Genomic DNA, 247198 nt, shown 5'->3' with positions numbered 1-247198 from the left:
TGTCCTACCAATTTGCTCATTTACAGAGGGAAAAACTCTTCTATTCCTATTTTCTTTTTTATTTTATTTTTATTTTTCCCAATGATAGTGAAGAAGAGCACGATCCAAAAATATTATTGCATTTTGATTTGTGTATACACTTGTATTTAATAAAATTTGTTACACGAATCAATGTAGGCTGTATAACTATTGGGTTTTATAGTCTAAGATTTACCTATAAAACGTCGACCATATTAAATAGCTTACCACTTTTTCTTTGGGTTGAAATGTGAAATTGATTAATCAACTAGATATATACATAGCGTTTGAACGTATAAAAGCTAAGAGCTTATCTTAGAGCAAATCTTAGACTAAACAGAGCATCTAGTGAGTCAAAACAGAGCACACAAGTAATCTGAACCTTTGTAATCATATACATTGCACACAAAATAGAGCTTCATCACTTTTTTCTCACTATAATCATAAGTTCATATTTCTTCAATGTTACCATGTATTTCCACTCAAAATTATCGTATAGAGTTCTCTAGCAATTTAATAACAAAAGGCCTACAAGAGTGTTTTATGCATCACGAAACACTATTACAATATTTAGTCATCGTTGATTAAATTATTCGACCGCATTACAAAACGAAATGTGATGCATTATCAATTGGAATCATAGTCTCACTTCTCTAACTAGTTGATTGTTGATAGGGAAAAAAAAGTAATTATTAATTCTTTCTAAAAAAAACTTATTTAAAAGAGTGCAAATTATTGTACGGACGAATCCTTGCAAAGCGGAGAGGAGATTTGAAAGAATCGAATTTCATTACCAAAGGTTGAATTAAATAGTAGAAACATAATTATAGAAAAGGCAATAGGATGAGATTACCATAAATAAGAGATTTAACGGAATTAAAAGATAAATTTTAACAATGATTCTTATCCTGCATGAGATTTCATGCTTGCATCTATCACACAATATACACCTAAAGAAGATCGATGATGCCAAATTTGAACGTCATTTCAGTTGCGTTAGTTTTTTTTTTTTTGGTGAATATTTGAATATCTTTTTTAAGTCAGTGACTAATTTAATATTTAGCTGCTACGGATTATGCTCTCAAGTTGAAATTATTTATACACAGAAAAAGGTTAGTAAAATTAAATAAATATAGGATTAGGAATATGATCATTCAAAGTGAATATGAACCCATGGATGGGAATTAATAACTATACATTAGTTAAGTATTTTTTATTTAAAAATTGCTTAGTGGTTTAGTGGAATCCATTCCACAAAATCTTTTAATTTTGTTTATTCTTCTTAATCACTGTTATATTCCATTGATATATTTGATAATATAGTTAATCACCTGTTTAGTCATAGTCACCACGTCATTTAACAAGAATTTAGGAATATTCGTATTTCTTATATTTACATATTGATCTAATCAACGATACTCCTTTGTTATAAAAAGAGAACGAAAAGTTGTGGTTATCAACAGTACACTACCATCATGGTCCTATCTTCTACTATAAGGTTATGGTTATCAACAATACCACTGCGGTACGATTAAGAATTACCAATCAAGCCAATGTGATTAGATTGTTTTGAGAACCAAATTACTAGCTTAAGTTGATAACCCAGTCAACAAAATACCATTTGAATCCAACGTCGTATATATTTTCAACCTCTTGCAATAATTTAACTTTCAAATTTCTACAAACCAAACTTATTTTAAAATTGTTCTGTACAATTTCGCTATTTGACCGTACACCACATTTCGTCCCTGTCTTCCATTATGCTTATAACGAGTATAAAGTATACTCTTTTTGTTCCTTAAAGTTTGATGTTCTAGTGTTTTGAGTTTGTTCCATAAAAATTAATTTTCTATTATTTTTTTTATTTTTAATTAATTTATTTTAATAAATTATAGATTTTAAGACGTAATGATTAACTGTTTCAGATTACTATTAGTTCATAGTTTATTAACAAATATTTAATAAAAGTAAATAATTAAACAATGATTGTTTCTTAAAAATGTAAAATCTCTAGAAAATCAATCTTTTAGCAACAGAGAGAGTACGTTTTTTTTTGGGCACAATATAAACAAAAACTCATATATTGTTTTGAGAACCAAATTACTAGCTTAAGTTGATAACCCAGTCAACAAAATACCATTTGAATCCAACGTCGTATATATTTTCAACCTCTTGCAATAATTTAACTTTCAAATTTCTACAAACCAAACTTATTTTAAAATTGTTCTGTACAATTTCGCTATTTGACCGTACACCACATTTCGTCCCTGTCTTCCATTATGCTTATAACGAGTATAAAGTATACTCCTTTTGTTCCTTAAAGTTTGATGTTCTAGTGTTTTGAGTTTGTTCCATAAAAATTAATTTTCTATTATTTTTTTTATTTTTAATTAATTCATTTTAATAAATTATAGATTTTAAGACGTAATGATTAACTGTTTCAGATTACTATTAGTTCATAGTTTATTAACAAATATTTAATAAAAGTAAATAATTAAACAATGATTGTTTCTTAAAAATGTAAAATCTCTAGAAAATCAATCTTTTAGCAACAGAGGAAGTACGTTTTTTTTTGGGCACAATATAAACAAAAACTCATATATTGTTTTTTTTTTTTTTTTTTTGGCTTTTGGTGGAGCCTTAACAAGAGCATTTTAGGGGTAATTATTTTAATAAATCTTAGCATATAGGTCTTGTTAGACAATAAACAATAATTTTAAGCTGTGCTAAAATCATAAAAACGACTCTTCCATCCTCTAAAAGGGTAAGGTGTCTTAAAACTCTAAGTTCGCTAATCACCAATAATTCTGATAAATTAAAGTATGATTATCTCTGTAGTCAATAATACTAATCTACAAATTAAAAGCTCTCGATGCATATACATCGGATCCGTTATTCGATTAGGGTGAGAAATCAGATCCTTCCTTGTTGCAATACGTAACTTGGAAATATTTTCCTTTTGGTGAAATTAAAACATTACATGCGAAAAAGACATTTACTCTCTCCACTTCTACCTATAACAACTCCTAAAGATTATTTCATAATAATTTGGGAAATGAAACCATTTTTTGTACTATAAGTCTATAACCAAACGAAGTTCACAATTACTCAAAATTTAGTAGTTTGTATTAGTGACATCAAGTCTCGTCATTCGGATTCAAACTTTTATATTGCATGTTGTTAAAAAAACAAAACGAATTAGCATAATGTGTGACCTATATGTACATAATCGTAAACGTACAAGTGTGTATATTCAACAGTGTTTAGTTGGATCAAATGATTACGTTTTTCTAAATGTCTTTATTGTACTCCGTATGATGACAATGTTATTTGGAACATATGATCATTTTTTTCTACTTTTTTCAACAATATAAAGGTTGATTAATTTTCTATGGTTAAAAACAAAATAAAAAGTTGGCCAAGTATTATTAACTCATTGAAATTGTATGCATAATACTAGTGACATATATTTTGTAGAATTTTCATACGTATTATCCATTGGTTCTAGATCTAATAAAATGATGGCACAAATATGTATGTATTACTAGTATCATTGTTGTTTTATTGGATCAAATCTGTTTGTATACACAACAAAAAAAAAAAAAAAGAATAAGAGTTGAATTATAGAAACTTTCCAAATATGAAGAAGTGGGACTTTTGCATTAGCCATTGGACACATGTAAAAGAAATTCAAATGGTGTAATCATATCATTCGCACTCTTTGGCTCTTTTCTCCGCTTCTTCGATCCCAAACCTGAAGTGGGGAGTCACGCAGGTCGCAGGGATTGTCAATTATTCAGGGGTATTTTGGTAATTTTCAGGAAATCGTCCGTACAGTCCCAAGGGTCGCTTTCGACCTACTTCACTCCCACTTAACCGTTAGGTCAAGCTCCCATCTGGGAGAATCTTTTTGAGATCCTTTACCAAAGTATACTATTTAAAAGAGTCCGTACTTTTTCTTCATATAAAAACAATCTCATTGAACGAGTTCAAGGCTAATGTTTAATACAATCATTACATGTTAAAACAACATTAATGATATCTGCATGGCACCATATTCATATCCAGTATTTATAAAAACCGAAACATTGTTCCTCTTACCAATATAGGACTAACTTAGGAGAGATCCTGTGTTTTCTCATCCATTATTGTTCTCTTTTATTAAATTTGTTTAAAGTAGTTAGGTATGACTCCAACGATATACCAATCTATATATATATATTTTTTTTCTCAATACCAATCTATATTTATTGTTTTCATTTTAATTCAGTTAATCAAATGTAAATGTTACATCACAAGGGATTGATCGATTTGTTATCATTATAAATGGAAAGTAAAGAACAGCCAAAAGACAAAAACATGTACATATATGTTTGATTCTGGATTCAATTATACACACTGTAAAATTTATGTGTAGCTTTGGGTGAGTCCGTGAGTTGAGTGATAAATTCAGTTTTAGATTGATGTGAAAAAGGTGAATAATAAAATAAGAGCAGAGGGGACCATAAAGATAGATATATCACATGATCTCTTGATCAGACTCAGAGAAGATGGGCCTCAATTTCTCTTCTTCCCCCATTACTTGTCCCTGCATAACCTTCTGGTTCTAGATAAGTCTTTTTACTTGAACGTTTAAATCTTTCTGGTATAAACGGAAAATAGTACTATTGTTGAAAATTAGCACTATAGCAAATTAGCAACTAACACTCTAACATTAAATGTTTAACTAGAAATTGAAGATTTAAACTAGAAAATGAATATCTCAGTGAAATTAAAGGGGATTAATAAGAAAAAGAATTGAGAGAGGGTAGGGACCAATTGAGGATGAGTTTCATAGGCTATGGACTCAAGAAACCAAAATTATTGAGAGATGACAATAAGAAATGGAGGCGATTAGGTGTAATTAATTAATAAACTAGACTAGATTAGTAGATAGGGGCTTTCGTGTTCATGCTCCCATTCTCATTTGTTCATTAGCTATCTCATCTTCTCCTACATTTTTTGTTTCATTTCTAAAGAGCTTTAAAATCCAATACTTGCAAAATATTTAATTTCAATTATGGAGCATGCGTGCCACCTACTTCTCACTCCACTGCTGTTTATGTTTCTTCGTTATTCCATTAGCTCGTTAAGAAAATAAATTAAAACTTCAAACTGATTTTAAAATTAACAAATAGTACCATAAAATCTCGTTTTTTTTTTTTTTTTTTAATAAAGGCTTCTTACAAATAGGTATAACTAAGGGAGTTTTCCTCATATTTTATAAAGACTTTTGAAACATTTTTGTGCTATATCTAGCAAAAAAAGAAAAAAGAAAAAAAAGAGTCGTATTTCTTCTACTATAAAAGAACCCTTCAAAATATAAAAACCCCAAATATTATCTTCATATATATAGTTTATGTTTGCTTCCCATATAGGCTCCGACTGGTAACACCTGTTATTAAGGTTGAATTGCAGTCAATGTTATAATTTGCAGTAAAAATTATGTGGTATAAACTGTAGACTGATGTAGTTTTTTGCTGTAAAAATATGAGTTATCAGTCTGATCAATACAAGTGACGGGTAACTTTTGTGTTTTAAAAGTTGCAGTATATGTTATTAAAACTAATTAATTAAATATCAATAATAATAATAATATTTTTTACAAATTAAATAATAAAATAAAATAATACTAAAAACATATTAATTTGAAATATTTTTTTTTACATAATAGTTATAAAACTAATGACTTACATTTTCCTAGCATATTCTAAATTTTATCTGTATTAAATCTTGTCCTATAAATAGTTTTTGATAATTAAATGAAAATAAAAAACTTATTAAAAATTTTAAAGATGTTAAGAAAATTAAGAATTTAAATACGTATTTTTTATGAAATGTTATTGAATTAAACTAAGATAATAATAAAACAATTATCATTATTAAAATTAATTTAAGATATTTTCTTCTAATTTAAAACTAATTTTCGTTTTTTTAAAATGTAAAAATTATAACTCAACTTACCATATCCTAACTCATGAGAATTTCCATGTTTTTGAGTTAAGTTTTGATTTAGCAATTTTACAAAGGAGATAACTCAAAAATGTAAATCATTCATAACTCAACAAACTTCAACCTCTAAAACAAATTTTCAAAAACAAATCATGATTGGTAACATTTTTGAGTTATCTTCCTAATTCAATGCTACCACATAGTAACTCATGTTACCAATCACACCCATAATCTCCACACTATTAAATCCTGAATTACCAAACTGGTTGTTCCGGTAGTCCATAATATGATGGACTCCAAATTTTACAACCCAAGAAGGGGAGATATCAGGTTTTGAGTACATACCCAACGAGCCCACATGGTTTATCCATTCTCTTATTGCACTACTCAAATGCTTTAGAGATATTTATCAGAGGCCTCTTACACATTTTGGTTACGTCTTAAAGCCCCATTCTACTCCAAAAAGTATGGGCTAAATCTCCCGTCAAGAATACTAAAAACTGTACAACGAAACAAAAAGCTGGAAAACAAGGTTCCACCGAGACTTGAACTCGGGTTACTGGATTCAGAGTCCAATGTCCTGACCACTAGACCATGGAACCAATTTGCACACTTTTACACAGAAACACTACATATTCAAAGTAACAAAATTAAAACTTCATTACTTCTTTTTTTTTGAATGAATGTAAAAATATATTCAACCAAAAAGACATGTGTACAATGAATGCATCTGTTTTTTAAAAATTAGATAGAAAACATTAAAGGCAGAGTAGAGAGTTTAGAGAGGTGTCGAAGTCTTGTTTATGAAGTTGGTCGCGTAGAGAACCACAGACTTAGGCCATCACTATATCGATGATCTCCCAAGTCTTTGATAGCGCTGATGCGGTTTCGAACAGTCTTGTCTATGAGATTGATGAGACGAGTTTTAGGGGATTGAAGTTCTCCATGTCTTCTTGCATTTCTCTCGCGCCATATGTGGTAGAGAGTAGCTTGAAAGACATACCTAAACAAGAAGAGGTTGAGCCGCGGGATGGTTGAGTTGTTGAGCAAAGCAACCAGTTGGGTCCAATCCGTGGAGTAATTGACGTGCAGCAGTCGTTGGGCTAGAGCCTTCCAAATAGCAGCAGCATATGGGCAAGAGAAGAATAAATGATCTCTTGATTCTTCAGTATTTTCACATAAGACACAGTCTACGCGCTGTCCCGAGTTCCATTGTTTAATACGGTCCCCGGTAGCCAATCTGTTGTGAATTGCAAGCCATAAGAGGAATGAATATTTTGGGGTTGAGTAAGAGAACCAAACCCCTTTATACCATTCTACTCTTGGATGCAAAAGCCGAATCTTGTTCCAAGTGTGCTTTGTCGTAAACGTTTTACTGAATTTATCACCTGAGGATTGCCATAGTGGAATGTCATTTCCTTCTACTCTTGTTCGTTGATAGAGAGCCCGAATCGCAGCTTCAATCTGATTGAGGTTATCAACTCGATGCTTTCTGGTTCGTTGAGACTGTAGCACTTTTCCGACGGTTGCTTCAAGTGGTATGCCGCGACAACTTCATTACTTCGTCAGTAGGAAATGGGGAATAAAGTCAATAACTAGGATCGGACCCGCGGTCCACCGCGAGAGAATATTGGTTTACATACGTTGATTTTAATATTGTGCGTGTTTTTAGTCCAATCGTGTAATGTACTTATAAATATTCATAATAACAAATTGTAGAGAAAATGTTAAATTGTTTATAATTAAACCCATCATATTAATTATGATTTACAAAATGAAATTTTTTGTTTTAGAATTCTAAAATTAGACGATTCATGAGAATTAGAGCATTCAAAATAGGTCAAAAACCACGGATCGAGCCCAAATCATCTCAGTATAGGGAAGATTTGGGAAAATTTGTTAAACCCGCAAATAAGCGGGCCACATAGATTGATTCGCAGTGGATCATAGGTTTTAATCGGTTTTCGTCAGCAGGTTGGCGGATCAGCCCGCATGTTAGTATTTATTGATAAAAATATAATTTATTCAACATGTGGTAATTTAAAAAACTTTTAGTAAATGAAATTATAATATTTATAAATATAATGATATATAAAGTTATTTCTCTAATTTTTTTTAATTTATTTATTTTAGTAGTATTTTAAATTTTGGTTACTTTAAAATTATTTAAACAAAATCCACGGACAACTCCGCAAATAAGCATACATTCGCGGGACGGGTTTGTGTTTCATATATGCTACCCGCGGGTCGTGCGGACCGACTAACTACATGTCAAAATATATTTTGCCTATCGCAAAACGGGCTTAACGGGACTAATCAACTCGCTTTGTCAGTTCTAATGGGAATATTATTTAGTCATACAACAAAATGGAGTTTGGACATAGGAATAATAGAATCTGCATCTTATTTGTTAGATAAGAGATTGAAAGGTGAAATATAATGATTAAAAATTAATTAATATTTTTATGATTCACAAAATTTAATAAATATTTATCATCTTGTTGAATAAAATCTAAAAATCATATTCAAGAAATCTTTATAATTTGAAAATTAAACTTCTTTGGTAAGCTATAAGTATGAAAATACCATAATTTCGATTTAATCTAATTAAATTAAAATTAATTACATAGATTTGATATCTATTTAATTTACATGGCCAAAATAAAAATATCTATTTAATTTATAAAATAGATGTGTTAGTTGTGATAAATTTTATAGAAATCTTTAGAAGCAAGTAAGATATCTTTCAATTAATGATAATTGACTAAAATAAGCAAAATTAATGATAAAAACGTGGATTGTTATGGGATTAGTTCCTAATATATATGAACAAATATATTCTACGTAATTAATGTATAGTATTGTTCGGAATATGCTTTTATAATTACTTACCATAAGTACAATCAGATTTTATTTGATTTCCATAAACATTTGATTTTAGTTCGATTTTTCATTATTATTTCGAATTTATTTCCAAAAAATTTTAAAGATCCGATTTTCAGAATTTCGGATCAATTTTCTGATTTTGACCCGACCCATTTTCATTTGTACTTATCTTTTAATATTATATAGATTTGATAATGATGATCTTTTACTTGGGAAAGATAAAGAAAAAGGAAAAAAAACAAAGTCGTTACATAATTAAAGTAAACTAAGTGCTTTCACACACGAGCTTCATTTTGCCTTTATATACTTTTGGGTAGATACAAATAGACTATAGTCTATATAAGATCCATGTGACAATAGTTAAAATCCTCTCATATTTTCATTTCCAATGGAGCGAAATGTCCTAAATACCCTCGTCTTCTCCGTCTTTGTCGTTCTCTTCTTCACCTCCATTTCCTCCTCTGCTTCTTCCCAATACCAAACTCTCGTCGTCAACACTCTTCCTTCCTCCGCAACCCTCTCGTGGCCCGAATCCAAATCTTTCTCTGATGAATCCGTATCCGAATCCACAACTTCACTCTCTGTTCATTTGTCACACGTGGATGCTCTGTCTTCCTTCTCCGACGCATCTCCGGTGGACCTTTTCAAACTCCGTCTCCAAAGAGACTCTCTCCGCGTCAAATCCATAACCAGCCTCGCCGCCGTATCAACCGGACGAAATGCCACCAAAAGAACACCACGTTCCGCCGGTGGATTTAGCGGCGCCGTTATCTCCGGTCTCTCACAAGGAAGCGGAGAGTATTTTATGAGGTTAGGTGTTGGAACTCCGGCGACTAACGTTTACATGGTCCTCGACACAGGTAGCGACGTCGTTTGGCTCCAATGCTCTCCTTGCAAAGCCTGTTACAACCAATCCGACGTCATTTTTGACCCCAAGAAATCCAAAACTTTCGCCACCGTACCATGTGGATCTCGCCTTTGCCGGAGACTAGACGACTCGTCGGAATGTGTCACTCGTCGAAGCAAGACTTGTCTCTACCAAGTATCGTACGGTGATGGCTCATTCACGGAAGGAGATTTCTCAACCGAAACGCTGACGTTTCATGGAGCGCGTGTTGATCACGTGCCGTTAGGATGTGGTCACGATAACGAAGGCTTGTTCGTTGGTGCGGCTGGGCTTTTGGGCTTGGGCCGTGGTGGGTTATCTTTTCCGTCGCAGACGAAAAGCCGTTATAACGGAAAATTCTCTTACTGTTTGGTTGACCGGACGAGTTCCGGTTCATCTTCTAAACCGCCGTCAACTATCGTCTTCGGAAACGACGCCGTTCCGAAAACCTCCGTTTTCACGCCGTTACTAACGAACCCGAAACTCGACACGTTTTATTACTTGCAGCTTCTTGGAATCAGCGTTGGCGGCTCGCGCGTTCCCGGCGTTTCGGAGTCGCAGTTCAAGCTTGACGCCACCGGAAACGGCGGTGTTATTATCGATTCCGGTACTTCGGTTACTCGGCTGACGCAATCTGCTTACGTGGCGCTTAGAGACGCTTTTCGACTTGGTGCGACGAAGCTGAAACGTGCTCCGTCGTATTCTTTGTTCGACACTTGTTTTGATCTCTCGGGAATGACGACTGTGAAGGTTCCGACGGTGGTGTTTCATTTCGGAGGCGGAGAGGTTTCACTTCCGGCGAGTAATTATCTGATTCCGGTGAACACTGAAGGACGGTTCTGTTTTGCGTTCGCCGGAACTATGGGAAGTTTGTCGATAATTGGAAACATACAGCAACAAGGTTTCCGGGTCGCTTACGACTTGGTCGGGTCACGGGTCGGGTTTTTGTCTCGCGCGTGTTAGATTTTGAGTTTGAGTTGACTGATTTATTCCCAGTCTTTTTGGGGGCAAAAAATAATCAAAGCAAATTATCAACCATTGTTATCATCATCGATTTATCTTACTACTCATTAGTCATGACTCATGATTAATGAAGATCCCTAGATATATATTGTACTTATTACTACTTCTCTAAGTCAGGGAGAAGTAAATCTTGAATGTACTGTTGTGCTTTGAAAATTCTTAAAGCAAAATGAAATTATTGGGAATTCACTAGCTTAAGTGTTCGTTTTTAAATGAAATACAATGTATCTTCTCATCTTGCTTTAGCAGCACTAGACAGAACTTAATTTGGATTACTAGCTCTTATTTCTTTGTTCTTCATAACTCATCATTTTTTGTGCGCATGTGATATATGTATGGCATTGGTCAGTGTATCTCGATATTTTTGGTATGAACGTACATATGTATATTGTGTGTATCGTAAACGACACATGGTATCGTTAATGCAAGATGGACGTATGTTCTTGGTTTTTGGCGCTCCATGTGAGTGAGAGAGTGTGAATATCGGACACCAGTTCTTGGTTTTATGTGTTATATATATGAAGCAGTCTCTATTTTGACAAAACAATTTCTGCAGTAAGTAACGAATCCGTAATAATAATAAAAAATCATGTGAGATCGATGGAAACATAAAATAAACAAACATCCAATGACGGATACAGAGACAAAGTGCGGTACGCTGGCCCACATGGTCAGAATAATGCAGCCACCGAACGAGCCACCAATTTTATACCCACTCCCTTCCCGCTCTTTCCTCCGCAAATATCTCCGATCACTCACTCACTTGCGTATTTAGTGGGAGATATATGTGATCAGTCATTTGTATGCTCCTCTTATCAAATTCCAGCCTTCTAGAAACTTATTATTATTTCTCTTTATAACCAATAAATTCCAAAATATATATAGTCTATATACATAACACTCCCTAATGAGTCATGATTTCCCTCCCTTGTCTCAAGAAATTATGTGAATTTAACGTATTGGTCTAAAGTAGAAATTTAGCATCTGTTTTTATGTGATTTTGGAACCTTACAAGTTACAGCTTAGAAGGTTCTTATAACAAGGTGATTTTATTTGTTTCCATCATAAAATTATCCAAACACATTATCTATGACTATCAACACAATTAAAGCAATTTCCACCGTTTTTTTTTTTATTTTCTTTGTTTTTTGTATTAAACCAGATTGGCACACATATCTTTCTTTTTGGTTATTTTGTTCATATATAAAACAAAACTGTTAACTAATTTTAAATACACGACAACTTTCAGTAACATGATGACGATTTGCATTTCCGATTTATTCCGGGACAAGTGTCATGTTAGATTGATATTTACTGACTCGAAAGTCCACGAATCTATCACCTTGCACGTGACATATGGGACAAAGGAAAAACATGACACAATTCTTCAATTATCTCCACTTATTTGGCTATTTGTGTATTTTGTTATTTACAAGTAAGCCCGATGGATTAATATGATGTAATACTGGCATGGGCTAATAACAAAAAATAGGCCCATAAAAAAACAAAAGCCCATATACGAAAATGACCAATTTACCCACCATCTCCTAAAGCTTCTTCGACCTTGCGCCGTTCAAACTTCAAATCGGCGGCGAGAAATTCAGATCATACTTCCTCGATCCGTTACCGTGAAGCAATCCCCAGTGTTTCTCCACGGCGGCTCCAGTTTTCTGATCTTCATCGAACAGAGCAAAGATATACACAGGAACCTTATTCCATCTTCTTCTCAGATGCTCAACGAGCCGTTGGTTAAAAACCCTAGCGTTCTCCAAATTAGCAGCTGTTTCACCTGGATCTCCGCTCGACGGCCACCCAATCTCCGATACAACCACCGGAATTTTAGGTAACCCTAAGGATTTCACGGCGGAGTCAACAGAATCCAACATTATGTCGAACAGATTGGTGTATGCAACTCCAGTGTACGGATCTATGTATCTCCGGCGTTTGGGGCTATTCATCGGCTGAAACAGAGCAAAATCCAGAGGAATCGAAGGGAATGATTGTTTATAAGCGAGGTACGGGTAAACATTCACCATCAGAGGTGAATTTGTTCTTTGTAGAAACCTTATGAGTGGTTTCAGAACCGAATCACCGATCGATTGATGGAAAATCGCAGTCGAAGGAGGGAATCTTCTGGAAAGAATCGCGAGGGAATGTGTTGTGGAGACTTTGATCTTCTTGTGTAATCTGTATCTCTTGATTGCTTTGTGAACGTTGACCATCGCTGAGACTAGGTGGTTGGAGAATTGCGGGAGTAAGGAGACTTCGTTTCCGACGGAGATCGTTGTGATGATTGTGTTCTTGTGGTAAGGTAAGATGAAATTTCTGATGATTGATTCAGCTTGGGAGAGATTGGTGGCTAGAGATGGGATCTTGTCGTTGGGGATACAGAGGGAGAGAGTGATTCCAGTGTTGGCGAAAGATTTGGTGATTCTTGGATCCAAGTCAAAGGTTTTGACATGTTTGATGGAGAGAGAGTTGACTAGCGATGGTATTGCTTCTGGTTGAGGAAGGTTTGAGCCGTAACGACCATAGTTGATTCCGATCACTGGACCTGGAAAAACGAACAAGAAAGTCATTGAGAGTGAAAGATTTGATTTTCTCGGGAATCACACGACGGCATCGAAGATTACTTACTATCTTCAAGATTGGAGCTGTATAGTCCGTAGTTGATTCCGATTTGTGGACCTGCGAGAAAGTGATGGAAAATGAGAGAAAAAGAGGATGAACAAGAAACGCAATGAAAGTGATTCAGTTTTCTCGGGGAATTATAAGAGAATCACCAGATTTTCTTACCTCCAAGCGATGGAATCATGGAGCAAGAAGCCATGGAGATGGAAAAAACCAGGAGAATCCAGAAAGCGTATTTCATCGTCGTCATATGTATCATCTTCATCTTCTCTCTTTCTTTTTTCTTTTACGAATGTGGAGTGATTTTGGTGGGAAGAGGAAGACGACTTCGTAACTATATAAACGATCTTTATCGTAATTACATAAACACCCATCGAAACCGGGGCACATACGTCATTTCGACCAAGTTAACCGAATACGCTCAGTTTAATATGATATTAAACCAGCAAATCGGGAGAGAGAGGGGTAAATAAGTCATTTCAAATAACCAAGTAAACCGACTATAGTGGGAACAAATATTAAACCAACACAAATCTAATTTTCTTTTTTCGGTTTTGATTTTATTTCGTCTTCATCGGCAATTAGAAAGGAGAAATCTGAATTTTCTGATTGCCGGCGATGGAAGGGAGAGATGACGGCGGAGGGAAAGTGATGGGGTTGATAGAGAAAGCGACGAAATCAACTGCTCAAGAGGTTGACCCGAGGCTGCTTAAGGCGATCAAATCTATTGTCCGGTATTCTGATTCGGAGGTCCGACTCAGTGCGCAAACCCTAATGGAGCTCATGAGACATAACCACTCTCAGGTTCTTTTTTATATTCGCTGTTGCTCACATTTGTACAATTTTCTGATCCTTTCAATTCATTGAAACTGTGGTTTCGTGAAACATTTACTCTTTTAAGGAATTGTCAACGGTGATTGATCTGCGTATATTGGTCAAATAGAGTGTAACGCGGGGATAATTTTCTTTGGCAGGTTCGATATCTGACGCTTTTCATAATCGACGAGCTTTTCATGAGATCAAAGCTCTTTAGAACTTTGATAATTGAGAATCTTGATCAGCTTTTGAGTTTAAGTGTTGGGTTTAGAAGCAATCTGCCTCTTCCTTCACCACCTGCTGTTGCCACTATGTTGCGTTCAAAGGCTATTGAGTTCTTGGAGAAGTGGAATTTGTCTTTTGGGTTTCATTACAAGGAACTTAGGCTTGGGTTTGATTACCTTAAGAATACCCTCAAGTTAAAGTTCCCTGATTTACAGGCTAATGCTGCACGGATTCAACGAGAGAGACAGGAGAGGGAGATGAAGACAAAAGAGATTTTACGGAACAAGTTTGATTCCTTGAGGGATAGTTTTGGACTCTTCAAGTATGAGATTGAGGTAACGATAAAGGAAATCAAGGAGTGTATGGAAATTGTTCAATGGAGAGGGGATGATGGTGTTCCACTTGCGATCTTAGATGAGGAAGATTTTGAGGAGATCCGTTGTTCTCATCTGAGGCAAATTCGTCTTGATTCACTCAAACAATCAGAAAAGGTTGAAGAAACTAGTGAAAACAGAGTTGTATTCGATGTATTGAGGGAACAATGCAAGCTTCTAGTGACAAAGCATCTGATCTCTGTTCAAGAAGGGATCTCTCTTCTCATCAGGGTTGATGTAAGTGATAACAGAACGAGAGATTCCATGTTGAAAGACTTAATCGATATCAGGAATAACATATTGGCGGCTAAAAAGAAATGGGAAGAAGCTGGTTTTACAATTTCAATGATGACTGGTACTCACGAGAATGAAGAAACAAACGAGGAAGAAGAAGATATCTGGGAGGAGGATGATGGTAAGGTTGGAACTGATTCAGTCAAGAACGTGGCTCCTGTGACAAGAACTCAGCAGAGTGATAATTCATCTTTACTATCATCAAGTGAAGCAAAGAAGTCCAATAAAGCGTCAAACACTAAAAAAGTTGGAAGCACTGGGGGCTCTCTTAGGGACAAGCTAATTTCTGAAGCGCCTGTGATGAATTGGGGATCACAGTTGAGTAATTGGGACTCAACTACGGAAGTTCGAGCTAATTACCGGGGGTTAGAGCTCGAGAGCCACTGGGGCAGGGTGGATCAAGATGCTGTAATTCCGGCAGAGAAAATAGCAGAATTGAATCTTCAGGCAACTGTTTATAGAGAAGAGAGAACAGAGACACCTCCATGCCGTGCTCCTCTAAAGAAAGGTGGTCTTTGCCAGAGAAGAGATCTCAGAGTCTGTCCGTTTCATGGACCCATTGTACCTCGGGATGATGAAGGAAAACCCATAATCCAGGAATCTCCATTAGATGAGAGTATTAACCAAACGTCTTCTACTACAGGGACCAACCAGGATATGCCTATGGATGAAACAACTTCAGATTCTGATCCTAATCAGTTAGCTAGGCAAATAGCGAAACAGGCTCTGAAGAATATCCGGGAGAAAGACAAAGAAGTGATGAGGAAAAGAGCAAAGCTTGTTAAGGTTAAGGTTAAGGAACACAATCAAGAAGTTCTGCGTGATGCTGCTATAGCCTCAACTTCTAGATCAAATGTTATCGATGAAGAGTTTGATAGAGTTTTTGCTGCAAGGAAAAACAAGAAACAAACCTTTTCCTCGATGCGGCGAAAGAAAACAACGGCTAAAGATAGAATATCCCAGAGACTGCTTAGTAATCGTGTAAAAAGTACTAATCCGCAGCAGTTGGGTCAGGGCAATGATGAAAAGTGCCGGGAAACATCGGCTAACCAGTGGTAACAAATTACTAAAAGCTTCCTAGTTTTGATCCAGTAATGCCTTAAATTTGATTGTTTGATGCAAATAGAAGTAAAAAGCTAATGAATAGTTGATGAATAATCAGATCCTGTTGTGATCTCTTTTAGCTGTGAAAACAGTTCTAAAGTCAAGTCTCAGATTATCTTTTTCTCAGACAAAACCCAACAGAAAGAGGATTGTACAAATGACATGTTCTTTAAAAAGCAATGACAGATCATTGAAGCTGGATGGATCGTTGTTGTTCGCTTTTTTCTTTAATGTGGTGCGTTTTCAGGATAATATCACTCATGAGACCGATCACTCATGAGAAACAATTATATATCGAAAAGTTTCTACTTTTTAGATTGTGATGAGAGTTTGCTTGAGATGAAGAAGAGTAAAATGTTCTTTTACATTATCATTGGTCTTTGAAGTGACTTTGAACCCAAGCCACATCGCATTACTTATTCCTCTTGTGAATTTCATATTCTTAAGGCGTCTAAGTTTACCTAAATATGTACATCTCTTTAAGTTTTTATTAAAGTAAAAAGAAAGATGAGTATATTTTTCATAAAACTTTGAAGTTTATTTACTGGTCGATCTTTGTCATCGTTTTTAAAATCATTTTTCTTGTACAAATGAATAGAAATTGTTTGAATTAAAAGTGAAAAAAAAACACATAATAATAGACAGACGGACACTAGAGAAAAACATCTAGAATAAAAAAGAAGCAATCATGTGCACCATGTACATATTTAGGCCCATCGTTACTGGACCATGGCCCTTTATTAACATATTTTAAAAAAATTTCTAAAAATATTTTAACATTAATTTAAAAACGAAGAAATCAGTGAGTGAGAGAGGATATATACTATAAATTATTAGAAAATGATTATTTTTCCCTATCCAGTAAATTCTTCTGAATTTTTTTCCAAACAACATTCTCTCTAACACAGCCGCCTTTGTGACCGTCCGATTTTAAATCAGCGTTTCCGGTTCATTTGACGGCAGCGCTCTCCCTCTCTCTCTCTAGAATTGATGAAGAAAAGCATCTATCTTTTTTGTTTTTGAAAATCAACAACACTTCACGAGGGTTGACCTGTTTCGGTGGTGTTTCTTCAATTCATCCCGAATTTTGATCTTTCGTTTCGATCGAAGATCAATCAAAGTTTCCACCTTTCTTCAATGGATTTGGATAGCATGGACTGTACATCCACCGTGGATGTGACTGATGATGAAGAGATCCACCAAGATCGCCATTCCTACGCTTCTGTTTCCAAGCATCATACTAATCACACCAACCTGAATGCTGCTGCTTCTGGGCTTCTTCCGACCACCACCAGTGTTCATGAGCTTCTCGAATGTCCTGTCTGCACCAATTCTATGTACCCTCCCATTCATCAGGTCTTTATTTTGAATCCCTGATTTCGTTTCCCCGGATCTTTAACTTGTTGTTTGAGTTTCTGATGTGTTTTAGGATTCTGATTTGACTTATTTATGGTTTGTGCTTCTGTGTATGAATTGATTTGGTTCCACTTAACAATTGTCACTAATTTTTGTCTGCAAGAACCATCCCTAATCCAGATATCTCAAACGCTTTGATAACTTCCAATATTCTTATTGTCTCTTTACAGAATTATAGAATAACACTTACATAACTCTTTGATTTCCCTGCAGTGTCACAATGGACATACTCTGTGTTCAACCTGTAAAAACAGGGTTCACAACCGCTGCCCAACTTGTAGACAAGAGCTCGGTGATATCCGTTGTTTGGCACTGGAAAAAGTAGCCGAATCACTTGAACTACCATGTAAACACATGTCACTTGGATGTCCTGAAATCTTCCCTTATTACAGTAAGCTCAAACATGAGACTGTATGTAACTTCAGGCCTTATAACTGTCCGTATGCTGGATCCGAGTGTTCTGTTACAGGCGATATCCCTTTCCTAGTTGCTCATCTGAGGGATGATCATAAGGTGGATATGCATTCTGGGTGTACTTTCAACCATCGTTATGTCAAGTCTAATCCTCGTGAAGTCGAAAACGCCACATGGATGTTAACTGTAAGTACATATGAATCATGCTTCATAGTTATCTATACACTTAGTTAAGTTTTGGGGAGTCAGAGGATTATTTATGTTATGAGATTTGATCATTCTGGTATAAACTATAATGCAATTAGATGAGTCGAATTTTGCTTTTGTTGCGAGTTAGGTTTCAATCGTGTTGCTTAGTGATGTCCAATTTCGGTCTATTGAATATAAAAAGTGAATGAAAACCTAGTACTTTCCTAGAGAAGGTCCAATTGTTTATGGAAATTTGTCTTGAAATCTAAATTCTATGGCTAAGCTCTTGCTCTGCAAGATCTATGGTTGTGAATCTTCCATCTCTCTACACGTATATTTCAGGACTTGATATACTTTAACCATTGCATATGCTAATCAAGGTTCCTCTGTTTTGGTTTTGTTTCTGGTTCAAATATAAAAATCAGGTCTTTCATTGCTTCGGTCAATACTTCTGCCTACACTTTGAGGCATTCCAGCTCGGAATGGCTCCAGTCTACATGGCCTTTCTGCGTTTCATGGGGGACGAGACAGAAGCGCGGAACTACAATTACAGTTTAGAAGTGGGAGGTTATGGACGGAAGCTGATATGGGAAGGAACACCGAGAAGCGTAAGAGACAGCCACAGGAAAGTTAGAGACAGTCATGATGGACTAATTATACAAAGAAACATGGCTCTCTTCTTCTCAGGTGGAGATAGGAAAGAGCTGAAACTTCGAGTCACTGGAAGGATCTGGAAAGAGCAACAACAAAGTGGTGAAGGTGGAGGAGCTTGTATCCCAAACTTGTCTTGAAAATGGATAAGAAATCAAATTGATTTTTGAAAACCTCGCCGACTTGTCTCTGTTAACCATGGTCCTTGGTAGTGATATATCTGTAATTAGGGTTTTCTCTGACGATAAACTTGGGTTGTTCTTATGTACCTCTCTCTGTCCTTCTCTTTCTCATGTCATGGAGGTTTTTTTTTTTTTTTTAATATATAGTTTCATCACAATTCTGCTGTATCTGGAAAATGTAAAATGTTGAACCTTTTATCAACTGTAGTGTTCATAAATCTCATTCAAAAAGAGTAATGATTGTGTTGTGTGTCCAAAGGCATTAGCTTTGTTTAAAAAACGACGACGTTTCATCGCTGTTCTGTTAAACCCAGCTTTGGGGGTTTGACGAAGTGAGTGAGCTTTATCCATTTGGTTCCCATCAATGGAGGTTCTAAACTCTGCTCTTCCTAATAATGGTTTCTTCAATTTGTCGTCTTTCTTGTCCAATTCGAACAGGAGACTCACTAACAAGAGAAACCAGCATCGATTCAACTTGCCCATCTCCAAATTCCACTACTACCGCGTTTCAATTCTCCGAGTCTCGGCTCGGTTCGGAGAGACCTCGAGGCGACGTAATTCGCTGAGGAAGAAGATCATCGGTGATGAGAATTGGCGTTCGACTCCGAAATCTTCTGACCCAGGTACGAAACCTCTAAACGAAAGCCATAATTGCGATCACAGTGATGATTTGGTCGAGTTAAGTAGCACCGAGGGATTGAAAGATAGTGTTGCTCAAGATTCGAATTTGCTGAATGAGCTTGAAGACTGGGTTGCTAGGTATCAGAAGGAAGCAGAGTATTGGGGTATTGGTTCGAATCCCATTTTCACTGTCTATCAGGATTCTGTTGGAAACGTGGAGAAAGTAGAGGTTGATGAAGACGAGATCTTGAGTAGAAGACCAGGTCTTGAGGATTTGGAATTAGTGAGTTCTAGGGTTCTATATGCGAAGAAATTAGCTCAACAAATGGAGAATGGAGAAAATGTGATCCATAAGGATAGTTCTCTTGTCAAGTTCGTTTCTTCTTCTTCATCAGAGGAAGAGTTTCGTTTTGTTAGCTCAATCCAAAACGCAATTCTTCATCTCGACTTGCTTCCAAAGTTGCCGGTGATTGGCAGAGCTGTTTTGTGTGGTTACATTGGACTCTGGTTACTGAAGACGGTGCTTGTGTATAGGAAGAGTAATGAGGTTGAGTGTACAGAGTTGGAGAAGGAGATGATGAGGAGAAAGATGAAAGCTTGGAAGGAAAAGGAAATGTCGGAGAAAGGTACTGTGGAAGTTTTGCACAAGGAGGGTTTGGAAAAGCCATTGGTTTCCTTTGAGAAGCCTAAGTTTGATCGGAAAGAACTTATGACTAGTATTTCTAAAGTTAAGGGTTCAGAGAAGAAACTGGAACTCTTGAATTCTTCTCATGTTGAGAGTGGTGATTCCTTGGACTTTGATGATAAGATCCATGAAATCAAAGCAATGGCTAGACGAGCACGGGAGATAGAAGCTGGTATAGAACTTAATGAAAAGGAGAAGCGCGAGGTGAACAAAGAAACGAGTGACAATGATGAAGATATGCGGTCACAGAGCAGTCTTCCACATGAGGGGTTGACACCCAGTAAAGGTGATGATGATAAACAGGAAACCTTGGGGATTTCGACTGAAATTAATCAAGAAAACACTGAAATGTTTGATTTGGCTATTCCAATGGTGAATGGGGCTATGGTAGATTCTGGTTCTCCTATTCATGAAATGGCAGCATCTGACAAAGAAAAGGTGAGTAATGTGGTACCACTAGTTCCTACAGACGGAATCATCCAATCTTCTGATGTTTCTAAGGATAAGTTGGGTATGATGAAGAATAGCACTGGTCGTAAGTCACGGGTTATACGGTCTGTAAAAGAGGCTAAAGAGTTCCTTTCAAGAAGAAGTGGTGAGAAAGAGCTTACTCAGGAACCGTCTCAGATGATAGCCCAAGACAGTGATGAAATCTTTCCAAAGCAGAGCAACGAAGAGCGTGGTGTCGCTAGAAAACACGAATTGGTTGACAAAAATAAAATCCTTGGTGCAGCTGTCAATGGAACCTTGAAATCTGCACTTGAGTCTACTTCTTCCGAACCGTTGGGGAAGGATGTTGATTCTCAACCCCAAAAGAATGATTACCAAAAACTTTCGGAACCTGGAAATGCAATTAAGGGATCGAGCAAGCAAAGAGATTCTTTAAATGAAATAGAAGAGGGCAAAACAAGTTTTTTCAGATCAGCCAAAAGTTCTTCTGGTGATACTGAACAAATAGAGAAAGCAGAACCATCAGGGAAGGAGAATTGGATAGAGAAAAACTACCATGAATTTGAGCCTGTTGTTGAAAAAATGAGAGCAGGATTTAGGGATAATTATATGGCTGCAAGAGAGAGAGAAACTCAGGAGCCAGGTACGGTTGCTGAAATTGCAGAACTTTACCGCAGTGAGTATAATGATGAGCTTGACTGGATGAAGGACGAAAAGCTAAGAGACATTGTCTTCCTTGTTCGAGATAATGAGCTGGCTGGTAGGGATCCATTTCACCTGATTGATGCTGAAGACAAAGCTATGTTCTTGAAAGGCTTGGAGAAGAAAGTTGAGAAAGAAAATGAGAAACTGTCTCATTTGCATCAGTGGATTCACTCAAACGTTGAAAACCTGGACTACGGAGTAGGTAATCGTCTCTACAACTTTGATTCAGACTAAGTTTTCTCAGTATCTCACATTCACAGTTTATGGGTTAATCAGCTTCTCAAATATATCTCAATTATCTCTGTTCCTCTTATTATTCAGATGGCATCAGTGTGTATGATCCACCAGAAAAGATAATACCGAGATGGAAAGGGCCTTCGCTTGATAAGAACCCCGAGTTTCTCAATAACTATCATGAACAGCGTGAAGCACTGTTTTCTGGAAAAGCTGCATCTGTATCTCCTATGAAATATGAAGAACAGAGCTCTCATCAGGAATTATCAGAGTCTGCTTCCTCTGAGAACACTCTCACCCCTTCATCTGAAATTACCTCAAGCCAGCCAAAGATTGTTGTAGAAGGAAGTGATGGATCTGTTAGACCTGGGAAAAAATCAGGAAAGGAGTACTGGCAGCACACGAAGAAATGGTCACGTGGGTTCCTCGAGTTGTACAATGCAGAGACTGATCCAGAAGTGAAAGCTGTTATGAGAGACATGGGAAAAGACTTGGACCGATGGATTACAGAAGAAGAAATTAAAGACGCAGCTGATATAATGGAAAAGCTGCCAGAGAGGAACAAGAAGTTCATGGAAAAGAAACTCAACAAAATCAAGAGAGAGATGGAGTTGTTTGGTCCTCAAGCTGTTATGAGCAAATACCGTGAGTATGGAGAAGATAAGGAAGAAGATTATCTATGGTGGTTGGATCTACCGCATGTACTGGTATGTTTTCTTACTAAACATTTGACATTGGAGAAAGTACTCAAGAGTCCTTCAAAATCTAAACGTCCTTTCCTGTTACAGTGCCTTGAGTTGTACACAATTGATGACAATGGAGAGCAGCAAGTAGGGTTCTACACATTGGAGATGGCAAAAGATCTCGAGTTAGAACCCAAACCACATCATGTGATTGCTTTCGAGCACGCTGCGGACTGTAGAAACCTTTGTTACATTATTCAAGCTCATTTGGATATGCTACGAACTGGAAACGTTTTCATTGTTCCGCGTCCGCCAAAGGTAATGAATTTAGCCAAGGAAGAAACTTTAAGTAGACCTATTTCTGTTATCAACTCAAAGTTGTTCTCGTTAAACTACACAGGATGCATATCGAGAAGCCAAGGCGAATGGGTTTGGTGTAACGGTTATTAGGAAAGGAGAACTGAAGTTGAATATTGACGAGCCATTAGAAGAAGTAGAGGAAGAGATATGTGAGCTAGGAAGCAAGATGTACCATGATAAGATCATGGGAGATCGATCTGTGGATATAAGCTCGTTGATGAAAGGTGTCTTTAACCTGAAGACCAAACCTACTGGCCGAAGAAGAAAACGATCAAAGCAGGCTCTTAAAGATTCTAACAAGAAAAGTAGCTGAGGCACCAAGCCAAAAGGAAAGCATGTCATTAATAGCTTCTATTTTCGTGTAGTAGGAACAATTCAAATACTTGATATGCTAGGCACATGTTGTGTGTTTAAAGCAACCTTGCATTTTTGATTGATCTTAGGTTTGAGAGAGTATGGGATCCTATATTATTATTCATGGATCACCAAAGCGTATTAGTCAGTTCTTCTTAAACGCTCTAAGAGACCCACAAAAATTTGTTGTTCTCGATTATCTGTTCTAAGATGGAAACGATAGTCTGTCTAATATGCTTAATCTGTTTTGCAGTTTGAGAATTGCAGTTAGTTATCTGGATACTTAAATAGATTGATAATGCAACGCATTAAAGTCACTGAACATGTCATCATCATAAGGATTGGTTTAAACAAAAACAAGCTCTCATTGCATTTTCAGGGAATACAAAAACTCTAAAACAAAACCCACAAGGAAGAAGAAACAAGAGTTTTCTCTATTGCTGAACAAAACATATGATACTACAACAAGAATCTTAGCCAAAATCGATGCTAAGCGATACTTAAAACACTCAGGTTTTTGGGCTACCCAGATCAAAAACCAACCAGAACACTTTGAATAAAAGAGTTCTTAGGCTGAGACGAGATAGCCTTGGCAACAAAAGCAAGCAATCACAACACCAACCAATGCTCCAGCAAGAACCTGCGAAGGAGTGTGACCGAGCAATTCCTTTAGCTTTCTTTGACTGATGGGATGTCCTTCGAACAAGTCCCTTATGATCAAGTTCAGAACCTGACATCAACAAACACAAAACAACGTTAATCTTATCTCACAAAGAACAAACAAAAATTACACTCGGTGTAAACCCTCTTTCAAATTTCTGAACTCTCTGGAATCTTATCAAGATCATTCTACAACCAACAACAACTATCATCAACATGTGCCTAATGTCCATAATTTCGAGAAACTTGTATTATGCTCTCAGCAATGCAAAACCACCATCTAAAAGATTCAAGAACCAAGAACAGACATCAACATCTAAATAACACATGATGCCCATAATTCCAAATCTAGTGATGTAACTTCAATTGTGCACACAGAAAACTCAAGACAACTTTTACACATGGAGGCATTCACAGAAATTCAACAATGTAGTGAAAGTCGAATCCATCACCAGATTCTAGTAATACATTAAGTTATACACACAGACACTCATCAACATGGAAATCTAGTCAAACTTGTAGAATAGACAAAGCATTTAATAAGACCAAAGTCAAACTCAGTAAAAATCTCCAAAACTCAAAACTTGAAGCAGAATTGGTTCAATGTTACCTCAGCTTGCATACCGGCATGGCGTCTAACACCGATTGCATCATACATCACAATCAAGCTAAACCCTAAACAAACAGGAAATAACGAATCTGCAACTCCATGACAAAGCGCCACAGAGGTCGTCAAAGCCATACATAGAGCCGAGTGAGACGAAGGCATTCCACCAGAAGCATAGAGAAGACGAAAATCCCATTTCCTCTCAATAAAGAAATTAATAACCATTTTACTCGATTGCGCAAAGAACCACGCGACTACAGCTGAAACGAAAGTTGGATTCGCAGAGAGCGTCGCAACGAAAGGGCTAATCTTTATCTTAGCGGAAGCAGTAACGCTCAAAAGGGCAATCCCTAATCCACCGTTATGCTTCAAATCTCCGGCGAAATCCTCAGAAAACGCCGCCGTGTCGTCTCTGTAAGCTCGAAGACGAGACATCCATAGCCTGGATTGAGAAGAAACCAAACCCTTTATTGTTCGAATGATTGGGCGCAATACACAAAAAGGGTTTAACTTTATACGACGGTTGCAATCTGGTTTAGGATTCGAAGACGATGATTTACAGCAGAATAACGATAAGGTGTTGTTGGAAGGTTCCAACTTTTGGATAGAAGTTAGCTTTACGAAGGAGAGACGAGAAGGGTAATGAGAAATGGTTTTTGAGAAACAAGCGAAGGAAGGATTTGATGTAAGAGACTCCATGAGAGAATTAAGTTGCTGCTACTCTGTCTCTGCGACATACAGAGAGATTAGAATACAAGTGTGTGGGAGACTTGGCGAAGAAAGATTGGAGATTTTCTTCAACCCAACTGGGCCTAATCAACAAAAACAATTAGTTTAGCTAATTAAAACACTAAACACTTTTTTGTTTTTTTTTTCGTTGGTAATTAACATAGAAATCGTGTGGTTGTAGAGAAAAGAAGAGACATTGTTTCGTAAATTATAACGGAAATACCATTCGAGTATCGTGACTCGGAACATTAAAGAATATACCAGAAATGTGTCCAAAAGAGGATAATTGGGCTCAAAATGTTCTATATTGGGCCTTGGGCTTGCTACAATGTTTGACTTTTCAACAGGGCTAGTTTCGGTATTATGAATCTTTGGCTTATATATTTCTGAGAAAAATTCAACGGTCGCCTGAATGGTAGCAATTCTCGCGGTTATAACGTTTGCGATCTGTTCTCCTCCTCATACGGACTCGTCGGAGACCAAATATCGCCGGAAGATTGATTCCGCCGTTGAGTAATCGGAGCTGATTAGGTTTGATTTCGTTATGGAGAGTTTGATTGCGCTTGTGAACAAGATTCAGAGAGCCTGTACGGCTCTGGGAGATCACGGCGAGGGAAGCTCCCTCCCAACTCTCTGGGACTCATTGCCTGCGATTGCCGTCGTCGGTGGTCAGGTTTGGTCTCTTTCTTCTGATTTTGGCTTGGAATTTTGAATCGGCGATCTTTAGATCTTAGGCATTGCCTTCTCGGTTCCATTTGGGGTTTCGGTGCGTAGAAATAATGTGATCTCATGTTTCAAAAATCATCTGATATCTTCCCATTGAATCATTGATTTGATCTAAACTAATGATGATGTTACTGTTTTCTATGAGACCAATGAAAAGTTGTGACTTGTGAGATCTTTTGTTCTTAATCAAAAACTGTTGCGTATTCATGGAATGCGTTTAAGCAGTGTACAATTTCTATTCTCTTGGGGATCAATCCGATTGATTTGATGGAAATTGTAGAGTTCTGGAAAGTCTTCAGTGCTGGAGAGCGTTGTTGGAAAAGATTTTCTACCTCGTGGAGCTGGTAAGCTTGCTTAGAATAATATCAACAGATAAAAACGTACATCATATAACTGAAGATTTATCTCCTGATAGAAACTTACTTAGAACAACAATGTCTTCCATGTAGGGATTGTTACACGTAGACCTCTTGTCCTGCAGCTTCATAGAATTGATGAAGGGAAAGAGTATGCAGAGTTTATGCATCTTCCAAAGAAGAAGTTCACCGATTTTGGTATATTTCTTGTTTTGGAGGAGTTAATGCTCCTTATTTTTCCTGAGACTGCTTGCAGTATCTGTAGTGTTGTTTAGGTGCACACATTCTTCTCCTCTGGTTTTCTTATGTTTGAGATATTTATTTCTTCTTTCTTGGTATGTAGCTGCTGTGAGGCAGGAGATTTCGGATGAGACAGATCGTGAAACTGGTCGCAGTAGCAAAGTAATATCTACAGTCCCAATTCATCTCAGTATCTTCTCTCCTAATGGTAAGAGAAGCTATTGTACTTCCTACATTTGCATCAAGAAGATAACCAAGAATGCTTTAGGAGTCCTTAGGTCTTGTACACAGGGTTTTAACATTCGATCAAATCTTAAGTTTAAGTTTAGGTTTTAACAATTTTATTTACTTGAAATGTTTGTAGTTGTGAATTTGACACTTGTCGATCTTCCTGGGCTGACAAAGGTAGCTGTTGGTAAGTGAGACAGTCTCTGTTTTTCATGATATCCCACACCCCAAGTCCTCTTTATTGACAAACATTAATAAAAAATTGGTGCCAATTATGTTGTAGATGGCCAGCCTGAGAGCATTGTTCAAGACATCGAGAACATGGTCAGATCGTTTATTGAGAAGGTAACTTTGATTTGAAAGAAATTAAATGTGTAGCATAATACAACTGTAGAAGGATGATGCTTCTATTCTCTAAAGGTCGTGTGTTCAAGCAAAGTTACAAAGATTGATCATTCACCTTTTGACAGCCCAACTGCATCATACTAGCTATTTCCCCTGCAAATCAGGATCTTGCTACATCTGATGCCATTAAGATCTCTCGTGAAGTTGATCCAAAAGGTGCCAGATTCTTCCTTCCTTATATGTTTGATACAGTTGCTTTTCTGAATTTACTCTGTTCTTTCTTTTGTGAGATATAATTCAGTGTGATGACATAGTAAATATGGTTTTATTTCTATGGAGCATTGTATCTATGATTGAGTTGCATGGTCAGTACCTAGTGGTTCTCGAAGATGATGATATTATTATCATATTTCATAGCAAAGAAGATGATCCTTGCAATAAATATATCTTGATAGTAGTTTGAATTGATTGATTCATGTTGTTTAATGTTTGCTTCGTCGCACTTGCTGCTATCAGGAGACAGGACTTTTGGAGTTTTAACTAAAATTGATCTCATGGACCAAGGCACTAATGCTGTTGATGTAAGCTGAAAACAATCTTTATCTAACTGCATTATGAAAAGGACACAATGAAGATAAATATGAGAATCTCACTAAATAGTGGTGAGTGAATATTTAACAGTTCCTAAGTGTTCTAAATGTTTGGAGATTTCAGATACTTGAAGGAAGGGGATACAAATTAAGGTATCCTTGGGTTGGTGTTGTAAACCGGTCTCAAGCTGACATTAATAAAAGTGTTGATATGATTGCTGCTCGTCGGCGTGAACGTGATTACTTCCAGACTAGCCCAGAATACAGACATTTAACTGACAGAATGGGTTCAGAGTATTTAGGAAAGATGCTCTCTAAGGTATATAATTAAGGAGTTTGGTATATATGAAGCATTTAACATAAAAGATTTGTAGTTGCTCTAAAACCAGCTATAACCTTTTCAGCATTTGGAAGTTGTTATCAAGTCGAGAATCCCGGGACTTCAGTCTCTTATCACAAAGACTATTTCCGAGTTAGAGACAGAGCTAAGCCGTCTTGGGAAGCCTGTAGCAGCTGATGCTGGTGTAAGGATCGTTTGTCTTAAGGACCTTTTTCGCCTTTCATTCTTCGGTTTCTTCTCTCATTTCAAATGGCTCCTTCGTTACTACTCATTCTCCTGAATGCAGGGAAAACTTTATATGATCATGGAAATTTGCCGTGCCTTTGATCAAACTTTTAAAGAACACCTCGATGGCACGTAAGTCATCTGCATGTTTCTGGATTGTTGCTAATGCCATTTATCTGGCTTGATGATTACCACTAACAACCTCACAGGCGTTCAGGTGGTGAAAAGATAAACTCTGTGTTCGACATTCAATTCCCAGCTGCCATTAAAAGACTGCAATTCGACAAACATCTCTCCATGGACAATGTACGGAAACTGATCACTGAAGCAGATGGATATCAACCTCATCTCATAGCTCCTGAACAAGGTTATCGCCGCCTCATAGAATCATGCTTAGTCTCCATTAGAGGCCCTGCTGAAGCAGCTGTTGATGCGGTTCATTCCATTCTCAAGGATCTTATCCACAAATCCATGGGTGAAACATCAGTAAGAATATCTCTGCTCAAAATCATAAACCCAACAACAACAACATCAACAACACTTATGAGTTTTGAAGCATGATTATGTGTTTCATCATCACTACAGGAACTGAAGCAATATCCAACACTGAGAGTAGAAGTATCAGGTGCAGCCGTGGATTCATTGGATCGAATGAGAGAAGAGAGCAGGAAAGCAACTCTGTTACTAGTGGACATGGAGTCTGGTTACTTAACGGTCGAGTTCTTCAGGAAACTCCCGCAAGATTCTGAAAAAGGTGGGAATCCAACACATTCGATATTCGACAGATACAACGATGCATATCTCCGAAGAATCGGTTCGAATGTGTTGTCATATGTGAACATGGTCTGCGCTGGCTTGAGAAACTCCATACCGAAATCCATTGTTTACTGTCAAGTCCGTGAAGCAAAACGAAGCCTTCTAGACTTCTTCTTCACCGAGCTTGGCCAGAAAGAGGTAACAATAAATAACCATATACTAAATTACCTATATGAGCAAATTGACAATTGTATAAGATCTGATGAGTAAGAATGTTTTAAAAATGGTTTGGTGTTAAAAATATAGATGAGCAAATTGTCGAAATTGTTGGATGAGGATCCTGCGGTTCAGCAGCGAAGGACTTCGATTGCGAAGAGGCTGGAATTGTATAGAAGTGCTCAGACGGATATTGAAGCAGTTGCTTGGTCCAAGTAGAGAGACGAGACCTCTCCACACTCCATTTTTTGTTTCTTTAGGATACGTTTCCTTCTTCATTTTTTTTTGTCTCTTTTTTCTTTTTTCCTTTTTCCATTTGTCTTTGTATTCCGTGTTCGAATTAACATTGTTTCTGAATAAGTTTCTGTAAGACGATAGTTGGTCAAATTATTTGAAAAAAAAAATGAATTCACGGACAGAAACGTACGACGTGATCCTATCTGTTTAAACCACCGGAAAGAGAGAAAAAGAGGAGCAACAGAAGAACTGAAGAAGTATTACAGAGGCCAGCAAAAAAAAAAAAAAAAATCAACACAAGTGGAGATGCGGGGAATCGAACCCCGTGCCTCTCGCATGCGAAGCGAGCGCTCTACCATATGAGCTACATCCCCATCCTGATTGTTGTTCCACTTTAATTCAATATAGCTCGTCAAAATATGTTATATTAGACTTCGATAGTTTGAATTTTGATATTTTGATTACATAAAACGCGGTGACTGATACGGTGATACCCATGCCGCCATGCATAATACAGTTTAAATTATTTTTACATTACCATTTTGCAACCAAAAACTTTTGCTTAATGTAAACTAAAAACGTAAACCGAAGTTTGTCTTTTTTTTGTGTTTGTTTTTAGAATGAACTTATGAACACATGAAAGTTTTCGTTTGTGTGATTGGTACTCATTGAAGCTGTAAAGGTTCGTACCACAATAATGAAAGTTAAAAAAAACTAAACAAAAGAACTTGGTGTTTACTTTGTTTCTAAGATCTGTTCCAATATCTGTCAAAAACCTTGTTTCTGTATAAAGGTTTTCTTATGCTTCACGTGATGGAGGCTTAGCCTTATATACATACAATGAATCAATATTAAACCTAGATACATTAGGGAAATAACCAAACTATACATAAGTTATTTCCTAATTGCACAATAGACCCCCATATATCCCAATACCCCCCCTCAAGATGGAGTGTGGAGGTCCCGAATACCCATCTTGAACATAAACTCCTGAAACTCTTTGCGTCCGAGAGCCTTGGTAAGAATGTCAGCGAGTTGAATCGTAGTAGACACATATGTGGGAGCAATGACACCGCGAACAATCTCATCACGAATGAAGTGACAATCCGATTCAACATGCTTTGTACGCTCATGAAAAACCGGATTCTTGCTTAGATGAATCGCCGATTGATTGTCACAATGTAAAGGAACAGGCGCAGAACAATCCACACCAAGAGCAGTAAGTAACTCCCGCAGCCATAAGATCTCACAAACGGTATCCCCCATGGCTCGATATTCAGCCTCACATGACGATCTAGAGACCACATCCTGCTTCCGTGTCTTCCAAGAGATAGGAGAGCCGCCGAGTTGGATAAACCATGCGGTAAGAGAACGTCTAGAAAGCGGGCAGCCTTGATAATCGGAGTCACACCAAGCTACGAGGCGAAGATCGAGACCAGCCCGGAGTAGAATGCCTTGACCCGGATTAGTTTTAAGATAACAAACAACTCGAACCGCCGCATCCCAATGGTCCTTCTTCGGAGCATGCATAAACTGTGAAAGAATATGTATAGCATAGGAGAGTTCTGGACGAGTAACACTAAGATAAATAAGCCTACCAACAAGCCGGCGATAACGAAACGGATCCGGTAAAGTATCACCACCCGCCAATGCCAATTTATGATTCTGTTCAATAGGATGAGAAACCGGCTTTGCACCCAACAAACCGGTATCGGAGATGATATCAAGTATATATTTGCGTTGAGACAAGTACATACCAGAAGAGTTTCTTGCAACTTCGATACCCAGAAAATACTTGGAGATGCCGAGATCCTTCATATGAAAGCATGAACCCAAGTATGTCTTAAAATCATTAATAACCTTCGTAGAGCTTCCGGTAATAATAAGATCGTCAACGTATACCAGAACATGTAAACGTGTGTCCTTGGAGGCGAATGTGAAGAGAGAGTAGTCTTTGACACATTGTTGAAAACCATACTCTTTAAGTGCAGTGGAGAGTTTTGCGAACCAACACCGAGGAGCTTGCTTCAATCCATAAAGAGACTTGTGTAGACGGCATACTTGAGATTTATCATCAGTACGAAAACCCGGAGGAAATCTAATAAACACTTCTTCCTCTAAATCCCCATGGAGAAAAGCATTATGCACATCCATCTGGTGCACTTCCCAATCACGGGCAACCGCAACCTCCAAAAATGACCGGACCGTAGTCATTTTACACACTGGTGCAAATGTCTCGGTGTAATCTAAACCTTCAGTTTGATTATTACCAAGAACAACAAGCCGAGCCTTATATCTCTCCAACGTACCATCGGACCTATACTTCAATGTAAACACCCATTTACATCCAAGAGCTTTCTTTCCTGGAGGTAATGTCTCAACAGTCCAAGTCCCATTCTCTTCTAGAGCATTAATCTCTCCACGGACTGCCTCACGCCAATTTTCATCTTTGACAGCCTCATCATACGTACGAGGAATCACACCCGCCGTAATTGCTGCAAGAAACGCACGGTGATGATCCGAGAATTGAGAGCAATCAACATACGTATCAATGGGATACCATGACGAGTCGACAAAGTCACTATCGGAGCCAATGTGAGTCGTATTGGTAGCATATCCTTGTAACCGTGTATTAGGGAATTTTTGACGACAGCCTCTTCCCATAGGAGCCTCATGCTCATCCGAATCAGAAATAGAATCCTCAAGAGATGCAATAGAAAATTCAAGAGTTACCGGATCCAAAGCCGCAGGTGAAGAAGAAGAAGAAGTCGTACTCTCCGGTGTAGACCGTGTAGAAACCACCGGAGGCGAAGTAGTATGTTCCCGAACTGGAGAGTGAACCGGAGTTGCCCTTAACTCAATGTTATCATCCAATATGGGAGGCGTATGTTGAACCAAAGTCTGGTCCAAAAAATCATCCTCATCATCGTGAAGAGGAGTAGTCGGAGAAGGCTGGCATGATGGTGTAGACGAGACCGAGGGAGCAGTAGCAAATGGAAACTCCGTCTCAATAAAGACAACATCTCTTGATGTTGAAATAATACCGCTTTCAAGGTCATATACCTTCCAGCCCTTCTTACCAAAAGGATATCCAAGAAAAACAGACTTGTTACCTCTAGTAGCAAATTTATCACCGCCATGTCGTTGATTATGTGCATAGCATAAGCAACCAAAAATTTTTAAATGATCCATAGGTGGTGCTCGTTGATAGAGAATCTCAAAGGGAGTCTTGCCATGAAGAAGCTTGGTTGGTGTACGGTTTATTAGGTATCCCGCCGTGAGAACACAAAAACTCCAAAACTCAATTGGTATAGTAGATTGAAACCGTAAAGCGCGAGCAACATTGAGGATATGTCGATGCTTTCGCTCTACTCGTCCATTTTGTTGTGGAGTTCCAACACACGAAGTCTCATGTATGATACCCTTTTCTTTAAAAAATATCCCAAGACTTAGAAATTCAGACCCATTATCACTCCGGATAGTCTTAACTTTCTTTTCAAATTGCCGTTCCACCAAAGCAACAAAATCACGTAGAGTAGCAGCCGTTTGAGACTTGGTGGGCAGCAAATAAATCCATACAGCCCGTGAAAAATCATCAACAATTGTGAGAAAGAATCTTGATCCACAAAGAGACGTTGTTCGATACGGACCCCATAAATCACAATGAACTAACTCAAAAACTTCCGAAGTTTTATTAATGCTCAAAGGAAAAGAATCCCGTGTTTGTTTTGAACGAATACAAACGTCACAATTCTTGGAAACAAAACTATCACTATTACTACTCAAACTTGATAACTGCAACATCTCCATGGTCGTGTCCGAAGGGTGTCCTAACCGACAATGCCACACATCCTTAGGTTGCTGATCCAAAACTCGTGTCACTGCCACCTCTGTCACCCCCCGAAAAAAATAAAGACCTCTTTGCTGCTCACCTGCTCCAATCACCGTCTGTGTGATGCGGTCCTGAACAACACAAAGCTTGTCAGAAATCTGAAAGATACAGCCACTATCTCTTGTTAACTGAGACACCGATATCAAGTGACACTGTAATCCATCAACAAAGAAAACGTTGAGCAACCGGAGATGAGATCCAAGAGACACTTTCCCTTGTTTAGTAGCAACAGTAAACCGACCATCGGGTAACTTGATAAACATGGGAGCCATATCACAAACATCTAATAGAAAATCAATGCTGCCCGTCATATGATTTGAGGCACCCGTATCTATAATCCATGATTCGATAAAAAACTTACCCGATAAGCGATCATGAGAGCCGGAGTTTCTTTCATTCAACATGATCTTCAAACTCTTCCATTCTTCATCATTCAAACCACTAAAACCCACCCGATCAGCCTCCGTAATCGCCATGTTAACTGCAGATATTGGTACCGAAGTACCGACATGATGAACTTGGGCAGTCTTAGACGGAACAATCGACCCGCCAGAACCTCCGTTTTGTGGCTGTGGAAACTTTGAGCGAGGACGATCACCCCACCACCATGGGTAACCAATCTTACGGAAGCAATTTTCGGACAAGTGTCCTTTCCGTCCACAGCTCGAACACACAGCCGAAGGGTCACGGAGCTGTGATGGTGCGTCACGGGGCTGCGAAGGTGGATGAGGACGCGATGAAGCTTGAACCGCGAAGCTAGCTCCTTCATTCCGAGCTTCCAATAAACGTCCAGCACGTTTAGACTCCTCGTCTTGAGAGACAACTTGGTAAGCTTCATCAAGTGAGGGAAGAGGATCCCGTGAGAGGAGAGAAGACTTCACGGCGCCGAAGAGGCTTTCATCGAGTCCCATTAAGAACTGATGCAGCTTATCCTCTTCTCTCTCTTTCGCGATTTCTTCTACTGTTTTAGCTCTCTGGAAATCCGCAAGACTCGTCCAAAGCTTCGTTAATTTCCCGTAGTAAGCTTCAACTGCAGATCCTTTTTGTTGACAATTCGCCAACTCAGTCTTCAATCGTTGAACTCTTTGGCCATTCTTCACAGAAAATCTCTTTTGTATGTGAGTCCAAAGATCAAAAGCAATCTCATGATGTGAAAGTGAGCTACTCAAATCGGGAGCTACAGTCAATCGTATCCATGATACAACCATGGCATTATTAGCCCACCAATCTTCAATATCATCAGAGTCGTCATCGGGTTTAGGTATGGAACCATTCGCAAAACCAAATTTCTTCCTTGCACGCAACGCAAGTCTTAGATTCATCGCCCACTCATCATAGTTAGGACCACGAAGTTGTGGCTGGGAGATGACAGATCCGGGATTATGACCGGAAGACAAATCGTATGGGTCAATTCTTTTCCTAGTTGACTCAATCCGTTTGGTAACAACCTTGGTGTGAGACGAGCCGTCGGACCCATCCTCAAGTGTGCCACTGCCGGATTTTTCACTCGCCATTTAGGGAAGAAAAGAGAGAGTATATCGATTAGAATAGATCGATAATACTAAGATCAAAGAAAGAAGTCGAAAAACAGAGTATAAAGGTAAAGAACAGAGAATCGTATGACCTAAAATCTTAGGTTATGCTCTGATACCATGTCAAAAACCTTGTTTCTGTATAAAGGTTTTCTTATGCTTCACGTGATGGAGGCTTAGCCTTATATACATACAATGAATCAATATTAAACCTAGATACATTAGGGAAATAACCAAACTATACATAAGTTATTTCCTAATTGCACAATAGACCCCATATATCCCAATAATATCTCCTTCCCGAAAAGAAAAGAAAAGAAAAGATGATGTTGATCGTGGCACTATCCTGACCAAATATACCTAATGAGTAATGATTTTCAGAATAAGACTGATCCACCTCCCACTCTGGTCCAGTTTACGACCCCACTCTCTCCCTCCCATCTCTGTCTTCTTCTTTTTTTCCCCTTAAATAAGCAAAGTAAAAAACTCCAGATTCTCCATATCTTAGAAATAATTTCATAATTTCTCAACCTCAAATAGCAATTGACAATTGTTTTAACTGTCAAAAAAAAAAGCAATAATTTCATGGCATCTTCTTGGTATTTTTCTGTCGGTTCACGTGTCGATTTAGTGACAGAGGGGACATAAATTGTCCGATACTTAACCAGTGAAACATCAACTCCAAGTATCTTTCTCAAAATCCAACCGGAGCTGATTTAAAACAATTTGATGATTATGATTGATCGCCATCTTCAACCACTTTCACCACCAAACTCAATCACTCTTCTTCTTCTTCAAGTAAACATCACCCAAAAAGCCTCCATTGTTCCTTGCTCCTTATCGTCTCTGTTTGGATTCCAACCATGAGAACCTTTGTCGGATTTTACATCCTCTGTCTCTTAATCGGACAAGATCTGCCTTTTCTAGCTGCTGATGACGCCAATGTCATAAACGATTCGACCCAGAATCTCTGTTTTGCAAACCGATTATCCGATTTCCTCCCTCCACCGTACAGCAATGTCTCCGATAACATGCCCTGTACTCCTCTATGGAACACATTCGTCTTACGGGTAAACCAAACAAATAATAAATAAACCAACTTTTCCTAAAACCCATAATTTCGATTTTCAATTTCTCTGCTTTTCAATAAACCTTTAATTTTCTGGGGTTCTCTGTTTCGCAGTATTCAGAAAACAGAGACAATGTGATGACGATTATAGTATCCGCTTTATACACAACCGGGTGGGTTGGAATCGGATTCTCGAAAGAAGGAAGAATGGTTGGGTCAAGCGCGATGGTCGGGTGGATTTCGAAAAAGGGTCACGCCAAAATCAAACAATACTATCTCCAAGGAACGGAGAGAGACCAAGTTGTGCCTGATCAAGGAGAATTGCAACTAGAAAAAGTCCCTCCGGTGGTGGCTCTTCACGGAGCAATGATTTACTTAGCTTTCCAGGTGAAATTCTCCGTTAGAGTTCCTCAGAGAGCCGTCATATTAGCCCTTAGCACCGCTTATCCTTCCAAGCTTGGCCGTTTGACTAAGCATGATGATAAAACTACAGTCATCGTCGATTTTTCCAAAGGTAATGTATAACAATTTAAGTCCATATATATACATGTTAAAAACAGGGGACAGTTCAATACGTGTGTGTTGCTGGTCAATGCAGCAAGTGGAGCAACCTCCATGAAGACGACAACTTCTACGGAGAAGACAAAACATGGAGTAATGGCGATACTCGGATGGGGTTTCTTACTTCCCGTAGGGGCAATCCTCGCGAGATATCTTAGACATAAAGACCCTCTTTGGTACTATCTTCATATCGGTTTTCAATTCACGGGATTTATCTTCGGTTTAGCCGCTGTTATCCTCGGGATTCAGCTTTACAATAGGATCCAGCCGGATATACCTGCGCATCGAGGCATAGGGATCTTTCTTTTAGTTCTTAGCATTCTTCAGGTTAGAGAATCAAGACTTGCAAGTCTCTCGAGTTTAAGAATCGAAATAAAATTTTTGGTTTCAATAAATGGAATGGAATTTTGTTTTGCAGGTTTTGGCTTTCTTTGCACGTCCACAGAAGGAGACAAAGATGAGGAGATATTGGAATTGGTATCATCATTGGATTGGGAGAATCTCTCTCTTCTTTGGAGCAGTGAACATTGTTCTTGGAATTCGAATGGCGGATAATGGAGGAGATGGATGGAAAATTGGATATGGATTTGTTTTGTCAGTGACATTACTTGCTTTTGTTGTTCTTGAAATATTCAGGATTCGTGGCTCTATTGGTTCGCCATCTTCTCACACCCCTCCCTCGTTTGAGGCACATCCAAGTTCTACTAGTGTCTGATTCAAGATCTTCTGTTTTTGTCATTCGTTTGTTTCTTGTACATAAAGGCACCTTTTTTTTCCCCTGGTTAAAGCCATTATGGTCATTGAATTTTACAGTCGATAAGTGTTGGTTTTCTAGTGGAAATCGGTCTTGGTTTAGAGAGCAACATGATGATTTTTTTTTAAGGTTTTTTTTTTCTTTTTGGATCTCAAATTGTTGTCATTTGAAGATGTAAGTTGAGTTTTGTAGGTTGTTGTTGTTCCTGAAAAGTGAAAACATGTATACGTAAATCTTTCATTCCTTTTATGAGTTACGATTAATGAGAGTTTGTAAAAGTGCATAGACGTTCCTAACATTTTGGAGGCCCTAACGATTATTCAGTCTTATTTGAAATGAAAAATATAATTTTCCTCAATTGTCTGGAATATTAGCATGCTAGGGATTATATAGTTCATTGTTTTTATGATGGCAAAAAAATATGAGAAGACAGCAAAATGGGATTTGATATGTGTGGTGGTAATGTCAGAATGTTCCATGAGAAACATACCTCCCAAGTGGCTAAGTCTATACACCATAATTGTAACTAAATATAATCTTAAAGATACAATAATTGCCAAAAGTCAGTTTTCATGAATAGTATATATGAGTGCAAATGGTTGTCACTTATAAGAATAAGATAAAAAAATTTAGTAAAACAAATGGGAATGAATTTTTTTAAAATTTATCTTCTTTGTTTTTTAAGTAATGTAAAATGGAGTTGAAAAAATGATTTTTACATTTTCATCTTAACTGGTAAAACCATTTGCAGCACCCTACAAATTATTAACATACGAATACAAAGACTACTGTACATGAAATTACCAAAAAAAAAGACTACTGTACATGAATTTTAAAATTTCAACTTGCAGATTTGTAGAGATTAGAAACTTTGATCATTTTGCCCAAAAAAAAAAAAAAAGAAAAAAAAAAAAAAGAAACTTTGATCATTAGATAAACAAAGCTCACATGCTATAAACCCAATTAATAAAAGAAACAATTTAGGCCCAATATGTAGCCCAACAAGCTTTGATTTTTCTCATAATTTGTGAGAGAAAAGAAAAGAAAAGAGAGAGTTATATAACTGATGCGCCACGTCGGATTTGAGCAAAAGCCAGTTTTCGACTTGGCGCTCTTGTACGCCTGAAAATTCGCAGTCTTCCCTCGTCCCCAATCCCTGGAGCCAAACACTGTTCCATTCAACCGCCACGTCATCATATCTTGAATTTTAATTTTCGTTTTTATTATTGTTCAAGCGAATTAATTTCAGAATTAACCATAAAATAATCGGGAAAAATATATAAACCGACGACGGTCTGTGTCTCCTTCACCAGAACACAAGATCCTTCTCCTCCTCTTTTGTTTTCCTTGGCCGTCGATTTTAAGGTTTTATCTTCTCCGTTGTGAAACCACTGATAAGGGAATTTACGAGGAGGATTTGTTTTGTTTCTCCGGCGTTTTAGAGTTTCACGATTTCTCCGTCGTTTGATTTCTTAATTCTATCCTCTGAGGGAAACGAGAATTTGGTTTTCGCTTTCGAATTTAGGGTTAAAGAAGCGGTTTCGCATTGGGTTCGTTGAGTCTTGAACCAATTTGCGAGAGGAATTGAAGCGTTTCGAGTTTTTTCTTTTTGTTTCCCGGAGGTCCGAAGTGCGAATCTGTTTTGTTTGATGAAATTAGGGTTTTGGAATCGGAATTTGGATGGTCGTTTATGTTGATTAGTCGACGATTGCTGAGTTAGGACATGATTTTGAAACGTACCTTGACATTCGAGAATCAGAATCTGAAGCGGTGCAAAATTGATTCAGAAATTGAGTATGGGAGCAAAAAGGGTGAGATTATGGTGTATAAGAAGAGACAAAGAGCAACCGTGGATCAACCATGTAGTAGAGAACCCGAACTTCTTACAAGTAGCTCAAGCTCCTTGACCAGCAAAGATTCCCAACCGTGCTCCGACCAGTCCAAGTCTTCGCGTGGCAGAGTTCGAGCGGTTCCTTCAAGGTTCAAGGACTCCATTGTTGGTTCATGGAAATCTGGCCGTCGCAAGGAAGAGTCGACGGAGTCTAGTCATGATGACGACGTAACTCTGGGGAAGAAGGTCAAAGGTTTCAGTGGAAGCTCGAAATTGAATCGCAGCAAAGACTCGAAGCTGTTTCCACGTAAGGATAACGGAGACAGCAGCGAAGTAGATTGCGATTACTGGGATGTTAAAATTTCCATTTTGTCTTCCTCCGACGATGCTAACTTTGGTATACCGAAAAAGCCCCACGCAACGCGTAAGGGCGTCTACAAACCAGAGGAATTTACAGTCGGCGATCTTGTCTGGGCCAAGTGTGGGAAAAGATTCCCTGCATGGCCGGCTGTGGTGATCGATCCGATATCGCAAGCGCCTGATGGAGTCTTGAAACATTGCGTCCCAGGCGCAATATGTGTCATGTTTTTTGGGTACTCCAAGGATGGAACTCAGAGGGTAATATACTAATCTCTGTCTGTCTTCAAGCTTGCGTTTGATGCATTTATTTGTACTATCTTCTTCTGAAACTTCTGCTCATTAACAGGACTATGCATGGGTCAGACAAGGAATGATGTATCCATTTACGGAATTTATGGATAAGTAAGTACATGAGACGCTCTTTCTGGAAATCTTTCATATTTGTCTGTTTGTTTCTGTTCCTTAAGAGTCTTTCATCTCTTCAGATTTCAGGATCAGACAAACTTGTACAATTACAAGCCAAGTGAATTTAAGAAGGCACTAGAGGAAGCAGTTTTAGCAGAAAATGGGGTCGAGGGTGATTTTGGAGATGTTGAAATTAGCTGCCCAGATTCCTCTGCGACGGAATCCGACCAGGAGTATGGACCTGCTTCTAGAATTCAGGCACGTTTTCGTGACACATATTCCTTTTCTTTTTTTTTGGGTTAGATGTTCAAGCTTGCTCTTGTAATTGATTTGGGAGGACAAAGTAAATCAATTCAGGACAGAATCTTACTTTAACTCTCACCAGTCAGTTCTATAAGCATCCTGTATAATTCATAATCAGTTCTATAAGCATCCTGTATAATTCATAATCACTTCTATACGCATCCTGTATAATTCATAATCATCTTTCTGTTCTAAGTCATAATCAGCTGGTGATATACTTTCTGGTCTAAGTCATGAAGGCATTATACATATTACATACTACATAGGCGTGGACATACTGTTTGTATCTGACTCTTTTACAGTTATTGGGAATACATCCCCTAAAATGCTATGCTGATTTAATTATTTTGTAGGGTTTATGTCATGAGGACGTAAGGACCTGCGACGGTTGTGGCTCAGTAATGCCATTAAAATCTCTAAAAAGGACTAAAGGCTCACAACCGGAAGAGCTTTTATGCAAACACTGTTCAAAGGTTCTTAGCAAAATTTCCTTACTATTCAGTTTTCTTTGGTCAAAAGGAATTGAATCTTAATTTTTGTTTCAGTTGCGGAAATTCAATCAGTATTGTGGCATCTGCAAGAGAATATGGCACCCTTCAGATGATGGAGATTGGGTGAGAATCTCTTTGACCATGTTTGGTGAAATACTGACCTGAGTAATAAACTATTACATCTATGTAGCTGACTTGATTTGATGTATTAGGTATGTTGTGATGGGTGTAACGTATGGGTACATGCTGGATGCGACAACATTACGAATGAGCGCTTTAAGGTGCAGTTATACATCTCCGTGCATCTTAACTTTTGATTTTAAGTATTGAAGACTATTGTCGAATGGCTGTTCTAATTTGGTTATCATCTTAAGGAACTGGAGCACAACAATTACTATTGCCCTGATTGTAAAGTCCAACATGAGCTTTCACCAACAATATTAGAAGAACAGAAATCAGTGTTCAAGTATGTTGTTAACATCTCATGTTCTCTCACTTTAGTCTTCTGGAAAACAATATGTTCTCCTGCTTTTATTATTTGCATTGTTCTATTGCTAATTCTTTAATTTGCAAAATTTCCTCTTCACAACCTCGTTGGGACAGGTCTACAGAAAAGACGACAGAGACTGAGCTGCCTGATGCGGTTACTGTAGTCTGTAATGGCATGGAAGGGACATATATCAGAAAATTTCATGCGTAAGTATTAGATGCATCAGCTTTATTTCAATTCCCTCATTTGAGCAGGATTTTGTTTGCTCATGACTACACAATGCAATGCCGTAATATGATTTTTTCTCTGAAAACGACAATTCTGCGCTTGATCCTAGACTTCGGTTACCATTCTCTTGTTGTTCCAGAGATTAGAACAATACATTTATCTTGGAACTATTGTTTTCAGAATTGAGTGCAAGTGTGGTTCATGTGGGTCAAGGAAGCAGTCACCAAGTGAATGGGAACGCCATACAGGCTGCAGAGCCAAAAAGTGGAAGTATAGTGTAAGAGTGAAAGACACAATGCTACCTCTAGAAAAATGGGTACATTCCTTATGCTTAACTCTCTCATAAACTTGCCCTTATATATACCCCTGAAATTTACATGCATGATGTCTATAAGAAATTTACTACTGACAACAAGATATTACAGATTGCAGAATTTAGTACCTATACTCTAGAAACCCAGATGTTGGATAAGCAAAAGATGCTCTCTATGCTGGAAGGTAGATTATAGCTCAACTCCTGGCGTCCTTCTTTTGGAGTTTAAATTTGCTAGGAAACTTGCTTACTACTTATTTTATATGCGCAGAAAAGTATGAGCCAGTCAGGGCTAAGTGGACGACTGAAAGGTGTGCTGTATGCAGATGGGTAGAAGACTGGGAAGAAAATAAAATGATCATCTGTAACAGGTTACTTTATGGCATTTTTTGGTTATACTGAATTCTACAGCGATCTTATAACCAAACATGAGACATAAATATGTAAATCTGACCAAATCTGTCTTCAGATGTCAAGTGGCTGTGCACCAAGAATGCTATGGGGTAAGCAAATCTCAGGACCTCACTTCCTGGGTGTGCAGAGCATGTGAAACACCAGACATTGAAAGAGAGTGTTGTCTTTGTCCCGTAAAAGGTACTACTGCAGAATTAGCTCTCTTTATGATTTTATTCCGATCTTGCATTAGTAATGGTTTATTCTTGACTGTCCTGTCACAAGATTACATTAAGTACAGTCATTCTGAGAATTCTCTTTTGGGTAGAGGTGCTATAAATTGAACTCATTTTCCCTATTTCTATCTCTTTCCTGAACTCTTCCATTTATGCAGGCGGTGCTTTAAAACCAAGCGACGTCGAGGGTTTGTGGGTTCATGTAACATGTGCTTGGTTCAGACCGGAAGTTGGGTTTTTGAATCATGAAAATATGGAGCCCGCTGTCGGACTTTTCAAAATTCCAGTAAATTCATTTCTTAAGGTATAATGAAATGCTAGAAGTAGAAATTGTAACCAATATGTTTTATTAGAATTGTATAATATACGTCTGATATTTTCTGAAAACACCTTTTAGGTTTGCACAATTTGTAAGCAGACACATGGTTCCTGCGTGCATTGCTGCAAGTGTGCCACTCACTTCCACGCAATGTGTGCATCACGGGCAGGTTACAACATGGAGGTTAGTCCTTAAACTACTTAGCCTCTGTGTGAATATGATAATTTTCATTCTTCACGTTAAAACCGTTGCAAAGGTGTTCTGTTAGTTAATCATCTTAGGAATGTGTAACTGATGCTGTTGTCTATGGAATTTAGTTGCACTGCCTGGAGAAAAATGGTGTGCAGAGAACCAGGAAGTCAGTTTACTGTTCATTTCACAGGTTTGTTTTTCCGACATATTCTTTAATTGACCTGTTATGTGATATTGGGACATACTGATCGCCTGTATCATTTTACCCACTATGTAGGAAGCCAGATCCAGATAGTGTTGTAGTTGTGCACACACCCTCAGGCGTATTTGGCTCTAGAAATTTGCTTCAGAATCAATATGGGCGCACCAAAGGTTCAAGACTCGTTTTGACCAAGAAGATGAAGCTTCCAGGTTTTGAAACCCAAACCCAAGCCGAACAGAGTCGTGTATTTGATTCTCTTTCTGCAGCAAGATGCCGTATCTATAGTAGATCAAACACAAAGGTATGCTTCTGGGGATCTTGTTTATTCTTGGACGTTGGAGAGTCTTTCATTATTAACTATTCCCTAGCAAAGCTCCTACTTCATATCTGTTACTGCTGATGTTTCAGAAGATTGATCTGGAGGCTATATCCCACAGGCTTAAGGGACCAAGCCATCATTCTTTGGGTGAAATCGAGAATCGAAACTCTTTTAAGGCAAGTTTCTCATTCAGAGCTCCATTCATGTCAATGTTTTGCTTTCTTGGGGCAATTTTTTCTGAATATCTCAGCAAGATCTTAATTTTCTTTTACCTTGTTACACCAGGAAGCAGATTTTACCTCATTCAGAGAACGGCTAAAACATTTGCAGGTAAACATTGATTCAATGAGTTAATATTTTCTCCATCTTGTTATCCTAAAATATTTATAAACAATATTATCTTCTTCAGAGGACGGAAAATTTTCGAGTCTGCTTTGGTAAATCTGGCATACATGGATGGGGTTTGTTTGCAAGGAATAGCATTCAAGAAGGAGAAATGGTATCTAGTTAACGTTGTATTATTCATGATTTCGATATGGCTAAATTGAAATTCTTGAGGCAAACTAACTACTGATTATCAAAATTCTTGTGCAGATCATCGAGTATCGTGGGGTGAAAGTTAGGAGAAGTGTTGCAGATCTAAGAGAGGCAAACTATCGTTCTCAAGGCAAAGATTGTTACGTAAGTTTCGATTGCTTGCTACATTAACAATTATCCGCTTCATCTAATGGTTAACTTATTTATTATCTAACAACGCAGCTATTCAAGATAAGCGAAGAGATAGTAATTGATGCCACAGACTCTGGAAACATAGCACGATTGATCAATCATTCAGTAAGTTCCCTAAATTGACACACAAGACCAAAACCTGGTAACTTACTAACGATGTTTATGTCTTGTGCAGTGTATGCCCAATTGCTATGCTCGTATAGTGAGTATGGGTGATGGAGAAGACAACAGAATCGTCCTCATTGCAAAAACCAATGTCTCAGCTGGGGAAGAGCTTACGTAAAACATTTCTCTTCTCATAGAATTTAGATTAAATCCATATGCATTAACCTTAATCATGAAAACTCATTTTTCTGCAGGTATGATTATCTCTTTGAGGTTGATGAATCTGAAGAAATCAAAGTGCCCTGCCTTTGTAAAGCTCCAAACTGCCGCAAATTCATGAACTAGAGCTCTCTCAAGTCTAAACCATTCTTGCAAACGTTCAATCTTGCTTTGGTAATTTGAACAGTAATGGCGGTGGGAAGTTAACCGGTTTTTTTCCTCGGCGGCTAGTTCACGGGAAATCCCGTGGCATCATGCTGACTTCTTTCCGATTGATTCATTAAAATGTACATCCGCTGGATACTTTTCCGGCGTAGCAATTTTGTAAATGTCTAGAATTCATCCACTCCAAGAAAATAACTTCACAGCCAACAAACTAATGTTCCAAAATGTTGAAGTGTTAATATAGCTTTTAATATTTTCCATAATACAGATTTTGAATTTTCTATAAATTATATCGATTTGCTAGGCTTACAATATCTTTGATTTTTCATAACCAAGGTAAACCACACTCTCGGTTAAGGTTCCGTCTGTTGGTGCTAAACCGGGTTCGAACTAATTTAAAAAAGATTTGAATTTTAAAATATACAGTCAGAAAGTTTGTTACAGGGGTAGATACGTCATTTGGAATTCGAAAATTTCAAATTCGCTGTGTCTCCCTCGCGGGTATATATCACAGCTACACGTTCAGAGCTAAAACCAAATTCTGAAACAAATTTTTTCGCTTAACAAATTAGCGACTAGTGAGATACTGAGTGAGAAGAGAGAGAGAATGAAGCTGAGATCTGGTGATGTTGAAGGAGATAGTAGAGGGAAGAGGATCGTTCCGGTGGGAGACGGAAATGGTGGACGGAAGAGAAAATTGGTGCAGAGCAACGAACAGAAGAACGATCTTCAGAGAGACGAAGATGGTAGAGCGAAGAGAAGAATCGTTCAGAGCAGCGACCAGAAGAACGGGAAGATCCTCAGAGGAATTCATGGCTGTGTATCTCCTCGGTGCTCTGCTCAGACTTACCAGTCTCGCTTCTCATGGTACTTTTCTTCCTCTCTCTCTAGACTACACGGAATGTCGATTTGATGAACGAGATAGATCTGTTCTCAGATATTTTGTTTGGGCTGAGCTCGAATTTGATTTTGAAATATTTGTACGGCGTTTAATCTTACTGTATTGGATGGATCTAGGAAATGGAGTTCGATCAATCATCTTCGGTATCTTCTGGAAATGAAATCTCGGAATCAATTTGATTTGTGTGAGAATTAGATGCTTATATCGATATTGTGTCTGTGTGGTTGCTGAAACCTGGGATTTGAGTTTTTCTTCATATTATTCCGCTTTCAATGATCAAAAATTGAATTCAGATTCAAACGAGGAAGAATTTGAAAATCAATCGTTATATCTCCTCCAATTTCGAATCAGGTTTATCTCTATATTCAATGTATCTTATATCTTTCTCTGCAAAATCAGGTTTGAGCAAGATATATGGACATACATTTCAAGGTTTTTGGATGGTAAATCACTGGTGAAGCTGGGAGCAACAAACAAATGGTTCTACAAGATCGCAATGGAGGATACTGTTTGGAGGTTTGCCTGCTTGCGTGATCTTCAGGTCCCTCAGCCGTTTCCCGTTTCTTCCACCTGGATTAAGATTTATGCTTCAGCTTTTGGTAAGTTTCACATCAATATCCGAGTTATACATTCTTCTGCAGTGGTAAACTAAGAAACGATATGGAAAACTGCAGATGGGAGTCACTCTTACTTGTTCCGTCAGAAGGAGAAGCATATTGGTTAGTCCATGAATTCGATTCATCATACTCTCTTACTCTACTAATTACTCATGTTAAATATAGATGCTGTACACATCTTTGACTTTGAAGTACTTCATTTGCTGATCACAGACTCATTTTGATCTGGTTTTGTTTGACACTGTAATTATAGATTGGATGCGGATTGGTGCCTTTGTTCTTGACTCTCGAACTTCACTCCTGACTGAGAGTTTGAGTGGTCGTCTGAAAGTCCCAAGGGAAGGAACCATAGAACGAATGTTACAATCCAGTGGTTCATGTGTTATCAACGACATCAAAAGCGGTATTTGGATTGCGGGTGAGAAAATTTTCTTATTCATGATCTTCAGAAATTTGGCAACTGCAGGAAAAACTGTAACATGGCTTATCTCATGTTCCAGATTTACAGCTTGTGCGTTGCCCTGTTTGTGACCTCAGTACCTGTGATGGTAAAAGACACTAATCAACTCTTCTGTTGCTGAAACTTTAGTTTTGATGTTAGTCTATTAGTTTCTGCAATAACTAATTACAACTAAGATTGTTTCTATTTACTATGTATAGGAACAATGCAAACACTTGATGCTAGGCACATTGAACTGTTCCTTAGTGAAGGCTACAAAGATGGAAGCTGGGATTACAATCTTATTGGATCTCATAAGTTACAGAAAGACGCAAATGCAGCTTGTGGAGCCATATTTGATCTCAAACACCTTAAAGAATCTTCATCCTCAGGTAACTTAAATCCTAATTACACTCTTATGTTCCTTCATCCTCTTTAAATCATTATCCATCTCATATCTTTCACATGAAACCTCTATAGGTATTCTCAACCTCAAGTCTTGGACCGGAGAGGCAGATGATTCCCAACCTAAAGCAGTTATCGCACCCCATGCAGTTGCTGTTCACACAAGATTGCAAGAAAACGAAGGTATATGTCCAAATCACATTGCATAATCAACCATTTTTATCTAGGAAGTAAGAAGCACAATTACAATTCTTTTACAAATCTTAATTGCAGGAATCCTTGTGAAGTACCACACAATGAAAGCAGGAACAGACGGTGACATTGTTTCCATCAGAATCTCCCAGCAGCTTCTCTGATTCCTTCACAGTGCATTGTCTCAAAGTCACACAAAGCTTTAAGTATTTCTAGTATTCAAATCCTTTTCCTCTTCAGTAAAATAAAGATATACATTTATTTGTCCCCTGAATATTGTATGTTGCAAGAAAAATCTGACTGATTATTGAACTTCTATACAAAACACAAACCCAATGAATATTTAAGAAGATTTAATGTGGACATATATATGATTGGCAAGATGATGACTTGCGCTTTATAATAAGATAAAAAGATGTAGAAAAAATGAGCTGGTTTGATGTTCCGGTTCAATAATCTCATTAATGGGAAGACAACAAAGAAGAGAAGCTGGAGCCAATTGTTCAACAAGCCGTGGTTGCAACAATGGTTCAGGCTTGAAGAGAAACTCTATTAAGAATCGCACATTGATCAAGAGAAACTTAAATTGTACTTTTAGCTCATATGTATCCAAAATAAAGAAACAAAAGAGCACAATTTGAAAATCTTTGGCTTTTCGATAGTTTGGTTTACTCAATAGTCATAACAGCAACAACAAAAAAACAGAACAAAGAGCGCAATGACAATGCACCGGTTTTAATGGTGGTTTTCAAGCTTCCATCGGGAGCTCTCCGCAGGCATAGATTCTGCAACCTTTCTCCTGAGATTCAAGTGTCCTCACAAGCTTCATACCTTCAATGACTTGTCCAAACACAACATGCTTGTTATCTAACCATGGAGTCTGCACAAGAAGAAGAAAACAAATATCAAAAAATTTTGAATCAAAATGTAAACGCAAACATATAAAAGATCAATGAGTTTACAGATGATGCCAAGAGTGTATGAATCTTTTACCTTGACGGTGCAAATGAAAATCTGGCTTCCATTATTAGTATTAGGACCAGCGTTTGCCATGCTCAAGATTCCAGCTCCAGTATGCTTCACTGCAAATGCGGAATACGGTAAGTATAAAAAGCATTCAAAACCTCAAAGAAGAATATACAATATTCACAAAACACCAATAACTTTCTTTGTTAGTAGTACTCACGGGTGAAGTTTTCAACTTCAAAGTTGGCACCGTAGACACTTATACCTCCAGTGCCCTGTGAGGTCGAAAAAGGACAATTTAGCAAGATATATCACATAACAAAGAATCTTATATGTAATAAAAAGAAGAAAAACTTTACATTTCCCTCGGTGAAATCACCTCCTTCCTTGATGATACGGTGGAAGGAAGAACCCTTGTACCCGTAATTTTTCTCACCTGAAGAAAACAACAATTTCATTTTAGTCAATGGTTCTGTTTACCTACAAAGTGCCAAACTTCAAACATTTCATTTCAGAGTTCAAGATACATAGATCTTACCAGTACACAAGACACGAAATTTTTCAACGGTTTTAGGCACAACTTCTCCAAAAAGACCCATCACAATTCTTCCAGCAACTTCACCTCCAATTTCCACATCAAAGTAAACCTTGCTTGTCACTTTAGCTTGAGGCTCTAGTATTTCTTCTTCCTCCTATTAAAAAACAAAACAAAAAGACACAAGTTCAAGAAGAATCAACACAAATCCATAAGCAAAATTCTGTTTGTATGGGAATCTTACCGCCACCATTGATTTAACACAAGAAGCAAGATCACCACGGGCGGTGAAAAGAGCCATCAACTCAGCCACAAGCTCCTTGTCTTCGTGTTTTCTCACAAATTTTTTCAAGAAACTCTGATTTGTACATATCAACACAGTGGCGGCAGAGGGGAATTCACTTCCAATTAATCCTTTCGACATCAAAGCTTTAATTACGTTACACCTTGGTAGAATCCTCTCCTCCATGCTGTAAGACAGCATCTTAGGGCACAAAGACCATTTCATCTCCTTCATCAGAAAGTCAGCCTTCTTCTTCACCGACTCTGCAGAATATGCAATGCATGGAGGATGTCGTTTTATCATCATCTTGAACTCATCTCTGCTGAATCCTAGGCTTAGAAAGGTTTCACTGGAGTTTAATATATTCTTCTCCGGGAGTGCCAGAATCCTTGGAAACTTCTTGAAAAGAGACCATACATCCCCCACAGCAAAGCCTAACCTCTTATAGATATTGATCTTTTCTTCTTCTTCTTCTGTTTTGTCACTCATTTTGTAAATAACTTTTAGAGCCTCGACAAACTTTGGCTTCGTGGGATCAAGACCCTTACCAACAACCTTGTTCACTGTTTCTTCAAATCTTCTTCTTTTCCCAAAGACAAGTTTGTTATCAGATGTAAGCAAGGATAACAAGAGATTCTGAGGCACACCAAGTTCTCTCAAAGCCCATACATTTCTCATGACATTCCCCTGCATACCACCACCCTTTAGTGGAGCTAAATTTCCACTCTTATCTGCGGTTGTCATGTATTTGAAGACATGATAGTATAAGCCGGCAGTTTTAGTCCCTTCCATTCCCAAGATTTTAGGAATTTTCGGTAGGATCTCAGAGAGTTCAAGACTTGTAGCTCCTCTAGACCGCAGAAACTTAAGCTTGGGAGCAATGGACTTGCGAGCATCTAAGTCAAACAATGGTGGGTAACTCTCAACCATGTCGCCGAACTGAGAATCTGTGAACCCATGACGTCTAAGAAGAATCAGAATTGCATCTTGCTTGGAGTAGACTAACCTCGTTAACCTTTCTGTCTGTTTTAGAGTTAGACCCTCGTAAGCGACGACTGGCAAATTCCTCCTCCATTTTCGACCATCACTTACGGAGGAGAACGTTCTGGGAAAAGCAGAGAATACATGTTTTTGCACTGAACCTCTCAAAAGAGACTTTCTTCCATGGATTAACAGAGAATGCATGACTGACCAAATCTATCCTGCAAATCTGATCGAGACACCTAAAACAAAAAAACAAATACAGAATCTTTTAGGGTTTAAGAGTTAAGACAATACGTTGGGCCATTTCTAAGTGGGAGTAAATGGACCTTGTTTCATTGTAAACGGGCCTTGTATATGAATAAAAACAACGTTCGAATTAGAAATGTCAAAAAGAAGATATATATATATATATATATTTTTTCCTTGTTTGTTAATCAAGAGAGTTCGTGACAAAATCGAAATTCTTATAAATGAAACTTCTTAATTTGTTTGCTGCCTCTTTGTTATTAGCGGAGTTCATGCTTAACCAACTAGGAATTGAAGAGAGTGAAGTTACAAAGAATATGGCTGAGGTAAGTGATTTTTCAAAATTCTTGATTCTAAACATTTTCCTCTGTCTCATACATTTCCACATGAAATCTCTGTAGGTATTCTCAACCTCAAGTCTTGGACCGGAGAGGCAGATGATTCCCAACCTGAAGCAGTTATCGCACCCCATGCAGTTGCTGTTCACACAAGATTGCAAGAAAACGAAGGTATACAACTTTGCATCATCAACCATCTTTATCTAGAAAAAAGGAAGAGAAAACACAAAATTTCTTTCTCTTACATATTTTAAATTGCAGGAATACTTGTGAAGTACCACACAATGAAAGCAAGAACAGACGGTGACATTGTTTCCATAAGAATCTCCCAGCAGCTTCTCTGCTGATTCCTTCACAGTGCATTATCTCAGAGTCACACAAAGCTTTAAGTATTTCTGGTATACAAATCCTTCTCCTCTTCACTAAAATAAAGATAAACATTAGCCCCTCATTAAATTTTTTACAACTTTAATTTACGATATGTTGCAAGAAAAGTCTGACACATACCAATGAATATAAGAAGATTTATTCTATACCAAATTAGATATTTACTGTTTTCTGACTTTTCCGTTGTCTATAAGTATGTAGTTACAATTCCCTTAGTGCCTTACCACAATATGATTTTCTCGAAACAATTCCCTCTTCTTCTCTTTTTCTTCTTCTTCTTCTTCCCTCTCCTAAATGCCTCAGAACCAAAACGTTGCTACAGTTCCTCCACAGGAGGAAACAACCTTGACGTTAGGTTCCCTTTCTGGCTACCCCCTGAGCAATCTTCTTCCTGTGGCTACCCAGGATTCAACCTCCATTGCACCGATCGTCATAAGACAGCCTTAAAGCTTCCAAACTCCGGATCATTTCTCGTCCGAGACATAAAATCGCAGCGTATTCGCCTCAGCGACCCTGATAACTGCTTAGCCAGGCGGCTTCTCAGCTTCGATGCTTCAGGGTCTCCTTTTTCTCCTCTTCACCTTGTCAACTACACTTTCTTGAGCTGTCCTACCGAAAACGTCAAATCCTCTTCTTTGGAACCCATCCATTGCCTTGGTAACTCCACAACCTCCTTCTTAGCCACACCTTCAGATCTCACCGGTTCAATGCCGTCCTCTTGTCAAATCTCCAAGACACTACTTCTTCCGGTCTCTTCACCACTCGCAGTTGACCTCAACAAACAAGACCTCTGGCTGAAATGGGACTCACCGGATTGCACAGGTTGTGTTGATTTTAGTCCGTTATGTGGCTTCATAAACAATACCACCCTCAAAGTCAAATGCTTCGCATACGTTGATTCCGGTACCCCATATAATTTCTTCTCTCTTCCTATTAGTTCTCACATATACACCCCAACTTGAAATCATAATCTTGGCCTCATCAAGAACATTTTCTCTTAAAAATGAAATCCAATTTTCATTGACTTTTTTTTTCTTTCAGGAAATCCCTGGTTAATAACGTTAAAGATATTGTGCTTATGCCTATCGGTACCATTCTTCCTAGTGATAACTCCTGCCCTCTGTATTATTTTTATCCCAATCCAAAACCAAAAATCCAAGAATGTCCCTTGGCGAAATGATACTCTCTGTCCCATTTGTTTATCAGAATACACAAGTGAAGAGACCGTTAAGTGCTTACCCGAATGTGAACATTGCTTCCACACCGAATGCATCGACCCGTGGCTCAAGTTGCATAATTCTTGTCCGGTTTGTCGGAGTCCATATTGATTGTTTATCGTAATTGTCTGGTGACGATGTTGCGCATTACGCAATTTCAGACAAATATTTCCCAAGCTTTACTAAATAATGGATGTGAATTTGTCTCCAATCTTAGCTAGTAGTCTACTAGTCTTTGTCTAAGTCAAACCTTGAAGTACGTGAGTCACACGCACGCGTGTCTAAGCGAGTGAGCGTAGTAAGTTATAGCGTTAGCTAAACGAAGCCAAAATTTGAGACCCACATCATAGGGCTCAAAACAAAATTCTAGGCCCACTTCAAACAAAATAATAGGCCCACATAACTAGGCTTGAAATAATATGGGCTTCAATGTCTATTTTCTATCAAGTATACCGACTTGTCAGAACTGAGATCAGTCGCATCATACCGGAGAGAAATTGAAGCGGTAAACGGATCAGAAACAAAAACAAGGACGTAAAGTGTGATTTTTTGGATATTCAAACCAGAAAATCCCTAGATTTCGGGGGAATTTCTTCAGTAAAAGTGTTCATTAGCGATGAAGAAGTGCCCATATTTTTTCTTAAAAATTTGTAAATTGACATGAAATTTCTAATAAATGGGTCCAAAATTTTCAAAATTATATTGTTTTACATAAAAAGGCATGTATATTAAAAAAAAAAGGGCAAAAGTTAATTACAAAATTGTCCTAATTTTAACCAAAAATTTGAAAAAAATCTCAAAAAAAAAAATTAAGTAAGAAAAGATCCAAAAGAAATTTTTTTGCCTAAGGGTCCAAATATATGTTGAGCCGGGGTTGATATCCTTCACTAGAAACTCAATCTTCTTCTTCACAGAGTCTAGAGAATATGTAATACATGGAGGATGTCGTTTTACCATCATCTTGAACTCATCTATGTTGAATCCTAAGCCTAGAAATCTTTCAGTCGAGTTTAATATATTCTTCTCCGAGAGTTGCAGAATCCTAGGAAACTTCTTGAAGAGATACCAAACATCCCCTAAACCAAAGCCTAACCTCCTATAGATATTGATCTTTTCTTTGGTAGTTTTGTCGCTCATCCCATATTGATCTTTTCTTCGGTTTTAGTACAATCATATAAGTACTCGAATGTAAACCAAAATTTAGTCCAAGCACATATTATTAGTTAAAACACTTAGTCTATCACTATAAAAACACATTCGTCAAAGCAATTGCAACACCTAGTTTTTGTTTCTTTAGTTGAAACACAGATTTGTAAATTTGGATTGTTGGAAAATTACCATTAGACTCATACATATTTATAGTTTTGTAAATTAGGATTGTTGAAAAATTACCAATATTTTTATTTTTATTTTTATGTTTAATTAATAGAAAAATGTATTTATTGTTGTGTTGATTTTATTTGTTTTGTATGAACATTTAATTATGGTTTCAATATAACCATTTTAATTTTGTATTTAAATGCATCAATTCCAGTTTATATATTACAAATTTTGCTCACATTAATTCTAGTTTATAATTTGAAGTAATTATTTTGGTAAGTTTAGGATTCTTTAAATGTGTTTGGCAATTGGTGTTAAAATAATCAGAATAGATAATATCAGGAAATATATATGTGTTTGGCAATATCTATAGTAAAATTGAAAAGAAAAACAAAACAATTGGTGAAAAAAAAATGTGGGCTTGCCACATTAGCAAAAGTCGAGGCCTAATTATTGAGCTTCAAGCAAAATTTGAGGCCCACATAGTTGGGCTTGAAATAATATAGGCCTCATGTTTATTTTCTATCAAATATACCGCTTGTTAGAACTGAGTGATCAGTCGCATCATCCTGGAGAGAAAATTAAAGCGGTAAACGAATACATCCATGTAAAGTATGATTCCTTGGAAATCTCTAGATATTGGGCGAAGTAAGTGGCAAGCCCGGTCCACCACACATTCCCAAGACACATGGATATTGGGCCTCCAAAACTTTTAAGATTTTTAGTAACAAAATTAGGCCCCAAAATATTTTGTTATTACAAATATAGGCTTCAGTTTTCCGAAATTTTTAGATTTTGTCTCAAAGTTTAAATTTTATCTATTTGTTATTGCAAAAATAGACCTCATTTTTCTGAAGTTTTAAATTTGGTCTCAAGTTTTAACTTTTATCGATAAAACCCATCAAAACAAATTTGTTTTGTATTGTGCTAAATATTTATCAGGGCCGACACTGGTAAGTGGATCCGAAGAATCTATCATCGTCGGAATTGATTACTACGCCGGAAATTTCTTCAATGGTTCTTCTCATTCCGGTTAGGCTTCTTCCTTCCTCTTGCTCGATATTAGGGTATCGTGCTTTTTGGTCTCGTAATATAGAAGATGAAAGAAAAGCTTTTCCTTTGTTTTGGTTACGAATCTGCCGCAGGGTTCATAGCCTTTTGCATAATCTTCATCTTCTAGTAACTTAAGCTTACTCTTATATCTTTTTTTTGTCGTCGTTAATATTTTCCTTTGGCTCACACTTCGTCACATGAAAATGTTATAAGGTATTCCTCCACCTTCAATTTTAGACCGGAGACTCAGACGATTGTTTCCATAAGAATCTCCTAGAAGCTACTATGTTTCTTCTTCTTCGCCATCCAAAAGCTTTTAATTTCAGGTTTGCAAAATTCTCTTCCACTTCAATGTTATATCCTCCTTGAATAATCTGAGGAACACTTCTTGAGCTCTTTTAATGAAGAAATATAAAACAATAGGACGACTAACTTAGATAATATTGTTGTCTGACTTTTTCCATTAGTCTATAAGTACCAATTTTTCTCAGTTTTTAATGTTCCCATCCCTTAGTGCCACACCACATTATGACCTCAAAACAACTCCCTCTCCTTCTCCTCCATCTCTTCTTCTTCTTCTTCTTCTTCTTCTTGCCCCTCCTAAACGCATCAGAACCAAAACCTTGCTACAGTTTCTCATGTGGCCAAGGGAGCGTCGTTGTCCGTTTCCCTTTCTCGCTATTCCCCTACCAACCTGAGTCCTGTGGCTACTCAGGATTCAACCTCCTATGCACAGGTGATGGCAAGACTGCCTTAAAGCTTCCTAAGTCCGAACCATTTCTTGTCAGAGAGATCGACTATGAATCACAGCGTATTCGCCTCAACGACCCTGAGAATTGTTTGGCCAGACGGCTTCTTAACTTTGACCCTTCGGGGTCTCCTTTTTCTCCTCTTCGCTCTCGCAACTACACGTTCTTGATTTGTCCTAAGGAAGCGAACGTCACTGCATCCTTCAGAGCCATCGATTGCCTTGGTAACTCCACTTCCTCATTCTTCGTCGTGCAGTTGGATCTGGTTGGTTCGATGCCGTCTTCTTGTCAGACCTTTAAGACATTACCTCTTCCATTTTCTTGGTCTGTCGCCTACACGGCATTCCCCGGTGGCCAAAACAGTCGAGACCTGTGGCTCAAATGGGACTCGCCGGATTGCAGAGATTGTGAGAGGAGGACTAATTCGAGATGTGGATTCAAAAACAATACTTCGCTCCAAGTCGAATGCTTCAGTTCTGCTAACCCCGGTACGTACGATCTCAATTCTTCTCTCTTCTTTTGTACTTCACAACATTCCAACTTGAAACGACATCATCTACTTTTGGGAATCTTCTTTCCCAAGGAATCCATTGATTGTGGAAAGCTTCAAATCCAACGAGTTGTTAATTTTTTTCTATTCTTTCGGATAGTCAGTCAGTTATCTACCGATTAAACAACGAAAAAATGAAATCTAGTTGGCTTTAAATAATGACATCAAACCATTGACTTTGATTAATTAATCAATCAAATAACAAACATGAGAGAATGTCGTAACATTAGAATATATGAATATATGTACATACAAGTTTCACCGTTGACCCGTTTTGTTGTTTTGAAAACAGGACTTCACAACACAGGCTTACAAGTACTAAAGATAATCTGCCTCTCCCTAGTCGGACCACTCACGGCCTTGACTTTTTGTGTCGGTCTTGTCATGTGCAGTTCCGAGAGAGTCTCTTCCCAGATACAACACGCAGTGGTTGCACGCCTTTCTGGATCCGTAACGCCGCAGCCAAGCGATGAAGTCGCAAGGACGGGTCTGGATGAGTCTACGATTGAGTCATACAAGAAAGTTGAGTTAGGGGAGAGTAGGAGACTCCCGACCGGATCAAATGATGTTGTATGTCCCATTTGTTTGTCAGAATACGCAACCAAAGAAACTGTTAGGTGTTTACCTGAATGTGAACATTGCTTCCATACCGAATGTATTGATGCGTGGCTCAAGTTGCATAGTTCTTGCCCGGTTTGTCGGAGTAATCCATCTCCTGCGCGGGATTAATTGTTTTGAATAACGTTTGTATATAATTTGGATCTCTTGGATTCTCTAAAAGATTTTTCGATGCATCTCTAAAATGTTTTATTAGATACATTTCAAGGTCTTTGACCAAAAAAAAAAAAAAAGATACATTTCAAGGCCCATAATTGCATTAAAAACTCTGTGGAAACGAAGCCCAAACACCAAGTTTACTAAAATAAAAATGCAAAAGGAGAATTCGTGGATTTTCCTTGGCAGATTATATAAAACCACAAAATTAGGAAAGTTAATGGGCTATGAGGAAAGAAGATATGAGATATAACTATATAAGCATTCAACTCTTTGTGTATATGCTATATATTATATAGTATCTCACTTGCTATATGTAAAACTGAAATTATTCCATTTCTCTATTCAACTCTTTCTGAATATTCGTACGAATGTATATATTATATATATTGTATGCATAGATGTGTGTTATCAAAAAGAATAATCAAGCCTAAAACTCTATACTCTGCTTCATCGTATCAGACACAGGTTCGTGATGAGTTTCTGTTTGGCTCTCTTGATGATCCCTCTTGTGCGGGAAGTAACTTGGAACTTGAAAACTGTTGATACCAATTCTTGTTCCCCATAGATTTGTATTTGCTTCGGGTTTCTTGTTTAGCTATCTAAGTCAGTTCGTTTAAAGATTTATTACTAATTCGTGTGTTTCCTTAGGTCTGAAATTCATTTTCTTATTCATATCTCTCTTTCTTGTTTTTGTTTCAGAGATGGCTGCCAATAAAGATGAATTCTCCGTCAAGCAAATCTCTCCAAAGCTGGGAGGAGAAAGAGGAGCTCGAAACCGTTACGGCCCAACTTCTTCACACGACCTCGTCGAGCAGATGGAGTTTCTTTACGTAGAAGTAATCCAAGCCATACGGAACTCTGCTGTAAACCCTATAGCCCGCACATGTATCCCCATCGTCGAAATCACTCTCGGAAACTACAAATCCTCTACCAAAAATCTGCCAATTGGACCAAATATGGATTGGAACCAAGTCTTTGCTTTCGACAAAACCAAAGGTGATGTCTTGTCGGTTACTCTTAAAGACGGTCCGACCAATACCGTAATCAACAAGCGCAACTTCAAGCTGGCCGCGGATATTCCGACTAGGGTTCCTCCAGATGCAAGAATCGCACCGCAGTGGTACTCTATGCATAATACCGAAACCGATTTTTACATGGAGTTGCTGATGTCAGTTTGGTTCGGTACACAAGTCGATGAGGTTTATACAGAGGCTTGGTTTTCAGACGCCTCTGAAGTGAGTGCCGGTTACGTGATCAACACGCGACCTAAGGTCTACCTAGCTCCAAGGCTCTGTTATGTTAGGGTTACCATTGTTTCAGGTCACGATTTGATTCCTACGGATAGAAAACGGACTCCTTCGGTTTACGTGACAGCTACTCTAGGTCAAGTGGCTCTAAAAACCGGAGTTTCTTCCGGGACGAACCCGTCTTGGAACCAGGATCTAATCTTTGTTGCATCAGAGTCGTTAGAAGGAACTGTCTACATTAGGTTAATCGACAGAGTCGACGATCAACACGAAGAATGCATAGGGATATTAAAGAAGAAGCTCTCAGAGATGACTCCGCTCAAAGTTCCAAGTTCCGCACCGGCTTTGTTCTACGACATTGAAACGCCGGTTAAGGTCGAACCGGCAGGCGATTCGAGGAGGTTCGCTAGCAGACTCAAGATGAAACTAGCCACTGATCAAGCTTATCACGTCGCTGATGAATGCACCCAATACTCGAGCGACTATAGAGCTTTTGCTAAAGGGTTATGGCCATGTCTGCTCGGGAAATTAGAAATTGGGATTTTGGGTGCGACGGGTTTAAAAGGAAGCGACGAGAAAAAACAGGGTATTGACAGTTACGTAGTGGCTAAATATGGGAATAAATGGGGCAGGACTCGAACCGTGGTTGATAGTGTCTCACCCAAGTGGAACGAGCAGTATTCGTGGGATGTTTACGAGACGTGTACGGTATTAACGCTTGGAATCTACGATAATCGACAAATCTTTGACAAGAATCAGGCGAACGATGTTCCCATCGGGAAAGTGAGGATTCCATTGAACCGTGTACAAAGTGACTGGATTTACACTTGCTCGTATCCGATTCTGAAGTTGGGAAGCAGCGGACTGAAGAAAATGGGAGAGCTTCAGCTCGCGATACGCTTTGTTTATGTTGCGCAAGGGTACGCACGGTATACAGCTCCTTTCCGTTTGATGTTACCGAAAGCTCATTACAAATCTCCATTGTCCATGTCTCAGATCGACAAGTTGAGAGCACAAGCTGTTGAGATTAACTGTGCGAATCTTGCGAAAACAGAGCCGGCGTTGAGAAGCGAAGTAGTGTCGGATATGTTGAAGCCGAAAAATAAGAGTTTCAGTATAAGAATAACCAAAGCTAATTTTGATAGGCTTTATAGAGTCCTTAAGATGGTCTTTTGGTGTGTTTCGGTCATTGCATCGGTCAGATCCACGACAGAATTAATTCCCAAAGTCATTGCGTGTTTTGTCAGTCTTGTGTTTCTTTTTATGGAGTACTGGATATATTGGTTGGCGACTTCGTGGGTATTTGGGATTTGCATTGTGCTTATACTTCTACGGGAAATTGTCAAGTCCCCGGGGAAAATATATGACTGGTTGCCTTATTGGATCGTCACTCCTCCTCCTCCATTGATTCTCGTCGATTTGAAGCTACGGAAACTGGACTCGATCAACCTAGACGAGTTAGCCGAAGAGTTTGACTCGTTTCCGTCGGCGGAGAACGATGTAAACATTCTTAAGATGAGGTACGATAGGTTGAGGAAGATTATGGAGAACGTCATGTTACTAATGGGAGATGCTGCTACACAAGGCGAACGGTTTCTAGCGGCTTTTAAGTTGCTTGAGCGGCCATTGGTTTTGATTGCCTTCTTGGTCCTCTGTTATGTGTACATGCTCGTCGCTTGCCTTATTTGGGATATAACACTTGTTCGTAAGTGGGTTTTTATGGCATTTGTTGTCCACTGGGTGCAATTCCCGTGTGTCCGCAATAATTTGCCCGAGGGGAACCTCAACTTCTTCAGAAGATTGCCGAGCAACGAAGACCTCATGTTCTGAGACAATTCTCTAGGGTTTTGTTTTTCCTTCTTTATTTTTTTGTTTTGTTTTATTTTGCAGCGACTATTTCTCGACCGTTGATTTTTTTTCTTTTAAAACGTAACGATGAATTAATTAATACATTGATTTATTATACTTTCAAATCTCTTGAGTTCTACGTCTCTCTTCGACAGGGAAAGGAAAAAAAATATCATTTCTTCATATCGAATTACCGGAATATGAAACACTGTTTCCATACCAATTGCATCGATGTGTGGCTCAAGTTGCATAGTTAATTCGTGTCCGGTTTGTCAGAGCAATCCCTCTTCCAGCGCGTGAAGGGTGCACCTAACTTTGTATGATTTTTAGATTTGGGTCTAAGGTTAATTGTTTTTGAAAAATATCTGTAACGTTTATGAATTCAAAAGCTATGCATACTCTAAAACATTTTACAAAATAGTTAGATTGATTACCACATGTATCCCTATGAAATCTCCAATACTGGATCCAAAGAGAAACATAGCCAGTAGGCCTGGGCAAAATATTCGTTAGATCCGCTTCGACTCGGTATTCGTTTTGATTCGATTCGAAAAATCCGAATATCCGTAAAATTTTGGAGCAAAGCAAATAGGAAAACGTAGTATTCGTAAAAACCGGAGCAAATAACAAATATTGTTTTTTTTAAAGTCGGATATCCGCTTCGATCCGTATTTTTCGATATATATTAGAATATATATATATATATATATGCATATCATAATATATTTTTGGCTTGTATTTGTAAACTCAGTTTTTCATCCTTCGGACTTGTGTATGTGACACAATTTAATAGTTTTTATTAGTGAAGTGGAATTTATTAAAAAAGAAAAATTAATATCCCTTAAAATAAGAAGTTGGAATCCTACGACGATTTATTTTTTCCAAATTTTATCTTTTTCTTTGTAGTTTTACACACGAGCGGTTAGCTTTTTAGGGTTTTAATAGGTGTAGAAGTATCGAAGCGGATATCCACAAATATCACAAAAAAAATCCGGATATTCGATTTTCTGAATATCCGGAAATTTTCGGATCAAAGCAAATCACAAAATCAAGTATTCGGTTAAAACGAATCGAATAACGAATATCCCAAATTTTCTGGATATCCGCTTCGTGTCCGGGCCTAATAGCCAGGATAATGACAACCGTGATGAGCACAACTCCTACAGCCACTATTTTCCCCAAACTTGTATCACAGAAGACAATCCTGACAAACGCACAAAAAAAACAGAAATCCAAACCGATTTCGGTACACACTGATGAGGTCTGAGGATATACAAACTTGTTTTTCTCTTCTTAATGTTCTGTTTTTTTTTTTCTGTGTGTGTGTACTGTGATGTAATATAACAAGAAAAAAATTTATCTTCAATCTAATGAAACTTGAATAATTTACAAATTAAACGCGTTTATATTTTAATGTAATCGAAGTTCACGTGCATTGTGAAGTTTGAGGGATAGAGAGATCAAGAAAAGAAAACTATGACTCGTAGTTTCTTCAATAGTATAGAGATCATAGTTTGATCCTCTTTGATGCATTCTAAAGAATGAATATGTTGTAAAAATATTAATGAATTCAAAACTATTTCGGTATACATTTTCTTTTAAATAAATGTTTTATAAATTAGCTGTGATAAAACGGGCATAGGCCAACCCACTCTTATTCTTCAGAGAGAGAATGAGACTTCCGGTTAACCGGAATCAAATTCCGGTGTTAGCTGGTTTTTTGATCTATACATAGTTTCCGACTTTGGACAGATCTCTCTTTACACTTAGTCGGATTTTAATAATTTCCGACTTAGGTGGGTTCGTTTTCCGGCTAAGATCGGATTGTGTTTTTCTGTTTTGTTCTCTCCTCTTTCTACAAGTTCTCAGTTTAAATCCCGCTTGCTATCGATTGGTTTCTCTCTTGTTTATCCGTTAGCTTAACTCTTCTCAAAAGTTAGAGTAATATCTTCGTCGTTATGCGAAGTGGACCTCTACTTAGGTCTTGGGCGGAGCTTCTTCCTTTGAGTTTGGGTTGAGATGAAGATCTGAAAAAAATCTCCTATTGTTCAAGAAGGAAACAGCGGATCCAATTCGATTTGCGGTGGTGATATTTGTAGAAGGATGGCTCCAAGGACGTGACTTTAAGCCTTCATCTGGTGGTTAAGACCGTCGTCGGCATAGTCTTGACGACAAATTGAAGAATCGGCGGTGAGCAACCGGTGGTGTTCTGGCGGCCGGCGGTTTTCTCGCTTACATGAATCCTTTAGGTTTTTGCATCAAACACGTGTCATCTTTGTTTGTTGGGTTCATTTTAAAATTGGGCCTTAAAAGGATCTGCCCGTTTTGAGTTTCGTTATAAAATGAAAATTGCCGATAAAAACATTTGCACCAGCCGGGAATCGAACCCGGGTCTGTACCGTGGCAGGGTACTATTCTACCACTAAACCACTGGTGCTTTACAATTGAGAGGACAAGCAAAACAATATAGAAAGATTCCAAACAATATAGAAAGATTCCTTCTGTCTATCATCCATCCATCCATCCATCCATCCATGATCATCAAGGTCGAGAAATCTAAAATTAGGCGGTGAATGATTTAGATTAGTAAGAAGCATCACACACACAGATTGATAAGTGTAGATAAATTCAAACCCAAACCCTAGATCGATTGCGTACGGAGGAGTCTCTTGGGAAGCGATGAGGAAAGAGGAGATTCCAGATAAAAGTCGGATTGATCCGAATCTGCCGAAATGGGTCTGCCAAAACTGTCACCACGCCCTTACCATCGTCGGCGTCGATTCCTACGCCGGCAAGTTCTTCAACGATTCCCCTCCTTCCGGTTAGGCCCTTTTTTTGGAATTTATGTACTGGGTAATTGTCTTCTTGTTCCTCATAGTTAGATACAAATTTCCGTCAGAGTTCAATTGTTGATTTTATCTAATAATTCTGTAATTTTTGCCTTGGAGAATTAGGATTGGTTCTTCTTCGAGCAAATTGTCGTTTCAGAATCTTACTTATGTGGATATGATTTGTAATGTGTCAAAATCCCTCACAATGAAATGTGTTTCGTTACATCCAGCAACGCAGGGCTCATCCATCCATGGAGCTAACAGTGTTCTTGGTTCAACACGCATGGACAACTCTTTCGTTGTTTTACCTCGACATAAGCCTCATCAGGGCATTCCTCCACGTCCTCGTGGGGCCTCGTCTGCTCAGCCTGATGCAACTCAATCTGGAAAGGCAATGGAAGAATCGTTTGTAGTTGTGTACAAGTCTGAGCCTGCTTCTGATTCTGGCGCTTCTCACAATCTGTCTCTTGAAGTGGGCCAAAACGGTCCATTACATTCAAACACTTCTGGCTTTAATGCGACTATCAATGTCTTAACACGTGCTTTCGATATTGCCAGAACTCAGACACAGGTATGATGCTTTAACGTTTTTGTTCTTGTTTGAAGGGTATATCTGCTGGATAAATTGGAGTCATTTATAGTCGCGATAAACTTGTGCTGGATAACTTGGAGTCATGTGGACCTGATAATATGTTTTACTTTCCCCGTTTTTGAATTCTTTAGGTTGAACAGCCATTGTGCTTAGAATGCATGAGGGTATTGTCTGACAAACTTGAAAAAGAAGTCGAGGATGTGACGAGGGACGTGGAAGCATACGAAGCATGCGTTCAGCGGTTAGAAGGGGAGACACAAGATGTTCTTAGTGAAGCTGATTTTTTGAAGGAAAAAAAGAAGGTATATTTCAGCTTTTAGCATATTGTTTTACTCTAAAGATGAATTGCATATGATGTTAAGTTACAAGTTTGTTGTTGTTTCCTGCTCTACTTAGATTGAGGAAGAAGAAAGAAAACTTGTTGCAGCTATAGAAGAAACAGAGAAACAAAATGCTGAGGTAAACCATCAACTGAAGGAGCTAGAGTCAAAGGGAAATCGCTTTAACGAACTTGAAGATCGGTAAGCTCTCTCACTGTTTCCTTATTGGCCAACGGTACATTTATAATGCTATCTTTTAATTTCTCACATGTTTTTATGACTTTTCTGGTTTCCTTTGTTATAGGTATTGGCAAGAGTTCAATAATTTTCAATTTCAACTAATAGCCCATCAGGTGCGTTGCTTGTGACACTCTTAGGTTTCTCCTTCATTTTACTAAATGATACTTTGGAGAGACAAGAGCTTCTTGATAATAGTTCTCTCTCATTGTGGTATTAGTGTTCATAGCAATTGATTTAGGTTTTTGTAGTCATGTTGTATCTGTGAATGTTTAGGCTTTATCAGCGTAACACTCATTTCTTAGATCTAGTGTAAAAGATATGTCTTTGTTAACAGGAAGAGAGAGATGCAATCTTGGCAAAGATTGAAGTTTCACAAGCACATTTAGAGTTATTAAATAAGACAAATGTACTTACTGATGCCTTCCCCATACGGTATGATGGGGATTTTGGTACAATTAACAATTTTCGACTTGGAAGACTCCCTGCCATAAAGGTAAGTTTTGCAACTTTCCTTGTATGTTTATAATCTCTTTCTGCTCATATATTTGTCTAAACATAGGTCACATGAAACATAATTAGGTTGAGTGGGATGAGATCAATGCTGCTTGGGGCCAAGCCTGTCTTCTCCTCCATACGATGTGTAACTATTTCCGGCCAAAGTTTCAGTATCCTTATTACTATCTCACAGTCCTTTTCCTTATTTTACTTTTTTTTTTGTTTGATACTGTTTACTGTATATGAAGTTTATCCTTAACCAGTAACTCCTTTCAAGATGTCGAGTTAAAATACAGCCGATGGGGAGTTATCCTAGAATTGTAGACAGCAACAACGAAACTTATGAGCTGTAAGTAAATTGCATATTCTTGTACTGGTTTGTTATTGGAGTTGAACTGAAAATAGATGTCTTGTGCTGAGTTTTTTCTTTGTGTTTCTTCACCCTTTTTAACTAAAACCTGTTGATAATCTTCGTCAGGTTTGGTCCTGTAAACTTGTTTTGGAGCACTCGGTACGATAAAGCCATGACACTGTATTTGATGTGTCTTAAAGACTTTGCTGATTTCGCAAATTCAAAGGACCAAGAGAACAATATTCCACCAGAGAAATGCCTCAAACTTCCATACAAGCAAGTCCCCACTCTTTTAAAACCAAAATCTTTGTCGTCTCTTATCTTTTTTTGTTAATGGGTGCAATGGAAAACCTTACAAGTTTCTCATATAAAATCTTTTTTGCAGGATCGAAAAGGACAAAGTGGAGGGATTTTCAATAACACAGAGCTTCAACAAGCAAGAGAGTTGGACCAAAGCACTAAAGTATACTCTCTGCAACCTCAAATGGGCACTCTACTGGTTCGTTGGAAACACTAATTTCCAACCTCTCTCTGCGACGGTCTCTCTGCCTTCTGATATATCAGCTGCTGGTTCCTTGTACGCCAAGCGAGGTCCTGATTCTAGTAAGCCCTCAGCTGGAAAAAAACCTTAGAAACTGATGATAGATTGACTGAAATCAGCGACTTTGTGAATAGTTTATAAGCATTTATGCCATAGCATCGAATAATAAGAAACACAGATGCTTTTAAGTTTTTTTTTTTTCTTTCTAGAGTCTTTTGTGTGATTATAGCCCTTTTTATTTCGTTAGTTTCAAGCTTTGTGCGTCTTTTCGGTTTTTCGGTTTCGACAACGCAAAAGACTAAATTGGAATGAAATTTATCACTGTGGCCAAGTTCAATCGTATCAAGATCTTACAGTAAAAAAAATTCGTGTTAAGCAAAATCTATGTTTGTGATGGATATAGTAAATCGTGATAGTGATGGAGCAAAAAAAAAGGGGTAGAGAAAAAAATATATATATTTTTGTTTAAAAAGATGATGACATGACAACTATGTTATCAACGCAGATTTGGTAAGTCCATGTATGAAATTTGAATTATTAAAAAAAAATTGGGGGTCTGTGTGACTATAGACAAACTTGCCAGAAAGCTATTATTTGATTTGATCTAATCTCGTCTTCATGGATACTTAAATGTAAGTGAGATATTTTTGATTCACACATTAGAAAGAAAAAAAAAGATTGGAAGTTCTTCTTATTAAGAGAAAACAGTATTTAGACAGCTAATTTCGAAGAAATTTTACCAGTTTTTTTTTTTTTTTTAACTTTACCAGTCACTAAAAAAGTCAACAATATTTTAGCCATTTTTACAATAATAAGAGCACTCCCATTGGTGAGTCCTAATTAAGGACTCCTTACAATTTTTTAAAACTAAATTTTGAATAAATGAGAGTTTAGTGTTTCTGTTGAATCCTTATATATTTTATTGTCCAATGGTGGAGTTCTTATGTGGGTTTCTTAAAATAAAATTTTTTTTAAATATAATATTATAATATTTTTTATTTCACAAAACATAATAATTATTAAAAATATTAAAATTGTAAACATACATAACATAAAACCAAAACAAAAATATAGAAATGAAAAACTTGAATGACGATAAGAGTTAAGCTTGATTCGGACCAAATTTTTGCCATATACGTTCAACCAAATCAGCTTTCAATTGCTCATACTTTGTCCGATCACGAAGTCGGGTTCGAGTGACTATCATATTACCGAGATTCAATATTGGTATTGGCTTGGCGACGATCACCATAATTCTCTAAGGCTTGATCGATATATTCATCAAACTTGTCATCCATCATTTTGTCGAGATTATAATGCGAAGAACCTGCCATTTTGGAATAAGTAGAATTTCTTGGAGTTAAAGAAGAGTGTTTTTGGGGTTTTGGAGTTGAAGAACAAAGAAGAGTGAAGACAATTGAATAAATAAGAAGAGCGATACATGGTTGTATATATAGAGAATATTTTCTAAAAATTGAGACAAGAATAGCTTTGAATACAAATTGTGGTCCGAATATTGTGATAGATACTACAAGCGGAGAGTAGAGTCCTCCAAACAACCGCATCTCACAAAAACACTTAAACACCAAATTGAACTTACCATTCTCAACAAGAGATGTCATAGTCGAGTTCCAAGAAACAAAATTTCTATCAGTCATTTCGTCGAACACCTTCCTGGATCCTGGCATCAGAAGTTTTCTTACAAGAACCATATAGATGAATCAAATAATTCCCAACATACACATCAGAATCAAACCCATTTTCAAAACCTCAACTTGAATCTGTCTACTCGCAGTGAGACCTAAAAACGAAGCACAAGCCTTGAGAAGAAAAGGAAAAGTAAGCTTATTAGGTTTGATTCCTCGTCTCTCCATCTCAGAATAAAACCAAATCGATTCTACTGGAGTATCACTCGAAGAATAGCCTCTACTGAGCATATTAATTCCAAGTAGAAGGAGTCGAATCTGAAGAGTGAAGCAGAAGGGTTCGCACAAAGGTAAGGTCTTTGAGTCAAAGACTTTGACGAGGGATAGTGATGAACCCCGTACAAGCTCGCTGATGATAAAGCTGCCATTTTGGAGTGAGGAGACATGGATTTGACCATGGATCTGTAGAAGATGTTTAAATGAGGAACATAGCTTGAGAAAGATAAGACATTGGTGTTTCCTGGATTTGAAGCTTGAATCTGAATCCGTAGAGCTTCGGAGAAAACAAGGAGGAGAGAAGACAAATCGATTTCGAAGGTAAAAAAAAACACGGGATAGTAAATTTTTTTTTTTCTACAGTTTTCCAATAAAAGAATGACACGTACACGAACCTTAAAAACCAAAAAACACCTAATGCAAGGTGCGAACCTTGCTTAATACCACAATTTTGAATTATTTTTTGACTTTTTTTCTTTAAGATTCTTCTAAGAAACTCACAAGGTCCTCCCAATGGACCTGCTCTAATGGTTTCTGGAAATGTGTTTACACGTTACCGAGTTTCTAAACTTAATTGAAGGGTATGATAGCCTCACGCGCTTGAATTTCGAAACTTAATAAAAACAGTAGGCCTGGGCGTTCGGTTTACTCGGGTTATTCGGTTCGGTTTAATCGGTTTTTCGGGTTTTTCGGGTTTATAAAATTTTGCCGAATTGAACCGAATAATAATTCGGTTTGGTTTAATCGGAACTCGGTTTTTTCGGTTCGGTTCTAGGACTAAAAATCAATTCCGAAGTAAACCGAAAATTTTTCTACTTCGGTTTTTTTAAACCGAATTAGACCAAAATCAAGATAATGGGCTTCGTAAACAGAAAATTACAATTACAAACCAATAAATAATGGGCCGAAACAAACAAACCCAAGCCCAAATTAAATTAAATTACAATTACAAATCCAAATCCAAAAAAAATTAGGGCTGCTGAAAGCTTGCCGCCGCTACTCTCTTCCTAGCCAACGAGCCGTCGCCGTCGCCGTCGCCGTAGAGAAATATTTCTCCGATGAGATCTATCACCAACCATCATCAAAACCACATCGATTCAAATCCATCATAAAATTAAGAAAAAAAGGAAAAGAAAAACAAAAACAAAATTGAAAATCGTTAGATCTGAAGACTTACTTTCTGAAAACAAAATCTGGTCGAAGCTAGTGATGAACGGCCAACCCATGTCGAAACTGAACCACGGTATCGATGTTGGAGAGTCTAAAAAAGAAGTAAGGAGAAGAAGAAAGAAGTAAGGAGAAGAAGAAAGAGTGGAAAAAGAAGGATCGTAAAGGAGAGGAGAAGAGATGAAATGAATTAGATCTAGGGTTTTATGTTTTTATACCATGTTCCCTTAAACCGAATTAACCGATCGATAACCGACTACCGAACCGACCCGAACCGACATCCGATTGCCCAAACTAATTTTGCCGTTCGGTTTGGTCTAATCTCTTCGGTTTTCGCCGAAAACCGAAAATCTCGGGTTGATCGGGTCGGTTTGATCGGTTTCTGCCGTTTGCCCAGGCCTAAAAAACAGCATAAAACCTACAGATTTTAGCTGCGTGTAGATAACTCGCGCTAAGTGCGCGTGGCTATATTTTATCCAAAAAGACGGAAACAACTGTTGATATGGGCTAATATACCGGCCCTTTTAATGACGGCCCTAAGGCCCTTTTTATAAAATATATTCGCTCATTTCTTATTGTATTGACGACACTGTTAATATATTCGCTCTCAATTTAAATGTCCATGACAATGACACTGTAGCTTAAGACAAATTTCTTGTAGGACACTAAACCGTATTGTCTCATATCCGGTTTGATGCAGAATGCTGCTAAAGAGTTGGACTACATTTACAAAGTTTTTTGTAACTCATACCTCTAAAAAGAAAGGGATTTTAAGAAAAAAACAAATTTAAAGATAACTAGAACATAAAATAGACCAAAGCATAGGATTGAAGCAAATAAAAGACAAAGAAACTAGTCTAAGCCTATTTCTTGATTCATTTAAGAGAATTGTAATAGAGGTACAAGGAGGCTACAACTGCAGCTTCATTTTATTCAAAATGCTTTGATTTATATATATCAATATTTGTTATTTTAATAATGCTTTGGTGGTTTATCTGAAAGATGATTATGGCCGTCGCTACTTTTCAATTCAAGGCTTCTCTTCATCTGAATTAGAACGAGGTCCAGGCACCGAATCCACGAAAAACTCCTCTATGCATGCAGAAAAGAGATCATCATGTGCATCAATCATAATCAAAATTAAAGAGATAATGATCATAATAAAGCATAACAATATATCAACCAAACTTGAAGTTTATGTTCAGCTTTGGATTGGGTTTTTCAATTGTTAAGAGTACCAAATGTAGTTCAATCTGATTCTGTATGATATCTATTTATGTTCCGGTTTGGTTTTCTACGTAAATGTTTTCAAGACTGGTGAAACCGGAGGAAGAAGAAGAGTTGAAAAATGAGAGAGTACCTATATCCTCTTGTTCAGGAGAATCCAGGAAAATCTCTGAATCAGATGGAAGAAATGGAGAGCCTGGATAGTTTCCTAAGGCACCTAAATCTGCAACATACATATCTTTATCTGATAATCAGCTCTCTCTTTATAAAACTGACAAATTCCATACCCCAAAAAAAAGACAAGGATGTCATTGAAACTTACCTCCCAGATTTGACAAATCTGCCGTGAGATCAGAAAGGCTAAAGTTCCAAGGAATCTGATCAAATGACCTGAGGGAATCTCTGGAATTCCCGGCTCCTTCTCCATCCGGTCCAACGTCAGATGTGAATGCTGAATCAAGCACTGAAGTGTCCATTACCATACCCGACATGTCTGAAGCAGCAAACGGAAAGTGTCCGCTTGACGCAACAGAAGCTGGGCTCGCTACCATCTCAGGCATCCCACCACTGTTTGGTGGAATCACTTGAGGAGTTGCATCATTCGCAGTTGTATCGATCACCATACTAAGAAAAATGGAGATTTAGGTTAGCACATGCCATCAACCGATAATAATCATTCTACCCGAAATAAGTTAACTTATACTGCGAGTTAGTTCTTACTCATTCGCTGTATTCATCCTCAACGGATGGAAATTCGCAGGGGCAGGGACTCCATTAACAACATGGCAGCTCGATACTCCCATTGCATCAAGATGGGGATGGCCTGGAACATGCATTTGAGGATGTTGTAGTACTGGGTATCCCATTGGCATGTTAACTGCACTGCGAAACAACAGTGTTAAATAACAGTGAAGTTCAATATAAAACCTTTTTACTTGTGACTTTTTCAAAAAATACTAGACAAGTTTTTAGGTGATATAGGGTTTCAGACTTATTACCAGGTGCCATGGGATGCATTCCGTTTTGTATCGGTGCCAGAGGAATTTTTGGAGGTCCAGGAGAATACTTCATGAGATGGTACTGGTGCTCAAGCAAATGATTGAACAAAATTATTTGCTTCTTCAGTTTCAACCTTATATAATAAGCCCTGAAAAAGTCTGCGTTTTCTTCTTCCAATTTCTGCCAAACTGGTTTTCACACATAAAAAAAGGAGAGTCAGATACAGAAATTCATTTTATGTTTCACGTTGCTAATGCTATATAACTAAACGATATATAACATGCAATTTGTGTCACTCTGCAATAACACAGAAGATGGAGTTAAGCTAATGAGAATCTGAAATCTAAGACTGAAAGAAAGGCTATTATGCAATGAAACAAAATGAAGCAAAGAGATTTCAATAACCTACAAAAGCTTACCCAAGGTTGTAAATCCAGGGTCTATCCTTGCACGAGTCAAGAGGGTCTTCACGACCTCATCTCTGTTCATGTACAACTGAAGACATCTTTCTATCAAATTTTGAACCTACATCAACCAATTACCAAGTGTTCATTATCAGATGTTACACATATATGTGGGAAGACACAAACATATTTCCACTTAGATAGAAAGAGAGAGAGAGAGAGAGAGAGAGAGAGAGAGAGAGAGAGAGAGAGAGAGAGAGAGAGAGAGAGAGAGAGAGAGAGAGAGAGAGAGAGAGAGAGAGAGAGAGAGAGAGAGAGAGAGAGAGAGAGAGAGAGAGAGAGAGAGAGAGAGAGAGAGAGAGAGAGAGAGAGAGAGAGAGAGAGAGAGAGAGAGAGATGAAGCCTACTTTTTAAAAGTTAAAATTACAAGAAGGAGCTCAAATTTTTTTCTTACAAGTTCAATATCTTGTCTTGAAACTTTCCTACTGTCATTGCTTGAAGCAGATACAGAACCAGAATCTTGTATAGGAGCATCTATTGATAGGTTGGTTTTCTGTTCACCTTGAGAGTCATGTGAAGCTTGAGTGGAAGATTGTAGCTCTTGTGCGCACTGAAATTAAATAGTAGTTATTTTCTAATCTTTCTACAAGTACTAAGACAGTTTAACTATTGCTAGAACTAGTCTAGCTAGTAGAGAAATTTAAACTTATTATGTGAAAGTATTGACTTAATCCACCAATCTCAATAGCTATAAGGGACCAGTAACTACTTGTTACCTTACAAAAAGGAAAGGCATTTCAGAAGTTACACAAGTTTTGAAGACCACTAAGCCAATACAAGAAAGATAGCAAAAGGTAGAAGATTGTGTTATAGAAGAACCTGTCCGTTCTTCATTACTGCTGAATGTAAAGTGAATGCATCCTTCAATCAGAAGTGTTCTCTTTAGCACCACATACAACAATGCAGTCGATAGAGTTCAACATCTTGCTCAATTCGTATCAAAATTTTCTACCAAACAGTAATCTGAATAACAAAAGAAAATCATTTAGTCGATGGCCATAGTTTCTCTACACACTAATAGTTCAATACTAGTAGCTCAAGTCAACTAATAAACAATCAAAGCAATAAAATATATAGCAAGCTAAAAAGAAGAGTATAGTATAAAGTGAAAGCATTTTCAACAGTGATTAGTTTAATTAATCAATAAGGATGAAAAGTGAGTCACTCAAACATTGTTTAATAAGGTTTCAGATCCCAATTAAGCACACTCTACAGAATCTAACTAACAAAAATACTATTTCATTAAAAAAAAAGTTACACAAAAACTAAAAACTTAAACAAATCCCAGATAAAGAACAAAACTGCAGTACATGTGAAGTAAATAAAACCTAATTCCAGAATCTTTTTGCCATTTATGGAACAACAAAACATGTGCAAAGAACAAGAAGCTTTGATTTTCAAAAAAACGAAATCATTGATTTCAAGAACATGGAACAGAGTTTAGTGACTTCATCAACTCCAGATTCAGGATAAATTGCCCGATATGATGAGTAAAAGAACAGTAATATAATTAAAATAAAATTAGAAGAAGAACAAAACCCCCACATGAACAGAAACTCCGAAAAATAATATTGTAATAAAATCAAAAAGTATATCTAATGAGCAGAGGAACAAATACCAACAAAAAAAAAAAAAAAAAAAAACATCTAATCGAATCTCACCTTCCCGCGAACTTGAAGCCTTTGTAGCGGAACCCTAAATCTCACACACTCTCGATGAACACAAAGTTATCTCGACGAATTTTTAATAATAGCCAATATAAACACCGAAATTTGCCAACTAAAATTATCAAACGAAACACTGAGAAACGCGATGGATTAAACGAGAGAACTCTGATGAAATCCAATAAGAGATTTGAACTGGAGAAGATAGTGTTTAACAAAGATCCGACTGTCCTTTGAAGTCAAACAAAATCTCCGAAGACGGAGACAGCGAGAAGATATCGGAACGCCATTATCGAGAGAGACGAAGTTGCTTGCACAGAGATAAGAGTTAAAAAAAAAAAAAGAGAGAGAGAGACCAAACAGTAGAGTAGACTGGACAAGGTAAAAGAAAATGAAAATGCTTCTATAATTTATATTTCCCTTTTTTATAAATAAAATTCTATCTGTAGTAAATGTAAAATCAAAGAGTAGATTAGGAAAAAGGTCTAACAATATTATATTTTCAAATTTTAAATAGAAATATTTGCAGTAAAATGGTAAAATACGTGACCTTAGATTAAAATTTAACCGTTTGCAAAACCAAAATCAAACCGAACCAAGAGAAAGAAATCGAATTAAACCAATAGAACCGTAATGGTCGTCAAGTTGTTGATTGTTGCGTAACGACAAGGCAGGGCATGGGCATGGCCTGCTCTATGGATTTAGCATTTTCTTAACTATTCAACAGATTTGTTTCTTCAGGACCACTTTTTTTTTTTTTTTGGTTTAATGTTAAACAAGTTTTTTTTTAATTAGTACTAATGAAGAAATCTCTTATATTAATTGATATCAAATTCCGATTTCTCATAACGAGTGGTCCGAGTGCCAACACTTTATTAAAAACACAACAAAATAGTTTTGTGTCATTAGTCAATAGGCACCAAATAAGATCGTTTGATTGCCAACTATATCATTCCGCGCAATGTTGACTTGCGTTTCCCTGAATTTTTTTTCTCTCTTTTCCCATCTAATTTGCTATGTGAAAAAACAATTCATTCATATTTAAAAGTCTAAAATCCATGATATGAATCTCAAATTATTAAATTCTATAATGTTTGGTCAACTGTCAAAAACAATGCATTTATATCTCTTTAACGTCTAAGTTTATTACTCTAAAACAAAACAATACTATTTTTTTTTTTTTTTTTTTGACATCTTTGGATCGACAAAGCCCGATCCATAGCCAATCCCTACTACGCGGGGTAACGCGACTTAGTGGAGTCGAACTCCAGTGGAAAAGGCGGAGTCGAATGTACTTAACCATTTGACTAAAATCACGTCCCACGAAACAATACTAATTATGAGCTCGTTTTGATAAACTCAGACGTTAAAGAGAAATAATTATTGTTTTGGCATTTTCTCCATACAATAATAATAATATATCACAGGTGATGGCTACACAAAAAGAATGATGGGCTTTTCTGTTTTACTTATACTTCAGCTAATGAATTGCAAAGGTATGTTCAGTCAGCTTCTCCCAATTGTATGAATTATTTATGGTTCTTGGTTCTAACTTCTAACAACGTCTTTTCCTCTATCAACGACAGGTTTCACCCATATGTCTCTGCCTTTTGATTTATTGGAGTCTTTTATTGAACCTAAAAGTGGGTCAACATTTTTATGTCTAATTTTCTTCTTCTCATTGACGATCTCCATTGCCGTAGAATTCATTAGGGAGTGGATGGAAGTTAACTAGTTTTGGGTTTAAAGAGCTTAAATCCAAAGAGCTTAAAAGAGCAAACCAAAACTGTTATTTTGTTGACTTTTGTGATCAGGATTTGTTGGACCCTTTTCTCAGTTGGGATGATACTCGTTTTTCCCGTTGAAGTCAAAATGGTGGAATCCACAAAGTCGGAGAAACTGGATTGGGATGGACAAGAGTAACAAACTAAATAGAAGACTTTGACTTTGTTCTTCTACTACTCATATAGTTTAATTGGTCTTCTATTTAGTCTGTTGATGTTTCATTTATGGTTTTGTTTTATTTTAGGGTTTTGTTTTGGGTTGAGTTTCTACTCTATTTTTTTTCATTGTTTTTCGAAACTAAAATAAACTATTACAAAGGGAACACTATGAATTACGATGTATGAACAACCAACGTTGTGTGTTGAAAAATAAATGAGCAAGCCATTGTTTTTCTACTAATCTAGTAAAAGTCCCAAAAAAAAAAGAAGGGGGTATGTATCTTATGTATAAAAGACAAAAGATATAAACAAATTTACATTGTGTCTGAATGAATTTTTGTTTTGGTTTTCATATATATGTTATTTTTATATTTTAAGTGGTTTTTCATATGTTAACATCTTGCGTCTCTATCAATGATGACTGGTAAAGCCCATTTCAATACGTACGTACCCGTAAATATATTATGCATCTTGGCATGACATATGTTTTGGGCTCACAATTATGTTTTAATTCTATATCAGTATATCGAATTGAGCTTTTTAAATATTCACCAGTCCCAGTGGTATCATCATTTACCTTCAGCTGGATCCTAAAGTAACAAAACTCAAAACATTTCATTCTAGAAATGCCTTAACCTGTCCGTGCCTAAAGACTGGAACTTTCACTGTTTGATTCAATTCCTTGAGTCTAACATTTTGAACTTTTGAGTTTACAACAAAGACATTTATGAACAACTAATGAATATTGTATATACATGGTAGCTTTCTCTAAAGCTTATTGCCATTAAATTGAAGCATCAAGACCCAAAAACTGCATAATACGATAAGAAGACACTACAAAATAACCAAAACTATTTAGCTAAACCAAATCAATTACTGTTCTACCAATCAGAGGGTTTAGTGTGGAAGAAGAACATATTCTTCCACCTCGAATAGATGGTATGATATGAATGTTTACCATTGCAGTTACGTACGATATAAAAATTCTATCTTGTTAAAAGGAAAAATATGCTAATTATATGAGCAACATGGCGACAAAGTTTTTGACAGCTAGACACTAGGATTATGACAACAAATATATAAACAAACTCTTATCCTAGTATATAACGCGTCGTGAGGACCATAAGTCCATAATAACAAATATAGAAAGAGCAAAATCCAACCGTTTGCTTATTTACTTTAACTTATGTTTTGGGTTGACAGTATTTCTAAAAAGAAATTATCCTTCTTAATTACGAGCGATGTAATGTCTTCTTTACATATTTTAGAAACAAGCCACGCTAAAAGGTTTAAAAAAACATTAAGCCAAAATTGTCATATAGTATAATATATTTGAGTTTTAGGGTTTGACATGCACAAAACTTTACTTACAAGTTGGGCTTTTTAAAACCTTTTTCTCCGCTTGGGCTTTTTAATAATAATATTGCGAATAAAGAAGAACAAACAGTTCCACCGTGCTAATCAGGAAATTAACCGAGCTCCTAGAACTCTCTTTTTTTTTGTCTCATATGTTCTGTTCGGAAAAGCTTTGGAGGTTACTCAAAGGGTAGAATTGGAAATTAATCGAGCTCCTAGAACTCTCTTTTTTTTTGTCTCATATATTCTGTACGGAAAAGCCTTGGAGGTTACTCAAAGGGTAGAATTAGAAATTCAGGGAGTGTTTTTCAATGACCAAATTACTTTCATTTGAAACGCTTTTATAAATAAGCAAACAAACCCATATCGTCTCAGAAAGCTGTGAGAGAGAGAAAAAGAGTGGGTGGGAGAGGAAAAAGAGAGAGAGAAAAAAAAAATGGATGGAGATGGAGTAGATCGGGAAAGAGAAGTTGGGATGACCGATTTTAAGATTTCAGTGGGTATTCTCGTTATCATTTTACATATTTTAGAAACAAGCCACGCTAAAAGGTTTAAAAAAACATTAAGCCAAAATTGTCATATATAATATATTTGGATTTCAGGGTTTGACTTGCACAAAACTTTACTTACAAGTTGGGCTTTTTAAAGCCTTTTTCTCCGCTTAGGCTTTTTAATAATAATATTACGAATAAAGAAGAACAAACAGTTCCACCGTGCTAATCAAGAAATTAACCGAGCTCCTAGAACTCTCTTTTTTTGTCTCATTTGTTCTGTACGGAAAAGCCTTGGAGGTTACTCAAAGGGTAGAATTGGAAATTAACCGAGCTCCTAGAACTCTCTTTTTTTGTCTCATATATTCTGTACGGAAAAGCCTTGGAGGTTACTCAAAGGGTAGAATTGGAAATTCAGGGAGTGTTTTTCAATGATCAAATTACCCTAATTTGAAACGCTTTTATAAATAAGCAAACAAACCTAGATCGTCTCAGAAAGCTGTGAGAGAGAGAAAAAGAGTGGGTGGGAGAGGAAAGAGAGAGAGAGAGAGAGAGAGAGAGAGAGAGAAGTTGGGATGACCGATTTTAAGATTTCAGTGGGTATTCTCGTTATCATTTTACATATTTTAGAAACAAGCCACGCTAAAAGGTTTAAAAAAACATTAAGCCAAAATTGTAATATATAATATATTTGGGTTTCAGGGTTTGACTTGCACAAAACTTTACTTACAAGTTGGGCTTTTTAAAGCCTTTTTCTCCGCTTGGGCTTTTTAATAATAATATTGCGAATAAAGAAGAACAAACAGTTCCACCGTGCTAATCAGGAAATTAACCGATCTCCTAGAACTCTCTTTTTTTGTCTCATATGTTCTGTACGGAAAAGCCTTGGAGGTTACTCAAAGGGTAGAATTGGAAATTAACCGAGCTCCTAGAACTCTCTTTTTTTTGTCTCATATATTCTGTACGGAAAATCCTTGGAGGTTACTCAAAGGGTAGAATTGGAAATTCAGGGAGTGTTTTTCAATGACCAAATTACCCTCATTTGAAACGCTTTTATAAATAAGCAAACAAACCCAGATCGTCTCAGAAAACTGTGAGAGAGAGAAAAAGAGTGGGTGGGAGAGGAAAAAGAGAGAGAGAGAGAGAGAGAGAGAGAAAAAAAAAATGGATGGAGATGGAGTAGATCGGGAAAGAGAAGTTGGGATGACCGATTTTAAGATTTCAGTGGGTATTCTCGTTATCATTTTGTGCCTTTGTGAGTTCGGCTTTCTCGTCTACATGTTAGGAGAAGATGTTGCCCTTGGAATCGTGTTCAGCTTATTGGCCTTCTGGTTGGTCATCCATCGTATTCTGGAGTTCGTTAGAAAGATCAAGATTGATGCAGCTTTTATGAATACATACATTTACATCAAGCTTCCGTGGGGCTTCATCTGGTTTTTTCTCTCTTTCACTGTCCTGAACGGCTTAGTCTTCTACATAGCCTATGTCTACCAGATCGGTAACTTTTTCGTCAAGTCTAAAGTAAGTTCAGATGGATTTACTCTTTTCATATGGGTAATTTCTGCCATTTTCGAGTACTACCGTTTTGCTTTAGCTCTGACTCTCACTCTTTTTTATATCTATGTAACGTGGTAGTTTGTTGTTGAGTTCTTCTTTCAAAAAAAAAAAAAATGTAGTAGTTTGTTTTATTTATCTTGTTCTTTGTTATTCCGTTTTATGTAATATGAGTGCAAACAAAATGTTATGTACTTTCGGTAATTTTTAGCTTTATTATCTTGTTCTTTGTTATTCCGTTTTATGTAATATGAGTGCAAACAAAATGTTATGTACTTTCGGTAATTTCTAGCTTTATTTTTTCACATTATATATTCACACCAACATCGACAAAACTAATTTATTCTTCACTGATAAAAAGATTATATTGATCGGATATATAGGATCCCATATATATAGAGTCCACTAGACAGAAATTAAAAGATACAAAGAGAAAAAACAAGCCGATCAAGATGGATATATGATACACTCTCGTCTTCAAAAACCAGATCTGAAGCGAACAAGGATAATTATCATGTAGCCACATACGATTGAACCCAAAATCACATAAACACGAAAACCTAATTTATTCTACTCCTTATTTTATTCTGTAGACAGAAATCCAAAATATATCAAACGGAACCAAAAACATTTTTTTAATGGTGGTACACGTATTTGTTTGTTCTCTGCCTACGTTGACACGTGTCAATAAAGTATTGGCGGTCAAAGGTAAGGAACCTATCAGTAGAGTGCACTCATTTACTTCAAATGCCCATAGGGCTCATAGGCTCATTAATATCACAGGCAAATGAACCTCTCTTCTTTTATATAAAAAAAATATTAGTAAAACTTTTTCATTTTTACTGACATTCACATCTTTGACTAGTTCCATTCATATGTAAATAAATGTTGGTAAGTAATCGTCTTCCACCCCAAGAAAAATAATTTTCTTTTAGCATAGCTCGATTAAATGATCAATTATTTATGTTCGTGATGGACTAAAGGAGCAACATTTAAGATCATAATTTTTTATTTTTTTTTAAAGTAAAATTTGATATACATATAGCCTAATTTTTTTCCAAATTCTACACAGGCTTAAGTGAGTATATAACGTAAAGATAAATACCATATGCATAATACTGTAAATAAAAAAATAGTACTCCACTAGATTTTAACCCGCGGTACACCGCGAGGCTATATTTTCTTAAAAAAAATCAAAATGTAGAAAATTAAGGAAGATATGAATTTATGATTCTCAAAATCGTGTTCGTAATATCTTTAATTAATATTTTTCAAATTTAAATAATTTAATGCCAATGGCATTCATCCGTAAATACATTCCAACTCCAGGATTTATTTGCTAAAAGTCATCCAAAAATGTATATATAGATTTTGTAAAATAGAGAAACGATAGTAAAAACTAATTTACATTTTCCACGTCTTCATGGTGAAGTCATGATGCCATTATGTTTCCGAGGCGTTGCAGAAGTTTTAAAACTACGATTACAAAATATTCTCTCCATTTTGTTTTGGAAATCGAGAGGTTGAGAAGTGGACTGATGAAGTATTGAGGAGGTTCAAAACAAGATTTTCCAGCAGTGAGGCTATAATGTTATAAGTCTTTGAAATTTATAAAATGCTTATTAATATATCATGCAAATTGTCTATTTAGTTTAAATGTAATAAATCATTTTTTATTTAATTAATGGAAAATGATAGTAGCTAAGAAATGCAAAAATATTTGATTTAGGATGGACAAAGTGAATTAAAATTATTTTAAAACAAAACACAAAAATGAAACTGAATATAGATACAAATGAATTAAAATGTGATTTATGAACTTTATATAGTTAAGTTGTTAAAGAAGACGTGATTATGCATTAGAAAAGGAAAAATGTAAATTGTTTCCATATCTATGCGAGTATTCAGTTGATTTTCCCATTAGACTATATATTGGTCGTTAAACTTTCCAAATATTTCACACATGTATAATGTAAATTAAGAGGATATACAGTATGTATAACAATTGTAAAAAGAAATATATACACGAAAAAGTGTGTTTTCCAACTATTCACATGTATAATATAAGCCAAATCTTTACATATTTGACGTATATTTCCCTTTTTAAGAAAGATTCACTCGATATTGTATCCAACGATTATGTTCACCTTGATATAATAAAATTGTATAAAGACGAAGTTAAACCATCTTTAATTCCAAACTAAAAACCGACAGAAATTTTCATATATACTTTCGAGCCCACTAATGGCCGAAAACATAAGCAAAGCAATACCCAAACTATTTAGGCCTGGCCTGAATAAGCGTCATCAGAGCTAAAAAGTGTACTGTTTTCTTTTTCTGAAAATAGTAGAGGAATTATTTCTTGAATTTTTAGAAACATGGTTGACGATAAGCCCTGGATTCTAATAGTTTCTATGTGGGCAAAAAGACTACATTTTCTATGGAAATAAAATGCTAAGGGAAAAAAGAAGAGTAAAGTTACCTAACCGTACTAGATCTGAGAAAGAGTTCCTGCGTTTTTTTCATCCATCTGGGCTATTAAAACCAAGCAGCAGTCTCCGTGAAAACGATGATTAAAACCGATGATCATGAGCGGTAATTGGCTTGATTGTAGTGTACATACAAAGAACAAACCAGGCTTGGGTCGCTAACCGATTCCTCTTTGACTTGGTTTCCTTCTTTGTTGCTCTCAAGAGCACACTTGAACAGAAAAATCGAGATTGGTCTGAGGTCTATCAAGTCTTGACTCTTCTTTCACGGCTTCACAACTTTTTGCCTTCTTTAGATTTCCAAGACCCTAGTGATGTGATCGTACAGTATTCTTCTAAGTTCTTGAGTTTATTGCAGCTAAACTTGAGCAACCATTGATGTTACTTTCCCCTGTTTGGTGAAATCAAGAGGAAAATCTGAGGTCTATGATACTTCTTTATTCAAGAATGTTCTTCCTCTCTGTAATCGGAAGTCTATAAAACCAAAATTACCTGGGGAAGTGAGGCGAGGAAGGATCGTCAGGTGAAGACATATGAGCAGAAGCAGCAGCACCACGAAACCTTGGCTGATCCTCGTCATTTAAATGTGGCGCTTCACCCGCTGGTCCAAGAGACCCATACTCATGGTGTTCAGATGGTGAATTGTAAACATTATTATGGTCATATGGATAAAACATCATCACAGATGGAACGTTGTGTCCCTCTGAAGAAGTCACACTGTTTTGCTTCATGCCCGGCGGCAATCGGTACATACCATATGCAATATTTCCAGAAGCATCTTGTGAAGTGTTTGAGCGAATTGGACCGTTTTGAGAATGATGAGAAGAATAGGAGGACGACTCATGCCTATACGACGACCCCCAATGCCTATCAGATCGGTCTTGCCTTGAGCTTGGCTTATTGTCAGCTTGGTTACGATTGTTGTGGTTACGTCCAGAACCTCGTGTCTTTGTACCAGCATTCCAATTCCCTTCTCTATCACTATGATGGTCGGTTCTGTCATGCCCATAATTCCCACGCCTCATGCCAGATGTAGGCCGCTGCTCCCTAGGAGAAATCTTCTGCAACAAATTCAGCACAAGTTTAGAGCAGTGTGGCAAACCAAACCGTCATGAGTTTTATATCAGAAGATAAAAAAAAAACAAAGACAGCACAGAATCAGTAAAGGAGAGAGCAACACGCCATCAATATGAGCATAGCATAACAAGCAAGTAGAACGGAAAAAATCCAGAACCATATAGCCTGCAACATGACCAAATTTGTCAAGTTGCAGACTTGAATGCGAGTAGGATAAGCAGACAGATCATGCTGTAAATTCATAAGAAATATAGGGCTGCAAGACTGACAGACATTTTATTATTGAGAAGCAAGGTAAAAGCTCTTCATTTAGCATTAGAAAATATCTCAGGTTCCTTTCACAAGACCAGACAATAAAATGAAAGTTGTACCTCGATTAACCAAAGCATGCACGCAAGTATAATGGAAGCTCAAGGAAAGTATTAAGTTCTTACAGGATTTGGAAAATAGGTCCCCGTCCCACTTCGGTATCTGGGAGTTTCATTAGCATAACGAGGGTAAATGTTGGGTGGCCTGGTTGAAACAGGTTGTACAGGAGCAACCGGTACAAGACGAGGTCCGTAGGTCATGAGTTGATTCACAACATTGGTGTAAGCAAGAGGTCTTCCAGGACCATCCCATGGTAAACGCCCCTGGAGATAAGCAGGTGGCACTACAACAGGGGCAGGATACAACACAGGCGGATGTTGAGAATTCTGGCAAGAGCGGCCATACTGCAAATTTTGCCAATGGCTTATAAAATCACCATTGAGGATATCATTCTTATGCTCCACCTGTTCTGCAGAAGAGCCAATTCTAGTGGCGTGCGAAGAAACTACTATCTCAGACTGATCAAGTCCCCTGGACGAGTCAAAACTTTTACAGGGATCATGATTCTCTACTCCTTCGTCCACACTGTGGTGGCTTGCCAGAGTATCCGATGTCGCATTACCACCAGCTTGGTAATTGTACATTGGGAGCATTGCAACAATCGGAACAGGCGGCCCTGTGGGATAAAACGTGTATCCAGAATTATCAACCTCATTTTGTTGCATGCCATGGCCAAGGAGAAAAGGAGCAAGAGACACTGTGGACTCTGATCCACTTGCCTGAGCTAGTTCATGACCATGTATTTGATGCCTCTGTACTTGAAATGAAGGGACAGTAGGACGAGGCTCCAGATCTCTATCGATTATTTCATTGCTAGATACAGGAATCCATTCTCTGTTATCATCATCAATCTGGATTGAGTGCTCAGGAACACTCTTTCCTTTTCCATACAGTGTAGATGCAGCCCCAGACACAACTTTCCTATTCCGTCTATCCTTAGCTGGCTTTGACCCCCTTGTGGTTGACCCATCCCAAGAGCTTTCAGATGAAGTCCTGCTTCGAACGGAACTAGCACCAGACACAGATCTAGAGCCTGCAGTTCTCTCCTCACTCTGAATCTGACTGCTTCCTCTGACTGGAGAGTGGGAATTTTTGAAACCATCTCCCCTTGTCAGTCGATTTTTCCTACTTGAGGGTACAAAACTGTGCTCTGCAAAAGATGACTGATGTTTATCATCTGCCTGATGCATTCCATAACCACCATTTTCAAGTCCAAAACTATGAGTTCCCCTTTCTGGCTCGTGCCAGAGATCATTGTCAGACTCATCGACATTCACTTCTGAAGACCCCATGTCATCACTACCAGTTTTGCTCGGCTTTTCTGAAATTGGGTGGGCTCCACTGGGAAAATAATGGGTAAACGGTGGCGACACAAAGTTTTGTGGAAATTGCACATTAGTACTCCAAGGTGTGTCGATGAAAGGAAGGTTAGAAGGAATAATACCAGGCATATTCCTCTGACCATATCCCATTGAAGCTAAGATAGAAGGTGTAATTGGAAACGGTAAGTGACCCGTTGAAAAATTAAAAGGGAAAGGAAAATGTCCATTAAAACCTTGCCCAGCAGCAGATGTCATCGAGTTAACAAGATCTTGCTCTTCCTGTTCCCCTGCAACAGAGAAGTCTTCATTCACGGAAACTGACCCTAATTCATCATAGTAACTATTCACTGCACTGCTCATGTCAGCAGTACTATCAGGACTTCGAGGGGATGGAGTATGCCTAACTGACGATGAGTCGGCCGAATATCGAACACTGCTTGACAAAGTTTCAGACTCCATATTCATTTTCCTGATATTATCAACCCTGGTAGAATTAGTTTGGCGTTTCCCAGCTTCTGGGGCTCTACTACGACGTGATTGTAAAAGAGCTTCATCATATGTCTCAGTAAGCTCAGGGCTAGACCGGGTTCTGGCAAAAATATGCGTACCATGAAAATTATTAACCAGAGTTTCTGGCTTAGCAGTTTGCTGAAGCTTATCATTTGAAGCACTTTGATTGGAAATGACATCCTGAGCAGGTTGGTAAGAGTTGCCTCGACTCTTTTGCGTTTGATATGTTACTCTAGATATAATTTCTGTTCCACAGTTATTCTGTTGAGAGGGCATACTCCGAGCTCCGTGAACCCCACCAAGACGGATGGCATTTTGGTTTCTTTTGTTGCTTGAAGAATTACTAACATTTTCAGCTTGATGATATGACTCAGGATCTCCCAGTCTTGATAGCCATAAGTCATTTCCAGGAGCATCAGGACGTCGACCACTGCCGTGTCTTTCCCATGTGTTCATAAAAAATTGGTTAACCTCATGGATCAAATTCTCCTTAGGGCATTCAAGTAACCTAGCCAACTTCTTGGCACCAAGGGTAAATGCACTTCGTATCCTAAAGAAGTTACCTGACACAATAATTGAACAACAAAAACAAAATTCAAGCATGTAAGGAAGTCAACAAGTTTGTGCAACTTCTAGCTTCATACTGTATAACCAACTAAGGGAGAATGCAAATTGCAGATGTACAGATTAGTATTCAATTATAAAAGTACCGGTTTATGAAGAATAGGTAGCAGCATTCAACCCAAGTAAGTACCTTTACTGACACTGCGTCCAAGGTTGTTGTTTTCACGCAAAGGGTCTATAACATTGAAATGTTTGGAAACAAAAGGCTGGCCCTGTATCTCTTGAGGAGCAATATTAACTGCATAAACTTTACTACAAGCTCTATAAAACGCTTCACTAACTCGTAACTCTCCAACATCCTTTCGAGGAGGCGCCGCTGCCAAAAATTGCATAGCAAGACAATCAGTACTAGAGACAGTTACGATGCACAACTAATGCAAATGTATGATGGACAGCAGTTTGTAAATACCTGTTACATCTGGTAGTGAACTAACTGGAACAGGTCCCCAGAGGCTAAGACAAAAATTCTGCCAGTCAAACTTACTAAAGAACTCAAGAAATCGATAGAGGACCTACAAATGCAAGAAGACCAGTCAGGAAGATTGAAGAAGCAATCTTGACAGAATAAAGGCAGTTTCATTATGACATTACCTCAAGGGGTCCCGAAAATGAGTTGTTGAAAAGATAAAATATGTAAAGAACCAAGGTTTCTAGGGCATATGTCGAAATAAGCCCATGGTGAGCTCCCAATATACGGCTCTCGTAGTAACACCAGGCTTTAATCAATATAATACTACGCTTGAATAAATGGTTCTGGTTTATATAGTGATCAACCTGCATATAACAAAGGGAAGAAATCAAAAGATCTGCCTAACTCAGGAAGAGAAGGCAAGTGGCATGTTGTCTTTGGTGGAATGCTAACCTCCTCAAGGAAGCATAATGTACACAGCCCTCCAATCTGGTTGAAAGATATATCCACCACAATATTCTCCACCAGACACTTAATTATCTTTACCTGAAACATTGTACAAGTGAAAAATCATTAGACAATTCAGTACGTCAAGAGACTCAATCTTACTTCGACTAATATCAATGGTTCATACACCAAGCATAGAAGAGGAGAAAAAAGAAGCATTCTAATTCGCATACTTCTGCCTGAATATACTGGACTTCTTTGACATGGAATTCAGCATTCTCGTTCTTCTCTTCCTTTTCCAGCATATCGCGAACCAAATTCGCCCAAGAATCCTTCAGGTTTTGGTTAGCGCTAAAAGCCGTTAAGTCGATATCTCCATCAGGCAAATAAGTCTTCAGAGGTACAGATCCAAACATAAAGATCTGGTAGACACAAAAAGTTACAACTAAGTCAAGGATCAGATACGGATTAAGAACACATTTTCTCAAGGAATAAAAACAAGAAACTTAACCTCAGCTACATCACGGAAATAGGAACTAAACAACAGATAAATGAAATCAAGAATCCCCAAACCAAACCCACCTGAACCTGAGGGAAGCATTCCATGATAAGCCTCCTCACGTAACTGGCAACAGCATTGCGGCGATCTTCGGAAGGAGGATTTGGCTGGATACAAGCAATGAGCTTAGCAGTTCTATCCTCAGCCTTGGCCCATCGCTCCGCATCGAGCTGCCTTGTCACAGATGCAGCCTTGCCTGGCAATAAACCGTTGGGATATAAGAGAGTGGGTGACGGCGGAGAAGCCGCCCATGATTCATGCTCACCCATGCAAATCTCGCCCGTCAGAGTCACGGACGAAACCTTACCCTCAAATCCAAACAAAGACCTTAACCAACCGTTACGTTTTCTTCAACGGTTGCTAATAAGCAACCTCCCTGATTTATCTATCTATATATCGTGGCTTCAAAGTCGCCGGAAATGGGAAAAATCTAATAGCTACGAAGCTAAAAAAACCTTCGATCTGCGTGGCTAATCCGACACAAAATTAATAACCCCAAACATACAAATTTGCAAGAATCAAAATCGAAAAATTGGGCAAAAGAAGGAATCGCAGATGAATTGAAGAAGAAGGTAACAAAAGAAGAAAACCCTAGGAGCAAACGAAGGAGACGGAAGTAAGATTCTAAAAACAGAGAGTGGGTGGCGGAAATCAATAAGAACCCTAGAATAAATCGAGAGAAAATCTAGCAGTATCGACGAATCGAGAGGCAAATGCGAGATTGATCAAGGTTAACACTGGCGGACTGAAATCGTGCGGAAGAAGATGATGAAGAAGACATGACCAAAAATGATGTATATATTTTGATTATTCATTAGTTTTTTTTTTTTTTAATATCTCTTCTGTTGATGATATTATTCTTTTTTTTTTATCTTTCTGGGAGGAGGAAGAGGAAAAAGTGGGAGTGTTTGGTGACGAGGATAGGCAATTAGGGGCGTTTTCGTCAATTTCTCAAAAATTTAATTAGCTTATTATTGACATTGTTTTATTTATGCCTACAACCAAAATAATTGTAAAGTCACACACACAAACAACACAATAATAAATTCTGTTTTTATCAATAATAAAACCAATTAAAATGATAAATGTACGTGTTTTCTATTTTGAGTACGCAAATACTCCACGTGCCTTACTAATTTCTCATGGCCTAAAATGAAACCATTCCATAAAAGTGATTTGTTGATTTAATTTTGTTGTACATATATATGTTTGTAAGAGAACTAGTGTCTTTTTCGCCTCTTCAACCAAATTTCATTTACGTTTTTAGTGAATACGAATGTTGTATTAATGAATTAATGAAAATATGAGACATTGGTCTAGTGGCAAATGATAAGTCCACAGAAGACAGACACCATCACATCAGGGATCGAATCCCCGACTCTACAATTTAATTGTAGAAATTTGGCTAATGGACCGGCCAGTTGTGGCCCAAATGTTGACAAAAAAAAAAAAAAAAAAAAAAAAAGATAACCCTTAAAAAAACAAAATTTTCTTTCTTTCTTATCTAATAAGTACGTCTGTTATTTCAACTAAAGATGATTTTTGGTGTTGGATGCATAATAGGAGTGGGGACTACTCAGTTAAATCTGGTTATTGGTTAGCTAACCAATTACACAATTCTGACCTTATTGCAGCTGCTGAGGCAAAACCCTCCTTAAATGATTTAAAGGTCCAGGTTTGGTCATTACACACTTCTCCAAAAATAAAATGCTTTATTTGGAGAGCTTTGAGTGGTGCTATTGCTGTAGCAAATAAGTTAGAAATGAGAGGAATGAGCTACGATTTGAGATGTCAAATTTGTGGCTGGAATAAGGAGTCTACTAACCATGTTCTTTTCCAGTGTTCTATTGCGCGTCAGGTTTGGGCATTATCTGACTTTCCCTGTCCACCTGGTGGTTTTGAATCTCACTCTGAATACACCAACTTTCAGTATCTGCTTACATTGGCTCAGAATCCAGACATACCGGATCACATTCGTCGGAGCTTTCCATGGACACTTTGGTACTTATGGAAGAATAGAAATGGGTTCTGCTTTGAAGGTAAACTTGTTGTACCAATAGAATTGGTTTTGAAAATTAAAGATGAAGCATCACAATGGATTAATGCTCAAATCCTCGGCTCCAAATATACAAGATCAAAAAATTTTGATAGAGGCAAGCATTCAAAGACATGGTCTAAACCCCCAGCTCCATGGGTTAAATGCAACATTGGAATGTCTTGGTCAAAGCGAAATCACATTGGTGGTTTCTCATGGGTTTTAAGAGATGAGAATGGTGTAGTTTTGTTACATAGTAGACGTTGCTTCTCCAACATTGTCTCTCTGACAGAAGCTAAATTTCACAGCATCTTATGGGCTATTGATAGTATGATTAGTCACAAATACAACTTTGTGATCTTTGCATCTGAAGCCACTTACATGGTAAACACTATCAATAAACCTCAAGACTGGCCTTCTCTACAATATTTTGGTGCTGAACTCAACAGGAAGTTAGCTTCAATTCAGAACTGGAGAATCGAAAATGCAGACACTGAATCAAACAAAGGAGCTTCACTTATTGCTCACAGTGTCATTCAAGGCAATCGATATCAGTCTTATGTGGCAACAGGTTTTCCCTTTTGGCTTAAATCTCTCTTTGATTCAGAAGGTCAGGTTGTTTTTTGAGACTTTTGTTATAACCTGCAACTCCTTTGATTCAGCAGGTTATTCTATCCTTATCATCTTCCCTTTTAATGATTATTTTTGTTTTTACTTTGATAATTTTCTTCTTGTAATCGTTGTCAATTTATGCTTTTGATCAACTGAACCTTTTTAGTCATGTTTTAGTTTGTAATATGTTTGGTTGTAATGGCTCTCATACTGGCTTTGATACTGACTTATGATATAAAACAGACACTCTTGCGAAAAAAAAAAGTACGTCTGTTATTTTTTATTTTTTTTCATCCGTACGTCTGGTTTATTTAGTGGGCCTAGCTATCGAAAGGGAAATTTCACAAATTGCATATAAGCCTAGTATACGGCCTAATTATTTCTTGTTTATAGGCCCACCAGTGTAAAACGCTGCGCATCAAATGGGAGTGATCAGTGATCCATGAAGTTGGAAAAAACCAATTTTTCCACTAAAGCATATTTTGATTACTGAAGAAACTAAATTCTTCAGAATTTTAGAATAGTTAATTCTTTACAATATTTTATTAACTTGTTTGGGCTCACTCACAAGAAATGTAAACAAACGCATAATCAGAAGAGATTCCACTTATATACAACCGTAGATTTTCTCCTCATTAGACACGTGTCATGATCTCCTCGGTCGTCGGCAGGTTCCCGTTTAATCCACGCCCTGCTGACGTCAGCACCGGCCAAACACTCCTCCTCTGTATCCTGGCTTTCCTAACTATGAGCTTCGTGTGTTGCCTGAGAACTCCGTTCACGGCTTTGACGTAGTTTTTGGAATCGTGATCCCTCAAGACCGAACCTTCCGAGCCATAAGCTGCGCGTTGACTCAGTGTTTCGAGAGGGTGAGGGCGGTTCAAAAACGCACGTAACGCCGTAGGAGAGTAACCTTCATTGCTCTTTTCTAAAATGTAGAGAGCGTTACCCGGTGGTAGCCAAGGGTGCGTCGGCGAGACGCTCTCGCTCGGCTGTAGAATAAAAACTTTCCCCATCGGTGAATACAACAGTTTCTGTCAAAAAGCAAAAACACAACCAAATTACTTCAACATCCGTATTTTAATATAGACAAAGATGTTCAAAACGTTAAGCCAAAAGAACAATTATACTAAGGACTTACATTTTTGTTGAGACAAGGATGTGTACGGAAGGACCCATTCAAACGCTTGAGAACGAGAGCAACATGGTCAGGATAATTACACGAGAAGGCTCGTGGGACGATATCTCTATGCATCATCACACAGTGAACATGACTCTCGTCAAGGCCAAGCTCAGCTAGAATCTTCTCACCGCCACAAAACACAAACGGTGAACCGAACGTGACAACGGATTTCATAGCTTCAGAGCTAACGAGTCCTCTAGAGATAAGCATCAAATTCACTATTAATGAAAGACTGCCTCCAAGAGAATGACCCGTAAACTGAAACTTAGCTCTATCTCCGTGTCTAGACAAATGCTCTGTTATTTCTGGTAAGAACTGTTCGTATATTCCTTTTGCTGCCTCGTAGATTCCTCTGTGGACTAATACATCTGTTTCCTGCGACAATCATATCAAATATCTTAAGGTAAGGTCTCTAGGATAAACACAAACCAAAACAATATTTCACGTAACCTAAGCGATTGGATAAACCAAAAACCAAATGTCCAATCTTAAAAGAGATCAAGATCTTTACCTCAAACTTAGCTGGCTCAAAGAAGAGGTTTGCTTTCCAAGAAGCTAAAGAATCAGATCCCTGCAAAATCAGGACACCAATTAACACACTGAAAGCTCGTAACGTGGAGAAAACAGAAGATGTGCTTGTAGTTATAATTTTGAAAACATTTTACCTGAATCACAAAGCACCTAGTGTATGTGTTTGGATCGTCGCAAACAAACCACTCACAAGGAGATGATTGTAGCGACTGTAACTCCCTTGCCGCTTCTAGCTTCTCCTCCTCACCCGCAGCAACCACGGCTGTCATCGTAGACGCTGCCGCCTGAGCAGCAGCAGCTGATTTATAAACCGGGTTGCTCGATTCTGAAAGATCATACTCTTTGCAAGAGTGAATGTAAGACGCAGCTGAAGCAGCAATCTTGTAAGCAGAAGCAGAAGATGAAGCTGATCGTTGAGGCTGCTTCTCGGATTCTAATTCTGGAGATGTAATAACAGGAACACGTGTTGGATCTTGCTCTAGTTTCTCTCTAAGTATGGCTGCTTTCGCTTTCTTTTCCAATGAAGATGTCACAAACTTTAACCCATAGTTTCTTCTCAAATCCTCACCCTTGATCTCAGGTATCGTGTAAGCCAAGTTACACAAATAAGCTAACTGAGAAAGCTTTTTAGCCTCAGACCAAGAAACCTTCACAAGCAATCTAGAGAACGATTCGCGTCCCCAATCACCGTTCTCAGACCCGTAATTCGCAATGCAACCTTCTTCTTCGTCTTCACAACCACAGGTAACATCAACACTTTCCTCTGCAACGTCACCGTTTCCACTCTCTGTTCTTTGCTCTTTCTTCCACTGTCTCCTTATCTCAAGCAACCTCTCGACCCAATTTGCCTTTTTGGCTCCATCTAGATTTGGCTCAGTCTCAATCTCAATCTCATCGATCTCTTTCTCGTCTTGAGACGTGTCCGTTTCAAATAGCAACGTTTTTATCGGACTTGGGATTATAGAACTCGATATCTGAAACGAGAACATTCCCACAGATCGACTCGTTTTCATCCCTGGACGTACAGACACAGCAAGAATCCGATTATTATTACCAGAGCGACAACACAAGTGATTGTCGGAACTCGATCTTCGTATACCACCGCCTTTCACGACGAGATCTTGCCCGGACAACGATCTACGGAGGCCAATATGTTCTCTTAAAACGTCATTTGCTGCCGCTGGAGATGTAGACGCCATAGCCGTATTAAACGCCATTCTTTATGAACAAAACGTCTCCAACTATAGCAAACAAGATAAGACAAATATAATCCTAATTGTTAAACACAAACAAACAGAGCATCTTAAAAGAAAACTAAAGAAGAAAAATAAAACAATGTCAATCAGTCTTAACTCTTCTTACTAATTTTTTGTTTTTTCATCAACAAAAGTAGTAAAAAATCTTATACTATATTTCATACTATTTTTACATATGCAGAACATAATAATGAACCGTTTGATAGGCTAAAAAGGTAAGAAACGTTTTAATTCTTTTGACTAGGGTCAAATGTTGGCATAGTAGGAATGTGTTATGGATCGATTTTAGGCAATTAGCCAGCTATTAAGGAAATAACGTATTAAATTCACCTACGAGCCAGCTAACAACCCTTTAGCTATGTGTGTGGGGTTCGAATCTTAATAGTTGGACTGGGTCCGTCGTACAGAAGTGCTTCCACGTGCGCCACGTACGATGTGCTCATCTTATTAACATCTTTTCGCTTCGTTAAAAGCAAAAGAAAGTTTTGTCTAACATTTTTTCTAATTCAAATAAGCATAACTCTAATTTCTTCTTCTATTGATTTTTTTTTCTTGCTCGTTATGATAAATTCCTATGAACTAACATTACATGGAATCAGTTTTCGTATATTATAGCAGGAAAAAAAAAAACAAATTCAATAGAAGAAAAAGAGACAAAAATATTGAAATTTTGAAAAAACAAAACAAAACAAACAAAAGCATATGATAGTTCATTAAAAAACGGAGAGTTTATGGATATTCACGAGAATAATTTGGAAGAAACAAAACAGAGATTGTTAAACAATGAGTCTCGAGATGCGTTACCTTATTTCTGAGTGTTGATAACAATGGAGGATCAAAAATAGCTTTGTTTAACCGTTGGATCAGCCGGAGATCATGATCATCGTCAGACCATGCTTTGAACGATAACAAAAGTCGAATACCAGATCCTTTTAATAACAAACGATCGAGGCGGAGATTCCAACAATGGCAAAGAAATGGAGATTTGAATACGTATGATGAATCTTAAACGGGAAGGTTACAAAGAGTCAGACCAGATTCTGAAACTTGTTCGTGTTTCTGTAAAAAGATTCATGAATCTCTCTCTCTCTCTTTCACAGATGTAGATGCAAGCCAGATTAATATATACGTGAAATGAAAGAAGAGAGAGAATCAAGTCACGTGGATGGAGAGAAGGAGAAGCTAATTAAGGACATAAATGCCCTCGTCGTGGTCACAGACTCAAAGATCGGCAAAACCGTAGTGGTAGTTGGAGAGTAGTTAGGTCTTCTTTTGCTTAATTAGCGATTTTTTTTTGGTAAATGTCGTTATGAAAAAATAAATTTGTCGTTCTAATTTTGTATTTGTATCCACAAGTTTGCTAGGATTCTTCACAATTTTAGTCAAACCCCATAAATCTAACAAAATCGATTTGCGCTGGAGTGTTGAAATAAATAACGTAACGACAATGCGAGTGTGTCGTCTAATAAAAACGTAGAGGCTAAGGGTATTTCCGTCATATTACGTGGGAAGCGTGTGTGTGAGATGAAAATATCTAATTGACCACGGAGGAGAACAAGGGTAAAAGAGTAATTACAAAGCTAAGAAGTAAAACGACCACGAGGAGCCAAATGTTCGGTTGCATGAAGCAAAGACCGTCAGTAACCTCCACATATCGTCCCCCAGGTGGTGGCAGCCGCCTTTTAGTTTCCGCCGGTTTTCAAAAATTTGTAAAATTGTTTTTATTACCTTCCAAATTTTGGGGTTAATGTTCTGCAACTTGCCACTTGTCACAAGAAACCTCCGTTTCATTCTTGTCATGGGCTTCTTATTAGATAATGGGCTTTTATTTCTCCAAAACATTCGAAATGTAAAAAGAAAGCCGATCATTTAACTGGCCCATAATATGGAGGCAAATGGTTAACAAAAAGATTCGAAGTATACATGATGATGATATATGTATTATGTCACACTCAATTAAATTTTGTTATCTATAATTAAGGTAATACTATAATACAAGATAGTTGTATCTGAAAGAGGAAGACTCTAGATTGGAACCTTGAAGCTGATAACGACAAAATTATAAAGCTTTTTTTCAAAAAGCTAAAACAGTCAACAATCGTAAAACATAATTAATTTGAAAGAAAGTTAAGTTAAACTGCTGATTATGAACCTTAGAAAGTTTTCTGATAATGATGTGTAATTAATAAGATCAGTAATGCAGTGGTAGAGACTATCAAAGTCTCTCAAAATATGTTATTTTAATACACAAAATTTCGTTTAATTATTTATTTAAATTTTAAGGTGCAAAAGTAGAAAAAAATTCTCGATTCCACTAATTAAACACAAATCGTAATTCATGTAACAAAAAGAAACCATCATCTTTTTCACTACACTAATTAAACCATTTTCAACTCTAAACCACGAAAAAAAAAAAAAAGCTGACATCACACAGACTAAAAAAATGGACCATAATTTTGATTTTGTGAACATAGAAAAATAAAAGATAATGGGCCAACATGAACACACTGACCTAACTCACCCAGACTAAAAAAATGGACCATAATTTTGATTTTGTGAAGATTTGTTTCACCAACAACAATATCAATTTTTCAAAAATGTAAATATATTAAAACATAATTTAAAAAATGGATTTAAAATAAAAATTCGAGGGAATATGAAGGCTGACGCTAATAAACCCCTCTGCAACTTGAAACCCATCCTTATCTCTCTCTCTTCTCTTCTCTTCTTCAATTCAATTTTCTGGAATCATCGAATCTTTCCATATTTCTTTTAAGATTCCTTTTAACATAATCAAAGCATTTAACAATAAACGAAACAAATTGGATCTGAAAAATTATGAACTCGACGATGGATGCTGGAGTTGGAGGCGGTGGTGCGGCGGAGGAGTTTCTGCAGATTCACAGGCACGATTCCAAGGAGAATCAGTGTTCCTCCGTCCTCGTTAAGCATATCCAAGCGCCTGTTCATCTCGTAAGTCTCTCTGCTTCTGTCACCGAATCGGTTTATTGGAGCTCCAAGTAGTCTCTTTGATTTGAGATTGATGATCGTTTTTTTCGTGCAAATTGTTCTGCTATTATGGAATATAGAAGCTTGATTCGTGGATTTGGTTTGAATTTTCATGTGGTTAGGTTTGGTCTCTGGTGAGGAGATTTGATCAGCCACACAAGTACAAGCCGTTTGTGAGTAGGTGTGTGATGAAAGGTGATGTTGGAATTGGCTGTGTTCGTGAGGTTGACGTTAAATCTGGCCTCCCAGCTACCACTAGCACCGAAAGATTGGAGCTTTTGGACGACACTGACCACATTCTTGGTATCAAAATCCTTGGTGGTGATCACAGGCTTAAGGTTTTTCCCCTTTTCAGAAGCTCTATAACCAAATTGTTCCCTAGTAGTATGTTTCAATGTTCTAACTGGATTCATTTGTTGGTCTTGCAGAACTACTCATCAGTTGTTACAGTTCATCCAGAGATAATAGATGGAAGAGCTGGCACAATGGTGATTGAGTCATTCGTGGTGGATGTACCACAAGGGAACACCAGCGACGAGACTTGTTACTTCGTGGAAGCTCTTATACGATGCAATCTCAAATCTCTGTCCAATGTTTGCGAGAGAATGGCTGCTCAGGACAGGATATAAGTTCTCGTGATGATTGCTACTAAGTTTTCTTCTTCCTCAAACCGTAAGTTCGTAAAGCAACATTGGTTAAGTTCGTAAAGCAACATTGGTTATTATGTGACTACTGCCTTTTTGGCTTCTTTGTCTTTGGTCCTCTTCTTCCGTTGAATGTATATGTACAGTCAAAGGGTCGTGCATACTACCATTGAGTGTGGCCAAGTTACTCCCTTAGGACATCTTCATGACTGATTCCCCCATGTGAGTGTGGTTGTGTAAGCTATAAACAGTAGCTGTAATTTACTAGGAATGTATCACGTATGTAACTTTATCACTGAGTCATGTTTATCTACCTGTTAAGATTTTCTACCAAAAAGTGCCATGTTAACGTACTTGTTAGGAATATGGCCACCTTTTAAACCCCATTCATGACACCATATGTTAAGAAAAAGAAAAAAAGAAAACAAAAATACAAGGTATTTAGATGATTTTGTATTTGTGACTTTGTCCCTTTTCTTTGTAGAAATTAAGTAGTTGAAATAAATAATCTTAACATAGTAGTACTATTACTGGTAACATCTACTTAATTATCATTGTATGCAATTTGAAAATAACAAACACCTAACACAGTACTATCATCATCGATTCATCATAAATAATTTGTCGATGACAAACAGAGTCCTGCTTCGAACAATAAATGGAATTTGAAGGTGACATCTTTTCTAATCAATGTGACCATCTATTAAGTATCCACTTGATAATTTTATTAGAAGAATATAGAAAAATATGAGACAATAACTAGAGTCTGCCAATGTGATGGTCCAGTCTGTCCGAGGATTTAACTTTCCACCTTCCTTCTATTTTTTTCTCACGTACAAGGAAGATATTAATTATAGTTTCGATCGACCGGTAGGTTTCTTCTTTATATACATGTCTCGGACAACTTGATAACGAGCAACCACAAGTTGATTTTCCGACATGCCGGAGATGGATACACGCCGGTGGAATCAGAGAAAAACAACCTATGCGTCTTGTTCACAAGGTTTACGTTTTTCTCTTTTTACTTGTTTGTTCCTTCTCTATGTTCGAAGCTTAATTTATCCGTTGTTGTTGGTAGAGGTGACTAGTATTGAGTGGAAAGTTGTGACTATGTCAGAAGAAGAAGAAGATCTCATTTTTCGGATGTACAAACTTGTCGGTGATAGGTTCGATTCCGACCTATTCAAATTCTGTGTATTTTGATCTACTCACTGTTTCACTGTTTTCTCATTCAAAGACTAATTTCGTAGTCTACTGCAATATAAAACACGTATCGAGTAGGTGGCCATTGATTGCCGGCAGGATCCCGGGGCGTACGCCGGAGGTGATTGAGAGGTACTGGCTTATGAAACACGGCTTCTTCTTCGCAAACTGACGAAGATAGCTTGTTGTTTAGTTAATAAAACTGAAGTTTGTATTTCTATATCTCCCTCGTCCTTAATTATATGGAGGAAGAAAAATAAAAAACATTATAGTTTAATCACCATTTCGAAGAAGTATAAAATTAGTAGAAGGTTGGTTATTATGACACATAATGTTACGAGACGTACGTGTTAGATCTGATGGTTTATGAAAAATATTTTCAAAATTTACTATAACAAGGTTTATATTGAAACCACAAATTATAGGTTTGGAAAGAAACCCTAATTCGCTTGAAAACAAACTATTGAAACTAAATTTTGTGATATTTTGGATTTTTAGGGTTTGTGTAAAATCTAAAAAAGAGTTTTAAAGTTATAGTCTCTCTGTTTTACATTTTTTTTTCTCAAAAACCAAATCTAAAGTTTTATAAATTATGCATACAAATTACAACAACAAAAGAAAAACAAATCAAAAACATCAAAAGATTGATTGAATTTCTCAATAAAATCATTAAATTAGTCGATTAGTTTTATGAAGACGACAAGATTAAACAAACGTAAACAACTTGAAACACATTGGCGATTTCTAGTATGTCACATAAATATTGAAAATTTTGAGTAACAAAATAGTTAAGACATTTGAGTTGCACATGTTTTTGTTGAATAGTCATGAAATGTAAAAAATGATAATCTTATACATTAAAGATTTTTCATTTTTGTGTTATATTCATCATTTAAAATTAAACGGAAAGAATCTTGAGGGCTTATAAGAAAATAGGGAGTACTAAAAGTAGTTGAATCATATTTTTTTTATTGACGTAAAAACATAAATAAATGATACACTGTTCATTGCTACAATTTGCATTTTCTTGAGGTGCTTGCTTACAAGAAAAGAGACCTTAGAGATTAAAAAATTAATTACATGTTATGGGCTCTTTGTGAAGCCCAATAGTCAGCGAATTAGCAATTTTATACACACTATTTGCATATAGCTATCATAAAATTCATGTCTAATTATTTTGGGTTTAATGTCTGTCTTAAGTATATTCCATAAGTATATTCCAACTGCTTTCACTTGTATTTTTCGAAGAGTAAAAAGATTCCTTAACAACGAGTGCAAATGTAGCAAGGCATAAATTCCGATAATTCCAGTGACCAGTAGTATCATTTTATTTATTTATTATACATATAAAAAATTTGTATAATCACATCATATTCTGACAAACTCATATTTCACAAAACGACGCTGAAAAGACTGACAACTTTACTTCAGTATAAAGAGACGAAACTAAATGAACATACGGTGGTGATGTTTCCCCACGCCCACGTGTCATTGGGCTACTCGATTGCAATTATCGTGACCGCTTTAATTTGGAACCTTTGGATACGAACAAATTTCAACAGAAATAAGATATACATAAATGAAAGTTATGTATTTTAACAATGGTCCGTCAAGATTTAGATACAGTCTACATCGAAATTAATCGTAACTGGTTATGATTGGTAATTCTTACGATGTAGATCTGAAATCATTTAGTTATGTGGATTAGTCCACATTGATAAAATGATAAATACTAATACACATATACGGACTCTTTCTTAAAAAATCGATAGATAAAAGGAGAGAGACTATAGGACCCACGCGGCTCTTCCTATTTTTCTAACTACAAAAAAGAAAGATGCAAGTTCATGTGGGTCCTATAGACTAGAGAATCGATAATCTTCGTCTTCGCGGAAACTTCCTCATTTTCTACAAATCATTTATACATTCTTGTATAATCACTGCCGTGTTATCTCTACTCCCATAGGCTTCGTTAGAGATTTGGAGTTAGGGATAAAAACTTTAAAAGGAGAGACATATATGAATTACTAATCTACGTACATACACAAGTACGATACATGTTCTTTTAGTTTTGAAACCGTAATCGTTGCTGAGATAGTCCATCCTATAATTTAGAACGTAAAGTAACTGCATCTATAAAAGTGTGGATTAGTTTGCCACTTGCGTTGATATATTTGTCTAATTCTTTAAAATAAGAGACCGTTAATTTGCTACATTTTATCATTATTCCCCTAAAAAGCTAATACTGTTTCCATTGATACATTAATTTCTTTCGACATTGATGTGCGACATACCTTAATCTATATAACCTCGCTTAAAATCTATGTTAATCAATTTTCTAACAGCTGGAACACATTGGTTTTATTTCTATTTAAACCTTTTTAGTTAATTCAGAACACAAAAAGTTTATAACGATCATCTATTGCTTTTATATAAGAAACAGCTCGTTTATCATGGATCTATTTAGTGCAAATTAAACGCTTATTGAGTAACAAAAGATATAAGTTGTGAAATAGTTATTTACCCATAAAGCTGCTGATTTTCAAGATTATTTTTTACTCTCTCTGTTTCACAAAGAGTGGCATTCTACACTTTTACACATATATTAAGAAAACTATTAAAATTTCTATTATACCCTTTCTCAATACATTAAACAAAATTATCTCTCTTATTAATACATTAAATAAAGAAGGTCAAAATTAGACTTTTATTTAAAATTTTGCATTGAAAATACAAAACGACACTTTTTTTGAAACAAAAATAAAACCTTTAAACGACACTCTTTGTGAAACGGAAGGAGTATCTCTCACATAAAAAAAAAAAGAAAACCATGTGCATGTCATGTAGATGCCATGCCACTTCTTGGACATTAATTGTACTTATTTTATCTAATCTCCATCTTTAAATAATGCTACCATCAATTTATACCAAAGTTAATTAAGTTCCACCAGCATTGATTAGTAACACCTAAGCATTCTGTTTAAGAACAATAAAAATAAGACAAAAAAAAACTAGTATAACGACATGATTAGACGAGATTATCGATTCTCATAACTCATCGGTACATATAACAATATCAATCGATATTAAAATTAGATAGTAAAATGATTCTAGATCACACGATACTATCCGTCACTATCAGTTCAACGTATGAACGAGAAAGCCAATATCAGACTCTAATTCTTCATATACTTTTGAGAGTATATACAAATTCATAATTTACCCCACAAGTGATAAAGTTTTTTGAGGTGAGGAGATCAACCATTAAAAGGGAATTTTAACGAACGAACCACCATATGTGAAAATGGAGAAATATATATAATGAGATTTGAGATAAGACAAGAGATCAAATTATAGTAGATGACATCACGAATCTTACGTCATCGAAACCATTCGACGGGATCTTAATTATAACGCGGATAAGAATTTGAAATATTCTTGGCCTTAACTTATTTAATACTAGTAAATACTAGTAAATATCTCTATAACGATAAGTCGATAATAACAGGTTTGAAGAAGTCAAATAAAAAGAACAAAGAACACATAAATAACTCTATCAAAACAGAAAGAAAGTAATGAAAATCCATGTCACCCTTTGTCAATTTCTTCCCAACTTCATTTCTTTTTCCCCACACCTTCTTGCCTAAGCTTTACCGATTAAAAAAATAAACACAAACACACAAGAAAAAATTCAGAGACACACATCATATATATATATATACATTACACATAGTCAAAGACGAAGCTCATATCTCATAAAACTCACCAAAGCTTCACTGATATGGTAATGAAGGAAGAGATGTTAATGGAAGAAAAGCTTGTGATCAACGAGCTGGAGCAAGGGAAAGAGTTAGCGAATCAGTTGATGAACAATTTGGAATGCCCTTCTTCTAAAGAATTAGACATGAGTTTGATCTCTGGAATCCTCCGTTCTTACGAAAATGCAATTGTTATGTTGAGTCTTGATCAGAAAACTCTTAAGAGATCAAGCCCTGGGAGACTTGATCAGAGTAACAAGAAGAGGTAAAATTAAAGAGAGATCATTAAACTGTGTTTATGAGTTTTTCTGAAATTTTTCTGATTCTCTTTTCTTGTTGGATTCTTGATATGCAGAAGAACATCGGAGAAGAAGATGTCGGAGAAAGTTAAGATTTGTGTTGGAACAGGACAAGAAGGAACTTCTCTTGATGATGGTTATTGCTGGAGAAAATATGGCCAGAAAGATATTCATGGATCCAAGAACCCTAGGTAAATATATCATTACACTAATCAACTTTCTAAACATTACAAAATTCTCGATTTTTTGTTTTTGCCAAATTTTGAAAATAAATTTACTCTGTTTTGTTAATACAGAGGATATTATAGATGTACACATCGATTCACACGAGGTTGTTTAGCGGTGAAGCAAGTCCAAAAATCAGATGCAGATCCTTCGTGTTACGAAGTCAAGTATTTAGAGAGTCACACATGTAACGCCAATCTATCAACCACCAAATTCTCTGTTTCTGTGCCTAAAGAAGAACCAAAAAGTGTACATGTTACTGAGAAAGATATTTTCGATGACTTGGAAAACAAGAAAGATATTTTCAGAACGTTTTCGTTTTCGTATCCCGAAACAGAGAATATATCCGAGTGGAAAAATCTGATGGACGATCTGTCTCCTACAACAACATCTGAATCTGAAATCACCAACGAGTTGTTATATGCCTCTTCTTCTCCTGTTTCTGTCGCGAATTCGCCGACGGCTGATTCATGTTTCTCTTCTTTGGAAAGTATTCTCGATTTAAGTCATGTTTGGTCTTTGATGTAATAAATAGCTCTCATTTTGTTCTAGTAGAATTTTTAGTAGGTGGAAATATAACTTCAGCCGGAAGGATGTGAGTTTTTCAGTCTTTTTCTTCAAAAAATTCGAATAAGATTGTTGAACGCGCCACGTGATAATGTGGTTTAGGTATTCAGGTAATTGTAACTACATATATATATATATGTCAAATAACAGTAAATATATATGAATCTTTTTGCAAATATTACCAATCTTTTCATTTTCTGTGCCATCAATGAATCCATTCGACACTAATCTTTTTATGATGGAGTATAAAATGGAAATATTGGTGTTATTTTATTAATATCATTCTCATAAATATATTTTTTTTAATTATTATCTAATGTGATGATTTATCTAAATAAACAAACTATTTTCTGATTTAATCAATTCAATAATAACACTAAGGATTTTGAGTTATTCTGGGATTGACACCTCATTAAAATCGTCAACCAATCAAAACATTTCGATTAATACAGCTCAATATTTCTCAGCCAATAAAATTTCTTCCCCGTTCCACATCACTTTTTTGTTTCTTAATCTGTTGAAAAAAATAAATGGCAGAAGCCTAAAGTTTTATAGCCCACACTGGTTAGCTATTACATAGGAATCTAATTGAATCCATAATTAAAAGCGCTTTTAGGTAAAGTAGTCCAAATCGTAGAAATATAAATAGGTGAAGAAATTGTTGTCGTTCATTGAAGAGAAAACCAAAGCTGCATAATCTTACTCGCAAACCCGGATTCGATCGAAAATCCGAGATTATGTTTTTGACCTGATGATTCTGGAGATCGAATACGGAGAACTGTGGGAACTCCGGTGAAGTATATTGTTCCTTACCCTCCACTTCACTTTCTCCTTCTTTTCTCCTCAGAATCCCGAGCCGCTCTCCTTTGTTTATTTTACAGATGTTAAAAGCGTAGAAAACAAAATCTCTGAGGAAGATGAAGAAGAGGATTTTGATCAGAGGAAGCTCCAAACAGACCCAACGACGTTTGTTTGATCCAACATAGCACCGTAGTCCTCCAACGGAGCGTGATGGTGGGATCGTGGCTGGATCGGGTCAGGGACAAAGTGGTGGTGGTGTGAGTGAGTAAGGTAAAGTGGAGAAGATTGTGTTTGAGATAAAATTGGAGTTTTTTTATGCATTTGTTGAGATTAAGATTATGAAGGAGTTGAGGAGTTTTACTCATTTGGGTTTGAAAGAAGACTCCTGCGATTTTGAAGGAGTTGGAAGAAGGTAAAGCATCCTGTTTTACTGATTTGGGTTTGAAAGAAGGTAAAGCATTGGTTGAGAAGACTCATGTGATTTTGAAAGCTAATTTGTCTAAATAAGAAGGTGTGAAGATCGTTGAGAAGCTGAAAGCACTTGGTGCTAAAGTTGTTTTGGACTAAAATCATCAATTTGTGTTACTTTAAAGCTTCAATTTTTCTTCTTTTGTTCCATCTATGAGCTTATGATACAAGCTGATTAAGGTGTTTCTTATAGTCATATGTTACACTTGCTCTTTTTCATTGGTCAATTATTGGATTTGAGAGATGAAAAAGGATATGATGAATTTATTCAATAAACATAATTTTTTTTCCTCGCTAGCTTTTGATTTTCTTTGAGCTTTCCACAAAACATTGTGTTGTAAAGTTCTCTCCTTTTTTGCCAAATCACCCATCATCGATTCCACAAAACTCCTTTTAAATACCTCCGCAAGTAGCGTTTTACGTTTCATTTTAAGGTTCCTGCAAAATATTAGTATTTGGATCTGAGTTTCTTAGTAATAAAATAGTATTACGCCATCAAAATTGTTAATTACTCTTTGTTTACAAAGTTAGTTTCTGCTACTGGAAAAGTATTAATCTTAATTATTATAGCTCGTTCAGGTTTTCAATCTTGGTTACTACATGCTCTGTCTTAAGCATTCATCATAATTATGTTCGAGGTTTCATAGGTTTTAAGCTCTAACAGAATTGAGTGTTGTTTTGTAGGACACTTTCAAGTTGAAAACTTGAACACACCAAATCTGCATGGACAAAGCAGAAAGCTTGTCCCGTTTCAGGGCATAAAGATGTCAAAGGTAGACTCAAAGGCTATAAGCAAGATTGGATCAATGGCCTCAGAGATGGATTTAGGTAAATTCATTTTTTTTTTTTTGAATAGGAAGTGTTGATGCTTGAGCCTTAATTTATGCAAAATATTATAGGATTTTGGCACCAATAACTTACATATTCTTTACATCCACGAGTATGGTGATTGCATTTGTAGAACAGTTTTTGTCATCGAGTTGTTTGGGAATACGTTGAATAAATGGTTTTGTTAATGAAGTGTTCTCAATTGGGTTTAATGATTTGTTCTTTTATTGTCCTGAACTCCTGATTTATGCAAGGCACAATTTGTTTTTGACATTTGAGTATGTTGTTTTTTACTTATCTTGGATCTATGTTCTTTTTAATGTCTATAGATTTTGGAGAAAATTTCACAAATGTTATTTATATTAAATAAAAAAAATTCTAAAAAAAATACCCCGCAGCATAGCGCGGGTTTCGATCCTAGTACATCTAAAAACAAAAGATTCTACTACCTCATGTACTGTCTGATTTCACCAATCGCCGGTCTGTTATAGTCACTAACTATCGGTAAATTCATTTCCTGCCAAATTCATTTATCCGATTGTTAATTTGGGTCTTTGTTCAATTCAGAGGAGATGGATTAAGGTTTTGTGTGTGTTTGGATACAGCGATAATTTGTACATTCAAATCAAATTTTGGTTGCTTTTGTTTCGTTTACATGGGGTTTACGTGGCTGTGGAATTCTTAAGATGGTTGGTGTTATGCACTGAACAAAAATCTGTAATGCCTCATGGCCAATCGTCATGCAGGAAGAGGGTCAAGGATGATACTGCCACTTTCTTTGAAAACCTGAAGGACCATATGGTTGAATTCATATAAGAGTTCTATTAAGCTCTGTACTTTTCCTTTTTAATTTTGTATTTTTTACTTTGTAATATAATTTTTTGTGTTATGATTTCATATAATTTAATAAAATATGATAATTTTAATATCAATTTGTCCAAAAAAAACCTAATAATTTATAAATTAAATATAATTAGAAATTAATAAAAACGAAATAATGTAAATAATTTGTATAAATACAATATTGTATAAATTCCCAAATACTGTACAAATACAATCTTGTATAAGATACAAAATATCTACGTATTACAAAATTATTTATATTTATAGTTTTACAAATAATTAAATATATTAATAGCAAATAATTATTGTTATCGTCTATTTAATTATTGCATACGAAAAAACGCTATATTATCAAATATCTTAATAGCAGTTACAAAAACCGCTATGTAAAGTGTTGGACCTATTATAACGGGTGCATAAATAGCGTTTACTACACTACTCTAGTATAGTAAGACAGTGGTTTTCAGATGCTAAACTACTCTAATTTCTTGTAGTGAAAACTGACAATATCATACCAATTGGGAGTTGGAATGGACTAAGAAAACCCAATAAAATAATAGACAAAGTATTTGTTATCGGTCCCGCTTTGATGAAAGATCAAATACGGTTTTTTTTACCGTATTTGAGCAGGAAGATGAGAGACTTGCTGGGCAAGGCTATCACTATCTCTTTATGGAGAAGATTGTATATATATCAATTATTACCAATTTCTTTTTCCTTGTGGAGCAACGTAAAATCTTTTTCTTTTCCCTGGTTTATATTATTTATAAGTTCGCAACTGAACCCAAGAATAGGGTTTTGTATAAATAAAGGCCATTAAAAAGAAACACGTGTGGACCAAGAAAAAAACTCCTAACAGCCATGTCTCTGCTTCTCAGCCGCCTCTCGAAGCCCTCTTCCCTGAAAACACCTGCACTCGCCGTAAGCTTCTCTTCTCTTCTCTCCTTGGTGTTCTGTAATACTCCTTCTGATGTCTGTGATTGTTACTACACAGAGACACCTCACCGCTCGTTTATTCTCTACTTCCTTTCCATGTGTTATCGCCGGTGCTCAACATTGTGGATCTACTATGAGGGATGGAGATATCGGAAATCTCAAGATATATACAAGTTTTGTTGTTGAAAAGTTTATTGTTACGGAAAAGAAGGTACCTATGAAGTTGGTGGAGGAAATGGGAACGGTAGGAGCATCCAATGGATGGGTTGCTACACTGAAGGGAGGAGTAGTGTGTCTCCAAGATGATCTAAATCCAAGTGCGTCTGATATTGATCCAAAGCGCATTTCGTTGCCTCCTCTTGTTACTCTGCCTCATTGCCAAACGCAAGTGGTAACCAATGTGGCCATGTCATCCTCTTCTCCCGAGGATGAAGACTGTGTTGTGGCTATCAAGTTCTTGGGACCTCAACTAAGCTTATGTAGGCCTGCTCGAAGCTCAGAGTGGACCAACATAAGAATCACAGACCCGGGTTTCTTCAATTCACGTGTCATGTATTCCAAGAGAGATGACATGTTCTCCATGCCGGCTTCAAGAGGCACCTACATTGGATCGTGGAATCTTGGAGAACCCGCAATGATTCAGCAATTGCGGTATCTAGATTTTCTCGAGTTGGTGCAGTCAAAGTGGGAGTTGTTGGATTCGTGTTGCAGGAGCGAACACTTGGTGGAATCAAGACCCACTGGTGAAACTTTTATTGTTAAATGGTACAGCAAGAGATACATCCCTTTTAGGGAGAGACTGGTGACACATCGTTTAATGGTATTCAAAATAGACGAGGAAGGAAACGCTGAGTTCACTACTGACATTGGAGATCTCTGCATCTTCCTCTCCGAGGCTGAACCTTTCTGTGTCCGGGCTAGCGAGTGTCAAAAAACCCCAAACCGCATCTTTTTCTTGTGTCCCGAATACTACGGAGAAGTCAGTCTGGACCACTACGAATATCGTCCGCGAGATCATTATCATCGCACTTTTCCTGTGCCTTACTTTATTTAGGGCTATTGTTATCATCCTAAATATGTTTTTTTTTCTTGTAATTTCGTTATAATAAGACCTCTGGTTTTCTATTACTGTTCATGGGTTTTCTATTACTGTTCATGGGTTTCCTCGATTCTTGGCTTAAATCTTCCAACAAATCTGAGGATTAACAAGCAAATGTTTGATAAAGAATGTGATTTTATCCAGAATTATCGATCAAACAGCTAGCTAACCTTCTTCCTTTCCTCTGTTCTTGAACCTGAATCATATCAGATTTGATGAGTATATCCAATTATTTTTTGTATAGCTACAGTAAATAGAACCTCCTTGGCTAGTCTCTGCTTATTGTTCTCTGATATCTATCCAGCTAAACGGGTCAATGTCATCAACCTCCACTGCATTTGAGTCTGCGGTCACTAGGCTATGCCTTTCCTGGAGAGATATTGCCAAGTCTTGGAACGGCTCGAGTCTGATGGAACAAGGCATGAGATATAAAAAGGCTTTAGTACACGTTCCGCATCATATGCTTTGATGATGTATTCAGAGAACTCAGCTTCATCAGGCAGCCTCATACTGACCCATTTTCCAATAAGAGACTCAGGACTAACACTGCCCCAGCTTTTGCCAAATTCAGGAACAAATTTCGAACTCTGCATTGCCTTAAAACAGAGAAAATGTAAAGACAATTGAAACTTAAAAACTCTGCGGTAATATTCTGCTGCATCATCATCATTACATTACATATCAAACTCCGGCAGCAATCAAAAGCAATTATCATCAAACCATAAAAACACCAGTCTGTTAATTTATCAGAAGAACCAAAAACAACCACATAGTAAACAAGAAAACGTAGAAAACCTATCAATTCAAAATTCCCAGGTCCAAACACATCAATCTTAAAGAAAGAAAAAAAAACATAACTTAGTAAAACCCAACAATAAGTAATTGAAAAGTGAAGCAAAGGCGATTGGTATAAAGAGCATATAAAAAATCTTTAAAATAAACACTCAATCGTAGAGGTGGGCTGTTCCGGAGTCATGGAGACCCTTGAATAAGATGATGTTTGGAGTTCGATTACGCCAGCTAGCCGTGACACATATAGCTGAAGCCTTGGAGTGGAGAGCGATGGTGAGATCTCCAATGTTACTAGTGTACTCCGCGTCTCCTTTCTCGTCTATTTTGAATACGATGAAACGCTGCGTTTCCTTTCTACGGAAGTTGCTCTTCGTGTACCACTTAACCAAAAAAGTTTTACCGGTGTCTTCAGATTCCGCCAAGTGTTCGCTCGTGCAACACGAATTCAAGAGATCCCACGCTGATTGCTCCAGCTCCGGAAACTGTAGAAACCGCAACTGCTTCACCTTGTGTTTGTGAATGTCTTTTGACTCTTCTCCAAGATTCCATGATCTAATGTAGGAGCCTCCAGAAACAGGCATGGAGAACATGTCATCTTTCTTGGAATACATGACACGGGAATTGAAGAAACCCGGGTCTGTGATTCTTATGTTGGTCCACTTTGAGCTTCGAGCAGGCCTACATAAGCTTAGTTGAGGTCCCAAGAACTTGATAGCCACAACAAAGTCTTCCTCCTCGGGGAAAAATGACGACAGGGCTACATTGGTTACAATTTGGGTTTGGCAATGAGGTAGTGTTACAAGGGGAGGCAGTGAGAGGCGTTTTCGATCTGCATCTGGCACATTTGGTTTTGGATGCTCTTGGAGGCACACTATTCCTTCCTTCAATGTAGCAACTGCTCCTTGGGATGATCCTATCGTTCCTGGATCCTCCATCAACTCATCATGAGGATATTTAAAAAACTCGATATATCCGACATCCCCATTAATCATAGTTCTGGAAACCTTTTTCGAAAAGGAAGTTGAGAAAGAACGAGCGGTGAGGTTTCTCTGCGTAGTAACAATAAAAGACATTAGAAGGAGTATTAAAGAACACGTAGCCATTGGAGAGAAGAGAAGAGAAGCTTACGACGAGTGCAGGTGTTTTCAGGAGGCGGCTGAGAAGCAGAGACATGGCTGTTGGAAGTCTTCTTTATTTTGTCCACGCTCAGCCTTAATTTATACAAAACCCTAATTCTTGGAAATAATAATACACCAGGGAAAAATAAAAAGATTTTATGTTGCTCCAACAGAAAAAGAAACTGGTAATAATTGATATTTACAATCTTCTCCATATATACATAGAGATTGCCTTGCCCAGCAAGTCTATTATCTTCCAGTTTTGGGGCTTAAAAAGCGATTGGGCTCTTATAGTCCCATAGGGCCTATTAAGTTATAGTACATATATATGTGTGTATGAATGTATGATTAAGTTAAAGGTCAGTGGTTATGGATGCATGCATTATCACATTTGTTTAGGTACTAAGCCTAAATAATGCTTCCACCTTGTGCTCTTTTTGGATTATCCTTCATGAGTTCATTTTGGTTGAACCTTTGTTAGGAGTTAGGACATATTTCTGGATTGGGTATCGTATGTTTCCTCTTTACTAAGATTCAGAAACATATTGACAAGAAGCAATATCAAAATGTGTTTACCGGTAATATTCCAAGACCTGGACCTCCCATTACTCCCCAGAATCCAGCTCTGTAATCATACCTAAAATGTTCCCAAAAACACATTAACAGTTATGAAGAAGATGATCAATAAAAAAAAGCGGAATCGAATTCGCAATATTTACCAGTAGTTTCCTGGCTGAATGACTCCGGCTTGCTTCTCTGCTTTTCTCAGCAGACGTTCTGTTAAAGGATGTCCATTTATCGAAACCTTGCTTTTGTTCCCTTCATCATTCTGAATAGATTTTGTCAGATCCTTGAAGCTTTTCTTCACAATGCTTGCGAATCCGCTCTTCTTGGCTCTTTGCTGCTGATCTTTAGATACTCCACTGTTACGATGAGAGTAGTCGTTGAAGTTAACTTCCATCTCACTTGCAAGTGAAACCTCTTTTATGGAGGAGTTCTGTCTCATAGCTGTCGTCTTGCTCAGTGTGACCTTGTCGTGTTCTGAACGAGAGCTACGGCTGCCTGCTCCAGACCGGTCGTGATTGATCGAAGAGTAATCAACAAAGTTATCTTGAAGAGGCGAATCTTGAGCTTGAGCTAGTGGCTTAGCTGTTAGACTGTCTGAGCTTAGCTCGCCCTTGGAAAGGCTGGCGAAATGAGAATGAACGTGTTGCATATCTTGAGACTTGTCTGAAATCAATCCCGGAAGATCTCTTGGTTCATCATCCAACGAATGAAACACATAACCAAGAAGATCATAGTCATCAGAAACCTGAATTAGAACTCAAACATAAATGAACAAAATCTACTATAAAGGAAGAAGTAAAATACCACGGAATGCTGTGCGATTTTCTGAAGCCGGAGAGTAATCTCAGTTATGACTCCTAAAGTCCCCTCACTCCCAATCATCAAGCGAGTCAAATCGTATCTGAGACACCATTCCGACAAGTATCAAGCATTAACTCAAATGATATGTAATCAAACAACTGGAAGCATACCATTCGTTTTTCATTTATAGTTTATATGGGGGAGAAAAAAGAAATCCAAACAAAGAACCAAGAAAATAGTTAAAGACTGAAGCCAAACCCTGCAGCACTCTTTCTGGCACGTGAAGCTGTCTTCACAACATCTGCATTAGGAAGAACCACCTGAGAAGGAGCATAGCATAAAATTTATAACAGTGGGGAATGGGGAATGAATCAGTGGAAGAAACAACAAACCTTAAGGCTTATAACATTGTCACGCATAGTTCCATACCAACAAGCTAGTAGCAGAATTATCATAGCCAACCGGATTAAAGCAGAATTATCAGAAAATAAGATCAATTAATCTGAAAATGTGTTCCAAATAAAAGAATTAATATGAAAGCTATGATCTGAGAGATTAAGGTACTGCCTGAGAGATTAATCTGAGACATGCCTGTAAAAACGTAGCAGGTTCATGGAAAGAAACGCCAAGTTTGTTGTTAATTGGATGACACCAAAAAGACATGTTTAAAAATGAAAATCAAGGACGCTGATGTCAGACACAGAAGATTAGCACATACCTTCATTAATGGCATGTCAATGCATACAGCTCCTTTCGGAGCCAGGGGGTATGATGACCCTCAATCGATGTTGCCCCACTACAGGAACCTAACCAAAAAGCAAAGGATATATCAGTCCACCAGGAAGGTATATATGCCAAGTAATAAATATAGCCTGTTGGCCAAGACTAGATTGGAAAAGACTGAGCACTGAACCTTAAATTCATTGCAGGGTTAAGAATCTTGGAGACTTCTTCTTCAGACCTAAACATATATAAGAGAGGATGAAGATCAATGCCTATTTTGTTTTTTTGGCTTATTCAACGACGAAGCAGAAAAGAATAACAGAGCGAATAGAAGTCACTAAACAATGAAATGGAAATATGCAGACAGAAGAAAAGTGTGCAAATACATGAGAAGCAAGGAATTGTTCAAAAGAAGAAGAAGAGAGGAACAAAGGCAGACCTCGAGGATTGTGTTCAATAGAGTAATAAGCTCCTTAAGGGACTTGTTTGTTGTATTCATTCCCCTTTTAACTAGAGCTTCAGTGCTACCTCTTCCGTCAACAGTTATATATATGCAGAGAGCTCGACCACCAATGGGAGCAGAGAGCTCGAGCACCAAGTTGGGAGTCAGTCACCGGTTGACTTTGGGGGTCGAGTGGAGCTGAAGACAAGGCCGGCGAAAAGAGAGCCATGGATTGAGAATGGAGAGAAGCTGTCACGTGGTTCTTGGTGGATCTCGACTTCGCGGTCGGAGGTGCTTGAGGACGGCTTTGAATCCGGCAAGCTTTCTCCGATGGCTTCTCATGGTCGGTTCTCCTTCACGTAGAGCTATGTGGAATTCAACTGAGAATTTGAGCGTCGGAGGACGATCTCCACATATACGGGCGTATCGGAATCTGATCGGTGGTTTTAGGTCCGTTTCCAATGGAATCGATGAGGTATTTGGTCAGAATTTCTTTTTCGAATTTAAAGATTAAGCATCCAAATTTGTGATAAGTTATGCTTATTTGATGATTCAATTTTGTATAAATTTTTAGATTGTGACACAATCTTCAAGCCAATCTCTATTTTCTCTCTTCTTACATCAGAAAACACAATTACAGGATCAGATTTCCAGATTGAACCAGGAGAATGGCTCATTGAAACAAAATCTGACCTCAAAGAGGCTAGAACCGACATTTCCAGGGGATCATCAAACATCATCAACGCTATCAAGGTATCTTTGTTTGTTTCATCTCTGTGCCATTGATTGTATGCGCACTAGGCATATTATCTTAGGGAGGATGCAATTACTTAAGAGCTGTTATGTGTCTTATTGGTTATATGCTTAGTTTATTAGTGGGATTTACTAGGATAGAAAACGTATCATGAGATCAAATATAATGTCAAGATTCAAGGAAGCTGTATATTAAGAAAGTTTTGTCAACATCACTATCTCAGATTCGTTTATTTGTTGATTTTGCTTAGAGATGCCTTCTTGCATGAAGGTCTTAAACTATTGAATTAATCTGTCATCTTCTCCAGGGAAACAATGATCAGTTACCCAATAATAGGCTACACAAATCTGTGTCACATTTAAAAAGTCCAAATCTTATGTCCAATGGAAAAGGGAAGGATACCGATTCTTCTATAAAGGAAAAAGTAACACTAACTGTTTATTTACCATTAACTTAAGATAATAGCTTTGTGGTCTTGACTTTGGTTGGTTTGTAGGATACATACTTCTGAGTTTCTGAATTTCTTTAGGTACATCTTGTAATACATAAGTAACCATTTTCAGCACTAGTATAGGGTGCCTTTTATTGCTCTGCAATGTTCTCGTTTGCTAAATACCAAGTTATAAGCGATACTCTGGATTTCCTTTTAGGACCTTGCAGATATGCTAGAAGATAGAAGCAAATCAATGGCAGCTGTTCAAGCTACGGAGCTTGCAAAAGAACACCTTTTGGAAAAGGAGTGAATCTTTCAAGGAGGAACTCGAGTCTCTGAGGTTAGATAAGAACAAAGTAAGTCTTTGAGTTAGAAAAGACACCTTTTTTATGTATTCAGAGAGGAATCACCATCTTTTAAGTTACAATTTTCTTATTTTCTGTATTTCATCTGTTTGCAGACCTCCATGGAAATTAGCCAAATGCGTAGTGAATTGGATGCAAAATTACTTGAATTCAAACACTTGCAGATGAAGTTGAATGGTCGGGACAGCCATGGAACATCTAAAAGAAGGAAAACAACGAGCTTAAGGTTTATTGTGTTCCATACTGCTGAAAACATTTGTCATTCTCTAGCTGTGTGCATTTCTACTTTGACGTTTGGAATCTGAATTGCTTTTTCATCACTTGATAGTTGAAACGAAGTGAGTTAGAAGCTGCTTTAGAAGAGAGCAGGAAACCAACCAGTAGCAAAGTATTACCAGACGCCATTCGAGTCTCTGAGTAGGCATCCTAGTGTGGACAAGGTTCTTTATACCAGAAGGGACTTTATTTTAAACGCATTTTGCATTTGCTTTCATTAAACGTGGAGAAACTTTTATCCTTATGCAATTTCCATATTTATCTAGCAGAAGCCTGAAATCTTTCCTGGGAAAAAAGAAATGGAGCAATCCTTGCAGAGGTTGGAAACATATTTGAAGGAAACACGACGAGAAAGGGATAAGGCACGACAAGAACTAATACGGCTCAAACAACACTTGCTAGAAAAGGTTAGCTTTTGTAAAAGCTATTTTCCTTCTTGGTGCATTATTGCGAAATCATGGTTCCATCTGTTGAAACATCATATGAGCTTTTAGATCATTATTATGCAAATTTTCTCGTTTTCTAGCCAACTCCTAGGATTTGTTACGAAATCGTTCCTAACAAGATCATTGTTAACTGAGACAGGTAGAGGCGGCATCCGGCTGATGATACCAGGCATCTCCTTCATGCTGCAGTAATGATAATAAGAGTATAGTAAATCAAGCTTTCATAGACGAGAAGGAGAAAGACGACAGAGGAAATGTATCATTAGTGATTCAACATGCTATTAGATCCACATACTCATCCTCAACAACACAATGTAGTACTGATCCAACAAAGAAACGCCGTCATAGAATCAACAGAACCAAGTCTCACTAATGGAGATATTGTTGTGTTTCTCTTCTAACTTTGGATTCTTTATGTTACAGTCTTTTGCGGATCTATGGGTTGATTTCTTACTCAAAGACGCAGAAGAGCGGGAGAGAAGAGAAGAAGGAGAAGCAGCAGCGACTAAAGCCAAGCAAGATTCCGAGAAGACAAGACAAGACGCTGCTTTGTCTGATTCAGAGTTCTCGACAGTGCCCCTCAGATCATTCGATAGTAATCAAAGGCTCTCGAGACCACTTCCTTAAAAAAGAAGGTACACAGATACATACTTACATTGAAAATAAGAATTCGAATATCTGTTGAGTCTTGTGTTGTAATTATGATCTCATACCTTTGTTTGTTGGTTAATATTCAAATGGAAAAGGAATGTTACAACTTTGTTCTTTTCTTTTGTTGATGATTTCTTGTGGGAGAATTTGAATGAAAATCAAAAGAAAAAGTTACATGAGCTAGAAATTCTTCGGTAAGTAAGTGGATCCGAAGAATCTATCATCGTCGGAATCGATTACTACGCCGGACAGTCCTTCAATGATTCTTCTCATTCCGGTTAGCCTTCTTCCTTTTCCTCTTGCGAGTCTCTGAGATTAGGGTATCGTGTAGATGTGCTTTTTGGTCTCCGTAATTTGGATTCAGGGAACTTATGCTTTAAAATTGGATAATTGTGTTTTCTGTTTGGGATATAAATTTGGGACAGTTGTTCAATGATTCTTCTCATTCCAGTTAGGATTCTTCCTTTCCTCTTGCTCGAGTTGAGATTTGCCCGTATGTTACTGTCTAATCATTTTCAGAATTTATTGTGTATCGTTTCCGATTATTTGGAATAATTCAGTAGACTAATGATATCAAGCAGACAATAAGCAGGTTTAATTAAATCCTAAGGTTTCTTTCGTCATCCTAATCAAATCCTAAGGTTTTGTTATCACAAGGAATGTTGTTCTGGATGATTTTTCCTTAATGTATCCTAGTCTAGATGATTCACTAAATTTGAAGAACCTTGTGTTTTCAGATGCTTGTCTTGCATATTTAGCTACACAAGGTAAGGCACCAACATTTTTCTCCACTGTTGATATTATTTTCTGTGATTGCTTAGGATGTACTGGATGGTCTTCCTTCTTTGGTCATGTTCTTAGTGTTTCTTTTGCTTTTCCAACTGTTGCCAGTTAATGATAATGTGAAGGATCCTGATTCATCTTTGAAGGAATCACTGAAGTAAGTGTGATGCCTAAGAAATAAATAACTCCTTATGTGTTTCCCTCTTAGTTGTACATTAGCAAGTTTTCTTGTGATTTAGGGGCAAACTCATTGACACAAGTGCTCCAAAGGCGTCAGAGCTTTCCAATGGTTATTTCCTATCCTTTACTAGTGTGATTTTGATTGTCGGTGAGTTTCATTAGTCACTGGTATATGATGTTGGACTTTGTTGCATGCAGAAGATGAATATGCAACACTAGAGACGGATTGAACTTCAGGGCCTTCATTAACATGGCTAAAAGAAGAATATGATAGTCTTCCGTCTGTCATCAAGTCTCTAGCCTCGTGGGAGATATGAAAATTATCCAAATTCTTGTATTATGTCAAATGTTCTTCTTCTTAGCTAAAATTTAAGAACATATCCTAGAATCATATTAAGAATTGAACCAATAAATGCTTAACTCGAGAGCGATGAAAATTTCATCTTTCCTATAGTCTCAACTTTTTGGATAAATCCCTGCCATCAAAGTCATAACCTGTGTAAAACTGGTAAATTGATATCCCCTGCAAGTCACAACTTGCTGGCTGCCCACTTGCTTTCCGCTCTTTTAACTTTCAGAACCACTAACACAAGGTTTAAGTTAGTTTGCCAGAACTCTATCTGTGATCAAATCTTTGTTCATAATTTGATTTGCCTCTCTCACTGCCTTGTTCATTCTGTCAAAATGACATCCTCCCTGACCTTACTTTGGTTCTTCATAGCACATCTTATTGTTCTCCATTTATGAAACACGATTCTGGTGCAATGAGATTACCACAAGTATTGGGATCCATTCTACCTGATTGATGCCGAAGATAAAGCTATGTTTTTGCAAGGCTTGGAGAAAAAAGTTGGGATCAAATCGCTTTTTCTTGCATATTCAGATTCCTACTTGCATTGTTCAGAATCACAATCTCATCTTAAGTTGGGTTTTGTTTGTTTTAACCAGCCATGAGGACTAAACCGAAGATAAGCAGAGTTTCATTGGAACAGAGTGCTATAGTAGTCCTAACCAAAGCAAACATTCTCATAACCTTAAATCGACACAAAATTAAAACTCCATAATTGTTTTAGATTATCATAAAACTTCAAACAAGTAGTATTTAAGTCTAATTTAAACTGAACAATATAGTAATCAAAACATAACTCTTAAGGAAATTTGAATGGAGGACAAAAGTCCTTCCTCTCGCCTTTCAAAATCCATCCCTTGTAGCCAATGCAAATCAACGTGTAGCTGTAATCATCAAGCTCGTCTTCATCGAGTTTGACCTCTTGTCCAAGCAGAGCATAGTTGTTCGCCGTTTTCGTCGCATCCTCAAAACTATTGAAAGTTGTGAAACCAAAGTTTCCAAACACAACACGGACAACCTAAACAACAACACAACAACAATCTATGATGAAGTTTAAGACTTAAGAGGTTGATAATATAAAGAGTATATAGACTGAAAATTACCTTAACCACCTCAAGTTTTTTTGAGATGAGATTCGAAGAGAGACTTTTGATCATGAAGACTTGTTTGAAGTCGACAGACTGACTCTCCCTTCTTGAGCTTTTCATAAGCATCCATCATAAACTTTGACAGATCATGCATCAAAGAACCATCCTTTCCATTCTTCTCTTCATCCTCACCAAAGCTCATAGTCTCTACGTATAGGTCTTCAAGCTCCGTAGCTAGATCATCCATGAACTTAGCCAAACCATCAACATTCTTGAGATTAGGAGTGAAAAGTTTAGACTCGTTTTCAATGTTCTTGCTAATCTGACCGAGATTAGCAAGTCTCTTCTTCTTCTCATTCCACAATCTGCTTTCCTGGAATGCCGGATCATCCCCCGATCCTCCTCCTTTCGGGTTGGTGCTAAAGGAAGCAGTAAGCTAAAAGCCAAATAAACAAATTAGTAAAATTAATAAAACCAATTAACCAATTCATAAAATCAATAAATACCAATTTCTCTACTGGGAGATGGGCTTTGTTTAGCATGAGCCCAGTAGAGAAATTTCCTGCAATGAAACAGAAATTAATTAATTAAGAGTTTGTACTTTGTAAGATAAATAGAAAATAAAGAAAACAGATGTTAGTTGTTTACGCAGGAAGCGGGTTCTGTTTAGCTGAAGCCCGTTAGCGTATAGGCTTTTTTGGTATGTCAATAAATTTCCTAAATCAAAAGAAGAAATCAATTAATGAAATTGTGAAGGAAAAAATGAATAAAAGAATATGGAAGGTTAGTCTTGGGTTACCCAAGAGGCCGGTTTTCTGAAGCCCGTTAGAGTTAACTAGACTCTTTTCGTAGATAGAGAAACCATTTCTGAAGACATTACCTAAAACCATTACAAATAAATTTATTAAAAAATTTAAAAGAAGAAATTAATTAATGAAATTGTGAAGGAAAAAATGAATAAAAGAATATCGAAGGTTAGTCTTGGGTTACCCAAGAGGCCGGTTTTCTGAAGCCCGTTAGAATTAACTAGACTCTTTTCGTAGATAGAGAAACCATTTCTGAAGACATTACCTAAAACCATTACAAATAAATTTATTAAAAAATTTAAAAGAAAAGAATATTAAATATGAAGAAGAACAATGAAAAAAGAGAGGGATTACCGATGGGTTTTTTTTGTTGGTTTATTTTTGAGCATACAGATTTTAAAAAATTCATTTCTTCTTCCTTTCTTTTAAATCCAAAACCTACACAAAGAATCAGCGATGATCATTAGAAATTTTATAAATTTCAGACGTAATTTGAACCTACTAAAACCAAAACAAAACAGAAAATCAAAATAACCAAAAAAACCACACCCTGCGCTAATGTGAAATCAAAATCAAACAACCCAAAAATCAGCAATGATCAGTAGAAATTTAGTAAAGAATTTTCAGACGTAATTTGAACCTATTAAAACCAAAAAATCCAAATGACCAAAAAAATCACCCACAAACAGAGCATAAACAGAGCACAAACAGAGGTTGATCTAAAACAAACTTTTTCGGTAAAAGATCTGAAAACAAACTTGATAGTCTATCCATGATAAACCCAGAATCGCTGAATCAAACTTATGACAATAAAACAAAAACGAAAACAAAAAATCACAATCGGAAACATTATCACTCCAACATGTCGGTCTCCACTTAATACTAAATCTCGATTTTAGCAACCCAATAAAAGCAAAACCCACTCACCAAAATATGCAGAGAGCTGGGAGGAAGTTCATCTGATTTCGCCGGAGCAACAATAAAACAACAACAAAAAAAAAAAAAAAAAGTCATAATCGGAAACATCATCCCTCTAACATGCTGAGAGAGGTCAATTTAAGCTTACCATTGCGTATAAATCCAGAATGTTTCTATCTCTCCTTTCCGTACACCTCCTGCAGATCTCTCGAGTAAGACGACGACGGAAAATGACCAAAAAGGTGGAAAATGGCTTAACGACCTCCTCTCCACTGTACACAGTTTTATAGCGTCTCTCTCCACGTATATTGACAAATATACCCTCACTTTGTTTGCACGTATTGAAAGAAATAAGAAATGTGTACGACGGTTAAGAGAGGGACCCACTTCTTTTTCCTTTTATTTCCTTTTATTCTTATCGATTTTGTTCATCTTCATCAACTTTTTTTTCAAATGTCTAGGAGTAATTTCGTCCCCAATGTCTCGGTAGGTTACTTCTATATACTTAATAGATCTTAATTCCAAAAACACAAACTTGGTCAACTTGTAAATATGTGAATTTATGAGCGTTTTTGGTTCTTCTGCTTGGCGTTTGCAATTGCGTCTCCAGGTTACACTTGTAAAGTCATTAGTGTATGTTTATGATAGTACTAATTGCCTACTTTGAACTGATTAGTGTTGTTGATTCGTGTTATAAAAAAATTGTGATCTTGATTCTCTCGTAATATATGAAAGACATGCATGTTCGATTTTTACATTGATTGTGTAAGATTTCTGTAGATTATCTAACCTAATCGTATATGATTTTGCATTCCTCCTTGGAGAATTTAGCTTTTGTTTGCTTTATGATTTTGATTAAGCTCTTACTTATAGCCTCAGACTAATTATTACGCGGGGGTAAGAAAACGAAGAAAAAGCGGTTGACTATCAGGGGTATAACCGTCAAAACACAGGAAGAATAGGAGCTGAGGTAAGCAAGCATAGGCGCAGTTTTGACGACGGGCTTGATTGTTTGTGGCTGTAGAGTCTATGGACAGCCAAAATTTTGTCTACAGCCATTTACTTACACCAATCAAGCTTCCTCTCATTTTTTAATATTCACAGCCAAAACACAAAAAAATAGAAAAAAGTGGCTGTACGAAGCAAATTTTCTACAGCACCTAAAAAAAGTCTTTAGTTTTTCTCTCCCTCCATATATTAAATATGTATGATATATAGGATATCTATATGTCAATAAAAAATATTTTGATGACAAAAATATGGACCACATCCAAATGTTTTTCCAATTTGGGAATGTTTCTCATGCTTTCTTTCTTAATTTTTTTTAAAAAAATTTTTTTCAAAAAATCTTTAAGCAATTTTTAAATGCATTAAATGTTATTATGATAAAGACTAGCACATAAAGGAGTAATCATTTAGTACTAGTAGTTAATACATGCGTTTGTAATCAATCCTTATAAATGCAATGATTGGAAATTTGGTGTTTATTTGATGCAACTGTTAAATATAAATTTTGTAATTATTTTGATACTAGACTAGTAAAAAAAATTGGACGTAAAATTTCGTATGCATGTACATGCGCATGTTTGGTGGATGTATTTGTTCTTATTGTATAAAGAATGAGAAGTGGCAACTGAATTTGTGTTCTTGTTACCCTTGACTGGAAAGACCAAGACAGGTCCACAAGTGGCAAATTCCCATTTGACATTATCTCCCATTTTCATACATGAAGATGCAGTTGTGGTGTCGTGTACTTTCTTTTTGTTTTTTTCTTTTGTTTTTTTCTCTTTTCCTTGGATAAGACCAAAAATTGCCAAAGATTAAAGTAGTTTTTGCAAACTAAACGATGTTTTCATGGATCAAAACAAAGAAAGAAAATTGTTAATGAGTGATTTCCAAATAATTTAAAAATGATTACAATTGAAATATCTACGTGGTGGATTTTTTTTTTGGTGGTTGTAGTTTGTAATACTACTAAGATATTTATAAATGTTAAACAAAAGAATGAGATAATCCGAGAAAAAGGAATCTCATCATTGTACCGTTGGGATTATAATTTATAAAATTAATGATTAACCACAAGGGTTTCAGATAGGCCAATAGGTTGTGCAGAACGTACGGCTCTGATCCCGTTGTCTCCTGCCTCTGTCTATCTCTCTCTTTAGTTTAAAATTCATGAATTTTAATTTAAAAGAGAGAGAGAGAGAAAAAAGAGAAAAGGAGATTTATTTTTTTTAGGCGGATGTGATAACAAAAGGATTAGAGTTACCTTTAATTTCGAGTATTGCTACATTTTAGTTTGTTTTACATTTGCTTAAATGCTTATCAAATTATTAATGACGAGAGTCCGAGACCCAATTTATAAAAAAAAATTGGACGTAAAATCTCGAATGCATATATTTGTTTCTTATTGTATAAAGAATGAGAAGTGGCAACTGACTTAGTGTTCTTGTTACCTTTTACCGGAAAGACCAAGACAGGTCCACAACTGGCAAATTACCATTTGACATTATCTCCCATGCACATGTACGTGGTGGAGTTTTTTTTTTTTTTTTTGGTGGTGTTAGTTTGTAAAGGGGTAAATACTACTAAATGTTAAAGTGCCTATTCATCTGATTTCAAAGGGTAAAAATGTAAATTTATTTCATCTGATTTCAAAGTGCCTATTTTTAATTATTTCTATTAAATTATTTGTTTTTAAAAATTTGTCTTCAAATTTTATATTAATAAAAAATTATATCAAAAACCTGGATCCGGATATCTACCGGGCTATTTTTACGGATATCCGATGAAACGGATGCGGATCCGGATAATGAAAAAGCAGATCCGGATACCCTAAAAAAGCTGGATATCTGGATCCGGCCCAAACCTAACTGGGATCTAGATTATTGAGTATAATTAATAACCAAAATCATTGGTATCTATTTTACATACATGTACTTATTATGGTTAAAACTCTCTCTATATATCTTAAAATGATGCTACAACCAATTTCTACTATTGTTAAATTTTGTGCTTTGTATATATATCTATAGATTAGATATGCCCAAATTTTCCCTAACAATACAGAAACTGATTGTTATGATTTTTTCTTTTTAGTTAAATAAATCACTGATTAATTGTAAAATTAATTTCACTACAAAAATGTCGGTGAAAATGTGTCGAAAACTATTAGACTATTAGACTCATTTGATGTTTTAGATTTTGATAAAGATTTCACAATGTCGCTTGAGGAGAATGAATGGAATGGTCAAAGAGATAATCGAGATTAGTTGTTTCTGTCATTGATGATCTCCTACTATTTTAGTATTTGTTACGATTTTAGACTTTTAGTTGGATTCAAAATTTGAATCACTTTCTTATTATTGTTAGATTTTAAATTTTATTAAATATATTATGCTTATTTTTATTTTTATATTTATAAAAACTATATAATTTTTATATATATTAAATAAATTTTAATCAATTGACCCGTAGTCAAACCCGGTTGATCCAGCGACCTAGTGTAGTTCGGTTCACCGTCCGGATCGGATTTAAAAAATAATTATTATTTTTTCAAATTGACCAAAAACACAGAGAAAAAGTGATAAGCCTTTTCAAATGGGGATGGGGGATATGTGAACTTTTAGAACAAATAAAGTAGCAAAAAGAATTTGTTTGTGTTTTTTGGTAGTAGGCAAAAAGAATTTGTTAAAATCAAATAGATATATAAGTAGGGTGAAAACACGTGTTCGACCAGGATACATAGTAGAATGGTTTTATTTTAAGTCAAATAAAAAAATAAAAATAAAAATACATGTTGCTTTTGTGTCTTGGTTATCAACGCCCCGCGTGGCCTCAGTCTGTCTCTTGTTGCTTCTGCATCTCTCGAGCTTCTGTCTTCCTTCTGCTCCTTATCTGTCTCTCGAGAGACTCGTTTTATTGTTTTTTTCTCCATTAAATTATCGGATCCGTACTGTCTCAGCTCGCTCTATCTTATCTGACCGATTTTTTTTCTTCTTTCTTTTTTTTTTCTTTCTTTTCTCTTCTTCTTCTTCGATCTGACCAATCAGAGTCAGCAAAATGGCGGAGACGAAGACCAAGAGACTACTTAAAGTGGAAATCAGATTCAGCTTTTTCGTCCAATTGGAAGGGGAACTAGAGAGTTTTTTAAAATTTATCTTATTTGTTTTTAAGTAATGTAGTTGAAAAAATGAATAATTGTTTATAAATTTTAATCTTAAGTGGAAAATCTTTTTTACTTTTCAAATTATACCTCTACGAACGCAACCATTTGCACCCTAAAACTTTATAACATATGAATATTGAAAGCAAAGACTACATGAATTTAAAATTTTCAACTTGCAGAATTGTAAAGAGGAGAAACTTTGATTATTAGATAAACAAAGGTCACATGATATAAACCCAATTAATTAAAGAAACAACTTAGGCACGTCGTCTAAAAGAAGCTTTGATTTTTCTCATAATTTGTGAGAAAAAAAGAAAAGAAAAGAGAGAGTTATATAACTGATGCGCCACGTCGGATTTGAGCAAAAGCCAGTTTTCGATTTGGCGCTCTTGTACGCCTGAAAATTCGCAGTCTTCCCTCGTCCCCAATCCCTGGAGCCAAACACTGTTCCATTCAACCGCCACGTCATCATATCTTGAATTTTAATTTTCGTTTTTATTATTGTTCAAGCGAATTAATTTCAGAATTAACCATAAAATAATCGGGAAAAATATATAAACCGACGACGGTCTGTGTCTCCTTCACCAGAACACAAGATCCTTCTCCTCCTCTTTTGTTTTCCTTGGCCGTCGATTTTAAGGTTTTATCTTCTCCGTTGTGAAACCACTGATAAGGGAATTTACGAGGAGGATTTGTTTTGTTTCTCCGGCGTTTTAGAGTTTCACGATTTCTCCGTCGTTTGATTTTTTAATTCAATCCTCTGAGGGAAACGAGAATTTGGTTTTCGTTTTCGAATTTAGGGTTAAAGAAGCGGTTTCGCATTGGGTTCGTTGAGTCTTGAACCAATTTGCGAGAGGAATTGAAGCGTTTCGAGTTTTTTCTTTTTGTTTCCCGGAGGTCCGAAGTGCGAATCTGTTTTGTTTGATGAAATTAGGGTTTTGGAATCGGAATTTGGATGGTCGTTTATGTTGATTAGTCGACGATTGCTGAGTTAGGACATGATTTTGAAACGTACCTTGACATTCGAGAATCAGAATCTGAAGCGGTGCAAAATTGATTCAGAAATTGAGTATGGGAGCAAAAAGGGTGAGATTATGGTGTATAAGAAGAGACAAAGAGCAACCGTGGATCAACCATGTAGTAGAGAACCCGAAGTTCATACAAGTAGCTCAAGCTCTTTGACCAGCAAAGAATCTCAACAAGTTTGCTCTGACCACTCCAAGTCTTCGCGTGGCAGAGTTCGAGCGGTTCCTTCAAGGTTCAAGGACTCCATTGTTGGTTCATGGAAATCTAGCCGTCGCAAGGAAGAGTCGACGGATTCTAGTCATGATGACGACGTGAATCTGGGGAAGAAGGTCAAAGGTTTCAGTGGAAGCCCGAAATTGCATCGAAGCAAAGACTCGAAGCTGTTTCCACATAAGGATAACGGAGACAGCAGCGAAGTAGATTGCGATTACTGGGATGTTAAAATTTCCATGTTGTCTTCCTCCGACGATGCTAATTCTGGTATGCCGAAAAAGTCTGACGTGTACAAACCAGCATGGCCGGCTATGGTGGTCGATCCGATATCACAAGCGCCTGATGGGGTCTTGAAACATTGCGTCCCAGGCGCAATTTGTGTCATGTTTTTTGGGTACTCGAAGAATGGAACTCAGAGGGTAATATACTAATCTCCTTAAATCTCTCTCTCTGGTGTTTGATGCGTTTATTTCTATTATCTTTTTCTGAAACTTCTGGTCATTAACAGGACTATGCATGGGTCAGACAAGGAATGGTGTATCCATTTACGGAGTTTATGGACAAGTAAGTATATGAGACGCTCTCTCTGTGATCTTTCATATTTGTCTGTTTGTTTCTGTTCCTTAGTCTTTCATATCCTCAGATTTCAGGACAAGACAAACTTGTACAATTACAAGCCAAGTGAATTTAAGAAGGCACTTGATGAAGCAGTTTTAGCAGAAAATGGGGTCGAGGGTAATTGTGGAGATGCTGAAATCAGCTGCCCAGATTCCTCTGCGACGGAATCCGACCAGGACTATGGACCTGCTTCTAGAATACAGGCACGTTTTCTTGACACATATTCTTCTTCTTATTTTTTGGTTAGATGTTCAAGTTTGCTCTTGTAATTGATTTGCGAATACAAAGTAAATCAATTGAGGACAGGTTCTTACTTCACTCTCACCAGTCAGTTCTATTGTCATCCTGTCTAATTCATAAGTATCTATATGTAGTCATATACTTTCTGTTCTAAGTCATGAAGGCATTATACATACTACATAGGCGTAGATGTACTGTTTGTATCTGACTCTTGTATTGGGAATACCTACCCTAAAACGATTTGCCGATTTAATTATTGTGTAGGGTGCATGTCATGAGGACATAAGGACTTGCGACGGTTGTGGCTCAGCAATGCCATGAAAATCTCTAAAAAGGACTAAAGGGTCACAACCTGAAGAGCTTTTATGCAAACACTGTTCAAAGGTTCTTAGTAAATGCCATTTTATTCTTCGGTTTTCTCTTGCCAAAAGGAATTGAATCCAAATTGGTTGTTTCAGTTGCGGAAATCCAATCAGTATTGTGGCATTTGCAAGAGAATGTGGCACCCTTCAGATGATGGAGATTGGGTGAGAATATATGTGACCATGTTTGGTGAAATACAGACCTGAGTAAGAAATTATTACATCTATATAGCTGACTTGATTTGATGTATTAGGTTTGTTGTGATGGGTGTGATGTATGGGTACATGCTGGGTGCGACAACATTTCAAATAAGCACTTTAAGGTACACTTCCATGCATCTTAACTTTTGATTCTAAGTAATGAAGACTCTTGTTAAACTATCGCACTAATTTGGTTATCATCTTAAGGAACTGGAGCACAACAATTACTATTGCCCTAATTGTAAAGTCCAGCATGAGCTTGCGCCATCAATATTAGAAGAACAGAACTCAGTGTTCAAGTATGTTGTTAACATCTCATGTTCTCCTGCTTTTATTGTTTGCATTTCTCCATTGCTATAATATGCGAGATTTCCTCACAACCTCTTTGGGATAGGTCTACAAAAAAGGCGACAGAGACTGAGCTGCGTGATGAGGTTACTGTAGTCTGTAATGGCATGGAAGGAACATATATCAGAAAATTTCATGCGTACGTATTAGATGTCTCAGCCTTATTTCACTTTCTTCATTTAGAAAGGATCTTATTTGTTTATGACTATGCAACACAATATCGTAAAATGATTTTTTCTCTGAAAACGATAAAATCCGTGTTTAATCCTAGGCTTCTGTTATCGCTCTCTTGTTGTTGTAGAGATTAGACCAACACATTAATCTTTGAACTATTGTTTTCAGAATTGAGTGCAAGTGGGGTTCATGTGGGTCAAGGAAGCAGTCACCAAGTGAATGGGAAAGGCATACAGGCTGCAGAGCCAAAAAGTGTAAGAGTGAAAGACACAATGCTACCTCTAGAAAAATGGGTACATCCCTTTTGCTATACTCTCATAAACTTGCCGTTATATACCCCTGAAATTTGGATGTTAGAGATTTAATACTGACAACAATATATTACAGATTGGAGAATTTAGTACCTACACTATAGAAACCCAGATGTTAGATAAGCAGAAGATGCTCTCTTTGCTGGAAGGTAGATTATAGGTGAACTCTTGGCTCCCTTCTTTTGGAATTCAAATTTGGTTGGAAACTTGCTTACTACTTATTTTGTATGCACAGAAAAGTATGAGCCAGTCAGTGCTAAGTGGACGTGAAAGATGTGCTGTATGCAGATGGGTAGAAGACTGGGAAGAAAATAAAATGATCATCTGTAACAGGTTAATTTATAGCATTTTTGGTTATACTGAATTCTACAGCGATCTTATAACCAAACATGGGGTCGTAAGTATGTAAATCTGACCAATATTAATGAATATGTGTTCAGATGTCAAGTGGCTGTGCACCAAGAATGCTATGGGGTAAGCAAATCTCAGGACCTCACCTCCTGGGTGTGCAGAGCATGTGAAACACCAGATATTGAGAGAGACTGTTGTCTTTGTCCTGTTAAAGGTATTACTGCAGAATTAGCTCTCTTCATGATTTTTTTTCCCCTATCTTGCATTAGTAATTATTTATTCTTGACTGTTCTGTCACAAGGCCAAGTTAAGTACACTCGTTCACAAGCGCCTACTGCGGTCTTGAAACATTGCGTCCCGGGCGCGATATGTGTCATGTTTTTTGGGTACTTGAAGAATGGAACTCAGAGCGTAAGATACTAATCTGACGTTTTCTAGCTGACGTTTGATGCAGAATGATCTTTTTCTGAAACGTATGGTCATTTACAGGACTATGCAAGGGTCAGACAAGGAATGATGTATCCATTTACGGAATTTATGGACAAGTAAGTACACGAGACGCTCTTTCTGGAATCTTTTATAGTTGTGCGTTTGTTTCTGTTCTTTAGTCTTTCATCTCTTATGATCTCAGGATCAGACAAACTTGTACAATTACAAGCCAATTGAATTTAAGAAGGCACTAAAGGAAGCAGTTTTAGCAGAAAATGGGGTCGAGGGGCGATTGTGGAGCTGCTGAAATCAGCTGCCCAGATTCCTCTGCGACGGAATCCGACCAGGACTATGGACCTGCTTCTAGAATACAGGTCAAATTTTGTAATATATTAATTAAGATATGAAGATATAGACTGAAATCACATGATTAGATTGCTAAGTCAAATTTTGTACAAACGTGTTTTTGTGAATATAATTCCGTGCTTAATTAACAATTTATTACTTTAAAAGCTTAAACCTCACGGAAATCGGTAAAAAAAAAATCCCAATAAAAAATGAATTAATAACAAAACCTATGAAATAGTATTATATGACTTAGACAGATAGTGCAGTGTGCCTAATTGATCATTGGTATATGTAAATATATAATTTTATTGACTTCAAATTGGTATATATATTTGCATATCCAAATATATATCAAACTATTGATTTCGGAATAATCTGTCTAAATAAATACATAAAAAAAAAAAAAGTCATTCCTTGTTAATGAAAGACCGGTGAGACATTTCTTCCAGCTGGTTAATTAACATCAACACTAGAGCTTTAACAACAACATAATACCAAGTTTTGATTGAAAGAGTCTAAAAATCAAACTTGGAAGCAAATAATACCAATTTCTAAATAAATACATAAAGCTCTCTAAATTTTCAGTAGATGTTAAACAGAAGATATTCAACTAAATATACATATCTCGTCATATCTTCCTTCACGTAATTCTCTTCGGGAGTCTCATCCCAAACCCACGCTTCAATTTCTCAATCCTGCACCATCAACAAACCAACTAGATTACATAACTTTCTTTCTTGTGAAGAAAGAGCAAGTAACAAAAATAGTGATGTAAGAAAGGCTTACGTTGGGGCTAGTTTCCCGAGGCAATCGAGCTCTTCACCGGTGTCTTCATCTATGACTCTACCCGTGATGTCAACAATGTATGATCTATCTCTGTCTGGAGGAAGTCCTCTACCCGCAAGCAAGTCCAAATCTTTCCGGTGAAGCTCTCTCCCGTTGACAAACACTCCCGTGGTTCCACCTGAGCAGTTCTCTGGCATTGGGTAGTTAAGCTCTTCTATGAATGGCTGCGACAAAAAGGATTCCGCCTTTTTAGTAAGATTCAGAAACATATTGACAAGAAGCAATATCAAAATGTGTTTACCGGTAATATTCCAAGACCTGGACCTCCCATTACTCCCCAGAATCCAGCTCTGTAATCATACCTAAAATGTCCCCAAAAACACATTAATAGTTATGAAGAAGATGATCAATAAAAGAAAGCAGAATCGAATTCGCAATATCTACCAGTAGTTTCCTGGCTGAATGACTCCGGCTTGCTTCTCAGCTTTTCTCAGCAGACGTTCTGTTAAAGGATTTCCATTTATCGAAACATTGCTTTTATTCCCTTCATCATTCTGAATAGATTTTGTCAGATCCTTGAAGCTTTTCTTCACAATGCTTGCAAATCCGCTCTTCTTGGCTCTTTGCTGCTGATCTTTAGATACTCCACTGTTACGATGAGAGTAGTCGTTGAAGTTAACTTCCATCTCACTTGCAAGTGAAACCTCTTTCATGGAGTTCTGTCTCATAGCTGTCGTCTTGCTCAGTGTGACCTTGTCGTGTTCCGAACGAGAGCTACGGCTGCCTGCTCCAGACCGGTCATGATTGATCGAAGAGTAATCAACAAAGTTATCGTGAAGAGGAGAATCTTGAGCTTGAGCTAGTGGCTTAGCTGTTAGACTGTCTGAGCTTAGCTCGTCCTCGGAAAGGCTAGCGGAATGAGAATGAACGTGCTGCATATCTTGAGACTTGTCTGAAATCAATCCCGGAAGATCTCTTGGTTCATCATCCAACGAATGAAACACATAACCAAGAAGATCATAGTCATCAGAAGTGTAATCAGCAGCTACACGGGCTTCTCCTTGTCTCGTTGAAGCTGTGTTTGTCGAGAGAACGAATTTGTTATTAACAACAGATAAATCTATCAAACAAGAGCATGCTCCACATCGCACTTTCTGCTGTTTTTTTGTACCAGCCTCTGGTTTCTTTGGCAATTGTAGAAGCTCAAAACAGTTTTGACAGGTTATAAACGGAGCACCACCTGCCAAAGGGCGGATATGACGAGATCCACCTGATAATACAACTTTAGGAGGACGTATCCGCGAAAGAGAGTCCATTTGAGCATCACTGAAGTTACTAGGCCATCTGCCATGAGGCTGTAGACCACGAGAACCATAAGTTCTTGGATTATGCGGTGGAGCAAAACCCATAACGCTCTCATGAGGATAAAAACCGGCGTTATAGGGTGCATCAGGGATCACCGGTGCTGGACCTCGCCAGTATTTATTATCATAACACTGGTAACAAGAGCAAGATGAGTGATGAAAATGCCCGTTTTGCTGCGGGTATGCGTCAAAGAGGTCATGACCGTTGTTATTATTACCAACATATTGTCCCGAGAAGTAGGGATGAGATGGTTGCAGCGGATGAGGACCTCTTCCGTGTATAGGGAACCTATGAGTGTCTCCATAAGAGGGATGCATCAGACTATGGTGCATAGGGACTTCATTGTTGTTGTTGTTGTAAGGAAACTGCGGTTCAGGATGTTGATGGTAATAAGAAGGACCTCCAACAGCGTGATTTCCCGTACTGTGAAACCGCATTGGAGGCGCCTTGTTCAACCCCGAGGCAGACGAAGAACTAGGAACCTGTTCTTTAGACTTGTCAGTCGCCACATTGCAAGACTGAACAAGCTGTTCTTTGATCTTTTCTAACTGTCTCAGAAGTCCAGCTCGGTCTTGCTCGATTGCTTCATTGCTCTGGTCTTTCAAATGTTTCTGGAACTCATGGAGTGAATCTGGAAAGTAGTTAGCTGAAGAAGAAGTGCCTTCATCACAAGGATGCCTTGAAGTGGATAATCTGTTGATGACACTTTCAGAATCACATCTCGTAGTTGTTCTTTTCCTAAACCGATCCAAACCAGAGTCTTGTCTCCCCGATTGAGATTTAAGGTCATCTTTATCCCCTAATATAGATCTGTTACCTTGTTCTTTTGAACCAGGATCACTCTCAACATCAACAGGAACAACATTTTGGTGGTGTCTCAAAGAAACAGAATTTGATGGAACATCAGAGTCAGATGAAGTTTCACTAGAATCCACAATTGCTTTCTCTGGGGAACTAGTAGAGTTAGCTGAAATTGGTTTGGCTTTATCTTCAACGGACTTGACTGAAACAGAATCTGCTTCACGCTCCTTGATTTTGGCTGTATGTTAAACAAGTCTCTTGAGAGTAAGCATAAGAAAAAGAAAAAGCTACTTAATTCGAATCAACAAAAACCAGATCGTTAATAGCATCAATAACAAGAACTTAAAAAAAGAGAAATTTATCTACATCGATTCCATCAAAAGCACACTCATCAAATCCTACAAATTGGGCATCTCTTGTTGAAACTCAAAAAGTGAATGAGAACTTACCACGAAGAACGGTGAAGCAGCCACCACACTGGAAAAAGGGGGAATCTTCAGGCTCTGATAAGAGATTCTCGCATTTTGGGCAACGAACTAGCCTTACTTTGGTTGAATCAGCCATTTCTTTTCAATTAAACGAACCCAGAAAACGTCTGACAGAGATAATCACCCAGAAATCAGAAGGAGAAGAAAGAAAGTTTCAGTTTTGAAGAAAGAGAGAAAAAAAAACTGAACCTTTTGCTCAGAGCTTTCTCTTTGATTGGGTTTAGCTTCTGGTTCTGCTACTGGATCCCTTCTTTTTTCTAGCTAGATTTTCTCGGGAAACCCAAACCGGAATAAGGAGAAGTTCACAAAGAGCCAAAGACAGAGGAAAATGCTATCTGAGAAAAACTATGGAGTAAAGGCAAGAAATTTGTGTAATCTCTGTCTCTATTTCTAGTTTTGGTTAATGGTAGTTCTCGTGGAGTTCGAAGTTTGGTCTTGTTGGGAGAAAATCTTTCTCTGGGGGGTTATGCTTTGTTTCTTCTGCAAATTTCGCTCCTTTTCACACGGCACAGAGACTAGTATAATAAAGTATAAACTCATCTTTCTTTATCTCTCTCGGAAAAGAAATGACGTCGTTTTAGCAGCCACCAACATTTATTAAACGACGGCGTTTTTACAGTGAGCGTTTTTACTACTACTAGTTTGGTTGTTTTCAATATTGCTTGTCTGAGCTGTGACGCAACCACAATGGTCCGTATTTTCCCAACGGCGAAAGTCTCAGTTCCGTCTGATTCTTCTATGCCGTTAGTAGTGTTTATACTGACGTGTACTTTTTCCACTTTCACCCATTTTTAATTATGATTGTTGTAAATATACGAAATGGTTGATTTTTATGTAATTCTTACTTGGTTTTTTTTTTTTTATATTATCTTTTTCCAGTGAGCATTGTGAAAACTGAAACGTAGTGGATTTATGGATAAAGACCAACACAGTGGAGAATTACTAAATTAGAAGAAAATAAATAAGTTGGGGAATTTTGCTTTTGATTTTGCTTTTGCTTTTATAACAACCATATATAAATAATAGCTTTTCTTTATAGCTTCTATGTCAGCGACCACTGAGGTAAAAAGAAAAGCAGGGTTTTGGCCTTTGTTAAAAGATGTGACAGATTAAAAATGTATAGGCATTCTTAAATTACATGAAAACAAAATGGCAGATAAAATAACAATAGAGTAAAGAAAATGATATGAAATGGCAAAAAAAAAAAAGAGAGGAAATATTCGTTAATTAAAGAGAGGTCAAAGAAGACGAACGTTAAATTTAAGTGGTCCATGTGTACATTAGTGGAGCCCAATGCCACACCAAACAACCCAACCCATCGAAGCTTCACCACATTTTCTTTCTCGTGTGTGTTTCTTTTGACTGTATTTTAAACTCTTTTTATGACTTTCACTTTAAGAAATTGGATCTTTATCTTACTATTGTGTTAATCACATATGAAGAAGCAATTTAGGTGGACCATTTTACAGATTTTATTGATTTAATCTTTTACTTTGATCTTAACAAAATTGCTTCTTTTGGTAATATATAATTAAATTTGTGAACTTTAAAAAGAAAATGTGGAGCCCATAAAAAGATCTCTGAAGTGGATGGAGAACCATAGAAACCAGAGACTTAACTGCTTTTTTGAGACAACAATTGGTAATGGATTATGCAATAATAGCTACTGGTCTGTTTCGCATTGATTTTACACTTTCTTGTGATTTTAATTATTGTGATTTGTTCCTTGTTTTCTTTCTTCAGCAGCCTTTGTACTTATGATGATGTGAATTGGAGTGTAATATTACACCCCTCGATGTTATGATATAAGTGTTTCAAAACAAAATACTATATGTAGTACATTTTTTTTTTTACATTGGATATACATGGTATATTATATAAATTATATAGATGAACAGAATCAACAGATGGAATTCATAAGTTTATAACGATTTAGATGAAAAGAATCAAGCTTCTGAAGATGCTCGTTCAAAGCTTTAATACCTTATTGAGGAAGCATTTTATGTTGTAACGGCTAAACTATATACTCAACATGAAAAAGCGCAAATTCTAACGGAATAGCCTTTAAGTCTTTAACTCTGTTCAAATTTTGATCATTTAGATGGGCCGTAACAGACTTTAACCAATAAGCCCATCAGCGCATACTCAACACTCAGTCAACACTTTTTCAAGAGTAACAAATTACACAAATTTACCAAGTTCCCAAGACCTAAATCATTGACTGAGTCAATAATCATTTGCATGTTGGAATATTGTCAGAAGAATCATGAAAATTTCAAAGCTATTATACACATTGCTTCACATGTTTTGTCCTTTGTTATTCACTTGTGTTTTGTTTTCTATCAAGTTCACATTTTTTCTTCTGACACTTCATGAATTGTTAGTACAATGGCAATTGCTAAACGACTACTATATTATTCTATCGTTAATATCTCATATTTCCCAATGTAAACGTTGATTGCATGTTGATCCACGTTTCACTCTTTGCCTAAACGTTTCAGAGCTTCCAATGTATGATGTGATGGGTATTAAATCCACGAAAATTCTTCTTCTTAAACTAATTACTGTGCATTTAATCCATAATTCAATAAAATGTATTTCCCGTTTCATTACAGTTTATTCGATTAAATTTTCAAAATTAAAATGAACAAGTAATTATTATTATTTTACGAAGAAGCAAAAAAAGAAGATGAAAATCACATCTTCGAAGAACCAGATCTTGTTGTAGGAATCCTTATCTTAGAGAAGATCCGACAAAACATCTTCTTCTTCTTCTTGTGCTTGTAACTATCGACGGTGTTTTTCTTTCTCTTCCACCATTTGGTTCCAAAAGCACCGCACAATAATTTACCAGTCGTCGAATCAGAGGAACAACACAGATCAACGACGGTGCTGGCCGCGCGATTGGCAATTTCCCCCAGATCAGACGGTGATCGAGAACAGCAAACTTTTCCGGCGCCGGCAAGAGAAGGGAGAGACATGAAATGGCGTTCGATGATGTGAGTAAGAGAGACGAGCTCGTAGGAATCATAGAGTGGACTTCCACAATCCCATAGTATACGATCATCATCAACAACCATATTCTTCGTCTTCTCTGTAGTGTTTTCCATGAATGATGTTTGTGTAAGTGTGTTTCTCGATGTGGATTTACAGTGAGTGTGTGTCTTTTATTGAAAGTGTTTTTAAGGTTTTTGTTTTCTTCCTCTAGTTTTTTGTCTTTTGGTCGTATGGACGGACTTATAACATCCAAGCTGGCGAGATTTGTTTATGTTTTTGACGATTAATTACTTTTAATGGAGTTTTTTTTCCTTCTTTTTTTTGTTAATTATTTTTTTTTTTAAATCCGGAATAGGAGAAAATAGATACACTGATACACAATCAAATCACAAACTGATTTTTATTTTTATTTGTACCAATTCAATTCATGTCAATTTAACAAGCCAAAAATGTTAATTAAATTTTTGTATTAATGTAGTTTAAAAATTGAAAACAAGTATTTTCGGTATATATTTTTTAGTTTTTACCATTTTGCGTATATGTTATTGTTTTAGAAACTTTAGTAAACCAATTAAAAATCCAATCATGTATTTCTTCCTATGAGATTGGTTAGACAAAGACTTGAACGAAATAGATTGTGGCCAAATTTAGTTCTCTTTCTCAATATATCATTCACGCATATAAAAAAAAAAATTAAGATCAAAAGAGGAGGAATAGGTAAAAGTTATTATTCCCTCCTTCAGCTGCAAAATTATTTAATGGTGCTGACAAAATATAAAGATGGGCCGACAATAGGCCCAATGTGAGTAAGCACACGTTAGCAACTAGCTGAGAGAGAGAGAGTTATTAGGCTTGGTTTAGGCTAATCTATGCAAAAAATTTATCTTCTCCGTTGCGCAATTGGATCGACTTTTTAAAAAGGTATCCGCGCCAGAGAGCTAATTAATCATTTCCATTTCTTCTTCATCATCATCAATCTTCCTCACTCAGTCTCGAAACCCTAGTTTTGTTTACCCAACCAACAAAGGAAGCAAGATATGCCGAGAGAGATTATTACGCTTCAGGTTGGACAATGTGGGAATCAGATCGGTATGGAGTTCTGGAAACAGCTCTGCCTCGAGCACGGTATCAGTAAAGATGGTATTCTCGAGGACTTCGCTACTCAGGTCCTTCCTTCTTCTTCTTCTTCTGAACCAATGCTCTCTCTTTATTTAATTAATTGTCTACTCAGGTCCTTTTTAGGTCTGATTGGTTCGAAATCGTTGTTTCTGGGTTTCTGTTAATCGATAAATTGAATACCATTGTGTTTTGTTTAACCCTTTAAATTAAGATTACTGATAAGAGTAGCTTTGCGTTTTTGAATTGATGTTTGTGAAGGGAGGTGATAGAAAAGATGTGTTTTTTTACCAAGCGGATGACCAACACTATATCCCACGAGCTCTCCTTATTGATTTGGAGCCTAGAGTTATCAATGGTATCCAGAATGGTGATTACCGCAATCTCTATAATCACGAGAATATCTTCGTTGCCGACCATGGTGGTGGTGCTGGTAATAACTGGGCCAGTGGTTATCACCAGGGGAAAGGTGTCGAAGAGGAAATCATGGACATGATTGATCGAGAAGCTGATGGAAGTGACAGCCTTGAGGGTTTTGTTCTTTGCCACTCTATTGCTGGAGGCACTGGCTCAGGTTTTCAATCTTTTTTGCCAATCCCCTATCTTAATTTAGCTTATGTTTATTCACTGAATGACTTTTATTTTTGTTTTTCGCATCAAGGTATGGGATCTTATTTATTGGAGACTTTGAATGATCGCTATAGCAAGAAGTTGGTTCAGACATACAGTGTATTTCCCAATCAGATGGAAACGAGTGACGTTGTTGTCCAGCCATACAACTCACTGTTGACGCTTAAGCGGCTTACGTTAAATGCTGATTGTGTTGTTGTCCTTGACAACACTGCTTTGGGAAGGATAGCTGTGGAGCGTCTACATCTGACCAATCCTACCTTTGCTCAAACGAATTCTCTTGTGTCTACTGTGATGTCTGCTAGCACAACAACACTGCGTTATCCAGGATACATGAATAACGACTTGGTTGGCTTGCTTGCATCTTTGATCCCAACACCAAGGTGTCACTTCCTCATGACAGGATATACACCATTGACTGTTGAGCGCCAGGTAAGATATCTCAATAACTTTAATCACTGAGACCATCAATCACAAAATGTTTTTATGGAAGGCTACCGTAATATCTTGTACATGAATTCTACAGTGTGCAAATGTTCCATTTTATCGATTTTCTGCTCTCTTAACTGAATTGTTCTCTGCAGGCAAATGTCATCCGTAAAACTACTGTGCTGGATGTTATGAGAAGACTTCTACAGGTGAGCTGTTTGCTTTCTCCAATTTTTTTTGGAAACTTGAAGCAGATGTTTTTCTAACATGATTGTCTTCGCAGACAAAAAATATCATGGTTTCGTCTTATGCTAGAAACAAAGAAGCTAGTCAGGCAAAGTACATATCAATATTGAATATAATTCAAGGAGAAGTCGATCCCACTCAGGTACTTTTACCTAGTAGTTTTTTTATCGACACATTGAAGATGAATTGGTTAATTCTTTCTTGCTGATGTAATCTGCTCTGTTGTTTCACTACTTGATACCAGGTGCATGAGAGTTTGCAGAGGATACGAGAAAGAAAGCTTGTTAATTTCATTGAGTGGGGACCTGCAAGCATACAGGTTCTAACCTAATTGTGCCTTCAAATTAGTTATTGCTTTTGGCTTGACCATGGACTTGCATCATAATTTTTTGCATATCTTACTCTCAACAGGTTGCTCTTTCCAAGAAGTCCCCATATGTTCAAACTGCCCATAGGGTAATCTTATATCACGCTATATATATCTGTAATACTGAGAGTTGCTACTCCTTGCAGTTAATGTCTTAGGCTGCTAGTTCCTGGTTTAGAAGATACAACGAAGACTCTTATTTTGGTGGTGTATTTGATATTTCAGGTCAGTGGTCTTATGTTAGCAAGCCACACTAGTATCAGGCACCTATTCAGCAAATGTTTGAGCCAATATGATAAGTTGAGGAAGAAGCAAGCTTTTCTTGACAATTACCGGAAGTTTCCCATGTTTGCTGTAAGTTGACTGCTCAAATATATTGCCTTTGTTTGGCTAGTGTTTAGTGCAACCCACCCAGCTTTGACAGTTCTGCATGTTGATATGAACAGGACAATGATCTTTCAGAGTTTGATGAATCAAGGGACATAATTGAGAGTTTGGTAGATGAATATAAGGCCTGTGAGTCACCAGATTACATTAAATGGGGAATGGAGGTATATAAGCTTTTCCCATATATAGTCTTATTTATGGATGAACTCGAAATGATAACTGTATATGTGTCTGTCTCAGGACCCTGAACAGCTTATGACTGGTGAAGGCAATGCTTCAGGAGTTGTTGATCCCAAGTTGGCGTTCTGATTATTAAATAAAAACAAAAACCAGAGTAAGTCGCATGATGTTTCACTTTTAACTGAGATATTTCAGGTCATCATAGGTTTACTTTATAATAGGTTTTGGTAGGAGCAGTAGTAAGTGTTGGCACGTAAAACCTTGGAATAGTGTTATGATGTGGATGAGTTTTAATCTGTGAGATGAATGTGTGTTTCCTGGGATTGAGAGCACATAAAGTGGCATCTCCTCAGGAGAAGGAATCTTGAATTGTATCTTTTTTTTATGGGTGTTTTAGCTCATGTCTCTGTGATCTGAGTCTCATGTTCTCCATGTGTGGTCAAAAGACTCGAAAACTCTAGAAAGGAAGAAGCATGTAGTGTTGATGAAGGAATTGGGTTCAATGGATTCTATTTTCTTGGTATATATATGGTATATATATATATATATATGCTCATCTAAACTTTTTATACTAGTATGTTGATTGCTTAGTGGATTCTTCTATCGGTCAACTCTCGTTGACTTTTTTTTTGCATACGACGTCGGTCTGGATGCAAATCAAAGTATCAAACTTTGAGCAACAAAAAATCATTTTTAAAAAAATCCTATGCAAGTTGAATTGAATTCGCTTACTAGTATATAACAATTTTAAATTTTGTGGACCCCACATATTATAATAGTGTGATTAGGCAACAAATTACACTAATGATTTCCGAGAAGTCGTTTGACGCGAGTATTTGAAAATTAATAAGCAAATGATAATGTTGACAAAACAAGCTCGTTTTAAACGATAAACAATCCGACATCCACTGCAAATAATCGAAATTTTGTTGCTTTGTTTATTAGTGTTTATCTTTCTTCTTATTTAGAAACTAAGCATAATCTTACCAGTAAAAACCAAAATCTAACGATGGACATGTAACAACATTTACTTACTAGCCGTTACATATGTTTCACTCAAATAATCTTTTGACAAAGAAATTTACAATTGAATCATAATTTGTTTTTATTCTCGTATTAAAAAAAAATCAAAAAATCAAAAAAAAAAAAAAATGTAAAAGTAAAAGTAAAGAACTGAAAAGGGGAGAATCTCATCATATCACATGGCCTCTATGTAACTAAATTATTCCCCCTCCAATGTATTTCTTTCTGGTCCCTAACTATAAGCATCTTTTGTTGTGAATTGGCATATGATGTTTAATTATTTATAAATAGATAATGATGCTAGTAGTATAGTAGTACCATATTAAAATTTTAGAGAAATGTTTGTGGAGACTGGAGAGTGAAAATACAGTTTAGTTTTACATAAATATGTAGAAAGGTTTTGAAAGTAGTGAGGATAAGTTTTCTTGTTAAAATATAGTAGACTAATTATATGAGTTTTGGAACAAAAACATAGATTCTCTTGTTGTAAATTAAAGCGTGTTATATTAGGAAAAGAAATGGGAGATGCACATATGGCAACATTTCAACGTCAGATTCGTGTGTCAAAGGCTCTTTTAAGTAAGAATCCTGGCTCTTAACCATGCGTACAAATCTATATATACATTTTTGGATGACTTTTAGCAAATAAATCCTAGGGTTGAGCAGTATTTACAAAGAATGCCATTGGCATTTATTATTAATTTTACAAAATTTAAATAAAAGATATTAACCAAACAATATCTTGCCTAATTTGTTTCTAAAAATATTTACACAATCTTTCTATATATCTTCAAAAAAATTTATAGCAAATATTTATATTAACATTTTGCATAGCAATAAAAATACTATTTTATAATAATCAAAATATTCACATAGAAAAATCAAATACACATACATGAAAAGAACTATATCTATCATCATTTAAGCCGTTGTTTTATTTAAATAAAAAAAAACACAAAAAACTTGAAATCATATACTTTATATGATAAATTTAAAATATATATTAGTAGTATAAATTTAAAATCGTTCAAATAACGGTATACTACGGGTGAGATCCTAAAATTATTAGATTTTATAACAATAATAATTTATTTTCTTGGATTTTATAATACTAATAATTTAGCTAACGAGATAATATAGACATGTTTATATGGGATGACGGGTTTGGGTCGATATTAATAAATAACGGTATATCACGGATGAAATCCTAAAATTAACAATCAAAATATAATTATACAATCTTAAACACAAAACAAAAGAAACAATATTAACAAAACAAATCCAACTTAAATTTAAAATTTTTAGTTATAAAAAACCCGACCCACGGTATACTGCAGAGTAAAATATTCAAAATTTTAAAATCCACCATACATCGTTACTTAAAAAAAAATGTATGTTTTCATATTTATACTTCAAAAATTGATAATTAGATATCTACATTTTAAAATACAAATTAATATGATATATCTTCAGTTAGTCTTTTAAAAAATAACATTACATTTTTTAAAAAAATATAGCCCCGCGGTATACCGCGGGTTAAATTCTAGTGTTAACATTATGAAAGAATAAAATCCACCTGTGTTTAATAAAACGAAAGAGCTCTAGCCAGTAGCCATACTCAACGCGTAAATTATTATCATTATGTAAATAAATTCAAATTCCATTGTTGAGGGAATAAAAATCAAACGAACCAACTAGGAACGGTCAATTAGAAAATTCAGCCAGGTAAAAGACACATGTCAGTTAACTCAATAGAACAAGTAAATCCGGCTATAGTGGATTACCGGCTATACCCGGTAAACAGTTATGTCCTATAAAAACGCGTCTCGTTCGTCATCTATCTCGCCGGAGTTCTTCATTCCTATTTAATTTGTCCACTGTAAAATCTTGAGATGGCGTCCGTTGCCGTAATCGCCTTCTTCTCTTTCGTTTTAGCCGTCATCTCTCCATTCGCCGGCGCTCAATCCTTAGCTCCTGCTCCTTCTCCCGCAAGCGACGGTATAGTTTTCCGATCTCACATCCTCTCACCAGATCTGATTGTCAAAAGTACTCTTCCAAATTTCCCTCTTCGATTAATTTTTGTATCATTTGGGGAAAATGAATGATAAACAGGAACATCGATTGATCAAGGAATCGCGTATTTGCTAATGGTGGTGGCGTTGGTGCTGACGTATCTCATCCATCCTCTTGATGCATCCTTCTTCTAATCTTTTGTATTTCAGAATTCGACTTCTAATTGAATGTATGGGTTTAGTTTCAACTTTACTATTTTCAGTGAACATTTCGCTAATATCAAGATATTAGAGATACCTTCTTGTTATTTGTTATTTTTAGATTTTTCCTAGAGATTTTTTTATTAATTTATATGTTTCCTATAATCTTTTGTTTATTTTAGACGTACCCCCCTTTAATTATGTTTATTGCCAATGTTTCCAATACGTCTAAGACAAAATGTTCCAAAATTGTTACTTACATTTACTGTTATTTAACATAAATTCTCCATGTTATGAACTATTACCATATAATTTTACTAACGCGCCTCTGGAGTACAAAAGTCTCTCCAAGCATGCATAATTGCATACGCGTGGACGTGGTTGGTAAAATGCGTGTCATAAACGTACCGTTCAACTTTAATCCTCCTTTTCGTTTAAAAGTAAACGCATGTTGTAACGCTTTTTATACACAAAAACGCTTTGAATCGAATTTTAGATACCGCGTTGTCAGCGATCTGGGCCATATATGGGCCAAGAGTGTTCCGTTGTTGAAATGAACCCATTTACATTAGAAGTGGCACATGTCAATGATGGTATTCTATACCAAGTGAGACCATGATTTAATTGTGATTTCGAAACCCACGTCTAAATTGAGCCGGATTTCAATTAAAGGTTCTGATAACAAATATCGTAAATTACTCTGAAGATTTTTAACCCAAGTTTTTATATCTATATTTAATATGGTGTATTTGAGAAAAAATATTTTCTATTTCAAAAAGAACGAAAACCAATCTAGCAACATTATTCATTTTTGTTTAAATACTTTAATAAAAGCTCTTATTAATGACCCAATTTGAAACATGAACGAGAGTGACACATGCTTTATTTCATTTTCTTATTTTATTCTTCTTCTTGACCTAAAACAAAAAAAAAAAATGAAAAAAGAAACAGGAGTAGAATAAACGGTATGAAATTTGGAAAGGTGTCATGAGAGCGTTGAAAGAGATCTAGTTGGGGCCCGTAGTAGATTAGATTTGTGGCCAGTGGCCAACTTGCTTCACCTCTCAATCTTTTGTGGCCCAATCTTTGACTAGTTCGTTGTGCACTATATATGGGCTTATTAGACCCGCTCTTACCGCTTCTCTTTATATAATTTTTTACTCATCTTAATTTAATATTTGTCGTTCCATATGAGATTTACAATTTAATATTTATGTAGTTTTAACTAGATTTTAACCCGCGGTACACCGCGGGGCTATATTTTCTTAAAAAAATCAAAATGTAATTTGTTTGATAGATTATTATGATTGTTAATTTTAGGATTTCACCCGTGGTATACTATCTTTTATAAATATCAACCCAAACCCGTCCCATCATATTACCCGTCCCATCATATTACCCGTCCCGTGAAATTAAACATCATTTAGTTATTTTTCTTTTTAATAATACTTTTATTTAAAAGCTATATAATTCAAGTCAATTTAAAAATTTCTTTTAAATGGTTCCCATAAGATATATATACATATATATTAAATTTGTATAGAGTTGAAATAATATTAATATTACAAACTTTTTATATAATTTAAATATTATAAATATTTTTAAAAATATGCAATATATATTTTTTGTTATTGAATAAGAGGATATTATGTGTAAGAAATGTAGAAAATAAGAGTTTAATATTTTTATTATGGAGTCGCAAGAAAAATCTTTTATTTCTATACATGTTATTCGTTTATTAATAATAAAAGAAAACAAATCCTTTAAATTAGATATTAACTAAAATAAACGCACCATAATTACTTATTAAGTAACAACCAATAAATTTCACCAAAAAATAGGTAACAACCAATAAATTCTAAACGCAGTAATTAAAGAATGAGATATTAAAAAAAATATCAAATAAGATATAAGAATCTTAAAATAATTGAATATCTAAATAATTTAATTGTTAGTGTCGATTTTAATGCCTTCATTAATGTGGATTTTTTTTTTTAGAGAGAAATATTTCCTAAAGATTATCACATTAATGACTCAGAAAATTAAGGAAGATATGAATTTATGATTCTCGAAATCGTGTTGGTAATATCTTTAATTAATATTTTTCAAATTTAAATAATTAATGCCAATGGCATTCATCCGTAAATACATTCCAACTCCAGGATTTATTTGCTAAAAGTCATCCAAAAATGTATATATAGATTTCAATTAAAGGTTCTGATAACAAATATCGTAAATTACTCTGAAGATTTTTAACCCAAGTTTTTATATCTATATTTAATATGGTGTATTTGAGAAAAAATATTTTCTATTTCAAAAAGAACGAAAACCAATCTAGCAACATTATTCATTTTTGTTTAAATACTTTAATAAAAGCTCTTATTAATGACCCAATTTGAAACATGAACGAGAGTGACACATGCTTTATTTCATTTTCTTATTTTATTCTTCTTCTTGACCTAAAACAAAAAAAAAAAATGAAAAAAGAAACAGGAGTAGAATAAACGGTATGAAATTTGGAAAGGTGTCATGAGAGCGTTGAAAGAGATCTAGTTGGGGCCCGTAGTAGATTAGATTTGTGGCCAGTGGCCAACTTGCTTCACCTCTCAATCTTTTGTGGCCCAATCTTTGACTAGTTCGTTGTGCACTATATATGGGCTTATTAGACCCGCTCTTACCGCTTCTCTTTATATAATTTTTTACTCATCTTAATTTAATATTTGTCGTTCCATATGAGATTTACAATTTAATATTTATGTAGTTTTAATTCAGTTTGAATGGTTTTATTTTTATTCAGTTACTCGAAATTTAAACTGAAATAAATATCAAGATTGCAACGAACCTGTGTCTGTATCAATAATCATTTTAGTCAAATTAAAACATATTAAAGCTGAATTTTATTTTCTTTTTGAATTAAACTAAGGTTTTCCTTTCGTTTTAATATTAGATATGTTGTTTTATCTTACCTCCTATTGAAAGACTCTTTAGAAATTTAAAATTTTAAACGGTCTCGAACGAGAGTATATTATCCACCCAGTTTGAATTGAAATGTAGAAACATAATTTTTTTTTTTTTTTTTTTTTTTTTTTTTTTTTTTTTGTAGAAACATAATTGGGTCACCGCTCATAATAATATTTGAATTTTTAATTATTATTCGTTTTATTTTCTTGAATCTTGTTCCCCTTTGTTTTGCTTCATATGGTCGGTCGGTCCAAGCTGCAGGCATTAAATGCTCCGATGCTTTACATGTGTGTTGCAAGTGGTTCTGAGTATGTGATCAATCTCTATGTTTTGTTTCTTTGCATATTCTTTGGGATTCCACGAGTCTACTGGTAATTTAGATTTAATCATGTTCATCATCCACTCTAAACCACAGATACAAATAAATGGATTCGCAATTCTTTTAGGACATTCGATATTGAATTATTGATGTGATTTCTATCTCCTTCATCTTTTTTTTTTTTTATTGTTGCGGTCAGTACTTGTACTCAGAGTAACTGTCTCTAACTTCGAACATAAGATATACACATCTTTGTTATTTTTTCTTCGCAACATATGTATTTTTTAAATATAAAGGTTTTTGAAAAAAAAACATGAATGTGACCAGGAAGCTTCTGAATGAGTAGTTTCCCACTCGAGAAGCCAAAACCATGGGGTCCAATATCAAATGCTGCAAAAGATAGTAAATTATCGAATTGGTCAAAATAGTGACCTTCAAAGGACCAAACTGTTTGTGTTACTATAGCGTGAGGAAAAGATATATTTTAGTTTTCTTATAGGGAGGAAATATTTTATTCCAAATAATTATTTGCTAATTAGTGGGGGAGGGAATGTATTGAACCATATAAAGGAAAATAGAGTGGAGACAAAGAATAAGATCAACGAGACAAGGTCGTGAGGAGATTTCAAATTTATTGGAAGACTCACGTGTATAGCTAGATAATCCAATTCTTTAATCATGCGATTTAAGTTTTTTTTTTTTCTTCTTTTTGGAAGGGCCAAATCATGTCATTTACCTCATGTATAGAGAACCGGCACTATTTAGGGGTGTTAAGAATTAAGATGGCCGATTTTTTTTCTTTGTTAAGAGAAGCAAAAGTTAGTTCTTAATTAAGATTTTCCTAAATAGGGATTCTTGAAGTATATGTATCCTCAGTTTTCATTATAACTCTACATAAACTTATAAGGGTTTATATTGAAATAAAAATTCGATGAATGAGGCCATGGACTTTAGATCTCTAGAAATTTGTCCCATCCATTTGGATGGACCATGGTACAAAACAGAAAGCAGCCATTTAATTAGAAGACAAACACACTTTGTCCTTCGAAATTGATATATACCAAACTCTATTGTCTTTCTATACGTAGACTTCGACCAATTTTGACAGAATGCAAATTTATATACATGTTTATTGTATCTTATAGATATGTGTCTATATGAAAAAGGTAGAAGTACTTGGTTATCTTTTATGGTGAATTTGAAACGTGAAGGATGTTTTTATGAGTGGAGACACAATTGGTAGGGTTAATATAGGATTCAATGGTTTGGTTCCTTCACATGAATGGGCTTTGTTACTTAAGTGGAAGAAAACAACAGCAGACACGAGAACATGTCTCTCGGCGATACCTTGAATCTTCACTTCACTCCACACCCACTCAAATCTATACGAGGATATTTCAGATGACATCAGTTAAATTTTGACCATATATATTATCAGTTTAACCCATTTAGAATTTGAATTCGAATTCGATTTAATCTTATGTTTGGAGTAAAGAAAGAACTGATAAATGCTCGTTATCGTAGATAGGATCACCATAGTTTATTTGTCATAACAAAACAACAATTGCATATGCAAAAAAAAAGAAGGTGTTGGTATTCACTATTTAAACATGATTTTATTTATATTTTAAAGTATTATGTATATATATTTTTCTCTAATCACTAAAGATGATATTCAATTAAATAATACAAATCATTCATTCATACTCCCTCCGTTTCGTTTTACTTGTCGTTTTAGAGTTAAAATTTTGTTTCATGATAGTTATCGTTTTAGGTTTTCGATGCAAATGTTTGGTGAAAATTCCAGTTTTATCCCTACTGTTTTAATGTTTCGGCCAATGAATTTTTTTATAAAATATATTAATAAAAGGTAAAACAGAAAATTTAATGTTTTTCTTAATTTGTGTGAGAAAACCTTAAACGACAACTAAAACGAAACGGATGAAGTAATATAATTAGTCTAGATCATGACTTTTCTGGCATTTCCAAGACTTTTCTGTCATTCTATGGGTCTGATTGGTAACAAGCTGTTAGCTGTTAGCTGGAACGGTTAGCTGGAGCTGTTAGCTGTTAGGGAATAGTGCAAAGCTGTACAAAATAATAAAACACGAAAGCTGTACAAAAAAATAATGCAGAGCAAATTTTAAAAATTTATTCTGATTGGAAACATCATAGCGGTACACATAATAAATAATATTAAGAATTTAGGAAGAAAGAAAAAATTATATAGAAATATACTTTAGCATATAATTACATATGAAAATTAAGATTATATAGAATGAACAATATTTTATTGTTAGAATAATAATATGAATTTACTAGTCCTATAATAAATAAAATTTTCTTTATTTTGAGCAATATAACATTCCAAAATAACTGTTTGAGAAAAAAACCATTATTTCTAATGAGATTTTTTCATAGGCTGTATTATTTACTTTTTCGGAAATCTTTATCTGAACATTCGAGAGTTTTTTTTTTGCATTATACATAGTTACAATTATATTTTATAAAGTTTAATTATGCGGTTAATAATATGGTTAACCGTGCGGGTAATCGTACTGTTAAATAACGGTTTTGATACGTTTCTGGTATATTAACGGTTACGGTTAGTATATTTTTTCTAACCGTAACTAATTTAGTTTTACGGTGAATGGTTATGGTTTTTAACCGTTTTATACAGTTAAGGTTGAAAAATGGTTCAGTTACGATCCAAAATACGGTTATAGTTAGCTTTTGGTCATGCTTACTAGGCATGACCAAAAGCTAACCGTAACCATATGTTGTACCGTAACCGGACCGTTTCTCAACCGTAACCGTATAAAACGGTTAAAAACCGTAACCATAAAAAATAATTAGTTACAGTTAAAAAATATATTAACCGTAACCGTTAATTAACGGTAAACATATGAAAACCGTTATTTAACCATATGGTTAACCGCATAGTTAAAACTTTAAAAATATAATTGTAACTCCATATAATGCAAAAAAATTTATCGAATATTCAGATTAAGATTTTCAAAAAAGTAAATGATACCGCATATGGAAAAATCTACATTATAAAAAATGGTCTTTTTCTCAAACAAATATGTTATACTGTTATTTTGCTCGAAATGACGAAAATTTGGTTTGTAACATATAAAGTTACGTAACTCGTAAGATTTCGCCTCCGATATTATCCGTATCGTAGTCATCAAATAACTATAACCATAATTATCCGTAACCGTTGTAACCGTAACCGTAACCGTATTTAACCGTAATCGTTATAACCGTATTTAATCGTAACCGTATTTAACCGTAACCGTTTTAATTTATTTTTGTTTTTGTCCAAAAAAACAGTTTTTTTTTTTTTTATAGTGTACCGCTTTTCATAAAGTTTTTGTGATTGGTAACTGTCAAAGCTGTACAGCTTCAAAATTATCCGTATCGTAGTCATCAAATAACTATAACCATAATTATCCGTAACCGTTGTAACCGTAACCGTAACCGTATTTAACCGTAACCGTTTTAACTGTAATCGTTATAACCGTATTTAATCGTAACCGTATTTAACCGTAACCATTTTAATTTATTTTTGTTTTTGTCCAAAAAAACAGTTTTTTTTTTTTTTATAGTGTACCGCTTTTCATAAAATTTTTGTGATTGGTAACTGTCAAAACTGTACAGCTTCAAAATTGGTTACCAATCATAGCCTATTTGATTTATCTTTTGAAATGTGTTTTTTGGTCGCATAAACGAAATATAATTTCATAGGAATAATATATACACTTAATAAATAATTATAGACACAGAAACACATTTATATACTGCTTCCTACCGTTGAGACAATCTCAGAGTGAGGAACCAAAAAACGAAAGTCTTAAAAGGTCAAAACCTTGATAAACATTTAACATACTTATCTTCTTAACTAAAATATTTACCCACAAATAAATAAAACAAAACTCTAGTTATTTTTTTCAGTTGATCTGAACAGTCCACGTCATTCAGACGAAAACGGTAAGCCGACGGTCACGATGCATCCACGTCATCATCACCACAAAAAATCCCCCGAAGAAGTTGAAACATTTCAAAGAAGAGATTTTTAATCGAAAGAGTGATGATGACGATGATGGTCGAAGAAATTATCCACATCCCATGAAGAAGACTCGAAATCATCAATCAAACTAAACGAGAAATCTTCAGATTCGTTTTCTCCTTGTTTCGAAGTCTCTGTGTTTGCTAACGTTGATTGGATTTTGATTTCTTCATCGAGAAACAAAAGGTCAGGGGCAATTTCGGTATCCCAAAAACATTCGCCGGCGAGAGAAAAATCCGGTAACAGATACGGATCCGGGAACACCAAACTCGCCGACGATTCTTCTTCTTCTTTTAAAACCGTCGACTTTTTCTCCGGAGATAGCTCGATCGGTTCAATCTCATGCTCTGTTTCCTCGTTGACGTTGAATCCAAGAACAGAGGTTGGAGAACGAAGGCTCTGGCGAAAATCTCTACCGGAATCGCATGCGGAAACCGTTTGGAGATCGATAACCGGCGTCGGCGTCGTCGTCGTCGGCGGAGTTAGAAAATTCGTTAGTGCTTTATGTCCTTTGAGATGAATCGCGGCTCTGTCGTAAGCAATAGCAGCTTCCTCCGCCGTGACAAAAGTCCCAAGCCAAATCCGAGTACGGCTCGACGGATCTCTAATCTCCGCCGCGAATTTTCCCCAAGGTCTCTGTCTCACGCCTCTGTACTTCTTAGGCTTCACCGACGTCGACACGTCATCAACAACAACGGCTTTCTCCGCCTTGTGCTTAGCTTTCCTCGCGGCGGTGGAGGAAGACTCACCTTGACAGAATCTAATCTCCTCCACGTATCGTTTCACTCGTGGAGCCATCGTGACGTTGTTGTCGTCGTCGTCGCTAGACGAGTCAGTAGCGAAAGGATCAGTAACAGTGATACGGACCAGTCTTGGAGAGCCGTTGGATGGTTTAGCTGCTACGTTTGTGACCGTACGATGCTCTGTGAACTTCACTCTTCTCGTTCGTCTCTCCATAGATGGAGAGAGTTAAAAAGAGAGTTTTTTTCACTGTTTTGAATTTGCAGAGAGAAAGAGAGAGCGAGAAGAAGAGTCAAAAGGTTAAAGAAGAATCGCCGTTTCTCAGGAACATCCTTCTTAAATACTATTAAGTCTTAACTATTTTTGGAGATTTTTATTTATTGTGATTTTTTCTATATAATTTACTGTCTTTTTGTTTTGTTTGACTAGTAGTAGTTAATTAGATTTTAACTGTTACAGAGAAATTGATGCGTTTTCAAACCGGTTTTAACACTAATCATATGGTATGTGAGTATGACCCAATCAAAACCCATTCAATCTTATAACTTAAACGTATCTTAAAATATAGTTGGTGAAAATGACATAATTTATCAAAGCTTAACCTAATGAAATTCAATCCGGTTAATGTAGTTTATAAAACCGGGAATTAGATTTGGATTTAATGTAAAAAAGGAGATAAAAGAGGGAGGGGGATTAAGGCGGTTTCGTGGCGGCCAATGGGGGATCCAGAAACGGCTTTCCGCATCTCTGATTGAGACGTTAGATTTCTGACACGTGGTAGTTACCGTACCGAAAGTAGAGCCAATTGTCCTACTCTATAGCTTGGTCTCCAAGCAACTTTTCACTCTCTTACGCGCGGTCTGTTTTACGTTTTCTTTACGCGCCTGCTAGTGGACCCTACTCATGCGAGATTGGTCACGAGTATGTGTCAATTCGCATTGACCCAATATGGACATTGTGAAGTTTAATGGTAATGAATCTAACGATGTGTTTGAAAGAGTAATAATATAGTAGTATTTTTTAAAAGGAAAATCATGATCATTTGCTTGGAGACCAAGTCTCTTATCAGAAACTTTATTAGAGAGAGCTATTAAAAAGGTAACTAAATTAGATTTCCATAGTTAATGGTTGAGCTTTGACTAGATTTGGTCCTAAAATAATAATTTAAAAATAAGGTTTGTTTTTTATTAAATCGATAATATTCTACAGTTTAATATACCAAATTAAAATAACTTACAGTAACTTATTTCCTAAAACAAAAAGAAAAAATATACTAGTAATATTTTTGAACCTTATATAACCTACACGAATTCACTTGTGATCTTTAAAAAAGATAAATGTGATTTTAAGGCTTTGTTTTACGTGGGATCAGTCGTGTACTCTTGTTAAAAGTTAGACCTTAAAATATAACAGTCGGTTGATATAATTATAATAGTATATGGAACATTAAATTGCATGACATTGGTTAGAACCATAGTCGTAGTAGGTACTAGTAACTAGGTAGAGAGTGGTCTCTCTTAAATTGTCTAATATGGTTTTGTATACTTTTTAATACAAACATACAGAGAACAATAGAAGCAAACCTTAAGTAAATAATTCCATCATCGCCTCCGTCACCAACCCGTCATTTTCATATACATCACTTTGCATTTCATTTGCCGGCATTGCACACGTAACTCCCGACACGTTGATACTAGTATCAATAAATTGAAATTAATCTAGATACTCATACATACATTAAAATAAAATAAAACAGAGTCAACAAGAAAAGCCTAGACTTTTTTAAAAAAAGAGAGTCCATTTTGAGCTATACTTTTGAAGGGATCTCACTCTTAATTCTCATTGCATTCGCTCCGGCTTCATATACTAGAAAGTTTTTAATTTCTATCTGTGTTTTTACGCTTTTACCCTTAAAATCTCACTTAATTCACAAAAAGGAACCTAAAAGCCCTAATCTTTAGGTTGTCGACACTCTTTTCAGTTCTCTCGACGCCGTCCATCACCCTCCGTCATATCGCCGCCGCAAGTACAGACAGAGGTAAATCTCGTCTCTTGTTCCTTGTCCTGGGGATCAGAAAGTATCAAACTTGTTCTGTTTCTGTCTTTCCTTGCTCTCATCCTTTGATTATCTCTACCTAGAGTTCACAACAATGGAGTACGTAAACCCTGAAGGTCTTCGATTAGATGGTCGCCGATTCAACGAGGTATCTTTGCATCTCTATTCACTGTCTTTGTTTGCCACTGCCTTCACAAGTTAATTTTCCTATTCGTAATGAATCTCAGATGAGGCAAATCGTAGCTGAAGTTGGAGTTGTTTCTAAGGCTGACGGGTAAAACTCAAAATCTGGTTCTTATCTTTTTTTCATCTCAGTTCTAAATTTGGCACTTTTATATGAATAAAAATTCCACCTTTGTTTCTAGTTCTGCTGTCTTCGAGATGGGTAATACCAAAGTAATTGCAGCTGTTTATGGTCCAAGAGAGGTACTTGATTACTCTTTTTTAGACCTATCAAGATTGATGCTTTAATTGTATAATTCACCGAATTGGTTTATTTCTGTCTGTTTAATTTTATCTCTGTGCTCCTTCAGATTCAAAACAAGAGCCAGCAAAAGAAGAACGACCATGCAGTGGTATGTATCTGGTTTGATCTTGTTTCGTATTGTTCTTGGTGAAAAGCTTTGTGAATTTGAAATGCTTATGGCTAATTTTATGTTTTGGTAGGTGCTGTGTGAGTATAGTATGGCTCAGTTTAGTACTGGTGATCGTAGAAGACAGAAATTTGACAGGTTACATCTTACTATATAGCTGAAAGACTCTTTGCTTGTTCTTTCGAAGATCATTAAATTTTGAATCTTTGTGTATTATAATGGTCAGGCGATCAACAGAGCTATCTCTTGTCATCCGTCAGACAATGGAAGCTTGCATATTAACCGAATTGATGCCTCATTCTCAGGTTTCCTTGACGAATTCCCGCGAAATTGAAATCAAAATTTGCATATTTCTCTGTTTTGGCTTGCTTCTTGATGGATTGTTTCCTTTATGCAGATTGACATTTTTCTTCAGGTTCTACAAGCTGATGGAGGTAAAATTAAACTAACCCTCTGTTCTGCAGTTTTAGCTTTCGAGCTCTTTCAGTCTCTGATCCGCCATTAGTGTTATGTTCTGTAATCAGGAACAAGATCAGCTTGTATCAATGCTGCGACTCTAGCTCTCGCAGATGCTGGAATTCCAATGCGTGATCTTGCTGTTTCATGTAGTGCTGGGTATTTAAACAGTACTCCTCTTCTAGATCTGAACTATGTTGAAGACAGTGCTGGAGGAGCTGATGTAACCGTCGGTATTCTACCCAAATTAGACAAAGTGACACTCCTTCAGGTTTTTCTTCAACTCTTCATATTACATTTATCTACATTCACAATCAGATGTTTCTAGATGTTTACGTATTGGGTTTAATATGTAGATGGATGCGAAGTTACCGATGGAAACATTTGAGACAGTGTTTGCATTGGCTTCTGAAGGTTGTAAGGCAATTGCAGAGAGAATACGCGAGGTAACAATGTAGTTCCGAATCTTTCTAAGGTTTTCATTTACCACCATTGAAAAGCCTTCTTTGTTTTCTAAGTCTTTGGCTCTTCTTTCTTTGTGAAGGTACTTCAAGAAAACACCAAACAGCTAGAGTATCGCCGAGCTGCATAAACTTTAGAGTTAGAGAAAAAACATAAAAGCTCCAAGATTTTTGTTAATTAGATATTGCTGTTGTTTTTGGAAGTTGAGGATCAAAAGCTAGAAATGCAAAATGGTTTATTTGAGTATCCAAAAATACAAAAGAAAAGTCCAACTAAACCGGAAATATCAATCACTTTGAAATTTTTTTTTGGTAAACCAACTTTAAATATCAATCACTTTGATTTATAGATTCAATTCATTTGAATGAGAAGTCGGATTGAACACACCTTGTACACACATTCTTACATTAAGCCGAGGAAAAAAAAAGACCAGAGGCTTTTACTGTCCCTACATCACGAGACTGGTCTGAGAAATCACCAGCTCATAAGCTCTACTGTGAGAAAACGAGAATCAACAAAATAAAGAGAATTAATAGAAACGGTGCCTCTGCTCTTCCACTGTTGCATTACAAAAAAAGCTGCAGAAACTGCAGAGTAGAGTCAGAATCCTTTGCTCTGTAGTTCGAGTTGATCGAAGCAGAAACTGGATTTAACCGCGGTCAACATTAGCCGGCCGGTCCATTCTTCTCCTGGCTTCAAAGTGATCGGTCTCTCAACTGCTGCACCATCCACACAAAGCATGGTTTTGTACTCATCATCCCCAAAATCCGCCATTGTTTTCGATTTCTTCTCCCATGGATTCCACACCACTGCAACCATCCATCACAAATAATGAATCATACCATATACAAACAAGTAATCGAAACGACTTGTTGTGTGATTCTTACCAGTGTCTGGAAGACCTTCTTTTCCGATAACATATGTTCTTTTCCGTTCATGATCGAGAACTGCAACTACCGTTGGTGATCTAAGGTAAGTCCGGTCCATCTGAATCACAAGAAACATCTGATCAGAGGTAACCGAGCGAAGATACTTGTTTGTCATCGATGATTGCAGAGTCTTTTAAAGGTTTACCTCGGATTCAAAGGTTATTGCATCGCCTTGTTCTGTCAAAAGCTCTCTTTTGCTGAGGTTGTCTAAGTAGTCCAATGTTTCCAACCCTTCAATTCTCACTTCACTGTAGAGAAGAAAAGTAACATTGTTTGGTTATAAAGGTTTCACCAAACACTGAATAATCTTTTGCTGACTTATTGAAGAGGAGTAATTTATACCTTATGTCAGAGACAGAGAGGTAAGTGTGATATGCAAATGAGAAGCTAAAGGGCTTGCCATTGATGTTTCTAATCCTAGAAACTAAGGTTAAGTCGCCATCTACAGCAAGCGAAACCCTGAGACGGAACTCGAAACTGCAAGGGAAAAAGCATAGAATTTTAGAATCTCTGTAAAGAGAAAAATGATGAAACAAGTGATGGACATTACCTATGAGGCCATAGCTTTAAGTCATCTTCTGATGGTTTCAAAAGAAGATCAACAAAGGATTTTCCAGTGGATTCGTTTGAGTAAAGTGGAGGTGGATTCTCATCGATAACCCAAATTTTGTTCCTTGCAAACCCATGTTGATCCAGTAATCCACAATCACCAAACTTCACAAATACACACACACACAAAATTCAATTACAAAGTGATCAATAAAAGATATCAGTGAGCTCTACTAGTAAATTATACCTGAGGATAACAAATCTGAATCCCTCCACGCATTGATTTTGGAGGTTTGAATAAAGCCTAACAGATTTACAACAATATAAAAAATCAGATTTTGAATTTTCAGCTTCTTCACGATGTATTTGTAGTGTCTGCAGCATACCTTGTTGCTGGTGAAAAGAAGCTCTTCTCCTTGTTCATTCCTCCATGAAACCACTTGTCCTCCATGTAAACTAATCTGGAAAACCAAAAAATCAAAACCCAAATTGGTTTTAAAAAAAAAAAGCTCGAATTATTCAGAGAAGAAGGTTGGAGAAAAGAGTGAAGACCTTGGCAGAAGCACCATGTGGGTTTCTGAGAAGGACTTGGTCAACGCCATTCCAATCTTTGATTATCTCACTTGCTTCTTTTTGATCCCACACTGTTGCGTAATGACCCATTTTCTTCTTCTTCTTCTTTGAATTTTCAGAATAAGAATTTCTGATTTTTGACAGCCAAAAAACGACAAAAGAGCTTTTCCTTTCTCACAAAAATCTCATGAACACGACGTTTATTAGATCTGGAAATCTATCTATAGCTTCATTTAGTACTTACTCTCTCCACTCAAGAAAAATAAAAACATTTTAAAAAAAAAGAGAGGAAGAAGAAGAAGAAGAACACATGGCGATAGAGAAAGCAAAACAGCTATCTTGATCTTTAGTAGATTAATAATACTATAAGATAACTCTCATTTTTTCAATTTATATATGGGAATTAAATAAATATAAAAAAAAAAATCTCAGGTTTGCTTTATTAAATGGGATCTGAACAAAAGAATAAACTAGTTGAAGAAGAAGAGATTATGGAAACAGTTTGATGAACTTGAGAGTTTATCTTTAAAGGAAGAGATTAATTAATTGGTGAATTTAAGGAGATGGACGACGAGGCTACGTGCATTGCTTTCAGATAGAAATGGCGGAAACTGAACTCAACTTTCGTCGGGATACAGATGAAACTCTTTATTGTCATTTATTTTTATTTACTACCAAGTTACTCCCTCCGTTCGAATAGTTGTCGTTTTAGAGAAATTTTTTTGGTTTTTAATTAGTTGTCGTTTTCAGTTTTCGATGCAAAATTTATTACTTTTTTATTTTTTATATTTATTTTTATTATGCAACTTGATTTACTATTGGTTAAATTATGTTTAGGTAAATAATTAATGATATTTTTATATTGAAAAACTAACAACATTAATAGTTTCTTAATTTTTGTGCATATAGTTAAAACGACAACTATTCGAAAACGGAGGGAGTATTATTTTATTTTATTAATGTCCAACCTGTCATTAATTAATTAGATAAGAGATACAAACATAATTTGAGGTTAGAGGAAAAGAATAAACACCTTAATTAGTGGGACTAGATTCTTAGATCATCTCCATTGGGAGTGTAGACACTCTCCAATAAAACAGAATAAAAAATTAAAAAATGAAGAGAGAAGACAGACACTGTTTCTCATTTAAGAAACTCTGAGACACCTATTTTTACTGTTGTCTTCTTCTGATTGGTTTAAATAAATAATTAAATAATAAAATAATTAAATAATAAAAAATTAATATTATTTTATTTGTTAGACACAAAATAGACTGATTGAGATGCTCTTATAGTATAATAAGATTTCTGTGACATTGTACCACGTGTACGGTATGGAATCAACGGTCAATATGATTTGAAAGTTTTTGAAATTGATTGCGGGAATTTAAAATAGTCCAACTCGAACAACATAGGCATGGCCCAAATCCAAAGTCATGTCTATTTCAATCCAACTAAGTAATTTAGTTTAAAATACACAAATCCAAAATGAGACGATGTAGTTTTGATAGACGAGAGTTAGGTATATTCTTTCTGTTCACAACTTCCTCCTAACAATAATCTATGCTAAGAATTTCATTGAAGAGTTAACTTATACTATAAACCAACCAAAGCCAAGAGAGTAGATAGAAAAAAAGAACGCATTTACATTCTTCTTATAACGTTGTTGTCGAAACGTTTTTAACCTTACTTTTATAAGCTTTATTAGTCTTCTTCAAGCCTTATAAAAGAGAAGAAAAAAAAAGACAAGTTAGAGGGAGAGAGAGAGAGAGATCTAGCAGCAGGTTAAGGAAAGAGAGAGACAGTGGCATTGAACAAGGAAACGGTCACTAAGGATCTGTAGACCTTTTGATGGTAAGCTCTGCTCTGAGATGGAGAATGCCATTGATGAAGTATTGACTATCCTCTGCTATAAAAGACGTCCATGGTACCCCAAACAGGTTTCTGTAACCTACTGCTTTCCCTCCTGTGAATGTGTAGTTCCCTTTGTATTTGCTTATGAAATCCTCCGCTGGCTTTGACCTCGCCGAGAATTCATAGTCCACTCCGAAACTCACCGACCCTTTCTCCTGCATCCCTAGGAACAGCCCGAAACAGTGGAACGAGCTCTGTTGGTCCATGTTGCAGTGAGCTGACAGGAAAAACCCTTGACCTCCCAAGTGAAAGGCCTGCGAATACACTCTACCCGACGGGAACAATCCCCCACATTCTTCTCTTTTCAGGTCTAGGTAGACTACGCACTGCGGTCTTGGAAGCTCAAACTCGACGACTTTGACGGGTCTGTATTTGTAAGCCCTCTCTATCAGGCGGCGGTTCAGGGATGCAGATTCTTCGGAGGCTAGGCTACGTTGTCTGTGCGGGGCTTCTGCTTTGAAGAAAAGAGCTTCTAGAACAAGCTTGGATGCTATTTCATGCTCAAAGTCACTGCAAGTCAGTACTTTCTTCAGCTTTCGGCATGTCATGAATGGGAAGCGGATGGAGAGTGCAAGGCGTGACCCGAGAATCTCTCTCCGCTCTTCCAAACAAGGGTATTGTGCCCTTGCCCACTTCAAGATAAAATCATAAACTGCATCCTCTGATGCGATTTGGAGATCATCGCTTGATAGAATTGCCTCAATTCCAGCCAAAGGTAGAGTCATAACCTCCTCATGAAACCTGAAAAAAAAAAGATGGACCATGACTTATAAGAATCGACCCACCATCTCGTGTGCTCTTGATTAGAGTAATATCACGGAAATGCAGTCAAAACTATTATATGTAGTTTCAGGGGGTCTTACTTGGTAATATCCTTGTAGCGGGCAGCAAGGAACTGTTTTGCAGCATCAGTTAAAGGCTGAACAGCTTTGGCCATTAGAACACTAGAGGGAAGCTCGAGATAGAGCAGCGCAGACTCTGGAGTCATAGGCATATTACGGAGAAGTCTACTACAGTACCTCATGCAAGAGGCAACTTCAAACTTATCAGCAGCCATCAGGACATCTAATAAGGCAGGTGCTGTGGTGACAGAGACCGCATTGCTATACATAAAGTTTAAAAGCTCCATCAAAGCAGCTTCTTCTGTAATACACACAAAGTAGGGTATGAATGTAAAATCAATCTAAGAATCTCCAAGTTACCGCAACAAACTCAAATCAAAACCATCTATTGATTCTGTGGAACTAATAGAGAACGGAACAACAAATGCAAAACCATTTTGTGTCTAGTCTGATAAAGTAATAAAACGTTCAGATAGCTTCTGTTGCAATGGCGTACCTGATGCATTAATTCTAAGAGTGACATGCCTTTGCTCAGATTCCCTCATTCCATTGGAGAACAACTATTAACATTTCCGAGAAGAAAAAAGAAAACAAATGGATTAAGAGTAAGATACACATGAGAGCAAAAGTAAACATCAATCAAGAACCTATAGATACCTTGTAAAAGAAAGGGCTTTTGGCAGCTAATATAGGAGAACTAATATGAAGTTCTTTAACCCTAACAACTGTAGAACAATCCATTCCCCAGTTTGGCTCACTAGAAGTTTCCTCTTCATCACCTAAAAATTGAAAATAAGAACTTCTCAGAACTAAACACAGTCTCTTCTTCTAAAGCTAAAACTACCACAGAAGGATGTTGCTTAATAGTAGTACCAGATAGAGCTTCTTCAACCATTGCCTCTCCTCCTTCATCATCAAGATTTTCACCACCAGGACATCCATCCATGTCAGGTTGTTCATCAGTTAAAATCTGCTCCTCAGGACATGCCACAATGTCTGAAATCGTGACTGCAAATGAAGTGACAAAATTAAAACCCAAAAAAGACTTCGACTTCAAAAACCAAAACCCTAAACAAAGCAACCATACGAGCAAATTATAACCAGTACATACCACCACCAGATTCCTTTTTGATATCTTCCCTTCTTCTTTTCCGATGACGAGCCCAATCAGCGATACTCGTACACCCTTCAACATCGGACCTAGAATCAGAAGGTCCACCCATGATCTCGATCCGAAGCAAGCGATCAGAGAAGTTACTGTCGTTAAAAGCGAATCCAAAATCGCCGTCGGAAGAAGAACCATGACGAGTGAAATCAGGATCCATTTGGGTTTTGGGATCGAACAGATCCGTATTCTCATTAGTACCTCTCATCACCTTTCTTCAACTATTTTCCTCAGCCGGAGAAACTGATCGGAGAGCTTTTGGTTTTGGAAAGAGAAAGTTGAACGTCTTTCTTTTCAGGTGAGAGAGAGTAGGAGACGAAAGGCTCTACGAGACCAAGTACTTTTGATTGTCTTCTTATCTTTTCTAATAACCGGTTTTGATTCCGTTCGGTTTGGTTCGTGCTGATGAACCAATATTTCCCTGGTTTTCTCTCGTGACATTTTTACCCTTTTTTTTTTTTTTTTTTTTTTTCAGTTTTAATGTTACTAGGATACCTAGTAGCTTTGAGCTCCTACAAAAAATTTAAATTTCATCTAGGAATCAGATATGTACGTATAAAAGATTAGTTTAAATTTATTTGTTTAGTTCCTAATGTCTTTACGAAAAATCCGTGAAAAACAATCTTTCAAAACTTTTTATAGAACGTTGAAAATCGGGGCTTTAATTCTTAAGAATAGAGGTGGGTTTTGAGAACTAGTGGGCACTATGTGTGGTCAATTTAGATGTTAGTTGTCCAAACCAAAATATTTTTAAGAGTTTTTTAACCTCCCCCATTCACAATTTAACTCGTTAACGCTTATTTTGGAAAGCCAACGCTGGAAAATATTTTTTAAAAAAAACAACACTAATGGTGTTAAAATCGTATTTGTCTTCTAATGGTTGAAAATTTTCATAATTAACAAACACATATATGTTGCTAGTTTGGTATATTTAGGTCTTGGATGATTTGATGGGTCAGAGTAATTGTCTAATTTTTCTTTTACTTTGACACTATGAAGGCACAAATTAATTTTGCTTTTAGTATGTAGAATCCATATATCACTTCGTCAACTTCTACACGATTTATTATTAGTGAATGACATTTTATTCGGTGTTCAAAAAAAAAAAAAAAGACATTTTATTCCATTCTTTAATTTAAGTAAATTATTAAAGCTTTGGAAAATTGAAAATAAGTGACCTCTAAGAAAATGATAAAATACAATAAAATAGCTGTTGTCCATTACCTGTAAACCTAACACTGCCAAACCTGACAAATCCCATCACGAAAATAGGTCCCAATTTTATACAAGTACAGAAACATAAATCTTTAAAATAATTTACAACAATAATATAAACATTATAATCACTATTAATATTTGTAAAAAAAAAGAAAGAACAAAATCATTATTTTATCCTCTAGGAACAGCAACAAGACAACCTCCAGTTTCAGAATCCGACCCATTACATGAGATATTGTGGGCCACATGTTTGAAAATGTTCTTATATTTCATTGAGAGATAGAGAAGGGTTCGCTTGATCAAATAAAAGTATCTGAGGCTCATTTTATAAATTTATAATTAATAGAGTACCAAGTTGCAAATAAAACATTCCAAAAATTAAAAACATTACCGTATCATCTTCATCAAACCGCCGGCGATTTCTCTGTGCAAAAACAATCCAGTAGAGAAACAAGAAACCCAAAAGACTAAGACTTTTGCAGACCCATTTGCTTCTTCATTGCAACTACGGAGCAATCTCGAGTCTTGGTTCGAAGCAGAACCCAGTAAAGAGCTGAAGAGGGAACTTCTTAGTAACAGGACATTTTTGAGACCATCTCCAGTACTTGAGATTCATGTCGAAAGTGAGAAGCGCGGGAGATCCATAGCTTTGAATGTAAACCAAATCATCGGTGCCACTACTCGCGAAAACCTCGTCGAATTCACCAAAACCTTGGAAGAATCTTTGAGGCATTTTCGCCATTTCTACCCATTCTTTCCCTTTCAGAACCCAAATCCCAATTCCTTTTATAACCTCTGGTCGATCGTGTTTCCCGATTCCTCCAACGATCACAAGCCTCTCTCTTAGATTCATCAATCTTCCGCAGGTTAAAGAACACGGCATTGGAATGAAACTCCTCATCAAGATGCCGCTTGACGATGATCCAATCGAGGATAGATTGGAAGCAATCAAGCCGTGGCGATGATCTGAGCCTCCCGTGGAGTAAATCATGAAGTAAAGAACATCGTTGCAGATCACACTCTCGTTTCCTCCTCTCCATCCGGATAAGACATCGGTTACTGATGTTGTCCAAGTCATTGTTTCAGAGCTGTAGAGATGAATAGAGATATCCCATTGGAAGAAATTCCCAGTAACTTGCTTTGATTTCACTATCGAGACTGAGTAAGTCCGGTTTCCACGTGTTACTGCTCTGTTTGATTGGTTAGCTCGGTTCACGGAGGTAGACATTGCCGTGTAATCTGTCGATCTGTGACCGGGAGGTTCAATAAGCCTCCTCCATTGTTTGGTAATTGGATTTGAGACATAAATCTTGTTTCTGCAATCATTGTCCATGAAACAGACCAATCCACAAGAGGAAGCAACAAACCAATTCGATGTTTCGATACAAGGGAGATCGAAACTGTACCATTTCCGGATAATGGGGTCATAAGCATAACCCGATGGATCATCCGTGCTAGTGAACATGAAGTACCAAGGCCTTTGAGAAACAGAATTGTTGGAGAAATTACATAAGAACCTCCGAGAAGATACAATCTCGTTCCATCTTTTGCAGACAGTACCAGCTCTGAAAATGCTTGCAATGGGTAGAAACGAGAGGATTCGTTCTAATAAATCGTCAGGGAGAAGAGAATCCATTGAAAAGGTTTCAACTTTGGCTTCATCATCGCTCTGCTCACGGTATGATTCAGCTTCAGGGACATAAGTAATGTAGCTGTACGGATAATTAGTCCAAGACGTTTCTGCTTCCATTCTCAAGAGCCACTGAAACAACACAAATAATAAATCAATTTATAACCTTTTTTTTAACATATCCATTACCAAAAGAACACATAAAGATTCAAAGCATTACGAATCTGAATCCCACAGATCATCTATTTCCACAAGACAAGAACCTCTTCAAGTCCAATTTTTGTAAGGGAAATGAACAACATTACATAAATCAAGACAAAACCTTTTCAACCAGATTTGGTTTAGCAGACATGCATAGTGTCAAATCGAAAATGCAGAAGACGAAGAAGAGAGATAATATTAAGACTTGGTCTAACGTTGCAATACATTATTCAGACAAAAGAACAACAATAAAGGAGAAAGCTTTTGTCATCCTTTCAACGTCGAGATTCCACTGGTGAGAATTAATACATAATTTAGATGTTAGGTATACAAAAAAAACGTTCTCTTCTTCTTTTTTTTTTTTTTTTTTTTTTTTTTTTTGTGAAAATGAAATTAGGCTATACGCAGACATCAATCGAACCTCTGATAACAACATACAGCATAAATACAAAAACCCATCATCAATCATAGATTACGAACACGGAACAGATCAATGAACCACTCAGAAATGAAAACAGAGAGTGAAATCAAACATAAACCCATCTCTATTCACTACACACCTTCGACTATGGATACTCGTGGGTCTCTGAATCTTCCGAATTCTCGAGATTCAAACCGATAAAAAGTATCGAAATTTTTAATCGATTTGCGAGAGGAAATGCGGGTTTCGTGGATCTCGGTTTATTGAGAAGACCGAAAAGATGAGATTTTCCTAGAAATAGAAGATGGAAATGAAATGGGTTTCTCGGATTTTTGGATTTAAGAGTAAAAATGAGGTAAAAGGGTTCATCAAAGAAAACGAGAGCGAGAGAGAGATTGAGATTGAGAAAAATCTGGTCTTTATAGAAGAAGAGACGTTTCGTGGTTCGATTGTAAATACGAATGAATGATACAGACAGACAGAGAGACGAAAGATAAACGAAAGGGAAAGACAAAAGAGAGAAGAGAGCAAGCGCGAGGTAGAGAGATGAAGAGTAGACGTTTTTGCTGTTTTTTTCTTCTTCTTCTTTTTTTTTCCATTTCTATTTTGAGGGGAAATGGGTTTAAATAAATAAATTGATTTAAGTGGAGGCGCGTGTCAGCGCGTGTTACTTCCTTAATTATATGTGAAGAATTAAATAATACTAATGTAACTATTTGCGAAAAAATAAACAAAAAATTAGTTCGTGGGAACTTACAAACACAAAAACAATGAAATATCATAACATTACACCAATAATAATGCTGTCTTACTCATCAACTAACTTTTTATAAAATAATTATGATTTTTTAAAGCGGCGTTATTAATATTATTGTACCTAGACTTATGTGATTGTTTCGTTAATTTTATTTGATCAACATATCGGACTAGTGATATAAGTTTAACAAAATATTTTTAGCAGTATATTATAGGCAATAGCAATACCCAATTGTAATTAATTTTTTTTTTCTGTTTTGACAGCAATCGTAGATAGTTTAACTGTAGGTTCTAATTAATTAGAAGGGAGATTTGTCAAAATAGGCACTTTTCCGAAGGCCTATTCGAATTTAGGCACTTTGTACTGTACAAATAAATAGTGCAAAGAAATTCAACAATTTAGGACGATTTTGCCTTTCGTAATGAAGGGAAATTTGAAATCTGATAAATCAAGCGTGTAAGATGACGTCATAGAAGAGATAGAGCTCTAAATTGAACAAATTTTGGAATCAGAAGATGAATAATCATGTGACTCAGATCTTCTTTTTTTTTCCTGCCATTATATCTTCGTATTTAGTACATCATTTTCTTTACATTAGTTCTGAACACATGACCTAATTTATGTACAAACACTCGTTTATTATTCTTATACACATACATCATTCACAAATTTGCACCATTTTTTTCTACTTTATGAGATGCTAATTGTGTAAGCGAGAAAATGCTAAACCCTAGTTAAGGACGAGTGAACCCAAACCGATTAATGTAAAGTGGTTCATTCATAAAGAGTACTTAAAAAGGAAAACTATACCCTAGCATATTGTAAATGAGGAACTCAAACACAATGTCTAAACTAGCTTATGAGATGATAACACTAAACCCTAGTCAAGGACTAGTGAACCCAAATAGATTAGTGTACAGTTTATCATCCATTCTCTTATCCTCCTAGACGTGCTCCATCTCTTGACACGACAAGTTCTTCTGATTCTGCAAGGAATAAAGCATGTCATGTGTTCACTATCACAAAGGAAGCAGATATGCATGATCACTAATAAACACTTGTGAATTACAATGCAATGTTAGAGAAATACAATGAAACAACAAATGCAAATGGTTAAGGAACCAACAATTGCAGTTAATGATAGTGGTTATGCTGGATTTGATGTTAACCTTCAGTTGGTTATGGATTGAGAGCTTGGCACACTCGCATAATACATCAAACATTGTATCCACTTTCATAGACAAAACAGAAGGATATTTCATCTTAGTATGCAAGATTCTTATTATGAAACAAAGAAGTACGACAACCTAACCGATTTAAACAGTGCTCAAAGATTGCTACATAAAAACTCACACTAGCTATAGAAACTAAAGGAACAAACCTCATCTCTTTGATGTTTGATAAGCCCAACACTCTGTGGATTCTGTATTAAACTCAATACTCATCATCCTCATCCTCTACAACTTCAATCTCCAAAATAAGCCATAAACTTAGAAGCAAAAAAAAGGCAAACAAACAAAAATTAGAAAACACAGTACACATAGCATAAAGAAGACTTAAATCACACATCTCAAATCTAAGCAAAATATGTAAGTAATTTTCTCCAATTCAATCTAGAAGCACTTGTAACATATCACAAGCCTAAGAACTAATCACAATCAATAAGAATCAATAAGAACAACATAATTTCCTTTTTAGCTACCAATTCTAGCAAAACCCAGAAAATTTACAAATGTCCAATACTTAAGCAAATTGACTGCAAATTTGAATAGAAGCTTGAAGAAATTCACCTGAATCGGAGGCAAAATAGAATACGATGATCATCGAGGACGAAAGGAGCGTAGGAGCAAAGGATGTCGATGGCGGTCTCAATGTCACCGTATTCAAGCGAGTTTCGGATCCGGCGAATGATCAATCTGGAGTGATAAGAAGAAGAGGGAATAGAAGGACAGGAAGAAGAAGCATGAAAGAAGTCGCCGGAAAACAATCAACCACGAGGTGAAGCTTCTGAACTCTTGTCATCACTTGATATAAAAAATAGACTTCGGAAATTGATATCTTGACTTCCTATAATGGCAAGACGGACCTCAAATGAGGCGATTGAAAACGTCAAAAACGCCGGCAACGGAATAGCCGTGAGCAAAGCCGGATACACCGGACGGCGAGATGGGATGGCGAGATGGGATGGCGAGATGGGACGACAAAACCGGACCACGTCCGGATCCATAAGCCGGCAAGGCAAGCCGGACGGCCAAAACCACCGATCAAAATCTCTCTCTCTAAAAGGTTTAGAGAGATAAGAGAGGGGGTTAATTGTTTCGTGACTAGAAAAAGTTGCAAACGAAGAAGACAGAGTAATGACGTCAAAAACCAAGGGTAGAAGCGTCTTCTCACATAGATAGAGTGCCTAAATCCGAAAGGCATTTGGGAAAATGCCCAAATCCGAAAGTCATTCTAAAATTAATGCCTTTTTTTTAAATAACTTCTAATTAGAAAGTAGTTAAAATAAAGGTTTTATTTAATACTATGGTATTTACTCTGGCAACCAGAGGGGGTTAGCTGAAAATGACATACCACATGAGGTAACCTTTTTGTCATTTTTTGTTTAAATAATTTATTTGAAAGTAGAATAAATAAGTGATCAAAATAAAATTTTATTATTCATACCAAAAAAAAAAAAAAAAAATTTATTATTATTACCTTTAGTAATTATACTTTGCTTTTCAAACACTGAAAGGTCTGTCTCTCTACTTTCCTTAGCCTAGACTTCTCGCAGTTTCTCAGTGGCCTGTCCTTTACCTAATACACTCACTCTACAAATACAAAATTAAAATTAAAATTAACACAAATTATTAATTTTATATGCACAAATTATTAATTTCAAATTTTTGTCATGTGCACTAACTACATTTAACGTGTAAAGCTATATACTGATCTCAGCTCCATAAGCATTACTTTCTTACTTCTTTCGATCATATGCCCTTACCCTTTATGGTTTATATAGCTACTCCGATATTTATATTCCATAGTAATTAGATGTATGCGATTAGTGGCTGGCTCATAAAACTATTATATGATCACATTGCTCGTTATTGCCCCTTTTCACAAAATTGGATCTGTTAATGTCTATGTTTTTTAAGATCTAAATTCAATTGTTGGTTCTATAAAATAAATATCACTAAAACGATCCGTTGCATTTTAGCCTCTAACAAAGATGAAATAGTTCTTCTGGCACTGGCAGATTGATCATACATGTTTCCTATTATATGTTCAGTTATGTGGGGCATGCATGCTCAATCCGATCGGCCACTAATCTTAATCTTTGTACTGTTTTCATGGGAAATGGAAACTAAATTTGTTTCAAACTGTATATTGCTAACCTGTGAATCATGCACCTATTAGAGAATGTCGTTAAGGAGAAACGAAATTAAAAAGACGAATGAAAATATCCAAAAGAATATACCATTGAACTTTTGATTATTATAAATCCAAAATCAAAGCATATACCTAATTAGACTACGTAGTATAGTGATGCACTGTCTTAATTATTGCTTTGGTTTCCTAATTAAAGTATCAAAGATTCAAAAACTTCATGCACATGGCATTTGTGTTTTTTTTTTTGTTGTTGTAGCAGTTGAAAGGTAAACAAATTCCGAAGTGCTATGTTGTCATAGGGATCGGGGATCTACACGTATCCGTCACTATGTGAAATCCATAGTGGCAAAAGAAAAACGTGTCCAGTGAAAATGAATAAATTCCAAATGTTTTCATTCTTACATAGGCATATTTGTTTGTAATTGGAAGTTTAACGTTAGTTTCATGGAAGTATTATTACCGCAGAGCCAAAGAGTAAGGTGTAACTTGATTTATTTGTGAAACAAAATTCAAACCTTAGTAGTTGTCGTTTTAAAAAACGATAAATTTAGAAAATGTAAACTTTTTGAAGACTTTAATTTGTTTCGATTGGATCTTAATACCGTCCTTTAGAAAACGAATCAAGAACGAAATCAAGCGAAATATAATTTAATTATATGGCTTCCCACAACATGATGAGTAAGTTTATTTTTCGTCCATGCGAATTTGACAAATATAAAAAATTTAGCAACTATTATTTGTTTCTCTTTATTTTTCACTCGTAAAAGATAAAAAATGACGATCACAGTTAAAACAAAAGATAGAAACCCATGAAAACTAAGCATATACCTGAAATACTTGAAATATACTTAAACAATATCAGTGGTATGTTTTGGATCACACAGCGGATTTGAGAGATTATGTTTTATGACTTTGAGTTTTGGCTAGATCCTAATCTGTAAAACATTATTATTGTTCTATAAGTGTTGTAGATTTTTTTTTTTTTTGCAACTTCTTTTAGGCACCTTTTTGCATCGTTTATGTAAAAGCAGCAAACTAATACCTTTTTTTTATAATAACAAAACTTTAACTAATCGAGAGAGTAGAAGCTGTAGTCAAATTGTGTTTAGTGTATCTATATAGGTGTTAATAGTATGAAAACAGCACTTTTTTCTTCTTAAAAGAACAAGATTACGATGTGGAGATTGTGGGAAGATCTAGCAAGATCAATATGCACTAATCAATTTGGCCCATTTGGTGGTCCGTGTAAAGACACAGAAAAATAATAAACAAAGATGGGATATGTAGAGGAACATAGTGGCAAATACTAATTTGTCACTTGTGGTTATGGACCGGCTTTGGTCTTTCTGCCAAAGGTACATGTGTGCACATTAAGTCACTTCTCACTTCTCATTCTTTACACTATGGAGCAAACACACTCACACATGCACACACATACATTTTTCAATTTTGTATATAACTGGCAAAATTCTTTTCTAAATTCCAAACCATTTTAAAATCCTTTATGCAGACTTCATATCAAATAACAAATACAGCTGAAAAATAGAAAAGATTTAGGAGAAATGTATCACAAGATCAATGAAAACTAGTTTTAAGCTTTGACCATGACACATACATATTCAGCACATATGTCGATATAGGTAGTCTCTTCATATTCACTACACACCACGATTACTAAAGACTTAAATCAAACACGTTTCAATAAACTAATCAGATGTATACCAAATTACCAACATATGAATTAGGTATTGTAACATAATCGTGGGTTTTAACAAAAATCGTTAGAAGTAAATCAAAAAGAGAAATGATTGTGGAAGTGGACTAATTTTTGCTGTTTTTTGTGTGTGTGGAAAGTGGAGTAAACTTAAAAGTCACACTTAGACATGATGATGTTCTCTTCTTCTGTTCCACATTTTTGTTGCTCCCCTTTTTTTTTTTTTTTTTTAACTGTTTCTCTATCACGTTTGCATTTTTTTTATACTGTTTTCTCACTCTCTCCAGTCTCCATCTCCTATTTTTAGAGAAAGACTTGTCTCTTATTATATTAGAAAGATGATTTAATGTTCCGAAAGACTTATCCGTTCACGTAACTTCTCTGCCTCATTGGTAACTAATTCAAGATTCATCTCTTCTTTCTCGGCTTAAACATTTAAAGTACAAACCATTCACTGTGTTGTTGTGTTTGAAATGAATGATATTTCCGAAATTTTTTTACCAAAAAAAATATATATATTTCCGAAATTTTGAGTTTTCTTTCTTTCGGAGTTGAGACCATTTAGTGAGTTTCCTTGTAGTCATGGGCTTGGGCCTGGACAAAGTACTGCATGACTCACCCATCAATTGAATATAAAATAGAACAATATACGAGTTTACCCATCTTAGCCCATTAATAAGAATGAGGTAAAAAAAGAAGCCCACCGTCTGGTGGAGTCGTGGTTTCGAACAACGACCGTTGATCTGTTAAAACTTAAAACCTTATATATTATAGAGGATATCAAATACTAGCATCCACACACGTAATTTGATGTAACACGACAAAACATCGAAAAGGCCAAAAGCCGCAAAACCACAAAGTCACAGGCAACAAAAAGAGCCATGTGAAAAGAAAAACTTACAAAAAACAATTAAATTCAAAATAATATTATTAATAAATCATTACTTCTAATAAAAAAATCAAATCTCGATTCGATTCAATCTATAACAGCTCTTCCATGTTGTAACAAAACGAAATTCAAAGATTCAATAACGCATAAAAACAATACAACAAATTTAAGCAAACAAAAGCTTTTTGTTTTGATAAAAATCACTAGCCATGAGTATTCAAAGCTTCCCAAACCAAGTTCTTAACCACCGGATTAGCCGCATCTCTAGCTTGATAAGCTGCTGTCTTCAAAGTGTTAATAGTCAACACATTTGCTTCAAACCACGACATACTCCTATAAGGAAGATTATGCTTCTTGCAAAGCTCTTGAACCACCGGAGAAACTTTCCGGAGATGGCAACGAGGTAACCGAGGGAACAAATGATGTTCAAGCTGAAACTGTAATCCACCAAAGAACCAATCCATGTATGATCTACAAGAGATATCGATTGTTCCCGCCGCTTGCTTCTCGAACCAGTCGCTACCGGTGGGTGGACCAACGTAGACATCAGCAGCGAAATGGTTAAGCGTGAATTGAATGTGTTGAAGCGCCGTGACGGTGAAGCTTGTGAAGACGAAGAAGAATCTTTCAGGCCAGTTTGGTAGACATGAGACTAAGAGAGGGAACCAAGTCCAGAAGACTAAGATTCCGGCGAAGTTTAAAGCACGATCTGGGACTTTACGTTTGGAGAAGAGCAAGATAAACGTTTGAATGAAGAGATTGATTCTCCCAAAGCACATAACTGGATAATAAGTAAAGTGTTGATAGCTGATCAAGAATCTCGCGACTGGATCAAACGTGAGTTTCCGATCGTAGAATCGTGAGGTCAATGAGTTGAAGAATTTGGTGGAGACGGCGAAGACAGGGATGTGTTGTAGATCTGGATCGTAATCGAGGCTGTTACAAGCTAAGTGATGAGCATTGTGAGTCCATTTCCACCAAGCGATTGAGATTCCGGTGAGACAGTTCCCGGAGAGAAGCTGAGCGAATCTGTTATAAGATTTGTTCGACATGACTACGTAATGACCTGAATCGTGACCTATGTAAGCGCTCTGGATCCAGAGCAGTCCGAGAAGCGCGGCGGCGATTTGGTGAGCGAAGACGGAAGTACAAGCCAAAACACCGTAGAGAACGCCGACGAACATGGCGGCGACGAAGGCTAAAGTGTAGAGAGTAACGTGACCTTTGTTTTCGAAGAGACCGAGTTTACGAAACTCTGCAGCCATACGACGGTAATCGCGTGAGACTTCAGAGACTTGGAAATCTCTGATGTGGTAACCGGTGAAGAGATTGTCGAGATGGTGCCAAGCGGTTCCGGGATGAAATGCGATGAAAGCATCGGTGACGTCTTGACCAACGAGATTGAGAATCACGGTGTCGCCACCGGGATGAGTTTTAATCCAATCGGAGACGTTGTAGACCTTGCCTTGAATCGCGATCCATAGATCTCCAGATTTGTTGTGTTTTCTAAGTTCTTCGTTCGTAATGTACTTTTTCTCCGTCTCTTCCGCCATTGATAACGAACCAAAAGCTCAGAGATCCGATGAACAGAGAGAGAAGATGAACCTCTCTCACGATTTGCTTTTTCAAAATTTGAAAGAGCTTGAGATTATTAGAGAAACACCAACCTTTGTTTGCCCAGGAATGGATCTGGAATCGGATTTTGAATCGAATCTCTCTCTCGCCGCTTATCTCTTCGACTCCTTCCTTATCCTCCTTTATAGTATTATAGGTTTGTTTTATATTTACTGTTTTTTTTTCTAATTAATATTGAATTTTTGGAGACCGAAATTACGTGGCTAAAGCGTGCCGACGTCAGTCGTTCCCACGTGTGGGGCTTTTTTTAAGAATTAAATACTCGGTTTGATGTTGATTTTGGTGGTATCAGAAGTGGTAAGAGGGACCATTATTGGGAAATTAAGAAATGGTTAGTTATGGTAATTGTAAAGGAGGAAACTTAGTGGTGTCCCTCGTAGTAGTAATCATCAAAATGCAAGACAGACCACGTGTTACGTTAGATATTTTTCTCTACGCTGTCATTGGTTGGTGCCCGTCAATTTTTTTTCCTACGCTCCAAAAGGTAGTAATGTCAACATTAACAAAAAAAAAAAAAAACAGAGTATCACCAAAGGCCAAAACTGAAAAGAAAAGTATCCTAAAATTGTGGTCAATATTTTTTTGTTGGTTGTAGCATATATATGGTGACATAAAAGCATAATTTAAATTTAAATCTATCGATGCAAAATTTAAAATTGAACCATATGGTTTCAGCCACGATACATATTGATGACTTTTGGCATATTCCGTTTATGTAGAAAAAGATTTCTGAATGCAACTAGCACCGTCCCTGTTGTCCAACTGCTTCTCAAGACTTGGTCTCAAAGATACACAGCTGTGTTCTCCTCCGTATCTTTTTCTGGTTTTTGGTTAACTCTTCCAAGATATTTTTTTCCTCATTAAGATCTACTATAATATATTGTATTTAACTTCAACAAAAACAATTATTGCTTTGTTTTCAAGTGAGAAATTTATTCAGGGAAGGACCAAAAAACTTTATAAAGTCAGATAAACACACATTAGTATATATTATAAATAAACTACAAATTAAATAGCAAATGGGAGGGAAATTCCTCAACTAGGAAACTTAAAGGAGACTTTTTTTTTTAGTTAAGGAATATAAAGAGGACTTGGGAAAGCAGTGGGAAGATGGTTATTACTTTAATATGTATAGGAGATATTTCTAATGTCACTTTTGTTTTTACTAAAAATTATAAAATTTATACGTTTCGAAGCCTACCCGCGTTAAAAATGAAAATTGGTGCACATGAAAATTGGTACAACTCTTAAATAAGTTTTTTTTTTTTTTTTTTTCTAGAAGATCATAGTTTCGAATGCCAATTTTGTAGAAGAGCTACTTTGAAATTTTGATGTTCGGTGAAATGAAATTAGACCTATAGGCCTACGTGACTGGTTGGAAAAAGAGCCTTAATCTGAAACCCACTCCAAAAGGGCCCTAATTAGACCTCTATATGTATACATCAAAGTTAGAACTTAGAAGGCTTCTCTCTCTTTTGCTTGCAGTTAGTCGAAGAACAACAATTAACAAGTAGCAGAACCTCCTTAGTCTCGCCGATTAATAGTGTCTGCATGTTCGATTGTAATTTAAATTTTGATATTTTCATTGATTGCAGTGTATCAAAAGATCTCAAAGTCATCTTTGCAAAGCACATCTTTGAGTTAGTCTAACCTTTGAGGCTAAGATATACATACATATACTGACATACAATTACAACCTAAGAGAGAGGTTACACTAAACTTAGAATATACGATATATGGAAATTATCTCCTAATAGTTCATAACCGTTGATTTAGTAAAACATGTACGGGCTTAAAAGGGACGGTCTATTACAATTGAGCTCTCAGATTGTATAGCTATTATTTCCTTTCAGTTTTTGTATCGTCCTGTTATATATGTGAGTTTTCCATTTTCTAATATGTTAATGTTAATTTCTCCGGTTTCTAAAATGTAAATAATGTAATTCTTTTCCATTTTTTGTTTATTCCGTTGTTTCTGTCCCATCTAATATATGAACCTGTAAAGCCTTAAAACTTGATATATATATATATATATATATATATCACATTCAAATTTGATAATTCATTATATCTTTTCTCTCTTTCACGTTTCTCTTATAAAAAATGACTACCGAAGATGATGTTTTGAGGATGAGGCAGGAGAGGTTGATGGAGATGTCGGAGAAATTGTTGAACCTAATGGATTATGCTGAGTCACAAGTTGAAAGGTTTAAGGTGATCTTGACATCGCGTGACGATCCAGTCGCTTCGTTTTGTGCGGTGGTCGTCTGTCTTGTCGTTTGCTTGGTTCCGTTACAGATTTGGTTTTACGTTTTGCTCCTCAGTTGGCCTATTTCCCAGTTTCTTCGCAGCGACTTGCCCAGTAAAATCAACAACTTCTTCAAAAGATTACCACCGACCAACGAAGAGCTCGACTTGCCCAGTAAAATCAACAACTACTTCACAAGACTGCCGCCGACCAACGAAGAGCTCATGTCCTGACAACTCTGAAAGGCGGTTTCTAGGCCTTGTGTATTTAAAAGATTTGGACATCTCATATTTATGGTTTTTAAAAGCCCATTAATAATAACTGCTAGGAGTGATTTTGTTTCAAAACGTAACGATTGAGATAATTAATGAACAATTTTTTTATTTCAATTCCAAATCCCTCTCTTCTACGTTTCTCTCTGACCGGGAAACAAATCACTCATTCCGATCAAAACATTTTTTTTTTCTTTTCAAATTCGATTTTCTTTTAAAGTCTTTCCGACGAAGATTCATGTCTCTTTGATAGATAGAGAAGGAATCTGTGTTTCTGTGGGGTTTTGAGGCAACAGTAGGTGTTGAGACAGAGATAGAGAGCTATGTGGAGTTCAATTGAGAATTTTAAGGAGAACTTGCACAAGATCGCGCTCGATGTGCATGAAGACGATGACGAGGAAGACGATCTCCAAAGCTACGGTTACGCCAATGGCGTATCGGAATCTGATCGGAGGAAGTCCAGTGGTTTTAGGTCCTCCAGGTCCGCGATCTCCAATGGAATCGAATCGCCTGCTCATCATGAGGTATTTGCTCAGAATTGGAGAAATTTCCTGCTCGATTTTATAGATTAAGCATCCGAATTTCCTGCTCAAAATCTGTGATATGCGAAATGTAGTTGGTGTAGAGATAAGTTTTGATTGTTGTATAATTCAATTTTTGTATAAATTTTAGATTGAGCGGTATAAGGCAGAGATTAAGAAGCTTCAGGAATCTGAAGCAGATATCAAAGCCTTATCAGTGAATTATGCAGCTCTCTTAAGAGAGAAAGAGGTAAATTTGTGACACAATCTTCAAAGCCAATCTCTTCTTACATCAGAAAACAATACGGGATTATTTACAGGATCAGATTTCAAGATTGAACCAGGACAATGGTTCATTGAAACAATATCTGACCTCAACTAGTGCCGCTCTTAAAGAGGCTAGAACTGACATTTCCAGGGGATCAAACAACTATGCTATCAAGGTAGCCACTTCTTATTTTTGTTTCATCTCTATGCGATTTCATGCGCTGCAATACATATTATTTTAGGGAGGATGCAACTACTGTAATGTGTGAAGCATGTTTGGCATGGAACGCATTATTGCTAGGATTGGTTATATGCTTAGTTTATTAGTGGGGTTTACTAGGATAGAAAGCTTATCATGAGATCAAATATAATATCAAGATTCAAGGAAGCTGGATATTAAGAAAGTTTTGTCAACATCGCTATCTCAGATTCGTCTATTTGTTGATTTTGCTTAGAGATGCGTTCTTGCATGAAGGTCTTAAACTATTGAATTAATCTGTCATCTTCTCCAGGGAAACAATGATCAGTCACCCAATAATAGGCTACACAAATCTGTGTCATATTTAAAAAGTCCAAATCATATGTCAAATGGAAAAGGGAAGGATACCGATTCGTATATAAAGGAAAAGGTAACACTACATGTTTATTTACATTAACTTAAAATAATAGCTTTGTGGTCTTGAAATTGGTTGGTTTGGCGGATACATACTTCTGAGTTTCTGAATTTCTTTAGGTACATCTTGTAATACATAAGTAACCGTTTTCAGCACTAGTGTTAGTGTAGTGCCTTTTATTGTTCTGCAATGTTCTCGTTTGGTAACTACCATATTATAAGCGATAATCTGGATGTCCTTTTAGGACCTTGCAGATACGCTAGAAGATAGAACCAAATCAATGGCAGCTGTTCAAGCTATGGAGCTTGCCAAAGAGCGTGAAAAATTAAGAGATCTGCAGCTATCTCTGCAGGGTATATAATATCACTAGTAGCTTGGTGCTTCTTTTGTATCTCTGTTATCTAGTATTCTCACTTACCTTACTTTCATCAGAGGAGCGGAAAAGGAGTGAATCTTTCAAGGAGGAACTCGAGTCAATGAGGTTAGATAAAAACAAAGTAAGTCTTGCAGTTAGAAAAGAGACACTTTATGTATTCAGATAGGAATCACCTTCTTGAAGTTACAATTTTCTTATTTTCTGTTTGCAGACCTTCATGGAAATTAGCAAAATGCGTAGTGAATTGGATGCAAAATTACTTGAAATCAAACACTTGCAGATGAAGTTGAATGGTCGGGAAAGCCATGCTATTGGAAATGCCATGGAACATCTAAAAGAAGTTAACAAAGCTCTGGAGAATGAAAACAACGAGCTTAAGGTTTATTGTGTTCCATACTGCTGAATGGTTTTGCAAGCAAAAATTTCCCATTCACTAACTATGTGTATGTCTACTTTGACTTTTGGAATCTGGAACCGAATCTGATCTGCTTTTTCATCACTTCATAGTTGAAACGAAGTGAGCTAGAAGCTGCTTTAGAAGAAAGCAGGAAGCCAACCAGTAGCAAAGTCTTCCCGGACGCCACAGAGACTCGGACTAGGCATCCTAGTACTTTGGACAAGGTTCTTAACCCAGAAGGGACTTTATTTTAAACGCATTTTGCATTGCTTTTCTTTTAATGTGGAGCAATTTTTTTCCTTCCATATGCCTTTTCCATATTTAACTAGGAGAAGCCTGAAAGCTTTCCTGGAAAAGAAGAAATGGAGCAATCCCTGCAGAGGTTGGAAATGGATTTGAAGGAAACACGACGAGAAAGAGATAAGGCACGGCAAGAATTAAAACGGCTCAAACAGCACTTGCTAGAAAAGGTTAGTAGCTATCGTAAAAGCTAATTTTTTACTTAATCTATTATTGTGGGACATGGTTCCATATGTTGCAGTATTAGCTTTTGGATCATTAATTTGCAAATTATTTCGTTTTCTAGCTTCTAAGATTGTTATGAATTCAGTCTAAACAATGTTTTCTTGATAATTTTCTGTGAAGATAATTGAAAAGTGTGTTCTTTGCCATAATTTCACAGGAAACAGAGGAGTCTGAGAAAATGGATGAAGATAGCCGACTGATTGAAGAACTCCGCCAGACTAATGAATATCAAAGGTCTCAGATATCACAGTTCGAGAAAAGTCTTAAGCAGGCCATCGCGAATCAGGAGGATAACAGATTGAGCAATGACAACCAAATCCGAAAGTTAAAGGAGACAGTTGAAGACCTAAATCAAAAACTTACAAATTGTTTGAGAACAATCGAGTCCAAGAATGTTGAAATTTTAAATCTTCAAACTGCTCTAGGCCAGTATTACGCTGAAATCGAAGCTAAGGTTGGAATTAGGAAATTCAAAATCTTTCCTTTTTTATTCTTACACTCAATTTATCAATGTATTCGTATTCATTTTGTAGGAGCATTTTGAACGAGAGCTCATGATGGCTAAAGACGAGTTGATGAAGCTTTCTGCTCGTTTGAAAGTAGGAATATAACTATCTTTCCCTTTATTAAGTACAACCTGCCATAACGATATCTGTCTGATGCTATGTTACGGTTGCTGAAGGATTCTGATGAGCGGTTAGAGTCATCAAATAAAGAAAAGGAAGATGTCACATCCAAATTGTTGCATGCGGAAAAAGTGGCAGCGGAATGGAAAAACAGAGTAAGCAAGGTTGAAGAAGACAATGCAAAAGTACGACGTGTTCTTGAGCAGAGCATGACAAGGCTTAATAGAATGTCAATGGAGTCGGATTATCTTGTTGATAGGTACACCATTTATCACTTCGTATATATGGTTTCGAATTCGATTATCCTGTCTGAATTAGGTGTCTGATGCAATGATGAACCAACATGTGTCTTCGCAGGCGAATTGTTATCAAATTGCTGGTTACATACTTCCAGAAGAATCATAACAAAGAGGTAATAAACATTGATATTATTCTGAAATCCCGTTTTCACATATGAGAAATGTCTCTGATTTTACTCAGTTGTTTCATTGCTTTCGCCTAGGTTTTGGACCTCATGGTTCGGATGCTAGGATTCTCAGAGGAAGATAAAGAGCGGATTGGAGCGGCACAAGGTGGTAAAGGTGTTGTTAGAGGCGTATTGGGCTTTCCGGGTCGCTTTGTCGGCGGAATTTTGGGTGGGAAATCTGCAGAGTCACATGCTAATGCGGCTTCTGATAACCAGGTAAAAATTCTCCATAACATAATGAAGTACTGATCCAGTGGCTTAGAAACACCGGCATAGAATCAATACACAGAGCCAAGTTTCACTAAGAGAGATATTGTTGAGTATTTTTTTTTTTTTTTTGGAATTTGTATTACAGTCTTTTGCGGATCTATGGGTTGATTTCTTACTCAAAGACGCGGAAGAGCGAGAGAGAAGAGAAGCAGAAGAAGCAGCAGCGAATAAAGCCAAGCAAGATTCGGAGAGGACAAGACAAGATGCGGCTTTGTATGATTCAGAGTTCTCTACTGTGCCTCTCAGATCATCTGAGAATAATCAACGACTCTCGAGATAACTTCCTTAAAAGATGGTACATAGATACATTATACATACTTACATTTAAAATAGGAATTCGAATCTCTATCGTCTCTTTTGTTGTAATTATGATCTCACACCTTTGTTTGTTCGTTAATTTTCTTTTGTTGATGTACGCTGCTGACTTTTGATGGAAAGTTTGAATGAAAAATTACATCAGCTGGTACTGTGATTTTCTTTGTGAAGTAACAAAATTATTTCATTTTTATGAAAGGCTTACCATTCCATGAGGCATGAGCTAACGACTAAAAGAAATACCATACTAGTTACTAAATCGGCATTCACATAAATCATTTGAAATCATTTCCCACGAAAAAAAGGTGCAAGTCAAAATTAGAGAAGGGAAAGCACAGAATAACATATTTTCTGAAGTAAAAAATAAAAATGCCCCAAGACACAAAGCAAAACGTCAAGAGGAAAGAGAATAAGGAGAGAGAGAGGGAGGTTGCTTCACTCTAAAGTCTCTAACCCAACTTTGCCTTAAGGGAAGCAATAGGAAGCTTAGAAAGAACCTTCTCATCGAACACCATGTAATGTTTCTTCAGCTCCTTCAACGTCTTCTCTGCAACTGGATCTACCTTGTCCTCATGTTTCTCATACAACATTGGTACTGTATGCAACACCACAAAACCTTTTTTTTTCCACACAGATGGAGATAATTTCAGATTCAAACAATCGAAAAGACAAAAACTTTACACACCAAAAAACATTTTCTATCGGTACAAACACTTACAGATGTATAGCAGAGTCAAGAAGTTGAACCAGTTTCCCACGACAGAGATTATCCACAGCCCAACAACCACCTGACATACCAAATATATACACTAGTTCTTGTCACAAAACCCATGACAGAGCAGGATTCATGTGTAGATTGAACAAGTTCTTAACTTAGGCATACAACAATAGCATTTTCTTCTGTTAACTGAAAAATATCTACAAAACGAATTCGAACACAAACATACCATCAGAAATTTTTTCAAGTCCCTTCCTAAGGCAATGCTCCTTAGAATAACAAAGGCTTGGTTCAGCTCGTTTCTAAGTGCAGAAACAATCATAAGAAAATGTTCCTCTTTAATATGGATTTCAGGTATTTTAGGTGGAGTCCTGAAAATAAAAGAATTTTGGAACCTTTAAGCAAAGCAAAGAAAGAGATACATATAGGTTGTAACTTGAAACATGGCAACAAAAAGCTTACTTGTTCATAAAGGCATGAGCATTGGACAATAAAAACAGGGCTCCGAGAGCAAATATCAAAATGTGACACACAAGACTCAAGAAATGATACTCAACCAGTTCAAACAGAACCCATATCGCAGTTGCTACACCAAGAACAGAAGCTGAGAGTTTTTTATCCCTCCACAAGAACACATCAGCGGCTGCAAACAGAATTTAAAACCAATAAAAAAGGTAACAAATTGTGAAAAGGAAAATTTGCAAACTATAAGATAAATCATAGCAAAACAGTTATATCAACAAACATAATCAATCCTCATATAGCAGATCAAGCATCGACGAACGATTAACAGAGGAAAGAAATAGACAGAGATTAGAAGAAAACGTACGTAATCCACCACCGAGAACCTTGTGAACAGGCTTTTCTCTACCAAACAACCGATATATTTTGGCCTTCAAAGCTGATGGAGACTCTGGTTTCTCGTGCTCGGAATCAGACGACGACGAAGAATCGTGATCGTGGATCTTCTCAGCGATCTTATCCATCAGAGATTCTTCCTTCGGCATAGATTTCTCCAATTCTTCCGCCATTGTCGTTTACTTTTACCCGATTTCGATCCAACGTGATGAGAAAGTTATTAAGGTAGAGAGAGAGAGAGAACGAATGGTGAAATAGGTTTTATTAGGCGACTTATGAACGAGCCTTTAGATTCGGGACCCGAACCACAAAGATACGTTAACGGCGTTAGTCTTTTTTAAAGAAAGGAATAAACGGACGTCAGCGTTTAGTGCCTTGAACGTGGAGGCAACCAAAGGATCCAAAGGCCTAGTGGGCCTGGTGCGCTGTGTCGTCTTTTTTACTTACATAAAGTAACCGACAAGCGTAAGAAAATTCTGTACACGTGGCACTCATCGGTTCACTGAAGATTAATATCAACGGCTCACTCGTTTTCAAAAAAAAAAGCGGTGGATAAAACGACGCCGGGCCAACATTTCGTGAGTGAGAGTGGGAAAGTCTCTACCTCAGTTAGAAAACATATGTTTAAGTCAACGTTACCAATATTTAGGGACATTATTGTTCAAATCTCAAGTTCCAACTAATTTGTTCCCATCTCTAGAGACATTCATCTTCGACAATTAATCTAATCTAATTAGATTATTTACATATTTGACTTTATAGTCCAAATCTCGATTAGCTAACTAAAATATAAGAAGATGCATGCAACAGTAATTTTTTATGAAAAAAAAAAAAAAAAAAAACAGTAATTTTTATGTTTGTTTGATACAAACTTTTAAATACATGACAAAGAATATGTAAAGCAAATCAATAAAATACCAAGAAAAAAAGATATTATAATAAATGCCACGGAGCAAAAAAAAAGAAATGTTTTATCTTCTGGATCTCCTCCGATCGGCGGCGTATTGAGACAACGGCACAACTTCCGACAAAGGAGTTGACTGCGGCGTAGATTGCGGCGTCGGAAGTGGAGAATTCCGGCAAACGGGACAAGAACCATTGAGCTTAAGCCAAGCGTCAAGACAATAAACATGGAAGTAGTGTTTACACTCAGGCATCATCCTTAACATCTCTTCTTCCATATACTCACATAGACAGATCGAACACGTCGTATCTCCTCTTTCTCCGTCGTGAAATCCATCTCCGTCGACGACGGCGGTGATATCTTTAGTGAAATGGAATTTAGGGTAAGAGTTGATGATTGAATGATCAAGTCCTCCAACGACGACGTTTCCAGACTCAAGATCGTCGTCTTCAGCTACGAATATGATTCTTGGGACGATTACGCTACGGTCTCTAAAAGATGCGTTAGCGTTAGCGGTTGCGGCGGAGGCAGAGAAGCGAAGGCGTGAGGCGCGGCAGCAGATGTAAGAAGAGAGGATGATTGTGGAGATAAGAACGAGGAAACCTAGAGCTATGGCTATGGAGTAGCCAAGGCCGAGGCTAGTTATATAGGTAGGGATAGGGACAGGAGGCGGAGGAGGAAAGACGGCGGCGGCGGTTGACATTTGATGGTGAAGAAAGAGGTTAGGGCCATGTGGGATTGGCGTCGAGAGAGAGAGATGGGAAAAAGAGTGATTGAGGAGGTGGGTGGGGAAATGTAGCTACGGCATTGAATACAATGTTTGGCAAATATTAATAGCTTTGCATTTATTAGGTTTCTTGTTATAGGTTTTGTGAATAGTGACTTCACTTAGTAGTGTGGCCCAAGGGAGGTCAAATTTTCTAGTCTTATTTAGTTTAAATGTTTGAGCCGTATGACATTGGACATGTGTGATCTTTTGTTGTTGTTTGCCTCTGTAGCTATTTTCGTTTCATCATTCAAGATCTTATTGAGCAATGAGCAGAGAGTAGTATCTTATCGTAAGATTCTTACGACTTCTAAGTTCATTCTGTTATAGGAATAAAAACAAAAAAAAAAAAAAGCAAAAAATCTCCGTTGCCGGGACTCGAACCCGGGTCTCTCGGGTGAGAGCCGAGTATCCTGACCAGCTAGACTACAACGGATTTTGCTAAACCAACTTCGTATATTATTTAAGTAGTATCGGACATTTACATTCTCGCGCTCACCTGCGAAGCTTTGCACGAACACTAAATGGAAAGGAAACTCAAAACTTGAAAGACTTTTCTTTATTCATTCTCTTTCTTTTTACTCACTTAATTCTCAAAGAAGGTACAAAGAAGAAAACCACAAGTCACAAAGCTTCGACTAGTACAAGGAATCAAAACTCAAAAGAGAGGCTTTTTCCCATTAATCATTCCCAACAAATGATCAATAATTTGTCTTCCAGCATCACGAAGACCCGAATGCATAAACTCATTCGTTACCCAAAGCCTGATACCCGAAATCTGAGAAGCTGTTTCTGTCACTAGCTTGAAGTTTACATACATATCTTCGTAGTATACCGCTGCAGCAACAGGCACCTACCGAAAGGAAATCATGTGAAAACAGAGTACATTGTTTGATCCATACGAAAGAACGATGAAGATTCTGAGACAGACCTTGTTATTCTGTAATCTAGGAACATCATATAATGGAGGCCAATCCTCTTTCTTGGCCAAAAGATCGGCGGCAGCTTTAAATGGCTTCAAGGCATGAATCTCATCAAACATCCATGGAAATATCATCTATACAAATCCCAATTCTATTTTAGTTTAGCAATGTGAACCAGTCATCCAAGCTATGAGCTATTAACCATACAATTAGAAATACTCGAAACCTGTACCTCTCCTGTGAAGAGTACAGGCTGACTTTCTTTGACTGCCTTCAGTACGTCGAATTTGTACTCATATTTATCCCGTAATCTATGAGCAGACCATCCTGATGAAGCACCCTGAAAAAGTTTCCAATTAAACATAAACGATAACAAGAAGAAGCAATTGTATGAAATGGAAAAGAAGATGAGGAATTTGAAGAGACTATACCTCACAGTATATGGCCTCGTGGAGAAGAGCATATAGTGGATTTGTATCAAAAGAATGCCAACTCTCAAACTGCAGCAACGATAAAATGTCTCAGACTATTGATCCATCTTTGAACAGATACTCGAAAACAACAAATTTTTGTGGGTCTCTTACAGCGTTTAAGAAGAACTGACTAATACGCTTTGGAGCTCCAGGAACTAAAATAGGATCCCATACTCTCTCCAACCTGTGATCAATTAAGAAGGCAAGACTTAACACACGACATGTGAGGTGATTGATAAACATTATTAACCAAGCTAAACTCTTACATATAATGCAGGCGCTCAAAACCAGTACTTGATCCTAAACCAGAAAGACCAAGAGTTTGAAGACCCTTAGGAGTGAGAATGCCTCCTGATGGAAGAGGTACCTAAATACAAATAACAGAGAAAGGTAAGGAACTATACTAAACTATACTAACTGGTCTGTGGATTTTGTAAATGTTGTAATCCCTCACCCCGCCACCTTCAGATTCAACCAAGTACTTTACGATTTCGCGAACAATCTCAATGTCTTCAGGGAATCTCTGGTAGTATTTCTCGTTTTGGCGAGCAACTTGTTCAAAACCGGCTTCATACACATCATCTGCTGTACATGTTTTGCCAATTGGTGGGATTCCTCCAGTTATTAGCACTTGTTTAAGTCCTTCTGGCGCAAAGCTCAAATAAGTAAGTGCGCAAAAGCCACCAAAACTCTACAGAGACAACAATTGAAACAAAATGATGAACAAGTAATCAAATGACAAGAACTGATGCAGAGTAACTGGACAATACAGAGACAAACTACCTGACCCAAAATTGTCCACGGATCAGCATTAGGAACAAGACGAACTCTAATAAACTCAGCATCCTTAACTATATTATCAGCTCGAAAGTGAACCAAATAATCAGCTAAATCCTTGGCTGATTTGAATTGAAGCATAGAGGAAGATGTTAAAGGAGTTGACAAGCCTGTTCCTCTCTGGAATACCAACAAAATTATAGCAACACAAAGACTAAAAAACACTGTCCAGAGAAGAGCATAAAACTATATAAAGTATCATACTTGATCAAGTAGGATAACGCGAAACTCCTCACAAGCTCTTTGAATCCATCCACTAGCTTCACTAGGCCTTGGACCTTCAAATCCTGGACCACCTTGTAAATACAATAAATACGGCATTGCTTGTTCCTCTTTCCCTACTACAAAAACAAAGACACAAATATTTAGCTTCGTAATCACAGAAAGACTTCTGAACCAAAAAGCTCCAAATTTTAAGTTACCCGCAACGATTTCTCGAGCGAAGACGGTGATCTTAGGAGAAGTTTTGGAATTGAAGGAATAATCAAGAGGAACTATGAACCGGTGGTCACGCAATCGGAGCTCCGGCACCGAAAACCACTTTCCTGTGACATGCTCCGGCCTCGATTCCCCAGCTATCTCGACGGAGACGGATTCTGCTCCAGCCATGGAAGTGATTACACGACAAAATCTCCGGCGACGATAGAAATTGATAAAACCCGGAACTGAACCAGACGATTTCGATGGAGTAGTAGATAAAGAGAGTACGAAAGCAGTCAACTTTGGAATCGGAGTCACCAGCGCGTGAGTCGCCAACATCGTTTTTATTCAATTTTTCTTTTTAGAGAATCCAAAAGCAGAAGAAAAGTCTTTAAATTTAAAATTAATTTCAGGTTCGAATTCCAAAATCGCTTTCATCAGCAACAACAATGGCTGCTTCGCTCGTCAGGAGTTGCTCTCGTGCTTCGAGGGCCATCACCACCGTCCGGTTTATGAGCAACGTACCGGAGAACACGGTTTACGGAGGACCGAAATCGCAAAACCCGAATCAGAGAGTGACTTTGACGCAATTGAGACAGAAGCATCGGAAAGGTGAGCCGATAACTATGGTCACCGCCTATGATTATCCGTCTGCCGTTCACATCGATACAGCCGGAATTGATGTTTGTCTCGTCGGAGATTCAGCTGCCATGGTTGTTCATGGCTATGACACCACTCTTCCTATCTCCTTAGACGAGATGCTTGTTCACTGTCGCGCCGTCGCTCGTGGAGCCAAAAGACCACTTCTCGTTGGCGATTTGCCATTTGGTACTTATGAATCTAGCACCAATCAGGTGAATAATCTCGAAAGTTGGATGCTTTGTTTCCAATTCACAACCCGAATGATCCATTTGATATGACCATCAAATTTGCTGTTGTTCGAGCAAAGCATCGATTTGGTTGATTAAGATTTAGTTTCAATGATGTTCAGGCGGTTGATACTGCAGTAAGAGTGTTGAAAGAAGGAGGAATGGATGCTATTAAACTTGAAGGAGGATCACCTTCAAGGATCACTGCTGCAAAATCCATTGTGGAAGCAGGAATTGCTGTTATGGGACATGTTGGGTTGACTCCTCAGGCTATCAGTGTTCTTGGTGGTTTTAGGCCACAGGGCAAAAACATTGCTAGTGCTGTTAAGGTCTGGCTATAAGGGTTCATGCATGTGTATGTAATCTACTAATCCTATGAGGTTATTTTTTTGGTGTGTGATGAAATTGTTTTCTCTCTTATTTGGTGGGATTAGGTTGTGGAAACTGCAATGGCTTTGCAAGAAGCTGGATGTTTTTCGGTTGTTTTAGAATGTGTTCCGCCTCCTGTGGCTGCTGCTGCAACCTCTGCTCTTAATATTCCAACCATTGGCATAGGAGCTGGCCCTTTCTGCAGTGGTCAGGTTCGTTTTGACACTCTTTACACTGGCTTTTTTCGGTTTCATGTGCTTATATATGCTCTGATTGAATAAACCATATTCTCAATTATTGGCCTTTTTGCATGATTAAAGAGTAAGATCAGCACAAAAAGAGTGAGTTATCTACTACTATTCTGTTCAAGTATGTCCCATATTTCTTGTGGATGCAGGTTTTAGTTTACCATGATCTTCTGGGAATGATGCAGCATCCACATCATGCTAAGGTCAAATCCTGGACCAATCATATATCATCATGCTTCTTCCTGTATTTATGATTCATTATCTCATAGTTTCCGCTGTGCTGCATCCCTATACTTTTTCATTTTCAGGTTACTCCAAAGTTTTGCAAACAGTACGCTCAAGTAGGAGAAGTGATCAACAAAGCCCTCTTAGAGTATAAGGAAGAAGTATCTAAACACTTGTTTCCAGGTCCTTCTCACAGCCCTTACAAGATCGCCTCAAGCGACCTCGACGGATTCTTAAGCGAGTTACAGAATCTGGGCTTAGATAAAGCTGCTTCTGCTGCAGCAGCATCAGCTGAAAAGATGGAGCCTTCAGATTCATCATCTTCTCAGTGACAAAGCTGTACCAATTCGCTTAGCTCTTCATTTTGAGTAGGCAGGCAGATCTGGTTCAAGAAATAAAAATCCTTTAATAGGATAGTTTTTTGCGGGTAAACTTAGTGTAATCCATAGGAGCTATTTCATGAGTTGAGGGTGGTGGCTTGATTAATAAAACAATGAGGATAATGTTTTGATGAAAATAAAATTTCGTCCTCGTTTTGTAATATTGTAAAGGTTTTTTGTTTGGGCCAAAATAAGTGTGGAAGCCCATTATTTCAAATGGGCCCAACTTCTTATTCGTTGAATCCGCCGAACAGAGTTCGTCTTCTCTCACTTATTCCCGGTGGCCGTCTGTTTCAAACCTTGACGATGAGTATCGTGCTATCGATTTCCCGGCGCCGGCACTCTTATATTCTGCTCAACCAGTTCCGATTAATCCGCTGTTTTTCTGATGAAGTTGACCCACGGCCAGAAATCAAATCGGAGAGCCAGGAATTTGTAGTAGTCAAGTTTTTGAAAAATCTTCAAAAAATCCCGCAACATGATTGGGCGTCGAGTGAATCGCTAAGTTCGCTACTCGTATCTTCTTCTTCTCATTCTCCTCTAGTATTCTCGCAAATCACGCGGCGGCTGGGATCGTACTCTCTGGCAATCTCTTTCTTCGAGTACCTTGATTCGAAATCTCAGTCTCTGAAACGCCGTGAAGAATCTCTCTCCTTGGCACTTCAGTCGGTTATTGAATTCGCCGGTAGTGAACCTGACTCGCGAGATAAACTTCTCCGTCTCTACGAGATCGCCAAAGAGAAGAACATTCCGCTTACTGTCGTTGCCACTAAGCTTCTGATCCGATGGTTTGGGCGTATGGGTATGGCGAATCAGTCGGTTCTTGTATACGAACGACTCGATTCGAATATGAAAAACTCGCAAGTTCGTAATGTTGTGATCGACGTCTTGCTAAGAAATGGACTTGTGGATGATGCCTTCAAGGTGCTCGACGAAATGCTTCAGAAAGAGTCTGTTTTTCCTCCTAACAGAATCACTGCGGATATTGTGCTCCACGAGGTTTGGAAGGGAAGGCTTTTGACAGAAGAAAAGATTATTGGGTTGATTTCAAGATTTAGCTCTCATGGTGTCTCCCCAAACTCTGTTTGGTTGACTCGGTTTATATCAAGTCTATGCAAAAATGCTCGCACCAATGCAGCTTGGGATATTTTGAGTGACTTGATGAAGAACAAAGCCCCTCTTGAAGCTCCTCCCTTCAATGCGCTTTTGTCATGCTTAGGAAGGAATATGAACATTGGTAGAATGAATGCTTTAGTCTTGAAGATGGATGAGATGAAAATTCGGCCTGATGTTGTGACTTTAGGGATTCTTATCAACACTTTGTGCAAATCAAGGAGGGTCGATGAAGCTCTCCAAGTTTTTGAACAAATGTGTGGAAAGAGAACTGATGATGGGAATGTTATCAAAGCTGATTCGATTCATTTTAATACTCTCATCGACGGGCTCTGCAAGGTGGGGAGGTTGAAAGAAGCAGAGGAGTTATTGGTAAGGATGAAAATGGAAGAGAGATGTGTGCCCAATACAGTTACTTACAATTGCTTGATTGATGGGTATTGCCGAGCTGGAAAGCTAGAGACTGCTAAAGAAGTTGTTTCTCGGATGAAAGAGGATGGGATTAAACCTGATGTGGTTACTGTTAATACAATTGTCGGTGGGATGTGCAGGCACCATGGATTGAACATGGCGGTTCTTTTCTTTATGGATATGGAAAAGGAAGGCGTGAAAGGGAATGTGGTTACTTATATGACATTGATTCATGCTTGTTGCAGCCTCAGTAACATAGAAAAGGCTATGCATTGGTTTGACAAAATGTTGGAAGCTGGTTGTTCTCCTGATGCAAAGATCTATTATGCTTTGATCTCTGGATTGTGCCAAGTTAGACGGGATCATGATGCCATTAGAGTGGTGGAGAAACTGAGAGAGGGAGGGTTTTCTCTTGACTTATTGGCTTACAACATGCTTATTGGGTTGTTTTGTGATAAGAACAATGCAGAGAAAGTCTACGAGATGCTAACCGATATGGAGAAAGAAGGGATGAAACCCGATTCCATCACTTACAACACTCTGATTTCGTTTTTCGGTAAACACAAGGACTTCGAGAGTGTTGAGAGAATGATGGAACAGATGAGAGAAGACGAGTTAGACCCGACTGTTGCGACATATGGAGCGGTAATTGAAGCTTATTGCTCAGTCGGGGAATTAGGCGAAGCATTGAAGCTCTTTAAGGACATGGGTTTGCGCTCAAAGGTCAATCCCAACACTGTGATATACAACATTCTTATAAACGCCTTTTCTAAGCTGGGGAATTTCGGACAAGCGCTGTCTCTGAAAGAGGAAATGAAGATGAAGATGGTGAGACCTAATGTTGAAACTTACAATGCCTTGTTTAAGTGTCTTAAAGAGAAGAACCAAGCGGAAACATTGCTTAAACTGATGGATGAGATGGTCGAACAGTCCTGTGAACCAAATCAGATCACAATGGAGATTCTAATGGAGCGTCTCTCGGGTTCTGATGAGTTAGTGAAGCTGAGGAAGTTTATGCAAGGTTACTCTGTTGCTTCTCCGACCGAGAAAGCTTCACCTTTCGATGTCTTTAGCTTGGGATAATGTTGGTTCAGATTCAGTAACCTAATGATTAGTATAATGTTTCTAATCATTTCTTGATTCTGCATTCCTTTTATACAATTACACAATCGCTATTTATGTTTGGTTATTGCTAAACTTTATTAACCGTAAGAAAAATTCCATTGTAGCATTCTACAATTCTCAATGCATTAGCTTAAATAAGCCCATTTACTTATGGGCCTTGTGTATTTGAGCTCCATGAGATTGGGACAGACACGTGCCTTGAATTGAATGGTTATTTACTCGTTCATTGGACCTGACTAGTAGCGAATTTGACTCGCGTCTCTTTTTTTCAGACAACTGAGAAGCGGAAGTCAAAGCTGCCATTTGCTCAACAAGTTGACTAGTTTTGTTTTAATCTTGTTTTTAAATATATTTGCCCATATATATATATATATATATATATATATATATATATATTAATTAAAATAACAATACTATTAATCTTAAGCTATTTGATAAATTGTTGACTAATCATTATAACTCCCCTAAGAGCCTAGGGGTCACGACCGTTAGATCTTAGCACTAAAATTTCATTAGTGTATAAATCACGGTTTATTAATGTACACCCTCTTGGCAATAATTGATTACAACCTTTTTTCCGTATTATATACTCCGACTTACTACGTAGTACATTCGTACATTTTATTATGTTTGAGGAACAAAATAATAGTAATATATTCTTGAGCCCAAATAAATATTATGATAATTTTTTCAAGAATGTAAAATAGAACTATTCCCCCAAGAATATTACTACGTACACGTTAAACCAAAAAAAAAAAAAAAAGATATTACTACACGACACAAAAATCTTTTTTTGGTAATTATAAGAGACAAAAATCTATTCCATGGTAGAGAGGAATATTTAAACAGTTGTATTTTTTACGTACGTTGAACTAAAAAATTCTATAAAAAAATATTCTTCTCGAATCTTATGCAATGTGGATATGGAAATTTAGAACACAGATTCTCTTTCACCTCTTGAGGTTTTGTTATAATTAACCGTCAGATTTTTAAGCGCCATTGAGGTTTTGTATCATGCGTCAAATAAGAAATGATTTTATGTTACAATCTACAACTTACGACCGATTTGGCAAAGAAACATCACATTTATTTACTTAAACTTACAACCTTTGGAAGCTGAACCATTATGTTTATGCTTTGCTTCCGACTTCCGATCGTTGTTCATATGTATATATATGTTAGTCACAATATAAAGCCAAAAGCATCACATGTATTTACGAAAGAAGAAATCAGAATTTGTTTAAGACTCAAACAAAAGATTTTAAAAAATGTTGGCGTAAAAAAAAAAACTAACAATATTCTATAGGGGACAGCCAATATCACACTACAGTCCCTGTATACAAAAGGCATTTTGTTACACGTACGTGTACGTATTCTTTTTCCCTACAAATACACTCTAAGAAAACGAGTAATCACTAAACTTAAATACGATGTGTCCTGTGTCCGTCTAGGTTTAGACTTTTTGATCTCCGACCAATTCAATCGAAGGCAAAGGTTAATCTAGATAGAAGTTTTACTACAAATTAAATGCAATAAATCTAGAAAGCCGCCCATAAAGATTTGATCTCCATTCCTTAGTGGGCTGCTGCCATGTGTTAATACTTTCAAATTTGGTTTCACATTTTCATTTTGTGGGTTACTATAAACATAATGAATGACCTTGACGAAGTCTTAGGGTTAAACACCAACGACCAACCTAATACCGAAGTATAATCTTTCTACATCATTTTATTCCTCTTAAACTAATTTAAAATGGAGAAAAATAAAATTTCAAATTTTAATTGCACGTGATTAGACCATGATCACGTTTCGGTCGACAACGCAAGTAATTTTAAAACTTAATATGATTTGAAAAAGGTAAAACACCAAGTCAAGGTAAACATTTCCCCCCGAATCTTATATCAACGTGGGTCTAATAATAGAGTTCGTAAGACTTGAACTTGTTAATTTGTTACTACGTTGAATCTTTAAAACACTCTCGACTTTTAATTTGTTTATTTTCTTTTGTCTCTAGAACCTCTTGCTTGATCTAATTTTTTTTTTTTTTTTTTTTGCTTGCTTGATCTAATTGTTTAACTAAAAATAATTTAAACACAAAGTCTACATAATGTTATAATTAGTTATTACCGTGATACCAAGTCGGCTGTAATTTTAACAAAAAAATAGTCTGGTGTACTCCAAAACATTTTTTAAAGAACCATAAATACAAGTATACTTTGTCTCACAATGTTTTTCATAGGATCGTATCTAAAAGTTCTTAAATTTTCAAATGTACCTTATGCATGGGTATATGTTTGTAACGTTCGTTGTCCTAATGTCTGAAAAAAATCTACAAATGCTACTCGTGCACAAAGTTATTCATCATCATTAAAAATATTTATTTATCAAAACTAGATTTTTCAGTTATAAAATTAATTGTGTTTTCATTTATTGATTATAAATAAATATAAATATTAATAATACTTGTTTTTGGTTATATAACAGTTCTCCTTTAAGAAAAACATGTTATATATTGGCATAGATATAAAAAAAAAAAAAAAAAAAAAAGACAGTTTGGCTGTAGGTGATAGCAACACTTAAAAAAGAGATTTTGGCTGTAGGTTTGACTTTATGGAAGCATATTTTGTCCCCACGAAAATTAATACTACTACTTTTATAGAAATCAGAAAATTTCAGTTAAGTTTCCTCATAACGGAAACAAGTTTCTTTCAAACGCTCGCTCTCAGGAACCCGTTATAAATAATCCTCAAATGCTCCCATTCATTTATATCACAAAGCAAGCTGACCCATAAAAAAAAATCACACACATTGTTCAATTTATTCTATCGGATAAATGTCTCAGCTACTATCCAAATTAGCCTCTAGTGACAAACACGGAGAAGCTTCGCCGTACTTTGATGGTTGGAAAGCTTACGACAATAATCCTTATCATCCAACTCATAATCCACATGGTGTTATTCAAATGGGTCTTGCCGAAAATCAAGTTCGTCTTCTTAATTACATCCTAATGAGCTCGTTACTTTTTTTTTGTCTTCTTCTAATAAGTTTTCTGTTTAATTTTATTTATTATGGTTTGCTTTCAGCTTTGTTCAGATTTGATCAAAGAATGGATAAGGAAAAATCCACAAGCATCTATTTGCACGGCGGAGGGAATTGACTCTTTCTCCGACATTGCTGTTTTTCAAGACTATCACGGTCTCAAACAATTTAGACAGGTATTTTTCTCATTTCTTATAACTTTGTATTAATATTATATATGATCATTTATTATATAAGGTATATACTTATATGTTACAGTATCAAGTATTTTTATGATTAACTATATATTAAGTTTATAAAACAAGAGAAGTGGTAAGTTTAATATATATAATATAGCTCATTTACGTAATCTTGTTTTAACTTACATTTATGGAAGATTATGAATTGAATTTATTCTAATATTCGAAATTTGAGATGTGTAGATTACTAGAACTAATAATTTGTTTCTAAATAATGTTTTGTTCGGGGACGGAAAAATAAAATAGGCGATTGCGGCGTTTATGGAGAGAGCGAGAGGCGGACGGGTGAGTTTTGAGGTGGAGAGGGTGGTGATGAGCGGAGGAGCCACCGGAGCAAATGAGACGCTCATGTTCTGTCTTGCTGATCCCGGCGATGCTTTTCTCGTCCCTACTCCATATTATGCAGCGTACGCATTTACACACACACACACACATATTTTACTAGTATTCATATAAATATTGTTTTAATTGATAGTTAAAAAGACAAATAAATTAGTGATTTTGATGTTACAAAAATAGAATTAGTGATTTTGTTACTGTATAACTTTTTGCCTGGTCAAAAACAAAAGTCTCTTTTGATAAGGGTTTTCAAAATATACCTCATTTGATTGATTCAATATTTTGGTAAGCAACCCCGTCCACACAAGTTACAACTTTCATCACATTGTCCATTGACTCTTCACAAAAGTCACACCATTAATTAACACTTGCATGACTTGCTCTTCAGTACTAATTCATGGGTTTATTAAACATTTCAGATTCGACAGAGACTTAAGGTGGAGAACTGGAATTAGAATAATCCCTGTGGAATGTAACAGCTCAAACAATTTCCAGGTTACAAAACAAGCCCTAGAATCAACGTATCTTAAGGCCCAAGAAACCGGTATCAAGATCAAAGGCCTGATCATCGCAAACCCATCAAACCCTCTTGGAACATCTCTTGATCGAGAAACTCTTGAAAGCCTTGTCAGCTTCATCAACGACAAGCAAATTCATTTAGTATGCGACGAAATCTACGCAGCAACGGTTTTTGCAGAACCGAAATTCATCAGTGTTGCAGAGATCATCCTAGAGATGGTTCATGTTAACCGTGATCTGATCCATATCGTTTACAGTCTTTCAAAGGACATGGGTCTCCCCGGTTTCCGGGTTGGAGTGGTTTACTCTTACAACGATGTTGTTGTGTCCTGCGCAAGGAAGATGTCGAGTTTTGGATTGGTCTCGTCGCAGATACAAAGTTTTGTAGCTGCTATGTTGTCTGATCAAAGGTTTGTCGATAACATTCTTGTTGAGGTTTCAAAGAGAGTAGCAAAGAGACACCATATGTTCACGGAAGGGCTTGAAGAGATGGGGATTTCTTGCTTGAGAAGCAACGCAGGTTTATACGTCTTGATGGATTTAAGGCAGATGCTTAAGGATCAGACATTTGAGTCCGAAATAGCGCTTTGGCGAGTGATTATCAATAAGGTCAAGATTAATATCTCTCCTGGCTCGTCGTTTCACTGCTCTGAGCCAGGTTGGTTCCGAGTTTGCTTTGCTAATATGGACGAAGACACACTCCAAATTGGACTTGAGAGAATCAAAGACTTTGTACTTGGAGACAAAGCCTCCAAGAACAAGAATTGTAACTGCATTTGCAACAACAAAAGGGAGAACAAGAAACGTAAGAGTTTTCAAAAGAATCTCAAACTGAGTTTCTCTTCGATGATGTATGATGAACATGTTAGGTCACCAAAGTTGATGTCCCCTCATTCACCGTTGCTCCGAGCTTAAAATTGGTTTTATGATTATACTCAAATAGATTGTGTCTATTAGTCTATATCTATGTTACAAATTACATGTTTCAATAAACAAAATTCAGATTGAAACTATCTAACTATCGATATTTATATAAAAATAAGGATGAAGTTTTAATTTTGCATATGTTTTGCTCGTAAATTGCTTATTTTTTTAATTTATTTTTAATCAAAATTTACAATAGTAAACTAGAACTTTGATACAAATTTAAATATCACTTTGGACTTGAGATATATTTGGATTGATCATGTGTACATGCCAAATTTTAAATTGTTCTTATTTTAGTTAATTACAAATTATAAATTTTTAAAACATGTCAAAATCTAATCAGAAAGATTTGATTAGCTTTTTCTCTGATTTTTGTTTTACTAGATAGAAAGATTGTCATTTGTAAATCGCAGATATATAAAGATACTCTCTTAATTTGTTGATTATGATTTACTTCTTTTCTTATAGATGTTGTGTTAACTTAAATTTATACCATTTGTTTTTTTTGGTAGGAAAATTTATACCATTTGTCGAATAAAAAGAAACTTTATCCTTGTTTTAAAAAGAAAGTATATCATATCGCTAGAACTCTTTAAAAAATGTTACTTTGAATTATCTTTTCTTAAATCAAAAATTTTATTATCTTTTTTTATTTCATAAAAATATTATATCTATTTTTTGCTATAATTTTTTTCTTTTTCAAATTTTCAATTAATGATTTTGACCCAAACTATCCATATAATGAATAAATCCATCCGTAATTAATGATAAAATAACAAAGGCAGAAGAAGGATTACTATAAATATAACTTCCCTAATTTATATCAACACATCACGGGATAGTAATATTTATTACGATTTACTATCTTAATAATACCTAAAATTTGTGGTACATTTCTCGTCTACCTACATCCATACATTTTGTTGTGATTTCTAAAAACTTAGGAAGGTGTATATAGTTCTCGTTCATTATTGAATTGTGATTTTCCTTTCGAATTTTCTTCGACATCAATGTTCATATACACACCACAGTTTATTAAACAAATCGAAATTCTGATGACTATTTTTGGTTTTTTATTTCACAGAATCTTTTGGAAGATGAGCTCAAAAAAAGGGACTACGCCGCAATGTTTCTTCAAGCCAAAGAAATATTTCAGGATGTTGTTTCCAAATAGCTCAAATTTATCATCTCCAATATTGAACAACTTTGAGTCATCATTAACCGAGAGATTGAAGAAACTCATACCTCAAAACAAAGATGAGATTCTCACCTTACCTTGGATGATTATTGCTATGGAATTACTTTATGATACACATAATGATATAAACATCATGATCACTGATCTCAAGCTTCATGATATGACTGATCCGGATCATGGATCTTGGTGTGAAGTTTACATGAAAATAAATGTAAAATTTCTGGATCTTTTTAACGCTTTTAGCTCCTTGCTCTTAAGCATGAACCATGGCATTTTATGCTTAAAGCTCCTTAGGCATAAATTAGAAATGAAATCTGAGGATCAATGCACTGAGATTTGTTCCACACTTGATAGTTGGAGGGAAAATATTACCGCGGAAATCTCTAAATGCCGCAAAGTTCTTGGGAGATATGTTAAATCATTAAACTTTCATAAAGTCAAGAATTGTATCAAAGTAGCAAAAGTTTTTATGAAGGCGTTTTATGCGGCTAATGTTCTTACGGCTTATATCTGCAGTGTGTTTGTGATAGTTTTGTCGAATTCCGACAAAGATATTTTGCCTATACATGTCTCGAAGCAATCATTGTGGAAAAAAGATTTCTTGGATTTGCAGACTATCGTAAACGTCAAAACAAGAGATATTCTATCCTCTGATGGAACAATGGTACTTAAAGAGTTAGAATCTGTTGCTGCCAAAATGAAGAAGATGTATCTTACAATTCAAGAAGGTGATGATCTTGTTCAAGAATTGTTTGAGGAATCTATTGTGGAATGCAAAGAAGAAGTCGAGAAACTGGATCAAAGGGTAGATGAACTCTCAAGGAAAATTGACAACTTGTCTAGTATAACCTTTAAAGGACGTCAAACCATTCGTGAAGGTTTATTTGATTCAATGATAAAGGAGTTAACTCATGAACCACATATATAATAATTAAATCTCATTTTTTCTTTATCTTTAGACCATGCCTCTAAATACCATATATGTACATTAAATCCATTTTACAACTATTTAGAAACAAATAAATTGAACTCATGACCTTATATTATCTTCTTCTCGATTGAGCATATTTTTAATTTTACTCATTTTCTCTCAGTATTGTCATCTCTTTAAGTAAGTACTGAACAAGTGAACAACAAAACCCTATAGGAGGCCATAGGAGGCCCAATTGATCGTATTAGAATCCATAGAAGGCCCAATATCTCGATGATTGTTTTTTTTTAAGGGTTTCTTTACAATTTCCACAGCCAGCATTCTTCCAATTTTGAGGTTTCTCAAAACAAATATTGATATGACGAGCAACAAGGATAATGACTTGAAGAAGAAGAGTGAAGGTAACGTATCCATAGAAGATCGTGCTAGCAAGCTCATGGCCGAAGGAGATACGCTGTTCAAAAACAAAGATTGGGCTGGTGCTATCAAGATCTACGAAAAGGGGCTTCATTGCCTCACCAAGGGCCACAGATACAGAGCTATGTTTCATGACAGACTTTCGTATTGTTTGATGCACATTGAACCTATCAACTATAAGATGATAGCCAGTCAGTGTTCCAAGGCGCTTCACATTAAGCCTGATGATTCTCGACCACTTTTAAGAAGAGCTCAAGCTTATGAAGCTCTTGGAAAGATTAGCATGGCTCTGGCTGATTTAAATAAGCTTTTAAAAGCTAACCCCACTCTCGAAAAGGCCAAGGACATGTGGTATAGGTTATCCATGATACAGGAGTTAAAGAAAAAACGTGCAATCGAGTTTAAGGCATTGGAGGAGGAGTGGGAGAAAGAAGCTTCTGTTGATAAGGAGGCATTGGAGGAGGTACGGGAGAAAGAAGGTTCTGTTTCTTCTGTTGATCTTGCGATCGAGAAATGGGACGAGGAATGGGAGAAAGGAAGTTCAGTTTCTGATGAGATGGAGGAATTAAATAAAACAGGTTCAGCTTCTAATGAGGTGAAGGAATTAGAGATCATGGAGCTGTCCTTTGAAAAGCTGTTCAGTAGGCTCTTTGGAAAGGAAGAGATACGTATCCTGATGGCCGGTCTTGATGCTACTGGTAAGACAATGATCATGGACAAGCTTAAGCATGGAGAGATCATGATCACTACGACTGCAACCCTTGGTGAGTTCTTAAACGCTTTCTTGGATGGGAAATTGACACCAATTTTTTCTGCATTCATCTAAATAGTTTGGATAGAATTCTTAGATTTTGGTTGGAATGGATTTGTTGATATAATTATGAAATAAATTTTTAGTTTCAAACTTGAATAAATATTTTCGTAGGTTGGTCTTTTTCTACTTGTTCAAAGGTTGACAATTCTTTCTTTTCTTTGTTTGTTGCTAGATTGCAATGTGGAGACTGTGGAATACAAGAACATTAACTTTAGCGTGTGGGATGTCTGGGGTGAAGACAAGGTATTGTCATTACATTCCTTTGTAATGCATCTATCTAGAATTAACAAGCTAATTCCAGCTATTCCACTATAACTGTGTGTTTTTTTTTTGTTTGCTCATCCAGAGGCACTACTTCCACCACACACACGGGCTGATCTTTGTGGTGGACTGCAATGACGGTGACAGTATTGTGGAAGCTAAAGACGAGCTTCACTTAATGATGAAAAAGGTACATACAACTCAAAACATATCAATTTTGATTTGACATTCTTATATATGCTTCCTTTGAACTGTTGCAGGGTGAGTTGAGAGATGCAGTGCTTCTCGTCTTTGCTAACAACCAAGCTCTTCCAAACGCGATGAACACCGATGATATAACTGACAAACTTGAGCTGCACTCTCTCCATCAACAAGTCTGGTAAGCTTAAACAAAGAAAAAAAAAAACTAAACCGTAACATCTAGAAACAGGAAGATGATGTAAATCGTTGGTGGCTTTTAACAGGTGCATCCACGAGACTTGTGCTTCCTCTGGATATGGGCTCTATAAGGGACTTGACTGCCTTTCCAAGAACATCGCATACAAGGTATAATATAAAAAATTTAGTGTCTACAACTTTTGTAGTTTAACTTTGTATTGCTGAAGACTTCATCAAACCAGTTGTTTCACTCTCTTTTTTTTTTTTGCTTGTGTTGTTAGAAGGATTTTAGTGATGCAGAGCTCATAATAGATACTGATCTTTTGGAATATTTCTTTGGGGAGAAAATATTATGTGAGTTTGGGGCGAGACAACGAGAACAAGGTTCTAGACTACTGACAACTTCGACCTTGTATGGAATGGAAAGATAGATCGTGGCAGCCATATCAAGAAAAGGTAGTTATTTACGTTTCTGTGTTACTAAACACCATTGGGTGTATTTGAATTTGTTGTAAAAGATGCATTGAAACATAAAGTGTGTTCCAATTTCAGTCTTTGGGTAGCAAGCAGAATCCGCATGTAGTTGAACACGAAATGGAGTTGAATCCAAAGCAGAAGCCCACAACGTGTTGACAATACTACTTCTTGCAGCAGAAGCTCACAAGGTGTTACACCGTATCCAACTTCTGCTAGGTCAAGACATAAGGGGCAGTCGAAGGTTAGAAATTACAATGATTATGTTGCTGCTAATAAGCGGTCTTCCAACTTCTTGTGTTGATTCTGTTTCTTTGTGAACAAGTAACCATTGAGTCCAGTCTTGTCTCAGCTTCTCTGTTTCGTCTCCCAATCTCACTTTGATTTGTTCACTTTCTATGGATACAACACATATACTTGTTCTCACAGATAATCTCTGCAGAGAAATTAGTAAATTTGAAATTATGTTTTAGATTACAAGATTGCTAACTCATTTGATAACTACAAGTCTTAAGCTCAACATTATCAATCTCCAACACATCAGTCGGAAAATCACATCCACCGTCAATCATCTTCTTCTTCGTCTCCGATTCTTGTCCATCAAGCAAATCACAAGGCTTAGGATCAACACCACTCGTAACACCTTCAACATCACTACACATCCAAATCGCTTTCTTATGTTTAGCCGCCATAGAAATCGTTGCATTCGAAATACAAATCCCAGTAAACGGATCTCCAGAGATTCCCTCTAACCTTCCCGCCATAGAAACATTCTCAGCTACAATATCTCTGTAATTAATCCCGGTTATCTCCGGTAGAGCGTGAGGATCATAATGAGAATCAGCATGAGCTTTGTAATTTCCGGTCATCCAAAAAACCCATTTCATCGTGTGTAGATTCATTCCTTTAACGTATATGTTCTTCACGAAAGCTCCTCTTCCCACGGCGGTTTTTATCCGTACGCCGGATTCTGTTTGGTATGCGGTGATATCTTCCGCTCTCACGTCTTCGATTCCGCCGGACATTTCGCTTCCGAGAGCGATCGCGGCGCTGTAAGGTGAGATACAGGTTAATCTACGGATCACGAGGTGCTTCGTCGGCATTCCGAATGAGATTCCGTATTCGTCCCATCCGCTTTTCACGGCGATGCAATCGTCCCCGGAGATTATGTAACAGTCTTCGATCCTCGTGTTCGTGCAAGAATCTGAACTCAAAATCAAAATTAGAGAAACAAAGTAGGAGAATTTGGAGTAATTCGAATTGATTCCGAGAATTTGGCGGCGACGAACCTGGATTGATTCCGTCGGTGTTCGGAGATTTCACCGGAGCGATGATCGTAACGCCTTTCACGATGATATTGCTGCCACGTTGGATATTTTAATTAATAAATTAAATCGTACGGTGGTTATGGTGAGGGTGCATGGTATTAGATGAGAGTGTGACACAGGATATAACTTTACCTACTATACACTGGGTGGATGTTCCACGATGGAGAATCAAGGAACGTTAGATTTGATATCTGAATTGTATCTGAGAACATTAACTCAATCAGGTACGGGCGAGTGTATTTTAGCTTGCCACCGTGGAATTTTTGCCACCAAAACGATCCTTGACCGTCGATTGTACCGTTGTTCCCTGCAAATAACATCCAACGGCTCCGGTTTTTTCTTTCAAATTTTTCGAATTATTAAAAAGAAAAAGAAGAATGAAACTTTACCGGTGATAATTACGTCGGAGAGATTAGTTCCGAAGAAGAGACTAGCGAATCTTCCACCGGCGGCGTCACGTCCTCGTCCGTAAGAAGGCAAAGCCTTTAGAATTGGGTATTCGTTTAAGTCTTGAGCAGCGAGAAGAATTGCGTCTTTGTGAAGAAACAGAGTGAAATGGCTTGTGAGGTTGAAACTACCGGTGAGCCATTTCCCGGCGGGTACAAAGAGCTGAGCTCCACCGTCAGATGAGTATTGGCTGAGATGATCTACGGCGCTCTGGAAGGCCTTTGTGTTTAGCGTCTTGCCGTCTCCGACACCACCATACTCTGTTATGGAGGCACTATGTGATCTGCAAGTAATTGCTGTGTACTCGAATGTTTCAAATGACTGTAATACCCTTCGTCCTTGAGAAGTGGTTATGAGGTTTGAGAGGGTTATGATGGTAACTATGCAAGCGAGTATGTTCTTCATGGTTTTGTATCTGAAAAAGAAGAATGAGAGAGAGTTAGATTAGGGAAAAAGTTTGAGTATCGGATTAGTTACTTAAGTTAGTTAAATAGGGCAATATAAAAGGTTGTATCTTAAAAAAAAAAAAAAAAAAAAAAAAAGGTTGTATCTTTTTTCGTAGTTTGGTAAATGGGTGCATGTGAAAGGTTAGTAATTGTTGAAAAGTTTTGTTTATTGAGAATGAGAGATAATCAATGAGTTTTGTTGAACAACTTTTGGGTGAAAGAAAAAGAGAGTTTTATGTAAATGAGACATAGTGAACAACTAACATTTGAAAGCAAAATGGTGGAATTGTTTATAAATGTGTGTGTGTTTGTGTTTGAGAGAGAGAAAGAGAATTACTTGTGACTTGTGAGCCCTTTGTGAGTGTGGAGAGGCTAAATGGTTTGATGAGGATGTAAGTGGAGAAAATATGAGTATTTATAAGCGGATAAAAATAATGGAGAAAAGAAGAAGAAATATTCAAACTTTTTGTCTGAATGTTTGATGATCTTATAGCTCTGCAATGATTTTATCACTTAGTGGTATCAATTGATTGGAAGATATAGCGGTAACAGTGTCTTTCGAAAATGCTGAAGCAGTAGCAAATAGAGACATATCCTTATTGTGGCTAATATACTAGAAAACAAACAGAGGTTTATAGTTGGTGTGGCCATAATTGTTTTAAACGTAACGATGAAGTTCGAGTACTGACTATGAAGAGGAGATTAAGTTAACTTATTATGGTCTCTAGCCTGAATGGATTATGTGTATAAGGTATTAAGGTTGTGTCATAACTCTAAATCGAATTCATAATCGTGTTCATTGCTATACGTATTATAGAAAATCATATAACGATCATTCGGCTCAATCACAAAATCTTCTTTACATGTGTTGCATGTATCTTTCCAAACATATAACAATCATAATTTGTTTAAACTAGGAGAGAATGTGAGGTGAGTACAACGTCAATTCCTTTACTTCGTTTGTTTATTCACGGGTTTTAATGTGTGAGGTTTTTTTTTGCATCTGAAAAGGATATGATACAAGAATGGGTGATTGTCTCTTTGTGACTTGTGACTTATTATGAGAGTAGAGTATACATACATCACTTGTTTGTCTCTTTCGACGTGGCTACTAAGTTTTACATTACCATCTTATACTACTCGGTAGTTACTACTTACGGCAATTAGTTTTTATAAAGAAAAAGTTCGAAATAAAACTATCTTAAGTGAAGTAACATGGACTATGCAAATTTGGGGGGCATACAAGAGCATCTCCAATTATGCATATAACATATATGGGAATGAGAATGTGTGAAGCCATGTTAAGTCATAAGATAAGCTTACAGATTATCCTTAATATTTTGTCTAATTTTCATTATTGTTGTTTTTTTTTTTTTTCATAAAAGAGCATCTCCAATTTTGTTATTGTTGCTTTTCTGGTTTTGTAATTAGGCTCTCGTGAACTTTGGGGTTGTCCCACTTTCACTCCACTCATCCCCACTTCTGCCGACCCACTTCTGCCGCCTCCATACTTACTCACGGTCACGGGTGCTTATGCTTATCTTACTTTTCAGTTTTTATTATTAATACAACTCTTTTTTTTTTTTCTCGGAATTTTTTATAAATTTGAATCTAGTCAGCATTCATATACTCTTGTTCCAAAATTTGTTGATTTGAATAAACAGAACATGTTACACTAAATAGTAAATTAAAATACATATACGTTATCTTTTTTATGTTGGATTTATATACACGCACATTCCACAAAATGCACAATTTTTTTTCCAATTTTTTTTCAATTTCATGCTGTAACAATTGGATTACTTAGGCCAAACATGATATGACTTCTACATTTCTTTTCCTTTCTATTGAGACCAAAATAACTAAATAAATAGTAAAAGTATGTGAGGTGATGTATTTCTTATTTCTTCTGAAAATTAATGTTATCTACACGAATGCGAAAACTCAGGCAGAAAATGTTTAATGTGAACAAGCTTCAAAAATATAGTGATTTATCAAGAGATGGAACCTCTATTGCTTTCTTCTCGTGAGGTCGCTGAGAGTTTTTCCTCTAAAATCTGAAGCAAGTCATGGTACTGCGCGAAAGCCAAGTGAGACTGAAACAAAGAACAAGTTTTTAAGAGGAGACCGTGACACGTGATGAAGAATGGGGATAGATTGTTATGGAAACAAGAGTTTGTTACCTCTAATGTCATGCTATATGCTTTCCACAACCGTAGATCATACCGGAAAATATCATAAAGAACCTGCGTAAAACAATCTGGTAATGTCACTGTGATGCTTCAAAGTTGTGATAACTGTGGAAATCGAAAAGATTATTACCTCGGACCGTTGTAAAAGAGTGGCAAGAACAACTATCCATTCTTTGAATTTGACAGAACACATCTGAGCCAATAGAAACTCTGCATCTAACCTGTTCTGTAGCTCACTCATTTGCAGCTGAGGGATTTCAATTGTTAGACTTCGACGTAAGATAAATTTACTCAAAAATGCTGACTTTTACGATGCCATAGGGATCTATGTTTTAGTTTTCAAATTGTTTCAAGCAGCAGAATGAAAAGAAAAAAAACGAGTTTTGAGCATCAAAGAAACCACAATGGAGTTGATTCTTACCTTTTGCCCAATCAGTTCAAGTCCTGCAGCGAAATTCTGCAGCTGCGCACAACCATATCTTTCTCGTTGAAGAAAATCCTGGAATTTTGGTATTGTTAGTGAATATATACCTTACTGGGTCCAAGCATAAAACTGTGTGTAAGGTATAGATTGTCATCGTACCACGATATCAAACTGGGTGCCTTTGACGAATGCAACAAGCTTTGAAAGTTCTTTACCAGACATCAAGTAACTGGCATGACTTTCAAGTATGCTCTTTACAGAAGCAACATGAGGACTTTGCTCTTTGAATGAGGAGCTGCATCAGAGTCGCGTTATTCAAATGAAATTGATCAGAAGGCAATTGTATCACTCTAGAAAATCAAAAACCAGAATCAGAGTTGTAGTTTTTACCTCTTATCAAGTGATGATTTCTTATGGCTGGAACCGAAAATAAGAAACCCGAGAAGCTTAGGTGACAATGAATCTGATTCTGTTGGCGCCTGCTCGACGTCTCTTCCAGATCTTAGTAAGAACCTCACCTTACAGCATAATTTTCATAGAAAAACATCATTATTCAGGATTCACGCTTTGATTTACCCATTTTAAATAAACAACAAGAACATCAAATACATACTAGTTCTCCAGCAAGATCATAGAGGGACTCATCAAGTGTCGCCTGCAAATGTACAAATAAACTTAAGAACATAAAGAACAAAATTGACAAGAAAAGAGTCAAAAGATATAAATTCTACATGTGACAGCCGAAATTACCTGCAATAGCCGTAATGCACAGTACTGACTGACAGCAACACCTTCTAGTTTGGCAATCACCTGCACCATTTCTATACTTACGTACCATTCGAAATATAGCCTACTAAATTTCTACAGTTTCTATAGTTGCAACTCCATGCGCTTTATTGTCCCAAATTTTTTTTATCAAATGAAGACTCACACTGCTACTTGCCCAGTAACAAATAGAAGACTACGTTTTGTTGATACACCATTATTTAACTAAACATACTTGAGGGTTAAGGACTTCTGAATCTTACAAGTATATAGCAAGCTGCGGTTCGATACCATCTTCGCTGGAAGCAGTCCTCAAACAACCTAGACCCCAAAAGAGAATATCAAGTTTCATAGCACAGAATACAGTTTAGTCAACAAAAAGAGCAGACAAGATCAGTAAAGTTTGCCATCTGAGCAACTGCTAACTGTTCAAGTGTCTGGTACAGTAAACAACCTAGTTTCATAAGCATTACGAGAAACAAAAGAGAAACAAAGGCCAAACATGGAGACAGAGAAACATACGTTGTTGATATCCCAGCAGCAGAAAATAAATCAGCCCAGTGACGGGCATCGGTTTTTCTGGCTACATTCACAACCACATCATAGTACTCAGGGAAATTTTTTATTAAATCACAGGCTTTTTTCAAAAGGGATAACTTTTTAATATATCCAGGTCCTGAAATCTGGTTCCTGTTTGGATTTGGCCTGAAATTTGTAAATGCCACATTTTCAGTATAAAATCAAATGAGGTGAAGCAAGACAAGAAGGTTAAGTAAAAATTACAAAGAACAGAGATACTTGATAAAGTTTGATAGGCATTGGATACCTAGAAATCTCTGCATCAAAAACAGTGAAAAGAAGCCACTCCAGACAATGGGAGAAGTGAGGTTTCTCTGCCGATAATTGTGCTAAGAGTAACGCCTCTTCATTTTTATCTCTCTGTCCACAATATGAGAAAAACAGAATAAAGATTCTGAAAGAATAAAAATATTCGCAAGGGAGAAATGAATAAAGGAAGAAAGAAGAGATCATTCTAACTTAAGAAAAGAGAAGCCAGGACCAACAATACCTGAAGGAGGTGGCGGAGCAGGCAATGTAGTATAGTCTGAGCCTGGGGTGTAGGCTCAAAACAGGGAAACTCTGCGCTAGCCGAAAATGACATTCTTTGAGAAACTCCGACAACGACACCCACGTTTGGTAAAAGTCCCAAGGGATACACCTCACGATCAAATTCCAACTCTGGATCCAACTGAAGAGTGGAACATAATAAAAATGCACAAACAATTATGTTATAGACAATAAAAATCAGAACAAAAAGACAAGCTACCAATGGTGGTGAAAAATGGACTCAACTAGCATGCATACCTGCAGGAAATCCTCTTGCATAAAAGGATCATCCCCTAGAGAAGGATACCAAACCTGTAATATAGAATCTCATTGTTAAAAAATTTACGAAAGACAGGGATCAAATAGAGAGTTACAGTCAGACACTTTGGGGCAGGGCAACCTAGAAAAAAAAAAAAGTGGGCATAACAAGCAGCTTTGAAGCAGAAGAATTACCTGCATTCCTCGGTGTCCATAATCTAGCCAAGATACTTCCTCGACAAGATTTGTCTTCTCCTCCGATTGACCACATGTCACCCAAAATAGTTCAACTGAGTCTGTAAGTTCCCTCTCTCGTCCATCAACCAAATCAAGAAGTGAAAGCTCCCCGTTTCCCCTCAGTATAAGACATCTATGGAGACCACAAAGGCAATTAGAATGACAGCATAAACTGAAAGGATGTTCTACGTTATTGATGATTACCTTGAGGGTTCCCTGTCTGACAAATCAGAAGACAAATTATCATTATCCAACTCGCCTTCTCTCGGGTGCTGGTCAGGAACAAATCGCATTGCTGCTGGATGGCTCTTTGCAGTCATGATGGACAACTCTCTTACTGTGGAAAGCTGTTTGTCATTTAATCACTTTAAGGTGCATGAAAAGCAACTCAAGCGCTCACATTTGGAAGTTAAAAAGATATAATTTACTGGAAATGATGCAGAGAAGAAAATGAACCGCAATAACTAACTACCTGTAGATCTACTTTGCTTGAAGGTGTCAATTCGCCATATATCTTCACATGGTAGACGTGGATGACAAACGGAAGATAAGATACAAGTATATAATCCTGGTACACATCCATCACCATTGGTTTGCCAAGCAGCACTTTACGACAAAGTAAAGAGCTCTGATCAAGGTGATATCTTGGATAGAAAAGCAGTTCATATCTACAATAATTGCGAACATACACGTGAAATTAAACAATATTCAAAGACAAAATGCTCAGAAACGTTTATCACAATAATGTTATGTAAAAAATCTGGAAGAATTGCAAACACCATTCTACCAAAAGGCACTTTCTCTTCTTTGTAAACATTAATAAATATAGCCAGAAAACCATGATTAGAAACTAATAATATAGATCGGGCCTTACGTCTCAGAAGCTTCGATGTAGTTACAGATTACGACTATCTTCCCCAACCATAACAAACCCTTGCAATGAATCTGTTGTTCTTGACTGACATCTCCAAATACCCTCCACTTCTTAAACCTAACGTCATACAAAATCAGGCCATGTAAACCAGCAACCGCCAAGTATTTTCCATCCTCGCTAGCTGCCACATGTTGAACAGGCCAATTTTGGGTAATATAAGAAACCTGGACCAAGAAAACATATATAAGAAATTTATTTCGAAAGTGATACGATGAATAAACAAAAGTGGATAACGGATATGTTGATACTCAACTGGAAGTTTTAGATGTAAAAGCTTAAGCTCGTCAGTGTCCTCCGCCTGAACCATGAGTAGTCTATCATCACCATACATTACCTGACGAACATAAGTTTTTCCTGAAACTCCTCTATTTAAGCAACATTTCCCAAAAGAAAATGCAAGAATTCTATCACTTGATGCCTCCTCTGTAGCAAATAGTCTATATCCATATTCATCCCACTGGATGGCTGAAGTACCATTCATCAGTGGTTCGTATTTACTGTCTTGTTTTGGATTAATTTTAGGGGAAGATGTAGAACTCAATCCAATTTGGCGGACAGTTGACATCAATCGACATCCAGAAACAGACCAAACTGCAAGTCCTCTCGACTTCCACCCAACTGCAAAAGCAGAATTATCAGGCGTCCATGCAATGTTATTGACAGGCCCAGTGTAATCGGCTGAATAACTGCAAGTTTCAAAACAGCGTTATCAACCATGTACCCAAAATATCACGGGCGTGAAATAAACACAAGAAATAAAATTGAAAATCTTGAATAGATCAGCTTAGTTAAACTGGAATAAACCATTCAGCATTGCCTACCGAAGGCGTATAAACTTCCAGATATAGCATAATATTATGGTCTTTACACAACACCAGAATAAAACTACTCAGATATAGAGTAATACCCAAACCTTTCAAAACTAATATTAAAAAATAAACGTTCAACACAAAATAGTAACAAGTTACTTACCCCCAGTCATGCAAAGAAACTGTTCGTAAGAGAGAGATCGATTGTGACAGATCGTATAATTCCACCATCCCTTTTCTTGTACCCACAGCAAGAATTTGTTGCTCTGAAGCCACTGATGCACAAACAGCATCACCACCCAACTTCTTCTCAGCTTTAATGCTCTCAGTGTACTTTAAACCTTTCTTATTCACAGAGCATACTACTAGCTGCCCATCAGAATTTAACACAAACAATAACTTCGAGCGAGTGCAGAGTTCCAGCTGAACAATAGCCGATTTTGTTGAGAATTCATCATCAGATGCAAGTGCTGCTGAAGCTACTCCAGAGACTAGCCCATTACCAAGAGAGTAGGACAAGAGTCTATCATCGTTGCTATCAGAAGGGTGGGAGCCAATACTGAAAGCTCCACCAAACTACAAAGACAAACAAAAATTTAGAAATCAGGAATCTTGCACAAAGAATTCAAAAACCCCAAGAAGAAACTATGCAGATGAAGCAGATCTAAATTACCTCTCCTTTCCAGGAAATACTATATAAACATCCATCAGAAAGTCCCAAAAGCATAGTTTTGCTGTCCCTCACAAAATTGCTCCTGCACAGAGTGAAAGAATTGGCCTCACATTTCTAATCCCAGAACATTGACTGTGTAGACTCATACGGGCACGTACAGAAAAAGCACTTACACAGACAAGTCCTTCCCAGCAAAAGGGACCTGCTCACTTAGCAAAAGAGATATGGTCGCAAAAGACAACTCCGAGGGTTGTCTCTCTCCGGGTTTTACTCGTTTATCAGTAAACTTAATTTTATATATATGAAGGAAGAATGATGATGTCTGCAGATTAAAACCAAGAACAAAAAGAAAATGGTGAAAAGACATACAAGTGTGATAACAAAAACAGGTATCTTGATTAAACGATTCAAACAAGATACTAGTACTGAAATGAGAGGCGTAAGCTGAATGTTTGATATCATCAAGCTCTCAATATTAAAAACATGTTTTTTGCTCATTCTAACTACAATCTGGTGAAGATTCAAATAACTAGATTCTGTATACCAAATCAAGAAATTCTCAGCTAAGGAAGAAAGTAAGAACTTACAAGAAGAGCAATCAATTTGGAGTCTGGACTCCACACAGCTTGCAAATTCTCTCCTTCTTCTCGCACCGACCTGTCATCTCTCATATACTTTCCCAACCTCACTCGTTGCTAATTCCGGAAATTGAAATTCAAACAAAAAAGCTATAAGTTAACGAACTCTAGACTCCAATTACGAATCACAGTGACGAAATGCAGCTATGATGATAAAGCAAGCACCTGAGAAGAACCCCAAAGCTCCAAGTGAGACGGAGAAACAACCAGCAATAGCCGGCCGGCGAGCTTAAGGTACACGACTCGCTGAGAAGACGGACACGATCCTTCTAGAAGCGGGATCACCTGCGGCCATCCGTAAGCCATATACATCTTTGGCTATATCTCTTCTCCTCAAATGAAACTCTAATCCTCCTTGCCTATATCTCTCTATCTCTCTATCTCTACAATGGATCTGATTGATTCTGATGAGAAGAAATTACAGACTCTGTTCATATTACAGAGATCATTGAAACATTTTGTTGGAAAAAACAATTGGAAGAAGATGGATCTCGCAGATCCATACACGGAGCATCAAAATTTGGAATGCTGAAAAACCGACCGGTTTATAATGATCGGATTTTAATTTAATCGGTTTTTAAGTGTTGTACATGAAAACCGGATTTGTAAATGATGCCGTAAACAACTAAACATAATGGGCCAATGGGCCTCCTTTTTTCTTTTGACATGGCCTCCGGTGATGATATTCTCACGGTGGTTTCACCATAATCTGGTCCGATCATGTTTTAATCGATTTATAAACGATTTGGTAATTGAAACTAAAAATATTGATTTGGTAATTCAATACCATATATTATTTTTTTTATCCTTTTCGAGAAAAATTTTGCGTTGTTTTTATCTTTCTACAGTTTAATTATTATCGTTATTGAAGAAAGTTTTCTTTGTGTGCATTGCAACATCTGAAGAAAGTCACACGTCTAATAAATAGCTCATTCATTGGTGCTAAAGAGGAACTTATAACTACCATTATTCTTGATACAAAAAACAAGAAAAAAAAAAAAAAACTAACTAAACTAGCATTATCCAATACAACTAAAGTAAAATGATGAAAAAAGTCAAAACAGATAGGTGACCTCCTTTAGAGCCGCATCGACCATTTTGTTGGAGGTTTTGATAGCATCATCGATTCTCCCAGCCTTGACATAAGCATCAATGATTGTTTTGAAAGTGGTAACGAAAAGTGAATCAGTAAAGAGAGACTCTGCTTCCGACAACATGCCATATTCGCAACACCTTGTGATAATGTATTCCTTACCTAAGAGATTCTTATCCTTGGCTCTCGCCTTGGCCTTGCTGTAGGTATCGATTGCCTCGCTACACCGACCCATATCAAAACACTCTTCCACCATTATCTCAACCGTATCAGAGCCCAAGCGTCTGTTATCGGTTCCACTTTGATCTAATATTTCATGGTACAAAGCCCAAGCATGTTTTTTCTCACCGTATTTGAGGAGGACTTTCAAAAGGGCGTTGCCAGTTTCTGGGCAAACCGGTAACTTGTTTGCTACTAGTATAGACTGGTGGTAGCACTCCATAGCTTCCACCTGTTTACCTTGCTTAAACCAGTATTCCATGAATGTGGCCATCAGGAATGCCACTCTGTTTTCATATCCAGGATACTCTGAACAGAGAAAATCATACGTAGACTTGCAACTAGCAATACCAGAAGAAAACAAGCGTTTGAATTCGTCCAAGACTAGATTCGCCTTGTCTAAATTCCCAAGATCCAAAAACCCGCGAATCAGATTGTTGTACGCCACGTGATCTGGGTAGGTTGTGACTGTCTTGGCCTTAAGCAAGGCTTCGGCTTGGTCCAGCCGACCGTAGTGGACTAAACCTTTGGTCAATACCCTGAACGTATCGTGGCTTGGGTAGTCGTGGACCACACTGGACTTGATGGATCGGTGGAAATCAAGAGCTTCCTCAACAAGACCTTGTTGGAAACGGGACTCGATGATGTGGTTGCAGCAATGGCTGTTGGGTTTGAGCTTATGCTTGTTGAAGAAGAAATCGTAGAGATCGTAAGCGTCCTTGTGCCTTTTATCCCGCAACATGCCTCCGATGATGTGTTTACATGTTGTTGCTGTGTACTCCGAGTTGATTCTTGTGAAGACAGCCAAACGGGCGTACTTGGCCGCCGTGTCTAAGTCGCCAACAGAGTTGACCAAGTACGAGACTCTCAAGCATAGATCCGTAGGACGGCAATCTGGGTTTGATAATATGTCCTCAGCTCTTCTTGGCACGGTGGTGCAGAAGCGCCGACCATGAATGAGGCGGCGGATCATTAGAGGCAAGCAAAACGACGGCTAACTAACTCTAGAGAAAAATTCAAAGTAAATTAATTTATTTAAACGACGTCTAGGGTTTTGGACGAAACATATATATTATTGTACAGTACTCCTTAGATTTTCCTATAAATCGTAATAAGTACAAAAAAAAGTTTAGGTAAGTACATTATTACTCAATTAATGTCCGAATCTAATCTATCTTCTATATATACATTTTTGGAGCACAATTAGCAAATAAATCCTGGAGTTGGGAAGTATTTACAACTTATGCCATTGACATTTATTATTAAGTTACAAAATTTAAATAAAAGATATTAACCAAACGATATCTTCAAAATCTCTATACAATATTTCCATATATCTTCAAAAAAAATTTCCTGAATTTTACTCTACAAAACTAGATTTGAACCCGCGGTACACCGCGGGGCTATAATTTTTTTTAAAAAAATCTAAATATAATTAGTTTTGTTTATTAATAGAGAATATAATATAATATTTCGACCTATTTTATAAATATACCATCCATATATCTATATTAATAGTTTTTAGTATATTAATTGTGTTTTAGGTTTAAATGGTATATCTATATATACACTTAAACGACATTTGGCTTTCTTCTTCTTCTTGCCTCAGTTTAGGAGAAAAAATTTTCTTGCGGTACACCGCGGAGCTATTATTTTTTAAAAAAGATTTTTCTTCCTTAAATTTTCTTGCGGTACACCGCGGGTCAATTTTTTAATAACTAAAAAATTATTTTGCAAAATTTTAAATTGTATTTGTTTTGTTAATATTGTTTATTTTGTTTAGTGTTTCTGATTTTATAATTAAATTTTTATTTTTAATTCTAGGATTTCATCCATAGTATATTGTTTAATATTAATATTGATCTAAACCCGTTGCACCATATAACCCCGTCCCGTAAAATTAAACATCATTTGTTATTTTTTTTGAATAATATTTTTATCCACTACGGGTCGCAGGTTCATGCGGATAAGCCCGTAGAGAGTTGCGGGTTTGCGGGTCGACCCGCCAAAAGATAAGCTATCTTTTGAAACCCTTTGTTTTGTTTAGAGGTTTTAAGAAAATATCCCTAAAAAATAATTTTCATTATATGAAAAAAAAGAAGTAGAAGAAATTATAGTATCAACATTCTCGATTTTTACATCACTCGTTACAATTAATTTTTTTTTTTGTAGATAAAAATCAGAAGTTAACTAAGTCGAGATTTTTAAAAAGATTGTTTAGAGATTTTTGGTAAATTGTTGAGAACATATTTGATTTCAAAATCTTTACTTAAATAGATAAGGAAATATTTTATAGAGACTTTTGCTAAATATATGAGAAATGAATTTTAATTAAAAATCTTTACTTAAATAAAACAAATCTAAATAATTAATGCTAATGGCATATCATTGTAAATACTTCTCAACTTCAGGATTTATTTGCTAATTGTGATCCAAAAATGTATCTATAGATATGCATAAATCCGATTTATAGCAAATATTTATATTAAAATTTTGCATAGTAATAAAAAATACTAATTTATAATAATCAAAATATTCACATAGAAAAATCATATACACATACATGAAAAAGAACTATATATATCATCATTTAAGCCGTTGGTTTATTTAAATAAATAAAAAACACAAAAAGTTGAATTTATTTACTTTATATGATAAATTTAAAATATATATTAGTAATATAAATTTAAAATCATTCAAGGAACGGTATACCACGGGTGAGATCCTAAAATTATTGGATTTTATAATAATAAAAATTTATTTTCTTGGATTTTATAACACTAATAATTTAGCTAACTGGATAATATAGATGATTTATATGGGATGACGGGTTTGGATCGATATTAATAAAGAACAGCTTATCACGGATGAAATCCTAAAATTAACAATCAAAATACAATTATACAACCTTAAACACAAAACAAAATATACAATGTTAACAAAACATATAACCTAAAATTTAAAAAATTAAGTTATAAAAAAATCGACCCACGGTGTACTGCGGAGTAAAATATTCAAAATTTTAAAATCTACCATACATCGTTACTTAAAAAATGTATGTTTTCGAATCTATACTTCAAAAATTGAAACCTAAATAATAGTAATCATACACTAAATAATACATAGATAGATATTTACATTTAAAAATACAAATTAATATGATATATTTTCAGTTAATCTTTTAAAAAAATAACATTACATTTTTAAAAAAAATAATAGCCCCACGGTGTACCGCGGGTTAAATTCTAGTTATATATTACTTGTATATAAATTACATTAGTCAATTAATGTTCGTTTGAAACAATTTAAAAAAACTTTTAAAATAGTAGATGGTAAGTTGATATCCTCAAAAAAAAAATCTCTGTGAAATAATATCCCATTCGAGGAAGCTATAACTAATACAATTGTTGTTGAGCTTTTGTTTTTGTAATAACAAAAGATGAATTTTGAAAGTTAAAAAGAAATCTAGAGTATGTATAAGTAAAAATATATATATATATATATATAATTATATATATATGATTAGAGTCTTCCTCTGGGTCAACATAACGTCTAAGAAAGTGATGAAATCCAAAGCACCATTACATATGGGAATTTGATTAAATCTACCACTTTTAGAGATGTGGCATTCCAAAAAAAAAAAAAAGGAAATTTATGTGGCGTGATGAATAGAAAGCTTTCTGAGATTAGAAATCTTCATCTTGTTCAAGGTCTTGATAGCATCATCGACTCTCCCTAGCTTAACATAACCATTGATCATTGCTCTGAATGTTGAAACGTCAGGTCCTGCCAACAAGTCATCACCGTATACGTCGGTAAACATGTCGGCAAAGAGTTTCTCTGCCTCCAACATGTTTCCTTGTTGGCAGAGACTCGCGATCATCGTTCTATAACACGTTCTCCTAACTCGCTCAAACGGTATAGTCTTTTCAGCGAAAAAACCCTCCTTGGACATGATTATGCCAACCGTCTCGGAATCACAGATTTCTATCATATCTATGAACAATTCCCAGGCCTCTGTTTTCTTACCGTGCTCCACAAGACATTTCAAAACTCTGTTTCCGGAAATGGTGTTGAGCAATTCAGCATGTTCGAGAGTTGCGAAAATCTCCATAGCTTCCTCGTCTTTGCCTTGCTTGAACCAGTAGTCCATAAACGAAACGTTGAAGATTGCAATCGCCTTGTGATAGTCTCGCCATGGAAGTTTACTATTCGGTCCTTTCAATTCCTCAAAGATTTGGCTAGCCCTTACGAATTTGCCTATATCCAGAAACCCGCGAATTAGAATGCCGTAGACGGTGAAATCACAGCGGCTCATGGATCTCACTAAATCACAAGCTTCATCGAATCTTTTAGCATCGACCAACGCTTTCGTGAGTATCCTGTACGTCTCGATCCCAGGAGCTAAACTCCCGTCGAGCAAAATGTGGCGGTAGAGCTCAAGAGCGTGGTCGACGCTACCTTGGTCGCAGTGTGCTTTGATGATGAGATTGCAGGAGAGCATGTTTGGGAGAGTCTGCGACTCGTTGAAAAAGTAATCGAACAGAGAGATGGCTTCGTCGTACCGTTTGGCGCTGCACATGGCGCCGATTACGGAATTGCAGATAAAGACGGTGTCTCTGTCGACTCGAAATTTTTCCAGGACAGCGAGGCGCGAGAGCTTCGAGGCATTGTCGAGATCAGACATCTCGATCATCGCCGTGACTCTGTAGCGCAGAGAAATTGGGCGGCGATCGATGTAGCTGGCCGTATCAAGCTTGGGGAGTGAGGAAGGATCTCTTCCGAGTGGGTAAGGAACGAACGCCTTCTTCGTAGCCTTTGCAACGGAGGGATTCTGAATTACGCGGCGGAGGAGAGACATGGCGGATTCTGAGTTTAGTTAGTTTTAGGGTTCAGTTTTGAATCGAATTTAAACAAAGCAGAAAATCGGGTCTAATAGATAATATATCTAATGGGCCTTTCTTCGAAACCCACTACGTAACAAGTCGCATTTTCAGACCAGTCCATTTGGAATACTCAGTCGAAACCCACTTATTGTAACGATCCTTTCTTTCTTCCATCCATTGGTAATGAGTTGCTTGGACTTTACTTTACTTGTTAGAATCTTTCACAGCCTGCTTTGATCGTTTTCTTCTTCCACCAGTAGGTTTGGTCTTCAGGTTAAAGACACCTTTCATCAACGAGCTTATTGTTAGAAACAAACCGTAATCTTTATTATCAATGAAAAGAATTGATACAATTTGTCTCTCGAGGAGAGCTCTAGCACATCACCAGAACATTACTCTCTCTCTCTACAATGACCATACGTCACTGTTACAACAACAAACAATGCATAAAGCCTAACAAATGAGAAAACTATTCTTATATAGGTGTCATTATTCACACGTGCCAACATTAGTTTCTTCAAGCTTCTTCTCTCACATGTGTGGCTTCCTCTGCTTTCTTCTTTCTTGTATACACATTCCGTGGCTTATCACTTATATCCACAGATCGATCTCCCATGATCTTATCATGGTACATCTTGCTTCCTATCTCACATATCTCTTCCTCTACTTCTTCCAATGGCTCGTCAATATTCAACTTCAGTTCTCCTTTCCTAATAACCGTTACACCAAACCCATTCGCCTTGGCTTCTCTAAATGCATCCTGTATATGTTAAAGAGAACAAATTTGAATCGATAACAGAATCGATCTAATTAAAGTTTCTTCCTTGGTTAGATTCATTACCTTTGGTGGGCGCGCAACAATGAAAACGTTTCCAGTCCTAAGCATATCCAGATGAGCTTGAATAATATAACAAAGGTTTCTACAGTCAGCAGCGTTCTCAAAAGCAATCACGTGATGTGGTTTGGGTTCTAATTCGAGATCTGTTGCCATTTCCAATGTGTAGAATCCTACTTGTTGCTCTCCTTTGTCATCAACCGTATACAATTCAAGGCACTGAAACACACAAAAAAAATACGATTAGATTTTTAAGGATTCTGAGTTTCTGCAAAGTGCAAATGTTTAGCAAGAAAACATACCAGTACATGCAGAAGGTCCAACCACCATAGATAATCTTCTTCCTTATCTTTTCCATACTCGCGGTATTTGCTCATAACAGCTTGAGGACCAACAACTCCATCTCTCTCTTGAGTTTGTTCAGTTTCTTTTCCATGAAGTTCTTGTTTCTCTCTGGCAGCTTTTCCATTATATTATATCAGCTGCGTCTTTGATTTCGTCTTCTGTAATCCATCGGTCCAAGTCTTTTCCCATGTCTCTCATAACAGCTTTCACTTCTGGATCAGTCTCTGCATTGTAAAACTCGAGGAACCCACGTGACCATTTCTTCGTGTGCTGCCAATACTCCTTTCCTGATTTTTTACCAGGTCTAACAGAGCCATCACTTCCTTCTACAAGACTACAGCAATCTTTGGCTGGCTTGAGGTAATTTCAGATGAAGGGGTGAGAGTGTTCTCAGAGGAAGCAGACGCTGAGAATTCCTGATGAGAGCTCTGTTCTTCATATTTCACAGAAGATAAAGATGCAGCTTTTCCAGAAAACAATGCTTCACGACGTTCATGATAGTTATTGAGAAACTCGGGTTTCTTACCAAGCGAAGGCCCTTTCCATCTCGGTATGATCTTTTCTGGTGGATCATACACACTGATGCCATCTGTATAATAAGAGGAACAGAGATAACTGAGATATATTTTGACAAGCTGATTAACGCATAAACTGTGAATGTGAGATACTGAGAAAACTTAGTCTCAACCAAAGTTGTAGAGAAGATTACCTACTCCGTAGTCCAGGTTTTCAAATTTCAACGTTTGAGTGAATCCACTGATGCAGATGAGACAGTTTCTCATTTTCTTTCTCAACTTTCTTCTCCAAGCCTTTCAAGAACATAGCTTTTGCCTTCAGCATCAATCAGGTGAAATGGATCCCTACCAGCCAGCTCATTATCTCGAACAAGAAAGACAATGTCTCTTAGCTTTTCGTCCTTCACCCACTCAAGCTCATCATTATACTCACTGCGGTAAACTTCTGCACTTTCAGCAACCGTACCTGGCTCCTGAGTTTCTCTCTCTCTTGCGGCCATATAATTATCCCTAAATCCTGCTCTCATTTTTTCAACAACAGGCTCAAAATTCATGGTAATTTTTCTCTATCCAATTCTCCTTCCCTGATGGTTCTGCCTTCTCTATTTGTTCAGTATCACCAGAAGAACTTTTGGCTGATTTGAAAAAACTTGTTTTGCGCTCTTCTCTTTATTTGAAGAATCTCTTTGCTTGCTCGATCCCTTAACTGAGAGTTTTTGGTAATCATTCTTTTGGGGTTGAGAATCAACATCCTTCCCCAGCGGTTCAGAAGAAGCAGACTCAAGTGCAGATTTCAAGGTTCCGTTGACAGCTGCACCAAGGATTTTATTTTTATCAACCAATTCGTGTTCTCTAGCTACACCATGCTCTACGTCGCTCTGCTTTGGGAAGATTTCATCACTGTCTTGGGCTATCATCTGAGACGGTTCCTGAGTAAGCTCTTTCTCACCAGTGACCCGTGACTTACGACCAGTGCTATTATTCATCATACCTAATTGATCCTTATCACGAACTAGTGGTACCACATTACTCGCCTTTTCTTTGTCAGATGCTGCCATTTCATGACTAGGAGAACCAGAATCTCCTTGTATGGAGTAAGTAGCTAAACAGGCCATTTGGCTTGAAGATGAGGATAACTTGAAGAGGAAGCTTCTTAGGTTTAACCAAAGGTGTGGTTAACTAGAGTTAAAGTTAGAATGTATTAGGAGTTATCTAATGTGTTCTTAATTCTATTAGGAATAGGATTTATGTTTTCTTATAAATAGATGTAGAGTAAACATTCAAAGCCTTTCTTAAGGCCCAAGTTACATGAGGAGGTTAGAGTTATTGTAACTAGGAAAAACTAATACGAGTTTCCTATAAATACATATCTTAGGTTTTGATAAGTTTGTTTAGTCAAAGTATTCTTGTGTTGAATAATAGCTTTAGATTTCTCTTTAGAAGCTATGAATTTCTTAAAGTTTGTATCTTCAAAGATAAACCAACAATCCCTCGGTAATCCCTCTTTTTGTTTTTCATATTATATATTTTTTTCTTTCCAAAATTTTAATAAATTTATTTGTAATGTTTTAGGAAATGTTTTCTCTATTTGTCAAAAAGGTCGATTTAACTCTAATGGCCTCCGTAGGATGAGTTCAAAAGCCGAGCATCCCGAAATACCATTATTTATCCAGGTTACAATTTTATTACAAAATCTTTAAGGTATATATTCAGTTGGTATATATACATCTTGGTAACTGAATAATGTTCTTTTCTTACAAAATCTTTCACAGAAATTTCAGAGATTTGTTTCTATATATGAGAGCAACATTAAATATGGGATTAGTCGAGCCGCGTACATACAAGACTTGGTGATTGTTTCTCCTCCCTACTTCCTAAAAGATATCTATCGAGCAGCCAGCCTCAAAACAAACTGTGAGAGCCCTCCTTTGGAGCAGAGGTTGGATAAGTTGATGATGTATAATTTGGAACTTTTATGCTTTGCCTATGTTGGCGACCGAAGATCAGTGGTATCGATACTCTTGAGTCATGAGCATGCTGGTGACATCTTTTTTCATCCCAAGAGTCGAGAACTACACGGGTTAGCCATGAAGATGCATATGCTAGAGGATGAAATGAGCATTTGCAAAATCATGACCCTCTATTCAATAGAGGGATGCTCCCTGCAATCAATCGAGAATATATTCAGAACTTCGAAAACCAAAGGAAGACTGATATATAACCACATGATCTCGGTGTATGGAAAACACTATGCTGAGGATGCAGACCGGTTGTTTCTGGAGATGGTCAAGACAATTCGTCCCAATGGTTACACATTCAGGTACCTTCTCGAGGCATGGACGATAGCATGTGACCCAGAAAGAACTCTCAAAGTCTTTCAATCAATGAAGATTTATGGAGTTGAGCCTGACTCGGTTCATTATGGGGCAATTGTTGATTGCTATGCAAGGATGAGGACACCGTACTACATCCATATGGCGATCTTGTTTCTAAAGGAACATCCGATTGCACAGGGACAGTATGCGTTTAACACAATTCTGAACAGATGTGTCCCTCAGCAGATAGCTTCTTCAAAAGAAGAAATGGAAGAGATCGAGGAGACCATTAAACTTGCTCAAGATATGGTTGATCATTTTGATGAGAAGGGATTCATGTATGCGGTTCTTGAGAAAACATACTGGAGGCTAGAGAATCATGGGTTGAAGTGGCCTTGGACTGTTAGCAAAACAAGAGGAGAATGAGTAATAGGTGAAATAAATCTTCTCTGCCTTTTTGTTCTGCTTTTGTTTTTGCATTACCTAATTCATTACTTTGTAAGTGAGTTTCAAGTTTAACGCTTTCATAACTTTGTCACTAGAGTCTTCCTCTTTCAGATACAATTATCTTCTATTATCTTAACAATTTCATTGAGTGTGGCATATCATTATGTAGTTTAGATCTTTACCGACCAGATTTTCACATTGACTGAAAAGAAGGAATAATATTAGGATTCACAAATAGAAAAACATGACTCAATGATAAAGTTACACATTCCTAGTAAATTACAGCTACTTTCTACATATATATCTTTCTGCTTCAGTGATCAGTTTTCGTATATTGTCCATAGAGAGGTGTTTGTCGAACTGTAGTCTTTTAATGGCAGCTGGGAATTTGATTGTCGAACACAGAAATGTTAAAAGCTGAAAAAGTCATAGCTTGTTTTAGAGCAGCTACCAAATCTTGTATGTTAAAAGCATCATATATATCAAGCTCCTCAATTATGTACCTTAGAGAGCATCTTTCCAAGATACTCTAAGCCCATTCTGTCAGATAATCTCCAAACATTTAGAACACTTAGGCTGTTAAATATTCACTCACCAATATTTAGTGAGATTCTCATATTTATATTTACTTTTGTAATAATAATTTGATTCCAGCCCCAACTATCCTCGTACAAAACTTTAAACTTATTCAGAAACAATGTCAATTCGAACACCAGATTAAAAAAAAAAGACAAATGGGAAGGAAAAGAGACAAAAAAAAAATAAAAAAAAATGAAGGAACCGTATCCTAAGGAAACAAAAAAAATGTCTACTTGGAGCAAGCAACTGCTTCAATATCCGTCTGAGCACTTCTATACAATTCCAGCCTCTTTGCAATTGAAGTTCTTCGCTGCTGAACCGCAGGATCCTCATCCAACAATTTGCTCATCTGTTTTCAACACCAAACCATTTTAACATACTTACTCATAACAGACCATGTTCACATAAGACAACACATTCAAACCGATTCTTCGGAGTTAGGCATCGTTGTATCTGTTGAAAATCTAATGTGTCGGATTCCCATCTTTTTCAGAATCTTGTGGGAGAACTCGACCGATAAATAACCAGACTCCATGTCCACTTGTTACAGAGTTGCTTTCCTGCTCTCTTCTCTCATTTGATCCAATGAATCCATGGTTGCACCTGATACTTCTACTCTCAGTGTTGGATATTGCTTCAGTTCTTGTAGTCATGACGAAAGCACATAACCATGGTTCACAACTCATAAGTGTTGTTGTTGTTGTTGTTGGGTTTATGACTTTGAGCAGAGATATTCTTACAGATGTTTCGCCCATGGATTTGTGGATAAGATCCTTGCAAATGGAATGAACCGCATCAACTGCTGCTTCAGCAGGGCCTCTAATGGAGACTAAGCATGATTCTATTAGGCGGCGATAACCTTGTTCAGGAGCTATAAGATGAAGTTGATATCTTTCTGCTTCAGTGATCAGTTTCCGTACATTGTCCATAGAGAGATGTTTGTCGAATTGCAGTCTTTTAATGGCAGCTGGGAATTGATTGTCGAACACAGAATTTATCTTTTCACACCACCTGAACGTCTGTGGGGTTGTTATTGATAATCGTAAAGCCAGAAAATTGCATTAGCCACAATCCAGAAACATGCGGGTGACTTACGTGCCATCGAGGTGTTCTTTAAAAGTTTGATCAAAGGCCCGGCAAATTTCCATAATCTTATAAAGTTTTCCCTGCATTCAAGAGAATGAGTATTAACGAAGGAGGGATTTGAAATGAGAGAAGGAACCAAAGAATGAAAGGCGAAAAAGGTTCTTAAGACAAAAGATCCTTACACCAGCATCAGCTGCTACAAGCTTCCCAAGATGGCTTAGCTCTGTCTCTAACTCGGAAATAGTCTTTGTGATAAGAGACTGAAGTCCCGGGATTCTCGACTTGCTAACAACTTCCAAACGCTGAAAAGTTATAGATGGTTTTAGAGCAAATACCAAATCTTTTATGTTTAAAGCTTCATATATACACAGGCTGCTCAATTATATACCTTAGAGAGCATCTTTCCTAAATACTCTGAACCCCTTCTGTCAGTTCAGAGTATTCTGGGGAAGTCTGGAAGTAATCACGTTCAGGTCGACGAGCAGCTATCATATCAACACTTTTATTAATGTCAGCTTGAGACCGGTTTACAACACCAACCCAAGGATACCTTAATCTGTATCCCCTTCCTTCAAGTATCTAAAATCCCGAAACATTTAGAAGACTTAGGGACCGTTCAATATTCACTCACCACAATTTAGTGAGATTCTCAAATTTATCTTCATCGTGTCTTATCATAATGCAATTAGAGATAAGTTGTTACCTCTAAAGTCAGGCTATATGCTTTCCACAACCGTAGATCATACCGGAAAATATCATAAAGAACCTGCGTTGTGTGACAAATAAAGAAACAATCTGGTTATGTCGCTGTGATGCTTTAAAGTCGTGATAACGGTGGAAATCTAAAAGATTTTCACCTCAGACCGTTGTAAAAGAGTGGCAAGAACAACTATCCATTCTTCGAATTTGACAGAACACATCTGCGCCAATAGAAACTCTGCATCTAACCTGTTCTGTAGCTCACTCATTTGCAGCTGACAGATATCAATAGTTAGACTTCGACGTAAGATAAATTTAGTCAAAAATGCAGACTTTTACAATGCGATGGGATCTATGTTTTAGTTTTCACATTGTTTCAAGCTACAGAATGAGAATAAACGAGTTTTGAACATCAATGGAGTTGATTATTACCTTTTCCCCAATCAGTTCAAGTCCTGCAGCAAAATTTTGCAGCTGTGCACAACCATATCTTTCTCGTTGAAGAAAATCCTGGAATTTTGGTATTGTTAGTGAATGAATATATACTTATTGGGCCCAAGCATGAAAAGGTGAAAGGTACAAATTGTATACGTACCACAATATCAAACTGGGTGCCTTTGAAGAATGCAACAAGCTTTGAAAGTTCTTTACCAGACATCAAGTAACTGACATGACTTTCAAGTATGCTCTTAACAGAAGCAACATGAGGACTTTGCTCTTTGAAAGAAGAGCTGCTTCAGAGTCACGTTATACAAATAAAAATTGATCAGAAGGCAGTTGTATCACTCTAGAATATCAAAAATAGTAAACCCTCAAACTGATAAAAATTTCCACCTCTTATCGAGTGATGATTTCTTGTGGCTGGAGCAGAAAATAAGAAACCCGAGAAGCTTAGGTGATAATGAATCTGATTCTGTTGGCGCCTGCTCAATGTCTCTTCCAGATCTTAGTAAGAACCTCACCTAACAGCATAATTTTCATAGAAAAACATCATTACTCAGGATTCAAGCTTTGAATTGCCCATTTTAAACAAACAACAAGAACATCAAATACATACTAGCTCTCCAGCAAGATCATAGAGGGACTCATCAAGTGTCGCCTGCAAATATACAAATAAACTTTCTTAAGAACAGGAAGAACAAAATTGACAAGAAAGGACTCGAAAGATATAGATTCAACATGCGACAGCCGAAATTACCTGCAATAGCCGTAATGCACAGTACTGACTGACAGCAACACCTTCTAGTTTGGCAATCACCTGCACCATTTCTATACTTAGTGTACGATTCGAAACATAACCAAATAGATTTCTACAGTGTTCTATAATAGTAACTCCATGAGCTTTTTTGTCCCACAAAATTTTAATCAAATGAAGTCTGACACTCCTACTTGCCTAGTAACATATAGAAGACAGCGTTTTGTTGATACAAACATTATTTAACTAAACATACTCGAGGGTTAAGGACTTCTGAGTCTTACAAGTATATAGCAAGCTGCGGTTCGATACCATCTTCGCTGGAAGCAGTCCTCAAACAACCTAGAACCCAAAAGCGAATATCAAGTTTCGTAGCACAGAATACAGTTTAATCAACAAAAAGAGCAGACAAGGTTGGTGAAGTTTGCCATCTTAGCAATTGTTAATAGTTCAAGTGTCTGGTACAGTAAAACAAACCTAGTTATATAAACGTTACAAGAAACAAAGGCCAAACACAGACAGAGAAACATACGTTGTTGAAATCCCAGCAGCAGAAAATAAATCAGCCCAGTGACGGGCATCGGTTTTTCTGGCTACATTCACAACCACATCATAGTACTCCGGGAAATTCTTTATTAAATCACAGGCTTTTCTCAAAAGGGATAACTTTTTAAGATGCCCAGGTCCTGAAATCTGGTTCCTGTTTGGATTTGGCCTGAAATTTGTAAATGCCATACGTTCAGCACAAAAATCAAATCAGGTGAAGCAAGACAAGAAGGTTAAGTAAAAAAATACAATGAACAGAGATACTTTATAAAGATTGATAGCATTGGATACTTAGAAATCTCTGCATCAAAAACAGTAAAAAGAAGCCACTCCAGACAATGGAAAAAGTGAGGTTTCTCTGCCGATAATTGTGCTAAGAGTAACGCCTCTTCATTTTTATCTCTCTGTCCACAATATGAGAAAAACAGAATAAAGATTCTGAGAGAATAAAAATATTCTCAAGGGAGAAATGAATAAAAGAAGAAAGAAGAGATTCTTCTAACTTAAGAAAAGAAAAGCCAGGACCAACAATACCTGAAGGAGGTGGCGGAGCAGGCAATGTAGTATAGTCTGAGCCTGGGGTGTAGGCTCAAAACAAGGAAACTCTGCGCTAGCCGAAAATGACATTCTCTGAGAAACTCCGACAACGACACCCACATTTGGTAAAAGTCCCAAGGGATACACCTCACGATCAAATTCCAACTCTGGATCCAACTGAAGAATGGAACATAATAAAAATGCACAAACAATGATGTTACAGACAATAAAGATCAGAACAAAAAGACAAGCTACCAATGACGGTGAAAAAATGGACTCTACTAGCATGCATACCTGCAGGAAATCCTCTTGCATAAAGGGATCATCCCCTAGAGAAGGATACCAAACCTGTAATATAGAATCCCAGCGTTAAACAAATAAGGAAATTACGAAAGACAGCGATCAAATAGAGAGTTACTGTCAGACACTTGGGGCAGGGCAACCCTAGTAAAAAAAAGAAGAAGAAGAAGAAGAAGAAGAAAATTGGGCATAACAAGCAGCTTTGAAGAATTACCTGCATTCCTCGGTGCCCATAATCTAGCCAAGATACTTCCTCAACAAGATTTGTCTTCTCCTCTGATTGACCACATGTCACCCAAAACAGTTCAACTGAGTCTGTAAGTTCCCTCTCTCGTCCATCAACCAAATCAAGAAGTGAAAGCTCCCCATTTCCCCTCAGTATAAGACATCTATGGAGACCACAAAGGCAATTAGAATGACAGCGTAAACTGATACGATGTTCTACTCTATTGATGATTACCTTGAGGGTTCCCTGTCTGACAAATCAGAAGACAAATTATCATTATCCAACTCGCCTTCTCTCGGGTGCAGGTCAGGAACAAAGAACATTGCTGCTGGATGGCTCTTTGCAGTCATGATTGACAACTCTCTTACTGTGGAAAGCTGTTTGTCATTTAATCACTTTAAGGTGCATGAAAAGCAACTCAAGCGCTCACATTTGGAAGTTAAAAAGGTATAATTTACTGGAAATGATGCAGAGAAGAAATGAACCGGAATAACTAACTACCTGTAGATCTGCTTTGCTTGAAGGTGTCAATTCGCCATATATCTTCACATGGTAAACATGGATGACAAACGGAAGATAAGATACAAGTATATAATCCTGGTACACAATCCATCACCATTGGTTTGCCAAGCAGCACTTAACGACAAAGTAAAGAGCTCAGATCAAGGTGATATCTTGGATAGAAAAGCAGTTCATATCTGCAATAATTAGCGAACATACACGTGAAACTAAACAATATTCAAAGAAAAAGTGCTCAGAAACGTTTATCACAATAATGTTATGTAAAAAAGTCTGGAAGAGTTGCAAACACCATTCTACCAAAAGGCACTAAACATTAATAAATATAGCCAGTAAACCATGATTAGAAACTAATAATAGATAGGGCCTTACGTCTCAGAAGCTTCGATGTAGTTACAGATTACGACTATCTTCCCCAACCATAACAAACCCTTGCAATGAATCTGTTGTTCTTGACTGACATCTCCAAATACCCTCCACTTCTTAAACCTAACGTCATACAAAATCAGGCCATGTAAACCAGCAACCGCCAAGTATTTCCAATCCTCGCTAGCTGCCACATGTTGAACAGGCCAATTTTGGGTAATATAAGAAACCTGGACCAAGAAAACATATATAAGAAATTTATTTCAAAAGTGATACGATGAATGAACAAAAGGGGATAACGGATATGTTGATACTCAACTGGAAGTTTTAGATGTAAAAGCTTAAGCTCGTCAGTGTCCTCCGCCTGAACCATCAGTAGTCTATCATCACCATACATTACCTGACGAACATAAGTTTTTCCTGAAACTCCTCTATTTAAGCAACATTTCCCAAAAGAAAATGCAAGAATTCTATCACTTGATGCCTCCTCTGTAGCAAATAGTCTATATCCATATTCATCCCACTGGATGGCTGAAGTACCATTCATCAGTGGTTCGTATTTACTGTCTTGTTTTGGATTAATTTTAGGGGAAGATGTAGAACTCAATCCAATTTGGCGGACAGTTGACATCAATCGACATCCAGAAACAGACCAAACTGCAAGTCCTCTCGACTTCCACCCAACTGCAAAAGCAGAATTATCAGGCGTCCATGCAATGTTATTGACAGGCCCAGTGTAATCCGCTGAATAACTGCAAGTTTCAAAACAGCGTTATCAACCATGTACCCAAAATATCACGGGCGTGAAATAAACACAAGAAGTAAAATTGAAAATCTTGAATAGATCAGCTTAGTTAAACTGGAATAAACCATTCAGCATTGCCTACCGAAGGCGTATAAACTTCCAGATATAGTATAAGATTATGGTCTTTACACAACACCAGAATAAAACTACTCAGATATAGAGTAATACCCAAACCTTTCAAAACTAATATTAAAAAATAAACGTTCAACACAAAATAGTAACAAGTTACTTACCCCCAGTCATGCAAAGAAACTGTTCGTAAGAGAGAGATCGATTGTGACAGATCGTATAATTCCACCATCCCTTTTCTTGTACCCACAGCAAGAATTTGTTGCTCTGAAGCCACTGATGCACAAACAGCATCACCACCCAACTTCTTCTCAGCTTTAATGCTCTCAGTGTACTTTAAACCTTTCTTATTCACAGAGCATACTACTAGCTGCCCATCAGAATTTAACACAAACAATAACTTCGAGCGAGTGCAGAGTTCCAGCTGAACAATAGCCGATTTTGTTGAGAATTCATCATCAGATGCAAGTGCTGCTGAAGCTACTCCAGAGACTAGCCCATTACCAAGAGAGTAGGACAAGAGTCTATCATCGTTGCTATCAGAAGGGTGGGAGCCAATACTGAAAGCTCCACCAAACTACAAAGACAAACAAAAATTTAGAAATCAGGAATCTTGCACAAAGAATTCAAAAACCCCAAGAAGAAACTATGCAGATGAAGCAGATCTAAATTACCTCTCCTTTCCAGGAAATACTATATAAACATCCATCAGAAAGTCCCAAAAGCATAGTTTTGCTGTCCCTCACAAAATTGCTCCTGCACAGAGTGAAAGAATTGGCCTCACATTTCTAATCCCAGAACATTGACTGTGTAGACTCATACGGGCACGTACAGAAAAAGCACTTACACAGACAAGTCCTTCCCAGCAAAAGGGACCTGCTCACTTAGCAAAAGAGATATGGTCGCAAAAGACAACTCCGAGGGTTGTCTCTCTCCGGGTTTTACTCGTTTATCAGTAAACTTAATTTTATATATATGAAGGAAGAATGATGATGTCTGCAGATTAAAACCAAGAACAAAAAGAAAATGGTGAAAAGACATACAAGTGTGATAACAAAAACAGGTATCTTGATTAAACGATTCAAACAAGATACTAGTACTGAAATGAGAGGCGTAAGCTGAATGTTTGATATCATCAAGCTCTCAATATTAAAAACATGTTTTTTGCTCATTCTAACTACAATCTGGTGAAGATTCAAATAACTAGATTCTGTATACCAAATCAAGAAATTCTCAGCTAAGGAAGAAAGTAAGAACTTACAAGAAGAGCAATCAATTTGGAGTCTGGACTCCACACAGCTTGCAAATTCTCTCCTTCTTCTCGCACCGACCTGTCATCTCTCATATACTTTCCCAACCTCACTCGTTGCTAATTCCGGAAATTGAAATTCAAACAAAAAAGCTATAAGTTAACGAACTCTAGACTCCAATTACGAATCACAGTGACGAAATGCAGCTATGATGATAAAGCAAGCACCTGAGAAGAACCCCAAAGCTCCAAGTGAGACGGAGAAACAACCAGCAATAGCCGGCCGGCGAGCTTAAGGTACACGACTCGCTGAGAAGACGGACACGATCCTTCTAGAAGCGGGATCACCTGCGGCCATCCGTAAGCCATATACATCTTTGGCTATATCTCTTCTCCTCAAATGAAACTCTAATCCTCCTTGCCTATATCTCTCTATCTCTCTATCTCTACAATGGATCTGATTGATTCTGATGAGAAGAAATTACAGACTCTGTTCATATTACAGAGATCATTGAAACATTTTGTTGGAAAAAACAATTGGAAGAAGATGGATCTCGCAGATCCATACACGGAGCATCAAAATTTGGAATGCTGAAAAACCGACCGGTTTATAATGATCGGATTTTAATTTAATCGGTTTTTAAGTGTTGTACATGAAAACCGGATTTGTAAATGATGCCGTAAACAACTAAACATAATGGGCCAATGGGCCTCCTTTTTTTTCTTTTGACATGGCCTCCGGTGATGATATTCTCACGGTGGTTTCGCCATAATCCGGTCGATCATGTTTCAATCGATTTATAAACGATTTGGTAATTGAAACTAAAAATATCGATTTGGTAATTCAATACCATTAATTATTTTTCATCCTTTTAGGGTCTGACTGGTTTAAACGCAGCGGTTGCGGTTGCGGTTGCGGGAGTTTGCGGAAGCGGGCGGTTGCGGTTTCAAGCGTTACCAAGCGTTTTGAACGACTGGTTTAGCGTTTAAAAATGGATGCGTTTGCGGAAGTTTTATGACTGGTAAACCAGCGGGTGCAGTAGCAGTTAAATAAAAAATGACTAAAAAAATAAAAAATATTACAAAAAAAAAAGAAATAAAAACACCAATATATTATTATGATAATATTAGAAAAATTGAACATGCTTAATAATTAAAACCATAAATAAAGTACTAAATAATTATTCAAAAATAAAAAAAATTTATAATAAGATAGTACTTTATGATGGGTCGTTAACACCAAAAATTGTATCAAGTAATAGGACAAACTGTAAATAACGTTGAATTCAATCAAAAAGCAAGTAATTTTCTATTCGAGAAAACAAATCGAAACATATATTCAATCAAAAAGAAAAGTAATATATAATGAAAGAAAAAAATATTCAAATTGATTTTCATCAGTTTGGGTGGAAGACATTGAGAAAATAAGGTTTTAGAATATTGATTAGGGTTTCTGATGAGAACGTGATACAAAGATGAAAGATATATATAAGATTAATATATTTTATAATAATTATAAGTAAACGTTTGATTTTTTTTTTTTTTTTTTTTTTTTTTTTTTTTTTTTTTAAATCCAACTGCTACCGCCCGCAACCGCAAACGCTTGCGGGAAGGAGCTTTTGAAATTCAGCGATTTCGAGCGGTTTGAAGCGGTACGGAACGGTTTCTATGATTGGTACCAACCGCTAACAACCGCAACCGACCGCTAGCAACCGCTAGGAGGGTGCTAGCGGAAGAACCAATCAAGCCCTAGAATTGATATTTTTAAAAACCGGACGGCGAACCGTAAACATGTATTATTGAAGCTAATAAGTAATAACGAATTCATTAGACACTAATTAAAAACATGCTATATGATAAAATAAAATAAAAAAACATTCAAACATACTATGCCCCCATACTCTTTCACTTTTCTTAGTTTTATTTTTTGGTAATATAATTTCATTTGGCTAAAACTTAGAAATTGGAGAGATAAATATTTGTCACTAAACAAGAGACATATCTTGTCACTAACTAAACAAGAAGTGATAAAATTTTTTTTTTGTATTTATGAAAAGCAAAACCACATATGTGGGTTGATATATAGGGATTAGTGCAGAAACACTTGTTTTCACTTATCATAAACCCCAAAGATAAATAAAATAAAAATAATCAAATAAATGTTTGTATAAAAATAATCAGAAGAAGATGGTTCCATTCGCGAAGCTTGGGAGTCTTCGTGTGGCCGGGCAAAATGTAGTCTTCTCCTCTGCAAGTGATGCTCAAGATGGGAGGAACTTTACAGTCAAATTATACATTTTTGTACCATTTTTGTATCTCATATCACATCATCTTTAGGCTTGAGAAACATTCCCAAATTGGAAAAACATTTGGAAGTGGTCCACGTGACAAATATACAAATCCCAGACCCCTCCCAATGTAACAAGAGCGGCGGAGGACTTCCATACTCTTTTCTTTCGTTTCGTATACGTTATGGTGAAATTACTTTTCTACCCTCTCCTTTTTTGAGCTCTAAGCTTAAGACTTTTCCTGAATTGATCAATTGAGGTTTTTTTTTTAAAGAAATTAGTACAAACATTAGTAAAGATATAAGTTATCTTTTAGTTTGGTGGTTAATAGATAAAGGATACATATCTCTCCTATAGTCAGACATGTTTCATTTTAGGTTCCCTCTAAAACGTAAATGCAATTTAATTCACTTTTTAATGTATAAATTATCACAAGCTGCAATGGTCCCTTACTTCGCGACGAGGGAGATCTTCTCCAACCCCTAAGTCAGTTCTGAAGGTATGTAATCTTCTTTTGTTTTGTCTCTGTATCAAAGTTTCATACTTTCATGTTGTTTTATCAAAGCCATGAAGGCATGAGACAACATTGGTAGGGATCAGAGCCGTTCTGCACAAGTTAGACTATCTCAAACCCTTGGTTAGTTATTAAATTTGATATAAGCCCAAAAAAAAAAGATTCACCTAAAAAAATTTCGGCTAAGCTCTCTCCTTTCTTCAAGCTCTTTCCTTTCTTCAAGCTCTCTCCTTTCTTCTTCAAGCTCTCTCCGCTTATGTTCTTCTTCTCTTCATGGTTTTTTTTTTGCAAAGTTCTCACCTTTTAGCGTGCAAAGTTCTATGTGCAAAGTTCTCACCTTTTAGATGTTGTTTTTTTTTTTTTGAAACAGTGTTTTGGAGATGAGGAGATCATTTGGCCTACGTAGGCTCCTGATTTCCCAGGCTAATAAGATAAATGATGCTGCCTTGATAGAGTGCGACATGTAGTTTTTCTGGATTACTTGTACAAAGTTTGTACAAAAGCAAGCAGTTGAAGAACTTGAACATTTCAATCGAGAATATATGAGGATAGATTTATTTTCAAAGTCATTTAGAGAGTACGTGTTTATGTTGTACAATGAATGAATGAGAGATAACGAGATAAAAAAAAATGTAAATAGTCTATATTTTGTGTAGATTAGAAATTGTAAAGGTCACAAACTAATAGGTTGTCTTAGACTTCAAATGGTTGACACAAATTAAGAAGCTAGAAAAACATTCATCTATTTTTTTACCGTGTGAGATGAATAAGTTAGAAATATAATTTAATCCATTCAACTAAATTTTTCTAGAAAAATGAACAAACATAAAGATAAAGTATTCAACTCATTCATCTATTATTTTGTAAACGAATGAGTTGAATGATATATTTTTTTTTCAACTCATTTTTTTCTAATCATTCATCTACACACAATAATTTGTACCATTAGGATGTGATTAAATTCCATTAAGAGTTTTTTTTTTTTTTGTGTGATAAAAGTCCCATTAAGAGTGATGTAAACATTGTAACAAATTTCAAATAAATCGAAATTTGGAAATCTCGTACGTATTTAAACAAAGTCCCATTAGTTTTGTGGATTACTTGAATATAGAGTTTAAAGGTAATAACGCTTGAAATTTGTGGGGAAGTGTAAGGGTCTTTTGTCTTAAGCACTCTCTGGGGAAGTCTCGACGAGCAGCAATCATATCAACACTTATATTAATGTCAGCTTGAGACCAGTTTACAACATCAACCCAAGGATACCTTAATTTGTATCCCCTTCCTTCAAGTATCTGAAATCCCCAAACATTTAGAAGACTTAGGGACTGTTCAAATATTCACTCACCACAATGTAGTGAGATTCTCATATTTATCTTCGTCGTATCTTATCATGATGCAATTAGAGATAAGTTGTTTGCAAATTAGACGAACGATAGTCTTAACCCATGATATGTATTACTATCGTCTTAATGTAAAAACTCACATCAACAACATTAGTGCCTTGGTCCATGAGATCAATTTTTGTTAAACTCCAAAAGTCCAGTCTCCTGATAGCAGCAAGTAGCGACGAAGCAAACAATAAACAACATGAATCAATCAATTCAAACTACTATCAAGATATCTGCTTGCAGAGGATCATCTTCTTTGTTTATTACAGATGATAAGATTATCATCATCATAGAGAACCACTAGGCAGTTACCGTGCAACTCAATCATAGATACAATGCTCCGTAGAAATAAAACCACATTTACTATGTCCTAGTGGATTATATGTCACAAAAGAAAGCACATAGTGAATTTAGAATAGCAGTTGTATCAAACGTACAAGGAAGGAAGAATCTGGCACCTTTTGGATCAACTTCACGAGAGATCTTGATGGCATCAGATCCAGATTTGCAGAGGAAATAGCTAGTATGATGCAGTTGGGCTGTCAAAAGGTAACACACGCAACCTTTTGAGGACAGAAGCATCATCCTTGTGCAGTTGTATTCTCCTACACTCTTAATTTCTTTCAAATCATATTAATAATAGCTTTTTCTAGGGAGTGGCCGTTGTTAGGGATGTTTTTTATTCTCATGAAATCAAATTAACCAACAACGAATCGAGGAGATAGGCTGCTTTAGGCTCCCCTAAATGACAATCAATGTAAAAAGCAATCTTATGATCATTGAGTTAGGAAAAGAGAGTGTTAAGGTGAATCCTAATTTGCATTCGACCACAATTTATATAAATACATAAATATTTTTAAGTTCAAAACGATATTTGTACAAACATGATCACACAAACGCATTCTCCTCCTCCCCATAACCCTTTTTTCTTGTCTCACTTGGGTGTGAAAGCCTGTAAAGAAAAAAAATACAAAAGCTAGTCAAATAAACGAGTCAATGTTTTATGAACATTAATAAAGATAAGTTTTGATTCGGATCACACTTACAGCGAAGATTGTGGCGTGACCAGGATCAGCAAGATGTGCAAAAAGGTTATCAATAGGACCAGTGCCAGTGTAGATGTGTTGGAACCAAGCACCCATCACTGCCAACATAGCCAACCTTCCGTTCTTGATCTCCTTGGTCCTCAACTCCTTGAGCTTAGCCGGGCTACCGGATCCCCAACCCAACGGATCGAACCATAACCCACCCGGGTAACCAACGTCTGTGCCCGTCAGTTTGTTGTTTGGGAAGACTGGGTCAGTGTTGACGCTACCGGGCTTGATGATATCGGCCCATCTACGTCCTTCGGCCCATCCGATCAAGATGAGCTCAACGACGAAGAGTGTGGTTTTGTCCGTGAAATACTCTTGCTCTCCCGCCGTGTACCACGATGGAGTGTTGAGGATTCCAATCTTCGTTAGGAACTCCGGGATGAATATCCCGGCGGCTCCTAGCATCGCCCACCGGCAGTGGACTAGCTCTGCTTGTACGTTCCATTTTAGACTGTCGGGGTCCGATGCTGACATATGTATTCAATTTGTCAGAAAAATATGAAAATAGTCTGATTTTGGTTATAAATTTGGTCAAAACATATAAGAAAGAACAAAAAATACTCACAAAGACCAAGGGGATCAAATCCGAAGTCACCGGGGAGGCTACCGTCGAGCCACTCTGGAGGAGTGCTTCCCGGGAACCAGATCGGTCTATCTGGATCAGCTGCGACGGCGCGCACCGACGCATCTGGCCTGGACACAGCTGGAACAGTCAACTTCTTCTTCAGCCTCAGTTTCTTACCACCCAAGAAACTGCACATATATCATAAACCTAAAAATTTAGTCACAACTTCAATAACAACAACCATGAAAAAATTCATATTATTAGGGCAGATCGGGGTTTGGATCACAAAAAAAATAGTAGCACAACGTTTAATCTAAATGGATCATTATTTTTCTTACAACACATAAACACTCATTCTGATGTAATATTAGTATATATAAACAACTAGATTATAAATTCCGATCAATGGATCACTATCTTTGCGCTATGTAAACTAAACTAAGTTCAAGGATCTTAAGCTCATTCCTATATAGCAAATGATGGTAACTGATAAGAAGAGAGAAAAAGATGAGCTTACCTTGGAGAAGAAATGGCAGCGATGGCAGAAGAAGCACAAAGAGATGATGCCATTTTTCTCGACGTTGTTGACCTTCAAGACTCAGAGTGTGTTAGAAGAAGAACGAAGGAATGATGTGTAATCTATAAAAGCCCTCTGGTGACAAAATCAGATTCTGCTTATCTGATTATCTATACGGATAACGCAATGAGTTTCCTCATTGGTCAACTTATTGACACGTGGCAACTTCGTCCCACCACATCTGAGATTTTCTCTATTTGAGCATTTGTTAATTGAGTTTTTAAAAGAAGGAAATGTTAGCTTGTATTTCAAGTGATTGGGCCGATAAAGAATACGAAAGCCCATACTGTTTTGCGTTATCTATTTTTAGCTGAAATTTATGGGCCGTCAAGAAAATAAATAGCTATGGCTTTAAGTCTTTAACATTTGCGGTACCTCATCATTTTTATGTACCTTCTACAAATTTAATTGCAATTTTCCTATATCCAATTTCTAATAAAAACATGGAGTGGTACCAAGCAAAAGGAAACATGAAGTGGTACCATGTGACGTGTAGGAGAAAGACAAGACGACGAGATCTAATACTGTACACTCACAAGCAAAATGATTAAATATCTACAAGCATAGTTGTTATTATAGCGAATGATTGTATACGTTTATTTCTTTCTATCTCAAAACCACCCCTGCTTTATAGGAAACAAAAATTGTGAATCACATCTATAAAATCTTATGATTAGCAAACACTAAATAGCAATGTTTTATGTGACGTATAAATAATGGTAGTAAGATTCCTAAAGAGAGTAGGAATAGAAAACATAAGGATGGAGAATAAGCTAATTATATATCTTTATCGTAATATCAACAACAAAAGGTCCCTAATTAAGACCCTAACAGAGACCGATCGAATACATGAACTCCAATCTTTTTATTAGAAAAACAAAAATAGTGTAATAAAAAAAAATTGTGTTGTCGTGACTTTTTCAATATCATCTAAAATTTTATTCAATTACAAATGAAGTAATGATTGAACCTCTTATTCCACCGAAACATCATCTTAAATCTAAGATCAATATTGGATCAAATAGGGTTTAAAGTAGGGTATATATTAGATTAGGTTATGAAACAAACAAGAAACAGTCAATCAAGTATATTCGTATCGATGCATCATGGGACCAGAGAAAGAGATGGTGCGAGTAATCAAAAATTAAACAGTGACATGACAAAGAGAAGTGTGGGAGAGGTAGGAGATGAGATGATAGGCATAGAAGCAATAGGGCCATGTGGCTGTCTCGGCCTCATTATAACATTTCCAAATCAACACACCATTCTCCATACTTATTTCGTTCCTCTTATCGTTTTAGAGTTTTTTTTTTTTTTTTGGATCGATGGTAATTGACAAATTGCATGTTTTTTTGTCGTATAACATATATAAACATTGACTAGTTGAGCGTCATGAATTTTCTCATTGAAGTTTGGTTTGAATTCCGTGACATTGATTACAAAATTCTACTACAATACATGTATCATTATACCCCTATGCAATACCATCGTGTAAAACTTATAAAATAATTTATAAATGTATAGGTGTATTAATGTGTTATTATGGTACCAATACGTCTTGTCAAAATAACTTTAAATGATTTTGATTATAACAACAAAAATGATCTCAAACGTTGATATTTTTGTGAAAGTTGTAGTAGGCTGTAGGCTACAGTATATATATTTTCTTTTCTTTTTTTGTCAAAAGAAAATTTATTATATGTGTTTTCTATTTATAAGGTTTCAGAATTCAGCGTGTGATTCTAAATAAGGCCCATAACTTCATAAATATACCAAATACATCAATTTTATTATTTATCCCTGGTTATTTTGTGTGAGTCAACCAAAGAGTATGTTTTTTTTTTGGTGTAAAGAACCAAATATGTTAATACTTTTTTTTTTTTGACATCTTTGGATCGACAAGGCCCGATTCATAGCCAATCCCTATTACGCGGGGTAACGCGACTTAGTGGAGTCGAACTCCGGTGGAGAAGGCGGAGTCAAGTGGACTTAACCACTTGACTAAAGGCACATCCCCAACCAAATATGTTAATACTTAATATACTAAGTTTGAAAATATCATCGTAAGTAAGTTTTCACATCTTATGAAATTTGTTCACATGACTATAAGTATTAGATTATACGACCACTTGATTTAAAAATACGATTATAGATAACATAACATATATGTTCATTGCAAAAACGACATTTCTCCGATCATAGTTGAGCCATGAACCATTGCCGGTTGGTGGAAGGATCATTGCCACCGACGACTTGTCTCCTATATCTCTCTCCGGTCCACCACTGAGTTAAACAATAGACTTTTTCTTCTTTTATATAATTATTAATTATGTACATATATAATCTATCATTTTCGAAATTGAGGGGTATAGATAAGGTTGATTCCTCTTCTTTATTAATCATCTCTTTAAAGCCTCCTTGACCCACATACACCCTTCTCTCGTTTCCCTTTGCTTTCTTCATTTTTTAAAAACTTTTTATTTTGTAATGTTTTACTCAACCTAATGCCTTTTTCTTTTATATATCATCGAATATATAATTCTGTTAAATTTAATACCGATATATCAAAACATTTTGTTATCACTTTTCAAAACTAGAAGTAATCCAAAATTTTATAGTGTTGTCAAAATAAAAAACTATTCTAAACCGAAGTGCAAAATAAAGCATGGTTTAATTTTATATATATAACAAAGACAAAAGCAATGAACTAGTTTATAAATAAAGTAATTGATCTCTTTCATTTTTGATACATACACCTCAACTGATACCAACATAGAATCACAAAAGAAATATCTAAACTTGTTAAACAAAGAAAAGAACGTAATAGTTAGCTACTTAGCTCAGCATATGTAATTACAAAATAATTTTTAACGTGTAAATACATTTTGTTGTTTTCCTATAACCAGTATAAATGCTAATAGAGACAACGCATCAGACCTCTTTGACGTGTGATTCACGTAATGAAGCTCAGCCGTTTGATTTTACGTTACCACAAGATTAGTTAACGATCTTGATCAAATTACCCAATATTGTTCTTAAAGATCATGATAATTAGTGCTCTATTTTTTGTTTGTTCTTATTGAAAAAATGTCCTAATACCGAGAACGTAGCCTATTTATCTACTGCCTAGTGTAAATTTCACGTGTTAAATAACATTCAACGAATCCCAAAAACTAAAACAAAAAAATGCAATTCCATTTATAATAGTAATCAAAAAAAAAAACTAGGAGGAATTAAATCCTCCAATCCACATCAAAATCTCAAATCAACCGCACGTACCACGTGTGCTGATCGTCGTGCAACTTGCAGATGCTTTTATTCCCAAAAAAAAAATCAAGTTAATACTGTAGAGACGCACGTAGCCAATTAAAAAAAAAAGATCCAACAATGTTGGTGACAGAACCATATCTCACAGGCAATCTTTTCCCAATTCTACTCTTTTTTACCTCATTGGAACGTTCACATAACAAACGTCACAGTCAGTTAACTCTATCAAAATCAATCTTACACGACACGACGTCGTGTAGATGGATCTTGTACCTTCCCTTCATCTTCTTCCTCCTCCTTTGCTTTCTATAAATCAAACTTCTCATTACATTAAAAAAATCAACTTTTTCAAAAAAAAAAGAAAACCCAGAGCTCACTCACTCTCTCTCTTCTTTCCCTCTCTAAAAACCCTAACTTTCTCCATGGGCTTTCCCGTAGGTTACACAGAGGTTTTCTTACCGAAGCTTTTCGTACAAACACTTTCGATTCTTGGTTTCATCAGAACCATCGTCTTCTCTATCTTCCGCTTCTTGGGTCTCTCAGATTTTCTCGAAATGGATCAAACCTGGCCCGACTACACATCGTACCCGACCCGAATACCCGAAACCCGCTCACCCTTCTCCGCACTCCTAATCAGAGAGATCTTACCGGTTATCAAATTCGAAGAGTTAACGAATTCCGGCGAAGATCTACCGGAAAACTGCGCCGTTTGTTTATACGAATTCGAAGGAGAGCAAGAGATCCGGTGGCTGAGAAATTGCAGACATATATTTCACCGGAGCTGTCTTGACCGTTGGATGGATCATGATCAGAAGACGTGTCCACTTTGTAGAACACCGTTTGTTCCAGATGAGATGCAAGAAGAGTTTAATCAACGGCTATGGGCTGCTTCTGGTGTTCATGATTTTCACTGTCCCGTGACCGAATTATTATAGAAGAACCACGCTTTCTATCTTTTTTGTGTCCCTTGTGTTCTTTTTTTTGTTTTGACTTTTCACCCCTGTACTTTTGATTTTACTTTTTCCACCCCCTTACTGACAATTAGATTTGCCACGCTTTTATGTGTGTATATTTTGTACATATGAATGAGAGATGAGCAATAAACATGTACCGAAAACAGGAAAATAAAAAGCAGTTTAGTTACTTTGAAAGTTAAAAAAGAAAAATAATACTATTGAATTGAATGCTAAAAATATCCAAAAAAAAAAAACAAAATCAATACCATATTAAACTGAACAGTATAAAATTCAAGTCTTACATTTTTAATCCAATCAAGTGGTTTATTTGCAGATTGAAAGTTATGACCATAAATTGCCATTTACAGTAACTTATGCTGTTTTAGTTAGTTCTGAGAGTTATTAATGTATTTTAAACCGAGAGTAGTTAAGATCGTGTCAGAACTTGTCTCTGACCAGTGACCAGTGACCACATCTGTAAATTTTTGTTGGTAATTATGGTAATAAATATTTTAAAATACAGAGTCACCTTTTTATCTTTAGTTTTAACCAAAAGGATCTAAATTCAATGGATCATGGTAATGCGTAAAGGCAGAATCTGGTAACATGCTTGGTCTGCAGATCCATCAGTCAATTCAAACGTAATAATTCAATGAATTTATTTTACTTGAATAGAAATATACCAGAAATCCAAAAATCTTGAAAACCGAACATTTCTGATTTATTTAGTACTCCCTCCGTTTCAGTTTAGTTGTCGTTTTAAGATTTAAATTTTGTTTTATAATAGTTGTCGTTTTAGATTTTCAATGCAAATGTTTGGTAAAAATTCTAGTTTTATCCCTAATGTTTTAATGTTTTGGCCAATGAAATTTTTTATAATATATTAATAAAGGGTAAAACAGAAAATTTAATGCTTTTCTTAATTTGTGTGAAAAAACCTTAAACGACAACTAAAACGAAACGGAGGGAGTATAAACATAAAAATCTCAAGAAATAAATCAAAAATGAAAAACTGAAATTCTCGTCTTAATGTTCTGGAATACCTCTTTATCAGATGTTGTATGTTAGGAGATCTCGTAATCACTCTTTTACTTCTAAGGTTTCCTCCAAAATTCTATCATTGTATGTTCAATTATGTAGCATTTTTTTTACTGAAGGTGAGATTGTAATGCATTTTTTTTTACTGAAGGTGAGATTGTAATATGGTATAGAGAGAACAGAGAAGACATGCTTTCAATGTAGAGAAAGATAATTGAAGTGGGTAGGTTAAAAATGGGGGGCAAGTGGTATTTACTATTTGGGTAATGATTGAAAAGATGACCAATACAAATCACCATCATCTATATCATGTCCTGCTCTAGATTTTATGTCCTAGAGAATCTACTTTTATAATAGTCTATATAGACTATCTATCTATCAGTAAACAACAAAGCAATTTGAGTTGGTTTAGATTTTCGTAGACTCGTAGTCCACACACACACGTATACAAAACATTAAAATATAATATAGAAATACATGCTTTATAATGTATTTGTAAATTGTTATATATACTCCAGTTAGCAGCACAAGAACCTCCGAGAACATTGCTTGCAGTTGCACAATTAGAATGGGGAGGTGTGTAGTGGTTGGCTCCACCTCAAAGTCACATCATGAAATGGAAAATTGTTTGGCATCTGATTATCTGAATCGCATCCCCAAAAAAATCCGAACTTGGCTGGATGTGACTTGCAAGTTTGTAATATGCGTCAAGCATTCCTTTTTCTTTTGAAGTAGGAGCTCATGAACTTGAATTTCCAATGTCTTTTAGAGCAATTTTTTTAGATGAGTACGGATATTTTCTTTTGGATATCAATGTGAGATAGCTATAGATTTGCATTAGAGTTTAGTTGACTTGCTATTTTTAAGTTGAATACTCGTTTTTTTTTAAACATGGGTGTATATAGACAGATGAAAAGTAAAACTTCCATATTGTCTCTACCATAAACATGCATGTGTAATGTAAATAGCGTCTCAGGCATCACCAGCTTTCACTTCACCGAGCTGCAAAAATCACCAAATAAAGATAAGGACGATGAAGCAAGATTTCAATTCTCAAAGATCAAAAGTGAGCACAAAAGAAGGTTACTTGTATATGAAGGCAGCGATTCCCAGGAGTATGCATAAGAGGATGATGTCTATGCAGAAGTTGCGGCTGGATCTCAACTATTATCAAATAGAGAGCAATGAGGTTAACGATATTATAATGAGAATGGTTTCGATCTCGATCTCAGAGGAATGTGTGTGTTATATCACCTTTGTTACAGTATCCTTAAGCCTCACATTGGTGCTTTTCAGGTCAGTAGCTGCCTTGTCAATCTGAATGATATAATACCAAATGAAGAAATGGTAAACACAATCTTGTTAACGAAAAAATCATATCAAGGACAAGTGTGTAAGTTAAATAACCTTTGTATCTATTTCATCCATGAGTGGTTCTTGTCTATCAAGTTCCTGTAATGTAATGTACCAGTAAGAAGAGCACTACGACATGATTAATAAAGGTAACATCAATCGCACAAAAAAGATATCGGTATAGAGGTGGACCTCATTGATGTCCTGAGCCATATTCTTGAGTGTATCCAGTCCTTCAGCTATGTAATCCAATCCTTGATCCTGCTTACACAGTAGTTAGACTCTTGTTTTTAGAAATCGATCATTATAGACCTAATGATAAACCAAAAAAGCAACACACACACACACACACACACACACACACACACACACACACTTGCCTGTTTTATTCTTTTAATCTCATACTTTTGTTTAAACTGATCAGACTCTCCGGTTGGCTCGAAATATCCACTACCAATTCTGTGATCTGATACAAATGAGCAAGTCTTCATTAATCAACATACTAATCTTATAAAGCAGAGGTCACAAACTACAGAGAAACCAGTATATAATACCTGAGACATTAGTATCGAATCTGATATTCGAATACGATGTTGAAGCTTCCCAACCACCTACAAAAGGAGCAGAGGTTTCTGGTATGGCCTCAATCTTATCTCTCAATGACAAAACCAAATCATTCCTAACATCAAGCTCTTCCTTTGAAAGCCCTTTGACCTAAAAACAAGTCCTTTCTTACCATCACATGCAATAAAACCAACCTCTCACCAACATAGATTTTGATAAAAAATTAGGTCATTGAACAAAAAAAAAAAGAGAAAGACCTTTTTGAGAGCAAGTCTCTGAAGTTTTGGAATTCCTTCAAGCAATCGAGCTTTCGTTCTTCGAATCTCTGCGTTCATCGCCACAGCTTTCGCTTTGTTCGTCTCAGACGATAAATCCTCTGTTTTCTATAACGTTCCTCACAATTGTACAGTTATAAAAAAAACCAAACATACAGAGAAAAAAGCGAAATGGGGTTAATATGATCAAACCTGAAGAACAGTTTCGAGCGCAGATTCGACGGCGGAGTAAAGGCGGGAGAAAGCGTCGTCGCCGGAGACATTAGCTTCTCTCTGTTTATCGATATCATACTTTTCGTACTTCTTACAGATGGAATCAACCCTAGTGATCAAATCAACTACGCCCATCTTCGCCGCTTGACGCTAGGGTTTTGTTCGCCGGAGATTTTCCCGAAGCCTACTTCCGAAAGTTCTTGTTTTGAATATGATCAGAGCAGTTACAGGTATGACACGTGGGACTTCTACATAACAAAAGCACAGATGATTGTTTTGTGGCCGTTGGATTTGTTGCCACGAGGGCGTATCATGAAGATTATATTTTCCTTATAAAGTTGAAGATTATTTTCTTTATGAAGTCAAAAATGTTGATTTTCTTGTGTGTGTGATATTGGTCAAATACTCTCAGTCGTTGTGTGATATTATTAGTAGTCAATGCTTATAATAAAACGTTTTATTTCATCAAAAAAAGAGTAATGATTTTCCAATCTATATAGTACCTTTTTTTTTTGCTTCAAAATCTTGATTGTTTTCACTTCTAAATTGAAGTACTTAAAAAGGCTTATATGTTTGATATATCATCAATCAAAACTTTTCTTTGGAAAAAAGTGTATCTTGAACCAGGAAATGATTTTATTAATTGGATTTTCAATATCGAAGATCGACATACAGTAATTATTTTTCCAATATCACATTAACAATACAACAATATAAATACAAACATATTACTCTTACATCTTGTTTTTATAATCTTTTGCTCCCGAGATTTTTTTGGTAAAGAGTCAAGTCTTTCTTCATCAATCAACTGAAACCGGCTTCATCTCTTCTGCTTCTTTCCTCAGCTCATCAAACAGAACAGACGACAAATATCTCTCTCCGAAGCTCGCATGAATCGTCTGTTATAAAGACACAAAACGATTTCCTCCCTTACCAAATCAAACCACACAGATCAAAAAGAAAACACCAAAAATACTTTTTTCCTCTCTTACCACAATGAGTTTGCCTTTATTCTCTGGCATTTTCGCCAATCTAATTGCTGCCACGGTGTTAGCACCCGACGATATCCCGACCTACAAGTTGGTTTCCGTACTTAGAACCAGAAAACTAGAACCAGAAAACAAACTAACCATTTCTCTCTGCAAATCATCAAAACACTTACCATAAGACCTTCTTTCAATGCCAATTCTCTAGCCATCTTTATAGCATCCTCACTACTAACCTGTTAACGTATTCTCAAAACATAAGCTTTAAAAGTTGAGAACATTGAAAAGATGGAAGCTTTAGCCGTATACTTTACCTCAAGAACACTCTCCATAACATCCATATCCAAGATTTCTGGTTTGAATCCAACCCCATTGCCTGTGATAGCATGCGGACCTAACTCAAAGTTCAAAACTCTAAGATCAGCAACCGCAATGAGGATATACTAATAAAGTGTTAAAGATGCAAAATGTTCACCTGGTTTGCCACCGTTGAGTATGTTGCTTTCAGCAGGCTCCACTCCATATATCTACCATTTTTGCAAGACATTCATGATCAAAAGCAATCTCTTTTTCGATATTCACAAGATATCATCAGAACTTAAATCAATCACCTTAACATTGGGGTTTTTAGATTTAAGGTATTGGCCAACACCAGAGACTGTGCCTCCACTGCCAATTCCCATCACGAATATATCAACATTCCCAAGTGTATCTTCCCAAATCTCAGGACCAGTTGTATCAAAATGAATCTGCATTCCAAGCATCATCTCTAGATCAAATGAGAATGCACAATCAAAAAGAGATCTCTCTAACTCATAAGCATACCTGAGTGTTTGCTGGATTAGCAAACTGTTGACACATAAAAGCATCAGGAGTATTTTCAAGGAGGTCATAAGCTTTCTTAACAGTTCCACCCATTCCTTTAGCTGGATCAGTGAGGACAAGCTCTGCACCAAAGGATCTCATCGTCACTCTCCTCTCCAAGCTAGTGTATGAAGGCATTGTCATAATAATCCTGTACCCTTTCAGAGCAGCCATGAAAGCCAAACTAATTCCCATGTTTCCAGAAGTGGGTTCTATCAAGGTAGTCTGAAAAATAAAGCATCAATTCAATGGGTAAGAAACTCTTGATTCACCATTAATTTGAGAAAAGAAAAAAAAAGCTAATTACTTTTCCAGGGATGATTAGTTTTTTCTTCTCTGCATCTGCAATCATGGCTATAGCTGGTCTAAAGACAAACCAAATCGAACAAAATCAATACTTTCTACTAATGCTTATGAATGATTTGAAGATTAGGATTTCACAAAGAACCTGTCTTTGATGCTACATGTAGGCTGGAAATGTTCTTGCTTGGCTGCAATATACGCTTCACAACCTTCAGTGACTTTGTTGAGAAACACAAGAGGTGTTTTTCCAATAAGCTACAACGTAAATACAGACGAATTTGTTAATCGACATCAGAAGAAAGACGAGAAATTTGGTAAAACCCAGATCGCAGTTTTGAAGATACTAAAAAAAAACGGTTTTTTCTTTTTTCTTTCGTTACCAGAGATGCATCACGTTTGGCGTTAGTGGAGGGGAAGTCTTTGGGGAGATCTCTGAGTCTCTGAGCAAAAGAAGGAGATCCAACGGTGGAGAAGAGTTTCCTCACGGTGTGGCTGAAGCAGGGGATCGTCTCTTTCCTCAGTAACCTCCTTGAAACAGAGGCCATTGTTGTTGACTAAAACGGAGTAAACGAAGTTTGAAGAGTCAAGAGAGTGAATCAAAGTTTAGAGGAGGAGTGATAGGTGAGGTGGAGAAGAAAGCAATCATATAAATGGATGAGAAAACGAGACAAATACATTGCATCATCATCCATTAAGTGTATAATATTCCAAGTTGATTGTTGGAACTATATGAGAAAAGTAATTTTGAATTGGAGTAAGTGAAGGGTTCTTGTCAGAGTTCTATTGATACTCGTGGAATGATCAAATTTACAGTCAACTTCTTACACCTCTTTCTAGCAAATTTTTTAACTTTTTTTCTTATTCAGATAAATTAGCTATATCGGTCAAGGAATCTTCGTGCTTTGTTGAAAAGTATGTGACAAATGGGACCATTTTCATGGTGATTTTGGTGGCTGTGTCTCAATTCGATTAGGATTTAGGCGAGGTTGGTGACACTGACACGTTTAAAATACCATAACAATTACTGAACCGGACGAAAATTCCAACCTAACCGGTTAACCCAATTTCTGAACAGGGTGAATCTTCAAACCTAACTGGTTAACCGGTGATAGACCTAACGCATCTTAATGGGCTCGTTTAACAAAAAAAGTCCATGTTAAACATCTTTGATTGTAATTTTGTAATAAACAGATTAACAATTTGCAAATAAATCCCTTTTGGGAATTTCTTTCCTTGTTTACAAAGATTGCATTAAGTGGGCACATAGATAAACACATTTCACACATACATGTAGATCAACAATAGAAGCAACTAAGGACAAGAAACCAGGAGACTTGATGATGTCTTGTTTTAACTTAGCTTCTGGATTTGAAAGGGATGGCTCTGATGACAACCACATGGTAAAGAGCAGCAAGTGCAGCTCCAATGAAGGGTCCAACCCAAAACACCCACTGCAAAAGGGAAAAACGAAACTGTCAGAGATAAATTATCGGCAATTGGTATATAGTTTTTGGGAAACTCACGTGGTCGTCCCATGAATGGTCTTTGTTGTAGATGATTGCAGCTCCAAGACTTCTAGCTGGGTTGATGCCTGTGCCAGTGATTGGGATGGTTGCCAAGTGAACCAAGAAAACCGCAAACCCGATTGGGAGTGGTGCAAGAATCTGCAAAATTGTTACAAATCTTTAGTCGGTAAGCAACAAATTCAATGTGAAACCATGGGAATCAGTCTTTCCTTCACACTAATGGCTGCTTCAAGTTCACTCGTTTCAATTGTTTCTAGCAACTAAGTTACATGGACTAGTTACTAACGGGGACATGAGAGTCACACTAAGGCAGTTTAAAAGTTCACTCATTTCAATTGTTTCAAGAGGCTATAAGCAGCTATGTTACATGGAGTGGTAACTTACAGGGACATGAGAGTCACGAGCGTTTCTCTTGGCGTCAGTTGCTGAGAACACTGTGTATACAAGGACAAAAGTGCCAATAATCTCAGCTCCAAGACCACTTCCTTTGGTGTAACCATGAGCCACAGTGTTGGCTCCTCCTCCTAGAGCCTGGTATTGCTTAGGCTGGAACCCTTTGACCACGCCAGCACCACAGATGGCTCCCAAGCACTGCATCACTATGTAGTACAGAGCTCTGGTAAGCGACAGCTTCCGGGCTAAGAACAGACCAAAAGTAACCGCCGGGTTGATGTGTCCACCTGAGAGTTACATGAACAAATACATTCCAAGATTAAGCCAAGGATACAATTCAGATTAGAACACTACAAATTCCACAAAGATTGTAGGCTACAAATTTGTGGAATTTGTTCAAGATTCAAGATTTTGCGTGAATTTGTTCCACAATTTGTAGCTTTCTGAGATATCTCAAAGATTTCTTGAATCAGATCCAAATGGAACAAATTCTCGCAAAGAAGCTAAAACTAATCTCAATTTTCTCAAAGATTATAGCTTTCTCCACCCAAACACTCAGAAACCTAATTACAGTAAAAAAGGCGTATCCTTTTGGAGAAGGAGAGAAGTAGAGTGACTTACCGGAGATACCAGCGGTGCAGTAGACTAAGGCAAAGATCATACCACCGAAAGCCCAAGCGATTCCTTGGATTCCAACGGAAGCACACATATTGGGTGACCTTTTAACTCCCATAACAGTCAAAACAGTGATGTAGAGGAAGAGGAAAGTAGCGATGAACTCAGCGATCCCAGCTCTCCAAAAGGACCATGAAGAAAGCTCACCAGGCTCGAAAAACGGAGCCGGTGGTGGTTCATTGTAGTCCTTGTCGCTCTGAGCTGATGTTCCGATTGGTTGTCTCTCCGGGAACTTGTTAGCTCCAACTCTAACGTCTTCTTCTTTGCCTTCCATTATCTTTGACTCGATTCGATCTCTCTATAGAGAAATTAGAAAGCTTTGGTTTTGTTTTTTTTCTTCTTCTCTGAGTGTGGTGGATTTTAGAAAGTAGAGTGGTTATTTTTATAGTTGGAAGATAATGCATAGAAATGGAGAAATAAAATAAAAAGACGATGATGACAAATTGATAAGTACATCAAAATTTGTTAATGTTATCTTCATAGTAATCATGCTACTAAATAAATCTAATTATTGGATTGGGTCAGTGATAATTTAAGCGTTTGGACAGAGTTTTGAATGCTCCATTCCAGCTATTTTTCTAGTTTAACTAATGTTTTATAATCAAAACAGATCAATGTCTGTTTTTAATAATCCTTATGATTGTAACTAAATAATTGCTTAGTTACTAACTGCTACGAACAAAACACGATCCTCCAGTTGAGATGATCTGGCGTTTGCCAGCCAGGATAAGCACATCTGTACCATGCACCATGCACATACATTATGTACCATGACTGTGACATTCACCATAATGATTAATGAGTGTAGCACAGAGTTTGAAAATGAAGGGATGGTACTAATAATTTTGTTATTCTCTTCATGATCGTCTATCTTTTTTGTTTTCTTTTTCTTATGAGGATTGATAATTGTAATCGAACTAGTGAATACAATTCTTCTATCGACATAATAAAAAGCACTGGTTTATGCAAAGAATACTGATTTTTTTTCCTACCACAAAACATAATCCTAACTCTAGTTTTATCACTCTAAATATGTACTAATAACGAAAAAAACATTTTTAAAAATTGAGTGGTAGTATACTAAATTGCCAAATAGGAAAAGACAAGGTTAAAGAAAACAAACACAAAAAGCTTAGTGGTTGCTATATTGTTCTGGAATGAGCCATTGGGGCCCTACGCTCGTGTAGCATCATCCAAGGGCCATAATACCATCTATTTTTCAACTCCTTATAATCATTCTGACACTGTAATTAAGTAATTAACCATAAAAATCCACATTTACACGATTTGAGAACCTTAAGTCTTTAAATTATATTTTTATATGTACATTTAAACTGCAAAATAAAGACACTTAAAACCAAAATGTTGAAACATCAGCTAAAATCACTAGCCACTAAAAAAAGACCGACCCGTTAAGCCTCATGACATGAAAAGGAATGTGTGAAGTGTAATTTTGGGATTTTATGTTGGAGAGTGATTATTTAATAGCCGTCCAAAGCATCAACGATAAGATACGTGGAGTCATACCACATAATGCCGGCGCCTTACATATCCAAAACCGACCATTTATCTTATGACATATGTACTCGATCAATTTATTAGTTTTATTGTGGCTGCTATTCATGATTGCATTTGCCCCACCTAGCCACCCCCATTTGCGTCACGGCTCCATAAAAATAAGTTAAAATGTTACCCATTGACCAAACACAAAAACAAGCGAAATTACCTATGTCCTCCTAACATGAAACTCAAAAAACAAAAAAAAAAGTCACGTTTTTTTTTTAGCTTCAGCCACTAAATGGGCCGTACATATACGGGCTTAAGCTCACAACACTACTATTGATCGCAGGCCTGGTTATTTCTCAAAACAAACATCCTTAACAAAATAGCGAAGAATAAATTAAATACAGAAAACAAAAAAAAAGAAAGTCAAAACCGCTCTTGAGCCTCATTAACCACTTGGAGTGTGGAAGCATGAGCAATCACGGCTCCTACACGTGGCTCTAACCACTTCATTCGCTTTCGGTCTGCTCTGCCGAGGCTAGCCGTTCTCCTCCGCCAGATTCAAATATTTCCTCCGCCGTCCTCCGGCTCACGAGCTTAATTAATCGACCATTTTTACCGTACTTTAGAACCTTGGCCATATATGTCAATGGAGAAGCGAGTCAAATACAAGAGCTCTGTGAAGGATCGAGGAACGCTTGGATCCCTCAAAATAGTGAGAATACTTTTAAGTCTTTGGTACGATATGATTTCTATTTTTGTGCTAAACGGATCTTCCAATTTTTGTTGGCAGAGTGAAGTGATGTTGCTTTTTGTCCCAAATGATCCTAAATCAGATTTGAAGCTTAAAGTTCAGACTCACAACATCAAAAGTAAGTGTTTAATTTCCCTTATTGGTCATGACTACTTTCTCTATATGATTATTGGATTTGAGATGTTGTGTGCCATGTGAAATTTCTCAGGTCAGAAATATACCAAACAAGGATCAAATAAACCTCCTTGGCTCAATCTGACCAATAAGCAGGTTTTTTTTTCTTGGCCCTTTCTGCTCAAGGCTAAAAAAGAGTATTGGTATGTGAATTTTGAAGCTATAATTTAATTAGAATTATTATGGTGTTTTCCTTTTTAAAAATAGGATTAAGGTTTTGTTAATTTCCTTTTAAAAGTAGCAATAGGTCGGCTTGTAAGGATCTATATAATGGTTTCTTATGATCAATAAGAAACCAACTTCCAAGAATTAACCAGAGTTTAGGGTTAAGAGGAAGCTAGCTTTAAATCTCTTTGTTCTTTAGCTTAAGCTATTCAATTCTCTAAATCACCACGGCACCTGTTACTAGAAACACGTCAAAGGCTTTGGCTCATATCAGTATCAGTGAAGTTTCCTCGTCTTTGATTATAGGGAAGGAGTCATATCTTTGAGTTTGAAAATTATCCCGACATGCATGCTTGTCGAGATTTCATCAGTAAGCTCTGTGTGCCATGATTTGGTTTTATTGATTCGTAAGTATTTTTCTGTTGTTTCTTTCGTGGTGTTGTTGCTGTAACCATTTGTACTATGAACAGCTAAGGCCCTTGCTAAATGTGATGAGGAGTCTAATAAATCAGTTGTCTCTACACCTTCTGAGCAACTTAGTATGGCAGAATTTGAGCTACGCTTCAAGCTTCTTCGAGAAAATAGGTATGTAATCGGAACATTTAATTGCTTTCTTTTGGCTTAAAAAAGTTTCTGATATTATGAGATGAAGTGAGTTGCAGAAATTGCATAAGCAATTTGTGGAAAGTAAAGTCCTGACGGAAGACGAATTCTGGTCTACAAGGAAGGTTGGTTCTTTGTGTGTTTCCTTGATGTTTCAGTTTTTCGGTTCTCTTGAGTGTCGTAATAGTTACCAACTGTGTTCTGATCGCAGAAATTACTTGGTAAATATTCCATTAGAAAGTCAAAACAACAGATGGGGCTTAAAAGCATGATGGTTTCAGGCATCAAACCATCTTCTGATGGGCGGGTATATGAGCATACTCTGATACATTCGGCTAGTTTAACCAT

At 36.6% G+C, this 247198-nt stretch overlaps 59 protein-coding genes, 5 long non-coding RNA genes, 4 other non-coding genes and 1 pseudogene across 97 annotated transcripts in view; 34 read left to right on the top strand and 35 right to left on the bottom strand.

Annotated features, from left to right (window-relative positions):
* Positions 1-6539: 6539 nt before the first annotated feature.
* On the bottom strand, positions 6540-6611 carry TRNAQ-CUG. The gene has a single exon. It is a non-coding gene; the product is annotated as a tRNA-Gln (tRNA).
* Positions 6612-9183: 2572 nt separating this feature from the next.
* On the top strand, positions 9184-10996 carry LOC9312708 (aspartyl protease family protein 2). Its single transcript, XM_021025161.1, has one exon. The coding sequence runs from the start codon at positions 9284-9286 to the stop codon at positions 10742-10744; it is 1461 nt and encodes a 486-aa protein (XP_020880820.1). The 5' UTR covers positions 9184-9283; the 3' UTR covers positions 10745-10996.
* A 1191-nt stretch (positions 10997-12187) lies between these two features.
* On the bottom strand, positions 12188-13798 carry LOC9314483 (glucan endo-1,3-beta-glucosidase 12). Its single transcript, XM_002876593.2, has 3 exons — positions 13601-13798; positions 13442-13492; positions 12188-13358 (listed from the first exon to the last, which is right to left on the bottom strand). The coding sequence occupies exons 1-3, from the start codon at positions 13698-13700 to the stop codon at positions 12385-12387; spliced, it is 1125 nt and encodes a 374-aa protein (XP_002876639.1). The 5' UTR covers positions 13701-13798; the 3' UTR covers positions 12188-12384.
* A 16-nt stretch (positions 13799-13814) lies between these two features.
* Positions 13815-16558, top strand: LOC9314482 (UV-stimulated scaffold protein A homolog). 2 transcript variants are annotated; one of them, XM_021025154.1, is made up of 3 exons: positions 13815-13900; positions 14021-14239; positions 14410-16449. In XM_021025154.1, the coding sequence occupies exons 2-3, from the start codon at positions 14054-14056 to the stop codon at positions 16201-16203; spliced, it is 1980 nt and encodes a 659-aa protein (XP_020880813.1). In that variant the 5' UTR covers positions 13815-13900; positions 14021-14053; the 3' UTR covers positions 16204-16449. The 2 variants fall into 2 exon arrangements, with proteins under 2 accessions (XP_020880813.1, XP_002878414.1); XM_002878368.2 differs by having other exon boundaries at positions 13882-14239; positions 14410-16558.
* Positions 16559-17080: 522 nt separating this feature from the next.
* Positions 17081-19337, top strand: LOC9314481 (E3 ubiquitin-protein ligase SINAT3). Its single transcript, XM_021025171.1, has 3 exons — positions 17081-17604; positions 17878-18264; positions 18693-19337. The coding sequence occupies exons 1-3, from the start codon at positions 17386-17388 to the stop codon at positions 19056-19058; spliced, it is 972 nt and encodes a 323-aa protein (XP_020880830.1). The 5' UTR covers positions 17081-17385; the 3' UTR covers positions 19059-19337.
* A 41-nt stretch (positions 19338-19378) lies between these two features.
* Positions 19379-23424, top strand: LOC9312707. Its single transcript, XM_002878366.2, has 4 exons — positions 19379-21763; positions 21883-22502; positions 22584-22796; positions 22879-23424. The coding sequence occupies exons 1-4, from the start codon at positions 19465-19467 to the stop codon at positions 23149-23151; spliced, it is 3405 nt and encodes a 1134-aa protein (XP_002878412.1). The 5' UTR covers positions 19379-19464; the 3' UTR covers positions 23152-23424.
* A 76-nt stretch (positions 23425-23500) lies between these two features.
* On the bottom strand, positions 23501-25302 carry LOC9314480. The gene is made up of 2 exons (XM_002876592.2): positions 24463-25302; positions 23501-23922 (listed from the first exon to the last, which is right to left on the bottom strand). Exons 1-2 carry the CDS (start codon positions 25156-25158, stop codon positions 23761-23763), a joined length of 858 nt encoding a protein of 285 aa, XP_002876638.1. The 5' UTR covers positions 25159-25302; the 3' UTR covers positions 23501-23760.
* A 295-nt stretch (positions 25303-25597) lies between these two features.
* On the top strand, positions 25598-29626 carry LOC9314479 (dynamin-related protein 1B). The gene is made up of 14 exons (XM_021025156.1): positions 25598-25861; positions 26195-26258; positions 26364-26468; positions 26614-26718; positions 26875-26925; positions 27022-27083; positions 27209-27299; positions 27600-27664; positions 27798-27992; positions 28078-28197; positions 28300-28370; positions 28448-28724; positions 28824-29192; positions 29301-29626. The coding sequence occupies exons 1-14, from the start codon at positions 25733-25735 to the stop codon at positions 29427-29429; spliced, it is 1833 nt and encodes a 610-aa protein (XP_020880815.1). The 5' UTR covers positions 25598-25732; the 3' UTR covers positions 29430-29626.
* A 122-nt stretch (positions 29627-29748) lies between these two features.
* Positions 29749-29821, bottom strand: TRNAA-CGC. Its single transcript has one exon. It is a non-coding gene; the product is annotated as a tRNA-Ala (tRNA).
* Positions 29822-35434: 5613 nt separating this feature from the next.
* LOC9314478 (cytochrome b561 and DOMON domain-containing protein At3g61750) lies at positions 35435-37523 on the top strand. The gene is made up of 4 exons (XM_002878364.2): positions 35435-35941; positions 36055-36454; positions 36539-36828; positions 36920-37523. The coding sequence occupies exons 1-4, from the start codon at positions 35735-35737 to the stop codon at positions 37214-37216; spliced, it is 1194 nt and encodes a 397-aa protein (XP_002878410.1). The 5' UTR covers positions 35435-35734; the 3' UTR covers positions 37217-37523.
* A 708-nt stretch (positions 37524-38231) lies between these two features.
* LOC9314477 (histone-lysine N-methyltransferase ATX3) lies at positions 38232-44818 on the top strand. Of its 2 annotated transcripts, none has more exons than XM_021025150.1 (23): positions 38232-39704; positions 39793-39848; positions 39932-40109; positions 40508-40627; positions 40718-40768; positions 40858-40926; positions 41020-41111; positions 41249-41341; positions 41544-41679; positions 41789-41861; positions 41948-42047; positions 42146-42270; positions 42464-42609; positions 42703-42807; positions 42942-43006; positions 43094-43319; positions 43427-43513; positions 43623-43667; positions 43747-43836; positions 43932-44018; positions 44097-44171; positions 44242-44345; positions 44426-44818. In XM_021025150.1, the coding sequence occupies exons 1-23, from the start codon at positions 38979-38981 to the stop codon at positions 44514-44516; spliced, it is 2940 nt and encodes a 979-aa protein (XP_020880809.1). In that variant the 5' UTR covers positions 38232-38978; the 3' UTR covers positions 44517-44818. The 2 variants fall into 2 exon arrangements, with proteins under 2 accessions (XP_020880809.1, XP_020880808.1); XM_021025149.1 differs by having other exon boundaries at positions 38233-39704; positions 40700-40768.
* A 219-nt stretch (positions 44819-45037) lies between these two features.
* On the top strand, positions 45038-47461 carry LOC9312706 (probable F-box protein At3g61730). The gene is made up of 8 exons (XM_002878362.2): positions 45038-45422; positions 45856-46055; positions 46131-46175; positions 46327-46491; positions 46574-46621; positions 46734-46904; positions 46993-47100; positions 47191-47461. The coding sequence occupies exons 1-8, from the start codon at positions 45163-45165 to the stop codon at positions 47271-47273; spliced, it is 1080 nt and encodes a 359-aa protein (XP_002878408.1). The 5' UTR covers positions 45038-45162; the 3' UTR covers positions 47274-47461.
* A 214-nt stretch (positions 47462-47675) lies between these two features.
* Positions 47676-50268, bottom strand: LOC9314476. The gene is made up of 6 exons (XM_002876591.2): positions 48855-50268; positions 48614-48767; positions 48435-48511; positions 48296-48350; positions 48103-48191; positions 47676-47989 (listed from the first exon to the last, which is right to left on the bottom strand). The coding sequence occupies exons 1-6, from the start codon at positions 50076-50078 to the stop codon at positions 47858-47860; spliced, it is 1731 nt and encodes a 576-aa protein (XP_002876637.1). The 5' UTR covers positions 50079-50268; the 3' UTR covers positions 47676-47857.
* An 82-nt stretch (positions 50269-50350) lies between these two features.
* On the bottom strand, positions 50351-52170 carry LOC110228307. Of its 2 annotated transcripts, none has more exons than XM_021025193.1 (3): positions 52088-52170; positions 50707-50883; positions 50351-50602 (listed from the first exon to the last, which is right to left on the bottom strand). In XM_021025193.1, exons 1-3 carry the CDS (start codon positions 52119-52121, stop codon positions 50496-50498), a joined length of 318 nt encoding a protein of 105 aa, XP_020880852.1. In that variant the 5' UTR covers positions 52122-52170; the 3' UTR covers positions 50351-50495. The 2 variants fall into 2 exon arrangements, with proteins under 2 accessions (XP_020880852.1, XP_020880853.1); XM_021025194.1 differs by having other exon boundaries at positions 50740-50883.
* Positions 51056-52179, top strand: LOC9314474 (putative RING-H2 finger protein ATL21A). Its single transcript, XM_002878360.2, has 2 exons — positions 51056-51751; positions 51890-52179. Exons 1-2 carry the CDS (start codon positions 51079-51081, stop codon positions 52174-52176), a joined length of 960 nt encoding a protein of 319 aa, XP_002878406.1. The 5' UTR covers positions 51056-51078; the 3' UTR covers positions 52177-52179.
* A 2597-nt stretch (positions 52180-54776) lies between these two features.
* Positions 54777-56533, top strand: LOC9314473 (RING-H2 finger protein ATL22). The gene is made up of 2 exons (XM_002878359.2): positions 54777-55675; positions 56030-56533. The coding sequence occupies exons 1-2, from the start codon at positions 54967-54969 to the stop codon at positions 56464-56466; spliced, it is 1146 nt and encodes a 381-aa protein (XP_002878405.1). The 5' UTR covers positions 54777-54966; the 3' UTR covers positions 56467-56533.
* Positions 56534-56924: 391 nt separating this feature from the next.
* On the top strand, positions 56925-59870 carry LOC9314472 (FT-interacting protein 1). Its single transcript, XM_002878358.2, has one exon. The coding sequence runs from the start codon at positions 57216-57218 to the stop codon at positions 59589-59591; it is 2376 nt and encodes a 791-aa protein (XP_002878404.1). The 5' UTR covers positions 56925-57215; the 3' UTR covers positions 59592-59870.
* A 2105-nt stretch (positions 59871-61975) lies between these two features.
* Positions 61976-62046, bottom strand: TRNAG-GCC. Its single transcript has one exon. It is a non-coding gene; the product is annotated as a tRNA-Gly (tRNA).
* A 54-nt stretch (positions 62047-62100) lies between these two features.
* Positions 62101-65311, top strand: LOC9312705 (beclin-1-like protein). Of its 2 annotated transcripts, none has more exons than XM_021025159.1 (10): positions 62101-62430; positions 62671-63011; positions 63164-63334; positions 63429-63553; positions 63657-63705; positions 63927-64085; positions 64172-64257; positions 64365-64436; positions 64566-64715; positions 64825-65311. In XM_021025159.1, exons 1-10 carry the CDS (start codon positions 62289-62291, stop codon positions 65069-65071), a joined length of 1542 nt encoding a protein of 513 aa, XP_020880818.1. In that variant the 5' UTR covers positions 62101-62288; the 3' UTR covers positions 65072-65311. The 2 variants fall into 2 exon arrangements, with proteins under 2 accessions (XP_020880818.1, XP_020880819.1); XM_021025160.1 differs by having other exon boundaries at positions 62102-62462.
* Positions 65312-67730: 2419 nt separating this feature from the next.
* LOC110228310 lies at positions 67731-68441 on the bottom strand. The gene is made up of 2 exons (XR_002331825.1): positions 68080-68441; positions 67731-67967 (listed from the first exon to the last, which is right to left on the bottom strand). It is a non-coding gene; the product is annotated as an uncharacterized LOC110228310 (long non-coding RNA).
* A 455-nt stretch (positions 68442-68896) lies between these two features.
* On the bottom strand, positions 68897-72877 carry LOC9314471. 2 transcript variants are annotated; one of them, XM_021025164.1, is made up of 9 exons: positions 72421-72877; positions 71579-71722; positions 71154-71309; positions 70715-70820; positions 70295-70483; positions 70017-70173; positions 69619-69920; positions 69430-69519; positions 68897-69161 (listed from the first exon to the last, which is right to left on the bottom strand). In XM_021025164.1, the coding sequence occupies exons 2-9, from the start codon at positions 71591-71593 to the stop codon at positions 69100-69102; spliced, it is 1077 nt and encodes a 358-aa protein (XP_020880823.1). In that variant the 5' UTR covers positions 71594-71722; positions 72421-72877; the 3' UTR covers positions 68897-69099. The 2 variants fall into 2 exon arrangements, with proteins under 2 accessions (XP_020880823.1, XP_020880822.1); XM_021025163.1 differs by having other exon boundaries at positions 68898-69161; positions 69430-69534.
* A 7057-nt stretch (positions 72878-79934) lies between these two features.
* On the bottom strand, positions 79935-86407 carry LOC9312702. Of its 2 annotated transcripts, none has more exons than XM_021025147.1 (9): positions 85597-86407; positions 85248-85436; positions 85021-85113; positions 84750-84932; positions 84568-84670; positions 84289-84474; positions 81768-84097; positions 80749-81317; positions 79935-80647 (listed from the first exon to the last, which is right to left on the bottom strand). In XM_021025147.1, exons 1-9 carry the CDS (start codon positions 85840-85842, stop codon positions 80638-80640), a joined length of 3909 nt encoding a protein of 1302 aa, XP_020880806.1. In that variant the 5' UTR covers positions 85843-86407; the 3' UTR covers positions 79935-80637. The 2 variants fall into 2 exon arrangements, with proteins under 2 accessions (XP_020880806.1, XP_020880807.1); XM_021025148.1 differs by having other exon boundaries at positions 80749-81314.
* Positions 86277-86659, top strand: LOC110228314. The gene is made up of 2 exons (XR_002331841.1): positions 86277-86367; positions 86457-86659. It is a non-coding gene; the product is annotated as an uncharacterized LOC110228314 (long non-coding RNA).
* Positions 86660-88668: 2009 nt separating this feature from the next.
* LOC9314469 lies at positions 88669-92453 on the bottom strand. Its single transcript, XM_021025155.1, has 5 exons — positions 91995-92453; positions 90069-91175; positions 89915-89974; positions 89362-89778; positions 88669-89254 (listed from the first exon to the last, which is right to left on the bottom strand). Exons 2-5 carry the CDS (start codon positions 91149-91151, stop codon positions 88856-88858), a joined length of 1959 nt encoding a protein of 652 aa, XP_020880814.1. The 5' UTR covers positions 91152-91175; positions 91995-92453; the 3' UTR covers positions 88669-88855.
* A 1405-nt stretch (positions 92454-93858) lies between these two features.
* On the top strand, positions 93859-95227 carry LOC9314468 (abscisic acid receptor PYL9). The gene is made up of 3 exons (XM_002878354.2): positions 93859-94163; positions 94322-94537; positions 94628-95227. Exons 1-3 carry the CDS (start codon positions 94029-94031, stop codon positions 94826-94828), a joined length of 552 nt encoding a protein of 183 aa, XP_002878400.2. The 5' UTR covers positions 93859-94028; the 3' UTR covers positions 94829-95227.
* On the top strand, positions 94778-96406 carry LOC9314467 (transcription factor CPC). Its single transcript, XM_002878353.2, has 4 exons — positions 94778-94871; positions 95718-95846; positions 95922-96009; positions 96125-96406. The coding sequence occupies exons 2-4, from the start codon at positions 95783-95785 to the stop codon at positions 96216-96218; spliced, it is 246 nt and encodes an 81-aa protein (XP_002878399.1). The 5' UTR covers positions 94778-94871; positions 95718-95782; the 3' UTR covers positions 96219-96406.
* A 3217-nt stretch (positions 96407-99623) lies between these two features.
* Positions 99624-101053, top strand: LOC9312701 (probable WRKY transcription factor 46). Its single transcript, XM_002878352.2, has 3 exons — positions 99624-100069; positions 100160-100294; positions 100400-101053. Exons 1-3 carry the CDS (start codon positions 99828-99830, stop codon positions 100854-100856), a joined length of 834 nt encoding a protein of 277 aa, XP_002878398.2. The 5' UTR covers positions 99624-99827; the 3' UTR covers positions 100857-101053.
* Positions 101054-101571: 518 nt separating this feature from the next.
* On the top strand, positions 101572-103252 carry LOC110228312. Of its 3 annotated transcripts, XR_002331837.1 has the most exons (3): positions 101572-101966; positions 102849-102992; positions 103064-103252. It is a non-coding gene; the product is annotated as an uncharacterized LOC110228312 (long non-coding RNA). The 3 variants fall into 3 exon arrangements; XR_002331839.1 differs by lacking the exons at positions 102849-102992; positions 103064-103252 and adding an exon at positions 102096-102454; XR_002331838.1 differs by lacking the exons at positions 102849-102992; positions 103064-103252 and adding an exon at positions 102078-102454.
* A 1236-nt stretch (positions 103253-104488) lies between these two features.
* LOC110228303 lies at positions 104489-105884 on the top strand. The gene is made up of 2 exons (XM_021025166.1): positions 104489-104756; positions 104830-105884. Exons 1-2 carry the CDS (start codon positions 104697-104699, stop codon positions 105823-105825), a joined length of 1056 nt encoding a protein of 351 aa, XP_020880825.1. The 5' UTR covers positions 104489-104696; the 3' UTR covers positions 105826-105884.
* A 682-nt stretch (positions 105885-106566) lies between these two features.
* On the bottom strand, positions 106567-130144 carry LOC9312697 (protein ENHANCED DISEASE RESISTANCE 4). Of its 5 annotated transcripts, none has more exons than XR_002331822.1 (7): positions 129781-130144; positions 129553-129698; positions 127947-129341; positions 108500-109067; positions 108357-108417; positions 107791-107897; positions 106567-107711 (listed from the first exon to the last, which is right to left on the bottom strand). XR_002331822.1 is itself a non-coding variant. In XM_021025151.1 (6 exons), the coding sequence occupies exons 2-6, from the start codon at positions 129665-129667 to the stop codon at positions 126792-126794; spliced, it is 2415 nt and encodes an 804-aa protein (XP_020880810.1). In that variant the 5' UTR covers positions 129668-129698; positions 129781-130132; the 3' UTR covers positions 126569-126791. The 5 variants fall into 5 exon arrangements, 3 of the variants coding, with proteins under 3 accessions (XP_020880812.1, XP_020880810.1, XP_020880811.1); XR_002331821.1 differs by having other exon boundaries at positions 107791-107891; XM_021025151.1 differs by lacking the exons at positions 106567-107711; positions 107791-107897; positions 108357-108417; positions 108500-109067 and adding exons at positions 126569-126846; positions 126938-127161; positions 127239-127299 and having other exon boundaries at positions 127382-129341; positions 129781-130132.
* On the top strand, positions 110699-114652 carry LOC9312699. Of its 10 annotated transcripts, XR_002331830.1 has the most exons (11): positions 110699-110788; positions 110954-111066; positions 111718-111856; positions 111961-112091; positions 112194-112305; positions 112411-112548; positions 112727-113515; positions 113976-114005; positions 114130-114178; positions 114261-114310; positions 114400-114647. It is a non-coding gene; the product is annotated as an uncharacterized LOC9312699 (long non-coding RNA). The 10 variants fall into 10 exon arrangements; XR_002331832.1 differs by having other exon boundaries at positions 112727-112901; positions 113011-114178; positions 114400-114652; XR_002331834.1 differs by having other exon boundaries at positions 112727-112904; positions 113011-114178; positions 114400-114652.
* Positions 121872-122260, top strand: LOC110228309. The gene is given in 4 exon segments (XM_021025196.1): positions 121872-121914; positions 121917-121952; positions 122116-122200; positions 122202-122260. Coding segments are annotated over 4 exon segments (210 nt in total). The 3' UTR covers positions 122248-122260.
* LOC9312698 lies at positions 121938-126311 on the top strand (annotated as a pseudogene).
* A 2000-nt stretch (positions 130145-132144) lies between the features above and the next one.
* Positions 132145-132818, bottom strand: LOC9314464. The gene has a single exon (XM_021025935.1). It carries the CDS (start codon positions 132699-132701, stop codon positions 132288-132290), a length of 414 nt encoding a protein of 137 aa, XP_020881594.1. The 5' UTR covers positions 132702-132818; the 3' UTR covers positions 132145-132287.
* A 562-nt stretch (positions 132819-133380) lies between these two features.
* LOC9314463 (tubulin gamma-1 chain) lies at positions 133381-136466 on the top strand. The gene is made up of 10 exons (XM_002878349.2): positions 133381-133754; positions 133966-134278; positions 134366-134766; positions 134919-134972; positions 135047-135151; positions 135254-135328; positions 135421-135465; positions 135602-135730; positions 135823-135927; positions 136004-136466. Exons 1-10 carry the CDS (start codon positions 133626-133628, stop codon positions 136070-136072), a joined length of 1425 nt encoding a protein of 474 aa, XP_002878395.1. The 5' UTR covers positions 133381-133625; the 3' UTR covers positions 136073-136466.
* A 2330-nt stretch (positions 136467-138796) lies between these two features.
* Positions 138797-139355, top strand: LOC9312696 (arabinogalactan peptide 20). The gene is made up of 2 exons (XM_002878348.2): positions 138797-138964; positions 139079-139355. Exons 1-2 carry the CDS (start codon positions 138859-138861, stop codon positions 139171-139173), a joined length of 201 nt encoding a protein of 66 aa, XP_002878394.1. The 5' UTR covers positions 138797-138858; the 3' UTR covers positions 139174-139355.
* A 6877-nt stretch (positions 139356-146232) lies between these two features.
* On the bottom strand, positions 146233-147703 carry LOC9314462 (ethylene-responsive transcription factor CRF6). The gene has a single exon (XM_021026746.1). The coding sequence runs from the start codon at positions 147486-147488 to the stop codon at positions 146538-146540; it is 951 nt and encodes a 316-aa protein (XP_020882405.1). The 5' UTR covers positions 147489-147703; the 3' UTR covers positions 146233-146537.
* A 1359-nt stretch (positions 147704-149062) lies between these two features.
* On the top strand, positions 149063-151085 carry LOC9312694 (exosome complex component RRP41 homolog). Its single transcript, XM_021026538.1, has 11 exons — positions 149063-149310; positions 149412-149476; positions 149556-149602; positions 149694-149754; positions 149862-149903; positions 149995-150059; positions 150148-150226; positions 150319-150355; positions 150446-150648; positions 150734-150823; positions 150922-151085. The coding sequence occupies exons 2-11, from the start codon at positions 149423-149425 to the stop codon at positions 150967-150969; spliced, it is 726 nt and encodes a 241-aa protein (XP_020882197.1). The 5' UTR covers positions 149063-149310; positions 149412-149422; the 3' UTR covers positions 150970-151085.
* Positions 151086-151194: 109 nt separating this feature from the next.
* Positions 151195-153513, bottom strand: LOC9312693 (putative glucose-6-phosphate 1-epimerase). The gene is made up of 8 exons (XM_021026537.1): positions 152870-153513; positions 152704-152778; positions 152565-152621; positions 152319-152482; positions 152111-152245; positions 151914-152016; positions 151727-151826; positions 151195-151648 (listed from the first exon to the last, which is right to left on the bottom strand). The coding sequence occupies exons 1-8, from the start codon at positions 152978-152980 to the stop codon at positions 151440-151442; spliced, it is 954 nt and encodes a 317-aa protein (XP_020882196.1). The 5' UTR covers positions 152981-153513; the 3' UTR covers positions 151195-151439.
* Positions 153514-154489: 976 nt separating this feature from the next.
* Positions 154490-157156, bottom strand: LOC9312692 (BTB/POZ domain-containing protein POB1). Its single transcript, XM_021025494.1, has 6 exons — positions 156758-157156; positions 156520-156654; positions 156304-156425; positions 156143-156206; positions 155668-155947; positions 154490-155545 (listed from the first exon to the last, which is right to left on the bottom strand). Exons 1-6 carry the CDS (start codon positions 157017-157019, stop codon positions 154720-154722), a joined length of 1689 nt encoding a protein of 562 aa, XP_020881153.1. The 5' UTR covers positions 157020-157156; the 3' UTR covers positions 154490-154719.
* A 910-nt stretch (positions 157157-158066) lies between these two features.
* LOC9314461 (F-box/kelch-repeat protein At3g61590) lies at positions 158067-160867 on the bottom strand. Its single transcript, XM_021026380.1, has 2 exons — positions 160421-160867; positions 158067-159791 (listed from the first exon to the last, which is right to left on the bottom strand). Exon 2 carries the CDS (start codon positions 159777-159779, stop codon positions 158535-158537), a length of 1245 nt encoding a protein of 414 aa, XP_020882039.1. The 5' UTR covers positions 159780-159791; positions 160421-160867; the 3' UTR covers positions 158067-158534.
* A 699-nt stretch (positions 160868-161566) lies between these two features.
* Positions 161567-163339, bottom strand: LOC110228423. Its single transcript, XR_002331973.1, has 3 exons — positions 162829-163339; positions 162420-162527; positions 161567-162024 (listed from the first exon to the last, which is right to left on the bottom strand). It is a non-coding gene; the product is annotated as an uncharacterized LOC110228423 (long non-coding RNA).
* Positions 163340-167072: 3733 nt separating this feature from the next.
* On the bottom strand, positions 167073-168790 carry LOC9314459 (delta(8)-fatty-acid desaturase 1). The gene has a single exon (XM_002876576.2). It carries the CDS (start codon positions 168567-168569, stop codon positions 167220-167222), a length of 1350 nt encoding a protein of 449 aa, XP_002876622.1. The 5' UTR covers positions 168570-168790; the 3' UTR covers positions 167073-167219.
* Positions 168791-169514: 724 nt separating this feature from the next.
* On the top strand, positions 169515-171153 carry LOC9314458 (FT-interacting protein 1). The gene has a single exon (XM_002878344.2). The coding sequence runs from the start codon at positions 170755-170757 to the stop codon at positions 171130-171132; it is 378 nt and encodes a 125-aa protein (XP_002878390.1). The 5' UTR covers positions 169515-170754; the 3' UTR covers positions 171133-171153.
* Positions 171154-171283: 130 nt separating this feature from the next.
* On the top strand, positions 171284-175705 carry LOC9312690 (golgin candidate 3). 3 transcript variants are annotated; one of them, XM_002878343.2, is made up of 15 exons: positions 171284-171695; positions 171844-171942; positions 172013-172135; positions 172472-172588; positions 172818-172926; positions 173006-173070; positions 173161-173328; positions 173457-173570; positions 173676-173816; positions 174029-174325; positions 174405-174470; positions 174554-174756; positions 174855-174909; positions 175000-175179; positions 175319-175705. In XM_002878343.2, the coding sequence occupies exons 1-15, from the start codon at positions 171495-171497 to the stop codon at positions 175511-175513; spliced, it is 2133 nt and encodes a 710-aa protein (XP_002878389.1). In that variant the 5' UTR covers positions 171284-171494; the 3' UTR covers positions 175514-175705. The 3 variants fall into 3 exon arrangements, with proteins under 3 accessions (XP_002878389.1, XP_020882531.1, XP_020882532.1); XM_021026872.1 differs by having other exon boundaries at positions 171304-171695; positions 172019-172135; XM_021026873.1 differs by lacking the exon at positions 172472-172588 and having other exon boundaries at positions 171304-171695.
* Positions 175706-175793: 88 nt separating this feature from the next.
* On the bottom strand, positions 175794-177485 carry LOC9312689 (reticulon-like protein B6). Its single transcript, XM_021026874.1, has 5 exons — positions 177096-177485; positions 176729-176909; positions 176496-176637; positions 176267-176336; positions 175794-176164 (listed from the first exon to the last, which is right to left on the bottom strand). Exons 1-5 carry the CDS (start codon positions 177295-177297, stop codon positions 175998-176000), a joined length of 762 nt encoding a protein of 253 aa, XP_020882533.1. The 5' UTR covers positions 177298-177485; the 3' UTR covers positions 175794-175997.
* A 471-nt stretch (positions 177486-177956) lies between these two features.
* Positions 177957-179069, bottom strand: LOC9312688 (RING-H2 finger protein ATL68). The gene has a single exon (XM_002876574.2). It carries the CDS (start codon positions 178729-178731, stop codon positions 178096-178098), a length of 636 nt encoding a protein of 211 aa, XP_002876620.1. The 5' UTR covers positions 178732-179069; the 3' UTR covers positions 177957-178095.
* Positions 179070-179157: 88 nt separating this feature from the next.
* On the bottom strand, positions 179158-179230 carry TRNAE-CUC. The gene has a single exon. It is a non-coding gene; the product is annotated as a tRNA-Glu (tRNA).
* A 105-nt stretch (positions 179231-179335) lies between these two features.
* Positions 179336-181883, bottom strand: LOC9314457 (proline iminopeptidase). Its single transcript, XM_021024355.1, has 10 exons — positions 181450-181883; positions 181232-181368; positions 180974-181147; positions 180645-180881; positions 180457-180557; positions 180302-180374; positions 180149-180217; positions 179950-180057; positions 179726-179851; positions 179336-179647 (listed from the first exon to the last, which is right to left on the bottom strand). Exons 1-10 carry the CDS (start codon positions 181784-181786, stop codon positions 179453-179455), a joined length of 1557 nt encoding a protein of 518 aa, XP_020880014.1. The 5' UTR covers positions 181787-181883; the 3' UTR covers positions 179336-179452.
* LOC9314456 (3-methyl-2-oxobutanoate hydroxymethyltransferase 2, mitochondrial) lies at positions 181870-183699 on the top strand. The gene is made up of 5 exons (XM_002878342.2): positions 181870-182301; positions 182439-182645; positions 182751-182897; positions 183083-183136; positions 183242-183699. Exons 1-5 carry the CDS (start codon positions 181897-181899, stop codon positions 183488-183490), a joined length of 1062 nt encoding a protein of 353 aa, XP_002878388.1. The 5' UTR covers positions 181870-181896; the 3' UTR covers positions 183491-183699.
* Positions 183678-186338, top strand: LOC9314455 (pentatricopeptide repeat-containing protein At5g28460). The gene has a single exon (XM_002878341.2). The coding sequence runs from the start codon at positions 183755-183757 to the stop codon at positions 186143-186145; it is 2391 nt and encodes a 796-aa protein (XP_002878387.2). The 5' UTR covers positions 183678-183754; the 3' UTR covers positions 186146-186338.
* A 2387-nt stretch (positions 186339-188725) lies between these two features.
* On the top strand, positions 188726-191386 carry LOC9314454 (1-aminocyclopropane-1-carboxylate synthase-like protein 1). Its single transcript, XM_002878340.2, has 4 exons — positions 188726-189170; positions 189271-189402; positions 189712-189872; positions 190224-191386. Exons 1-4 carry the CDS (start codon positions 189021-189023, stop codon positions 191236-191238), a joined length of 1458 nt encoding a protein of 485 aa, XP_002878386.1. The 5' UTR covers positions 188726-189020; the 3' UTR covers positions 191239-191386.
* Positions 191387-192187: 801 nt separating this feature from the next.
* On the top strand, positions 192188-193509 carry LOC9314453 (protein BPS1, chloroplastic). The gene has a single exon (XM_002878339.2). It carries the CDS (start codon positions 192261-192263, stop codon positions 193374-193376), a length of 1116 nt encoding a protein of 371 aa, XP_002878385.2. The 5' UTR covers positions 192188-192260; the 3' UTR covers positions 193377-193509.
* Positions 193510-193609: 100 nt separating this feature from the next.
* Positions 193610-195991, top strand: LOC9312687. Of its 2 annotated transcripts, none has more exons than XM_021024483.1 (7): positions 193610-194560; positions 194783-194853; positions 194957-195061; positions 195132-195250; positions 195336-195417; positions 195534-195705; positions 195802-195991. In XM_021024483.1, the coding sequence occupies exons 1-6, from the start codon at positions 193738-193740 to the stop codon at positions 195678-195680; spliced, it is 1347 nt and encodes a 448-aa protein (XP_020880142.1). In that variant the 5' UTR covers positions 193610-193737; the 3' UTR covers positions 195681-195705; positions 195802-195991. The 2 variants fall into 2 exon arrangements, with proteins under 2 accessions (XP_020880142.1, XP_002878384.1); XM_002878338.2 differs by having other exon boundaries at positions 195531-195705.
* A 92-nt stretch (positions 195992-196083) lies between these two features.
* On the bottom strand, positions 196084-198638 carry LOC9312686 (probable polygalacturonase). Of its 3 annotated transcripts, none has more exons than XM_021024482.1 (5): positions 198209-198638; positions 197441-197913; positions 197184-197358; positions 197013-197083; positions 196084-196927 (listed from the first exon to the last, which is right to left on the bottom strand). In XM_021024482.1, exons 2-5 carry the CDS (start codon positions 197901-197903, stop codon positions 196209-196211), a joined length of 1428 nt encoding a protein of 475 aa, XP_020880141.1. In that variant the 5' UTR covers positions 197904-197913; positions 198209-198638; the 3' UTR covers positions 196084-196208. The 3 variants fall into 3 exon arrangements, with proteins under 3 accessions (XP_020880141.1, XP_002876618.1, XP_020880140.1); XM_002876572.2 differs by having other exon boundaries at positions 198282-198638; XM_021024481.1 differs by lacking the exon at positions 198209-198638 and having other exon boundaries at positions 196138-196927; positions 197441-198000.
* Positions 198639-199815: 1177 nt separating this feature from the next.
* Positions 199816-206517, bottom strand: LOC9314452 (RAB6A-GEF complex partner protein 1). Its single transcript, XM_021024480.1, has 23 exons — positions 206147-206517; positions 205931-206038; positions 205517-205665; positions 205344-205425; positions 204834-205246; positions 204115-204547; positions 203802-204025; positions 203400-203595; positions 203132-203274; positions 202886-203060; positions 202691-202744; positions 202395-202574; positions 202152-202264; positions 201848-202030; positions 201589-201646; positions 201311-201370; positions 201174-201215; positions 200951-201078; positions 200720-200855; positions 200558-200635; positions 200267-200383; positions 200128-200190; positions 199816-200040 (listed from the first exon to the last, which is right to left on the bottom strand). Exons 1-23 carry the CDS (start codon positions 206291-206293, stop codon positions 199939-199941), a joined length of 3384 nt encoding a protein of 1127 aa, XP_020880139.1. The 5' UTR covers positions 206294-206517; the 3' UTR covers positions 199816-199938.
* Positions 206518-206899: 382 nt separating this feature from the next.
* Positions 206900-208319, bottom strand: LOC110228146 (pentatricopeptide repeat-containing protein At3g60980, mitochondrial-like). The gene has a single exon (XM_021024484.1). The coding sequence runs from the start codon at positions 208264-208266 to the stop codon at positions 207037-207039; it is 1230 nt and encodes a 409-aa protein (XP_020880143.1). The 5' UTR covers positions 208267-208319; the 3' UTR covers positions 206900-207036.
* Positions 208320-210800: 2481 nt separating this feature from the next.
* Positions 210801-212161, bottom strand: LOC110228147 (pentatricopeptide repeat-containing protein At3g60960, mitochondrial-like). The gene has a single exon (XM_021024485.1). The coding sequence runs from the start codon at positions 212152-212154 to the stop codon at positions 210946-210948; it is 1209 nt and encodes a 402-aa protein (XP_020880144.1). The 5' UTR covers positions 212155-212161; the 3' UTR covers positions 210801-210945.
* Positions 212162-212382: 221 nt separating this feature from the next.
* On the bottom strand, positions 212383-213200 carry LOC110228148. The gene is made up of 3 exons (XM_021024486.1): positions 213021-213200; positions 212771-212939; positions 212383-212478 (listed from the first exon to the last, which is right to left on the bottom strand). Exons 1-3 carry the CDS (start codon positions 213168-213170, stop codon positions 212384-212386), a joined length of 414 nt encoding a protein of 137 aa, XP_020880145.1. The 5' UTR covers positions 213171-213200; the 3' UTR covers position 212383.
* A 315-nt stretch (positions 213201-213515) lies between these two features.
* LOC110228149 lies at positions 213516-214900 on the bottom strand. The gene is made up of 2 exons (XM_021024487.1): positions 214069-214900; positions 213516-213948 (listed from the first exon to the last, which is right to left on the bottom strand). The coding sequence occupies exons 1-2, from the start codon at positions 214139-214141 to the stop codon at positions 213686-213688; spliced, it is 336 nt and encodes a 111-aa protein (XP_020880146.1). The 5' UTR covers positions 214142-214900; the 3' UTR covers positions 213516-213685.
* An 810-nt stretch (positions 214901-215710) lies between these two features.
* Positions 215711-216615, top strand: LOC110228571 (pentatricopeptide repeat-containing protein At4g21300). The gene has a single exon (XM_021026259.1). The coding sequence runs from the start codon at positions 215827-215829 to the stop codon at positions 216613-216615; it is 789 nt and encodes a 262-aa protein (XP_020881918.1). The 5' UTR covers positions 215711-215826.
* A 645-nt stretch (positions 216616-217260) lies between these two features.
* Positions 217261-225415, bottom strand: LOC110228145 (RAB6A-GEF complex partner protein 1-like). Its single transcript, XM_021024478.1, is given in 27 exon segments — positions 217261-218234; positions 218311-218381; positions 218484-218603; positions 218690-218880; positions 219005-219067; positions 219159-219275; positions 219433-219510; positions 219596-219731; positions 219835-219962; positions 220058-220099; positions 220199-220258; positions 220480-220537; positions 220728-220910; positions 221006-221145; positions 221276-221455; positions 221573-221626; positions 221793-221967; positions 222039-222181; positions 222306-222410; positions 222412-222502; positions 222696-222919; positions 223009-223441; positions 223728-224140; positions 224238-224319; positions 224411-224559; positions 224825-224932; positions 225041-225415. Coding segments are annotated over 24 exon segments (3483 nt in total). The 5' UTR covers positions 225188-225415; the 3' UTR covers positions 217261-218234; positions 218311-218381; positions 218484-218603; positions 218690-218706.
* LOC110228570 (dynamin-related protein 1B-like) lies at positions 217445-218701 on the bottom strand. Its single transcript, XM_021026258.1, has 5 exons — positions 218690-218701; positions 218484-218603; positions 218311-218381; positions 217764-218226; positions 217445-217564 (listed from the first exon to the last, which is right to left on the bottom strand). Exons 1-5 carry the CDS (start codon positions 218699-218701, stop codon positions 217445-217447), a joined length of 786 nt encoding a protein of 261 aa, XP_020881917.1.
* Positions 225416-229760: 4345 nt separating the features above from the next.
* Positions 229761-231438, bottom strand: LOC9314451 (photosystem I chlorophyll a/b-binding protein 2, chloroplastic). The gene is made up of 4 exons (XM_002876569.2): positions 231179-231438; positions 230662-230849; positions 230049-230563; positions 229761-229954 (listed from the first exon to the last, which is right to left on the bottom strand). Exons 1-4 carry the CDS (start codon positions 231229-231231, stop codon positions 229937-229939), a joined length of 774 nt encoding a protein of 257 aa, XP_002876615.1. The 5' UTR covers positions 231232-231438; the 3' UTR covers positions 229761-229936.
* A 3408-nt stretch (positions 231439-234846) lies between these two features.
* LOC9312683 (E3 ubiquitin-protein ligase RHA1B) lies at positions 234847-235648 on the top strand. Its single transcript, XM_021026464.1, has one exon. It carries the CDS (start codon positions 234928-234930, stop codon positions 235438-235440), a length of 513 nt encoding a protein of 170 aa, XP_020882123.1. The 5' UTR covers positions 234847-234927; the 3' UTR covers positions 235441-235648.
* A 1667-nt stretch (positions 235649-237315) lies between these two features.
* On the bottom strand, positions 237316-239299 carry LOC9312682 (syntaxin-73). The gene is made up of 9 exons (XM_021025799.1): positions 238884-239299; positions 238674-238799; positions 238407-238566; positions 238233-238318; positions 238045-238113; positions 237907-237951; positions 237754-237816; positions 237587-237663; positions 237316-237501 (listed from the first exon to the last, which is right to left on the bottom strand). Exons 1-9 carry the CDS (start codon positions 239037-239039, stop codon positions 237489-237491), a joined length of 795 nt encoding a protein of 264 aa, XP_020881458.1. The 5' UTR covers positions 239040-239299; the 3' UTR covers positions 237316-237488.
* A 219-nt stretch (positions 239300-239518) lies between these two features.
* Positions 239519-241803, bottom strand: LOC9312681 (bifunctional L-3-cyanoalanine synthase/cysteine synthase C1, mitochondrial). Of its 2 annotated transcripts, XM_021025800.1 has the most exons (10): positions 241438-241791; positions 241203-241312; positions 241062-241119; positions 240716-240979; positions 240502-240639; positions 240366-240417; positions 240205-240284; positions 240067-240126; positions 239897-239977; positions 239519-239803 (listed from the first exon to the last, which is right to left on the bottom strand). In XM_021025800.1, the coding sequence occupies exons 1-10, from the start codon at positions 241600-241602 to the stop codon at positions 239705-239707; spliced, it is 1107 nt and encodes a 368-aa protein (XP_020881459.1). In that variant the 5' UTR covers positions 241603-241791; the 3' UTR covers positions 239519-239704. The 2 variants fall into 2 exon arrangements, with proteins under 2 accessions (XP_020881459.1, XP_020881460.1); XM_021025801.1 differs by lacking the exon at positions 241062-241119 and having other exon boundaries at positions 241438-241803.
* Positions 241804-242207: 404 nt separating this feature from the next.
* LOC9314450 (aquaporin PIP1-1) lies at positions 242208-244332 on the bottom strand. Its single transcript, XM_021025915.1, has 4 exons — positions 243598-244332; positions 242968-243263; positions 242581-242721; positions 242208-242508 (listed from the first exon to the last, which is right to left on the bottom strand). Exons 1-4 carry the CDS (start codon positions 243923-243925, stop codon positions 242413-242415), a joined length of 861 nt encoding a protein of 286 aa, XP_020881574.1. The 5' UTR covers positions 243926-244332; the 3' UTR covers positions 242208-242412.
* A 1077-nt stretch (positions 244333-245409) lies between these two features.
* The window catches only part of LOC9314449 (probable RNA polymerase II transcription factor B subunit 1-3), a 5420-nt gene continuing 3631 nt past the window's right edge, over positions 245410-247198 (top strand). Inside the window, exons 1-7 of one of the 3 annotated variants that reach the window (XM_021025900.1) lie at positions 245410-245869; positions 245948-246026; positions 246117-246178; positions 246554-246617; positions 246718-246832; positions 246900-246975; positions 247062-247157. In XM_021025900.1, the coding sequence (XP_020881559.1) occupies positions 245798-245869; positions 245948-246026; positions 246117-246178; positions 246554-246617; positions 246718-246832; positions 246900-246975; positions 247062-247157 (564 nt within the window). In that variant the 5' untranslated portion in view covers positions 245410-245797. Of the gene's footprint in view, positions 245870-245947; positions 246027-246116; positions 246226-246553; positions 246618-246717; positions 246833-246899; positions 246976-247061; positions 247158-247198 lie in introns of those variants that run through there. The other 2 variants (XM_021025902.1, XM_021025901.1) reach the window with 2 other exon arrangements.

Source organism: Arabidopsis lyrata (genome assembly GCF_000004255.2).
Source record: "Arabidopsis lyrata subsp. lyrata unplaced genomic scaffold ARALYscaffold_5, whole genome shotgun sequence".
Classification (NCBI taxonomy): Eukaryota; Viridiplantae; Streptophyta; class Magnoliopsida; order Brassicales; family Brassicaceae; genus Arabidopsis; species Arabidopsis lyrata.
Note: the sequence above shows the minus strand (reverse complement) of the source record. Positions and strands in the feature narration are given on the sequence as shown.

Bases quoted from the DNA above. Each gene is read 5' to 3' on its own strand.
- LOC110228147 (XM_021024485.1), bottom strand. From the start codon at position 212,154: ATGTCTCTCCTCCGCCGCGTAATTCAGAATCCCTCCGTTGCAAAGGCT.
- LOC9314473 (XM_002878359.2), top strand. From the start codon at position 54,967: ATGACCTCAAAACAACTCCCTCTCCTTCTCCTCCATCTCTTCTTCTTC. The intron at 55,676-56,029 runs GTACGTACGATC...TTTTGAAAACAG, and splicing joins CTTCAGTTCTGCTAACCCCG to GACTTCACAACACAGGCTTA.
- LOC9312697 (XM_021025151.1), bottom strand. From the start codon at position 129,667: ATGGCTGATTCAACCAAAGTAAGGCTAGTTCGTTGCCCAAAATGCGAG. The intron at 129,342-129,552 runs GTAAGTTCTCAT...TTTAACATACAG, and splicing joins CTGCTTCACCGTTCTTCGTG to CCAAAATCAAGGAGCGTGAA. The intron at 126,847-126,937 runs GTAAGCCTTTCT...TTGATGGTGCAG, and splicing joins CTCGGGAAACTAGCCCCAAC to GATTGAGAAATTGAAGCGTG.
- LOC9314478 (XM_002878364.2), top strand. From the start codon at position 35,735: ATGAGAACCTTTGTCGGATTTTACATCCTCTGTCTCTTAATCGGACAA. The intron at 35,942-36,054 runs GTAAACCAAACA...TCTGTTTCGCAG, and splicing joins GGAACACATTCGTCTTACGG to TATTCAGAAAACAGAGACAA. The intron at 36,455-36,538 runs GTAATGTATAAC...TGGTCAATGCAG, and splicing joins CATCGTCGATTTTTCCAAAG to CAAGTGGAGCAACCTCCATG.
- LOC110228570 (XM_021026258.1), bottom strand. The intron at 218,382-218,483 runs GTAAGGATCTTT...TCTTGAATGCAG, and splicing joins TTGTAGCAGCTGATGCTGGT to GGAAAACTTTATAAGATTAT. The intron at 218,227-218,310 runs GTAAGTCACCCG...ACAGACGTTCAG, and splicing joins AAAGAACACCTCGATGGCAC to GTGGTGTGAAAAGATAAATT.
- LOC9314450 (XM_021025915.1), bottom strand. From the start codon at position 243,925: ATGGAAGGCAAAGAAGAAGACGTTAGAGTTGGAGCTAACAAGTTCCCG. The intron at 243,264-243,597 runs GTAAGTCACTCT...TGTAACTCTCAG, and splicing joins CTGCACCGCTGGTATCTCCG to GTGGACACATCAACCCGGCG. The intron at 242,509-242,580 runs GTGAGTTTCCCA...TCCCTTTTGCAG, and splicing joins ACCATTCATGGGACGACCAC to TGGGTGTTTTGGGTTGGACC.
- LOC9312702 (XM_021025147.1), bottom strand. From the start codon at position 85,842: ATGGGTGAGCATGAATCATGGGCGGCTTCTCCGCCGTCACCCACTCTC. The intron at 85,437-85,596 runs GTGGGTTTGGTT...TGTGTCTACCAG, and splicing joins AATGCTTCCCTCAGGTTCAG to ATCTTTATGTTTGGATCTGT. The intron at 81,318-81,767 runs GTAAGAACTTAA...AATTTGTTGCAG, and splicing joins GGACCTATTTTCCAAATCCT to AAGATTTCTCCTAGGGAGCA.
- LOC9314456 (XM_002878342.2), top strand. From the start codon at position 181,897: ATGGCTGCTTCGCTCGTCAGGAGTTGCTCTCGTGCTTCGAGGGCCATC. The intron at 182,302-182,438 runs GTGAATAATCTC...AATGATGTTCAG, and splicing joins ATGAATCTAGCACCAATCAG to GCGGTTGATACTGCAGTAAG. The intron at 182,898-183,082 runs GTTCGTTTTGAC...TTGTGGATGCAG, and splicing joins GCCCTTTCTGCAGTGGTCAG to GTTTTAGTTTACCATGATCT.
- LOC9312682 (XM_021025799.1), bottom strand. From the start codon at position 239,039: ATGGGCGTAGTTGATTTGATCACTAGGGTTGATTCCATCTGTAAGAAG. The intron at 238,800-238,883 runs GTTTGATCATAT...GGAACGTTATAG, and splicing joins CGCTCGAAACTGTTCTTCAG to AAAACAGAGGATTTATCGTC. The intron at 238,567-238,673 runs GTCTTTCTCTTT...ACTTGTTTTTAG, and splicing joins AGAGACTTGCTCTCAAAAAG to GTCAAAGGGCTTTCAAAGGA.
- LOC9314454 (XM_002878340.2), top strand. From the start codon at position 189,021: ATGTCTCAGCTACTATCCAAATTAGCCTCTAGTGACAAACACGGAGAA. The intron at 189,403-189,711 runs GTATTTTTCTCA...AAAATAAAATAG, and splicing joins GTCTCAAACAATTTAGACAG to GCGATTGCGGCGTTTATGGA. The intron at 189,873-190,223 runs GTACGCATTTAC...TAAACATTTCAG, and splicing joins CCTACTCCATATTATGCAGC to ATTCGACAGAGACTTAAGGT.
- LOC9314476 (XM_002876591.2), bottom strand. From the start codon at position 50,078: ATGCATTCTCTGTTAATCCATGGAAGAAAGTCTCTTTTGAGAGGTTCA. The intron at 48,768-48,854 runs GTAAGATTCCCA...GTTTTTTAATAG, and splicing joins GTGTTAAATCAATGGTGGCG to GAGGAAGAAGAAATACTAGA. The intron at 48,192-48,295 runs GTGAGTACTACT...CCGCATTTGCAG, and splicing joins TGAAGTTGAAAACTTCACCC to TGAAGCATACTGGAGCTGGA.
- LOC9312707 (XM_002878366.2), top strand. From the start codon at position 19,465: ATGGAGGTTCTAAACTCTGCTCTTCCTAATAATGGTTTCTTCAATTTG. The intron at 22,503-22,583 runs GTATGTTTTCTT...TTCCTGTTACAG, and splicing joins TGGATCTACCGCATGTACTG to TGCCTTGAGTTGTACACAAT. The intron at 22,797-22,878 runs GTAATGAATTTA...TAAACTACACAG, and splicing joins TTGTTCCGCGTCCGCCAAAG to GATGCATATCGAGAAGCCAA.
- LOC9312688 (XM_002876574.2), bottom strand. From the start codon at position 178,731: ATGTCAACCGCCGCCGCCGTCTTTCCTCCTCCGCCTCCTGTCCCTATC.
- LOC110228146 (XM_021024484.1), bottom strand. From the start codon at position 208,266: ATGATCCGCCGCCTCATTCATGGTCGGCGCTTCTGCACCACCGTGCCA.
- LOC9312708 (XM_021025161.1), top strand. From the start codon at position 9,284: ATGGAGCGAAATGTCCTAAATACCCTCGTCTTCTCCGTCTTTGTCGTT.
- LOC9312696 (XM_002878348.2), top strand. From the start codon at position 138,859: ATGGCGTCCGTTGCCGTAATCGCCTTCTTCTCTTTCGTTTTAGCCGTC. The intron at 138,965-139,078 runs GTATAGTTTTCC...AATGATAAACAG, and splicing joins TCCTTCTCCCGCAAGCGACG to GAACATCGATTGATCAAGGA.
- LOC110228148 (XM_021024486.1), bottom strand. From the start codon at position 213,170: ATGGCAACAGATCTCGAATTAGAACCCAAACCACATCACGTGATTGCT. The intron at 212,940-213,020 runs GTAATGAATCTA...TAACATATACAG, and splicing joins TTGTTGCGCGCCCACCAAAG to GATGCATTTAGAGAAGCCAA. The intron at 212,479-212,770 runs GTGATAAGCCAC...TTCTAACAATAA, and splicing joins AGATCGATCTGTGGATATAA to GCTCGTTGATGAAAGGTGTC.
- LOC110228571 (XM_021026259.1), top strand. From the start codon at position 215,827: ATGATGTATAATTTGGAACTTTTATGCTTTGCCTATGTTGGCGACCGA.
- LOC9314481 (XM_021025171.1), top strand. From the start codon at position 17,386: ATGGATTTGGATAGCATGGACTGTACATCCACCGTGGATGTGACTGAT. The intron at 17,605-17,877 runs GTCTTTATTTTG...ATTTCCCTGCAG, and splicing joins TGTACCCTCCCATTCATCAG to TGTCACAATGGACATACTCT. The intron at 18,265-18,692 runs GTAAGTACATAT...TATAAAAATCAG, and splicing joins ACGCCACATGGATGTTAACT to GTCTTTCATTGCTTCGGTCA.
- LOC9314472 (XM_002878358.2), top strand. From the start codon at position 57,216: ATGGCTGCCAATAAAGATGAATTCTCCGTCAAGCAAATCTCTCCAAAG.
- LOC9312687 (XM_002878338.2), top strand. From the start codon at position 193,738: ATGACGAGCAACAAGGATAATGACTTGAAGAAGAAGAGTGAAGGTAAC. The intron at 195,062-195,131 runs GTACATACAACT...GAACTGTTGCAG, and splicing joins TTCACTTAATGATGAAAAAG to GGTGAGTTGAGAGATGCAGT. The intron at 195,418-195,530 runs GTATAATATAAA...TTGTGTTGTTAG, and splicing joins CCAAGAACATCGCATACAAG to AAGGATTTTAGTGATGCAGA.
- LOC9314453 (XM_002878339.2), top strand. From the start codon at position 192,261: ATGTTCATATACACACCACAGTTTATTAAACAAATCGAAATTCTGATG.
- LOC110228307 (XM_021025193.1), bottom strand. From the start codon at position 52,121: ATGCATTCGGTGTGGAAGCAATGTTCACATTCGG. The intron at 50,884-52,087 runs GTAAGCACTTAA...TCTTTATTTTAG, and splicing joins GAAGCAATGTTCACATTCGG to TGAAGAGGAGAAGGATTTGT. The intron at 50,603-50,706 runs GTAAGAGAAAGA...TTGTGTGAACAG, and splicing joins ATTCCTGCAATTTAAAATAT to CAACTGCATGGGGTGCGATA.
- LOC9314457 (XM_021024355.1), bottom strand. From the start codon at position 181,786: ATGTTGGCGACTCACGCGCTGGTGACTCCGATTCCAAAGTTGACTGCT. The intron at 180,882-180,973 runs GTAGTTTGTCTC...TTGTCTCTGTAG, and splicing joins CGTGGACAATTTTGGGTCAG to AGTTTTGGTGGCTTTTGCGC. The intron at 180,558-180,644 runs GTGAGGGATTAC...ATTTGTATTTAG, and splicing joins TTGAATCTGAAGGTGGCGGG to GTACCTCTTCCATCAGGAGG.
- LOC9314467 (XM_002878353.2), top strand. From the start codon at position 95,783: ATGCCGGAGATGGATACACGCCGGTGGAATCAGAGAAAAACAACCTAT. The intron at 95,847-95,921 runs GTTTACGTTTTT...TGTTGTTGGTAG, and splicing joins CTATGCGTCTTGTTCACAAG to AGGTGACTAGTATTGAGTGG. The intron at 96,010-96,124 runs GTTCGATTCCGA...CGTATCGAGTAG, and splicing joins TACAAACTTGTCGGTGATAG to GTGGCCATTGATTGCCGGCA.
- LOC9314483 (XM_002876593.2), bottom strand. From the start codon at position 13,700: ATGAAGATGATACATATGACGACGATGAAATACGCTTTCTGGATTCTC. The intron at 13,493-13,600 runs GTAAGAAAATCT...ACTTTCTCGCAG, and splicing joins CATGATTCCATCGCTTGGAG to GTCCACAAATCGGAATCAAC. The intron at 13,359-13,441 runs GTAAGTAATCTT...TCGTTTTTCCAG, and splicing joins CAGCTCCAATCTTGAAGATA to GTCCAGTGATCGGAATCAAC.
- LOC9314461 (XM_021026380.1), bottom strand. From the start codon at position 159,779: ATGGAAGCAGAAACGTCTTGGACTAATTATCCGTACAGCTACATTACT.
- LOC9314469 (XM_021025155.1), bottom strand. From the start codon at position 91,151: ATGGCGTTTAATACGGCTATGGCGTCTACATCTCCAGCGGCAGCAAAT. The intron at 89,779-89,914 runs GTAAAGATCTTG...TGATTGTCGCAG, and splicing joins TTGAGCCAGCTAAGTTTGAG to GAAACAGATGTATTAGTCCA. The intron at 89,255-89,361 runs GTAAGTCCTTAG...GCTTTTTGACAG, and splicing joins ATCCTTGTCTCAACAAAAAT to AAACTGTTGTATTCACCGAT.
- LOC9312701 (XM_002878352.2), top strand. From the start codon at position 99,828: ATGGTAATGAAGGAAGAGATGTTAATGGAAGAAAAGCTTGTGATCAAC. The intron at 100,070-100,159 runs GTAAAATTAAAG...CTTGATATGCAG, and splicing joins GATCAGAGTAACAAGAAGAG to AAGAACATCGGAGAAGAAGA. The intron at 100,295-100,399 runs GTAAATATATCA...TTGTTAATACAG, and splicing joins CATGGATCCAAGAACCCTAG to AGGATATTATAGATGTACAC.
- LOC9314458 (XM_002878344.2), top strand. From the start codon at position 170,755: ATGACTACCGAAGATGATGTTTTGAGGATGAGGCAGGAGAGGTTGATG.
- LOC9314462 (XM_021026746.1), bottom strand. From the start codon at position 147,488: ATGGAGAGACGAACGAGAAGAGTGAAGTTCACAGAGCATCGTACGGTC.
- LOC9314452 (XM_021024480.1), bottom strand. From the start codon at position 206,293: ATGTATATGGCTTACGGATGGCCGCAGGTGATCCCGCTTCTAGAAGGA. The intron at 205,247-205,343 runs GTAATTTAGATC...TTGTCTTTGTAG, and splicing joins GTATTTCCTGGAAAGGAGAG to TTTGGTGGAGCTTTCAGTAT. The intron at 202,265-202,394 runs GTATTGTTGGTC...TATTGTGGACAG, and splicing joins TGCTCCGCCACCTCCTTCAG to AGAGATAAAAATGAAGAGGC.
- LOC9314471 (XM_021025163.1), bottom strand. The intron at 69,921-70,016 runs GTAAGAACTAAC...CATTTTTCTTAG, and splicing joins AGGATGAATACAGCGAATGA to TATGGTGATCGATACAACTG. The intron at 69,535-69,618 runs GTAAGTTTCAAT...TATCAGATAAAG, and splicing joins AGATTTGTCAAATCTGGGAG to ATATGTATGTTGCAGATTTA.
- LOC9312681 (XM_021025800.1), bottom strand. From the start codon at position 241,602: ATGGCCTCTGTTTCAAGGAGGTTACTGAGGAAAGAGACGATCCCCTGC. The intron at 240,418-240,501 runs GTGATTGATTTA...CAAAAATGGTAG, and splicing joins CTAAAAACCCCAATGTTAAG to ATATATGGAGTGGAGCCTGC. The intron at 240,127-240,204 runs GTAAAGTATACG...ATACGTTAACAG, and splicing joins TTATGGAGAGTGTTCTTGAG to GTTAGTAGTGAGGATGCTAT.
- LOC9312706 (XM_002878362.2), top strand. From the start codon at position 45,163: ATGAAGCTGAGATCTGGTGATGTTGAAGGAGATAGTAGAGGGAAGAGG. The intron at 45,423-45,855 runs GTACTTTTCTTC...CTGCAAAATCAG, and splicing joins TACCAGTCTCGCTTCTCATG to GTTTGAGCAAGATATATGGA. The intron at 46,056-46,130 runs GTAAGTTTCACA...GGAAAACTGCAG, and splicing joins GATTTATGCTTCAGCTTTTG to ATGGGAGTCACTCTTACTTG.
- LOC9312690 (XM_002878343.2), top strand. From the start codon at position 171,495: ATGTGGAGTTCAATTGAGAATTTTAAGGAGAACTTGCACAAGATCGCG. The intron at 173,571-173,675 runs GTTCTTAACCCA...ATATTTAACTAG, and splicing joins ATCCTAGTACTTTGGACAAG to GAGAAGCCTGAAAGCTTTCC. The intron at 174,326-174,404 runs GTTGGAATTAGG...TTCATTTTGTAG, and splicing joins ACGCTGAAATCGAAGCTAAG to GAGCATTTTGAACGAGAGCT.
- LOC9312693 (XM_021026537.1), bottom strand. From the start codon at position 152,980: ATGGGTCATTACGCAACAGTGTGGGATCAAAAAGAAGCAAGTGAGATA. The intron at 151,827-151,913 runs GTAAACCTTTAA...CTTGTGATTCAG, and splicing joins CAATAACCTTTGAATCCGAG to ATGGACCGGACTTACCTTAG. The intron at 151,649-151,726 runs GTAAGAATCACA...GGATGGTTGCAG, and splicing joins AGAAGGTCTTCCAGACACTG to TGGTGTGGAATCCATGGGAG.
- LOC110228303 (XM_021025166.1), top strand. From the start codon at position 104,697: ATGTCTCTGCTTCTCAGCCGCCTCTCGAAGCCCTCTTCCCTGAAAACA. The intron at 104,757-104,829 runs GTAAGCTTCTCT...GTTACTACACAG, and splicing joins TGAAAACACCTGCACTCGCC to AGACACCTCACCGCTCGTTT.
- LOC9314468 (XM_002878354.2), top strand. From the start codon at position 94,029: ATGAACTCGACGATGGATGCTGGAGTTGGAGGCGGTGGTGCGGCGGAG. The intron at 94,164-94,321 runs GTAAGTCTCTCT...TCATGTGGTTAG, and splicing joins TCCAAGCGCCTGTTCATCTC to GTTTGGTCTCTGGTGAGGAG. The intron at 94,538-94,627 runs GTTTTTCCCCTT...TTGGTCTTGCAG, and splicing joins GTGGTGATCACAGGCTTAAG to AACTACTCATCAGTTGTTAC.
- LOC9314455 (XM_002878341.2), top strand. From the start codon at position 183,755: ATGGGCCCAACTTCTTATTCGTTGAATCCGCCGAACAGAGTTCGTCTT.
- LOC9314464 (XM_021025935.1), bottom strand. From the start codon at position 132,701: ATGGAAAACACTACAGAGAAGACGAAGAATATGGTTGTTGATGATGAT.
- LOC9314479 (XM_021025156.1), top strand. From the start codon at position 25,733: ATGGAGAGTTTGATTGCGCTTGTGAACAAGATTCAGAGAGCCTGTACG. The intron at 26,719-26,874 runs GTAAGAGAAGCT...AAATGTTTGTAG, and splicing joins CAGTATCTTCTCTCCTAATG to TTGTGAATTTGACACTTGTC. The intron at 26,926-27,021 runs GTAAGTGAGACA...ATTATGTTGTAG, and splicing joins GCTGACAAAGGTAGCTGTTG to ATGGCCAGCCTGAGAGCATT.
- LOC9312683 (XM_021026464.1), top strand. From the start codon at position 234,928: ATGGGCTTTCCCGTAGGTTACACAGAGGTTTTCTTACCGAAGCTTTTC.
- LOC110228149 (XM_021024487.1), bottom strand. From the start codon at position 214,141: ATGAGAAACTGTCTCATCTGCATCAGTGGATTCACTCAAACGTTGAAA. The intron at 213,949-214,068 runs GTAATCTTCTCT...CTTATTATACAG, and splicing joins AAACCTGGACTACGGAGTAG to ATGGCATCAGTGTGTATGAT.
- LOC9314451 (XM_002876569.2), bottom strand. From the start codon at position 231,231: ATGGCATCATCTCTTTGTGCTTCTTCTGCCATCGCTGCCATTTCTTCT. The intron at 230,850-231,178 runs GTAAGCTCATCT...ATATATGTGCAG, and splicing joins GCTGCCATTTCTTCTCCAAG to TTTCTTGGGTGGTAAGAAAC. The intron at 230,564-230,661 runs GTGAGTATTTTT...TACATATGTCAG, and splicing joins ATTTGATCCCCTTGGTCTTT to CATCGGACCCCGACAGTCTA.
- LOC9312705 (XM_021025159.1), top strand. From the start codon at position 62,289: ATGAGGAAAGAGGAGATTCCAGATAAAAGTCGGATTGATCCGAATCTG. The intron at 63,012-63,163 runs GTATGATGCTTT...TGAATTCTTTAG, and splicing joins TTGCCAGAACTCAGACACAG to GTTGAACAGCCATTGTGCTT. The intron at 64,086-64,171 runs GTAAGTTTTGCA...AAACATAATTAG, and splicing joins GAAGACTCCCTGCCATAAAG to GTTGAGTGGGATGAGATCAA.
- LOC9314482 (XM_002878368.2), top strand. From the start codon at position 14,054: ATGGAAGGGAGAGATGACGGCGGAGGGAAAGTGATGGGGTTGATAGAG. The intron at 14,240-14,409 runs GTTCTTTTTTAT...TTTCTTTGGCAG, and splicing joins TGAGACATAACCACTCTCAG to GTTCGATATCTGACGCTTTT.
- LOC9312694 (XM_021026538.1), top strand. From the start codon at position 149,423: ATGGAGTACGTAAACCCTGAAGGTCTTCGATTAGATGGTCGCCGATTC. The intron at 149,477-149,555 runs GTATCTTTGCAT...AATGAATCTCAG, and splicing joins ATGGTCGCCGATTCAACGAG to ATGAGGCAAATCGTAGCTGA. The intron at 150,649-150,733 runs GTTTTTCTTCAA...TTTAATATGTAG, and splicing joins ACAAAGTGACACTCCTTCAG to ATGGATGCGAAGTTACCGAT.
- LOC9314477 (XM_021025149.1), top strand. From the start codon at position 38,979: ATGATTTTGAAACGTACCTTGACATTCGAGAATCAGAATCTGAAGCGG. The intron at 39,705-39,792 runs GTAATATACTAA...GCTCATTAACAG, and splicing joins CCAAGGATGGAACTCAGAGG to GACTATGCATGGGTCAGACA. The intron at 43,007-43,093 runs GTTTGTTTTTCC...CCCACTATGTAG, and splicing joins GTTTACTGTTCATTTCACAG to GAAGCCAGATCCAGATAGTG.
- LOC9314459 (XM_002876576.2), bottom strand. From the start codon at position 168,569: ATGGCGGAAGAGACGGAGAAAAAGTACATTACGAACGAAGAACTTAGA.
- LOC9312686 (XM_021024482.1), bottom strand. From the start codon at position 197,903: ATGAAGAACATACTCGCTTGCATAGTTACCATCATAACCCTCTCAAAC. The intron at 197,359-197,440 runs GTAAAGTTTCAT...TGTTATTTGCAG, and splicing joins CTCCGACGTAATTATCACCG to GGAACAACGGTACAATCGAC. The intron at 197,084-197,183 runs GTAAAGTTATAT...CCAACGTGGCAG, and splicing joins ATCCACCCAGTGTATAGTAG to CAATATCATCGTGAAAGGCG.
- LOC9312692 (XM_021025494.1), bottom strand. From the start codon at position 157,019: ATGAGAGGTACTAATGAGAATACGGATCTGTTCGATCCCAAAACCCAA. The intron at 156,655-156,757 runs GTATGTACTGGT...CTTCATTTGCAG, and splicing joins CAAAAAGGAATCTGGTGGTG to TCACGATTTCAGACATTGTG. The intron at 156,207-156,303 runs GTATCTATAGGT...AAATGTTAATAG, and splicing joins AAAGCCCTTTCTTTTACAAG to TTGTTCTCCAATGGAATGAG.
- LOC9312689 (XM_021026874.1), bottom strand. From the start codon at position 177,297: ATGGCGGAAGAATTGGAGAAATCTATGCCGAAGGAAGAATCTCTGATG. The intron at 176,910-177,095 runs GTACGTTTTCTT...TTCTGTTTGCAG, and splicing joins GGTTCTCGGTGGTGGATTAC to CCGCTGATGTGTTCTTGTGG. The intron at 176,337-176,495 runs GTATGTTTGTGT...TTGGTATGTCAG, and splicing joins ACTTGAAAAAATTTCTGATG to GTGGTTGTTGGGCTGTGGAT.
- LOC9314474 (XM_002878360.2), top strand. From the start codon at position 51,079: ATGATTTTCTCGAAACAATTCCCTCTTCTTCTCTTTTTCTTCTTCTTC. The intron at 51,752-51,889 runs GTACCCCATATA...TTTTTCTTTCAG, and splicing joins CTTCGCATACGTTGATTCCG to GAAATCCCTGGTTAATAACG.
- LOC9314480 (XM_002876592.2), bottom strand. From the start codon at position 25,158: ATGGAGTCTCTTACATCAAATCCTTCCTTCGCTTGTTTCTCAAAAACC. The intron at 23,923-24,462 runs GTAACATTGAAC...TGTTGATGTCAG, and splicing joins ATGCCGGTATGCAAGCTGAG to GTTCTGAACTTGATCATAAG.
- LOC9314463 (XM_002878349.2), top strand. From the start codon at position 133,626: ATGCCGAGAGAGATTATTACGCTTCAGGTTGGACAATGTGGGAATCAG. The intron at 133,755-133,965 runs GTCCTTCCTTCT...ATGTTTGTGAAG, and splicing joins TCGAGGACTTCGCTACTCAG to GGAGGTGATAGAAAAGATGT. The intron at 134,279-134,365 runs GTTTTCAATCTT...TTTCGCATCAAG, and splicing joins TGCTGGAGGCACTGGCTCAG to GTATGGGATCTTATTTATTG.